At 40.1% G+C, this 220,892-nt stretch overlaps 2 protein-coding genes and 1 long non-coding RNA gene across 16 annotated transcripts in view; 2 read left to right on the forward strand and 1 right to left on the reverse strand.

Moving 5' to 3' along the window:
* Window positions 1-4,487, forward strand: part of C3H3orf33 (chromosome 3 C3orf33 homolog) — a 12,327-nt gene extending 7,840 nt beyond the window's left edge. The window contains exons 4-5 of the mRNA XM_072142957.1: window positions 1,747-1,907; window positions 3,407-4,487. Coding sequence (XP_071999058.1) covers window positions 1,747-1,907; window positions 3,407-3,688 — 443 coding nt within the window. The 3' untranslated portion in view covers window positions 3,689-4,487. The remainder of the gene's footprint in view (window positions 1-1,746; window positions 1,908-3,406) is intronic.
* Window positions 4,488-20,503: 16,016 nt separating this feature from the next.
* Window positions 20,504-204,052, forward strand: PLCH1 (phospholipase C eta 1). Of its 13 annotated transcripts, none has more exons than XM_072142959.1 (27): window positions 20,504-20,688; window positions 43,015-43,129; window positions 133,139-133,285; window positions 136,343-136,586; window positions 141,263-141,392; window positions 147,614-147,784; window positions 149,501-149,594; window positions 154,252-154,455; window positions 157,862-157,982; window positions 160,311-160,482; window positions 162,161-162,268; window positions 163,567-163,590; window positions 165,605-165,766; window positions 174,466-174,531; window positions 174,632-174,714; window positions 179,410-179,490; window positions 183,424-183,521; window positions 187,298-187,327; window positions 189,003-189,182; window positions 190,062-190,169; window positions 192,005-192,129; window positions 192,220-192,304; window positions 193,487-193,633; window positions 195,945-196,024; window positions 196,510-196,569; window positions 196,926-197,283; window positions 201,778-204,052. In XM_072142959.1, exons 2-27 carry the CDS (start codon window positions 43,051-43,053, stop codon window positions 203,706-203,708), a joined length of 5,088 nt encoding a protein of 1,695 aa, XP_071999060.1. In that variant the 5' UTR covers window positions 20,504-20,688; window positions 43,015-43,050; the 3' UTR covers window positions 203,709-204,052. The 13 variants fall into 13 exon arrangements, with proteins under 13 accessions (XP_071999060.1, XP_071999061.1, XP_071999065.1 ...); XM_072142960.1 differs by having other exon boundaries at window positions 43,018-43,129; XM_072142963.1 differs by lacking the exons at window positions 20,504-20,688; window positions 43,015-43,129 and adding an exon at window positions 78,094-78,234.
* Window positions 62,009-78,045, reverse strand: LOC140122281 (uncharacterized). 2 transcript variants are annotated; one of them, XR_011854303.1, is made up of 3 exons: window positions 77,912-78,045; window positions 64,219-64,383; window positions 62,009-62,561 (listed from the first exon to the last, which is right to left on the reverse strand). It is a non-coding gene; the product is annotated as an uncharacterized lncRNA (long non-coding RNA). The 2 variants fall into 2 exon arrangements; XR_011854304.1 differs by having other exon boundaries at window positions 77,804-77,956.
* Window positions 204,053-220,892: the final 16,840 nt, after the last annotated feature.

Below are 220,892 nucleotides of genomic sequence, written 5' to 3' on the forward strand. Positions count from 1 at the left end.
GTCACAATATGAGATGTAGACGAGGAACCACAATATGAGGGGCCACAATAGTTGCTTTATGTTGGACCTTAATACCATGTTTACAAATGCAATTAAAGTGGGTTTTGAAACGCACTTTTTGAAAATCAGGGGAGATTTATTATCTAAGGTAAAACTGTTCAAGTTGCCCAAGGAAACCAATCAGAGCTCAGCTTAAATTTTATAAACAGCTGTGGGGAAATGAAAGCTGTATGATAAATTTCCCCCATCATGTTGATCCTGAATAAGTTTTTTCCGAACACGGATGTGTTTAGAGATTACCACTTGTGCTTGGTAAGCAGCACCATGTATTTTGCCATGTTAAGAAAACACAGCATTTAGCTCTAGAGACGGGAGATATTCTGGATGTGCCATTGTTTATTGTATTTGTGTTGCTGGTTTTTCCATGTATCTTTTTTGTTTTACTGTAACTACTTTTTGCGTGGGGAACCTACAGTATAGCTCTAATGCCTAGTACAGCTTTTATGTTCATATACTTTAATAAAATCATTTGGAAACTTGGACGCAATTCAATCGCATTTTGTGAACGCAACTCAGATCTGCGTTTTAACCGTCGTTTGCAATGCATTTCAGAAAGCAATGCAAATGTGTGGCCTAAAAATGTACATTTAATATTCCTTCATGTAGAAGGAGTAGGGCCCCTGAAATCAATTTTTACTGGTGGGCCCTAGCTTCCCCGTGCCGACCCATACTGCCTGCAGATAGTACATTATGTACAATCACCTAAGCTTCTCCTTCTGTTACACTGTGTCACCCTCCCCCCTGTTTCCTCAGCACCCCCCCCCCCTTTCCTCTGCTGCTACAATCTGCACAGTGTAACTGACCGCGAATCTGCAGCAAGGAGGAGCTCTGGTAACAACCCCAGGAGCTCTTTAGCATAGTTTTAAAAATGTATTTTAGAAGGAAGGTGCCCAAGAATAACAAATGTAAGAAGATTACCACAGTTACTGTTTCTGGATCTAGTGATTGTCCCTGCTTTATCATGATGCATTTTTATGGTAGATATCTTTTAATGGGAGCGTAGTACAGCTGTATGCAGTAAGAAGGGCAGTTTGAAGCCAAGCAGAATTTTACCATTTAATTTTGAAAGGGTTGTCCCAAGTTTGATTGTTACCTTCTATCCAATGGATAGGGGTAAAAATCTGATCGGTGGGGGAACAACTGCAGATACTTAATCAAGAACACCATTCACAAGAATAGGGATCCGGTTTTCCCAGCAGATTAAGCATGTGTTCTGTTACATCATTCAGTGTTATTGGAGCATCCTGAGTCAGAGTACAGCGCTAAGATATCTCCTGCGCTTCTATTCTGTGTCTTTGAGAGTACCAGGGATATCCAAGCCCAGTCCTCTCATAACGTTTATTCAACTTGGGACCTGTGATGCATGGGGGTCCCAATAGTAGTACTACTGTATCCTAACCAGCTTCTTATCTGCTATAACAATCATGCTTGGGATAACACTTTTAACTTTGTGCATATTAAAAAACAGTCTAGATATTAATATGTAATGCAGCAGTGATGTGTATGCAGCGCTACTTGTGTGGAGCATATAGCGCACTATACTCTGAGTCCTATAGAAGTAAATAGTGAGTGTAGTAGTGGTCACATATCTGTCGGCGCTGCAGTCACATGAGGAACTTGGGGACAGTTATTTATATGACTTTTTGTGTGTAAGTGACAATTAACAATTCACTTCTCCACCCACAGGGCAGGGGCAGGGCAGTCTACCGGTCAGACTTGCTGGAGTAGAGTTGACACAGAACGGCAAGATTTGGTTACAGAATAATCTTGAGCCCTCGCAAACGCTTTGGTTCCAGTTACTGAACAGAGAAGATGCAATGTTAGACTGCTTTGTCTTCATCAATAGGGTAAAGAGAGAGCCATTACTAGTATCCCCAACGCCTAGTGCTGATATTGAGTGCTGTTTTCTCACCACCACCCCTTGTGAGGACACCTTGCTATCTATTCTGCAAGTAGTACTGTAATGGCACGTGGAAGTCTGCCCAGTATTTTTGACAATGTACATTGATGCGCTAGGTGATAAATTCTCCACTATTATAGCGTTGATGTTTCACATTTGGGGGGTCTCCAGTAGTGCTAAAGCCTCATGCAAACAACCATGTTTGCATTACGGGCCGCAGACAGGAGAGTGCTACCTTGTTTGCTGCCTGTTGCATCTGGGGAAGGCATAGGACCTAGTCTTTTCTGTGCAGCAGCTTCATGCATTTACAGTGTGGGTGAGACATGGTCCATGACCTGCGCTTCACTGCACCGTGACCATGCACAATAGAAGTCAATGGGGGCCATGATAAGCTGCCGTTTTTGCAGCTAGCTCACGCCCCCATTTAAGTTCACAGGCATGAGGCCTAAAGCTGTGAAAATGACATACACATTACATACAGCAGGGTACACAAGCCCTAATTTCAGCAGGATCAGACAGCCATGTGATGGGTATGAAGGTTTTGAAACTCTTCTCCAATGGTAGAAGAAGGATTGGGTAAGTTGGATTTTGGCATACCCGATCCTTTCTTCTTTTGAGCCATTGCTAATGGAGTCTTCTAGCGGTTTATTCTCCTTTCGCTCATTCATTGCTTTCTTTTCTTCATGCTGTGGTTTTTCGGGAATTCTTTCTTACTCTGTGTATTTGGACCTGCTGGTGCATTTTTGGCTATTTATGCCACCCAGCACTTCACCTTCACACAATAATAGAGAAAGCACGTGCTTCATAGTATATCGGTTTATATTTGGCTTAGAGTCAGAGGACTTTTTTTTCCTACACATAGACTACAACAGATTATCATATCCATATAAACAATAAACCTTCAGTAACTAGTTTTTCCTGATTTTTTTTTCTGTAGTCCTGCCAGTAGAATTTACTTTCCCTTCCAGGTGTCTGACTGAAAGCGTGGGATGAATTCATTAGTTTTAATAATCCATGTAACATGAAAACCACATTTAGTTCTGTTGTGTGATTTAATGTACATTACATTTTGGAGTGTGAAAACATGTGGGACATGTTCCATTGGATGTCATGTGTAAATGGGAGAGAATATCTCTACACATAAACATTTATGGAGAATTCATATACTGTGGCTATTCCTTCTGATCTCTCCACACGTGAATACTTAGTTTGACTGAGTGTGCATGTGATTTCATTGGGGACAGGAGAGCAAGCTACTGCCGGATACCCAAGAAGAAAAAATAATTCCATCATTGAGCCTTATTAATCTTACACATTTGTGGATTCTTACATCATCTGGATTTATAGGATAGTCTTCCGGTTCTGCGGGATATAGATATCTGTCACTGTACCAGTAATGAGGTGTGTATTTAAGATATTAATATTCAGCTTTTTGTCCTCTTACAGGGAGGTTTCTTCAATGAGAATCTGAATGTGATGCTATTAAAGGAAGGACTTGGAAGAACCACTCATATAAAGGGGGCACATCAGGGGCCAGGACACCACTTAGCGTTTTACAAAGGGCTACTGCGGGCAGAAGTCAAGGCACAGAAGGCACAGAAAGGTCTCTGGGAGCAAGAAAGCCAAATCAGCAGACTGAGCAATACAGTCCTTAGTAATAGTATCACTCATCAAGTGAAGAGATTCATCAGTTTCACATCAAAATACTGGAAAAGATTTATGCCATGAATAGTGACATTTATGTTGTTATGTTTTAGCAGGATGACACACGTCTGCAGGGAATAGTGCTTCAATATGGATGGTCACACCTTAACGTCTATACAAAAGCAGTATAAACCCAAACCTTCCCTCTGAGACCATAAGCTGCCAGCCATGGCGTACAGTGTGATTCCATCATGAATGGGCTTATTGGGAGACCCTTTTCCATCAGGCTGGCTGACTTACTAGGAAAGAGTGAGGTTCCTATGGTTAGCATTTGTCTGCGGTTCTGTCAGTGTTAAAAGGGGCCTGTAGAAAGGGGGTTTATAAAGAAAACTCCTCTTCTTATGTAGAAGAGGAAGATCAAAAGGGAAATATATCAAGCCTGGGGTTACATGCACCAGTTTTCATGAACTTTCTGTTGGTGCAATTTGTGCATTTTGCCCATTATACACCAGGATATCACATCCTCATATTATAAATAAGAAAGTGGAAGCACACCATTTTCAAATCCCTCTCAAATCACCTGCGAAAGGCTCTAGTATGGTAGGGGCCGCAATGTCGCTGACACATGCTAATAAAAGTACACTAATGTTTTCAATGATCTCTTTCAGTTTGCTGCCATTTTCTTTTTTGTGCTTTTGGAGGGACCCTGCTGGGACTCTGGGATGGCACCAGGACTTGAATTTTATAGATCTTGTGCTGCTCACTTTATACATACACAAACACACACATACACTTAAAGAGATAAGGAAGGAGGCTAAATTTTAACCCCTTACACATTTAAATAAAATTTCATGTGATAACTTCGCTTGGTTAGACAACGTTAGTGTCTAAGGCCCCTTCCACACTAGCGTTGCGTTTCACGTCAGGGTGCAATGCGTGAAAAACTGGCGTTTTTGGATGCGTTTTTGTTCCATTTTTCCTTGGAGTAATTAGCGTTTTTGCATTTTTCCCGCGCGTGTTGTTAGCGTTTTTTTTGCGTTTTCGGCGCGTTTTTCACGCGCGAGTCAATGGGAGACTCGAGCATTTTTCAAAGGGACCATGGTTTGGGATTAAAATGTGTTATTTAATTGAAAAATAATGTCTTCTGATAAGATGCAAACATCTGCGATCTATTCTTCACTGTTCCCCGTGTATATTATCTCCCGACAAGTTAGCAGATGTGAAGAACAGTGAAGAATAGAATAAAAACAGTGAACACAGTGAACACAGGATCATTTAAGAGAAAAACACAGTGCAGAACACAGTGCAGAATAGATTACAGATGTTCGGCACATCTGCTTACTTGTCGGGAGATACGCGCGGAACGGTGCGGCCAAAATAGCATGTGAAGAACAATATATATGTGTGTATCAGAAGGAAATGGACACCAGTTAAATATGAGTGTCACAGCAAAGGGTCTGAATGCTTATGACTTATGAATGTAGATTAATGAGCAAAAAAATTTACTTTTTTGATCTTACCAATTGTCTGCAAAGAAACAAAGAGTGAAAAATTCTGAGAGGTCTGAATACTTTCAGTACCAAAGAGCAATGCATATAATTTATGTTGAAGCATGTGCCTTGTCACTATTAAAGAAGGTGATTCCTTCTTGATGGATGCTACTTTCGACTAATATAGGCTCTGGAATAATAAGAATTTCATAACATTTCAGTGCACAATGGATTGTCTGTAATAGGTAAATTATCCTTGTAAGGCTAAGTTCACACTGCTGTTTAAACCTCTGTTACTTACCTCTGTTAAAAAAAAGTAAATGGAGGTTTAACGTAAAGTTAAAAATCCCATTGACCTCTATGTAAAAATGTATGTTATCTGTTATGGTCAGTTTGGCAAGTATCCGTGTGTGCTTTTTGTTTTTTTTCAAACATTTGTAAACGTACTGAGGCCACCGTAAATTTTTCCAGCCAAAATCACATGCATAAGGCATACCTGCCTAAACGGAACATAACGGATCATGTAATATTTACATTGATGTTAATGGGATTTTTAATTGATACATTAAACCTCCATTGTTTACGTTTTAAATGGAGTTAAGGAACAGAGGTTTGAACAGTAGTGTGAACTTAGCCTAACTTTTTTTTCCCCCAAAGTACCATTTGTTTTATTTTTATTTGTCATCATTATAAAATAAAATTGTAAAGATAAATCACAGCACAACTCTTATGATTTCACCTTAGAGGCTGTATACTTATATCCATTACTGGTTTTGACCTTTTAGGCCCCATTCAGACATGCCAGGTTTTTAGAGTGTGCAGTATGAAGGGGCTTTCCAAACCCATTTAGATGTACCTGACTTTTCTTTTGTCTATTTTCAATTTTCAGCATGTTTATTCTATGTTTTACTGTATTAAAAGCAATGACATTTAGTGGATATCTCTGCAAGTGAACAAAGCATGAAACTTCCATGTGACCTCACTTTTTTGTTTTTGGAACTTGCTGTCTATTGCTATATATGTAAATGGATGATTTAAATACATGTTTATTATTGAAGTTACTACACAGTGTTATAGTGTTTCCAGTGTAAATACAGACATAAGGGGGCTAAGGGAAGTCTCTGTGGACACCACCATTGAGAAGCTATAGTCTGTCTCTGTGGTTATGATAAAGGAATAATACACACAGGGATGTGAAATTACTGATATAATAGACAGTATACAGTGATGTCACAGTATAGGGATAATACACACAGAGATAATAAATGCATTGATGTTAGTACATCAATATACAAAGTGATGTCACAGTACATGGATATACATGCATTCATGTCACAGTACAGCTATTATACACATAGCGGTGTCACAGTACAGGAATAATATACACAGTAATGTCACAGTACATGGATATACATGCATTCATGTCACAGTACAGCTATTATACACATAGCGGTGTCACAGTACAGGGATAATATACACAGTAATGTCACAGTACAGGGATGATAAATGCATTTATGTCATAGTACAGGGATAATACAGAGATATTACACACAGTGATATTATAGTGCAGGGATAATACACAGTAATGTCACAGAACAAGGATAATACAGAGATATTACACACAGAAATGTCACAGTACAGGGATAATAAATGAATTTATGTCACAGTACAGGGATAATACACACAGTAAAGTCACAGTCCAGGCATAATAAAATAATGTATGTCCCAGTACAGGCATAATACACACCGTAATGTCCCAGTACAAGGATAATACACACAGTGATGTCCCAGTACAGGGATAATACACACAGTAATGTCCCAGTACAGGGATAATACACACAGTAATGTCCCAGTACAGGGATAATACACACAGTAATGTCCCAGTACCGGGATAATACACACAGTAATGTCCCAGTACAATGCTAATACAGAGATATTACACACATAAATGTCACAGTACAGGGATAATAGACACAATTACCTCCCATTACATGTATGTAACTGTAATATGCCTGATGAAAGCCATCACTGAAGCTCTAGCTTGCAAAGTAATTCAATGACAAGAATTTGTTTGTTCTTTCATCCCTCTTGTTCCCCCCAAGCCTCATTATACAGAATCGTGCTATCATTCTATCTGCATCTCTAGAGGGAATATAAAAGACGCAGACCATTTACACCAGTGATGTGCGTCACATCAGGCTAGACCTGTTATCCAGGCTTCCCCCGCACCTGCTACTGTTCCAGGACAGGTAGGAGTTAAGAATCTTTCACAGACAAAGGAAGCAAGTAGCCTGTAGACATGTTTGAAGCATAACCCCTCTAAGTGTATTTCTACTCTTTAAATCTCACATCAGATGCTGCTATAAATATACATATTTGGCATATCTTTGGCCATTAAAGTTTTTAGGCATATCTGTGCGGAGAACACTTCCTTGATGACCAGGAGATTTCTCAGACTATGCTAACACTGTATCATTTTGGAAAACGCATTTGTTATGTGATAATGTTGTGATAGACAATGAAGGGTTAATTGGTGGTTTTATGACTCAGAACGTTCCTAATTTCCTCACCTGAGTGTAAATACAGATTACAGCAGCTCACTTCCTCCAGCCACATGATAAGAAGGCCAGTCTTATTCAGTAAGTACTGTTATAATATTCTGTCAATTCTTCTGGACTTTCTATGACTTTGGACTATTTAGCTGTAGGTAGACATTGAGCTACAGTTTGGTGCTCTATGTGTCAGTGTTAAAGGGAACCTATCAGGATGATTTGGGATGTTAAACCACCGATAGGTCCTTGTGTGGTTTAGTGTCCCAACTCGCCCTTCATTATCTCTGTCCATGGTCATAATAAAAAAAATATTTTTATACCCACCTAAGTCTGGAACAGGAATGCAAAGATGCTGCTGTAGTACACCCCAGCGTCACATCACATGTGCTTTAGGTACTTTTTATGTGCAATGAATTTGCAGTGTACTGTGCCGGAGCACCAGAGATGACTTATCAGATTCATCTCTTAGTAATCTTTGTTTTTTTATGGGCCACCTAAAGCGATGTTACAGAACGATTGATAACATTAAACCACTGGCCCATAAGGATCTGTGGTTGTTTCAGTATTCCTAATCATCCTGACAGGTTCTCTTATTCTCAAAATTGAATCTAGCGAAAACAGCTCCTTTTCTAGGTCTTCTTTTAAGGGGTTGTCCGTGATTTGAAAATCTGCTGCTTTCTTTCAAAACATTTTCACTTCAAAGCAGTTGCTTTACCAGATATCAGAATTAAGACAATTTTCATATGTGTGTCGGGGGAGGGGGCTTGAAGAGAACCGGTTAGGTTCACCCTAAACCAACTATATGTCGACCTGTATCTAGCTGTCCATCACCTCAATTAACCCCTTAAGGACGCAGCCATTTTACAGCTTAAGGCTCAGTCCCATTTTTTGGATTCTGACATGCGTCACTTTATATGGTTATAACTTTTGAACACTTTTACTTATCAAAGCGATTCTGAGATTGTTTTTCCCCCACATGTTGTACTTCATTTTAGTGGTAAATTTTGGCTGATAAGTTTTGCGTTTATTTACAAAAAAAAAAGAAAATATGATGAATTTTCTAAAAAATTTGCCATTTTTGAAATTTGAAATCATTGCGTTTTCAGGCAGATAGATTTACCACCTAAATAAATTGCTGAATAACATTTCCCATTTGTCTACTTTACATTTTCACCATTTTTGAAATGTCTGGATAATTTATTTTGATGTCACGCGGCTTACAAATAGAATATCGCTTTTCCGGATTTTCAGAATTGACTATTCTGGGGATAAATACAGTTTTGAATGAAAATTTACATATTTAGCATCAAAACCCCCCATATAACCAACCCAATTTCAAATCTGCACCCCTCAAGCTATCAGAAACAGATTTTACGAAGATTGTTAACCCCTTGAGATCTTCATAGTAATTACATCAAAATGGAGGCGAAATTTAGAATAGTCAAATTGTGCCGGTTATACGTTCATTTAGCCCTAAAATTTACACATTTCCAAAAGATAAAAATACAAAACCCACCATACAATTTGTTCTACAATTTCTCCCGAGTGCAGAGACCCCCCACATGTGGCCGTGACTTGTTTTATGGGCACACAGTGAGGCGCAGAAGGGAAGGAGCACCCTGCAGCTGCCAGGATTTTACTTTCCTCATTGGCCTCTTTTGAAGGCTGTAAAATTTTCGCTTTTGCGCTATTAGGGCCATGTGACGGCATTTTTTTTGCGGGATGAGATGCTTTTTCCAATGTTACCATTTTGGGGTTGGTATCACCTATTGTTGAAAATTTAGGAACTTCTTTTTGAGAGCAGGAGTAGAAAAGCATCAATTCTCTACTGGTTTTTTTACTTTTTTTTTTGTGGGGTTCACCGTATAGACTAATAATCATATTATCTTCATTCTATGGGTCGATACGATAACGGGGATACCAGACATGAATATATTTTCTTGCGTTTTACTAAATTTGTAAAATAAAACCCTATTGTGGGGAAAAATCTATCATTTTTGTATTGCCATCTTCCAAGTGGCATAACTTTGTTACGTTTTTGGCTACGGAGCTGGTTGATGGCTTGTTTTTTGCGGGACACGTTGTACTTTACACCAGTATCATTCTAGAGTACATATGTTTTTTTGATCACTTTTTATAGCATTTTTTGTGGGATTGTATAGGTAAAAATCATAATTTTTGGAGGGTTTATAACAGTTTTCTTTTACGGCGTTCATCGTGCGGGTTCAATAATGATTTATTTTTATTCTACGGGTTGTTACGGACGCGGTGATACTATATATGTGGGGTTTGTGTTATGATTTAGACTTTTTTTTTAGTTATATGTCTCTTTATATGTTTTGGGGCTTTTGGGCATTTTTGGTGATTTATTACTTTATTTTTTTATTGAACAATTTTTTTTTTTACTTTTTCACTTTTTCCACCATGGGAAATGAACAAGCAATCATCTGATTGCTTGTTCATAATAATACCCTGCAATACTCATGTATTGCAGGGCATTATCAGTGTCAGCCTATGCACTTGCATAGGGTGGCACTCTGCCAGTAAGATGCCATCTTACCGGTAGTTCCTGCAGGTAACACTGGGGTCCAGATCGGACCCCAGTGATACCGTAGCAATGATCGGTGCCCCCCGAAAATTATTCGGGGGGGGGGGGGGCGATCGTGGGTGAAAGACACCCCAAATGCATGTTAGATGCCGCGGTCGCGATGACCGCGGCATTTAACGGGTTAATCACCCGCGATCAGAGACAACTCCGATCGCGGGTGTTACACTGGGGTGCCGGCTATCAGTCACAGCCGGCACCCCGTGTTTCCAGATGCCGGTTCGGCTCAAATCTTGAGCTGAACCGGCATCGGCTCAGCGTCCGATATATCGGACGCTGAGCTCTAAGTCACTGAGCTCCGCGTCCGATATATCGGACGCTGAGCGTTAAGGGGTTAAAAAAATATATACTGACTTAGATGTGAGTCCAATAAAGCACATCAGACTCTTAAGATCCCGGTGCTGGTGCCTCCTCTCGGGTTGCGGCCAGTGAAGCTGGGATAATACCCCAGTTTTATTGTGCATGCGCCATATGTACATAACTTGGGCTGTGTGTACTACGTTGGCCTAAAGTAATTATAAATTCTTTTTTTTTTTTTTTATTAATGGAACCACATATAGAACTCATACTGGCCGATTTGGGAGAAATCACTAGTCCATAAGGACCGGTGGCTGGTTTAGGGGGTGCTGTCACATGGTGCATTCTTGGACAGTTTTGGGTCCATTCTTAGTGAGTTTTTAAACGCACTGAAAAAGCATGCATTTTTGCATGTTTACGGCACGTTTAGCTGGTTTGAATCCTGTATTTACAATTTCACAGCTGCTTGAACTTCCACAAATATAGAAAAACGGTTTCAAAGCAGCCAAATGCATAGATAACATGAAAAAAGGCGCATTTTCAGTGCGCTTAAAAACGCACCAAGAACTGTCATGTGTGTGACAGCACCCTTAGTGTGCCAAATCACTCTGATGGGTTCCCTTTAACCTTTTAACAACCCGTGATGAAAACGTCATCAAAAGTTGCAAAAATGACACCACTCACAGCTTCGTACAGCAAAGTATGTTATTAACGCCAGAAGATGGCAAAATCCAAAAAATAAATTTGTACAGAAGGTTTTAATTTTTGAAAATGTATAAAAACATTATAAAACCTACACATATATGCTAGCCCCGTGATCGCACTGACCCAAAGAATAAAGTAGACATGTCATTTGGGATGCACAGTGAATCCCATAGAATCCAAGCCCACAAGAAAATGTCACAAATGCGTTTTTTCACCAATTTCACTGCATTTGGAAATTTTTTCCTGCTTCCCAGTACATTACATGGAATATTAAATACCGTCACTGTGAAGTGAAATTTGTTACGCAGAAAACAAGCCATTACAGAGCTCTTTACTTGTAAAAAAAAAAAAAAAGTTGTAGATATTTGATGGTGCGGAGAGAAAAAGGAAATTATAAAACAAAAAGGGCCAGGTCCTTAAAGGAAGATACTCACTAAAAATAGCTGGATCTCCCAAGGATCTGCAGATACAAACCTACTGTGTATGTCAGCCATAGTAGTGCCTACCAATGTATTATCTCCACTCTTTTCTTTTTGCCACCAATCTACATATGTTCTATGACAGATATGTTCTATGACAGATGGCTTCTAGCAGACAGACGCATGGCATCCAGACACAGCAGGATATTACTATCAATACATAACTATTATACAGACACCAAGACACAGCTTACAATCTGCCAGTGAACAGTGATGTAACATTTATGTACGCTGCAGATCAAAATTAGAGAACAGCGTACAATTTCTAAAATGTCATTGTGTAGTCCTATGTGAATATAACCTAACATGAGTACCTCAGCGGTGTCTTTAGCTTATTGTATATATTCTAAAGCACAGACTACAAATGTAATGAGATAGTTTTAATACACATTGATCAAAATTAGAGAACACTTTCAGATACCTGCAAGTTATTGGTGTTGATCTGGCACCTGGTGCTAATTTCCATAATTATCAGATCCTATGCAGTGTGCGTTAATATGTTAAGTTTTTCAGGTGCAGTTTTTGAAGCCAAAAGCAGCCGCGGATCATAACGGTTGGGAACATATCATTGAGATAAGCTGCTCCTCCCTATTTTTTCACTCCACTCATGGTTTGGAGTGTGAAAAACTGAATGTGGCACTTTTACTTACCCCGTCCCCGGAGTTCACAGAAAGCGACGATAATGCACTGTGCTGCGATTCACTAAGATCATGTGCCCTATAACCTGCATGTAAACATGTGTGTAATAGCCAAGAGGAGTAATCTTTATTAACAAATGAAACAATATATACAAAAACAACACAAAGGTCAGACACAAATGATTAAAAACATCTAAAAGGGGAGGGGGATACAGCCCAGCTGTACCCCTCACACAAGTATGGACAGAGGGGGGACAGTGGCACCTCATAATACCAACAAACTGTCACCCCAAGGCGATCCTGCTCAAGGCACTGTCAGGAACCCATACAAGTGCAATGGATAATGTATATATTTTGTATATATTGTATACAAAATATAATTTGTTAAAGGAAACCTACCACTGCTCGAATGATAAAATCATGCGAGCAGACCACCCGGTAGGCTATTTAATACTGATGCCGGCACATACTTTAGTTAGGCACGGCGATCGTTAGTTTAGCTTTAAAAAAACGTTTTACTTACATATGAAAATAGTCCTCTGGTGCTACCCTACGTCATCTTCGGAAGGGAGATGCCTTCCGATCTTTAATTATTCCCGCCTCCTTCGTTGCACTCGTCCTCCTTCAGGTGCTGAGAGCCGTGACGTCACCAAAGTTTATTTTAGAAGGAAAGAAGCCTTGGCTAACAAATATAAGCTAAACCCAAAGTGTATAAAGAAGTCAGTGAAAAGTGGTGAAGGAAGTGTCATGGTTTATGGAAATTTTTTTGCAGCAGGAGTTGGACCTCTCATAAAGCTACATGGTAGAGTGAATGCAAGTGTGTATCAGAACCTTCTTTAACCCCTTACCGACATGTGACGTAATAGTACGTCACATGTCGGGTCCCGGTACATGGAGAGGGCTCGCGGTGTTTTACCGCTGATCGCCAGCGGCTTCAAAAATCCATCTTTCCGTGGATCGTCGCTCCCCGTGACGTCATCGTGGAGCGGCTATCCGTCGCCATGGTAACTTCGGGTCTCACGAAGACCCGAAGCTACTTCGGGTTAACCCATTCATTACCATGTGCTGTCAGCACATGGTAATGTATGAGTAGTAAAATCCCCATATACTGCCATACTGTAGTATGGCAGTATATAATAGGATCGATCAGACAACCTAGGGTTAAAGTACCCTAGGGAGTCTGAAAAATAGTAAAAATAAAAAAAAGTTAAAATAAAAAAATTATAATAAAAAAACCTAAACCTAAATCACCCCCCTTTCCCTAGAATTGATATAAATATAAATAAACAGTAAAAATCATAAATACATTAGGTATTGCCGCGTCCGAAAATGCCCGAGCTATCTAAAATATGATAACGGTTTTTCAATGCGTTTAACCCCGTAACGGAAAATCGCACCCAAATTCGAAAATGGCACTTTTTTGCCATTTAAAATTTTTTTAAAATTCTATAAAAAGTGATCAAAAGGTCGTATAGTCCTAAAAATGATAACATTTGTAAACGTCATCAAAATCCGCAAAAAACGACACTACCCACAGCTCCATACACCAAAGTATGAAAAAGTTATTAGCCCCAGAAGATGGCAAAATTCCCCAAAAAATTTTTGTACAGGAGGTTTTAATTTTTTTAAATGTATGAAAACATTATAAAACCTATACAAATTTGGTATCCCCGTAATCGTACCAACCCAAAGAATAAAGTAGACATGTCATTTGGGGTGCACAGTGAAATCCGTAAAATCCAAGCCCACAAGAATACGGCACAAATGGTTTTTTTTACCAATTTCACTGCATTTGGAATTTTTTTCCCGCTTCCCGGTACATGGCATGAAATATTAAATACCACCATTTTGAAGTGTAATTTGTTACGCAGAAAATAAGCCATCACACAGCTCTGTACATGGAAAAATAAAAAAGTTACAGATTTTTGAATGTGGGGAGTGAAAAATGAAAACGCAAAATCGAAAAAGGGCCGCGGCGGGAAGGGGTTAACAACACATGGTTTCTTCCTTGCATTCTTCCCTCCAGCAACCAACAGTTCCTTGAAAAAGGAAACATTGAAACAATGAAATGGCCAGCCCAGAGTCCTGATTTGAACCCAATAGAAAACCTCTGAAAATTCAAAGTTATTGCCAAGAAACGTACACCAGTTACAAGAATGTGGAAGAGACTGGAAGAAGAGTGGACCACAATCCCACCAGAGCAGTGTGAGAGACTAGTGATGTCCAGATGCCGCGAATGTGCTGAGGCCATTCAAAGCAAAGGCCTGTACACTTCCTACTGATTGGTGACTGTTGTAAATGTAATATAAACTTTCTCTGTGCTACAGTCATTACTGTTCTCTAATTGTGATGACCAAGTTATTTTTGCAAAATAAAGCTTTTATGTTGATATACTTTGGTAATTTTGTAAAACACTTTTCTAGAAGCAGGGTGTACCCCTTCCAAAAAAATCCTTAAATGTTGATCAATGGAGATCACATTATTTCTTAATCAAGTGATCATACATTGTTCTCTAATTTTGATCTCCAGTGTAAATGTGTAGGACTTCCTATAAAATACAATGCTATGTTTGGTGAAGCTCTGGTTGAGGAGATGTCAGATGAGTTAACAGCTGTGATTCCAGCCACCAGCTGTATTCTTTCTATAGTGAGTCAGTATCTCCTACTCATTGTTCTATTGTCACTTTCTGCTCCTCACAAGCTTCTGCTTCACAATTACATTCAGATAAAGTTTCTACTCAGATTCCCACAATGCTCCAAGGCTAGAAGTGACCCTGCTGAGTCCATTGATAAAAGCTGTCTGTTTCTATGGCATCAGCTTGAGCTGGTGAATCCAGATCAGACGGGGAAACTCAAGATGCTCACCCAGGTTTATATTTCATTCATTGCTTCAAGAGCTACTGAAGTTAGACTTGTTCACAATCTTAAGCTACTTTTCTCTACAGATATATATTTAAAAAGATTTGTACTACATTTATCAAACTCTGGGGCATAGTGTCTACTAAAATCATGCAATTTACACCAAATTAGCCACATTTATAAGAAGTGTATGCCCTGCCGTGATTTATTGCATTACATACATTGATAATTGCTTGTTTTTGTAAAAAGGGGTAGTGTGTAATCCTAATGGATGAGGCTGCTGTAGACCCCTTCTGGTTCAGCATTGACATCAGAGCTAGCCTACTTCAGTAACAGTGTGCTGTCCTTCCTAGCCCATTGTTGTGCTAATGATGGGAGCCAGCCTTGTTATTGGTGGGGGGCTGTAGTGGGAGGTAAATCTTTAGATTAGTTTTCCTGGCAGACTTTGAACAGACAAATGATGTGGGCTGTCTTATTTCTGGACAAGAAAGATACCTGGAAGATCTGGAAGTGGATTCACAATTTTTCCAAAGTGGATTATATTTGTATATGAATATAAGTCTTGGTTCTTACCTAAAGTGAGATAATGAATGTTGTAAAACCACAGCGAGACTCCTGATTTACACAGCGGATAATAGTTTTGCCTACTGCAGAATGTGCATTGACAAGACCTATGCCCTGTTTAAAGGAAACCTACCACTTGTAGTGGCAGGTTTCCGATGGCAATATCGGGCACCAGCTCAGGGTGAGCTGGTTTAAAACACTTTTTAAACGTTGTAGCCGGCGCAGGCAGGTACGCGCTCGGCGCTTACCATGCGCGCGGCTCTCATTCACTTCCTATGTAGCCGCGTGCACGGTAAGCGCCGAGCGCGTACCTGCCTGCGCCGGCTACAACGTTTAAAAAGTGTTTTAAACCGCGATACCGCGGTTTAAAACACTAACTAAAATAAGCTCTGGCACCAGCTCACCCTGAGCTGGTGCCCGATATTGCCATCGGAAACCTGCCACTACAAGTGGTAGGTTTCCTTTAAGAACATATTGGGGCTCATTTACTTATCCATCTTGTTGCGTTCCAAGAAAGTGCATTGTCCAACCGGAATGCACTGTGCTGTGATTCACTAAGATCGTGCGCCCAATATCCTGCATGTGCGCTTCCCCACTCAGGTCCACCGGAGTTCACCTTCATCTTCGAGGTGTTTGTAAGTGCATTGTCTTGCGACACATTATTAGAAACTTAAATCCCACGCTCTATCAGAATCAGTTGGCTGCCTGCCCTCCGATTTCTGTCGCATGAAAGCCAGCGCACCTGCGCCACAATCCAATTGCGTGTGATACAATCCCCAGTTAAATACCTGTCCATGTGGAGCAAATCCCGAAAACTTTGAAAATCCAACTAAACTGCGATCCGCGGACCTTTTTTTAAAATTTGCCCCATTGTGCACCCCCCCCCCATTTTAGACCTAAGGCCCCACCCATTTCACTCCACATATCTAACCACATCATGAAAAGTGGCACAGGAGTCCCAATGCATAAGTGCCAAATTTTTTAGTACCCTAGCAAGTACCCCCCCCCAGTAAGTGATGTCTCCCACAGACCCAGTGAGTGATATACCCCACAACCCCCAGTAAGTAATTTCTTCTAGCCCCTATTAAGTTACATTTCAAAACCCCCACAGCAGTCAGTAATGTCCTCACCACCCCCAGTAAGTAATGTCCCCCCACAGCCCCCAGTAACCCAAAGGTTACACTCAGAGGAAGATCCCATTTTCACCAGTGGGTAGAGTGGTTGAATGAGTATGTTGATCTATGGGAAATGCCAAAGATAGCTGGTGTTCAATGAGGCTTATCCAACTAAAATTGGTAGAATCTCCCAATATTTTTTTGTATTTAGTGAGCAATGATGCTCTAAATCTACCTTAAGATGAAAACAGAATTAGCATGTGGGATTTCATCCTGCCCAGTCCCATTGTCTCTTTTGACAGGCAGCTGCAGTGATGTATGACCAGGGACAAATGGGTTGGAAGTGCAGCTGTAGCAGAATTACTACTGTCTACAGTATTGTGGATATAGTGGATGAGATTTAATAATAATAATTCCTTTATTTATATAGCACCAACTTTTTCCGCAGTAATCTCCAACTTTGTGAACATTTTGCCCTACAGAGAACACCAAACTGAAATGTAAAAAGACCAAACTATACATCAATGTCACTGGGACTGATCAGAAGAATGTAGATTCTCAAGTGCCCCATGTAACTGGGATACTGGTGCACTGAAAAGAATGTGCAAAGTCAGACAGAAATCTGGTGCTGGGGCTTTAATAAATGTGGCCCATTCACTTTCCATAACAAGTCACCCCTGGTTGTTTTAGGTTCTTCCAATTCCAAATTGAACTCTCCCAACCTCATAAGAAAACTTGGTCGATGAATGGTCGGAGCAGTGATGCTGGACAGGCCCAATTAATGATGCACAAAATGGACATCCCTTCTAAATAGCTAATTCTGAAGACCCCAATAATGTATTGCCAGGAATGCAATTGAATTCTCATAATAACAACTGCTTTTGTAACACAGTTCATCTCGATTTTCCTTGAATGGAATGACTGGGTCTATGGTGTTCTTTATAGATAACCATGTTACATCTAATGGCAGCTTTATGGAAAGCCATATCTTATGTCTACTGTTTATTAACAGCCACATGCAGGGCCGGATTAAGGGTGGTGGGGGCCCCTGGGTGCAAAGTGGTGGGGGCCCTTCCAACAATGTTTTTGGAAGTATATAGCCAGCCAGCCCCTGTAGTATATAGCCTGCCAGCCTCTGTATATAGCCTGTCAGCTCATGTAGTATATAGCCTGCCAGCCCCTATAGTATATAGCTTGCAGCCTCCTGTAGTATATAACATGCCAGCCCCTATAGTATATAGCCTGCAGCCCCCTGTAGTATATAGCCTGCCAACCCCTGTATTATATAGCTTGCCAGCCTCTGTAGTGTATAGCCTGTCAGCCCCCTGTAGTATATAGCCACTCCCCCTTTAGAATATAGACTGCCTCCCCGTGCACATTGTACAGAGACAGTCAGCGACTCAGCTGAGCTGAGTCCCTGACTGTCGGAAACTGGTGGGGGCCCCGGGCTCGACCCCCGGGAGCCCCTCATTTAATCCGGCCATGGCCACATGTAACGTCTATGGCCTATATTATGGACTGCCGCATCTTACTGTATGTATATGGGCAGCTTTATGCACAGCCAGGGACATCCCCGTGTCAAATGAAGGGTGACAGTTTAGTTAATTGTGGTGTGAGGGATCTATATATGATAAATGTGGGGGGCACAGAGTGCTCCGCTGTGTTGTGAGGAGTATATATGATAAATGTGGGGGGCACAGAGTGCTCCGCTGTGTTGTGAGGAGTATATATGATATATGTGGTCGGCACAGAGTGCTCCGCTGTGTTGTGAGGAGTATATATGATAAATGTGCGGGGCACAGAGTGCTCCGCTGTGTTGTGAGGAGTATATATGATAAATGTGGGGGGCACAGAGTGCTCCGCTGTGTTGTGAGGAGTATATATGATATATGTGGGGGACACAAGGTGCTCCGCTGTGTTGTGAGGAGTATATATGATAAATGTGGGGGGCACAGAGTGCTCCGCTGTGTTGTGAGGAGTATATATGATATATGTGGGGGACACAAGGTGCTCCGCTGTGTTGTGAGGAGTATATATGATATATGTGGGGGACACAAGGTGCTCCGCTGTGTTGTGAGGAGTATATATGATATATGTGGGGGGCACAGAGTGCTCCGCTGTGTTGTGAGGAGTATATATGATATATCTTAGGGGTACAGTGTGGTCACTTGTGGTGTAAGGGGTATATAGGATAAATGCTGGGGGCATAGTATGGTCAGTTCTGGATTGAGGGATACACCCAACTTACAAACAGACCCCTCTGCCCACTGTAACCTCTGGTGAAGCTCTCTGGATGTTACTTTAGTCGCAGGCTGCAATGATCAGCCTTGGTCCCATGACATTTTGAAAACATTTTGAAAAACCAATTGTCACTAGGCCAAAAAAAATTTTTGGTCTGGAGTTACAATGATAAAATATACCTATTTCAACTTACATACAAATTAAACTCAAGAACCTATCTTATACGTAACCCACTGACTATCGTGCAACAGGCATAGCCCAGACAGTATAGTCAGTTGGGGTATATAGGATACATGTGGGGGATAGTATGGTCAGTTATTGTTCGAGGGGTATATAGGATACATGTGGGGGATAGTATGGTCAGTTATTGTTTGAGGGGTATATAGGATACATGTGGGGGATAGTATGGTCAGTTATTGTTCGAGGGGTATATAGGATACATGTGGGGGATAATATGGTCAGTTATTATTCGAGGGGTATATAGGATACATGTGGGGGATAGTATGGTCAGTTATTGTTTGAGGGGTATGCAGGATACATGTGGGGGGCATATTATGGTCAGTTATTGTTTGAGGGGTATGCAGGATAAATGTGGGGGATAATATGGTCAGTTATTATTCGAGGGGTATATAGGATACATGTGGGGGATAATATGGTCAGTTATTATTCGAGGGGTATATAGGATACATGTGGGGGATAGTAGGGTCAGTTATTGTTTGAGGGATATGCAGGATACATGTGGGGGGCTTATTATTGTCAGTTATTGTTTGAGAGGTATATAGGATACATGTGGAGGATAGTATGGTCAGCTGTGGTATAAGGGGCATATATGATATATGACGGCCACATTGTGGTTAGTTGTGGTGTGAGGGATATATATGATAAAAGGGTGCTGTATGGTGAATTTTGAATATTTTAGGTGCACAGTGTGGTCAGTTGTGGTATTAAGGGTATTTATGACATATATAGGGGGTGTGGTGTAAAGGTTATAAAATATTTAGGAGGATATAATACCGGCTATCCAACTAGGACAATATATTATACAACTAACACTTATAAGTGACATCTTTTGGTGCACAGTGTGGCGATGTCATGCAAATTGCATCAAATCTGCCAAAAGATGCTGGAAAAAATATTGTAGCTTGCAGATGCTGGTCCAAAAGATTTTCCAATGTGGCAACCATGTGCCACATCTTGTGTTCAGCTTTTCAGACATCTGATAGTTGATGAAGTCTATAAACAATCGAGAAAGAAAAGCAGAATTTTATGGATGAATGAGGAAATAGAGAAAGTATATCCAGTAGCTCCCCGAGTGATGAGGGAAGGTCCGGCCTGGCTGAGGCTGCAGGAGGAGGAGCAGCGGCGGAGGCGGCAGGTGCGGGCGGCTCCAGTCCTCACACTCCAGCTCCGGGTTTCCCGCCTGCGCTGCTCTCAGTTTGAACTGGGTTCTAGCTGGTGGCGGCAGAGCAGAGAGCAGGCACCGGGAGATGTGACTCCATCTGTCCCTGACAACTTACCGGCGCCGGGCACGTGCATGGAGGTGAGTGCGACTTTCCCTGCACTGGATACTGCTGGCTCCTCTATGGACTCAGAGAATGGCCAGAGCTGTCTGCAACCTGTGACCCTCCAGCTGTGTTATAAGACTACAACTCCCAGCATGCCCTGACAGCAAGCACGCTGAGGGTTGTAGTAGTACAGCACATTACTAGCAGTCTCTATGGGACGTGCAGTCTGCTCCTCCATGTATGTGTCACACTTGCTTTGGGACAACATATCCTGTGTACTGTGTCAATATTACACCCCTGGTCCCCAGCCAGTCCCCATTATCTGTAATCACACATGTCCCAGGAAATGACAATAACTTTGTCCTTCTAGTATGATGTGACATGTCTGTGATGTCCACCCGCTGATCCCTGACATCTGCTTGTGTGTATGGCTGCCCAGTCCTTTGTTCCCTATGGAGATAAGCAGTGCCACATGTCTGTGACAGCTGCTTATCATCGCATACAGATCCCATCCCATACAGATTGATAGGTTGGCAGGGATGTTACACTATAAAAATGGTGCCCGCCATGCTGGACTGATGGGAAAGCTTTCATCCAATACAGGACATCCATACACCCGTATTCAACAGAGCAAGAAGACTCGTTTCTATATATTGTTTATATGACAAAGGGAATTGTAGTTGCTTTACGTTATCATTTACCTACTGTCCTGTTGGTTGACAACCTCCCTCTGGTTATGTTACCAGGGGTTCCTTGTACCCCTGTATTTAATGAATGGCAGGGGCACATATACCATCACTATACTCCTCCTCTATAGGTTACCATTTTTGTAGCTCCATAGATGTTAATGGAACAATGGCGCGTGTGTGACAAGCCATTTAATTTATATTGGGGTTTAAAGGACATCTACTATCAGATTGACTGATGATAGAGCAGTCCTACTCATGTGCTCCTCAGGACGACTCCTGCTAGGAGCTATTAGAATCCAGAAAAAGAGTTGTCGAAATTATGCAAATTAGTCTGATTTCTCTGGTGATGTAAGCCTGAGCACCTAGGCTTATAATTTATTTTCTACCCTCAGTCGTCCAGTCCTGCTTGTTTATATCGCAAAGAGTCGTGATGTGGGGCTGGACGAGAGTTTGGTGTTGGGTATAAGGGCTAAAACAGATTATTGCAGAGAATCACAAATCTGCAGTGGCTGGAATTCACGGATCAAGGATTGTGGCAAGGATTGCACTCTATGCATGATAGTTATATATCCATTGCAAGGAGTGTTACAGAACAGCAGACCGAGCTATACAGTAATCAGGATCACAATACAGCTGGGAGACGTATCAAGGCCCGCACCGGCTGAAAGCCCTGATAAAGTTGCAGTTCTTAAGAAACCGCCAGGAATTGCAACTCCTACCCCCCAGGTGGATGTGGAGGGACCTGTAGTAGGCAGTGTCCCCGGCCATAGAGTGGGTAGACTTATGGAGTTCTCACCTTGTTACCGCCATCTGGGGTAGAATTGTCCAGCCACCGGATATATCAAGAGCCTCTTGTTATATCCAGCCAGACAGGCATGGGTTAACTTCAATGATAAATCTCAGTCTTCCCCTATCACAGTGATTTTCAACCTTTTTTGAGCCGCGGCACACTTTTTATACTTAGAAAATCTTGGGGCACACCACCAACCAAAATAGCACAAAATTACACTAAAACAGTCATATTAAACATATAGTTAATAATATAGATTCTAAATTTATTTTACTCACTCATTGGGAAACCTGGGCCTGTTTCGATAAACACAAAAGGGATATCCTGGCAGGAATGGTGGAAAGACACACAAAGCTCTTCCTCAACACTTCTCAGTTTCTCCCTGTTTTTAGTATATGGTGCTGATTATTATGTGGCTCATATACTGCAAAATAAAGGGGTACAATGAGAAGTACTATGGCCATGAGGCCAGAGTACAAGTGCCAGCTCATATACTCAGCATATGAGCTGGTACTTGTAGTTCTCCAGCCTCATGACTATAGTATTTCTCATTTTACATTTCTTATTGTTATATGCAGTATACTGCTGGAGTACTAACAGTACCAGCTCATATGCTGAGTATTCTGCCAACAGTTCATATACTCAGGCAAAAGCTCATATAGTCAGCATTATTGGTGGGCATTACCTTGGCGGTGGGCAAATGCATGAGTCTCTCCGCTCTCAGGATGATGCGCCGGCCTCGGTGACGTCATTTTGTCGCGCGAGGTTCAAAGCTTGCACATGTGTTATTGTACATGTCTCCTACATTGTAAGAAGCCGTGACTGCGCATTGCTCCGCATTGCCGGGAAACAAAACACAGGGGGCACCATAGTTTGGGGAACTTTCCCCACGGCACACCCGACCATGTGTCGCGGCACACTAGTGTGCCACGGCACACTGGTTGAAAATCACTGCCCTATCATATATCACTAATATTTTACATTCCTAACACTGTGGTCAATCTCCACTGCCACTGCAGGTCCATAATTTACAATCTCATCATCTCATAGTCTTGTATCAAAAAATCACTTACTTGAATTTTGCTTCTTAACCTTAAAATTTCTTCCACAACAATACCCGGGTCGTACCATTTTACTCTCATTCACATAATGATACAATGACATTGCAGAAATTGTCATTGTTGTTGCTTTCTGCCTAAATATTGTAACATATATCATGAGGGGATTCTCCATCAAAGCTTCTACAAAGAAGCGGAGTCAAGTTACCGGAGCCCTTGTGTGCAGACAAGGGTGCACTGTACTGCCACATAATGTATTATTAAAGACTGTCTCCCCAGGGTCAGGACTTCCAGTGAGAGGCCTTAATGTTTTATTTACACTGATAAGGTCTTAGGCAGGAATCACAGGCTTTAAGTTCTGACCTCATAGAAAGTTCAGGTTTGGGCAGTTCAGATCTTAATAACAAATGTGGCCTCTGACTTTGATGGCTTGACTACTCTGTGCCGTGTAATAAAATGCACTTGTTAAAAAGGGATTGTGAGAAGGGTAAGACACAGCAAACATTAAAAGACGGGAGATTCACAGCAAGTGTTTGGAGGGAGGAACAAAAGCTTTATGGGAAGTGAAGCACATCGCTCTGTTAACGTGACTGTCACTTGAAAGATTTTCGGACCGGATCTTGTACAGGCTCATGTAGATCTCACAAGACTTCCAGGTTATCTTCTATATTGGGCTTTCTTTCGATGTTACTTGAAAAGGTTGACCACAGGATTGTTGTATGTGACTGAACACACATTGAAAAAGGAAGATAATACTGAGGGAGCATGAGAATTTGGCATGTGGCTCACCAACACAGTATCAAGGGAGGGAAATGCCTAAGGAGAAGGCAATCATTAACCTTACCCTGCAAAGAAGAAATCCACCCTCTAACTACAGCTAGGTGTCTTGGCAGAATTTCAGTTTTTTTTATGAATGAACCTTTACTCCCTTATGTGTATTTGTATTTTTTGAGCTTCTTTCTTAGAATTCTTAGTCTTTCCTCCTGTAGGTTCCCACTGGGAAGTAGGTTCCAAACGGAGATTGTCTTTAAGGAGTGTGGCATGCACAAAATGTTGGTGTATAAGTCATGTCCCCTTTTAAAGGTCCTCTAGGGGGAGGAGAAAGGTCACTGAAGGGGTGAATTTTAGGAGTAAAGAGCAACTAAAGCAAGGGCATTAAAGGGTGCAGGGGACATCTAAAGCGGCAGTATCAAAGGCAAGCAAGACTAAAGCAGTGGTACTGGTGGCTGAGAATGCGGAGGAGGGAAACTGCCGAATAGGCACAAGAGAAGGATATTAGAGTTGGGGCCTTTAGGATGAAAATAATGTATATTTATCAGTATCCTGACACGGAGGGGTGTGTATATTGTACTTTGTTAGGCAGAAGCTGCTTGAGTACAGGCCAAATAACCAAAGAATGGGTGAAAATAGACCCGGATGGACTGCTGAGTGTCCCAATTGTGGGCAAGAAACATTATAAATATAGTATTGGGTGTAGAGCAACTTCTGGATTTTAGGGCTAATTTCTGGAGATTTGGGAATGCCTTCTACCTCTTTTCAAATCTCCTGAAAGATGACCACAGAATTGGCAAGTATCCCAGTGGAATGTACATCTACACATTCGGATACTGTTGAATTGGTGCTGGTAGTTTTGGTGCTCCATTTAGTGCTGCCTATGTGTTACCTTATAAAGTCTTGGCTACGGTGGGTCCTTTATGTGGCTGGTTTCCAAGTCCCATGTATAAGCCGAACATCTAAGCCGGTCCTATTTCTTCCTGTCCCTCCTGGCCCTGGCAGTCTCTGCTGCGGTTAATAACACCTGAGCGGATCACACTCACTGATCTCTCATGCCTGTCTCTCGTGTCGTTGTGTCCCAAAATTCCTGTTCTGTGAAAATATAAGAACAGTTATTCTCTGCGCTAAACCCTATAATGGAAAAACAGCCCCATGTGGCTGAATCTCCACTTTTATTCTTTACTGTTTTGCAACACATAAAAATTTTGATAAAAAGTGATCATAATGTCATACAGTCCCCAAAATGGTAGCAATGAAAACGTCATATTGTACCGCATAAAACGACACACTAAACAACTACACCGTAGTACAGTACATAAGAGGTATTGTTTCAGAATATGGCTGAATCAAACAATTTTTTTTTGTACTAAAGGTTTGCAGTTTAAAAATCTATTAAAACATAATAAAACCTATATAAATTTGCTATCGCCGTGATTGATAAGTCTCTACGTTTTTGAAGATTTTTGAACACCTTTTTAATTTATTAGTCCAAATTATTTTTTAACTGAATTGTTTAGATGGCCACAAACATTTACATTAACAATATATAAACTTGCCTAATGAAACTCCTCCTGGTTGTTTTTCTCAGGGCTAGAGGTCCTTTCAGACTAGAGGTCCTTTGTCATGAGTTACATACAACCTGTGTCGTTGAGCTTTACAATGGTGCTCAAATTCCTTGGATAAGAGGATTTTCTAGAATGGTTTTCCAAGGGTGGATTTCCAGCAACAAACATAAGATAGTTGTAAAGCTATTACACCAGGAACAAAGAAACCAACTGTGCTACTTCAGAAGCCAGTTTCCTATTTGGTTTTAGTAGACAAGCAAGAAGAGATCCCAGAAGGGTAAAGCAATGAGCATTTACCTGACTTACCAGCAGATCAGGGCTGCTCCACAGCCTCTTTAATCTCCAAAGAATCCACATTGTAAGGCTCGCCGCACATGACCGTATAATGGGGACATGTGTTAGCCATTGTTTTTGTGGCTACCATGTGTCTAAGGGCTCATGCCCATGACTGTGTTGCACTGGGGCTCATTGGGCCCACCAGATAAAATTTTAGTGGCGGCCCTCATTCATCATCTCCTAAAATAAAAACTAACAACCTCTGAAATGGGTTATCTTCTTCTTGCAGCTCTAAGGCCTATCATTGTGTTAGAGCCTGGGCCCACTGGAGGATCCCCCGGTTCTCTGGTGAGTCAGTCCAACTTTGGCTGTGTTTTCTAATGGTGCTGTGAACAAGCCCACTGCCCAAGCCACAGACTAAAGCACACAACCAGTTTGTGTCGCGGGCAGTCTTTTTCCCTGTCTGCAGAGTGGGAGGACACATGACCATCAAAGAACGGTCCACACCATGTTGTTTGTGGCCTCAGAGAATATTAAGGTTTTAAAGGGATTGTATACATCACAGGGGATAACAATCTGCAATGGCTGACACTCCCATAGTGTTGAGTGGCATAACAGGATGAGAACTTGGGACCACATGTTTAAGGACTTTTTATGGATATGTTCTCAGTTGTTTTACTACTTTAAGCAAAACAGAAAACAAATATCTGTGTACAGAAGAAAGCAAATAGTAATAAATCTCAATATATGAAGGAAAACAAAGCAATAAGTACTATTCTATTGAGAACTCATTACTAAGCAGTAGAAAAGCTTCTTCATTATTGTCTGCTCTCCTGTAACCATTGCATCCACAGCAGTAAGGTCATTGCAAGTCTTATAGGAGATCTAAGGTTGAATGACAACCTCCCCTTGTAAATTTTCCAGCAAGTCCTGCCTGATGATATTCCTGCTCTGTTATTACCCTATAATCTCCAGTTCTGCAGGATTTGCACCATGCAGGAATGTGCGTTGTTCATACTCTGTCATCAGGGTAATATGTAAGAGAGACTAAAGGATTTAAAGGAGATTTGTGCAAAGTGCAGGCTAAGTCACAATGAAATGTCAACCTGCTAATACTGAACGTAGAATAAAGACTGATGTATCCACAATCATTGACTGGTCCGGCGATATCTGTATAGGGGCATGTGAAAAGGAGGCAAAGGGTGTTTATTAAAGGAAATCTATGGTGCTAAAAGTGCAGTCCAATCTGTGGGTAACTGGATATGGATAAAAGGGGCTAAGATGATTGATTCATTTATAGGTGTAGATATTGTAGTGGTGCTTCCAATGGTTGTCAGATATTCCTATTGATGTGCACACACTAAGACCTCATGCACACAACTGTGTTTTTTGGCTGTGGCCCCATTACTTTCTTTGGCCCTATAACTTTTTATGGACCCTTGCAGGAGCCTACTACCTAGGTTGAAAAAGATAGAACAGGTCCTATTCCTGCCCGTATTTGCAGCAGGGATAGTCTTTTCTACTCACACTGGCTGCAACCAAGGGGTTAGGTTCCCTTGTGCTGCCCACAAAATGCACAAGTTAATGTGCACGAGGCCTTATACTTGGAATTCTTTCGCTGTTAGGACCACCCACTGGACTTCTATAGCTGAGAGTATTAGTCATAGTGTTTGGAAATAATTAGATTAACATGTCATATATTCATTAAAGGGTTTATTGGGAGAAGCGGTGGTAAAAAAGTGTACTTGGCCTTCTGTGGCTCCTGGTTTCACCACTGGTGCCTGGCTAGAAGTGCTGGGGGATTACTGACCTGCTTTAGCCAGTCCTTGGTCTCCACAGACCAGGGGACATCAGAGTAATTGAAGCCCCGTGGTCTGTGGAGACCAGAGATTGGCCAAAGCAGCTTTCATGACCCCAGGAAGTTTGGAACAAGGAGAAGGGCAGCTTAAGCACACTTTGTTTTTGTTGTTTATGCACCTGGCATCGGCCTCAAGACCCAAGGCCCCAAGTTTTCTCTCTCTATACATCTATACTTTTCTCTCTCTATCCATATATGTGAAATTAGTTGAAACCCTAAGTAACCTTTCATTCTCATGCTTGTCTCATATTTTCTTGTCCTCCTACACTGAACTACTTGATGTTATCAGACTTTATATACACTGTGACCAGTTTTCTTTTAAAGGGTTTGTCCAGACTTTTAATGTGAAGATGACAGCTGCCATGAAAAATGAGTGTACTCACCTCTCCCCGCTAAGGATAGGTCCTCAGTAGCTATAACACGGAAAGCTCCTATAAGATTTAGGTTGTACAGTTCTTCATGTGCTATCCGCCCACAAGCTTTCTTCCTTGTCACTAATAAGAAACTTTTTAATATTGCTGTACATGACGTGTTGGTAACTTTACTGTTTCTTTATCCATAGTGTGCACCTCTTTGCGAGTCAGTTCTGCTCATTATTCCTGTCATGTTGGATTTATATATTTTTTTTTTCTACAACCTCTCTAGTCCAGTTCAAAACCTGCCCTGAGAATGTCTACCCTAAGGCTCTATTTACACATCAGTGATTTTTTTGCCTTTGTTTTCCATGGATAGCACAGGAACCCATTGAATACTGGAAGTGTATTAAGATGTCCATTTTATTTTCTCTATTAGAGGACAGATACAGTGCCTTGCAAAAGTATTCGGCCCTCTTGAACTTTTCTACATTTTTTGCCACATATCAGGCTTTAAACATTAAGATATAAAATTGTCTTTTTTTGGTGAAGAATCAACAAATTTATTGGATATTTTAAACTTTTGTAAAAAATATTTATTTGAAAAGTGGGGCATGAAATATTATTCACCCACCTTAAGTTAATACTTTGTTGCGCCACCTTTTGCTGCAATTACCGCTGCTAGTAGCTTGGGGCATCAGTTCTCTTTCAGTTTTACATCCAGAGACTGAAATTCTTGCCCATTCTTCCTTGGAAAACAGCTGGAGCTCAGTGAGGTTGGATGGAAAGTGTTTGTGATCAGCAGTTTTCAGCTCTTTCTACAGATTCACGATTGGATTCAGGTCTGGACTGTGACTTGGCATTTATAACACTTGGATACGTTTATTTGTGAACCTTCCATTGTAGACTTTGCTTTATGTTTGGGATCATTGTCTTGTTGGAAGATAAAACTATGTCCCAGTCTCAGGTCTTTTGCAGACTCCCACAGGTTTTCTTCCTGAATGGTCTTGTATTGCGGCCACAAAGTTTGATTTTGGTTTCATCACACCAGAGCACTTTCTTCCACATGTTTGGTGTCTCCCAGGTGGCTTGTGGCAAACTTTAAACAAGACTTTTTATGGATATCTTTTAGAAATGGCTTCTTCTTGCCTCTTCTATAAAGGGCAGATTTATGAAGTGTATGACTGATTGGTGTCCTATGGACAGACTCTCTCACCTCAGCTGTAGATCTCTGCAGTTCATCCAGAGAGATCATGGGCCTCTTGGCTGCATCTCTGATAAGTCTTCTCCTTGCTTGAAATGAAAGTTTTGAGGGACTGCCGGGTCTTGGTAGATTTGCAGTGGTCTGATCCTCCTTCCATTTCAATATGATCTTTTGCACACGGCTCCTTGGGATGTTTAAAGTTTGTTAAATTTTTGTATCCAAATCCGGCTTTAAACTTTTCCACAACAGTATCAGGGACCTGTCTGGTGTGTTCCTTGGTCTTCATGATGCAGAACCCTAAGACGATCACAGAGCAGGTGGATTTATACGGAGACTTGATTACACACAGGTGAATGATATTTCTCATCATCAGTCATTTGGGAAAACATTGGATCATTCAGAGATCCTCACTCAACTTCTGGAGGGAGTTTGCTGCACTGACAGTAAAGGGGCTGAATAATATTGTGCGCCCCACTTTTCAGTTTATAATTTTTTACAAAAATTTTAAATATCCAATAAATTTCGTTCTACTTCACAATTGCATAAATTAAAACCCAGCAATGCCAAGAGACTCCTCCGGCTCATTTACATATTTTTAAAAAGTAATCTTGGTAGCAAATATGCCCTTTCTTTATGCACTAAAAACAGTTCCAATCAGTGCACAAAGAAAGTGAAACTGATGGTAGATGTCCTTCAACCATTGTTGACAGAAAAACAAATTGGTGCCTTTCCTGGTGTAAAACTAAGCCAGAAAATAGATGATGTAAAGTTAGAGTAGTTATTCCTAAACATCAGCAGATTTACTATCCATCATTAGACACTTTACAAATCTGCGTCTCGTGTTAGGTTTCTCGCAACTCATCCCACTTATGTGTGCCCAGAGAATTTTTTTTGCTCAAAAGTAATACCACATAATAAAGTAATTATTATTTTTTTTTACTTATAGAAATATACCGTACTAGTTTTCATGTCACTTGTCTTTTTTGCATTATTGCCAATGGGAAGTGTATATTAGTTGTCAAAATTCATCAAAAGTATAAAGTGTAATGTTTTTATCATTCGTTTCTATTAATATCATCAAATAATAATAATAATTTTATATATTACCAAACTATTCTGCAGCACTTTACAAATCATGAGATATACATAACAACAAAATTGTTATATAGCATCATAGTAAACCACAATTCAGAGCTTAGGGAGGAGGGCCTGCAAATGCAGTGTTAAGATCTTTGTGAAAACAACCCAAAATATAAATAAAATAAAAGTGTAATACAATATGAAAGGAAAACTCGTGGACTTGCTGACAATCTGGGGAGTGTTCTCTATGTCACCTTGCAGCACATAGAAGGTTTCATTGTGGAACTAGGTTTTAGCTTTAACTTAAACAAGGTTTGTTTGCTTTTGAGGGTGGCTCCTATGAGTTAGCATTATGATGGTCCAGTGATGTTTGTGATTTGTAAACTACCCCTCTATGTTCTATTACACTTGCCTGACCTTGCTTCTGGGGAACACTAACAGTCAGAATAGTTTGTGAGTTCACTTTGTGGGGAGCAGAGGATCCCAAAACAGTAAATAGTGGCATATGACTGCAACACCCACATAAAATGCCTTTAGTCCAGTTTCCATGAGGATGGAATGGTGTAACGTAAGTTGGAAATTTACGGTCACATCATGGATCTTTTCGGAAGTAGGCACCTGTCTTTGAGATATTCTAGATTGTCATAAATTCTGAGTGAACTAGACCTGGCAGTAAGTGAAGCAGTGGCCTGCAGGTTACATGACATCAGTGAAGTTGCTAGTATTGTGAAAATGGCAGTGTGCAGAGTTAAGGCTCTGACCCTTTTCGGTGGCTGGAGGAAGCCGGGGACCTGATTACTCTAGTGGCTGGCTAGTGTGGTCTTGTGCACGGTAATGATCACGGGGCTTGGTATCCAGAGTGGAGGCCTCGTCAACAGCCTGGCAGGTATCCCTGGGCATGAAGCATGGGGTGCCTGTGATGGTGTAAAGCCGGATCCAGGGATCACTTAGTGGCACCTTGGTGAAGAATAACTTACAGTTCTTTATTGGAACAGGCAACGGCCTCAACAGCAGCAAAACTTCAGCTGGATGTAGGTAGCTGGTTGGATCTCAGGTCCTCAGCAGGGTGTGCACTCAGCTTGGTAAAGAGTCCTGATGTGGAGCTCTGCTCTAGTCTGGTGTCAGGGCAGCTTGCCTGAGACACCTCTGCTTCCTGGGATAAAACAGACCTATCCCATGTATTGGCAGGCTGTTGCAAATACAAGTGGAGCCAGACTTCAAGTGGTTACACTTTCATTATGTAACTACACATTTTTTGGCAGGTGCCTATTCCAATTGGTCAAGAGAATGTGTTTTATGGCAGTTTCCTGTTAGCGTTACATGGACAAGGATGACCAGCAATCAATGGCTGCGCTGGCATGAACGTAACCAAAATTGGTCATGAAAAAATGGTGCCAGAATAAAGTAAATCTGCTGTGAAGACGGGAGGAAATCTCTATTTTTCATGACCAATTTTGGCAATGTTAATGTGCCAGCATAGCCATTGAAAGCGTTACATGGACATGAATGATCAGCAAACAGGAAACTCTTTCAATTACTGGGCTGTCGCATGCAGATAGCCAAAATTGGTCATGAAAAACACAGCAGATTTACTTCAGTCTGGTATCTTTTTTTTTTTTTAATGGATCCTCATAAATTAGTGATCAGGTAAAAAACGGTTCTGACAAGGACATGCTCTACTTTAACGGATCGGTCAATGGTTCATTAAAATAAGGGCCATGGTCAGTGATCCATTAAAAATTGTTGCTTTTAGTGCAGCCGTGTGCCGGCCATTCAAAAAACGGGTGGCATACGGATTGTTTTAACGGTCATGTGCATCCGCCCTTAGGATGGACGGTTTGTATCCTTTCACGTATAAGGTCTAGCAGTACATAGTCTATCAGTACATAACGTCTGTATTGCTACATTTGCATTGGATGCTTTAAATATTTGTTACTCCCCTTGTCATGTTAATATGTGTGGATTGTAAGCTCATAGTCTGAATGCCCAGACAGTACCATATGTGATGGATTTTGGAACTTTGATTGTGATGGTTTAAGGATTTGCTGTCAGTTTCAAGCCCATTGACTTAATTGGTATTATAGAGTAGAAGTGGTGAACTGATGGCTCAGTAGATAAAATGCAACATATGTTTTGAGAATACTTATGTGATTAGGATTAAGACATCCCCATTTGCTCCTCTGTCTTTTGTGGCAATGATTTACAGTGTCCACAACAATGTTATCCCGGTTGTAGCCTAATTGACAACTTGAGTTGCCCAAATTTGACAGTACAAATGTGTTGTAAACATTTATTACATCTATATATATTGACCATGTGACTGGCTTTCCTTTTGTGTGTCAGACACAGACTAAAGACAGACGTCTGTAAATAATTCATATGTAGATTTTACTTTATGTTGGGTGCAGTAGACTATACTCATTGGAAAGGTATATGACAGATATTTACAGTATCATTAGATACACAGCTAAAATAAGTGTGCGAGTCACAGAGAGATGGATTATGTTTTTGTAACTCATGTTGCAATTGAATTGTTTGGCCATCAACTATCCCGTTTCACCAAAAATAAGACGGGGGGACATGCATCACTCCTATTGCTTCCTTTTTCTTTTTTTGTGTGTGACTTTTAGCAGTTTGTGACTTTTTAGGTGCAGAATCAAGCAGCGCACCAAAGTTAGCTGCCTCCAGGATTTAATACAGTTGCCGTATTTATCTTTGTAGCCCAGATGTTTGTTCAACTTGTGCGACTTTTGGGCTTGCAGTTGTCCCATTCTTGCGCCTAATAAGTTGCGCAAAACAGAGCATGCTAGACCCAGACTTACTTTTTGTAAACTACTATTTGGGACTAAAAAGTCGCACACCACAAAAAGTCTCAAAAGTGAGACTAAACAGGCAACTAATCACATGTATCACAAAGGGGAAAAATTTAAGATAAATTCAATAATTACGTTGGCAGAGGTCGCATTAACGCCTCACCACGCGTCATAGACGCGTGATGAGGCGCCATTACCCCCCAAAATAATTGCCATGCGTAAAGTTACGCATGGCAATTATTCCCTGTAGCGCGCAGGCTGAGCGGCCCGGCGCACGCTGCAAAGGAGGTACATGTCAGTAGCGCGATTGCAGTGCGGAGAGACCCGAAGTGAGTGCACCGGCCCCGTGGGAGACTTGTGGGCTGCGAAGATGATGCTCCCCGTCCTGCTCTAACTGCCCGCAACTGCCTGCGTTTATGTGATCGAGGGGACCTGGAGCAGTCCCGGGTGAGTGTGTGCAGTGTTGTGAGTGTGTGCAGTGTTGTGAGTGTGTGCAGTGTGTGCAGTGTTGTGAGTGTGTGCAGTGTTGTGAGTGTGTGCAGTGTGTGCTGTGTTGTGAGTGTGCAGTGTGTGCTGTGCTGTGTTGTAGTGTGTGCAGTGTGTGCTGTGCTGTGTTGTAGTGTGTGCTGTGTTGTGAGCGGTGAGTGTGCTGTGTTGTGAGCGGTGAGTGTGCTGTGGTGTGTGTGCTGTGTTGTGTGCAGTGTGTGCTGTGAGTGTGCAGTGTGTGCTGTGAGTGTGCAGTGTGTGCTGTGAGTGTGCAGTGTGTGCGTGCTGTGCAGTGTGTGCGTGCTGTGCAGTGTGTGCGTGCTGTGCAGTGTGTGCGTGCTGTGCAGTGTGTGCTGTGTTGTGAGTGTGCAGTGTGTGTTGTGCAGTGTGTGTTGTGCTGTGTTGTGTGAGTGTGCAGTGTGTGCGTGCTGTGCAGTGTGTGCTGTGTTGTGAGTGTGCAGTGTGTGCTGTGTTGTGAGTGTGCAGTGTGTGCTGTGTTGTGAGTGTGCAGTGTGTGCTGTGTTGTGAGTGTGCAGTGTGTGCTGTGTTGTGAGTGTGCAGTGTGTGCTGTGTTGTGAGTGTGCAGTGTGTGTTGTGCAGTGTGTGCTGTGCTGTGAGTGTGTTGTGAGTGTGTGCTGTGTTGTGAGTGTGTGTGCGTGCGCTGTGTTCTGTGTGAGTGTGCTATGTGTGCGGTGTATTACCAAAATCTTCATACTCCTCCTCGGGTAAAAATACTCCTCTCAAAAATGGTGAGAGGAGTATTTTTACCCTTTTGGAAAAATGTTAGTGCGACCTCTGTACGTTGGCCAACTTCAGGAAATGTGAAAATGTGGCCCCCAAAAAACTATGATACATGTGTCTTATATAAATTTTTACCCCTAAAGACACACTACGTCTTATTTTCAGGGTTTTTTTTATTTTTTTGACGTAGAAGAATTTGTTGAGCTAAAAATCAACATTTATTAGTATACTGTAGTCATTACATAACAAATTTCAGCATAACCAGACAGACTCCATCAATAATTTCTTGTGACTCTACTTTCATGTGCAACAATCTCCAGTATTCCCAGTATTTTAAGACCGTTGTATCATCATCTTTTGGAACCTCCTCATAACTCTCCAAACCTCATGCTGAAATTCTTGTGTTTCAATTTCTTTTAGAATAATTGCCTCCAATGAGAACTTGTCCAGGTAACCTACTTATAGCGCAATTTCAAGGCAACAGTCAGTGATTTTATGCCATAAATTCTTCACCCATGTTACACCTTCCTGCTGTATATAAACAATCTACCAATACTACTGTATAGGAGCTGTAGCAGTGACTGCCCCTGGGTCTTATTTTCAGTGGAGGCCTTATATTTCTAAGTGTGAAAAACATTGCACTTGGTCTTATTTTTAGTGGGTGTCTTATTTTCAGGGAAACTGGGTATATAATGTCAGTGTATTTGTGAGATTTTATAAGATCTATAACGAATATCTCTTTTGAGCAATGATTGTTGGCAGTTTTTTTACAGTGTACATAATAATAATAATCCTTTATTTATATAGAGCACACAGATTACGCAGCGCTGCACAAGGCATGATAAATTGGTCCCTGTCCCCATGGGGTTCACAATCTAAACAACCTACCCTTATGTTTCGGAGTGTGGGAGGAAACCAGAGTACCCGAGGAAACACAGAGAGAGCATACAAACTCTTTGCAGAGCCCAGGAGCGCTGCTTTGCGGAAGTGCTACCCACTCAGCCACGGTGCTGCCCATCAGTTGTTCCTGAAATTCTATATAATTTCTCAAAATTAGTTCATGGTCAATAAGTCTTTAAAGGAAACCTACCACCACAAATCTACCTATAAAGGTAGATCGGGTGGTAGGTGAATCAATGGGACGTGAGGATAGCCCTTTTAAGGGCTAATCCTCGCGTCCCCGCACTTTTTTGGAAACTTTTATTACCCTAATATGTAAATTTTGTTATGCGGCTACTGGTGCGTGGAGTAGCCGCATCTGAGGTTACACGAGGCGGCTACTCCACGCCCTGGTAGCCACTTTACCCCTCCTACTCACCATCTTCGGCGCGCAGCTGCTCGTAGCTGCGCGCCCTCGTCCGACGATCCTGCCGTCTGCGCATGCGCAGAACAGCAGGCCCGCGCCTGCGTGGTCACTGCTCCGAAGCCGGGGCTGCACAGGCGCATGCGCAGACGGCATGATCGTCGGACGAGGGCGCGCAGCTGCTCATAGGTGGTGAGTAGGAGGGGTAAAGTGGCTATCCTCACGTCCCATTGATCCACTTACCACCCGATCTACCTTTATAGGTAGATTTGTGGTGGTAGGTGCCCTTTAATTTGTAAAATACTTGGAAAATCTTCCCATATGGTTTCCTTTAGGCCAGTAGTGGCGAACCTATGGCTGGCTAATGTGGCCTTGTGCATGGTAATGATCACGGGGCCTGGTATCCAGAGTGGAGGCCTCGTCAACAGCCTGGCAGGTATCCCTGGGGATGAAGCATGGGGTGCCTGTGATGGCGTAAAGCCGGATCCAAGGATCACTTAGAGGCACCTTGGTGAAGAATAACTTACAGTTCTTTATTGGAACAGGCAACGGCCTCAACAACAGCAAAACTTCAGCTGGATGTAGGTAGCTGGTTGGATCTCGGGTCCTCAGCAGGGTGTGCACTCAGCCTGGTAAAGAGTCCTGATGTGAAGCTCTGCTCTAGTCTGGTGTCAGGGCAGCTCTGGGATAAAACAGACCTATCCCATGAATTGACAGGGTGTTGAAAATGCAAGTGGAGCCAGACTTCAAGTGGTTACACTTTCATTATGTAACTACACATTTTTTGGCAGGTGCCTATTCCAATTGGTCAAGAGAATGTGTTTTATGGCAGTTTCCTGTTAGCGTTACATGGACAAGGATGACCAGCAATCAATGGCTGGGCTGGCATGAACATAACCAAAATTGGTCATGAAAAACACGTGCCAGAATGGGGTTTCCTTTAGGCCAGTAGTGGCGAACCTATGGCACGGGTGCCAGAGACGGCACCCAGAACATCGCCCCAGAATAGTGTTGACCTGACAGGGCTCAAAGAATGCTGGCCCAACAATTCTTCCTGTACACAGGGACCCTGGAGAGAAGCTGCAAATAGTCCGAATTTGCCCTCCTCCTTTCAACTGCGTTGGTGTCCTCAGCAATAAATTACTACCTAAATTGCTCTGCTGGCACTTTTCCATAAATCAGTGGCTTTTGGCTGAAGTTTGGGCACTCATGATCTAAAAGGTTTGCCATCACTGCTTTAGGCCCTCCATTATAAAAGATCATAACACAATTGAAATACGGAAATCTGGGCCACTAAAAGTTAAAAAAAAAAAAAAAAGATGCAAGTAAATAAAAAAAAACCTTCCACTGGATCTACCTTATGAGGTAGGTCTGTGTTAATTTGACCTTCTTTTTCAATAACCGATTGGATGAGATTATTTCCTTCTCACCACCTTTATGGTTTAAGTTGAGTTTATGTATGTGTTGAGTTAATCTTGTATTAAATCCTCTTTAAAAAAAAATCAGAAAGCCAAACACTCGGTAAGCCCAGGGAGTCAGATGTAAAAGATAAAGTGACTGTCATGTGAATAGTTGCAGAGACTGTAAACTGAGAACAGATCCACCTGTTTCTTTTAACTACTTCGGGGCTTGAAGTACTGCTGACCTGGATTTTCATTCACTTGAATCTCACAGGTGTTCTTCATAGTGTGCCCCAGGCTTCACCAAAAGATTGAAGACCCCCCTCCCAGGGGCATTGAGTATATTAATCATTACCTTAGTCGCAACACAGTGACCATTATTCCACCTTTGCGCCTGAGTGAGATTCCTTGTAATAAGAATTGCCCAGTCCCACTCTCCACAACGAGTAAATTACTGCTATTTCACTGTGTTATATATTTTGTATCTTATTATACAAGTTGCAATAAAATCCAAATAGAGATTTCTTAAATGATCTTTTTACAATAATCCGAGCACTGTGTAATAAAAGCAATTCTATATATGTTACTTAACAAGGAACTACATTAAAGGGGTTTTCTTGAGGTTGAGTCTCCTGCTCAACTGAGCTCCATTTATTTATATTCACTAGGCTGCAATACCAGCACAAACCATAGTCAGGTGTGACGCTACTCTTGAAAGAGAGCAACACGCAACAATTTTTCACTACAAATGTGGGGGAAAATAATAATAGGTGCAAGTAAAAACAATTACTTCCAAAAGGTTCAAGTATTGTTCATGTTGTACATAAACTTAAAGGGGTTTTCCCATAAAAGAAAATTCTAATATTTCAATTCCCTAATATGCTAACACATAAATGATAATTTTTAACCCTTTACTTTGCAATTTTACAAAATTTTATTGCTATTACTCCCTAGGCTGGTCAGTGCAAAATTCCAATGACAGTTAGCTCTCGTACATCTCTGCTATTCCACAGCACAGCTAATGCTGTGCCTTCCTCCTCCTCCCCAGATAAAGAACGTATCTGTCTGTAGATTTACACAGACACAGACTTCCTACCGGCAGCAGCAGGAGTGTATCACTGAGAGTTCCGTCCTTAAATGGGAGCGGCCAGAAGCAGAGAGACAGAAATCTCGGCTCAACAATAAAGATGAACAAGCAAATGGAAACATGCTTAAATCGTTCTTCTGTGATTAAAGGACATCTACCACCAGGATGAAGGATTGTAAACCAAACACATTGAACTATCTGTGTGTGTCCCCTCTGGCAGGATCTGCTTTTCTAAGGACCTTGTTTTTACAAAAAAAAAAAAGGTTCTAAGAAGTATGCAAATGAGCCTCAGGTGCTCTGGGGTCTATAGATGTCAATGGAGCCTAGAGCCCCTCAGCCTCATTTTCAAAATCTTTAAAACCTTTATTTCTTATAAAAAAAAAGGGCATAAGAAGCTACAAGAAAAGAAGAACCTGACAGAGGGGCCACACAGTAGTATTCCAGTGTGCTTGGTTTACAATCCTTCATCCTGGTGGTCCTTTTAAAATATTGGTGATATAAATTTCATCTTTGGAGATTGAACAGTTTTCGCCGATCACTACTTCCATGTCTAAGGCCAATGACTTGGCATGGTCAGTCCCATTTTGGACAGAGCTGCAATAGCAGGCTTAGCCACTTTACATTGTGCCGTAACTTGCTTGTTGATAAGTGAAAAGATCACTTTTCAAAATGATGCAGTCCCCTCAAACCAGCCAGTGTCTTTGAATACAAAATTGTTGTAATTGGGTAATACTAAACAATACATTTATCATGATTTTGAAGCTGCAAGATGAACAGCTCAAACTTTGAATTGCACATAAAGCATGGTAAATAATTTTTTTCCAATGAGAAACTGAATTGATTTGAGATAAATGTACCCCAGTATGGTGCCATATCACCATACTGCAAATTGTCATGCAAGAAACATTGATGGAAAATAAACTGGAAAATAATGGCTCAATTCTGCAGAGTTAACGGTGTGGTCACACGGTTTGTTCTTGGTGCGCTTTTGCAAGTTTACCATGCATTTGGAAGGTTTACATCTGTTTTTCTATATTACATGTGTAAGCAACTGTATTAAAATGTTCACAGCTGCCTAAACTTCCACAAAGGAAGAAAAACTGATTCAAACCAGCCAAACGCATGGCAAACATGCAAAATCGCATACGTTTTCAGTGCACTTAAAAACACACCAAGAACGGACCAAGAAAGCACCGTGTGACCACATCGTAAAACAAGTTTCTCATGAAGTGGTAACGCATATGTGTTTCCAGTGAAGCACTTGTAATTGGTAACTAATCACATTCACTAGAAATATATATTTGATCAGTCGGAGGCCCGCCAACCGTGCTCTAGTGATGCGTTTATAAATGGTTCTTCTATTATGACACAAAAATTAATAAATTGAATAAATTGTTGACTCTGGCCGGCGCCACACGTAGCGCTTTGGCTGCGCTTGCAAACGCAGACAAAATTGCGCCCATCGGGGCGGGCCTCGGCCCGATCGCATCGGCGTTTCTATGGAAACGCCTGCGATCGGGAATGAGCCGCCGGTGTTTTGCGTTAATTCAAGCGCAGACAAAGCGCCACGTGTGGTGCCGGCCTCTCATGCACATGGTCAGCTCTGTCTTTTTCTGTATTGGCTGAACTGAGCCTGCTACTTAAAGGAATTTGCCCTTGAAAGAAAATTCTGAAATTTCAACCCCCCTAGTGATGTTTACACAGTGAAGATCATTTTGACCCCCTTACTTTACAATTTTACTCAGTTTTATTGCTGTTTTATCTCCTATTACTCAGTGTCCCCACCCGGACTCTCTAAGCAGACAATTCATGATCCCTCTAGAGCTGTGCGATGCTCTGTGCTGACAATGTGGTTAGATCATCAGGGTGCAGGTTTATATACACTTTAATTTACCTTCTGAATATTGTACTGATACATTGAAAGAGAGATGAGAAAGATCAGATTTGAGATCCATGAGATGCATATTACACATGGCAAACCAACTCCCTTAAATTCGTACACTGAAATATAAAAAAGTTCTGAATATTAGAATATGGAGATACAGAGATATTTTTAGCATTAAGATCCTTTAGAAATGAAGTATCTCATTAAAAGGCGTCAAACCGAAACATTTGCAGTTTTGTTTTTTTTAATTATACAGCATTTGGAATTGTTTGCAGCTTCCCAGTACAAAGCACATAATATTAAATGGTGCCATGAGTAAGTACAGTTTGTCCCACAGATAAGAAGGCCTTATACGTCTTTATCAATAAAAGTTAATGGCGTCTGGAAGGCAGGGACTAGTAAACGTGAAAATGGGAAGGGCTGCATTGTTATAGAGGTTAATCACTGCTTTCCTGTATATGGTCCTTGGCTTTTCTATTCTCAACCATAACTATTCTGTATTGTGCAGTGTCATTAAATTGTATATTCTGAATATTTGCATTAAATTGAATCTCAAGTATTTGCTACGCTTCATTGGTTACTGCCTATTCTTTAGGAAGACAAATGAGTCTTCCACTCAATACCTGCCCATCTCCCGGCGGTGTAGCACAGGTCTCTGTATGGCTGTACTATACAGGCACACAATGCTGCCATGTTTGCTTTATCAGTTAATTAAAATATACAAACACTGCTTTGTGTAATTGGCTGCATTAGATAGATTAGTCACTGCTAATTGATAGAGGTTCATCACATCAAACCTTCAAGTTAATCTGCGGGGAACTGATGTCATTATAGGCTCTGTAATCGGCTTTATCAGGAAATGTTGCCAGAAAACTGGAAGCCGTAGGAGGAAATCGGTAGAAGTTCATAGAATTTATTTATCCTATTTGATTTATTTTGTTTAGGACAAATATGTGACAGTGTCAAACATACCCTATGTACACAGCAATATTTCACTCCACTAGTGATACGTAGAAAACATTTGGGACGATCTTGTGGTCACATCCTCACTGAGTTTCTTTTGAAGTGGGGCTTTGCGGCATTAGACTATAAATGTATATTAAATCCATGTTGAATGATAATGCATTTTGCTACGTGTATTTCTAAAGATCCTGCCAGAGAAGGTGGGCATTTTTATGGAGATAGTTTCTCTTCCCACATAGGGATACCCTGTTCAACACAGGTATGTAGTGAGGGGGACACTGGGGCATATTTTGAAACAGTAAATTATCCTTAAGTTAAACTAACAATCTTGTATCCTGTCAGCCAAAATGGACCTAATAAACCACTAGTAGTGTGTTGTCAAGCAGCTGAACACCCTCAATATAATGTTTCTTTCATGACCTTGTATGGTGGCATCATTCAGATAAAATCAACTTTCAGGTGCGTTCACATGTGGTAGTAACACATGCGTTTTCAAACGCATCAGAACCTTTGAGGAAAGAAGATTTGGCTGATTACTTAGTTGTTAACATATTGTTAACAAATGTGTTTTGTAAACATAATGGAAACAGCTGTGTAAGTGAGATGGAAATTGGTTGTATAAAGTCATGGAGGTGGAGAGTTTATCACCAAAATCAAGCTTTCTCTTCCTCAGAAAACCCCCATTCACTGTAATTGGTGGTCCTGCATCCAGAGACATCATTAACCAGAAGTCTCCTGAAGTCCTATGCATGATGTCAATCACAGAGGAAGAGGGGTTCAGAGCTCCCCACCTTGATGTCAGTGTTAAACTCTCCTCCTACTTGACTTTCCACAACCAATTTACATCTCACTTCAAAGTTGGATTTCAGGATGATGCCACCACACTGGGACATGAAAGAAACAAAAACTATGCTGCTTGACAAGAGAGCTTGAAGGCCAAGGAAACCACTAGAATGGCTGCATCCTATAATGGGTTCATTATTGTTGGGATTGCTATGATCCTGTCAGACTCACAAGCTGTTGCCAACTTGTTTCCTTAGTATGATGACTGGTTCACATTCAGAATTGAAAACAGCATTTAAAGGGAACCTGTCATCAGAAATGGGCCTAATAAACCACTACCTGTATGTTGTCAGGCAGCTTAACACCTTCTAGTTTTGTTTTCTTTCCTGGATAAGCGTGGGTTCCTCATGCAGAAGTTCAACTTTGAAGTGAGACGTAAACTGGTATAAAGTCAAAGAGGCTGAGAATTTAACACTGAAGTCAAGCTCTCCCCACATCCTCCTATGTGATTGATATCATCTAACTGACTTCAGTAAATCTGCTTAATGATGTTTCTGGATGAAGGACTGTGAATTACAGTTAAGGGGGCATTCTAGACAGGAAGAGCTTGATCTCCGTGTTAAATTCTCCCCTCCTTGTCTTTATACAACTAATTCACATCTCACTTCAAAGTTTATTTTCTGGGTGAGGCCACAACATCGGACCATGAAAGAAACATGATCTGATAGGCTGCTTGACAGCATACCAGTAGTAGTTTATTAGGTCAATATCTGCTGACAGTTTCCCTTTAAATGACCTGTAAGGAGTCACAGGGGTGGAGAAGCGATGCTGGCTCTACACCTCCTGGCATAAATAATGTCCCACAAGACTATTAACGTTCACATGAGCTACCTTCATCCAGCATATAGAGGAATATGCATACATGGATGGGACATTCCGGATGGAGGTTGCCCTAATTTTCCAGAATGCAATACTTTAAATAATAGTAATTTCATTCCCTATTTCTTTAACACTGATTATACACCTCTTTGATGAACAGGCGAGTCTTATTGATCTGTATGTTCTGAAATGAACAGAGGAGTTCCTCCTAAATGCAGAGGAGAGACCAGTGAAACGGCTTTTAACATGTTTTTCTTTAATGCTTTCAATTTCTTAATGTAAGTGAATTGTGTGGCTGTAAGGCAAATACCTGTAGACTTGTAGATTTCTTAATGAACTCTGCGATCAGATTAAAGTTATATCTTTCTTTTCAGAAGATCTGCATGTGAATACAACAACACACATGAAAAATGAGCTCCTGGAATCTGGAGAAGTCGCGTCCCTTGCAGTATTGCAGACATTTCTTGGCAGACAATGGAACGTTTCATGGTAAAGTCTGATCTTTCATCTTCTCATAAGTCTCTGTTGTATAAAGCAATCAAAAGAGAGGTTGCCTTTCCCGCAGGAGAATAACAGAAACAAAACAGCAGGAATATTCTATAAAAAATGTTTTTGTTTAGTGCAGTATCAGCCATTTCTGGAGAGAAGTTGATTGTAATGTTGGATTTTCCAGGAATTCTAGTTTACATTATTATAAAGACACTAAAAAAACTGATCTGATGTTACGGAATAATTCTTTTCAAGAAATCGGATGTGATTTTGCAGTTTTATTCCGTTTTATTGGACTTTCCTTGTACTAAATGTGACTCCTGCATCAATACGTTTTGGTTTTAGACATACTGAAGATGAGCACCAGGTGGCAGTAAAGGCATGTTTATAGCGTGTGTAGAGTCGGCACATTTGTAGAGAAAGTATACAGTGTATAAATAATATTTATTTCAGATTCTAAGGACAATTGTTGTTTCAAAATCATCAGGGAGAAGGATGTTACTTTGTTCATTTGTATTTAGATATATCTACATTGCCTGACCTGGATAATCATGTAATTTTCTTTAACTGTTGTATAAGTTAGTTTTGTGAAAGCCTGAGAATTGGAAAGTATTTGCATTTTCTTTCCCCAGACATTTAAAATATAATGTAAGAGAAAAGAGTAAGAACTGTTCATATTGCTGTACTATTGTATTTTAAGGGGTTGTACATTTAAATTGTATTGATACTCTAACCTCAGTATAGGTCATCAGTTGTTTGGACCAGGTACCAGGTGGTTGTGCACTGTTAATGCAAGTTCCCCTCTCTTTATAGTAATGGAAGTCAGGTCTGCAGCAGCACTACGTAGAAACTACACAATGCATTGAATTATTTGCTTTCAAACAATTGATCAATGTAGAAGCTGGGTGTCATGACCCCCTGAAGATAGGCCACCAATAAAGATTTATGGAGAAAACTTTTAAAATGCGATTAGATAGGTGTCAGATAAAACTGAATAAGAGTACAGTCACACATAGTCCTAGCGCAATGTGGATGCGCTTCAAGCCAACGAATTTTCATATGCAGTGACATGCATGCGATCGGTAAGCAATTGCATGCATTTTACTGGAAATACTAATAAAATCAGGCCAAAGCACGTTCCCCCCCCCCCCCCCCATGCGCTAGCCCTGCGCTAGCCCTGCGCTTGGAAACACAATGCTAACGGTACGTGTGACTGTACCCTAAGGAAAACTTTGCCTCCAAGCTACCCTGTACAGCAAGAGTGGATGGCTAAATACTTATACTCCATGTCTGCGCTGTGCTCGGCGATCTAAGTCAGCTCCATAGAGATTAATGGAGCAGAAGAATAATGAGCGGCCGTCTGCTCCATTAGTCTGAGGAGCGGCAAGGGGTAGGTCAGACCCCTCGTTCTCACGATCTGCGGGGGTCTCAGCATCATGGATAGGGCCTAACTTGCCTTTGTGGGAAAACCCCTTTTAAAGAACATTTTCTACCAGGATGAAGGATTGTAAACCAAGCACATTAACATGCAGGTGTGTGCCCCCTCTGGCAGCATCCACTCTTCTTTTAGCTAGGTCCGTGGTTACGTAGGACGTCAGTTGTCTATGTTCTAGCCACGACATAGGGATGCCTGCATTAACTCCAAAGTAGAGATAGACGCGCCATCAACATTCTGGCCTAAGTGGATGTTGGAGGAGACCTCCCAACAAAGGAATGTGTCTACCCATCCCGGGGGGAAGGCAGGATTATGGAACAGTGGAGTCATGGTGACCCTCATCCTGAGCACAGTGTTTTTAAGCAGCCAGTTTGTCCCATGTAAAGAAAAAGTGTAGGGAGAACAGAGAGTGGGTGAGGTTTGGGGGTCGTAAGTTAGCTGGGACCCAGGGGAGGTAGCGGAGCATAAGGTCTAGTTCCAGCTGAACCCACTGTTTGGATCTGGCATAGTAGGTCCCTGTTTGCATAATTTTTAAAGACTATTTTCTTAAAAACCAGGGAATAGGAAGCTAGAAAAAGAGCAGATGCTGCACAAACCTACATGTCTGTGTGCTTGGTTTACTATACTGAATGCTGGTAGTAGATGTCCTTTCAGGGCAATAAGCCACCACTAGAGGAGTCTGACAGTGACCTTTTTCTCCCCCCCCCTAGAGGGCTGAGTGTGCATGTGTATTGGAGGGCAGAAGGAATAGCTAAATTGCCATAATTTTTTTTATGATTATGGACAGCAAATAGAGTTAAGATGCCAAAAATGTCTATAAGTTCTCTGTTGAATGTGTGGCTACGCAGTCTGGGATTTTATGTGTATGTGGCAATATGGCATTTTAGTTTTAATGAGAAGTGTATGTAACATTAATCTTCTCCAGCATATAATCTTTGATCAGGAGCTGTAAAATCTATAGAGGGATGTTTCCTTATTTGTCAGTATGGCACTTAGCGTTACAAGGTCATTGCTAGAACATGGAAATTACATTGAGCAATACCACTTGTCATAGCTATACACAATGCTCCTTGTAATTATCTGCATGATGAATCTGTCATACTATTATTTACCTATGATTTTTGTAATGTACCGTATACATAAAGTCACCACTTTCAGATTTATCAGCATTAAAAATGTGTAATTGTAGCCACAGTGTATAAAGAAATAGGATTGTCAACATGCTGATCTGTAATTTATGTTGTGTTTTCGATCTAAAATGACAACACTTAATAGAAGAAAAGCCAGAAGTCATTCTTTTTATGTAGTCTTCGTAGTTAAACAAACGGCGTCATGCTTCGCATGGAATAATTCAAGCTTTGAAGTAAGCGTGGAGGGACGGGCGGCCCCCTGTAGATGCAGATAAGGACTGACTTTTCTAACCAGTTTTTCCACTTCACCTGAGAATGATAATATATCTTCTGTTTTTGCATTCTGATTTTACATTTAAGAAGTGCATATGCTATTTCTTTACTGACTAAAGGAATATTGCAATGCTTTAACCTAAAGTGAATAAATTCCTATTTTTTTATGCATGAAGCTGACCCTTCCTACTACTACACAGAGATTTTGAGCAACAGGGACCCCTCCATGGATTGTTCAATAAAAAGATGTCTACTATCCCATCCTCACTCACTCACAGCAGTCAGTACCTCTTGGGCAGCTCTCGGGTAGTGCCGCAATAGCAGTAGAGTGTTTTGTAAAGGCAGATTACTTTTAAGGGTTGATAAGGTTTGTGTAATGAAAAGTTATGCAGTGTCCCACTTGGTTCAGCTCTGATTATTCTCTGTGATATAACAAGCCATGGTCAGATTTCTTTGCACTGGAAGAAGATTTCTATAGAAGGACTGCAAGCAGAGATCTGAAAAAACCATAAGGTATCGATACAGAAAGTATATCAGAAAATTGTATAATTTTTCTTCATACAGATCATAACATTAATTTGCCATAATGGGAATAACCCATTAACCTTTACCAAATCCACTACCGGAACTGGAGTACAATTGGATAAATATTACTGTGTGCAAACTCCCTTAAAGGGATTTTGCAACAAAGGAAAGTTAGGCCCTATCCCGTGGGATACAGACCTATTGTTTTAATGGTGGATAAGTCATCGTCCGATGTGTCTGACATCATTTTATTACCCTATCCTTGTGAAGTACACATGCACACTCAACTGTGGGTGTATGTTTGGCAGGTTTCCGCAAATAAATGTTATTGTTTGTATAAAAAGTGAATTTTTCAATACACTTTCTATATCAATTCCTTACAGTTACAGTTTTCTAGATATCTTATTGCTGTCATTCTATAGAAAACTTCATTGTTTGCTTGCAGTAGGTAGAGATCTATACATGGTCATATGATGTCAAATGTGCACTGCTCGTTATATCACACAGGTTTGATTACTCTATTGAGCCGCAGAACTATGTGCCATCACATGACCAGGTACTGGTTTCTATCCACTAGAAGTAAACAATTGAACTTCCAATGCTTTTATAACTGTGTGCCACTTCTGTGATAGTGTAGAAATGTTTCATTGCTCAGTCCTGCTGGCAGCATTAGTAAATTTGTTATGTGACAATGTGGGTCCAGCTGTGAATCCCAACCCCTTTAATGTTTAGAGTGATCAATTTTATACATTTCTTCCTTCGCCTCTGAAGTTTTGTTCAGGGGGTGTTTGTTACAGGGGACATCTGAGCAGAAACACAGGCTATTAATGATGTATAATGTGGGTATAGATTTGTAGAGTTTACCCCGAGTGTCATGTATCCTGTGATCTATTGTACTTTATGTGTGAAGTGACGGCCTCTCCAATCCTGAATTCAGTATTTTATACAGATGTATCCACCTCTTCTGGCCAGGTGCGTATCCTGTGTTATAAGCATAGCTCCTCTCCTGTGTGAGGCACCAGCTGTTATTGAAATATAGGATTTCACTGAGGTTAATCATTCAATGTATCAGGTTGGTTTGGCAGCTAACCAAGTGCCATAAACACAGACAGAGACATAATCATACCTGTGGTTCTCCGCTTCTCAGAAGATGGAAATATTATCGGAGGGGAGATGACTGGCACCATTCCTGGGATTCACAAAACAAATTACCGAGCTCTAAGTGACCAAAAGTGTATTGATAGCCAGAACAATGTGATAAATGATCACATTTCACACATGGTACTTTCTCTGGAGACCAACATCTTCCCAGTATTGTGATTCATTATGCAATTCTACTATGGAACAAGTGATAATGCAACCCAAGAGAGGCAAGTATCGGAGAGATTGGAAGATTATAGCAACAACAAGGTCTATACATGAAGAGATGATCGATATCATAGAAACAAACCCAAAAACATTTTGAAGACAAAGAGTGGGATGTGTAATGACTAATAATAGTGATGGACACGTGTCTTATGGGGGGGGGGGGTGGACTACTCCAGAACCTAATACAGACGTATCAGACTTTGTAACAGGTTTGTTAGTGCTATCATGTTTAAGAGATATTTATTCCAAAGTAAGGATATTGCATATACTATTGTGGAGACATTATATAAAAAATCTACACCTGTTGCTAATGAATTTGCTGGTTTATCTTTTTCTGAACAGAATGTATTCATGTGTCTACAGCATTGATCAGAGGAACATAATAATGATATAGCTGAAGAAAATGCTAAACATGTAATTTCTAATACTTTATTTTACCCAAAGAAATCTAGGGTGGCGCCTCTTGATAGATTCCAAAACTTAGTTGGAAAGGATCTTATAGAGTTGTCAGTAGGTTGCACTAGGCATTGGTTTAGGTTTTTTAGATGATAAAATTGCCAAATATGGTCAAATCCTTCGACTGTAATTTTTAATGGGTTGCCCAAAAATAAAAATATTTTTCCTCCCCCATTTCGCCCCTTTGTGTCCGGGATTGGATATCTGTGTGAGAGCCTAAGTTAGTAAATTGACAAGTAGCCTCTCATCCACAGAACTCCTGGATTTTGGGGGATAGTACATCTGTACTGCATTTTCGATGGGAGTTTTTTGACGTGTGACATTATTACTGGTGATTTATACCAAAAAAAGATAAAAGACAGCAACCACGCAGCCCAGGGTCCTAGTGTGCAGGATCCATAGTCCAAGACAAAAAGGGGAGAGAAGGCCACAGCATCCAATATGATGAAAAAATGTTAAACCTTTATTCACACAGGCATAGAAAAAAGTGCAACGTTTCGATTCACAATGCTTGACAAAGATTCATTGTGAATCGAAACGTTGCACTTTTTTCTATGCCTGTGTGAATAAAGGTTTAACATTTTTTCATCATATTGGATGCTGTGGCCATCTCTCCCCATTTTACCGGTGATTTATATTCATCGATCCCACAGAATCTCGCTTTGACAGCAGTGGAGCATCATTTAAATAAATATGAAAAAATATATTCATTGTTTTGGCAATAGACTATCTGCTTACCCACAATTTTGTTATATTTAATAATGAATACTTTTTGCAAACCTGTGGAGCTCCGATGGGGGTTGAGATTTTCACTTTCTTTGGCTATACTGTTTGTATCCTGGTAGGAAGACCAATATATTTGGTATGGAAGATACGTCTTGTTGGTGTAGAGGGGTGAGACTTCGTCCAAGTGCTTTTTTGTAAGTTATATCAATACCAATAATTGTAATTTGAGGTGTACCTCTGAACAACCAAGTTAAGTCTCACATTTTTAGATTAATTATGACACATTGCAAGTTACTACTGCAATGTACTGCCAACCGCTTGTGGGAAATACAATGCCATCAGCAAATAGCTGTCATCCCAAGCATACATCTAAATCTTTCCCGTTTGGTGAGTTTCTTGGAATCAAAAGAATATGTTGAGAACGAATGACATATGAGAAACGATGTGTTGATTTGTAGTTGACGGGGGAATACCATGTTATGGAATTGATTAAAACCATAGAACGGGTGGACAAGATTTTCCAGAGAGGAAATAGTTTTTGGTAAATAGGATGAATAAGATATCTCTGATTGTGAAAATCACCATGCAAAACTGTAGACTGTTTTAGACAGCATTGTGATCTTTTTGTACCTTGTTAGTAGCAGCAGGACTGTGAAATGTTTTTATTTATTAGATTTATACACTGGACTACTTTACTGTCTGTGTATGGAGCTGCTGCACAGCCGCTCCCATCTGCTGTGAATCGCTACTGCAGGGCCCAGTCACAATCCTGCTCAGAAGTCACTTGGTACAGAGATCTGGCGGTGTAGATGCAAAACATACCAGCTCACCTCTACCATCAAGGCTCCAAGCACTGACTTACCCGTACTACCTTGGGTGAAATGTCTGGGAAATCAATCAAAAGATCCAGGTCACTTTTTTCCGGGTTAAAACAAAGATTCTTTGTTTATGTAATATGTGCGGACTAAACGGCAGGCAATGAATCCAACAAGTTTCTGGCGCTGTGCAAGGACCATTACTCATTGCAGCGCAGCAGTATGAGGACCCCTCTGTACTGCACTTATAACGATAATAAAAAGATTTATTAAACAGCTCTCTTGTTATCTAACACTGTCTGTAGCTTTGCTTGGTCATTACAACATTACACTGGTGCAAAGCCAATCAATTAACAAGTGGTATAAACTGATCAATCTGGCACATTTTAAGAGTTTTTACTCCAAGTTTGCTGTCAAATCGTAAACCAGATTTGTGTCAGCCACTTTATATTTATACACTTTTACTATACACTATATAGTGACATAAGCCTCAAGCACATTACTGTTTGGGCAAAACGTTCCGCAGACAGGCCTTGTTTGTGACAATAGGTAATAACACAATCCGGTGAAACAATAGGAATGAGGGCCCCTCTTGCTGTGAGGGGCCATTAGCCAGTACCTGTTTGTGTGCCAGGAAAAACATTCCGTATATGGAGCGGGCAGAGCCCAGAACATTTATTTCCTTCATGTCACATGTTGCCAAGGTGTTTTACCACAATCACAACCTTCTCAAAGAAAAGGTGACAACCAGCTGATTTCTTGGGTCTCATGATCATGAGAATGAAAGTCCCTTGTCCCCTGTTTGAATGAAGCAGGTGTCCACATGCATGCTGCTGTCCTTAAGTGTGTGTGGGACTGATGATGGGACATAGTTTAGACCCATACACCATTAATTGAATTTCAGCATGGATGGAGGGAACACAATGAAATTTAAACATAATCGTCCCTCTGCCAGCAAAAACCTGCTATGGCCTCTTGGTAAATCTGCAAGGGTTGGGGGCACATAATCCCTTACTCTCATGATTGGTTGCAGTGGTATTGTATGAAGAACATGGCACACACCGGTATTAAGTCTTTTCCAAATAGTTATTTTTTATTCCAGTGAGTATATCGCATTACACAAAGCCTTCACTGTGGTAAATATAATTATAGGAGACAAATTATTTCAGATCATAATTAATTAGCACAACGTTTCGGTCATCTCGACCTTTGTCAAGTAGGATCTGACTCTTGAGTTGTGTCACATAGAGGTAAGGTGAGGCAGTGGTTGCAGTGGTATGACCTTTATCCATTATATACATATTGCCTATCTTTATCAAAACTATTAAAATGAAAATCATATGATTGCGTAAAAGTCATAGGGGGACATTTATAATACGCTGGCGCTTGTGTGGGAGTCTATGATGAATGCCCTGCCCCTCTGCCACCGCTGGATGCATTAAGATTCTTATGCCCCCTGATGTATCCAGCGGGGAGCAATTCTATACCAGGCCCTGCCTCACATAGAATTATGCAGCTTTTATTTATGACATGGAGCTGGGGCACATGGGGTAAATGATCTCTGTGCGCCAGTAATTGCGATTATTTCGTGGCTGGTACGCTTGGCGCTCTGATAAATGTCCCCCGTAATCTACAAAATCTGATCCGTGAATGAGATTATACTGAATATTTGCTGGTCCTAGTACAGGACTATTTTACCCATTTATTGAACCTGGAATTCTATCTCCTCTTCATATTCTGTTTATCAGGTGTTCGCTGTATATTTAGCTTTGTATAGTTTTAATTTTTATGTGTAAATTTAAGCTAGAAGCAGCTGACAGGTAAATGTGAGCATGGAGCATCGCTGGAGAATGAGTGTCAGGGGGTTGATATTGGCTGTCAATCGTAGTCTTTTATGCCTCCCCTTTTTTTCAGGTGTTTAGCTGTCATATTCAGCAGACTCCAGTAATGTCATCCCACTGTTCTGGCATTCCCTCTCTAGGCTGTATGGGTGGATGATTATGCATGAATAGGTTCTCATTTGCATTCATTTCAGCCTCATTGTGAAGGTATGAGGGCAGCAGATTTCTGGATCATCAGAAAGAAGCGAATTATGTCCAAATATGCCAATGTAATTTGCATAATATAAGGAACAAAATACAGAGAAGCAAATTGTTCCTCTCTTTTACTCTGATTATTGTTGATGGAGCTAATCTGTAAATCTGGGACATTTATCAAATAAATCCCAAATCCTTGCTAAGTATCTGTGTGTGTGTGTGTGTGTGTGTGTGTGTGTGTGTGTGTGTGTGTGTGTGTGTGTGTGTGTGTGTGTGTAGCAGCGGAAACACCTGGATGACTGAACAAGTGTCTACTGAATTATGGCTCATCTATCTCATTCTTTGGTCCAGTACAAAATACACTCACTGGCCACTTTATTAGGTACACCTGTCCAACTGCTCGTTAACACTTAATTTCTAATCAGCCAATCACATGGCGGCAACTCAGTGCATTTAGGCATGTAGACATGGTCAAGACAATCTCCTGCAGTTCAAACCGAGCATCAGTATGGGGAAGAAAGGTGATTTGAGTGCCTTTGAACGTGGCATGGTTGTTGGTGCCAGAATGGCTGGTCTGAGTATTTCAGAAACTGCTGATCTACTGGGATTTTCACGCTCAACCATCTCTAAGGTTTACAGAGAATGGTCCGAAAAAGAAAAAACATCCAGTGAGCGGCAGTTCTGTGGACGGTAATGCATTGTTGATGCCAGAGGTCAGAGGAGAATGGGCAGACTGGTTCGAGCTGATAGAAAGGCAACAGTGACTCAAATTGCCACCCGTTACAACCAAGGTAGGCAGAAGAGCATCTCTGAACGCACAGTACGTCGAACTTTGAGGCAGATGGGCTACAGCAGCAGAAGACCACACCGGGTGCCACTCCTTTCAGCTAAGAACAGGAAATTGAGGCTACAATTTGCACAAGCTCATCGAAATTGGACAGTAGAAGATTGATAAAACGTTGCCTGGTCTGATGAGTCTCGATTTCTGCTGCGACATACAGATGGTAGGGTCAGAATTTGGCGTCAACAACATGAAAGCATGGATCCATCCTGCCTTGTATCAACGTTTCAGGCTGATGGTGGTGGTGTCATGGTGTAGGGAATATTTCCTTGGCACTCTTTGGGCCCCTTGGTACCAATTGAGCATCGTTGCAACGCCACAGCCTACCTGAGTATTGTTGCTGACCATGTCCATCCCTTTATGACCACAATGTACCCAACATCTGATGGCTACTTTCAGCAGGATAATGCGCCATGTCATAAAGCTGGAATCATCTCAGACTGGTTTCTTGCACATGACAATGAGTTCACTGTACTCAAATGGCCTCCACAGTCACCAGATCTCAATCCAATAGAGCATCTTTGGGATGTGGTGGAACGGGAGATTCGCATCATGGATGTGCAGCCGACAAATCTGCGGCAACTGTGTGATGCCATCATGTCAATATGGACCAAAATCTCTGAGGAATGCTTCCAGCACCTTGTTGAATCTATACCACGAAAATTGAGGCAGTTCTGAAGGCAAAAGGGGGTCCAACCCGTTACTAGCATGGTGTACCTAATAAAGTGGCCGGTGAGTGTATGTAGAATCTCATTGTATCCCTGTAGACATCACTGAAGAAGTGATGTAAATTCCATAAACGAGGTATGGAAAGTTTCACAGCCATGTTTCTTACTATAGTGACTGTAAGCCCAATACAAAGAATCCAATAAGTATTTCTTCTGTAGAGAGGGACATCAGTAGAAACCCCTGCTACAGTGATAGAAGTAGAACATCACTACATTCCTAATGATGCTTTATTGAAAATAAATATAATAATATAATTACTTTTTTTTTTTTAATTTTAATGATCAGAATATGATACGATAAAGCACTTTCTATAATCCTGCGCCTTGTGGTTCAGTAATATAAACACTAGGGTGCGATGTCCAAACCAGAAGTGGAGTTGAAGAATGATATGTTCTCATCCATTATGATCCCCACCTGCTTTTTGGCTTTAAAAACTGCATCTGAAAAGCTGTATGACTGAACGAAATATCAATGATCCAAACTACGGTGACAATTTTACAAGTAGAAAGTTGCATTTGAAAATGAACTTTAAGGAAATCCACCATCACAATCAAGCAGTGGAAGATTAAGACTGCCATGGGACCTGGACTGTATGAATATTACAGACCCTACAAGTCCAGAATTCCCTTCCTACATATGGTAATAGAATCAGCTTCTTGGGGAATGGGGATTACCTCCTTCCCGTCTGGTTTCAATCTGCGGTTTCAAGACCTTCAAAGGTCCTTTTGTGTACATGTTATTGGGAGCAGGAACAGATGTACATGGGATCAAGCTCCTTCTTAGTATACAATTTGGTGGGTGGTTTGTGTGGCCATGAGCACCCTAGAAGGCTTGGGCCCTCAAGCATGATAAACCAGGGAGACTTACTCATAGATCCAGGCCCAGTGACTGTGGTAATCTTCTTATATTTGTTATCCATGGCCTCATTCCTTCTAAGATCAACTTTTTAAATCATGCTAGTGTTCCAGAAGTTCTCTGGAGCTTGTTGTAGCTCCACAGGAGCACTTCCCCCTGCCTAATTTCACCTCACACATTAGGAAGGGGAAGTGCTCAAGCACAGTATAACAGCTTGTGAAGCTACAGCACAGAGGGGCTCTGGTAACGCTTCTAGAGCCCTTCTTGCTCATTGTTACAATTTTTACATTTTCATTTTAAAAGGAAGGACGCCATGGATAGCAAATATAATAAGACTTCCACTGGATCTATAAGTAAGTGCCCCTGGTTTATCATGCTATCATTGATGGTAGATTTACTTTAACCACTGGCCATATATAGATATGGAGATATATATATATATATATATATATATATATATTTGTAGGAAAGAGGCAGCACTCCAAAGTACGTGGAAAAGGGTGAAGCGTTTATTCCATGTGCAACGTTTCGGCGTTGTGGCACGCCTTTTTCAAGCATAAAGTGCAATGTGCATGTCCAAACATTTAAGGACCAAGCAGGTAGCTGATTGGTCAAGGTACATAGTGACAATAAATATGATACACAATAAAAATCAATACATATTTAAAAAAGATACATTGGGTATTGATATAAGCAATAGTAAATGTAACAGTGATATCATTTTTTGTGCAAACAAGCGTGTAAACAAACATAGTATAAAGTGCTAAAATACAGTCCTCCCACCGGTGTCTCGACCCCGCCCACGTCTCCTCCTCTTCATTCATGTATAATCGGTGGCTCGTCTCCATCCACCTGTTTTTGAGCGCCAACCGGAAGTGAGAACGCCAACCGGAAGTGACGTCATCTACGAACCGGAAGTGACGTCATCTGAGAACCGGAAGTGATGTCAGTTAAGGGCGCGCATGTGCTCTGGACATGGAGAAGTTGCGGCGGCCATTTTCGATCAGGGCAGACCTATTCCAAAAAGCATCAAAGTGCAGTAAATGCATAGAGGTGTGTATGAATCAAAAAACAAAATTATATGGATCTGGGCGGTACCTGTAGTGAGTACATAGTGGTTAATGCTCACTCTATGGACTACCTGCCTGTCGGGGGCGGGGCTGATCAGACCAAGGTCCAAAGTTGCATATATTGGGAAATTCCACCTCAATGCGAAGAAAATGTTGGTGGATGGAGCGAGTGGACCGGTGATCAGATGGAGACGTAGAAGAGAGATCGTCAGTCGGATGGGGGTGGTAGTAAAGGGACGTATCTAACGTAAAAAGAGAAAAACACATTAGATTGGACATAAGGGTATCTCCCAGTGTAGGTCTACAACTATGATTATGAGAAATAAAGATATGCAGTATACAGTTGATACGAAGCCATATAAGAACAGATCATAACTCAAATGACACTGGTAAGGTTATGTTCTATGTTAAGACCATGTGGTTGTAAGGTGTTGAGTCGGTGAATCCACATCAGTTCGCGTTTTCTCAATAATAGACTTCTATCCCCACCTCTTCTCAAGGGGGGAATGTGGTCAATGAGTGTGAAACGAAGTTGGGAGTCAAGGTGTCCAGCCTCACAAAAGTGTCGGCTGACGGGTAAGTCCCGTTTACCCTTTCTGATAGTATACTTATGATGTGTTATTCTCACCTTGAACTCATTGGTCGTTTCCCCGATGTACTTTAAACCACAAGGGCAGCTCAGCATGTATATGACAAACTCGCTATTGCATGTCAAATAGTGACGTATTTTGTAGGTACGTCCAGAGTGGGAAAAAATTTCCCCTTTTGTCATAAGAGAGCAGTTTATGCAAGATCTGCAGGGAAAACTGCCCGTGCGGACATTGCCCAATAGCCCCCTTTGGACCGGGGTTCTTAATGGTCCAATGTTGGATTTGACAATGCGGTCACCGATGTTTCTGGCGCGGCGGTAAGATATTAGTGGGGGGTTTCTATATTCGGGGACACCGGATGGTTCTCTGGATAGTATCCCCCAGTGTTTTTTATGATCGATGTGACCCGATCACTTTTGTCTGTGAATGTCGAGATGAATGGAATTCTATTGGGACCTGGCGTTTTATTCTTGGGTAATAAAAGGTCCTCTCTATCATGGTTCCCGGCCAAAGTCATGTTCTTGTGGATGATTTTTTTGGGGTACCCCCTCTGTAGAAACTTATCAGTCATTTTCTTGGCATTGTTTATGTATTTTTCTTCCGTATTGGAAATTCTCTTAATCCTGAGAAACTGGCTCAGGGGTAAGGAATTCATCATCGGGCGTGGGTGAGCACTGTCATAGCGGAGTAAAGTGTTTTTGTCCGTTGGTTTGATGAAAAGGTCAGTAGACAGTGTGTTACCCTCACGTGTGACTGATACATCTAGGAACTGGATGTTCGAGTCTGAATGTACAACAGTGAATTTGATGTCATCATCAATAGAATTTAGGTAGGAGTGAAATGTTAAGAGGTCCTCAAGAGTGCCTGTCCATAGGAGGAAGACATCGTCTATGTATCTCCACCACCTCAGAACACGCTGGAAGTGGTGGGACACATAGACGAAGTCCTCCTCCAACGGCATCATCATAATATTTGCATATGATGGGGCCATGTTTGCCCCCATAGCCACTCCCCGTAACTGGGTATAAAACTCATTCCCAAAAATGAAAATAATTATGGTGTAGTATCAAATGTAATAGCTCCAATATAAGTGAGATCGTCTTTGGGGGATATCTGGTATTGGAGAGACATCTCTCGACTGCCCGCAACCCTCTCGTGTGGTCAATGGAAGTATAGAGAGAGACTACGTCAAATGAAACCAATAGCAGGCGTTCACATCCCGTGATGTCAACTGCCTGTAGTTTATATAGGAAATCAGCGGTGTCGCGTATATATGATCTACTGTGTGTCACAAAGTCCCTCAAGATCTCATCGAGGAGGATGGCAATATGGGAAAAAATGGAGTCACTACCGGATACTATAGGCCAGTGATGGCTAACCTATGGCACTGGTGCCAGAGGTGGCACTCAGAGTCCTTTCTGTGGGCACTCAGGCCATCACCAGAGATGACTCCAGGTATCTTCCTGCAGTCCCAGACAGCCCAGGACTTGCTGTGCACAGAGCTATTTTAAAGTGATAGCTCTACCTGGGACTATTTTCTGCTTTATTGGTTTCCCCATTGTGCTGCTATCAATGAAAACTGTGACAGAGAAGGGAGCATAAATCACAAATTAAATTTCTATGTTGGCACTTTGCGATAAATAAGTGGGTCTTTGTTGTAGTTTGGGCACTCGATCTCTAAAAGGTTTGCCATCACTGCTATAGGCCGTCCAGGGGGGTTGACAAGCGATTTATGTATCTTAGGGAGAACATATAGCACCGGAGTGATGGGATGTAGTACTGTCAAGTATTTGCACATGCTTTCTGTGATGATGCCATCTGTTAAAGCTGTATCAAGACAAGATTTTATCTTACGGGCAATATCAAACTTGGGATCACCAGGAATGCGTTTATAAACATCAACGTCATTGATTTGGCGGCGGATCTCTGCCAAGTAGGTCGCCGTGTCCATGATGACGACAGCCCCGCCTTTATCGGCGGGCTTGATGGTAATGTCGCCATCATGGACCAGCTTCCCCAAGGCAGAGACCTCCTCCGTGGTCATGTTAGCACGTCTCAGAGATCCATCATCTCTGAGGGTATGAATATCTTTTTGGACAGCCTGAAAGAAGGTGTCTAAAGCAGGCACATCTAATTGAGGAACAAAATTACTCTTGTTGGAGAGCCCAAATTGTTTGGGATCCAAAGCATCACAACCTGGTCTAACACATGAGGGATTGTTATGGAACCAATACTTTAGCTTGATATTACGAAAGAATCTACACAAATCTATGTCAACCTGGAACCAATCTGTATGCGTACAGGGAGAGAAAGACAAACCCTTCTGTAAAAGGGATAATTCACAGTTATCAAGAATGCGGGAAGATATATTTACCACTGTGGTCTCTGGGTTTTGGATACAGTCCTTGGTGGGAGAGTCCGGCTCTTTACTCCCTTCAGTCTTTCTGCGCCGATGCCAATGTTGTCCACCCCTCCGGGATCTCTGCCGTTGGCAGGATCTTGATCTAAAAAAGACCCGGTAGAACTTGACTTGGCGGAATCCGTGTTCGCTTGTGTGGTTCTCCTAGTTGGGTTGAATCTTTTATTTTTGACGGGTTCCTTCTTGGGAGGTGTTCCCGTATATGATTGCCAATTGTAGATGTTACCGGTCTTATAGTCATCCTCGTCCCGCGCCCATTTGGACCTTTTCGTCTGTTCTTGTTCCAGCTTGAGTTTCGTCATCCTATCGGTATTGACATCAAGGAAATTCTTCAATTGGGTGGGATTCAAAGCAGTAGATAAAGAAGTCTCCATGGTTGCGATGTCGCCCTTGAGTTTTTTAATTTCTTGTTGTAGAAATTCAATATTTAGGAGTATTAAGTCCATGGAGTATTTGTTGGAAATATGCATGAATTTGCTGCAAAAAAATGGGTCCTGTGAGAAGAGGTTTGGGCGGAAGTTGGATCTCATTCCCCTGGGAATCCTCTTGTTTTTGAGGTATTCACCTAGGGTTACCAAATGCAGCTGTAATGACACGGTCCTTTTGGAGATAAACTCATACTTGCGTTTCAATTCATCAGTAGATGGAGTGTTCAAAAAGGTCGTATCACCTTGTATGTCCTGCAATATCTGCTCTCTCTCATCATCGGTGTAGACAAAGGTTTGGAAACGATCACCCATTGTAGCATCCATGTGGAAAGTGGAAAAGGGGTAAAGTTACCGTGCAAAGCTTCAGTGCCACGTATACACAAGAAGGAGAGTCTGAAGCAGTACAGGCAGGCGAGGGTGCAGCAGCCGTAGGACCCTTGGCTGGGGTCCGTCAAGATATTTGTAGGAAAGAGGCAGCACTCCAAAGTACGTGGAAAAGGGTGAAGCGTTTATTCCATGTGCAACGTTTCGGCGTTGTGGCACGCCTTTTTCAAGCATAAAGTGCAATGTGCATGTCCAATAAATATAAAATATTTATTTCTCAAAAGGACCTTTGACTGCCACCATCATCTCCACCTTTTTTCATTTTGTCAATAAATAGGGGACGCTTTATCAATTTCAGTGCTGTTCAGTGCTGAATTTTCCAAATGGCCCCATCAATGTTTCTACTGTCAAATGGGAAGTGCTAGGCTGTCTGCTTCATCCCAACAGCACCCATCAAACAGTAGAGGGTCTTATTAGCATATTGCACACTGAAGCTGGTCATGAGTAGCTGCTTAACTTTGAAAGAAAACGACATTTTTCATGCTTAAACTGCAGTTGTGATTCTAAATGGATATGTAAATATGGCCTATCACCTGCAATCTAGTGTGCATGAGCTAAATGCACTGTGACCTTCAGGACTTGTTGTACTGATGTATCAGCCTAGGCTGAGATGATTGCCTACACTATATATACTGCCGGTCTATGTCCTTTTTTCAACTGTCTATAAAGATCTTTCATAAACTGTTTTATATGTAATATAGCTCCTGTATTTTTGGATTTTGTGGATACTGAAGCCTAAGTGCAGGCTTCTACATTTCCATATTTTATTTATCCAGTGAGTGTGAAATGAATAGCACAGCTTCCAGTAGGATTGTCTCCTGAAAGTCATACATGAGATTTAGTTTCCCTCATCTGCAGCATTTTATTTTACTAATCAGCCTCTCTATATTACTACAGTTTTATTACATTGTATCCACAAAGATTTCATTTGCATCTTTTAGAATTCCTATTAAGCCCTCTCTCCATTTCCATGGGAAAAAGACACAACATTCGGTTTCCTTCTAACTGTAAGAGATTAATTCATTTGTAACAGACTCCCTGTCATTTCAGTGTTATCATTTACTGGCGTGACTGGACTGTCTAAGTGTAAGTATGACATCAGAGGAGCGTTCACTCGATAGAGCTCTGCTACACTGGGGCACACTGCACTGTTATCTTGTGGCAAACACCAATATTAACACCAGTAGCTCAAGGCAAACCTCAATTCAAAGGAATTTTTCTTTTCACTTACTTTTACCATCAATATTTTATCATGTGGCTCCACTATGTATTATACATTATAGAATGAGTCATTTTTTTTACATACGTTTATAAGAAACATAAGTGAGGATTTGGATTCACAATCTTGGGCCACGGCGCAACCGTGGTCAGTTCCATGAATCGCAGACCTTCTCTGGCTGGATTCCACGCACAGACCAGAGGGTGCGACTATTAGGGATATATGATGCAAATAATGACATCAAAGTACAGGCTGTCCCCTACTTAAGAACACCCAACTTACAGACAACCCATACTTACAAACGGACCTCTAGTAATTGGTAATTTACTCTACTTTAGCCCTAGGCTACAATAAACATCTATAACAGTTACTAAAGGTGTCTGTAATGAAGCTTTAGTGTTAATCCTGGTTCTTATGACAAACCAACATTTTTAAAATCCAATTGCCCCCGAGACCAAAAAAATGTGTCCAACTACTTCTGCGCTCTTGATAAACATTGAAAGTGACGCTGAATCTGGCGTGCAGGAGTAGACGGACAGGAGCGCTGATAATGGGGGCGCTGATAGAGGTAAGGGCAGGTTTTTTTTTTTATAGCGCACACAGGCCTATGGTACAGTTTGTTTGTTTAAAACCCATTATAAACGTGCACTAGCATCTGCAGTACCAAATAATGAGCTGTCCTATGGTGCCCTCACTATGCTTTCTGCTGCTGTCAGTCATGATTTAAGCTTTTTTAAAGGAAAATGCTAATTTACCCTTACTAGTCACAGGGGTGGCATACAGTAATCAAACTAAATCACAGAAGATTTAGATGGAAGTTCTGGAGGGCATTAGGTTGTTGTAAGACAGTGACGAGTCATATCAATCATGGCTCACAGGATATGGACTGATGTGCTGACTAGATGAAGCCGCTCCTCTCTCTTGTGACTAGTTAAGGAGATTTGTGTAGGACAGGTCATTGCATGATGCTGTACATAATGGGGGCAATTTTGGATATTGCCCTACCCTGTGTTAGATTGCTAGTAATGTTGGAGCTGAAAAATTCATATAATGACTGGAAGGAGGGTCCTTGCGTACGTCATAACGCACTGTGACAAGTTTAGGGAGCTATCAGCTAGTATAAGTGGTTCATCCAAAAATATTGATGTTCATTATATCGTTCATATTATATCGTACATATGTACTTACTAACTTCTGGACTTTGATTCCTCAGCATTCAATGAGGTAAGTATACAGGGATGTAAAATGCTAATATACAGTGCATGATACATTTGTTTTCTGCATTGAAACTCTGATTTATTATGTTGAAGCAATATAATGGGACTCCGTGGTCTGTGTATTAGGGGTGGCCCCCATTGTCATAACTACCAATTGAGCAAGTGAAAATGTTTGTTTGACCAACAAACAGTGGTCAGTCTTGTAAGTCATATTCAATATATATATATATATATATATATATATATATATATATATATATATATATTCCAAGAAGAAGAAAACGATGTCCGCGCTTCAGGGATAACCAGGTAAAATCAATTCTTTATTTTTGATTCTCAATAAAATCCATATTAGGCAAAGTAGTACAAGTGTGGTGGCCCAGGTGAAATAACCAACGCGTTTCGCCCTCTCTCAGGGCTTAGTCATGGTCTATATATATATAGTACTGGCTCAGATGTAGATTTGCCAAAAAACAATATCATTGGATTCCTGTTACGTCCAAACATGTTTTGAAGCTCCTGGCTCCTTCCTCAGTGGCCCAATGCATATAAAAGTGGATCTAGCCTCCTTAGTATGAAGCGTGTGTGACCATACAATGATACACATAAGGAGGATGTGCTCAGAAGGAATCAATAGAACACCAGGGAGCGCGGCTGAACAATGATGTAGCAGATATATTTAGGCAGGCTGTTTTGTTTTTAAACTCAAATATTTACAATGATTATGTTTTATATGATCTAACAAAACCGATGAAGACATCATATTTAGAATAATGTGAATATAGCTGGTACAATGTGTCAGGCACAAACTGCTTTGGGGACATACATTTGCTATTCCTTTTGATCCAGGCTCCTGTGTCTTCATCTTTTTCACATCCATGGATACAACTCTCTGGTTATTTTACAAAGTTTCATCCTGTTAAAATAACACCAGAAGTTAATGCAGAGAAGTGCTATCAATTCACAGTTCTGGACAACACTTGATGAAAATATATACCTCCAGATGCTCCCCACAGCATGCAGGTTGTGTATCTGTGCAGAGCACTTACAGGCCTCCCATTGTGAGGAGACGCTTCCTGGGCATTAAACAGCTTAAATCACTTAAAAGCTTTACTTCTGAAGGTAAATACTGTTTTCATGTTGCTACCAGGGAAATCCTTTCACCAGCCGTATTAATATGCCCAAGTGTTTTTGTAGTTGATATGAAAGTGTTCTGACTTTAATTTCCTCAGCGTGTAGTGTGACATACCCACTATTCATCGTACAGACGTCTCTATATGCACCAAGAAATGTGCAGCACGTGGAATTTCTCAAGATGGAGTGTAGATGTAGCGTATGTGTGATGTATAAGTATAAGTGTTGTATCGTCTTGGGAATACTGGCTGAAAAGTTGGGGGACCTGAGCAGTAAAAATAAATAAATCTTTATACTATAATAGAGCCAACCTATTCTGCAGTGCTGTATGGTAATATAGGAATGAGGACCCTGCTTTCAAGAACTTACAATCTATGAAACTTGCACTACAGCAGGAATTTGTATTTGATTTGCTATATATATATATATATATATATATATATATATATATATATATATATATATATATATATATATATATATATATATATTGTGGATTCTAAACATCTGCTCACAACACACCTGCATGATTTTGCTTTGACCAAAAACGCTGTTTGCTGTCCATATTGATTCAGCCACAGCTGTCCCAAACCTTAAACCAAAACTTTGAAGAGCCTAAAGGTAACAGGGTCCCTATTCTATTTTATGCTATCTAACAGATTAATACCCACTGGATTTCTAGACAAGGTTAGGAATCTTTCTGTGAATCCATTTCACTGTGTATCTAAGTGTAGGGGCGCTACAAGCAACACAGGCACATAATTATATGGTTTTTTTTACATTTATGTCACTTTTGTTGTGATATCTGTGTCTCTATGGACAGAAACTGAACAGCCAACACTGTATTACAGCTGAGACGTCTTCTGAACAGAACATCCCCAATATAACCGTCCTGCCTCCTCCAACCTTACTGTGGCTCTAATAGGTTTAGTAATGTTGATTTCAATTACATTGTTGGACACTGTTTTGGATTTTGTCTCTTGAATTCTGCATGTGGATATTATATAGGTAGTGTATAGGAATATAATGTGAGAACTGTAAGGTATTATTATTTTTCATTGTATGCCAATATTCATGCATTATAATTTGGTATATCAGTATGCAGTTGTAAACATTTGTGATAGCTGAAAGGAGAACTGAAGAATGGTTTTAAAAAGAATGCGCTAGCCACTCTACTTGCTGTCCTGGGTCCATAAAACGAGCATTTGGGTTGTGGTGGTACAGGACATATGGGCGTGCAGGCAATGCTGGGGCACAATGGGGAACGCATTTTCGTGGGGTTTCCAGAATTTTTCCGTTTTGCACAACATTTAACTGGGGTTTTTGGCGGTCATTTATTGGCGCATCAGCGCCAGCTTTCATATGACACAAATCGGGGAGGGCGTCGGTCATTCTGACGGATTTAACATCTCAAATTGTGACGCAAGACATGCACTCACATACACCGGGAAGAAGAAGGTGAACTCCGGCGGACCTCAGTGGGGGAAGCGACACATGTAGGATCTCAGGTGCAAGATCTTGGTGAATCTCGCTGGACTTCATCTTCGTTGGACCGTCCGGATAGCTGAATCTTGCCTTTAAACACTTATGACATTTAGAGCCCCCTGAAACATACATTTTAAATGCAACCTGTCACCAGATTTTCATTAATAATCCTAATCGGTCCCCATAGAACTATACCAACTATACTTTCCCACACTGCTTTTAACTAAAAAAAAAATGCATGGTTCCTATCCCCAGAAAATTACCTTTGTAAGCCTACCTGGCACCCTGCCAGAAGGAGTAGCAAGTCCCAACGCATGTGTTCATGTGAGGCAGTGTGTCTCTCTGCTCATATCTCCCAGCCTGTCCCTCATCCCCCCTCCTTCGGCAGAGCAGCGGATAACATCAGCCGGAGAGAGGGGGACAAGGGACATACCAGCAGATATGAGCTGAGAGACACACTGTCTCGCATCAGTAACATACCCCATTAGGTTTATAAGTGACAATCAGATGACAAGTTTCTTTAAAATGGTTCTCAGGATTACAGTTAACAATGCATTAAAATGGCTTTAAATTCAACTTCTTAAACAATGTAATTAACATATTTTCTACAAGGTAAATAATTAGTCACATAGTTTCCGGTTTCGTCTTTGGGTTTTACTTGAGCATATGAGTGACAGCTCAGGGGGCTTTGATTCCGATTTAGTATGGAAGGCCTCAGTTACCATGGCAACATCTGAAACCCCTGCAATGACGATACAAGAGATTCAAACAACTTGGCATCTTTAGTTTAAATTGGGCTGATGGCTGTTTTGAATTTGGTCTGACATGCATGTAAATTTTTCAGCCAGGCAGATTCATAAGAATTTTTTTTAGGTAATAGTGTAATATTTAGGGAAAGAATTTACAAGGATATGGTAGACTTAATAAATATGCAGGGAATACATCACAATAGAAATGCATCTGTGGTGTAACACGGATAGATGAGTTTCCACGGTAGATGGAACAGTGAATGGATACAATGGAATTTCACCGGCCAGAGAAGAGATTTTTCTAATAGATAGTTGTAAGACTGATCCTGTTTTTAGCTGGAAATGACAGCATTTGCTTTCTATAGATACAGAAGATTATGATGATTAAAGATAATCTACCATTTGCTTTTATGCATTATGAACCAAACATAACTTGAGAATGCTGTAGCTAGACTGATGCAGAAACATATCTTGTTTAACCACTTAACTGCATGGTTTTGCTGAAACAACTATTATAAAATTCAGGACCTTGGGAAAGCTCCAAGTCTTAATCATATGTTAGGTAACTGAAACAAATGACCTTGGTTAATAAAACAAATATGGATTTGCAGTGAAACACTATGTGTAATAGACTGAACACTTAACTGGAAATGGAACCTGTTATCAACAACAGACACAGTAAACCTTACCCCCTACCACACTGTGTCTGTTGTTTTCTGCCTTTGTTTATGGTGGCTCACACCACAGCCATTCCAGTCTCAGGATGAGATTTAAAGAGACACTGAGCTGTCAATCAAAAGAAGGAGGCGGGTTCACTGGCAGCTGGGAGAAAACATGACTCTTCTATTCAGAAATTGACTCTTGTTTGGTCATCTGCACATCAGAAAAACATGTGTAACTAAGGTAGAGCCTCAGTGTCAGATAATCTGAGGTGATATTGGGAGGACTTTACCAGCAGGTATTGAGATGGGTGATATAACATCGTGTGGGTCTTTTTAACGTGTCTTTTTGGTGAATTATTTAATTATATCCCACCCCAAGTGCTGTATTCGCATCAATAGTTGTCAGAACTGTGTGAGAGTGTGTAAGGAAACAGTATCTCCTCATTTCTCCATGTGTGATTTCCGTGAGACATCATAGCTGCTATTATCTATCACTAAGCACTGACTAATCCTTATATAAATGTCCACAAAATAATGTACATTTTTATTTCCACACATAACAGCTCATCCTGAAAAGTGATCTGATTTGTTAGAAAGGAGAAAATTAGATTTAAGCTTTGGCAAACATATATAAAAATATTATAAACCTATATTTATAGATGTGAGTTTTATGGTCAGATTAACAGACCATGTGTACATGTTGGCCTCATGCTTTCAAACATATTTGCTTAAGGGTAAATTGCTGTCCTATAGCCAATTACGTAGTGTTGGCCGCTAAATTGGCAGGAGCTTGGGAGATGCAAGCCAACTAGGGACAGAGGGGATCGTGAAAAACTCAAGGAAAGGAATAACATGGTGTTTGTTCTTTGTGAGAATTGTTGAGTCCCATTTTACTGGACCCACTGTTAAATTTATAAATGTGTTAATGTGTTGCATCTTTCAAGGGGTTGGCCTGCTATAACAAGCTATACTTACCTTTCTCTTGTGTTCTGGTTCAGTTTGTTGCCTCTCATTTGTATACAGAGGTTTAGAAGTTATTTCACATCAACGGCACAGAACTTTTTTTAAGCCACAAGTCTGTAGTGAAATTGCCTCCTATGGCCTCATATTAAAAAAGTGGAGCTGATTCTTTCATCAATTCTAGCTTAATGTCACCGAGGCACTTTTTAAAGTTCAGGTTTGATATCCCAATTTTAGCAGAATTTTTAAATGTGTTTTTCCTTTACAGACTGTATACTTTTAAAAGAAAACTGCTAATTGTTTTCATGTATTGTGAATTAAACATACCATGAGAATGCTGTAGCTACACTGATGCAGAAACCTATCTTGTTCCTGAATTGAGTGGTTTTGCTGAAAACACAATTATAAAAATTATGATTATGAGGCTCTCTCGCTCCTGTGGCTGCCGTGGTGCTTCTCCTCTTACCCTAATTATGCACTGCTCCAGAGAATGATGTAATCACTGTGTTGTCCCTGGCAGAAGTAATCAATCACTGCACCATCCCCCAGCTGCTGTATATGATTCATCCAGCTCAGATTGATTAGTCCTGTCTGGACAGTACAGGAAGCTCCATGTAATGTGTTTATAAACTACAGCCAGCATGCAACCCATCTTTCCCATGGTCCGCAAATTTATAATTGTTTTTTGAGCAAAACCATTTATATCAGGGAGTATACAAGATATGTTTCTGCATCGGTGTTGCTACAGCATTCTCCAGGTATGCATGTTTTCACAATGCATGAAGAAAAAAAAGGTACATTTCCTTTAAGCTGTTTCAGTTCTATAAGGCAAGTCCGATTTATAGTTCAGAGATGTTTGAATGAAAAAAAAAAACCCAAAGAATACAATGTATAGAGCTCTGAGCTCCCAAGAGTCCTCAGTTAAGACAGGTGCTGCTGGCTATATTCAATAGGTTAAAGGGTATCAGTACATTGCATGGGGAAAAAAATATTTTATAGTTTTGTAGCACTCATTAAAGTATACAGAAAACCAGTTATTGATTGGTTATTTCTGATTACAGGATTTTATGTCATGATAATAGAACAGTGTTAAAACTGCATAGTAAAACACATTTGCGTATGGCAAATATATGCAAATATGCATCGTTGTGTCATCTTGAGAAAATACTTAATTCCTGTCAAAATACAGCCCTTCTGCACAACCCACATAACTGTTTCTCACAAACATTAATTTTTGAATACATGCTTTACTTCATTTTTGCAATGCAACCTTTCATCTGCTTAACCCCTTAGTGCTCCACGCTGTACTAGTACTGCACGGGCTCCCTCGATTAGCGCTCAGCACCGGCGCCGAGCCGTAAACAGGAGTCGCGGGGTGACACCCACGGTCGGAGTGGGCTCTGATCACGAGTATTTGACCCATTAAATGCCTTGGTCAGCATGACTGCAGCATTTAACTTGCCTTTGGGGGACTTTCCCCCACGATCTGCCCCCCTGCGCCGTCTTCGGGGGACACCGATTGTTGCTATTGTTGCTATGGCCTGCAGGAAGTGCCATTAAGATGTTGTCTATGACGTCATGTTAAAGGCACAGTGTCAGCCTATGCATACATCAGTATTGCAGAGTATTATCATGAACAAGCAATCAGATGATATAAATATATAAAATATATAAAAAAAAAATATATGTACTCCAGATTGATACTGTTGCAAAGTACAGCATGCCCCACAAAAAAACAAGCCACCAACCAGCTTTAAAGCCAAAAATGTAAAAATGTTATGCCACTTAGAAGATGGTGATACAAAAATGATAGATTTTTGCCCACCTTAGGGTTTTATTTGGCAAATTTAGTAAAACATAAGAAAAAAAGTAGGGGATACCATTATTGTATCGACCCATAGAATAAAGATAACATGATTGTTAGGCTATACAGGGAACAGCAAAAAAAGTAAAAAGAATCCAGTACAGAATTGATGCTTTTCTACTCTAAAAAAAAAGTTCATACATTTTCAACAATAGGGGATACCAACCCCAAAATGGTAACACTGGAAAAAGCTTCTCATCCCGCAAAAACAATGCCATCACATGGCCCCATTAATGGAAAAGCTAAAATTGCATAGCCTACAAAAGGGGCCAATGAGGAAACTAAAATCCTGGTCCCTTCTTCACTCCTCTGCTTCGCTGTGCACCCATAATACAAGTAACGGCCACATGTGGGGGGGGTCTCTGTACTCAGGAGAAATTGACTAACAAATTTTAAGATGGGTTTTCTCTCTTTTATCTTTTAGGAATGTGTAAATATTAGGACTAAATGAACGTATAACTGACAAAATTTGACCATTCTAAATTTCACCCCCTTTTTGATTCAATTACTATGAAGATCTCAAGGGGTTAACAATCTTCCTAAAAACTGTTTCTGATAGTTTGAGGGGTGCAGATTTGAAAATGGGTTGATTATGTAGGATGGTTTTAATGCTAAATATTTAAAATTTCATTCAAAACAGTATTTATCCCCAAAATAGTATTTATAAAAATATGGAAAATCGATATTCGATTTGTAAGCCGCGTGACATCATAATCAATTATCCAGATATTTAAAAAATGATTAAAATGTAAAGTGGACATATGGGAAATGTTATTCAGCAACTTATTTAGGTGGTAAATCGATCTGCCTGAAAACACGATCATTTTGAAAATGGCATATTTTTTTTAAAATTCAGCATTTTTTCTTTTTTACCATTAAAATGAAGTACAACACGTGGGGAAAAAACTATCTATGAATGGGGCTGAGCCCTAAGCTACAAAATGGCTGCATCCTTAGGCGCACCACGACGTTATACTACGTCCCCGGGGCTAGATGCTTAGCGCACCGGGACGTAGTATAACGTCCAGCTTCTGGGACCGGCTATGACAGCTGACACCGCGCTGTAACACCCGCAATCGGAGCCGACTCCGATTGCGGGTGTTAACCCCTTACACGCCGCGGTCAAGCATGACCGCGGCGTGTAAGAGTGTTCCTGCTGTGGATCGGATCCCCCGTGCCGCTTACCGGGGGATCCGATCCTCTTCCGGGCAGCTCCGAGGACTGGCATGTGCCCCGGAGCTGCCCGGTCTCCATGGCAGCCAGACCCCTTCCGGGTCTGACTGCAAACTGTCTGAGCATGCACAAGCATGCTCAGACAGTTTACACTGCTCTACAATAAAATAGTATTGTAGAGCAGTGTATTGGACTTAAACCAGTTATCAGAGCATCACTGGTTCAAGTTCAAGTATGTATAATTAAAAAAAATGCAAAAACAGTTAACACTACACATTATAATAAATAAAAAATAAATACATAAAATATAAGCCCCTAAAATGTCACTTTCCCATAAAAAACTTAATAAAGTATAAAAAACATAAAAACACAAAAAACCCCCGCATATTTGGTATTGCCGCGTCCGTAACAATCTGCATAATAAAACAGAATTGTTACTGGACCCGCACGGTAAACGCCGGAGGAAAAAAACGCAAAAAACGTTCCAAAAAAAGATAATTTTTAATTAATACCCTATAAAAAATGCTCTAAAAAGTGATTTAAAAAATGTAATGCACTCTAAAATAAGCCCACTAAAAAGAACAACTGTTCTCGCAAAAAATAAGCCCCTAACCAGATTTGTCAGCCAAAAAATAAAAAAGTTATGCATATAAAAAGATGGTGATGCTAAAATGAATAAGATTTTCTCCAAATTAGTTTTTATTCAGTACAATTGAATAAAATACACAAAACCCCCACATATTTGGTATCCCTGCGTCCGTAACAATCTGTATAATAAAACAGAATTGTTATTAGATCCGCAAAGTGAACCCCGTAATAAACAACCTAAAAAAACTGTCTCTGAAAAAGATGATTTTTTATTAATGCCCTTTAAAAATGCTCTAAAAAAAGTGATTTTAAAAAGTTACGCAATCTAAAATAAGACCACTAAAAAGAGCTATCATTCTTGCAAAAAATAAGCCCTTAAACAGATTTGTGAGGTGAAAAATAAAAAAGTTATACATATGAAAGACGGTGATGCTAAAATTAACAACAATTTTGCCAAATTACTTTTTATTCAGTAAAAATGGTAAAAAATAAAAAATATATATAAATGAAGTATTTTCATAATCGTGGCGACCCATAGAATAAAAATAATATACTATTTTTATGGTATGGTTAACGGCCAAAAAAAAAAACACATAAAAATTTTCCTAAAAATTGATGATTTTCATTTCCTCCATCAACAAAGAGTTAATTAAATCTCACCAATTAGCTATAGATGCCCCAAAAAACTGCATCTCATGTGGCAAAAGAAATAAGCCCCTATAGGTCCTCATTAAAAAAAAGAAAAAAATTATAGCTTGTACAATGTGACATAGCAAATCTGATTTGGATGGCGCCTCCTTCCCTTCTATGCCCGGCCGTGCGCCCATACAGCAGGTTACCACCACATATAGAGTATCCGTGTACTCGGGAGAAATTGGGTATCAAACTTTGTGGAGCCTTTTTTAATTTAATCCATTTTAAATGTTTAATTTTCCACCCAAAATGAGTGTATTGTAAAAAAATATTACAATTTGCAGACTCCACCTCCGTTTTGTTTTAACCCCTATAAAACACGTAAAGGGTTAACAAACTTCTTAAAAGTGGTTTTTCATACGTTGAGGGGTGTAGTTTCCACAATGGGGTAATTTATGAGTCTCGCTATTATTTAGGCCTCTCAGTGTCAATTAGAAGTTGAGCAGGTCCATCTAAGTACGGGTTTTGGCGATTTTACAAAAAATGTGAAAAATGGCACCCAAATTCTGAGCCTCATAACATTCTAGTAAAATATGTGGAATCTTAAAAAACCATGCCAACATAAAGCAGACATTTGGGAAATGTAAGTTATGAATTTATTTGGGTGCTTTGACTATCTGCATCAAAAGTAGAGAATTTAGAACGTTGAAAATAAAGAATTTTTCAAAAGTTTTGCCAAATTTTGTTTTTTTTTCATAACTAAACGCAAAAGATATCATCCAAATTTTTAAACTAATTTGAAGTACAATGTGTCACGAGAAAACAATCTCAAAATCCCCTGGATATCTCATAGCGTTCCCAAGCTATAACCACTTATAATGACACAGGCCAGATTTGAAAAATGGGGCCGCGTCCTTTAGGCCAAAAGATGCTGAGTCCCCTAGGGGTTAAAGGGTTAAAAGAGGCATCTTATTGTTTACAAAACAAACATAAACAAGCATAAGTATACCATATGGGAGGCCAGAATATAAACTCTTTTTTTTTTTTTTTATAACAGAGTGACAGGAATCTGCCTAATTATTATTAGCAGCTACAATTGTACGTTCCGCCCCCTGTGGAGAGACTGTGTGTTGCAGCCCATCATACAGGAAGATCTAAAGCCTGTGAAGGGTGACACACATATCTCCATAGACTCAAGTATAGAAAGTGTGTCCTCCAAGGCAGATTGAAACAGCTGCTAAGCAACTATCCTAACCAGTGAGAGACTAATAGATACCAGGACATAATGGAAGACATGGGAACCTTTTGTTTTGGTGGGTGCTTTGAAAAATAAACACTGACCTTTTAATAAGGGTATGTGTACTATTAATTACTGTATAAGGTACTCTATACATCTGACCAGGTTGTCTAGGGAGCTGCAGTCACTGGGCTGGGGAATCAGTGAAAATGCTTTGCAAATATATTTTCATCTCCTCATCTAATTTAAAAAAAAAAAAATCATTTCAGAATATTGAATTTTGAATTTCTTTTCTTTTTGCCTGCGTTGGAATAAGCATCTCCAAACACCTGCTCCTAACTATAATAACAGCGCGGACTTATCGAATGTCAAAATGATATTTAAAATGGGACCAGTCTGCTGCTTACCCCTGGCTTGTCGTCTCTGCAAAATACTTAGGATATTTGCGGTTTTCTTTGTTTTATACCTTTTTTTTTATTAACCGTTTTAAAAGTACAAATAGTGTTAAAGGAAACCCTTAATCAGGGATTTAACAAGGTAGATCCGATGTTTGGTTCCCACTAACGGCCTTATCCCCGTACTGTATCTGGCTGAGATTAATAGAATCTATGCAAAATGTATCTTTCATTTCTACAAATCATCGGCTGCGGCTACTTCATGCACAAGGAGCGGAGCAATGGCTACTCCACCCCGCTGCAGCCGCGGCCGATCCTGCACAACAGCGAATCCCCTATAATCCTCTCAGGTGGGTTTGGCACATTTTATATAGTTTAATCTATGTGTCCTAGATCCTCTTTTTATACAACCTTACATCCACAGTTCAGCTGACATTGATTTGAATAGGAACTAATACGCAGTGACTTAATTTAGCCACCACACAGAGAATGGCGCCGTGTGCTTCCTGTTCCATTCTGTTTATTCAGAACAGCAACAGCAGCTGATCTGTGGTAGTGCTGGATACACTCATCACATTTTAAAAATGTTGGACCCCCACTAATCAATTATTTTTAATGCTAAAAATTATTTCCATGATAAAACATTATAAAACTGGAAAGCCTTTTTTTATTTTTCCATTAGATGTGGGCTGGTATTATGTCTCTGAAAGCAGAGGCAATGAACAAAAGGAGGTTAAATATTGCCTGAAACTCAAATTATTCTTTCATAAGTAAAGAGGTTTGATTCCCATCTGCTTAGCAGTTTGTTGGATGGGTCTATGTGCTGATATATGGGGCACGCTTGTTTCTAAAATGAACTTGATGTGGCATTTCATTGAAAAGAAGTTCTTCTATCATGAAAACAGATATGTGCTTCTTTATGATGGTAACACCTCAGATGTGTGTGGGGGGAAGAGCTCATGTAACAGCTTAACTGCTATAAGAAATGTGAGGGCATCTCTGCAATAATGTATCTGTGTATGTCACCTTAACCCCTTAACGACTTGGCCTTTTTTAGTTTTTTCACTTCCATTTTTCACTCACCAACTTCAAAAATCTATAACTTTTTTATTTTTCCACATAAAGAGCTGTGTTATGGCTTATTTTCTGCGTAACAAATTGCACTTCATAGTGACGGTATTTAATATTCTATGGCGTGTACTGGGAAGCGGGAAAAAAAATTCCAAATGCAGTGAAAATGGTGAAAAACCACATTTGTGACGTTTTCTTGTGGGCTTGGATTTTACAGCTTTCACTCTGCGTCCCAAATGACATGTCTACTTTATTCTTTGGGTCGGTACGATCATGTGGATACCAAATTTGTATAGGTTTTATAATGTTTTCATACATTTAAAAAAATTAAAACCTCCTGTACAAAATATATTTTTTTTATTTTGCCATCTTCTGGGGCCAATAACTTTTTCATACTTTGGTGTACGGAGCTGTGGATAGTGTCATTTTTTGCGAATTTTGATGGCGTTTTCGTTACTATAATTTTTGGGACTGTGCGACCTTTTGATCACTTTTTATGAAATTTTTTATATTTTTCAAAATGGCAAAAAAATGCCATTTTCGACTTTGGACGCTATTTTCCGTTACGGGGTTAAACGTAGTGAAAAAACATTATCATATTTTGATTGATCGGGCATTTTCGGACGCGGTGATACCTAATGTGTTTATGATTTTTACTGTTTATTTATTTTTATATCAGCTCTAGGGAAAGGGGGGTGATTTGAATTTTTAGGGTTTTTTATTATAATTTTTTTTTTAAACTTTTTTTTATTTTTACTTTTACTATTTTTCAGACTCCCTAGGGTACTCTAACCCTAGGTAGTCTGATCGATCCTATCATATACTGCCATACTACAGTATATGTGGATTTTACTCCCCATGCATTACAATGTGCAATTAGCACATTGTAATGCATGGGTTAAAACGAAGTAGCCTCGGGTATTCGGAACACCCGAGGTTACCATGGCGACGGATCGCCGCTCCCTGTGACGTCATCGGGGAGCAGGGATCCACGACAAGATGGCGGCGCCCATGCTAGCACTGATCGCGGGTGTTACCGGTAAGCCTTTGCTGCAATATGCAGCAAAGACTTAACGGCTATGGAGAGGGCTCGGCCTGCAAGCCCTCTCCATGCACCGGGAAGGGGTTAAAGACGTTGTCAAGAGGTTGAAAAAAATGTGTGGTATAACAACTAATCTATATACATTTCTATACAGCTGAGATGCAATACCAACACATACCCTGTTCTGGTTTGGTGCTGTTTTTGTAAGAAGGCAGCCCCGTTTTTCAATCTCTGAACAACCCATTTAAAGGGAATGTGTCAGCCCTGGAGATCTGTGTAACCATGAATGCATTCATATGCATGTGTGAGATTACTTCAATGTACTGCTGTACAGCCCCTCCCCCTGCTGTAGCAGCTTCTGTTTAAATTCTATAACAGTTTCTCAGAGGGAGGGGCTCCGCAGCAGTACTCCCAAGTACAGTTACAATACTGGAATTTAAATCCATTTTTCTCATTCCTGCAGCTTTTACTCACCCGACAACCCACAAAGAAAGGGTTACACAGATCTGCAGTGCTGATACCTGACACTTCCTACGGGTTTATACGGTCAAAACTTCTGAAAGATATATATTTTTAAGTACCATATATACAAAAATGTGCTGAAAACCCAAACTCGGCTTATACTCGAGTAAAAAAAAAATATAGGTTTTGCCAGGTGTTTGTGGTAAAATTAGGGGCCTCAGCTTATACTCGAGTATATACGGTACATTACTTTGTCTAAAGTAAAGCAGACAATACAGTTCTCAGATATGACGTAAGGTGTACAGTAATGACATAGTCTTACTTTTTACGCAGTAACCTGTGTAGTTTTGAGCTGTAACATCAGCAGGGTGCAGAATGGTAGAGCTTTTATACTCCATTTTTTTCAAAGAATAAATGTTACATTTGCTAAAAGTGACATATTACCCAGGCATATCAGTTCTGTATGCAGAAGCCTGGGGGAAGACCTCCTGTTAAAGACCCATGAACACGTCCATATAGGGGACGTCATCAGGTCTCTCTCACTATTTCTGTCACCCCTACCTGTTGGAGCAGCTCACAAGGATCCCATCCCAGTCTTTATCTAGTTATTTCATACATTATTCATTGTAAAATCATCTATTCTTTATTATGTAAATGAAGCTGGTCACATGGTCAGAGGCAGTGATGTCATCCCTGTTACCCCTCCCCTCCCCCTGCTCATGTCTGTGTGTAATGTATAGTAAAGCATTGCTAGTGTCTGTGCTTTTTCTGCTTACATGCTGCATCCTCCTAATACACAGAGACACTGACATCAGCTACACAAGTATCTGACATGTTCTGCTATAACATGGCTGCAGCCTGGAGCTGTTGTATCTCTCCTATACACACACAGGCTGCAGGGGGCCACCAGCACCAGGAAGCACATCATTATACAGCCTCACATCATTATACAGCCTCACATCATTATACAGCCTCACACCATTATACAGGCTGTCAGTCCTGCACAGGGGCTGTGGCTGTGCCTCCCACTCATGAATAAGCTGGACAGCTTGAATATGCTAATGACTCATTGGACATTTCACAGGTCATTTGCATACAACTTTAGGATCTCATTGCTTTGGTTTACAGGCATGTAGAGGGACAATGAAGGGATAGAGGCAATGCTCTCTAATGGCAGTTTAAGAAAATATATGTAGTTCAGGGGGTTATTTTGCCTGACGGGTTCTCTTTAAATACCTAAAACCCAAAGCACACCGAGTAATCCGGTGTAAAAAATCTGATTTTATTAAATATTACAATTTAAAAGCCATATATCACAAACAATATATTAAAACAGGTCAAAAATAGGACTTCAAATAATTATATTGCCATCACACCAATTGTGAATAAAGGAGTATGTGAGTAACTTTATAAGCGCATCATGCATCATAATAAATTCATAAGTGGGTAGTGGATCCTAGAAACAACATTATCAATACATCGCAAAATAGAAGGATCAGTGTCCATATATAATTAGATAATCATAATGTCCCTGCAGTAATTTAATTGCACATACTCATTTTGAACTCCTATTCAGGGCCATGACCAATTACCCCAACACGAGTTTTGTGTTCCCTCCACTTCCTCAGGGGGCTTGCTAAATGCCTCTTAAATACCTGTCAAAGCCAGACAAACCACAAAAATGTGCAAAGTCTGAAATGAGCCCAAAAATGTGGGGACACAATTTGAGGCCAGATCTATTAAATATGTTATAAAGTTGGTTTTAGCGGAATAAAGCCATTTAAATCTTAAAAGAAAGAAGATATCATCCCCAAAGTAAGGTAACAAGCATTTCTTGAGGGCATCCATCATAAGTAAAGCTCATGGTAGATGTCCTTTAAGCAATGGGAAAGGATATGGGAAGGGTACGGGCAATTTTTAGAAAATTGGAGGAGTAACAAACGCCATTCTGAATTTTAAAAAAGGTCCTTGTTGTTTTGTGAAAAAGACATGTATTTACTGAAACAACCATGTCAGAAAAGCTGACAGGTCCTCTTAAACCATAGCTGTATATTAAGCAGCTGGGGACATACATATGTATAAGCGTTCAATCTGCGAGGTGGGGAAACTCTTTATATACCATGGACAGCTCTGCAGGGTGTATGTGGGCACATCATTTATATACATGGGAAATGATAGCACGGTTGTAACATGCATACAAATATACTGGTTCAAGAAAGAAAAATTTCATGATATTTGTCTTCCCTTATATAAATATATGTTACTCATGAACAAGTTTTTAAATTCATTTTTTCATCATTTAAATGAACTATTCCTTTGTATTGATGCATTCAGTGCATTAACAATAAGGAGTCCTAGGTAACAGAACTCCATCCACCAGACTGCTCCTTATATGTTTGTGATGCAAAAGGCATTTAGAGAAATGTGTTATTTATTTTGTAGGCAGACCTGTCACAAATGGTTCATTGTGTGTTATCTGCCATTGCAAGGAGGGATCCAGTCACTCTGTGTGTTCCCCACAGACCTGGAACAATAATATAAAATGTAATGAAGCCTTTGAATGACTATTTGATGAGCATAGCAATTGCCTTCTCTAGGTGCCTTTTGTGAAGGAAACACATTGCACTGAGAACTATTCCTCTTATTTCTCTTCTACCCTTATGTCATTCAGGTATAAATAGGGCTAATCAATTCCTGACTGACCTCCTGAGGTGAGAAGGATCTTCTTTACGTTTCTGATCTGCACAGGGATTTTGCACATTTAATGCCTGAAGGATCTTAATCACCCCACTAAGCATGCATGTCTCATACCAAAAGTACTGACAGCCAGTGCATTCCCACAATAGCAGCGGAGCCCAGCAGACCGTTCCTGGATTTCTTCCTCTCTAGACCTTCCACTTTGGAGAAAGTTCTGCTATCTGGCATCATCAGATTGATATAACTGCGGAATGTGGATTCTTGGAGTCAAGTCACTGTGCTTCCAGGGAAACCTGTTATTTCTCATGTAATGTTGGAAATATGAGAAGTGAGGAGGCTTGGATCCAGGGAGCATCTGTTTGTGTGCCAATAATGAGTAATAGTAACATATTTAATGGCAGACCTTGAAGTATATAAAAATTTAAGCCCAGAGAAAGGTAAGGCAGATCTTTACAGTCATGGTGGAGACTGAGAAGCTGGGATTAAATCCCTCTCTTCTCAGCTGGAATTGAAACATTGTATATTGTATGTGACTTTCATGTTTATGAACTGTCCTACTGTTTTGCTCTTTTTGTGGAAATATTATTATTATTCTGCAATGTAACAACTAGAATATTTAAGCAAGGAGTTATAATATTTATATTGCTGTTCCTAAATCTACTAAAGTGTAATCTGCTCTAAAAAGTATGTTTTATGTTCTGCTCTCTGTTACTATCTGAAGATATGAATGAGGAGATAATGAGTTTATTTTTTTTAATGAGTTTTATTTGACTGAAATGGAGAGGAAAGTTTGCAGAATGCATGGTTTAATTACTCTTGTATGCATGGAGTGTATAGTGGTGAGCTGTCCTTGGTGATGAATCTCATGTCATTGCTCTTCATCCGGATTTTGCTACCAGCTAAGCAATCATTTTTGCTGTCTGGTGTGAACATGTTATATACTACCGCTATTATTCCAAAAGTGTACAGGAGCCTCTGGTAATACCCATGTCAGTTCCTGTCATAGACAGATGATATGACATAGTGCCTACTGTTTATCATTCTCTGTATTTTCCAGTGTGTATTAAGTCTAGGACTTGGAATAGGATTCAGTTGTTGTAATTGAATTTGGCAAGTAGGGATATACATAATACATAAATATATTTATTTATTTATCTCCTCCACAGATTAACAATCATAATATATTCAAATTCATAGTTTATTGTGATTGGTATTTATATAAGATATGTTGTGATTGGTATATCTAGAATAAGAGAATGATAACAAGAAGGAAAATGATCATTAATGGCATGAATGGGAATGCTACAAATTTAGGTTTGTGTGGATACAGTAGGTATTTACTCTGAGGCTAAGGTTGGCATTGAAGCTTGGCTTTGTTATTTGGCATGGTTTATCCCCTACTGGTTTATGCTTGTGGAAAATAGATAAAGTATACCTGGAATACATAAAGGGATTGTTTGTTTGGTATTACAATATAAGAACACATCTCACATGTCTGCTATCAGTACTATGCTATATTTGAGTCCCAAAATAATGATCTCAGGGACCAGATTTGTACAGTATTTGGGGGAAACTATGTGTTCACATATTGTATGAGTATGCAGTAGACATATGCATTTTCCCATCCCCCAGCTAATACAGCCTTAATCTGAAACACAAGTTATTTTATCAATTAATATATTTTGGATTGCATCATGTGACTCTGGGGAGAGGATCTCTGCAGAACCTACCAGTTAGCTATTTTGTATATTAATGTGCTACAGAAAATTAAGCCTCTAAAGTTTTCTTTTATATTGCTTTTTTTGTCATAATTTAGCTTCCAAAACCTTTATAAAATCAAGGCAAAATTTTCTTGTAGGATATTTTGATAAAATCTCTATTATATTTGTACATTTTCCCCATCAGTAATGCTGATGCCGGCACATAGTTTTGTTAGGCACGGCAATCGTTAGTTTAGCTAAAAAAAACGGTTTTCTTACATATTTAAATGAGCCCTCCGGTGCTACCCTGCGCCATCTTCGGGCTGGCGGTGGCTTCCGATGTTTAATTATTCCTCCTTCAGGTGCCGAGAGCCGTGACGTCGCCAAGCTCTCGGCACCTATCGCGCATGCTCAGACACTAAGTCTCGCACAGCCGGCCGGCCGAGAGCTTGGTGACGTCACGGCTCTCGCCACCTGAAGGAGGAATAATTTAAATATGTAATAAAATAGTTTTTTTTAGCTAAACTAACGATTGCCGTGCCTAACAAAACTATGTGCCGGCATCAGCATTAAGTAGCCTACCGGGTGGTCTGCTCGCATGATTTCATCATGCGGGCAGTGGTAGGTTTCCTTTAAAGGGGTGTTCCCATTTCAACAAATAAATGTTATTGATTGTATAATGAAAAGTTATACAATTTTCCAATATACTTTCTGTATCAATTCCTCATGGTTTTCTAGATCTCTGCTTGCTGTCCTTCTGTGGAAAGCTTCTATGTTTACTTCAAGTGGACAGAAATCTGACCATGGTCACACAGGTGCGCGGCTCGTTAGTATCACAGAGAGTAATCAGATCTGTGGGTTATAACGAGCCGTGCACCTGTGTGACCATGGTAAGATTTCTGTCCACTGGAAATAAAGGATTAACCCTACTACAGATATACAGCAAAGAGAGATCTAGCGAAGAATTGATAACTTTTCATCATATATACAATAACATTAATTTACCGAAAAGGGTATACCCCTTTAACCCCTTACTGACATTGGACGTAGTAGTACGTCACAGGCGATAGCGACTTCCTGCATCGTGACATGATACTATGTCCAGCTCCAGAACGGAGCCGGCACCAGAAGCTGCGGGTGTTAATCGCTTACATGCTGCGGTCACGCATGACCCTGGAGTGTAAAGGGCATCTGAAGTGATTTGGAACACCCCCCACGTGATGCTTACAGGGTGGATCTGCTGCTCTGATGTCAGCCCGGGGTCATGGTGTCTTCCAGTACTTATTAAAGTCTTTTCAATAAAAATAATTAAATAAAGTAAAAGTCCCCTAAACACCAACATTCCCTATAAACAGCTAATAAAGTACAACCCCCCCCCCCCCCATGTATTTGGTATCGCTGCGTCTGCAACAATCTGTGCAATAAATTCGGTAACATTCTTGGACCCACTCAGTGAAAGCTGTATAAATAAACTCGAAAAACTTGTCAAAAATTGCTATCAGCTAAGCAATCATTTTTGCTGTCTGGTGTGTGAACATGTTATATTCTACCGCTATTATTCCAAAAGTGTACAGGAGCCTCTGGTAATACCCATGTCAGTCCCTGTCATATACACCAACATTCCCTATACACAGCTAATAAAGTACAGAAAAACCCCAGAAATATTCAAGAAAAAGATCCAAAAAAGTTTCATGTGCCAAAATGGCACCACTGAAAAGGACAACTCAAAACTTAAAAAATAAAAATTGAATAAAATATGTCTCCGAAAAGATTTTACTGTTATGACTGTGTGGAAAAAGTCGAAAATTTTGAATTTTTCTAAATCTTAACCAAATATCCTTTTTTTTCCCAACATGAAGTACAATGTGTTACGAGAAAACAGTCTCAAAATTACTTGGATATGTTAAAGTGTTTAAAAATTATAGCCACTTATAGTGACACAGGGCAGATTTAAACAAATGGGTTGTGTCAGGAAGGTGAAAAGGGGCTTCGGCAGCAAGAGGTTAAGTTATACAACAGATATAGTGAGAGTCCTATGAGGTTTACTAGTATGATGTGCAGAGTGGGTCTCTTCTCTTCAGGAGGCTGCTGCAAGTATATGACAAGTGGACTCAGTTGGGCCTCTTTTCTGGAGACTGTTGTAAGCCTCCTGTAGTTTTGAGCACCCTTATAGAGCGAGTGGGATTAAAATGTAACCTGGAGCTGTGAGCAACCAGTTTTCTCTGGACTTGACTTTGTGCTGATCACTCTTGAAACCTTCGGTTTGTGTAGTAACCACTGTTATAATGAAATCTGTTTTCCAGCCTGTTCCATAGGAAAGGTCATCATTATGAAATCAATGGGGGGAGGGGGGAGTTGTATGAGCTGGACAGTATGCAAATGTATTGAAAAACAGTCTAGCGGCTTCTTTTTGGTTCCAGGAATTGATGGTTGTCCTAGTATGTCCCCTCGAACATTTAAACTAGTTTCTTACAGGTCAAAAATGCTCCAGCCTAAAGGGGTTACCCAGTCACAGCAATTTATCCCCTATTTTCAAGATGTTGGCTAATTTGCTGATTGGTGGGTTTCTCAGTGATGGGAACCCCATGGATCTTAAGAATGAGGGTTTTTTGTACCCCCGTAGCAACCCAGAAGAATGGAGTGGCATTCACGCTGCTGCGCCAAGAGATTACAAGTATGGTGGCAGCACCATGAAGATGACTCGAGCAGCAGGGTGCATGTGCGACTGCCTGCTCTGTTTATTTTGGGTACAATGGAGATACAATGGAATCGGGTAGTTTTATACCCCTATGGCTGTGATTGGCCAGTAGGATACTCATCCAGCAACATGTCCAGGTTAGGCAGAGCTGCCGAGTGGAGAACTCTGAATCTAAAATTTGGGTTTGCTCATCTCTATCCTCGAGAACTTTGGAAGCTCCATCTGACGGAGTCTTACCCAAAAAATGTTTATGATGTGTATACGAAATGTCTAAAATACATTACATTTATGACACGCTTAATATATAGGCAGATTTAGGGTAAATCACTTGTAGAGGATCCAGTGATATCTTTTCTATTAATAATTTCCTATTGTTCATCAACAGCAAAGGGGAGGAGTAAATGTCCCAGAGATAAAGCCACATGCTTTTGTCTGATATGCGTGTTATGCAAGCAGATGAACTATTTGTCATAATAAAATCATAATTAAAATCCTTCTGTCCTGTTTCCCGCAGCTAATACTTTCAATGCTTCTTTTATCAGGGGAATTTAAAAAAAAACACACACAGAGGTTAAGCATCTTTCGTTCTGGCTTTTGTTAAGATACATTTCTAACCATTATCGTGTCCCAGACTTCTTTAGTTAAAAAAAAAGAAATTATAGTGAGTGAACTCTTATTCTTCTCTGCATGAAAAGCAATCCTGCCTAGCGGTATGTGAGATTGCAAAAGTTTTGTAACCGAAGTTCACAGAAAGCTCTTTTTTAATAGAACATGTCAAAAGTGGAATTCTGCGGCTTTCATAAGGGCTTTATCTCCTGTATTGATACTCTAAATTTCTGCTATGTAACAACACGTCTCTGGCAAACCCAAATCTTTTAGAAGATATAACCACATCAAAGCCTCATTCAGTTACCAGTCTGGGTTTTATTGGCAGGTGATGTGCTGTGTATTTTGTGAATTTACATGGAAATTAATAAGCATTAGCACCTCTGGGATGTTTAACGATTCCTTAGGATTTGCATAAATTTTAATATCCATTTAAGCTCTTTTTTTGCACATACCTTATGGTTCATGTCTGTAAAGCCTATTTGTGCATGGATTTTTTTCACCAATTTCTGCTCATGTTGTCAATTGATCAATTATAACGTAGTGCCAACTGGGAATTTACAGGTGTCAGGCACAACAAAAGCTGCAATTTTAGATCTTATTTTAGAAACAACATCAGAATAACTTGCCTTCTGTTATTGCATGGCAGATGTATCCTTTATCCCATGAATTAGAAGCTTGTTGAAGAGCAAATTCATGGGGTAAGATACTTGGTGAAGTTATTTGCTTTACTCAAAGTACTGACTTCCCATTATTGGGCAGCGTTAAAGGCGTATTCCCACATTTGCAAATTAATGTTATTGTTTGTATGATGAAAAATAATAAAATTTTCCAATATAGTTTCTCTATCAATTCCTTACGGTTTTCTAGATCTCTGCTTCCTGTCATTGTATAGAAAGCTTCTATGTTTACTTCCAATAGACAGAAATCTGACCATGGTCACGCAGGTGCATGGCTTGTTAGTATTATAGAGTATTACAGAGAATAATCAGAGCTGTGGGTTATAATGAGTCAGATTTCTGTCCACTGGAAATAAACATAGAAGCTTTCTGTAGAAGAACATCAAGCAGAGATCCAGAAAACTGGAAGGAGTACCGTTTATACTTGAGTATAAGCCGAGACCCCTAATTTTACCACCAAAAACCGGGAAAACCTATTGACTTGAGTATAAGCCAAGGGTGGGAAATGCATTGGTCACAGTCTCCCAGTAGTATACAGCGAGCCCCAAGTAGTATACAGCCAGCCGGCCCCCAGTAGTATACAGCCAGCCAGACCCAAGTAGTATACAGCCAGCCAGCCCCAAGTAGTATACAGCCAGCCAGGCATCCCTAAGTAGTATACAACCAGCCAGGCAGCCCCAAGTAGTATACAACCAGCCAGGCAGCCCCGAGTAGTATACAGCCAGCCAGGCAGCCCCGAGTAGTATACAGCCAGCCAGGCAGCCCCAAGTAGTATACAACCAGCCAGGCAGCCCCAAGTAGTATACAACCAGCCAGGCAGCCCCAAGTAGTATACAGGCAGCCAGGCAGCCCCAAGTAGTATACAGCCAGCCAGGCAGCCCCAAGTAGTATACAGCCAGCCAGGCAGCCCCAAGTAGTATACAGCGTGCCAGGCAGCCCCAAGTAGTATACAGCCAGTCATCCCCAAGGGTTATATAGCCTGCCCCATGGCAAGCACATACAAAAAAAACAAAATTAGACACTCACCCTCCGGCGCCCCAATGCTCGTTGTGGCTCCCGATCCTCGGCACAGCTTCTCTTCAGTCTTCCTTCTGCTGTATTAGCCGGCAGAAATCCGTCCACGTGATCTACCGGCCAGCGCACGCTATGACGTTATCGGCGACTCTGCCGGCAAATACAGCTGAAGGAAGACAGAAGAGGAGCTGCCAGGAGCCACGCAGAGAATCAGGAGCTGCAACAAGCATCGGGGCATCAGAGGGTGAGTATGTAAGTTTTTTTTTTTTTAATTGAGTCGTGTATAAGCCGAGGTGAGGTTTTCCAGCACATTTTTTGTGCTGAAAAACTCGGCTCATACACGAGTATATACGGTATATTGGACATTTGTGTAACTTTTCATTATTCAAACAATATCCATTACTTGCTGAAATGGGAAAACCCCTTTAATTTTAGCATGATCCGCCCTGGCCAATAGCACAGCACTTCATGTCCTATTCTCCTGGTTTATTCATATTGAGCCAGTGGGCCAGAGCTCCTAGCACTACTTTGACAGACCAGTGGAAGTGTAAGAGATGAAAAAGTATTAGCCAGGTAAAGGCTGACAAGTCCAATTTATTGAACTCTACTTCGAGTTGGGATCAGAGTAAAGGAAATCAAGACTCCTCTTGTAAACAAATGTTTAATCTGTGTTCATTAAGGTTTTCAAGAAAACGATGAGACAAGCAGAACAGGTAGAAAGATGAATGGTCACACAGGATCAAATACAGAAGCTTTGGTAACAGTGACCTAGTATGACAAATAGATGTTAAGAAATATTTGTTCCAAAATAGATCATATGTGAGTAACATGAACATCATTATCTGTGAGTTAACAAGGGGAAACAAAACAACACTACAAAACAGAGACAAAAATGGGGAGGGGATATATAGGATAAAGGGGATGGGGAAGGAAAAAAAAAGGGTATCACAGTTGCTGGCCGTTTCAAAATATAATGTAAACATGCTGTTTACAGCAACTAGAAGAACAACTCGGGATCTCTGTTTAGAATCCCAGGGGGAACACGTAGCAATAGATTTCCCCAGAATCATTGGCCACCATCTTCTCCTTCCTATGAATATAACAGAACTTCTGTATTATTTCCACCATTACAGACAGTTGTAAGCTTTTTCCAGTGCCTCTATACACATGAAGACGAGATCCCACCTCCGCACCTTCAGCAGATAATCTCAGTAACCTCAGGGTATATTTTGTGGAGTATGAGGGAACCCGGTACCACCTAGGGAACAGCTTATAATTCTTCTCCTGGACACCACATGTTAAAGGCATTTTATTGGAGAATTCTATCTTGCACCAGAAATGGTGACCCAACAAGTCAGACTCCTACACCCACACACCTGCAAATCCCGGTCGGCCTCGGGAGATCTCCTATGTAGTTGGGAAAAGCCATTGTTTGTGGGGACCAAGGTTGCAAGAGGGCCACTAAAGTTGTAGGGGTGTTCCCAATTTTAAGGGAATTGGGGTCAGCATTTACAAAGGAATGAATTGCTTGTATTCGTGCCAAGTCAAAGGGATGGCTGGAAATTCCTCTTGCAAACTTCTTATGAATACAGAAAGTTGTTTTGTACATATATGACACTGTAAGAAAGTCCTACGTTCGAGTGGTAACTGACAGGGCTTGCAGTTTCCACCCGATAGAATATTGCAGTAGGCTTTGCTGTTTCATGTACTTGCATCCACATTAAAGAGGACCTCTTACTAATAACAACTTGTTCTCTCATGATCCGTTTATTTGATGTATCTTGACATCATTTGTACGATTACCAGAAACCGTAGTCTCGTTGACTACTCAAAAAAGAAAATCTAGCACCAGTGTTATCAGAAAATGCTCTGCTTTTATTCAATTCCATTTGTTTCATTATTTCTGCATGCAACGTTACTGACTACACTTGTTTTTTTAGGGTTCATATAGCTAAATAAACAACAACATGTGAAACTGTTAAAAAAAACAAACATCAGGAACCTCAATATCAGAATATCAGGCAGGTTTGTTTTTATTACTTTGTGATTCAGACACTTTCATATTCTGGAAAAGGGTTTAAAATTTCACTATAAAAGTATAATGTGTTAGTAATTAGTGAGCATTGCATAATACACTGAGCAATCTCTGGGACGTTAAGTGAAATCATTCCACTAAAATCTAATTATTCATTAGTTTTAGTCATTTGCGCCAAATCAAATATTTGTCCTATGTCCTTCTCCTCTGTCTCGATCACCTGTTAATATTCGGAAGCACACTATCTTCGATAATTAGTTTCCATAGTAAATTACGTTAACTATATGAAAGCAAAAGCAATTTTCCATCACAAGTTTATTGACCAAAAATCTTATTGGGGTTGTTTGATGAAGCAAATTGCCTCTAGCCTGGCTTTTATAAACCCTGGTTACAGCTGGCTGCTGCAGGGGTAACACATCTTCCTGGGTAAACATGTGATGTGTTCAGATGATTAGAAATAGTATAGGAATGAAATCTTCCAAGGACCGATGATTATGGCATACAAATTGCAGATAGCAGTGCTGATATCATCATTGGTGCTTATTAACGGCGGGAAAATCTGTGTTAAATTGAACCTATCTTATGATCTGGCCCACAATAACTAATAAGAACTTTGAAAATTATACATCAGTACATCTATCCCTATATTGTTCCTCTCCATGCCTGTAAAGTTCTGCAGTCTGTCAAAAAAGCCATGGTGGCTGAAGCTGAATTTGAATAAATGGTGAGTAGCAGAATCCTCTGGATGATGTCCCTTCATTAGGACAACCCTTTTAAGAGATAATTATTATACATCTCAATATTTACTGTAATCTACCATTTATTAAAGAGAACCCGTCAGGCAAATTAACCCCCTAAACTAAATATATTTTCATAAACTGCCATTAGAAATCATTGCCTCTATCCCTTCATTGTCCCTCTACATGCCTGTAAACTTAAACAATGAGGTACTAAAGCGGTATGCAAATAGCCTGTGAAATGTCCAATGAGTCATTATCATATTCAAGCTGTCCAGCTTATTCATGAGTGGGAGGCACAGCCACGCCCCCAGTGCTTGACTGACAGCCTGTATAATGATATGAGGTATAATGGTGTAATGGCTCCTCCATGTGCTTCCTGGAGCTGGTGGCCACGCCCCCTGCAGCCTGTGTGTGTATAGGACACATACAACAGCTCCAGGCAGCCATGTCTCCAGTTATAGCAGAACATGTCAGATTCATGTGTAGCTGATGTCTGTGTCTCACACATGTGTATTAGGAGGGAGAGCATGTCAGCAGGTAAAGCACAGACACCTGCAATACTATACATTACACACAGACATGAGCAGGGGGAGGGTAGGGGCAGCAGTGGTGACATCACGGCCTCTGACCATTTACATAATAAATAAAAAATGATTTTATAATGATTAATGTATGAATTGACTAGATAAAGGCTGGGATGGGATCCTTGTGAGCTGCTCCAACAGGTACTGGTGACAGAATTAGCTGTAGAGACTTGATGACAGGTGTCTTTTAAAGGAAATCAGCTAATGAAAATAACCAAAAAAAACCCCTATAAATACTCACCGCTGCTCCTCTTCATCTTGACATGCTGGGATCACCTAGGAAACATACTTACAATTAGCATGGAGCAGGGGGGCAAGATGTCCGGTGCTCAGGGTTGCTAATTATGCACGCCCTCACCATCTTCCTCTTCCATGCTGGGAGCATGGGAGAGGTGGGTGATGTTGCATAATAGGCGTGAATTCACCCCTATCACGTGATGTGACTTATGCATAATTAGCAGCCCGGAGCGCCGGACATTTCGTCCTTGTGCTCTGTGCTGCTATTTATAACATGCTTTTCTAGGTGACCCCAGTGTGTCAAGACTTGTGACAGACAACACTGGGATCAAGATGAAGAGTCTTTTTTTTTTTTTTTTTTAATTAAAGAAAATAAACCAAACAATTGCTCTTCAGTATAAAACACTTTAGTAGTGTATAAGTCTAATAGTATAGTAGTGTAGTAGTCTAATAGTCTACTCCTTTTTCTTGTTTCCTGATCACTGTAGTTTTTAATTTGTGCTTGCATTTATTTTTGTATTATAGTAGTGTCAATCAAAATATTTTAGTAGTATCTCTAAAATGTTTAATGGCATTGCTCAAAATTTCTACATCTCTGTATGGATTGTATCTGATTTACAGTCTACAGTTTACTAAAATGAGTAATGCATTTAAAAATTGCATTGTGGCCACAAGAACTATAGAAAAGCAGTTGTTCACTTTTAACCCCTTAACGCAGAGGCCCTTTTTCATTTTGCGTTTTAATTTTTCACTCCCCACCTTCAAAAATCTATACATTTTTTCATATACAGAACTGTGTTAGGGCTTGTTTTCTGCGTAACAAATTGCACTTCATAGTGACGACATGTAATATTCCATGCTCTCTACTGGGTAATAGGAAAAAAAATTCCAAATGCAGTGAAATTGGTGAAAAAACGCATTTGTTCCGTTTTCTTGTGGGCTTGTATTTTCCTGCTTTATCTCTGCGCCCCAAATGACATTTTCTACTTTATTCTTTGGGTCAACACGATCACAAGAATACCAAATTCGTATAGGTTTTATAATGTTTTAATACATTTACAAGAATCAAAACCAACTGTATAAAAAAAAATTTGTGGCGCTCATAACTTTTTCATACTTTGGTGTACGGAGCTGTGGGTGGTGTTATTTTTTGTGACTTTTGATGACATTTTCAATGCTACCATTTTGAGGAATGTACCTCCTTTTGATGACTTTTTATTTATTTTTTAAATATTTTTCAAAATGGCAAAAAAGTGGCATTTTCAACTATGGGTGCTATTTTCTGTTAGGGGGTTGAAGGCTGTGAAAAAAGGTTGCTGATCCTACCATATAATGCAATACTACTTTATTGCATTGTTTGGGGACTTTCCTTATGTGCAAATCGCACATTGTAATGAATGGGTTTAAACCAGTAAGCTTTCGTCTTCAGAAGACCCGAGGCTGTCATGGCCACCGATCGGGTTAGACATGTTGTGGCGTGGTTCCACCAGGTCATTCCACAAGTGCGACTTTGTCTGCAGTGGCAGGGTACACGGACGTTGAGCAGAATCGTAGTCGGGGGCAGGCAGGAGTTCAGGACAGGCAGCATGGTATCAGAGTCGGGGACATGGCAACAGGTCAAGGCAGGCAGCATAGTCAGGAGCGTAGTCAGGAACAGAACCGGGGTCACAACGGGAAACCACACTAACAGCAAAGGGCATGGGAACAAAGCTTTTTCTACGGTACTAGGCATGAAGATCTGGCAGGGTGTGCAGGGAGACGCTGGTTTATAAGGGATTCTGGGAAATAGACAGCGCCAGTTAACGGTGCGCTGGTCCTATAAATCTTCTGAAGCTGGCATGCGCATTCGCACCTTAGGAGATGGGGAGGCGCTTGCACAGCTGACGCACAGGAGACAAGTGTGGGGCGCGGGAGTACCCGTGGCACCCGTGACATCTGTCAAAGTAGTCAGATACAACAAGAAGGGATTCTTGCTCCTAAATACTTTTATGTACTTGTTTAGGAGTTGTCCCCCCCCCCCCCCCCATATTAGCTTGATCATGTTATTTTTTTTTTTGTCAAAAAGAAAAACCAACACATTTGTCAATGGCTGTTTGCGATTAATAGTTTCTTTCTTAGATGTTAAGACTGTAAGAATGCAAGACCACCACTAATGGCTTTGGACCACCTGCTGTAACTGTAAGAAGTCAGGTTTCAAAATGCTGTCTAGCAGTAGAGGCAGCTCCATCCTCTGTTAGTCCTGTTAACGAGGTGGTTGGTCAAGTGATTTTTGTTATGTTAGCAGCAGTTTGTATTGTCTAGCTAGGGCTAGCTCACATTTCAGTATGTCAATAGGCACAATGGATGACCATTATCATACGCTCAATGCCCCTCCAATGGCGCCATGTACATCAGGTATAGAAATGTACCCTTAGGGCAAGGCTTGTAGCACATTTCCTTAAGCACAATTCTCTTTGTCGTCGGGCAATGTGAGGGGCTCTAGTCAGGGGCATTGCAGGATGATCTACAACTTTTAACTGATAGTAAAAGAAAAAAACCTGAACAATTTAAAGATCCCCGAAATCTCTTTAGAACATGTCCTTAACAAGCAGATGCAGCGCATTGATACAACATTGTTTTATTGTGCAACCAAACAATTACTCTTACTGCATAAATGCAAAATGTTTGCACATATTAAAATAACTATTGAAGGAGCACCCCTGTAGAGGCCATCTTTCAGGGGGTACCTACTGTGTCCCGGGCCTCTGGCTAAGCTCACAGTGTAAACAGACTCATTGGTAGGCCGTCGGAGATGGAACAATATTAAATAGAACCTGACAGCAATTTTTCCCATTACAAAGAACTATATTTAACTCTGTAGCATTTCAGAAAAAACACACTTATGAAATGTGGGGAAGTGTCAGTTGAGCAGTCCCCCTCTTGCTTCCTCCCATCTGTAATTGCTTGATTGACAGTTGTCTCCCAGAACACAAATAGGGAGTTAGAAGAAGCTGCGGGGAAGCCACCAAGTAGACACTGCTTTGCAATACCAGCTGTATAAAACTGTATTTTTCTCTTACTTAGTACAACCTATTTTTCAGTAATGAGGAAGCCTGTTGTGTTTTCATGCTGTCCATGTTTTTTATACTCCTTATTCCATTGATCAGCCCCATCTGTATCATTTGCTTTATGCTTATATCTATCAGTAAAAAGCATCAAAATATTTCCAAGAGAAAGATTTCATCTTTCTAACCGTGTGTGTGAAGGAAAAGTATGAAGGACTGTGGACATATTACCGCTCTAAGTAAATAAAGCCAAAGGGTAGATTTACATGGTGCATTTAGGTACATTTACATTTACAAATATTAAAAAGCTGCTTAAAGAGTTAGATGTTCACAGATGCACTTGCTTTGGATTGTAATATAATTGTATTAATAATTATAGTAATAATAATCTTTATATAGCGCCATCAAATTCCACAGCACTTTACAAATCATAGGGGACATATACACTCACCGGCCACTTTATTAGGTACACCATGCTAGTAACCGGTTGGACCCCCTTTTGCCTTCAGAACTGCCTCAATTCTTCGTGTCATAGATTCAACAAGGTGCTGGAAGCATTCCTCAGAGATTTTGGTCCATATTGACATGATGGCATCACACAGTTGCCGCAGATTTGTCGGCTGCACATCCATGATGCGAATCTCCCGTTCCACCACATCCCAAAGATGCTCTATTGGATTGAGATCTGGTGACTGTGGAGGCCATTTGAGTACAGTGAACTCATTGTCATGTTCAAGAAACCAGTCTGAGATGATTCCAGCTTTATGACATGGCGCACTATCCTGCTGAAAGTAGCCATCAGATGTTGGGTACATTGTGGTCATAAAGGGATGGACATGGTCAGCAACAATACTCAGGTAGGCTGTGGCATTGCAATGATGCTCAATTGGTACCAAGGGGTCCAAAGAGTGCCAAGAAAATATTCCCCACACCATGACACCACTACCACCAGCCTGAACCGTTGATGCAAGGCAGGATGGATCCATGCTTTCATGTTGTTGACGCCAAATTCTGACCCTACCATCCGAATGTCGCAGCAGAAATCGAGACTCATCAGACCAGGCAACATTTTTCCAATCTTCTACTGTCCAATTTCGATGAGCTTGTGCAAATTGTAGCCTCAGTTTCTTGTTCTTAGCTGAAAGGAGTGGCACCCCGTGTGGTCTTCTGCTGCTGTAGTCCATCTGCCTCAAAGTTTGACGTACTGTGCGTTCAGAGATGCTCTTCTGCCTACCTTGGTTGTAACGGGTGGCGGTTTGAGTCACTGTTGCCTTTCTATCAGCTCGAACCAGTCTGCCCATTCTCCTCTGACCTCTGGCATCAACAAGGCATTTCCGCCCACAGAACTGCCGCTCACTGGATGTTTTTTCTTTTTCGGACCATTCTCTGTAAACCCTAGAGATGGTTGTGCATGAAAATCCCAGTAGATCAGCAGTTTCTGAAATACTCAGACCAGCCCTTCTGGCACCAACAACCATGCCACGTTCAAAAGCCTCAAATCACCTTTGTTCCCCATACTGATGCTCGGTTTGAACTGCAGAAGATTGTCTTGACCATGTCTACATGCCTAAATGCACTGAGTTGCCGCCATGTGATTGGCTGATTAGAAATTAAGTGTTAACGAGCAGTTGGACAGGTGTACCTAATAAAGTGGCCGGTGAGTGTACAAATATAATATTACATTACAGAGTAAGATCAGTCATATGGAACAATAGAAGTGAGGGCCTTGCTTGCAAGAGCTTACAGTCTATCAAGGAAAAGAACAACATGACAAGGTGGTCTCACTGGATTTTATTAAACCATTAGATGTCTTAGTGGAGTTTATGTACATCAGACATTTAATTGTCTTTTGATCACTCTTTCATTGACCTGCCCCAATCTGAAAGGGCAGCCAAGGAAACGGTGTACACAAATTCACTAACACCTATAGTAGTTTTGAATATGCATTTCCATTGAAACACATGCGATCAGTGGCGGTCAGCCAGGAGAAGCTTTAGTGCTTTATTTTATGTGTTGTAAATGTTGTCCTAGTAATGTTAACATAAAATAGTATACTAAATAGCATAATTTAGGGCTCATATAGACAGGCATTTCAGAAGGGAGAGGAGAAAAGAAAGTTCAAAGGCCAGCACTGCTCACACCAAAATTAACAAACACCTTCTGCAGACCAAAGGCAGGAGACAGGGCATTAGGGAAAACAAAGCAGTCCAGGGTGCACGTCCATTATATGCAGATAAATGAGGCAAAACGAAAGAGGGAAATGGTGCACTCACCGGAATGATGTAAAAATTCTTCCTTTATTATTGTAGAGGTACAGGACAGGGTGAGGAGCTGCCTCGCCAAGGCGACGGGCCATTTTGCGTGCACACACGCTTTCTCAAGCCTCCCCATTTTTTATGTCCGTATGCTATCCTTTTTTTGAGGATGGCAAATGGAGCTGTTTATTATGGGTCTGTTCACATGTCCTTTTTTTCACAGATGTGCAGGCAGTGAGAAAAAAATTGCAGCAAGCGTTACATCCATAACAGTCAGTGGATCTGCAAAAAAAAAAAAATGGACGGCACATGCATGACCTCCGTATGCAGAGTGTTTTTTCTCGAATGTTGCTAGGCAACCAACTGGGCAAGTCAAGAAGTAGATTAGAAATCCATCAGCTTTTTTGGCATATGTGAAAAAAACGGATGGCATACAGATACAATATGGACTAATCACAGACATCACGTCTGCATTTTTGCAGATGAGCCGCGGACACGTCTGGCTGAATGAGCTCTTATTTTTTTGTCTTATACATTTTTATTCATTTTTATACATTTTTATTCATTTAATTTAACTGTATTATGTGTAATATAATAGTAATAATAATAATAATCACCATCTTAATAAAAATAATTTATAACAATAATCATCTCAATAATAATGATAATAACGATTATCTTCTTTAATAATAATAATCCTCCCCATAATAATAATCATCTCAATAATAATAATCTCTGAGAAGATCCCTCTATATATACCAGTGCATTCAGCCTGTGTTACAGTGTAAGGCCCCATGCACACCACGGTCTAGTGCAGTGATGGCAAACCTTTTAGAGGCCGAGTGCCCAAACTACAACAAAGACCCGCTTATTTATCGGAAAGTGCCAACACAGAAATTTAATTTGTGATTTATACTCCCTTCTCTGTCACAGTTTTCATTGATACCAGCCCCTGAGGACCAATAAAGCAGAAAATAGTCCCAGGTAGAGCTGTCACTTTAAAATACCTCTGTGCACAGCAAGTCCTGGGCTGTCTGGGACTGCAGGAAGATACCTGGAGTCATCTCTGGTGATGGCCTGAGTGCCCACAGAAAGGGCTCTAAGTGCCACCTCTGGCACCAGTGCCATAGGTTAGCCATCACTGGTCTAGTGGATAGAGGCTCTCTCCTGTATCTCTATGGTAGCTGGAGTGTGGAGGTTGTGAGTTCAAATCCTGAAATTAAATAAAGCCTTGTGTCTGGGGAGTTGCAGAGACCATATATGGACAGTTAGTGATATGAACCTGATTACGTGGTCCCTGCTCTGCCGCTAACCTGACACATCTACACAAAGGATTTCCCGCACAATGTCTGCAGATAGGAGTCTGTTGAAGTAATTCAGTACCGCAAGTAAAAGAAACCCGGTATTGAACCGTTCTGGCTTTGAAAGTATTGTACAAGTACAGAGATTTTGATGCATCGTGCAAACCTAATACGGTGTATAGTTGTCAGACGGACACTGTATGTCAGTGTATCTGTCGGAAGCTTTCCCGACGAACATGCTGAATGTATACATAAAACGTGATGTGATCCTAGCCTAACATACGCTGTCTCTCTCTTTTTTCCCCCTTTCTGAACAACTATTGTTCGAGGAGATCCTCTTCTTCCTCCTCTCCTCTTTTAAATCCACACCCCGGCCAGGTCAATATGAATATGTATTGGGTAGTCCGTGGAGATAGAGGAGCATTTGGCCAATGGTTAAAGTGTTTGACCAAGTTAAAGAGATTGATCAATCTTTGCAAGGTATCCCATATCCACAGTATATGGGATAACAAGCTTATCAGTGATGGTACGACTGCTCCGACCTCCACCGATCACAAGAATGGGACCTCTTGCAATTTGAAGAACTGGAATACTGTTCTCTCTAATTCAATAACTTGGAGACACATACTCGTGAGAATTGGCCACCCATTTTCCAGACTGCTGGATATTTGCACTGGTGGTGTAACCCCCTTTAAGAATAAAGATTGATTTCCTTAAGTGGTCTTTTTGAGGAGTGCATCTGATGAATGAGTGATACAAGATAAATCTTTTCTTAACCTTGAGTCTACAAAATTGTCAATCCATTTCCCACCTAGACTACTACTAGGCTCTCCATGTTTTCTACTGGAGAACAATGATTGCTTACAATGATTTACAAATCTGTCCATGTGCTGATCACAGACCAAATCAGCCAGTGCCGTCCAATAATGAATCTCTGATCCTCACAAGACTTTCTGCTTTAGGCCTTCTTGTCCAATTCAAACCTCTGATCACTGGAATGAACTGACGTGCTGAGTTCATTCTAGTGATCAGAGGTTCGGGTCAGGAGATCCCTTGAGCACACAGAAATTTTCACTGACTGCACTCACTCGTGGGCAGGAGGCCTTACTCTCCTATTATCTTCTCTTCTCACTTCCCTTGGAGATGAACAAATGAACAACTTTTGTGAGCCTTTTTTTAACTTTACAAGATTTTTAATCTTTGGTCTTCCACAGAAGAGTTTATCATTTTTTACAAAACCCATGACCAGCTTCAAATATCATAGAAACAGAATTCTATGGTATCATAAGTGTCTGCTTGAGCACTTGGTTGGAAACAACTGTTGAAATCAATTAATTCGCATGATTTATGGAATGTAGGTCAAGTGGTTTAAGAACTGTAAAAATATTCTTGAGAAAGTAAAGCACACTGAATGAAGGCAGACAGCGGATTATTTGTTCATGTGCCACCAAGGTCTTCTGTGTTGCCTTTGCATTCTTTTTAGCTACAATGGTTGAAGTCTTCCTTTGCTCACATATACGGTGCATAGCGGCAGTAGGTGATTTACATACAATGCTTGGTTACAGCGTCGGGAAGCAGCAGATTTTGAATAATATATCTGCTCAAGAGGGATGTTCATTTGTACTACTGCAGGGGGCAGATTTGTTCCATTATTTAATCCTAGGTGAATCGTAGACTAGTTATAAAGCACAGTAAATTTATTTGGTATCATGACACATTATTTGTGTACATAAATTGATGTTTGTTATTTTATATATTTGCCAATATTTCCTTTGGCCGATTGCCTTCAAAGGGACTGGACCAGAGGGAATGGGTTATTTTAATTTCTTATTTTCAAAGTGTGTTCTTAGACTTTTAAGTTGAAACCACAGTTGCAGTTATGCCGCAGTTTTTAATGGGTCTGAGCTGATACCTATTGAACACAGGCACAGACTGATGTATAGTTTTATAGGAAAAGGTTCAGTTTACCCTGTAATTTTTATGCTTTTTCTGTGTTAAGAAGTCTTAGAGGAAGCCCTCTGTGTGCATACAGGGATAACTGTAACAGTTCTTACCAGAAACTACTGCATCTTTCTCCACTTACTTTGACTCTTTTCATCCTTTCTGATCTCTGTTTCACTTATTCATTCTGCTAGAAAATTACGTTGCATTTTCATGGTTTGCTGTATTTGTGATTTCTTTTATGTGGGTTCCTCCATGACATAGAAGAATACAATGTGCCTGCTTAGATTAGAATGGAATCCAATTGAACAGATGTCTCTACCAATTTCCAACACTCAAGAGTTTTTTAAAATTAGAAACTTTTATTAGTCTTTTCCCAAAGGGGGGATGATGGGCAATGCTGTATATGGGCAGGAATTGCACCTATTTCCCCCTTTATGCCAACTTCAATCCAAGTGGTCGTGGATTGGTGTGAATGGGGGGTGCAACTGGCAGCTAGTGTGGGGCGTTCCTGCCCTGTGCCTGCAAACTACTTATAGCCTATGCCAGGAACTGGAGCAGGCTAAGGCTCAATTCTACAACAGCCCCAGTGGGTGGGGAATACATCCTACACTTATGCAACATGATAATGCAACACCCCTACCAACGCATAGGCTAGGTGGTAGTTGAGAATAGGTAGACTGATCACCTCTCTAGTAGGTCTCTAAATGCTGTTGAACTTTGTAATTGCAGGCGTAGCCACTGCCTGGTAAGGCAAGAGTTAACAATGTCAAATCTTATTGTCCAATGATATTTATTGTGATACTGTAAAGCAAGCTGGAAGCTGATTGGAGAGTGCTACCTGACCAAGGGAGGATATAAACCCCTGGTGGGCAGGAGCACATGGTTGGTCTTAGGTCTTAGTCTGCAGTTTCAGTCAGAGTGAGAGACTCAATCTTGGAGCACATGTCATCTCCAGTAAGCAGAAGAGAGAACAGCACATTTCAGTGCTGCAACAGCCAGTGTCCTAATACCAGGAACCTGAGATGCCTCAGGGCATCTGGTCTAAGCTCTAACTTGTCCAGCCCAGACTGAAGCTACTACCAGGCTTTGTACACCCTTTCTGTGGACCAGCTACCTCCATGATCCTTCCAGCTGGCTGAATCTATTTCTACCATTTGGCCGTTGCCCGCTGTTGAAAGTTGAATAAAGAACTGTAAGTTGATTTGCACAACGTTGCTTCCCTCTGATCCCTGGATGAGGCTGCTTACCACCATCACAGGCTCTCCATCCATCACCCAGGGATTCATCCTACATACACCTCAGGGGTTTGCCCAGGGAGAAACCATTGGATCAGCCTCTCCCTCCATATTTCTTACACACACCACCTGCTGGAGACCTGCCAGGCTTTAGGAGAGCCCTCCAGTCCTATACCAAGCACAGTGACCACAGTGTGCCCTAGGCCGCAACCGCCAGCCACTCCGGTATTCCGGGCCCCGGCTGCCTCCAGGCCACCAAGAAAAGGCTAGGCCCTGGTGGGGGATGTTGCAATAAATTCCCCTTTTTTCGACTACATTAAAAAGTATTGATCATCTGGAGTATGTTTGGATGAATATTTGTTTTCATACAGCTGATTTAATTTATTGTTGTCATTTTATATGCATGGTGATGATTGGGAAGGAAATAGGAAATTACATGTAAAAGCCTTGAAATTCTTTGTTCATTCTAAAATGGAAATAAATTATTCACATATTTAATCACATATACACATCATCTAATGCCATTATAGAAAACTCCAAATTTAATGTTAAAGCTTGCCTAGTATTAAACCTTGTTCAGATAATTTGTGGAGAGTGAAGCAAAATGACTGATGCACCTGATGCTCATGCTGCCCCCCGAAACTGACCATTATAAATGTCTTTGAGAGTTTTCTCCCTGCTAACTACACTGGTAAATCTATTATCTCATGATAGGGGGTGTTCAACAATTCCACTTCAAAGTTCACAGTTTGAGCCTTTTGAGAAGGGATGTGCTTGGAATACATTTATGGAGATTAATTATTTGAACACTGTATGTCCTATAAACTAGTCAGTGTGAATCTATATGGTCTCATAGTAGGTATTTATTTTGTCATATAAAGGAAGACATTGTGATCATGGCGATAGCAGGCATTTTCCCTTAAAGAGAACCCGTCAGGCAAATTAACCCCCTAGACTAAATATATTTTCACAAACTGCCATTAGAATGCATTGCCTCTATCCCTTCATTGACCCTCTACATGCCTGTAAACCTAAGCAATGAGGTCCTAAAGCTGTATGCAAATGACCTGTGAGATGTCCAATGAGTCATTATCATATTCAAGCTGTCCAGCTTATTCATGAGTGGGAGGCACGGCCACACCCCCAGTGCTTGACTGACAGCCTGTATAATGGTTTGAGGTATAATGGTGTAATGTCTCCTCCTGTGCTTTCTGGTGCTGGCGGCCACACCCCCTGCAGCCTGTGTGTGTATGAGATATTCCTATACACATGACTGACAGCCTGTATAATGATGTGAGGTATAATGGTGTAATGGCTCCTCCATGTGCTTCCTGGTGCTGGCGCCCCCTGCAGCCCGTGTGTGTATGAGTTACTCCTATACACATGACTGACAGCCTGTATAATGATGTGAGGTATAATGGTGTAATGTCTCATCCATGTGCTGCCTCCCACTGCAGCCTGTGTGTGTAAGGAGAGATACAACAGCTCCAGGCAGCCATGTTATAGCAGAATATGTCAGGTACTTGTGTAGCTGGTGTCTGTGTATCTCACATGTGTATTAGGAGGATGCAGCATGTCAGCAGATAAAGCACAGACACCAGCAATGCTTTATTATACATTACACACAGACATGAGCAGGGGTAGGAGAGGGGAAGGGTATCAGGGTGAAATCATTTTTTCCCCCTTCTACCTGCTCCAATGTTCCTATTTAAGTTTTTAATACCTAAGGCCTTTTTATACACAAGTTTTGTGAGTATTTACAATAAAAAATGTTATAAATGATTACAAACTCTGTTGCACTATTGCGGTCTTTTCTTTTCAAAAGTGTCCTGGAACCAGAAGTGGAGAGGTGTATGGTTAGAAGATCTTGCATTCATACCAGAATGCTCTAGACTGGAGGTACTGTCTTATCCTTATTGTTCTGCTGTAAATTGGAACATTGGAGCACGTAGGAGCAGACATTTTTTTTATTTATCTGATCATTTGGACTTGGTGGTATTTTTTGGACTTTTCTCCATTTTTTTTTTCTGCGCCGTTGCCTCCTAACTTGCTTTGGGTTTTTTTAGGTATATTAGTATGTTTTTGTTTGTAACAGGGGTGACATCACTTTCTCTCTCCATGTGACGAGCTATATAGAGGCTGCTCCAACAGGTAGAGGTGACAGAAATGGTGACAGAGACCTGATGACAGGTGCCCTTTAAGAAATGGTATTTAAAATTCAGTTTAGTATCTCAAGCTTACAAGACAAGGAAATCTTTTTTGTGACTTTTTGCCTCCAAGGAGGACACCCGACTTACAGACGACCCCTCTCTGCCTTCTATGACCTCTGGCTGAGCTCTCTGGATGTTCCTTTAGTCCCAAGCTGCAATGATCAGCTGTATGGTGTTTGTAGTGAACTGTTATTCATATTCTTTGTTTCCATGACACAAAAGAATGCACGTGCCGGCTGCAGGGGTATGGAGAGGGTCACGGGCTGAGCCCTCTCTGTACAAGGTGGCAGTTTGATGCTTTTTGCACATAATTGCACCAACCCTAAGAATAAAGTAGACATGTCATTTGGGCGCACAGTGAAAGCTGTAAAAACCCACAAGAATACGATGCAAATGCGTTTTTCCACCATTTTCACTGCATTTGGAGTGAAAGGGCCTAGGCCTAAAAGAGCCTATCTTGTATGTAATCTGGCGACTGCCTGTATACGTATTGGGTCATATTGACAGAAAGCAGAAAATGAGATGGACGCAGTGGTTTTGATGATTAGAAGCATACTGTATGCACAGTATTATATTCATTTTTCTGTTTAAGAAAACATTTAAACATTTTCCAACCAGAACTGGCCACTGTGTCAATGGTACCTGGTGCTGGACATGCTGAGGTTACTATAGTGTGAAAACCCACTTGACAGGTTCCCTTTAAAGTTGAACTGAAATTATCGTAAGTAGAACATAGACTTAAGTCAAGTTGGACACCACTGCATAAAGTTAAGGTTGTAATAAACAGGTATTTCTAAAATGTCTTTTAATTTGATCACCTCTTCCTTTTTGCTCAGTCAGTTTTTTTTTTTTTTTCTCAAAAAAGAATACACATCAGAGCATCACAGGAAGTAATTACTTCTCACAAGAAAATACAATTGAGTGTCCTGGTTACCATGACAATTCTCAAAAAGGAATACGCATCATACATCACAGGAAGTAATTACTTCTCACCAGGAAATACATTTAGGTGTCCTAATTTCCATGACACATATATAATCAACCTAAATAACCATCTAGATGTGCTACATACATTACCCACCCCCTCCCCCCCTCCCTACCCTGGGGCCCGCTGGGAAAAAAAGGAAAAGAGAAGAAAAAAAAAAAGGAAACATTTTTTTACCCCTACTGCCAGATGTTCCAGAATTCCGTTTTGTTTGATCTTAAGGATTTAAATTTAGCCAAGCTACATTCAAAATTTTTTATCTTAAAAGACAGGTTAAGCCAATGTTCAACTTCTGGGTACTCCTTGGATCCCCATCTCCGCACAATACATACCAAAGCTATGTTGATTAGTCTGGTTATTAGTTTCCCATAACTTTGTTTCACCAACTCACTTTCAAAAAGGCTGAAGATAGCGGTACCTATGGTAGGTCTTAGGTCAAGTCGGAGCTTAGCTGATATTTCCTCAAAAACTTCCCCCCAATACGTTTGGATCCCCGGGCACAGCCAGACCAGATGAAAAAAGTCTGCCTCTGCAGTCTGACACTTCCAGCACTTCGAGTTGTCCCTAATCTTCATTTTAAAGAGGTCATTTGGTGTATAATATACCTGGTGAATCAAAAAAAAGTGTATAATCCTGTGATTCAAGTTAGTAGAGCCTTTTTTAATATTTTTGTGAACTTCCCCCCATTCTTTATCATCAAAAACCCCAACAATACTTTCCCATTTACTTCGTGACTTATGTTTAATAGTATTTGTGAAACCATCTCTTATATATTTGTATATTTTAGAAACCACCTTATTTTGATTACTTGCTTTCCTAATAAAATCCAAACAATCATGTGTGTCCAAGTGATATTCATTAAATCGTGTGTTCGCCTTTGTTGCATGTACTAATTGAAAATACCGCAACCAATCCCCATTTTTTAAACCGTACCTCTCCTGTAGTGTAGAAAAGGGAATCACTTGATCGCCATCTTTTATTTGGTAAACATATTTAATCCCCCGGGTCTGCCAAAATTTAATATCTGGGAGTTTCCTTAGTTCAGCTAACTTTCCGTTTTCCCATAGTGGGGTTTCCTGCAGATATCCCTGGAGCTGTAAAGTTTTCTTAAATTTTTTCCAAACCCTCGCTATTGTTTTCCCTAAGGCCCATTTCCCCAGCGCCATCTTCCCCACCTGTGAGCTTTCTAATAGCTCAAAAATTGTTTCTATTTCCCCTCCGCCTAACCAGATCAATTTCATGCACAGATCGTTATCTTTCCAGTTAACTAACCGACCTATCTGGGCTGCGAGGTAATACCCCTGAAAGAAGGGCAGTCCCAGACCTCCCTCACCCAGGGGTCTATACAGGTATTCCATTTTGATCCGTACTTTTTTCCTTCCCCAGATCAATTTGTTAAGGAGGGATTCGATTAGTCTAAAAAAGGAGGTATCGATCCAAATCGGGGCGGCAGACAGAACGTAGAGGATTTGGGGTAGGACCACCATCTTTATTAACCCAATCCTATCAGCCCTGGATAGGGGGAGCCCACTCCAATTATGGATTCTTCCCTTAATATTTTTCATCGTGGGTTCTAAATTCAACTGATAGAATTCACTTATTTTAGCGGATACTTCTATTCCTAGATATCCAAAGTTCTCCACACATCGTAGTTGCTCTGTTTTTATCACCCATTCTTTGGATTCCCTATCCAAGGGCATCACGTTAGATTTCCCCCAGTTTACCTTAAGTCCCGATCGGGAGCCAAACTCCTCAACAATTTGGATAGCTCTTGGTATGGAGCTAGGGGAATTACGCAGAAACATCACCACGTCATCTGCGTAGAGGCAGATCTTGTCCCTATCGCCCCCACATCCCCCCCCCCTTCACTTCCTCTGAGCTTCTAATCTTCATCGCCAGGGGCTCAATATACAAGGCGAACAATAGGGGGGACAGGGGACATCCCTGTCTCGTACCCCGTGTTAGCCCGAACGTATCAGAGTCCCTGTTCCCCATTCTAATCCTAGCCACTGGAGCATTATACATACTCTTCACCATATCGGTAAATTTGTCTCCCAGACCGAATCTTCCTAACGTTTCCCATAGGAAACTCCACTCCACCCTGTCAAACGCCTTAATAGCGTCTAGAGACAGGATGGAGCGGAGCCCCCCCACCCCCATTTCCACCGCCGCATACAGCCTCTGAATGCAGTCTCCTGTCGTTCTGTTAGGGATAAAACCGTTCTGATCTTTGTGAATCAGCTCGGATATCACTTTTTGTAATCTCAATGCTAGTACCTTGGATAGGATCTTCAGATCCGCGTTCAGTAGGGAAATCGGACGGTACGAGGCTGCATCCAAAGAGTCCTTGTCCTTCTTCGGGATGAGCACAATAACTGCCTCAGACATTGAACCAGTGACCCTTCCCCTACTAAAACACTCCTGAAGTACCATCAGTAACTTAGGAAGGAGGAGGTCGCTATATTTTTTATAGAGACTGAATGGGAGCCCATCCGGGCCCGGAGATGTATCTTTACTGAATGATTCTAAGGCCTTTTTTAATTCCTCTATGGTGATTGGGGCACCTAAGATCTCTCTATTATGGTCTGATGCTTGTGGAAACTGAATACCTTCCAAATATTCTCGATTTCTCTGTTGGCTAACTGCCAGCTCGGATTGGTATAATTCCATATAGAAGTCCCTCAGGATTTGCATAATCTCAACTGGATCCCTAGTGACTTCCCCCTCTCTATTTCTTAGTACCGTAATTAAGCTGTTGGGGTTGGCATTGCAGATTTTATTGGCTAAATATTTCCCTGGTTTACCCCCTTCCACAAAAGAGTTCTGTGCTTGGAAAAAGATCCTATGTTGGGCCTTCTCCGTGGCAAAGGTAGACATCGCCTCACTAGCATGCAGGACTTTCTCCCTATTCTCTTCTGTTGGATGTTCTAAAAACGATTTTTCCCAACTAGCTAGCTCGTTCTTTAGTCTTAGTTCTTTCTGTCCAAATTGAGCCCGTGATCTTCTGATATTCCTGGAGTACAATTCCTTCATATACATTTTAAGTGTGTCCCACGCCGAGGCAAGATTAGACGAGATGGCATTCACCTCCCAAAACCACTGAACCTCGTCGCTTAGGGCAATTTGCGGATGCAAAATTGTGATCCAGTATGGGTTCAATTTAAACCTCTTACATTTTACTTCCCCCGACTTAATTATAACCATAACAGGGGCATGATCTGATATAGTAATACTTTCGTAAACCATCTTACGAATCAGACCCAGAAAAGGGGGGTTTACCAGACTTAAATCGATACGGGATAGAACATTATATGATTTGCTCATACATGAGAATGCCCTACGTGCCCCATAGAGTTCCCGCCATACATCCACCAGGCCCAAATCCTCACAGAGGTGTGAGAGTTTACTCCTTTGCTCTGTTCTAGTGTCCATCCTCTGGGCTGTCCTTAATCTGTCTTTACCCTCATCCATAACCATATTGTAGTCTCCCGAAACCATCAAGGGACAGTTGCCATAGTCCTTTTTGCTCAGTCAGTTGGATGAGAAATTTGCAGGTGTCTTGGTGGAGGCTCTCGGCATATTCTAGAACTGCTTTTATTTTTATGGAAGCCAAAGTGATCTAGGAAGCAATCAACCAGTCCATGGATTTTCAATAACCAGGATACCAAGGATAACAAGATCTGGAGTACCAATTTCAATCATTAAGCAGTGGGTTATCAGGAACATCTCTTCCAAGCGGAACTTGAGCAATTATTTCTGCCTATATATCATAACGGCCTTGTCATAATTCTTCTGTACAGCATCACTTTTGAGGGTTACCTTAATAAGTCTCCTTGTCAAAGCTTCTGCAGTACACAGGCCTTTTACTGCTGATGTGTGTTTCCATCCTAAGTTGCTATGTACCTTCCAAAACAAAAACATGTTAGCTTATTTGTCCTATTCAGCCATCAAATTAGAATATGAAAATGTCAATGGCGACTATTTAAAGGGGTTGCAAGGGATCTAATGTTTTTTTGGTTTGTATATTTTTTTAGCCCCAGCTGCTGGAAAAAAAGAAAGAACTAATACCTTGCTGTAGTCCAATTTGGCTCCTCCTGTCACCACCAATGTACAGTTAGGTCCATAACTATTTGGACAGTGACAACATTTTCTAATTTTGGTTCTGTACATTAGTACAATAAATTTTGAACAGAACAATTCAGATGCAGTTGATGTTCAGACTTTTAGCTTTAATTCAGTGGATTGAATAAAATGATTGCATAGAAATATGAGAAACTAAAGCATATTTAAACACAATGGGGCACATTTACTAAGAACAGTGCTCACTGCACTAAATACACTTTGCCAGTGTAGTGTGCAGAGGAAATCCTGAATCTGGTGCCCCCTGCACTGCTCCTACAGAGTGCACCAACTTTTTGGTGCACCTTTAACAGAGGAAGTGTATCGGACTTTACATGATAAATCTGGCGCATGGTCCGATTAAACACCTGAAAGCCCCCTAATTTTTGTCCCATGAAGCCTGGTGCAGCTGCGCCAGACACTACTGTGGTGCAGACACTACTGAAATAACTATGCAAGCATTTTGCACCTAAAAGAATGTGCAAAGTTCAATGGAATACTGGCACAAGGACCTTTGTAAATGTACCCAAATCACTTATTTTCAGGGACTCAATGATAATTGGACAAATTATAATTGTAATTGGACAAATAATTATGAGTAAAATGTAAATTTCTAATACTTTAGTTGAAAATCCCTTTGTCTATATATGTCTGAAGTCTTTAATTCATGGACATCATCATACATTGGTGTTTCCTCCTTTTTAACCCTTTACCAGCGCGTGCCATACTACTATGGGGGTCCGGGTGCATCGATTGCCGCCGGCTTCAAAGAGATGGCGACGCATGGGCGCCACCATCTTGCCGAGGATCGACGCTCCCCGTAACGTCATCGTGGAATGAAGATCTGTCGCCATGACAGCCTTGGGTCTTCCGAACACCCGAGGTTGTCTTGTTTTGACCCTTTAATTACAATGTGCTAACAGCAAACCAGCAAAACCACCGCACCCATCAAATTTTCAGCTTTCTGCCAATTAGACCCAATACATATATACAGGCAGTCCCCAGGTTACATACAAGATAGGTTCTTTACGTCTTAGGTTGAATTGGTGTGTAAGTCAGAACTGGTATATATTTTTTGCATTGATGCATTCACCATTGTTTTCATCATTCGTCCAAACTGTAGTTTCCTGGATGGGTTTTTTTCTTTTTTCGCAGCATAAAGATGGCTTGTTTCACCTACACGGAGAACTCCTTTGACCGCGTGTTTTCTTCACAACAAAAGCTTTCAAATGCAACTCAATTCCATACATTTTATCTGGTTAATTGATAATGATATAATTAAGGAATTGCCCATACCAGCCCATGAAAACCGCCTTTGATTAAATTGTCCGGTGACTTTTGGCCCCTTTAAAAACAGGGAGGCACATGTTGGGGAGCGGAAACTCCTAAACCCTTCATCCAATTTTAAAGTGGATGCACTGAAATAAAAGGTGAAAGTCTGGACTTGATGTCCAAGTCCATTACATAACTATAACTTGAATGTGTTTCAGTAAAAAGGTAAAAAAATAAATTGTATATAAAAAAAATCTATACTTGCCTTTACTAAAGTAGGTAACCACTATAGTAAGCTATTGGCCTTTTGTTTGGTGCCACAACCTTGTGTTGGGACATCATTTTAGCACCAGGCATTTTGTATGCAGTGGTTGCAAAGTATGTAATAAGACCCATATCCTAAAGCAGCTCCGCCACATAATGTAATTAGAAACCACAATTGTAAAGGACAAAATTAGCCCCAAGATCACAGAAGCATTGCACATGCGGGAGATCTCGGCATTGGAAGGGAATGAAGCGAGGGCGTTGGGAGGGAGGTAGTCACCAGTCAGGAGGTGAAGCTGCCTGACTGCCTGGGTGAGCATGTTTACACACATTTGCAACCCCTTACTTCACATTTTTACTCAGTTTCATTGCTGTTTTAGCTCCTATCACTCAGTGATGGTCAGTGTAAAATTCCAAAGTGTGGATAGGGACTCTCTAACAGACACTTCATATTTCCTCTAATGCTGACAATGTGGTTAGACACTTAGATACACTTTCATTTAGCTTCTGAAAATTCACTAGTATCTGACACAGAAAGAGATGAGAGATAATGAGATCCGTGAGATGCATATTACACCTGATATTCTCAGCTCTGCTATTACATCTGTAACATGCACACTACTGCTACATACCCCTTTCCCCCTCCCCTGGATAAAGACCTTATCAGTCTGTAGCTTTTGTAGCTTTACTCTCCTCTCACTGATGTTGTTTGCAGGCAGGAATTCATTGTGTTTTTGAGCTCATCCTGGAATGCAGGGTAGGGGCTGGAGTGCTGGAAACAGAGAGGAGCTCAGTGCAGCGTCAGACAGACAATATTGCTGCCGACCCTAAACACAGAAGATCCAGGGTCGGGGTCCATGAGCAACCAAAATTGTGTACACCAGGACTGAGAGAGACGGGTTGGAATTATGTCTGTGAAATGCTGTATTTTTCTTAATGACATTGAGTTAGAGGATGTGTTATTTTTTTATCCTGAGTACATATAAGAAAGTTGTCATCGTGGGAATACCCCTTTAATAAAAATTGGATTATTTTGCGTTAACTTTTTAATGGACGTTTAGCAAATATAATGACTTATACTGCTTTTTAGGGAATTTTATAGATTAAATGAGCCTTATGAAGGACTCCAAGACCAAAATTGCCGTAAGTAGTCTCTGTTACAGCAAGATAAGAGTTAAATGAGATGTACATAAATAGACTACACATGCAAAGTGCTCCATTCAGCCTGCTGAGATGTCGTCTGGGTAAAAGATTTCTATTCTGTCAGTCTTGCACCTTGTCACTAGCCGAGAGCTAGATAAACAGATCATTAGTCCATAATAGTAGGGTTTTATTCTGATTACATGAACACTCGCTCAATGTTTTCCCGTTCTCTGTGGGGCTCTGAATGTTTTCATTTTGGCTGTAATACGACATGCAGTGAATATGATGAAGGAAATTACAGTTACAATGGTTTGCGTAGCTTGTAATTGAATTTGAAAAGTCAAGAATTACTATCCTTTATTTATAAAGTGGCAACATATCATACAGCATTATACAGTAGAGAACAGTAATAATATTTTGATGGAGACAGCTGAGGATGGCCTTAAAGAAATCACTATTAAGAAGATTTTCTTCAGAACATTTAACCTTTCATCATTTTAGTCATTTTAGCCATTTTTTTCATATTTTTTTCTTTGCCTTTAGTAGTATAACTTATAAATGGTATAAAGTTAGAATAGAAGACCTAAAAGAAGGTCAGATTTATCATCCATTATAAGTATTGTGCCATATTTGACTATCTAGCTTGCATTGTTTATAATGAGTGAGAATTAGTAAATCTATAGTTTTCCCAGGTTTTTAAAATTCAATATCTCTTTGTTGTGTCTTGTCCAAAACTAGTGTTACTAAAGTTCCATGTTTAAGGACCCATTCTATTCCATATTCGGTATATAACCAAAGCTCCATGTTGTTTAATGGAAATCTACCATCCGATGCATACCTTATAAAGCAGTGTCACTGACTGGATCCACTTTGAACAGGCATAACACGGCCCAAGAGCACTTGTAGCTCATTAACATATATTTAGAAGTTCTTTTTTTTCCCGAAAGAAACAAATCTTATAAGGCTAAGAATGCTATGGGACTTCAGATATAAAGGGAAGAAAAAACGTCAAGTTGGTAAGAAGTAGTTTGTGTTGGGTGACATGAATCTAATGTGTGTCGACATCATAAGGAGAAGCAGGAAATAGGGGGAAGCATAAGGATCTGAGAGGCTTGCCAAGGACCAATTTTAATGAAGTGTTGCATCATTGACAGGCCTTGTGATATAAAGTGGTTGGTTCCTACCAAAATTGGTCTAAGAAAGCACAACTAAAGTCTTATTTAAATGCATACTAATAATGCCTCAATTTCATATCTCAAAGACTTGGATATCATGTCTCTCCAGTTTGTCACAACAGCTTTTCAATGAGTGGTGTTTAAGATTCAGCATTGGCCCTGTTTTATCCATGTTCTCTTCCATTTTCTTACAAGTAGACAGAGGTTTGACAGGTGTTTACCCTATAGCGTTTGCACGCAATAACCTTCTGTGCTCGATTATCCGTACATAGTGCCAGAAGTATCAGGTTATCACTTCAGTATAACTAGCCTAAGAATCAGTAGCAGCAGGGTGGAAGACCCGTATGAATTAACAAAGCTTTGTGCCTAGGAACATTGCCACTCGGGCGCTCTACAAATAAAAAGTTAATGAAGTAATAATGTAAACCTCTGTTAGACAAAAGAGTGTTTAGATATGTATATCTCTTGCTTTCATTGTTTAACTTGCACAAGACAAATGATGTTGAACTGCTTACAGTATTCCCTGCCAGGAGAGTCTCTAGGTGCAATATGTGGAAAGAAATTCCAATGATACAGTTTACACATTTTCCCTGCATGCATTGCAGTGCTAAATATTGCTATTCTCAAAATTCCTGCAGTTACGCTTAAGTTTCATCTTAACCAAAGGAGAATGTCCACCATAGATAATAATAAAAATAATTCCTTTATTTATTTAGCGCCTACAGATTACGCAGCGGTGCACAAAGCTTGCCAGATCAGTCCCTGTCCCCACGGGGCTCACAATCTAATCAATCAGCATAATATATGTCAGTGATATACTAACAAAAGATGGGACATTAAACGTAGTCTGTTGATTAATGTTCCCAAAGAGATTCAGACCGATGGGGAATGAAAAAGCTTTGAGGCTCTCAGGGAGACATATCAAATGACCCTTTTTTCAGGTATTTGCAGCTACGGTGCGCAAAGGAGTCCCAGAGACTGTGCAGAGACTGGGAGTATTAGAATCACTGTTGCTACCAGACTCTTCTAAGGGGCTCATCTCCCTGTTATATGGGGGATTGCGAGACAAGTTACTCCAAAGTGTCACATTCCCCAGCAGGTCCAAATGGGAGGCTGACATAGGGCCACTCACATATACTCAATGGGACACTATCTTTTCCCTACCACCAGTTGTCTCCCTCGGCGAAAGTAGGAGATTTGTACAATTACTGTTGCTACACATAGCCTATAAAACTCCAGCTCTTCTGGCAAAAATAGGGGCCAGGTCGAACTCAACCTGCCCAAAATGTAACATGCCTGAAGCAAACTTGATGCATATGTATTGGGAATGCACACAGTTGGGTGGGTATTGGAAAAAAGTATTGGATCTTATTTTTAAGGTATACTCAGTACGATTGGAGGCATCCCCACAGATCTGTCTGATGGGGCTGTTGGAGGATGATATAACCATCACACCTAACGTCATAGACATCTCCCGTATACTTTATCAGGCACGTCAGTTAATAGCATCCAAGTGGATGACTGCAGATTACCGATAACATGAATGGAATCACCTCCTCTTTACTAGGCCAAACTACGGACTCCTGCAGAATTGTACCAGGGAATTGGGGGGGGGGGGCTGGAAACTAGGGTTTTTGGGGAAGGAGGTTGTGGGAGAGCTCATTGTGGGTTGTCTTCAATGTTGTAAATTGAAAATGTAATGGAGAATTTTAATAAAACTGATCTGATTTAAAAAGAACTAAGCTTTTTATACTTGTTATCCATGCCTTACTTCCTTCTAATATCGACATGCTGTAGTTCCGTGGGAGCAGGGGGATGGGGAGACTTCCTACTGCGCAATGTAACATTAACCTGTTTTTTAAAATGTATACATTTTTGCATTTACATTTTTTTAATGTATTGGTTACTTCTAAGGACAAGGTCCCACGTGGCGTTTTGATTGTGTTTTCATTGCGTTTTGAAAGACATTACAACAGCTAAGGAGAGGTGATTTGCCAATGTAAAGACAATGTTAATGCATGTGTTAACACAATGGTAACAAATGCGTTAATGTCTTACCCTGTGTGTTTTGTAAAAGCGAATGTTAACAGTAATGTAATTAGGCAAATTACCTCTCCTCAGATGTTGAAATGTCTTTCAAAATGCAATGAAAACACAACCAAAACGCAGCGTGTGACCTCAGCCTCATATGTCGTCATCTCCCTGGGATTTAGAGGGCTTAAAAATGCATGACACAGCCTCAAATCCAAAATTTACAGTACTGTCCACTCCTGCATATAACCCCCTCACATGACTGTGTCCTGGTGGATTTGAGACATTTGCAACAAAAAGTTTCAAAAAGAAGCCAAAAGTTGCCTATGCTAGGCATGTATCACAAGTAAAAAGACATGATCATACATCATATGCATATCAAGTCTGGTTAGTGAGTTAAGCCAGTCATGATAACCAATGCTAGAGCTCTTACATCTGAGGATGTTTCTAGTATGTCATTCATATTGTAATGATCATATCAATGTATTATATCCATTTACCTAAGTCTTATATAGGCAAGCTCAGATGTTGACCAAAGTAAATTTCTCCAACAGGCTCTTTCCAGGTCCTGCACTCACACTGATGTAATTATTGCCTGTACTAAATGTAGCCACAATGAATAAATTCTTCGTCTTATTCTGGAAATGAATTATTAATAAACTGTATAATTAACATTCACTACTTGTGCCCACTGGAGGATGCATTTGTCATAAATTATGTTAAATCTACAATGGCTGCACATATATATTTCATCTCCAGCTACAATTTCCATGTTGCCACTTTCACCCTTTCCACATCATGTTGATGACGGCTCTGTTTTCATGTCTGAAGAGCCTGCCCCTTGCGTTACTACCAAAGGAATAGTACGTCGACTTTAAATATGCTCTGTTGGACTGAAGCACTTTTTCAGTCCCGATTTTGAATGGATGAGAAGTGGGTTACATGCAGTCCTGTCTCCTGATGTTTAGTGGATTAGAGCGCTCTTTGAGTACGATGACAGCACAGCTTTTGCTCCAGTTTCAGCTTAGTGCATCCTGCTCAGCTGTTTAGATTTATTCTGCAATGGGAAGCAGATCTTGTCAGGTGCAATAACTATCAATTGCCTTAACGTTGAAGCTCTTAACCAACATCTGGACTTGCCTTTAGCTCGAATGGCTTCCCTGCTGGCATCTGAGATGTACCATGTGGTAGGAAGTGTAGCCACTTCACAAGGATTCAGACTGGCACAAATGGGTTAGTAGCGGGGTCTAAAGTTTCTGCCTGGGTACCTTGTCTGGGACGATGTATGGAATGTCCTGAGGTCTTTCCCACCCACATCATTAATTGTTTCTGGTTTGTTTAATATTTCTTTCATGTCTCATTTTATTAGCATTTTCTCTTTTCCTGATTGATCAATTTTACTTCAACCATCATCGCCATTACCCGCGCAGTGTTCATTGTCTTATCGCTTGGACAAAGCTTTTGCATGTTGGTGCTGTCACATTGCATTAGACCGTTGTGGCTTTGAGTCTATTAATACACATTTGACTATCAAGCTCAGGGTCAGGCATGCCATTGTCACTCTTACAAAACCTCATATAGACAACATGTATTTCCTAATGGCTGTACATTTCTGTATAATCTCCAAAAAGTTCCATTTGCTCCAGTGATTACAAAGTAAACCTACCCCCGACCTCTTCATTGTTCATCAGTAGAATTTCGTCTCTGTTCTGTCTGATATGTTGCTCCCGCTGTACTTTAACCATCAGTATTCAAGTCATTTTCTGATGTGCTAACAGTCTATGTATACAGTCAATAAGACAAGACGCACACATGTTGATAACATTATGAAGCCGGCAGTGACCTCATTTATGGTTTATAGGATTAATTATTCATACTTGTGTAAGAAAAACCCTAACCCATGCAATTTATTTCATTCTACCTAGTTCCATTTGCTTCTGTTATGTAATGTCTGACCTGATGTTTGCTGCCGTACCTTATATTATAGTCACCCTGGAGTTCTCTAATATTAATTGTCTTGTATGCAGATATATAATTTGTGTAGTTACATTATAGCTTTTTGTTTGCCTATTTTATCTTGTATTTTATTTCATGTAACACATAACTAGGAGGAGTATCCATTGTCAAAACTGCTGGCATCTATCTTTCATATCTGAAGATTGTGCCTTTGAGCTTATACATCATAATGACAGGGCATGCTGGTTCTTTATTTTATAAGTAATAACGACCCCCACATCATATTCAAAAGCAATTAGGGTCTCAATACAAGAAGCTAAATGCCAGGGAGATTAATTATGTATCTTCTTAGGATTGCCTGCTGTGTGTAAAAGATCACATATTATGGTATAGACTGATAATAATGCTGTTACCGATATAAGGAATATATATCTCATACATAAAAAATGACTATGATTGACAGTGAGTATTCATGCAGTAAATATTAGTTTTTTTAAAAAAAATTATACATATTTGCCAAATACTGTAGTGAAAGTGAATTTTACAACTATTGTAGCTAAGGAAAAAAAAACTTAAGTGAACTCCATTAAATAAAGATTCTATCTACCAGCATCTTGTTGCAGAGCCATAGAGAAGGTGATATGTATGTGTATATATATATTTATCAGGTGGGGAAAGATTCTCAATAACTTGTAACTAATTGATTAAATTCTTGCTTTTGTCATACTTAGGATTCCAGTGAGAGGTATCAATCTGAGTTTGACTAACAGTCAATGGTAGAATGACTAAATGGGATCCTAATAGTTTTTAAATATTGCCCTATCCAGAGGAATGGTGATAACACAGTAATCAGTTAGTCTGACTGTTGTATCCCCAGCTATTACAAAAAAACAAACCCCTGCAATCTGGAGAATGGGGATACGTTCTCACTGATGGGTGGTGCAGCAGTAACTCTCATACAATTGAATTTCATTGTAGGACGCACACTCATATTGCTGCTTTACCCGTTAGTGGGAATGGGATCCCCATTCTCCAGATTGCGGGCGTTCGATTCTTGTGATTGTCTTTTATGGATATACTTATGGATGAACTTATAAACTTGGCACAAACCCTTTACGGTTGGTCGTCTTGCTTTATAACGAGCTGCCAGCAGGTCTGATTGTAATGTAACATGTTCTCATTAAAAATTGACCAGAAATAATACAGAGTAAGGCCCCTTTTACACAGATGTTCATGGATGGGTATCTGGCCGGATCCCTCTGCTTCCCCAGCTGAACATATGTAGCATACATTTGTGCGAAAGAAGCCTAAGGGCAGTTTCAATACTGCTGGGGATGGAACTCCTTACATGATAGTGATCTATGGCCTAAGGAGTTCCTGCCCTTGGCGCTACTGTTTAGTAAAAAAGCAGGAACTGCATACACCATAGATTGCTATCATGTAAGGAGTTCCGTCACCAGCAGTTATGTTGACCTGTGCCACAAGACTCGGCACTGTCCGTGATTCACAGATCGACAATGGCAGTGTGAAACTGTCCCAAGTAAGGTTTTTTATTTTTTTAAAGTAAATGTCTGTGCCAGACGTGACTAGCACAGCTTAATATATGCACACTGGATCTAGCCATGCAGCTTTCTATATACAGGCAGACACCCGACTTACAGACGGATCCATCTACCCACTGTGACCTCTGGTGAAGCTCTCTGGATACTTTACTCTCAGGCTGCAATGATCAGCTGTAAGGGGTCTGTATTGAAGCTTTATTGATAATCCTTGGTCCATTTACAGCAAAATAATATTGAAAATCCAATTGTGAATCAGACAAAAAAAATGTGTCTGGAGTTGTAATTCTAAAATATACAGTTCCGACTTACATACAAATTCAACTTAAGTACAAACCCAAACCCACTGCCTGTATCCATATTTCTGGGCAGAGGCTGTTGATGAAACCATGAAGACAAAACAAATTAGACCGACAGATTTATGAAGTGTCATATGCTAGATGATAAATATGGCATTGTGTTAGACTGTCTAGTCCAACTTTGCATCTTAGTTTAAAAAAGTAAAGTACACCAAATGTTTACACTATTGGCCCTTTAGTGCATAAGTTGGAAAAATTGTATTGTATTTGCTAAGTTCAATTTTATTTTTGGCCCATATTTCAGCAGACAGACTACTATCACAATAAGATCCCAAAATTAGTTTTTTTACTTTTTCCTGAGAAACTCCTGTTCATGGTCAGTGGCTGGTATTGGAGTTGATCCACATTTTGTGTGAATGGATAGAAGTCGTCATCCAAACCTAGCATATACAAACCAAACACCAGAAAGCAGTTGACCGTTTTCTTAGGCAACCATCCATGTCTAACTATTCATCAGGGAAACTGGTTTCCAGTACAGGAAATCTTCTATCAAAATCAAGCATGATAATCCAGGGACACTTAATCATAGACTGTAATTGGTAATATTCTATTATTTATTATCCATGACCTCCTTATTTAAAAAAAAATCAATTTATGTAATTTTGCTCAGCCTGAAGGGCTGTGTTAACAGAGCCGCTCCATGCTCTGTCATCACATGCTGTTACACTGTCTCCCCCTCCCCCCATGATCTTTAAGCACTTCCCTCTTCTATCTGCCTGATGTAATCTCACTACAGCAGTTAAGGTTTTGGCACATGGGGAGAGGGGGGGAGTGCCCCTCTGAATCTGCAGCAGAGAGGGTCTCTGATAATAACCCCAGAAACCCTTCATGGTTATTAGTATAATTTTATAAGTTGATTTTAAAAGGAAGGAGTCTATGAATAACAAATATAAGAACATTGCCCCTGTTACGGTGCTTGGACCTTTGAGTAAGTGTCCTTGGTTTACCATGCTTGATTTTGATAATAGATTTCTTTCCTTTAAGGTTTTCCGGCAAGATATAAATATCTAGATGATGAGGGACTGACACTTCTGGATTCCTCTTATCAGACTGTACCGTTCACCGTTTGATACATGATAGTAATTTGCAATGTTCATTAGATCGGAACATGTATCCAGAATAATCCAGACGTTGAACAGACTTCCATAAATTCATTTTAAACAGCTTCACCATTGTGGAACTATGCGCTGTTAATCTGAATTGTTCTACTGTTCTGCATAATTAGTAAAAATCTGAATAATATGATTTGAGGAGTGGTAATGTGAATATCTTTTGCAGGAATCCATCCAATTCATGTAAATTTTGCTATACACTCTTCAGTCTTTTCCTTTTTCTAAGAAGTTTTTTTGTACAATGTAAAACTGCAGATTTTAAAGGAAATCAACCAGTCCTTAAGCACACAAAAAAACAGAAATACTCACCTCCGCCTCTCTTCATCTTGATCCCAGTGCTGTCCTCCCCTAGTCTTGACACACCATGATCACCTTCAAACAAAGCTTTAATTAGCAGCACAGAGCACAGTGCCAAGATGTCTGGTGCTGCCGGCGGCTAATTATGCATGTCTATGCTGGGAGACATGGATGAAGGTTTGGGGGCGTGCATAATTAGCAGCCTGGCGCACTGGACATCTTGTCCCTGCGCTCCAGGCTGCTAATTATAAGTCTCTTTTCTAGGTGATCCCAGTGTGTCAAGACTAGTGGAGGACAGGGCCGGGATCCAGATGAAGAGAGGCAGAGGTGAGTATTTCTATGTTTTTTGTGTTTGTGCAACTAATTGATTTCCTTTAAGGTCGCTTAAAATGAAAATTTCTCTAAATTTAATAACATATATTTCATTTACTGACATTACTTGCTAAATATTATTTTTCTTGATACCTTAAAAACTTAAAAAATTATACATCTGTAGAACATAAAGTTTGAAGCTTCCCCTCATAGAGAACATTTTGAGAATGAACTATGTGAATTTTACAGGACTCCCTGCACGGTGGCCATATACTTCATATAGATACCACCCACTTCCTAATTTTGTTTGAATTGGTGCACTTTATAAGGCCCTGGAGTTGGACTTCTCAGTCATGTTATAGTCATTTATAAATGTCCCTTATAAGATCTGTGAAGAATTGACTATAAACATAAAAGGCTAATTTACATCTGCAATGAAGTCTCTATTTGGAAAAATAACAGTTTAATAGATGCCGTTATAATCAATATAATCTACTGGCTTCCATTATTATACAAAATATTACTGGAGGAAAGCAGTACAACATAGGCTTCAATGGCTCAACATAGCATAACTGTGTCTCCCATCTATCTTCCATGACCACCCTATAAAACTTTCCACTCATTACTGCTTTGTATTTTGCATGAATTAGCATTATATTTCCTGACCTAACTTTTGCTCCCATCCCCAAAACCCTAAAATGATAAAAAATATTGAAGCATTTTGACAAAAAAACCCATTTAAATGGCTTTCAACTACCCAGATAAAGGTCCTATGGCCCCACCTCTCTTACATTATGAAATTACGGCACTCAACAATAACATTTAAGGAGATGTATTGTATGATGGTGCCTTAGCATCCTTCCCACAGCACCGACAACTTTTCCCCCAACTATCCCTGGACAACCCTACCATACTCCATACTTTTTAAAAAATTATTTAATCATCATTCCTTTAATTGAATAAAAATTGTTAGAGGTCAGAATAAAAATAGGTTGACATGGTAGTTGACAGTTACAAGGTAGCTCTTAGCGCTTGCAGGCGCAGGGAAACAAACTGAACATATTATCTTAAGGTATAAAACAAAATTTATCCATAAACGCTCCTCTCCGAGCAGTTTACCAGTTTTAATGCATGTATAGGGTTAACCACATTCAAGATATCCAGCTCTAAGAGTCACTTGATGGGATACGCTACAAGCAATGTTATACATACAACGGAGAGAAAGAAAAAGGAACAAAGACAAACAGAAAGAACAAGCGAGTGATAGTTTGATTTATCACAAGCACTATAAAGCATGTCTCATGTGAAGAGACCAAATGGTTTCTTATGGAGAGGTAGGATAAGAGAAGGGAAATAAGGGGAAATTGGGAAGGGGATGGGAGTGTCTTGGTTTTGTCCCGTGGTGTCAACCAGGACCTAACAGCAAAGCTATCATAATTATGCAAATGATATATGCTGGAGAGTTTCTGAAATCATGCCACGGCCCCCAGGTTTAATTATATGCTGTCCAATGGTTAAATCAGTTCTTCTGTCCTGTGCAGAGATATGATTTCTGCTAACAGGTCAGAGCTTGTGGGTATCCTTGCGTATTTCCTCAAACGACGTATCGGTGCCCTTGCCGCTATCAAAAGAAATCCCACTACCAAGCAATTGGCTTTGTGTATTGCAAGAGGGAGGATGTTGAACAGTAAGATGGCTGGGTCATCGTTCAATTTAATGCCTGTTAATGTGTGAATTAGATCTAGGGCACTAAATCAAAAGGGTCATGATGTGGGACATTTCCTTGAAGCTTGCCCTACATCGCCAACATTCCTCTGGACAGGATAGGTATATCCTGTGCGGTTTGGAAAGTGTCCAATACCAGCAGGAAAATATTTTGGACCACTCTTCCTCTGAAATTGACCTTCCCACTTCTGGTTCCTAAGTTTTAGTGTAGGGTAGTTCCAGTTAAGCCCAGTTGTCTAATAAAAGGTCATAAATAGCAAAAATTGCATACTCCGCTTTTATCCAACTTTAAACTTCAAACCATTGGCCAGGGAGACAAATTGGGGCAGATTTATGAAAAGTATCACAAGGTAAGACGGTGCAGAGTTGTCTCATGCTGCACAAAATTCATGTAAGTATCTGATGCTGAATGATAAATCTGTCATAGTTTAAGACTGCCTAGTAGTACTTTGCACCTCCTATTAGTTGGTTTATTTTACGCCAGAAAACTAGGACAAAATCTGTCATAGGTCATGCCTCTTTTGTCAAACTAGTCGTAGGAGTGCCAGATAAATGTCTAAAACCCTTTATAAATGTGGTGCAGATGTGTTTTTTTTTTTTTTTAAATTTAGTGCAAATTACGACAGAATTCTGTCATGGACGTATTTATAACTCTCCCTAATTATCTTAAGGTCCTGTCTACAAATACATCCTCTATCCGAGAAGTGCATGTTAGTCTAATTTTTAGTATTTTGTTATTAAAAATTGTACCCATAAACTTTATCGTTCTTGGTTTTTTTATTACCGTATATACTCGAGTATAAGCTGAGTTTTTCAGCACAAAAAATGTGCTGAAAAACTCGAACTCAGCTTATATTCGAGTAAAAAAAAACCAAAAAACTGAAAATTCACCTCTCTGGTGGCCCCCGCAGGTCTTCTGTGCAATCCGCGCCGCGGTGGCAGGTCCGTGCGAAGTAACATGGTATTGTGTGTTCCAGCAGCCAATACACTCTTGATGTCAGCGGCTGACGTCAGAGCTGTGCGCCGCACAGACCTGCCGCCACTGGCTCTGCCGGGCGGATCACACAGAAAACCTGAGGGGGTTGCCGGAAAGGTCAGTTTTGACCGACGGGACGGGGGAGCCGCCGACCAACGGGCCGGGGATGCCGCCGACAGGGCAGGGGGTTGGCAGGCTGTATACCGGGGCAGGGGGCTGGCAGGCTGTATACCGGGGCAGGGGGCTGGCAGGCTGTATACCGGGGCAGGGGGCTGGCAGGCTATATACCGGGGCACGGGGCTGGCAGGCTGTATACCGGGGCAGGGGGCTGGCAGGCTGTACACCGGGCCAGGGGGCTGGCAGGCTGTATACTGGGGCAGGGTGCTGGCAGGCTGTATACTGGGGCAGGGGGCTGGCAGGCTGTATACTGGGGCAGGGGCTGGCAGGCTAAATACTGGGGAGGTTGTGACCAATGCATTTTCCACCCTTGGCTTATTGTGCTAAAATTAGGCGCCTCAGCTTATACTCTGGTCGGCTTATACTCGAGTTCCCACATCTTGATTTGAGAAGAAAAGGAGAAGGATAAGTCTTTCCTCCATAGCCCACCCATAGCATATTGAGATTCAATATTTGTAGGTAAATGCCTATTTTCTTTTACCAGATTATAGTCTCAACTAAAATATTTTGTTCCATGTATATAAAATTGTGATACCCCAATTTTATATTAAGACAGTGCAGATTGTTATCTGATGTTTTTAAATTGAGGAAATGTGGATGGACCCTTCGAATATCTTCAGCTTCTTAGCATAGAGGGCTTTATAAAAGGACATCCTGCATTGAGCTAATTCATAGAACACTGGCAGAATTGCAATTATACATTATAAATTGTGTAAATATTTAATGCAATTGTTATTCATGCATTTTTCTGATACATGAATGTAGGTTCATGGAAATGGAATCTACAATTTAAAGACCAAAACCTGTATTTTTATCATTATCATGATTCACAACATTCCCTCCCAGATAATACAGCCATGATTACTAAAAGACACAATCTGTAATTATATTATGTTTCAGATAGCAGAGATAAAGTGCCCGATGATGCTCTGGAATTCATCTAAAGCTTTGATTTTAATTGAATTGACTGAAAGTGGGCTGAGAATGTAAGCTGCTGTTCCTTAATAATCTTTGTCGATCAGCTTTTATGAGGGCTTTTCCATTGCCTCGTGCTTAGGAAAACAACACTGCTCTGTAGATTATACATCTTCAATTACCTGAGTAGTTGTAGAATGAATGCTTTATAATGGTTTATTTACGTGTGAGCTCAATAAAATCCCTCTGTAATGGCGCCAGAACTGTTCCACAGAGAAACTTTATAACTGTTTATGATATAGGAAGAAGGAGGGAGCTTGCATCTTGATATGCTGTCTGTCTGGATTGATGACCTCCCCCCCCCCTGTGAAATGGAGGAGTCTTATTTATATGCTTTAAAGTAAATTGAAAAGTTAACACAGCTCAAATGGGTTGGAGAGTAGAAAAGCAGAGAGAGTTGGAAAGCAGATGTTTTTAGACCAAACTCTTGCGATCGAGAACGAGCAACTAGTGTTAAGACCGAAACAATGCAAAACATGTGTTGCTTATTCCTGAATGCAAGCATGTGATCACAGCCTCAGGACCAGTTCCTGTTTCTTTTTTGCATTATTATATTTTATCTCCCGCATTCCGAAAGCTATAACCTTTTTTTATATTTAGATTTTTACAGTCCTGTGAGAGCTTGTGATGTGTAGACCACATTATACTACCTGTTGGCACTATGATAAGTTATCTTCTGTGCAATGTACTGGAAAACTAAAAAAAAAATCCAAGTAAAGGCACATCTACTAAAGAAAATCAAATGAAACGCATAGCAAAGGTTGTAAAAACAAAGTCCATAACAAGTGGCACCAAGAATCTCATTCCCTTTATTCTTTGGGTTCGTCAGGTAGATACAAAATTTTATATATTTAATTTCAAGGACATCTACCACCAGGATCAAGCGTTGAGAACCAAGAACAATAAAAATAAATTGTATTACCATATTCTGATACCTATAACTTTTTAGTACTTTGTGGAAGGAGCTCTGTAAGGGGTCATTTTTGAAAAGGAACACTTAAAAATTACACTTTATTATATAATATTAAAATACGGCCACTCTTCAGCCACTAAATAGTCAACTCAGGCTTCCAGTGTATATGGGGGAAATGAGACCCTAAGGATCCCACTCTATCACGTTATTGCCCCCTCACTGGACTAAAGTGCTGATGTGAAAAATGATGGCATCTATCAGTGCCGAGACTCTGCCGGCGGTGTGCACACAAAATATGTGATGTGCAGCCGTGCTCAATAATACACCTTCTATGCATCCATATGCCTCTGATGACACAGCTCCCTAATAGAGGGGCTGCAGAAACGCGTCAGGCATAGGGTATATTAGGCAGAATAGGCAGGCTAGCATGGTCCACAACAGGACCTAAACCATAATCAAAACCCACATCTTCATTTTGCTACATAGTGGGACCAGGCGTTAAGCCCTCCACCCTCAAATTACGGAATTGCTCCCAAACACATTAAATACCACAGGAAATAAGGAGTCTCTCAATTCTCCAATAAAAGTACATAAAGTTTTTATTTTATTAATACATTAAAAATTAATTAATTACAATGGATGTTAAATGGAGGATATCCAAAAATATTGGTCTGAGCTAATTGCCCACCACACTAACAAAAGGGTATGTTCACCATAAATCTAACACAATTATTGCATGTTTCCCCAGTAGATAAGTAAAGTGCATGTGTGCCTGGAGAACACTTTCTTATATACAATATTTTAGCCTTGGTGAAACTTTAAATATAAGAACAGTGTCTTACCCATGATGTAGTGTAAGTAGGAGCAACGCCCAGACGCCCCAACGCGCGTTTCGCCCACGCTTCTTCAGGGCGTACCCCCTGAAGAAGGCAAATTAGCAAATTAGCTTGCCCACAGCTTGCCCACAGATCCCATCCCAAATTAGCTTGCCCACAGATCCCATCCCATGGTGCCTTGTGTTCTCTCTCAAAGTAATTTAGCATTATATCTATTTTGTTTCCCACAAGTAAATCCACTGAACACTGCACAGTGTACATAAGGATGCATATGATAACCAGCCTGGAAGCTTCCATCACATGGAGGAGCAGGGAACATGTAATAAATGGAAGAAATCTAAGTACACCAGTTACATGAAGTCTATAGCCTGTGCTGTGTGAGCACTAAGGGTTACCGTATATACCTGTGTATAAGCCAAGTTTTTTCAGCAAAAAAAGTGCTGAAAAACCTCACCTAGGCTTATACACGAGTCACTAAAAAAATAAAATTACATACTCACCCTCTGGCACCACGATGGTCGGCGCAGTGCCTCTTATGTCTTCTCTATGCTATATAACCTGTCAGAGACGTGTCCATGCGTGGATGCGTCTCTGCCGCATGTTACAGCAAAGAGAAGAGAGAAGAAAGAAGATGAGCCGTGGGGACCGGAACATCGGGGATCACCCGAAGGTGAGTAAGTTTGTTTTTTCAATGTGCTTGGCTGTGAGCTGTATACTAAAGGGTGCTGGCTGGTTGTATACTAAAGGGTGCTGGCTGGTTGTATACTAAAGGGTGCTGGCTGGCTGTATATTTAAGGGGGCTGGCTGTATACTTAAGGGGACTGGCTGTTTACTAGGGGGGCTGGCTGTATACTACTAGAGGCTGGCTGGCTATATACTACAGGAGGTTGGCAATATGTTACTGGGGGCTGGCTATATACTACTGGAGCTGGTTGGCTATATACTGGGGGGAGGTGTCTGTGACCAATGCATTTCCCACCCTCGGCTTATACTTGAGTCAATATGTTTTCCCAATTTTTGGTGGTAAAATTAGGTGTCTCTGCTTATACTCGAGTTGGCTTATACTCGAGTATATACGGTAATAGCTTATCTGAACAGAGGGCGAGGAAGCAGCCAATGCAGCTCTGAGGTAATCAGAGGGGTATATCAAAGAAACTGCAGAATTTAGGTAACAAAGATAATAGGCAACATAGTTTTACATCCCAAGATCTATTGATTTATGAAAAAAAATCTTTACATTTACTCTTGAAGGCTAGAGAACAACACCCTCTCAACACCAACCTCAGTTGGCAATGTAGGAACCACATGGGCAAAATCTCTAACAATTTCTGAATATAGAGGAATTGTCTCATGAACAGTCAGTTTTGAAGATCGATTGAACTTTCAGTATTAAGCTTTTCCTTGGGAGCATATCATTAAATGTTTCACATCATAATGCTTCACAGTCTAGCAGTGCTAGATAACATTAAAGGGGTGTTCCCATTTCAGCAAATTAATGTTAGTGTTTGTATTATAAAGACTTTTCAATATGCTTTCTGTATCTATACCTCACAGTTTTCTAGATTTCTGATTGCTGTCATTCTAGAGAAAGCTTCTATGTTTGCTATTAGTGGACAGAAATCTGACCATGGTCACACAGATGCACGGCTCGTTATATATCACACATCTCTGATTACTCTCTGTGATATAATGAGCCGTGCACCTGTGTAATCTTGGTCAGATTTCTGTCTACTGGTTGTACACATAGAAGCTTTCTATAGAATGACAGCAAGCAGAGATGTAGAAAATTGTGAGAAATTGATACAGAAAGTTTATTGGAAAATTAGATAACTTTTTATCATAAAAGCATTAACATTAATTTGGAATACCCCTTTTAAGACTTGGCTTCTATACCTATAGTACTTTTTCATGTGTGTGTTTTCTGAATTTTGAATTTGAGGTGTTAGAGATTTCCCTCATATTCTATTTATAGTTTATAGAATCCATCAGATTGGCCAACCTCTACAAACATGAAAAGCAATATACAGTGACAATGCTACTTTAATCCAGTTTTCCTGATCGCTCTAGCATTTCTAAGATAAGTGCAGATAATCACTTCTCCTCTGATATGTAGGGGAGGAGATTTACTACTGAGCATGAGCAAAAAGTTAATCCACATTCATCTAAAAGCCTACATCCTTAGATCAGGAATAGAACAGACATTTATAAGACATCCCATAATTTCCCCAAATTCTGCTGAAAAAAATATTCCGCACATACTGCAGTTAAATACTTGTAACAATTTATTATATATTTTTGAAGTCGATCCATTTTATGCAGACTCCAACGCCATGACTCAATCAAAATGGATTCCACAACGCTGATTAAAACACACAATGGAGATGTGAGTCAGTATCTTTTCTTTCTCTTAGATTCCCCAAAATGTAATTTTTTAAAAAACAGCCCTGGAGATTGAAACACCGTTGTGTTTGTTAGTATTAGCAGGATTGTGAAATGCATGTACATTCCAGGATTGTTGCTGGACTTGGAACAATATTGTAATCTACTCAAGCTTCTTTGAGATCCCTGCATTACATTGCTCTACAGCCAGGAGCGGAGTGGGAATTTTAAAGGACCCTTGAAAAAACTGAAAAAATGGCCCCATTCTGTGGTTGGGGGTCAAAACAAGTAGACATGGTCATGTAATGTAGGTGGAGTGAGCAAACTTTATATCAACTGTTAATAGATGATCTTAATCAACATGTAAAGTGCAGAGAGAAGATACTGATACTCCCTCCTTTGTACAGGACTAAAGCTGTATAACTTTTAGAAGAACGCAACTTAATACTGCCTTCTCGATCAAAGAAATAATCTATTACAATACCACTTCTGATAAACGGAATATAACTACTATAATACTGCCTCCTATTTATAAGAATATAACTACAATGATACTGCTACCAACATACAAGAATATAACTGTTGTAATATTATATTAAAGGGGTTTTCTCACATATCAATCCCCTAGTGATTGTTACACAATCATTTTAACACTTTACTTTACCATTTTACTCAGTTTTATTGCTGTTTTAGCTCAGGGCAGTGCAGGCATACCGCCATGCGCTGGAGAGAAGGTGGAGGTGACCCCTCTATAGAAAAGAGCGGCACATGGCCGCACACACGGGAAAAGATGAAGCCTGCTCTATCTTTTCCCGGTGTATGGCGCGGATCGGTGCCACACCTGTGCTGCCTTTGTCGTCTATGGGGGCGGGGCGTCTATGTGCCCGCAAATTTGCGGCCATGTATACATCCCCATAGATGGGCGTGTGATTAAGGCCCTAAGAATGACAATTATACATAAACCTAATATTGTCCCACAAAAAAAAACAAATATCAAGTATTCCATTAAAACATAACAAATCATACAAACAGAACATCCATGGGTGCTTGGGTATGCGTATTAAAGGGGTTTTCTGGGTGTAAACATTCACTTACGGCAGGGCTGGGGCGGGCTATTTAAAAATAATAAACGTGTGCTTACCTGCGCCATGTTCTGTCTCATCTGTGCACCGGTTTCTTTACAAGGGTGCACAGGGAGCTTCCTGCTGGCCGGAGGCCGGGGAGGAGCCAGCCACATTGCTGGCCAGAAGCTCCCTGTGCGCGGCTTCTGTGCCCCTGTATTTATTTATTTATTCTTTTTAAATAGCCCACCCCAGCCCGGCCCTAAGTAATTTTTTTTATTACGGGATAACCCCAGTTCAAGTTCCTTCTATTTAATGAAGGACAGGACTCCCTGATCATTGACTAGCAGGGCAATATTCGTGCATGAAATATTCCATTAGGACATGAATGTCAATGAGGGTTCGGTCACACGATGCAGTTAAAACTGCATCGCAGTTAGTTTTGAGGTGGTTTTAGGTGCAGTTTTTTAAATTTCACAGGTGAAAAACATGAACTGAACGGGTGAATTTGATTTTGAAGGAGAAAGCTGTTCCACAAATTTCATTCACCTGTTGATTTGATGTCTTTCACTTGTTAAAATAAGTAATACCACCTAAAACTTCAACGTGACCAAACTCTCAGTGATCTCTTCCCTCTCCTTGCTATTAGAGCAACATGTACAAGCTGGTCTCCCCTTCTGGTTAATTGACATGACGTCTATACAGATAATCCAGAGGATACTGGAGACACATAGTGGAAACAGTTTGTGTGATTCCTTAAGGGTATGAGGCATTCAGACGTTCAGTGTTCTTCCACCGTATCTCTAAGGGCACCCAACATTGGGAGTAGGGGGGATTGACTTTTCTTGGCTATTAACATTTGTGCAGATATACTGATATCGTCATACTTTACACAGGCATTTCAAGTGGTATTTTTCAACTCACGGGTGACCATCTGCTCCATCAGGTGTAGAATTGCAAGGTGACTTCTCCAGGCTACACTTTTCAATGCTGAATCCTTTAACCGGTTAAGGACCGGGCCCTTTCCTGTTTTTTCATGTCCATTTTTCACTCCCCACCTTCAAAAATCTATAACTTTTTTATTTTTACACATAAAGAGCTGTGTGATGGCTTGTTTTCTGCGTAACAAATTGCACTTCATAATGATAGTATTAAATATTCCATGCCATGTACTCGGAAGCGGGAAAAAAATTCCAAATGCAATGAAAATGGTGAAAAAACGCATTTGCGCCATTTTCTTGTGGGCTTGGATTTTACGTCTTTCACTGAGCACCCCAAATGACATGTCTACTTTATTCTTTGGGTCGGTACGATTAAGGGGATACCAAATTTGTATAGGTTTTATAATGTTTTCATACATTTACAAAAATTAAAACCTCCTGTACAAAAATAATTTTTTTGATTTTTCCAACTTCTGGCGCTAATAACTTTTTTATACTTTGGTGTACGGAGCTGTGGGTGGTGTCATTTTTTGCGAAATTTGATAATATTTTCATTGATATCATTTTTAGGACTGTACGACCTTTTGATCACTTTTTATAGATTTTTTTAGATTTTTCAAAATGGCAAAAAAGGGCCATTTTCGACTTTGGGCGCTATTTTCCGTTACGGGGTTAAACACATTGAAAAACCGTTATCATATTTTGATAGATCGGGCATTTTCGGACACGTCGATACCTGATGTGTTTATGATTTTTACTGTTTATTTATATTTATGTCAGTTCTAGGGAAAGGGGGGTGATTTGAAATTTTAGGTTTTTTTATTATTATTATTTTTTTTTAAACTTTTTTTAATTTTTCTTTTTACTATTTTTCAGACTCCCTAGGGTACTTTAACCCTAGGTTGTCTGATCGATCCTATCATATACTGCCATACTACAGTATGGCAGTATATGGGGATTTTCTTCCTCATTCATTACAATGTGCTATCAGCACATTGTAATGAAGGGGTTAAAACGAAATAGCCTCGGGTCTTCGGAAGACCCGAGGCTACCATGGAGACGGATCGCCGCCCCCCGATGACGTCACGGGGAGCGGCGATCCCAGGTAAGATGGCGGCGCCCATGCGCCGCTATCTGATTGAGGCTGCCGGCAGCTTTGCCGGCAGCCCACGCTGTAAAAACACCCACGATCGGTGCTAGCACCGATCGCGGATGTTACCGGTAAGCCTTTGCTGCAATATGCAGCAAAGACTTACCGGCTATGGAGAGGGCTCAGCCCGTGAGCCCTCTCCATGCAGCGCGACGCGACCGCCGCCGTGAATACACGGCGGGCGGTCGCGAACCGGTTAAGGGGTATAACAGGAATAAACATAGTTCAAATACAAATAGGTCCTCAAAATATAAGCCAATATGTAAGTAGTGGTTATTTAAAATTTAGCTTCCTTTGCAGAAAAATGCTGCGGAAATACAATGTAATTAATAATTAAAATGCTACTGGCCCTTTAATCAGTCTGTTGATTTTCTTCGCACCGAGCAGACACAGGACAGAAGATGGCCGCTGGTCACATGTACACATTACATACCATGCACTTACCTGGGCTGGTCATGTGATCACAACCAAGTTTGGCTTTAGTCAGTTAGTTGCAGTGCATCCAGTTTGGCTAGTGTTGTGGTGGGATGCCATCTTAGTGTGTGCAATCATGGCAGTTACACAGATCATCACTATGATAACAGAGTATGACAGTCTGTTAGATTATTACTGAGAGCAGAGGAGGAGGAGTTATTGAGAACTAAAGGATCATGGGACTTGTAGTTTCCAGTGACGGCCATCTTGGTGATAACTCTGCCTACTTTAGAAAGCCCATGACATTTTGTGAATCATAAAATCAAACTATTTAAGCTCAATTTTGTGACTAGGGAAATTCTGTTACATTCATTTATTTATAGCATTATGGGTGTTTGTATCTGATGTTCATATTCCTGGAATACCCCCTTTGAAGGGCAGTATAATGCAGCGGGGGAGACCGCCGTCAAACGAGTCCACCCACCAGGAACCAGGCTTCCTAATAATATCTAATAGAAGCTTGCTACTGTTCTGACTTAGAGCAGAGGGGAGGAGCTATATGGTAGTTTATTGTAGAAATTTTGCACAGAAGTACACCCCAGTACTCAAAGTCTTTCTATATTTCTGGAATGTAAATATATATTTTTTAAAATACTGCTACTTTCACACTGAAAGGTATGGTTTACACTGCTCAAAATTGCTAGTAGACTCCCTTTTCTATAGGTATTATGATGAAATAAGTAGAGCATGTGCAGGCTATAAATATAAATAAATATGGCTTATATATTTATATCAATATTTGTATCCCAAGAACTGAAAATTAATCTATACCTCAGTAAAGTCGGGTAGAACAGGAGCACAAATAGTCTTCCTTCAATTTTATCGGCTAGATGCAGATCTTATGTTTAAATTAGGACTTCTAGCCATCTGCTTTTTAAATATATTGGAAATTTGTTTTTGCAGTGAGTGTCTCCCGGGGCGTCACTCCTGCTTCCATTGCTTTCCTATTATTTCCCAGTTGAATTAACCTGGATCATACCGTGGTAACATACCGCAAGTTACTCACAATATTTTAGTCAGAATTAAAGGAGGAAAACTGTTGCAGACACGGGTCTCCCGAGAGATCTGTACAGCTAGTATGAATATATTGGTTTTGTATAAATAATAAAGTATTATTCTCGAGTGTTTCCATTCTCCCCACATGCCGGGATGATTCTTGCAGCTTGTTTTCTTTCTTTATGCATAGAATTAGTCCGCTACGTCATTATTGCTCTTATTGGGGACAGAATAAGGAAGACCTGGTTGTTGTTAGATAACATTTGTAGAACAAAGCTTTGTACGGTTATCATGAACCGCCTGAACTCATGCTCAAAGTGTATTATAATAGCTGTCAAAACAATATATCAAGTTGTGAAAGGGGTTACTTTGGGTTGCACTTCTGTTGCAGATAAGCTGACTCCTCGTAGCCAGAAATGTGGTCATCCAGCTCTGAGATTTGAGTATGTTAGCTGACCTCAACCTGGGGGCACAATAATATGGGCAGATGTGATGAACACAAAGGAAGGATGTATCAAAAGTGTCTTAGTTATACAAAATTAGATGGACGGTCATATAACGCACTAAATTTATCAAAATGTGGAGATGGTAAACATTGGAAGGAAATATGCAATATGTTTTCCTAGGTGACATTTAGAAAACTTTGCCTCAGTGCTAACTTGTAATTGCAGCCTACTTTACAAGGTGCCTAATGACATGATGTAGGACAGTGATGGCGAACCTTTTACAGACCGAGTGCCCGAACTACAACCAAAATCCACTTATTTACTGTGAAGTGCCAGCATGGAATTTTGTACAGTAACTTATTGCTGCCTGTTCTTCCACATCTTTCAATTGTATTTCCCCCTTGAGGCCACCAATACAGATGACAGGAGGGAAAATTCAGACTATCATTGTAGGTTTTCTCGATGGCCTTTCTGTAGAGGAAGAATGGTGGTCCAGCAGGATGACCTACAAAGATAATGCAGTTTTTAGCCTTCTTACTTTCCCCACAGTTCCAAACAGCCAATACAGAGAGCAGCATCTCTTAAGTTGCCTGGGACAGCAGGAAGATTCAGTGTTTGGTGAACTCTGTTCTTCGACAATGTCTGAGTGCCCGCAGAAAGGGAGTGCCACCTCTGGCACCTGTTCCATAGGTTCACCACCACTGATGTAGGAGAATAGCCAAAAGGAACAACAGTGGATGATAAGAAACCTGTCACAGTTAAAGACTCTCAGTCTAACTCCTATTAATTGGCTTAGTTTCTGCCAGAAAAATCAACCAAGTTTTGGCATACTTTTGGCCATTCGGCATTCTTGCTTCCCTAGCATCATATCAGTTGTTAAAGGATCTAAAAACTGTATAAAACCCTCAATTAATTTTTTTGGGACAGAAAAGTGAATTTGGGTGACTGGTATGCAAGTAAAACTACTCCTCCACCACCCAAATTAGAATATTAGTTTTTAAACTCTGTCTTTCTTTATTAGGATGGCAATAGATATCCAAGAATAGCACTCAGGTATCTTAAACAGAGATGGATGGAGTGGGAGCTTGTTTGCATCTTGTTCTCTTGCTCAAATGGAACTGAGATTGTACAGTCAGTCAATGATTGGACCTCCCCTCTGACTTCTTGGCATATGGAGAACACTGATTTAAAAGGGGACATTTCACCCTTACAATGTCTTGTTTTGAAAAATACTCTGCATATTCAAAATGGACATTACTCTGTATTTTATACTTATTCCAAACTGGAACTAACTTGGAATCTACCCCTTGCTCTTGGTGCTTTCCAGTAGTCAGCAGGGACAACAGTCCCCATCCCACCCTCTTCTATAATAGCACTGCTTTTCAAATCATGGCGCAGATTTGCGGTTTCCTCTAACTCGGCATCTCATTCGGGTCCACTGACCCCTTTTATAGGCAAGCCACAACATCCATATTTCCCTTCTACTTGGTATAACCTGATAACTATGCTTTCTAGGGTATGTAACATAATCAATGAGTCTGGGATTAAACCCTTATCCATGATGGCTGAATACCTTGGATTTCCATCCATATGTCATATTCACTTGCTACTAATGTTCCCTTCCCCATCTCCAAATTTAAGAAAGGTTTTCTTTGCCACTTCATAATGGCTGTTATTCCTCATCTTTGGAAATTACCTGCTGCCTATCAGGTAATTTATTTAAACTGGTGTTCCGACCCATATCTTCTAGGGGACTCCTGCCTAGTAGTAGATTTGTACACAGTTTCTGACAGGCTGAACCTGCTTAGACCAGGTCTGACCTGGCAGAGATTTCTGCTTTAGTCTCCGGCATAAACCACTTAAAGAATTGACATTATTTTCTTGTTATTATTGTGATAAGGATTTCAAGTTTACTTTATGGGATATGGAATCCATGCATCTTTTGTGCTGATTTCAGTGCAGAATACTCGCCAAAATCCAGATATCATAGGACAGTGATGGCTAACCCATTAAACGTGTCTCAGAAGGGTCACCCCAGGACATTTTTGTGACTCACAGCAATCTTGACAGCATCCAGAGGAAGGGCAACTGATGCAATGCCCTTCACTACCAGATGTAAAATAGGCGCTGTTTGCTCCGTGTTCTCCGAATAGAGAACAAAGCAAGTCTCCTCTCTGAGAGTGTGCCGCAAACAGAGGCCATCTTGCCTCCGTGAGTGAAGGTAGCTAGGCAGTAAAGATCTCCCATCTGCAGTAAATTTATTGAAGACTTGCACCCAGACAGCAGGGAGTACAAGAACCATGTCCTACAGTTGCAGGCAGACCAGGACAAAGGTCCATTCCAGTGACCATGGAGATAGGAAAGTCTTCTGAGGCATGTGTACTTCTTACACCACGGCCACATCTTACAGCAGCTACCAAATCTGCTGCCAGTGTACTCACCACATTTACTACAGTTGGGGAAGAGGACTTTCTGTTGTTAGAGTTACAAATATCACAAAATGATGGATTTTTCTAGAAGTGACACATCACCCGAGTTATGTTCCTTTTTTTGATACCCCAAGATCAATAGTTTGGCCACCAATGTCCTAGAACCACCCTTGTCATGCACAGATGTGCCCATATATTGATGCACAAGGCTACTGTACGTTACAGATTGTTAGTGGAAGATTTCAAGTGGCAAAAATGAAGTGTACAATAAATGTAACTCGTAATTGCAGTGCATCGCCTCTTATCCTTGTCTTTATTGTTCATGCAGATAATTAATTATGCAAATCGTAGTGAAAAGGTTTTCTTGGGAGACTGGAGAGGAAATTTGTCAAACAATGAAGTTATGATTAAAGTACCAACAATTATTGTGTCTGCTAAATCTCCTGGCTGTGTAATTAATAATGACCTCTGACTGTGATAAGTGTAGGTGGGACATTATTGTGTTGACATCATCTTCAAGAAGCATTCCCCGATGATAATGAAATCCTTGAAAGATATGTCCCCATATGTCCCTGCTTCTTGGCTGACATCTTTTTTTATATTATTTTCGCTTATAATTTAAAACCTTTGAAGTTGTCAAAGCAAAAGATTTTGTATGACAATCAAGACTGGCATTCTCATTGTCACTCAGCTTTTTGTAGACCATGATATGTGCATACTGTACAGAATGACCATTCACCCATTTCCTCTGTCCACTGCTTATGCATTTGTCAGTATTCATATTCCGACATTCTTTTCATGCATCCACATGAACATAATGAAAAGAGCTAGACTGCAAATATACCACTTACGTGCAGCTTTTTGGAAATATCTGTGATCTTGTACACCCACCAGTTCCATGGTACGAATTCTGAACCCCTTTAATAGTGCACCAAGATTTTCTTGTGATCCTTCTGCCTATACAGCAAAAATTATATCTTATCTTTTATATTACAGTTGAAAGATGTATGGGTGTAATGCAGTCTGGGACACAGATGATCAAACTGAAGAGTGGAACAAAGGGTCTGGTCCGCCTATTCTACCTGGATGAACATAGGACGTGTATTAGATGGAGACCCTCCAGGAAGAGTGAGAAAGCTAAAAGTAAGTTTCCTTGTCTAATTGCATAGCATATTACAGTGGTTTCCTGTGATAATAGATATCTGTAGCTGAATGATGGCCAGTTTAGTTTGAAAGAAAGTGTTTTCCTGTTCAAGCTGAAAAGAATATGGGCCTTGGAGTATTATACAAGTTTTATGATTAGTTTTTCCATCTTGCAAAGCTCCAGTAAATTGCTATAATATGTCCATCTGTTTTTAAACTGACAGGAATTATAAGCTTCTCATGCACGGCAGGACACTTGTTGTATAAGGAACTGCAACTTAAAAATTATTTTTGGCCAGCTATCCTCATATGTATCAAATTGGCAGGATTAATTGTTTAATAGTTGACACCCCTGCTAAGCTGTTCTGGCATCACTGCATTTGCTGGCTAGAGACCTCATGTCCATTCTACATGTGGCTTGTTTCCTATGTATGGCTATGTACTTGTAAGGAGCGTAGAGACTACAGCTTGCTCAAACTCTGCCAATGATGGGACTGTGGGGTGTAGGTGATTGTCAGTGTAGTGTGACATAGGTAAACACCAGATAGATACTGCTTTTCACAATTCACTAGGGGGTTAAGAAATTCATACATTAGTTAAAGGGGTTGTCTGACAGCATAAAAAAACCTATTGGTGTCCAGGAGAGGGCTGGTTAAAAAAAAATGAACCTTTACTTACCTTTGCGGTCCCTCCCAGCATCCCGCGTTGCCATCTCTCCAATCTGTGCCCCATTAAACCTGCGGCTTCCGTGCCCCTGTTTATTTACATGGGGCACAGACCGGAGTGATGACGGCGTGGGACATCGGGATGGACCATGCTGGTAAGTAAATGTTTGGGTTTTTTAACCGGTCCCCTCCTGTCGAACAATCCTTTTAGCGGATGCAGTCATAGACTTCACATACGGTATGCAGTCATAGAGGACATACGGTATATTTCGACCACACAAATGGTTACCCTTCAAATGCTGGGGTAAAAGGTTCCTAGAGTAAGTATTTAGACCAGAATTATTTGTTAGTAGTTATTTATATATTTATTCATGCTGTTTAATACATTATAATTGTACATGGTTAGCAAAGCTCTTTATGTGTTTGGTCTGTTTCAGTAATTCTTCACAGCCAAAATTCTTTTTTTAACCAATGTAAGATTTTGTTAATTCATGTTTAAAGTTTCTTCCTTAATTTGAAATAAAATGTTTTGTTTCATTGGGTTTCACCTAATTTTTTCCTCCTTTTTGACTGATGAATTATATACTTATATTAGAATGTTTTTCTCCCAAGAAGCATAAAGCTTTTTTTCTCCGACATTTTCTTGATCATTCATGTGATTCACAACACTATAAAATTAAATGTCCCTACAATATGTCATTATTTAAGAAAAGGGTACCCTATTTTTAGATAAAGAATGATAAGTCTGACTTTGATGTTCACACTGTGCTGTATAATTACATTTCGGAGTTAAATCAACGAGAACAGCAAGTGCGCTTTTGCACTTCTTAACTTTTTCCATGTTACAATAAAGATCTGCTTTACATTTCTATGTTTAGGAGAATAAGAGATCTTGCCTAACTCTGAACTCAGCCTTTCTTGATAATATAAGACAGTGATGCAATATACCATAATCCTTAATGTGTCACTTCACTGCTGATACTGTGAAGTGACACATAGATACTGAATCTTCTTGTTGGCACATCCTATGGCTAGAGTTTTCATTGTTGCGGGATAGTGTTATGCCCTGCTGGTGGCCTACTACCCCATGATGATATATGGATTAAATTCTCCTGCTTTGACTTTTATTCTAAAGGCATAGCAGTAAAGGAATTTGGACTTCATTACCAAAACTTAGTGTAGGATTTTGATTCTTGAAATAATACTTTCCTCTTATAAAAAAAAAAAATTCTGAACTAACATATTGTTTGAGCAATTGGAATTAGATCTCACATGTTGGATGTATGTCTGAGTGGCCAGTTGTTGAGAAAACTGGTTGCAGTGTGCCCTTGTTTGTGACCCTTTGTTTGTGCCCTTCTTTTTTTTTTTTTATCAAAGTTTATTGACAAAGAGAAAATGCAAACAACATTAATCAATGAAAATACAGAAAGTTACTTAGAGTACAAGTGGTGTAGATGCAATATAGTGACAAATTCATTATTAAAACTTTACATTACGTAAAACTTTTTTTTATGGTATCCATAGTTTCATAGTTTCATAGTTTCTACGGTTGAAAAAAGACACTTGTCCATCAAGTTCAACCAAGGAAGGGAAGGGATTGGATGAGGAAGGGATTTAGGGGAAACAATTCTATATAACATAACCATCAATGTTATTTAGGTGTAAAAAGGCATCTAGACCCCAGTGAAACTATACAAAAATTTTTCACATCCTGTGCATTGTGCAAATGCAGCATCTAATGAGAAGACAATGAGTAATGTCGAGAGAACGGGCAAGCCCGAGGAAGCAATGGGCATATCTAAAGTTTTTTTGGGGCGCGTTGGTTATGGTCTGAAAACGGAGCGCAGAGGGGCTTTGTTAATGCCCCCAAAGCAAAACCAACTGTAATATCGATCACTTAGGCATGCCTGGAATAGTGAAATTATGACTATAATTTTGGTTGGGTGTTTTTAGTGACAATTTCCTTTTAGTGAATATTTCCTTTATTAATGATATCAAAGAACCATTTCAACCTAAAGTATGTAATGAAGTTAATTAGCAGAAAACATGTAACATAATGACTGTATGATATGGCCTTTTTTTTTTCTTTGGGGCCATGCATGGTCACACCATACACACTGAATTTATGGCCCCTACTTCATTTTGTACATGGCATAGCACAGCAGGCTAGCTCCTATTACTTGTTGCCCTTGTTACTTTTGACGCATTAAAGCCTGAGTAGCAATATCCTGTGCTCCTGCAGACCCACATTTACCTCAGCTAAACAATCAACCTTGTGTAATGAATGAGCGCAGGCAAAATGCTTCTGTTAAAGATGAGATATTTTCTGAACATGGCACTGCTGTCCCCTGAGCATTTCATCCAAAGCCTAATTTTGTCTTTCTCATTTCAGTTATAATTGATTCAATTTACAAAGTCACGGAGGGGAGGCAGTCTGAAATCTTCCATCGTCATGCCGAGGGAAACTTTGACCCTACTTGTTGTTTTACCATTTACCATGGTAACCATATGGAGTCTTTGGATCTAATAACATCCAACCCAGAGGAAGCCCGAACATGGATTACGGGGTTAAAGTATTTAATGGCTGGAATAAGTGATGAAGATTCTCTCGCTAAAAGGCAACGGACTCATGACCAATATCCTTTATTAACGCCTAATAATTTGTGGGTCTTTTGGCTTGTTATTCCTATTAGTTTACATATCTGGAGAAGGTACATATAAGGTATTGAGTATGAACATTATATGGATGTCCTGAACAGAAATTAGCTGACTAACTAAGCCAAGCCCCCTAATTTTACCAGAAAGAACTAGGAAAACATATGGACTTGAGTATAAGCCTAGGGTGGGAACTGTATAAAGGGCACCACATAGTTATGTATTATAAAGGTTGTACAGGTAATCTTGATATAAAATGTATAATTTATTTTGTGTCTTTACATACATTTTTAATAATTTAATTTAATTATACTAATTATATGCTTTAAAAAAAGGATAATGTAGTGATATATGGAGAGATCTCTGAGAAGATCCATCTCTATATACCAGTGCATGTAAGCTTGTTTAACAGTGTAACTCTATGAAAACTCTAGTGAAGCTCTTAGTTAAATAAAATACATAAAATATCTTGCACTGCATGAGAGTGGAGATTACAGGTTCAAACCCCATCTGTCAAAAAAATTATTAATAGAATAACATTGAATAATTTAGAGACGTTGTGTCAGGGGAAACCCTCAGAAATGTAGAAACACCATATATGGAGAAGTGATGGTATTTCCCCATGACGTGGTCCCTGCTGTGAAGACAGCCCGGAATAATTCTGTAGTTTTGGTTACCCTTATGTGACCCATTTTCCCCAATAACTGATATGATAAAGAAAAGGTCTTATTGCATTGTGCTTGCTGATTTTTTTTATTTTATTTGTTTTTTTACGTAATTGCATGTTTTGTTTCATGTATAATATAAGCTTGTCTATTTTTGCGCCCTCTCCATATTGGAAACCATCATTCAGATTAATTAAGTAGCCACAAAGATAATAGGCTTTTTTATATCTAAATTTGCTGCATATTTTATTCAGTTTAATAATGAATATACATTCATAATGGTATATATTCTATTGCTGTGAGAATAAAATGAGCAGCTGGAAGTCTGCTGTGTGAATCGCCCGTTGCTGTTCCAGCTGGCAGCGAAACTTGACAAGAGCCACAGAGGAATAGGCTGAGGGAGACAGGGGTGGAAGACGGCTGCTATTGTGCAGATACTGGGACAACAGGCGCACAGAGGGGTGGAGATTGCATCACATTCTAAATCTGGAAGCTTTCCTTTTTATATTGTTGCTTATACTGATTTTATACATCACTGAATATCCTTTTAGCTCTGTAAAACTAGGATCAGACGTATACAGGGTTTAGCATCTACAGCTAGCCGTTGTATAGATGGATTTCTAACCTCTTGAAATGAGCCTGGAAACACGGTAACTATGGTTTTCTATTGGGACACATTTTATGTCCCTTGAAATGCAATAGTGGAGAAGATATACTTGAATTAACTAGAAGCCTTGTGGTTGACACCGATAGAATCCAATGGAATGTATATTAACGTGTTTGTTAAAATTTGCATGCCCGGCTTTTCAGAATTCTCCCAATGGACTCATAAATGCTATTAATTCAGAAGAGGAGGCCTTGGTAATTAAACATTTATAAGCCTTTGCTGGAGACCTTAGAATATTTGAATGCAATAGTGAAGATGACAGCACATTCTATTTGGAGAACAGCAATGAAGATGTTTCTTTTGGCCTTCACCTCAAAGTATCGTAATGACGTGTTTCTCCTGCTCATTGATGAAGTTGTCGGGAAGGCCAAATACACGTTCTGAAAACTAATCATAGGTTTGGTTTGTATTTCCTAGTACAACAAAGAACAGTTTCTTTATTGTGATGCATTATTATCACTTACACTCACCGGCCACTTTATTAGGTACACCTGTCCAACTGCTTGTTAACACTTAATTTCTAATCAGCCAATCACATGGCGGCAACTCAGTGCATTTAGGCATGTAGACATGGTCAAGACAATCTCCTTCAAACCGAGCATCAGTATGGGGAAGGAAGGTGATTTGAGTGCCTTTGAACGTGGCATGGTTGTTGGTGCCAGAAGGGCTGGTCTGAGTATTTCAGAAACTGCAAATCTACTGGGATTTTCACGCACAACCATCTCTAGGGTTTACAGAGAATGGTCCGAAAAAGAAAAAACATCCAGTGAGCGGCAGTTCTGTGGGCGGAAATGCCTTGTTGATGCCAGAGGTTAGAGGAGAATGGGCAGACTGGTTCGAGCTGATAGAAAGGCAACAGTGACTCAAATCGCCACCCGTTACAACCAAGGTAGGCAGAAGAGCATCTCTGAACGCACAGTACGTCGAACTTTGAGGCAGATGGGCTACAGCAGCAGAAGACCACACCGGGTGCCACTCCTTTCAGCTAAGAACAGGAAACTAAGGCTACAATTTGCACAAGCTCATCCAAATTGGACAGTAGAAGATTGGAAAAACGTTGCCTGGTCTGATGAGTCTCGATTTCTGCTGCGACATTCGGGTGGTAGGCTCAGAATTTGGCGTCAACAAGATGAAAGCATGGATCCATCCTGCCTTGTATCAACGGTTCAGGCTGGTGGTGGTGGTGTCATGGTGTGGGGAATATTTTCTTGGCACTCTTTGGGCCCCTTGGTACCAATTGAGCATCGTTGCAACGCCACAGCCTACCTGAGTATTGTTGCTGACCATGTCCATCCCTTTATGACCACAATGTACCCAACATCTGATGGCTACTTTCAGCAGGATAATGCGCCATGTCATAAAGCTGGAATCATCTCAGACTGGTTTCTTGAACATGACAATGAGTTCACTGTACTCAAATGGCCTCCACAGTCACCAGATCTCAATCCAATAGAGCATCTTTGGGATGTGGTGGAACGGGAGATTCGCATCATGGATGTGCAGCCGACAAATCTGCGGCAACTGTGTGATGCCATCATGTCAATATGGACCAAAATCTCTGAGGAATGCTTCGAGCACCTTGTTGAATCTATGCCACGAAGAATGGAGGCAGTTCTGAAGGCAAAAGGGGGTCCAACCCGTTACTAGCATGGTGTACCTAATAAAGTGGCCGGTGAGTGTATATAGAACCAGCAAGTCCTATAACCATAAGGGGAGATGTTATTGGCCATTGAATTGTTTTTATTTCCCCCCCCCCCCACTTTCATAGTCTTTAATTATTAACCTCAGATGTAGCAATGACCTGTTGATTCTTGTGTTATTTGCATTACACATTACTTACTCCAACTAGCTCAGGAGACTGGTGTATTCTCAAGTTAACCTCAGTATTCATTCTTCTACCCTAGCGAGTAGTCTGAGATTTCAGCAGCAGGGGGGAGGCTAATTCTGTACGATTATGTGGAAGTCAATGAGGCTGTTGTGCACATTGTGTTGGCACATTATGCATAGGTTCTATGCATAGGCCTCCCCCAGTTTGGAGGTTCCCAAAACTTGGACCTTATATTGGATTATCCTTTCATTTCCTTTAATGCTCTTGATAAATAAAAGCTGGATTGTAATGTCTTGCTATGGTCAGGAAAGACCGTTTTGCTTTTCAACATCTTCATACATATTAATAATAATCTTTATATAGCTCCATATTTTGTAGCACTTTACATATCATAGGGAACATATACAAATAAAATACTACATTACAGAGCACAAACATTCATATTGGACCATAGGAGTGAGGGCCCTGCTCGCAGGAGCTTGCAGTCCATGAGGAAGGGGGGGGGGGGGCACAAGAGGTATAAGAGCTTGTATTATGGTCCAGCCATTTTTTACAAGTTCTATTCCCTTTTGTACATCCTCTGTACTTTGTGTGGGAAACCAATAAGCTCAGCATGAGGAGGCCGATTAATGTGGTTAGTCTTGTACTTCTGTCATTGTCCACATTCAGAATGGAACTGGGCTGTGGTGTAGACTTTAGGGACTTTTGCACTTTGTTGGAGCACCTCATAGCTCTGACTCAACATCTTATTGGACCCAAGATAGACGTAGCTGAAGGGAAGAAAAAGGGGTTGGGTCAGGAATTGTGAAAGGTTGGCTTGGTATGGCTGTGGGGTCGAAGGTGCTCTGCTAACCTCCCCCCCACATGGAACTTCAGCCTACTCATTTACATAATTCTAAAGTTAATTTTTGGCACGCAAAGAGCAAATAAACAAAAAAACAAAGGTATGAATTGTGTGTGTTGGCATAGCTCTACGTATCATTGCTGTTAGTTGGGGTAGGCAAATTGTGGTGATATATTCCTATTAAAAACATTGGTTAGAAGACTTTAGATTCATGTAACATGAATTTGATTGTGCTAGGTGAATTTCACCCATGTCACATTGGAACAACCACTTTAAATTAAATCGAGCTTATCAGAGCTATCAGCAAGACACCATTGTATCACCGTCCTCCAGATTGTTCTTTATGTCAGAGTCAATATGTGGCATCTTATTCAAGGCTCCAACAAGCTCCTTTCAGTTTGAAGATCCTGGTGGACTCTGTTTTTGTTTGTGTCTGTGGAACCAGTGATCTAACAACTCACAGAGAATCTTACTGTGGGAAAATCAACATGTGGCCAGTTATTTTTCATACTGCCTTAGGGTATGTCATAACTTGATTGTAAATAGTACAACATAGATATAGATCTGATGCTGAAATTCAAGTGACATGTAAAAGATGAGAAAGTCTTAGAAGCAGGTAACATGGTTTTATCACTTCCTTAATGGCTTCATACATGGGTAAAACAGACGTTTGAAGAAGCTGACAAGAATGGAGATGGCTTGCTGAATATAGAAGAAATCTACCAGCTCATGCATAAGCTCAATGTGAATTTACCTCGCAGGAAAGTCCGTCAGATGTTTCAGGTTAGTTTCTGCTCGATTAGGTTGCATATTAATGCTTTTGTTGGTACTTGATATTTTTGGATTATTTTCATAAACATGGTTCTGTTTGGACTATTGTAGTATTATTTCTGTATTCCTGTCATCTGAGGTCGACTAAAACAATGAGCTGTTCAAGGATGAATATTTGAAGGTGGATATTTTGCCATATCAGAGATTGTTTGTTGAATGAATTGTTCCCTTGTAGCGCTAGTAAAACACTTGTTATTCCTTATAATGGAAACAGGATTATAGATATAATAGTTATGATTTCAGAAGAAAACTCAAGCATACTGTTTCCCTCCACAGAAACAATAATTTTATCTATTACGGCACAACAATTTTTCGTAGTCGTCAATGGCAACGCACACTTATCTTGGAAATGGTGTGTAACTATAAATGAACAGCTCTCTCTGTCCACTTTTAAGGGTATCGAAGTAATTTTAATAGGTGTTTGTGTGTTGAGACCTTCTCTATTCAGACAATTAGGGCACATCCCGTGGATATGGACATTTTTTAGTTAGGGGATAACCCTATAAGCACAGCGCACATATACTTTTCTGTAACTTTCAAAGAAATATTCTTTGAGCTGAACACAGTAGCTGAAGTCTTAGGTTCAGTTCACACCGTTAGGAGAGTATAACGGCAGGTGAACGCAAAGTCTTCATTCCCCATTGACTTTAATGTACAGATGGATTAAAATTCCGTTAAAATATCAGAATCTAAAGATACGGGCTACTTCATAACAGAAGGGGGGTTGGAACCTGCCAAATGTAGGTGTGAACTGAGCCATACTCTTTCTCCATAATAACAGCTCTGACTGAATAATGTTGAATTGACGTAAACTGCAACCTTGTGAAGTAGGCTTAAAGGTCTGTAAAGGCATAAAGTATTAGACTGTCTAGTCATACTTTGCACCATCTATTTGTTGGTCTAAATTACTCTAGAAAATGGAGTAATCACTTGATACCTTTTTGAGGCTAATTAAGTATATTTGATGGTGAGCTTTCTAGAATACTAGTTCTCTTCGTCAGAAATTATGTTATGCATGAAACAGAAAATTTACAGCATTTTATACACACTAGGCAGTGATCATCAAAGGATATTAAAAAACTTTAAAGCATAATTGTAAAGCTATAGTGATTTTACCAAATTATTATATGTGATTCCCTCTTTGAAAACAAACAGAACGATGCCTACCTTGTGCTGTGCGCCCTTTTCTTTCCAAAGTTATGCCATTTTCTGTTCTGAAAGTGTTTGACAAAAATCTTTATGACCAGAGGTGAAGTAGATGGAGACTAATGTCTGTCAGTCTATGCCCTCAGGCTGAAGCCAACTAGCCTGCGCACTGATCCCATGATGCCGCGTGTTCTCTCGCAAAGTAATTTAGTATTGTAATTATTTAGTTTCCCACAAGTAAATCTAGTGAATTAGTGAATACTGCACAGTGCACATGTAGTATGGGTAGGATATCTTGTGCTGTTTGAGCACTAAGGGTTAATAGCTTATCTACACAGAGCTGATACTGCCAATGACAAGGTGGAGGAAGTGATTGACTTCAAACAACACTAAGACCAACTGTGCAATCCAAATACGGTACTTTTCTTTATATCGATCTTGGATGACCAAAGACATAAATAGCATATATACATCACCAGTTCCCGGCTCAAATATGCATAAGTCCAAATAAAGTCCACACTAAGGATTCCTGGCTTCACTGAGACGCCGAACGCCCGGTGTGTCCTGTAGGTGGAGGAAGTGAGCAGTGAGAAGAGTAGAGACAGACAGAGAAAGTTCTTTAGAATCACAGACTGGAATGGAGGGACTGATGGGGAACAGTCAGATCTTGTACCTCAGTATTCTGTATTTGTATACACATCCAGCTCTACTGCATTCAATTTTTACACGGCCTCCTCCCCTCCCAGGAATTCGTAGTTTGTTTACACTTTGTTTCTCTGTCGGATTCCAGGGCTTATAAGCTTATGGAGAGGAGGCAGCCATTGCAGCACTAAGGTAATCTAAGGGCTATAGTAAGGAAACTACTGCATATAGGTTGTTTTACTTCCCAAGAGCTATTGATTTGTGGAAAACAAAAAACCTTTTCAGTTACTTTTTAAAACAACAGATTGATAAATACAGAGACCTTTTATTTACGACAGGATGGCAACTAACACTAAAAATCTGTGAGGCGAGACAAGAGAGCACTTTTCTTTATCTGCTTGTGGCCTCTAGGTCAGAGATGGGGGGTGATGAAGCGGGAGTGAATGTTAAGACCATTTTGCAAGGTGTTGAATTTCTGCATTTATTTATATTCCTATTCTTTCCTTTCCCTCTGTGTCTTGAAATGTCCAATTAAAATAGTAATCTGCAAATCTTCCATAATGTGGTCCTCTCTGGAGAAATGTGAAGCTACTGGGAGATCTTTCATTTTTAATGTCAGATCAATGGGAGTTCATACCCTGATGGAGTCTCTGGCATGTTTCCTCAACATAAAGGCCTATGGTTGGACACTGTTGACACAATAAGGTAGACCACATTAGAAGACCTGCAGGGAAAGGTCCCCTTGATCTGATGTACCTGCTGTGATTGAGGTACACATGGTCACCTGTGCGAATGTGCTGGCACATTTTACACCTGTTTTGCTAGCAGGGTGAGGTACCATTTTTTTATAGGGGTCTCGGGGCACTCTGGACAACAAGTTGTTTCAGGTTTGGTGGTTGCCGGAAGACAGCAGAGGAGGGACTGGGAATATATCTTTTAGTCTTGTATCTTTATGCAGAATTGGTTTGAGCTCCTTGGCAAAATGATGTAGGATCTCCAGTTGTGGGCTATAAGTGACTACTAGGGGTTCTCTGGCCTCCTGTTGGGTCTCCTTATATGTAAGTATATGGTCTCTGTTAATGGCTGCTGCTTTCCTTATTTGGTTGTCAGTCATTTTTGGTCAGTAGCCCAACTGTAGAAATTAAGACCTGAGCTCCAGGAGGTGCTTTTCCAGGTCTGTCTTGTCTGAGCAGATACGGTTGTATAGCCTGGCTGTATATGATGGATTACCTTGTATGTTTGGGGTGGAAGCTGTTATTTCTCTGGTAGACTGTTCTGTCTGTTGGTTTAAGGTATATTGTTGTGGTTATGCGGTTGTCTTTAATTTGTTTTGTGGTATCCAGAAAGTGTAGCTTAGTTTCAGATTGATGGTGGGATGAAAGGAATTGAAATGAAAAGGATCTCCCCACCTGCCATCCAGATGATAAAATGTCATCATTATAATGGAGGTAGATCATGGGTTTTGTGGTGCTGAGAAATAGTTGTGGGTGAGCTCAAATTGTATGAGTTCTGTGCCCAGTTCTGTTGGTAGTTTGTGCTTCTCCATGTCTAACCGACATACTGCTATTCAATCTTTGTGGGGAATGTTAGTGTATAGAGATTCCACATCCATGGTGGCCAGAATTGTACCATAAGGAAATGGGCACACATCCTTGAGTTTATTTGAAGGTCAGTAGTCTCCTGGATGTGTAGCTATGAGTACTGATGTAAAATGCTGTGAATTTTCTGTTTCATGCATATCTCCATGTCTTACATACTAGAGAACTAGTATTTTCGAAAGCTCCATCAAATATACACAGCTAGCCTCAAAAAGGTATCGCCTGATTTCTTCACTCTTCTTCTGCTCTCCATGGCTAACACATTTCAAATCCACACTTCTAGAAAATGGAGCAAAATCACAAAATCATGCCCCTTTTTAGAGGCCTGACCTCTATTGTTGTACAAGTTGTAAAGGTGTCTAAAAAATTAGCGCAAGGCATTTAAAGCAGTTTTGTTGGAAAACACAAATCTACCCAATGTGACTGGAAAAAAAAGACTGTTAATATAAAAGTACATTTTTAATAGGTCACCCAATAAACAAGTATCATAGTATCAACAATCGTGATTGTTGTAAAAAGAATATAGGATTTGGGAAATCAAGCTATTTTCCCCCTTTTCATCTTTACGCACCAGGAGGAAGAATATTTAGTTATTTTGTGCCATCATGTAGGTGAACATTTTATCTTCATAGACACATAGGCGTACACCATAGATTCATTATCAGAAATATTTGTTGTGTCTGTTAATAAACTGTTCATAAACTGTTTCTCTTTGACATGGAATTATACTCTTGTTAAGATTTATTGATTTTGCTTCATCTTTATGCACGAAAAAGATGATCCAGTTCATCTACAGACAGACACTTAATGGCTCCGCAGTGTTAGTCTATGCACTGGATGCCTCAACCCCAGAGACTAAGCCCGACACCAAGGGAATACGTCAGCAATGTAAAAAGCCACAAAATGTGTCACTGATCTAAACATCACACTCGCCTTAAAATAATGTGAAAGGGATCCAAGTATTTGTAGCATATATTCCTAGCCTGTAAATGCAGTGATGAATATCGTGTTTAGGCTCCAATGTAATGTGGATAAGGGTTATTCTGGCTAGGTATTATACAAGAGGTTCAATTCTAGGTGTTGAATGTTACACTCCAATAATACAGCAAACTTTTTTTTTAAAAAATTTGTTTTTCTTGCTTTCTCTAGTCTATGAACTTTTTTGTATTGTAAAGTTCTATGGTATTAGTCATTTCAGAAGTTAATGATAATGTCTAGGAGATTTCTCCAGTACATTTCAGGAAGGCAGTCTGGCCTGTCCTCAAGACCTACATAAAAAGAAGCATATATTAGAAAACCTCTGTCGAATGTTTGATAAATCCCAAGTAAATCCTCTTAGGCAGATGCTTGAAGCAGACACATTGATGACATGAGTACTATAAATGTGTCTCTAAGGACAGTGTAAAACTGCCACAAGACATGTTGTATTGGCACACATGTTGTGCTTCTTTACATTTCTTCCCTTATTTCCTAGTTTTATTGAATAAATCAAATACTTAGTGGTAACATTGTTCTATAATTATGACAAAATTGGAGTTCATCTTAAATCATATACTGTATGTCACAAGGGTCCAATTAATCTCTGACATTAGATGTCTTCAGGGTATTGGAGGCTCTTCAGATTTGGCACAGTTGAAAGTGGTCTAAGATATTTAGAGTACTCTTGCAGGTTTATGATCAACTGGTGTTAAGTTGTTTAGTTTACATGTATAAACTTATCAAAAAAGATCAAGTTTAGCTAATAAGGTGGACCAACCATCAAATTAAACAGGGTCTGTCAAGCTAACTTTCTCATAGGTGGCCACAAGATGCCACTTATCTTCTTGACGCTCTTAGCATGGCATCTTTACATTTTCTTCTATCTTCCAGGGCAATCTGACGGCCTGGCTACAGACTTAATTTGGATTGTTTATGCACCTGTATCTATGCTGACTTAATAAAAACAATAAAGCTGAGTGCCAAGAATCAATTACTTGGAATTATTAGAGGTGGTTCCCCTACTTGTGCACCACTACAAAACATACAAAAGGAATGATATGTATCCAACCATCCAAAGCATTTACTAGTTTGCCTCTATTTTAGAATCCTACTAGCCTCAGATCCAAAACAGAACCTGGATTAACTGCTTACAGTCTGTCACCGTCCTGATTTCTCTATAGTATGCTTGACACTCAATTTCCTTCTGCTAAGCACCTAGAAGTAGTCCCTCCAAAAAAGGAGTGTATTATAAAGATACCAGCTGTCTTGTATGTTGGACAATAAAACACTGGACAATGGATACTGCTGATCTTCTTTCCTCTACTAAGAAATTGTCATTTTAATGATGACAATGATGTGGATGAATGCTTTGTGACGGTAATATAGCTGATATGACTGATACAATTTTATAAATAATTTTTGAGAGATCATTTTTACCATTATGTGGTCATGAGAATGATTTTCCTAGTTAAGTTTGTTTTCATGATTTTATTTCGGGGGTTGTATATTTCAAGATATTAAATGCAATTCCTCTAATAATATTTTGTACATTATCCCCAAGACTGTAACAGTACAAAAGCTTTATATACCATGATTCCAGACTATTGCATTATACATGTTGTAAGATTTTATCGCACATTTGCTGGACTTTAATGAGCTATTAACAGTCCAACATTAGCTGTCACTTGCTGGTAATGATGGATTATGCTAAGAAAGGATTATGATGATGCATTGATATACATGACAGATGATATGCATAGTCTTATTGCACTGACTTTGTGTTTGTGATGTGACACATTTCTCTTACAGGAGGCAGACACGGATGAGAATCAGGGCACATTAACCTTTGAGGAGTTCTCTGTGTTCTACAAGATGATGTCACTGCGGAGAGATCTATACTTGCTGCTTTTAAGTTACAGTGATAAAAAAGATCATTTAACAGTGGATGAACTTGTCCAATTTCTAAAAGTTGAACAAAAGGTATGACATTCATTTGTATGCTTGTATATTCTAGGTTGATCACAATTGATGCGTAATTTACCATAATTTAGAAAGAATCTGCCGCAGTGAATTATGGGAAATTAGAAATCATTCTCCTGGTGTGGGCAAGGGTGGCCAACTGGTCTTCGATAGTGAGATGAGGGTTGTTAAGTGACTGCATTTGTAATATTGTTCTTGCTAATGTGCTCTATAATGTGTTATTTCCCTCTTCTGATGGCTGAGCTTTTGAGTGGTTTACTTTTTTGTTAGCAGATCGAGCAGCAATATGTGTAAATTAGCAAAACAAATTCTATAAAATTTGGGCAGAATCGGCTGATGATGTAATATTTATATTGACCTTCCAGTTGTCTTATGACAGCAAATGTAGGGATAGAACTGGTATCGTGAATAGACGCTTGTAATAAACGTCTTCACATGCTGTGACAACAAAGTCGTGCGAGTCCAATGTTCATAACCGCAAAGACTGAGTGAAGTTGAGCATGTGTCTGAAGTAAAGAAAAGATAAGAATCGTAAGAGGAAATGAATGTAAAGCAATGGTGGAGATAACCATCTACCATCACATATATAAATTCTCTATCACAGAATCAATATATTGTACAGTACATAAAAGCTTACACGGTGAACGGACCACTAATTAAGAAATCATCTTAACTCTTCAGTAAAACAAAGAAAATGTTCTGTATTTACCCATTTTTTAAAATAATAAGCTGGAGTTGAAATCCCAGACATCCCCCCCGCAGTTCAGATCTATTTCTCGGTCAGTGTGCCATCTGTCTATGAACTGATATCCAGCAATGTCCTGGAAAAATAAATCCGGTTGTAGTGGAGATTTTATCAGAAATACCATTCTAGAGTATGTTGTTGGCTTTAGGATATTGTTACCAAACAGTGTATTGCATTGACCATCTATCATCACAGCTACTGTAGAGTCAAGAAGAGAATAAACAAGGGCCTATATATATCAGTGGATGAAGGAATGATTTTTATGGGCCCATTTCAAGAAGAAGCTAGAGATAAAAGTGACGTGCAAAGTTTTTCCATGGAGCTATATACATCAATTATTACTTCACTGCTCACTACTCATTTGGCACCGGGTATGTGCCTAACATCAGCCTGTGTTTGCAGTCGTTTGCATATTTACAGTGGCCAACTTTGTGCAATGACCCTTTTCTAGGAGTGATAGTTCCTAGCATGGTTTATCTAACAGTAAGTTGTTCCCTACTAGTGACCATCAAAACCATTAGCATTGAGTTATATGGATGGGTAATAGCTGGGATACACGACCCTTATGAGCTGCATTTACTGGCCTGACTATAGTTCAGCTGCTGATACCCAGTCGTGTGAACCCAGCCTTGCTATTAAACATGTGTCTTTCATGATTGCTCGTAGTATATGGTATTATTTTCAAAGAGAAGCTTTCATTGAACGTGATAAGTATATTTTCCACGAGTCCCACCATGTTATCTGGTAGTTGTTGTACATCCTTTGAGGTTGAGACGTAGGATCCTTTGGAGTATTCCTTAAATTCAATATTTATAACTTTTGTGCTGACAGTTTATTTACGCTTCACTGCATCTCGAGCTTTATCAAAGGGATGTCTGCCATAGCCCTGGGTCCAGACTTTCCACTGAATTAACTCCCGGTGTACTATAGAGAAGAACCACTCACAACAGTGCTGTCATTTCTCCAAACAGATGAATAATGTGACAACAGAATACTGTCTTGACATCATACAGAAGTTTGAAGTCTCGGAAGAAAACAAGGAACAAAAAGTGCTAGGAATAGAAGGTAGGATTTTCTAATAGATATAATGAGCGCTACAAATGCATATAAGTTAAGGATAACCGTAGAAATATTTGTTATAGAATACAAGATCAAATGTGATCCTGGGCAGAGGGACATTAAAGGGGTTTTGCCATGAAAGACAATTTTCAAATGTCAATCCCCTAGTGATGTTTACACAATTAAGATAATGTTTTACCTTTTACTTCATAAGTTTACTCAGTTTTATTGCTGTTTTAGCTCCTATAACTGATGTGATGGTCAGTGTAGGATTCCAGTGTGGACGGGACTCTCTAAGCAGACACATTACGATCCATCTAGTTCTGTGAGCTGACAATGTGGTTAGATTATCAGGGTACAGGTTTATATACACTTTAATTTACCTTCTGAACATTGTACTAGTATCTGACACATGGGGTGGTGTAAGAGTTCAAAGAGCAGAGAGCAAGAAATTCAGCTCCATGGCCATCACACAGAAATCCACAAGGCCTTCCCCGACCCCAAGTCAGAAGTTACCGGGTTGTGTCTAGGGGCAACTGAAATTGTGAAATGCTGCATTTTGGTTAATAACAATGATTTAGAGAATGGGGCACATTTACTTACCCGTCCAGAGTTCACAGAAAGTGCACTATTGGACGGTAATGCACTGTGCCGCGATTCACTAAGATCGTGTTCCCGATATCCTGGATGTATCGCTTCCCCGCTCAGCTCCGCCAGAGTTCACCTTCTTGTTCCTGGTGCATGTAAGTGCTTGGGCTTGCGACACAATTTGAAAATTAAATCCTGCGCTCAGTCCGAATCAGTTGGATCGTCCGACTGCATGCACTCTGATTTCTGTTGCATGAAAGCCAGCGCCGCTGCGCCACAATCCGATCGCGTGTGACACAATCCCCAGTTAAATACCTGTCACTGTGACGAAAACCCGACGAAAGTGCGACCCGCGGATCCTTGGTAAATAAGCCCCAATGTGTTATTTTATTATCCTGAGTACATTTAAGAACCTTGTGTTCGTGGGAATACCCCTTTAACAAGTTTTGTTAGGCTTTGTTCTGGACAGCTATTCATTTAACAGGCTGCTATGTAATATTATGTTTTCACTACAATGACTCTTTAAAACCCAAATCCTTACACATCAAAACCTCCTGTTTATGCTTGTCTGTAGGATCCTAATCTGGTGATCAGCTATCATAATCTTCCTTATGTTGTCTAACTTGTTGAGTATTAACTTTAATTTCCGCTCATACTTTTACCGTATTTTGACTATAAGGCGCACTGGATAGTAAGGCACACCATCAATAAATGCCTGCTAAAATTTCTAGGTTCAAATATAAGGCGCACCTTATTATAAAGATGAATGACCAGCAGGTGGCAGACCTGTGCAATGTTCAACGCAGCTATTGTCTGTAAGTACGCACTGGACTATAAGGCGCACCTTTGATTTCTTGTGAGGATCACTGTCACTCTGTAGTGCTTTTTTGGGTATTGCATGATGACATATTTTACAGATTAAGTCTCAAGATCTTAGCAGCATAAGGAGGTACGATGCTGATCAGTGCAAGTCTGACCACTGGAACATATACCTATCACAAAATCAGGGCCTCTGCTCCATAAAGAATAGAGAAACAAGTTGAGCTCTTCTGAACCATTAATTCTGCATTCTCCTGCTTGGTAGAATCACGTGTGAAATCATTTTAAGACACTGTCAAATTTAAGGCTAAATCTGCCTGTCTTGCATGCATTACAGTTTATCCATATGTGACTATATGCTTCAAACTCCTTTTATAGCCCCTGCCCCCACTAATGTTTAAACATAAAAGTGGCATCAACATTTGTCTTATGGTCTAGGTCAGTGATGGTGAACCTTGAAGAGACCAAGTGTCCAGACTACGACCATAACCCACTCTAACAAAGTTCCATCACTACAGCAACTTATTGCTAACTGGTCCGGCTTATATTAAAATCGTATTGGCGTCTTAGGATGTTAATACAGTTAAAAGGAAAAATTTGGATTATCATTGTAACTTCCCTCCATGGTTACCCTGAGCAGGGAAAATTGCAGGCCCTAAAGTAGGAGCTCCGATAGTAATCCATACCTACTCATTCTTCCTGCAGTCCCAGGCAGCCCAATATGTTTCACTTGAAAATAGCACTGTGCACGGCAAGTACTAGGCGGCCTGGGAATGAAACCGGAAAATCAAGCATGATACACCAAGGACACTTACACATAATCTTCTTATATTTGTTACAAACACTTTCCCCTCTGCTAAGGCAGCAGGAGGAGACCGTATAACAGCCTGTGAAGATACAAAACGGAGGTGCCCTGATAACACCTCCAGAGCCCTTGGTATCAAGTTGATTTTAGAAGTAAGAAGACCATGGATAACACATATAAGCAGATTGTCACAGTCCCTGTATCTATGAGTAAGTGGTTTATCATGCTTGATTTCTATAGTAGATTTCCTTTAAAGGTGGAGATTATAGGTACTCCATGTAGATAATACCTTTATTAACCCAGAACCCTAAGCCAGACCCGGACCTGGGCCGGCCAACCCCTTACTCTTTATTGAATTGACTTATTCTTGTGTAGCGCAGCCCCATAAAAATGCTTATTTTTTCACTGCTGCCTGTTGTAGCCTTATTTAACATTCATCTCCTCTGATCTCTATGTCTGACCCACATTTTAATAATGATTTGTTATCCTGGGTTACAATAGCTATCGTGCCAAGTGTTCAGCTCTACTTCAGCCCCTTTTTTATTAACTAATGAATTGGAAATGATCGTCTTATTTTCTTTGAATGCTACAGTAGTTACAGAAGCCCTAAGGTTGTAAAAACAAGGTCACAGATGGTATGTTCATTTTGAAACTAACTTTATTCAACATTCCCGGCTGTATCCATCAGCACAAAAGTGAAAAAATAGGTCAATTTTTAGATGCTTGGTTCTGCTTTGCAATTGTTTATCAACTGACAATATAGACTTTCTTTCCCTCTTACTGAAATTTTACATGCCATCATTTATGGGAATAGGCTTCATCTAGTGTATAAGCTGCACTAGTCATAGGACAAATGTCCTTCTGACCTACCTGCCAGGGGCTCGGAGTAATCCAGAAAATTGGAGGACAGCACGGAAATGGCATGCAAATAAGCCATTACAATTCATATGACATAGATAGGAAGGGACTGTTCTGACCCAAATGGTCTTTAATCAAGCTAATGGATGCAGTGTAACATGGACTGGCTTTGCCTAACATAGCCTGACGCATGTGAGCTGTCCTACATAGTGATATATATACACAGTCCCCGGGTTACGTACAAGATATGTTCTGTAGGTTTGTTCTTAAGTTTCTTGAGTTTGTATGTAAGTCGGAACTGTATATTTTATCATTGTAACCCCAACCAAAATTTTTTTGGTCTTTGTGACAATTGGATTTTAAAAATGTTTAAAAATGTAAAAAAAAGAACCAAGAGTAACAATAAAGTTTCATTACAGAGACCTGTAATAACTATTGTAGCTGTTTATTGTAGCCTAAGGCTAAAGTACAGTAAATAACCAACATCCAGAGGGCCGTTTGTAACTAGGGGTCATCTGTAAGTCGGGTGTTCTTAAGTAGGGGACCGCCTGTATATATATATAAAGCTGATTTATTTACATTTTTGCAAATGAAAATCTTTACATCAGAATGGGTAGGTTTTTGCTGAACAACGATGAAGGGGACAGTCCTAGGCATTTCTGAAACAAATGTGCCATGAGTAAACCCTGGACATCCCATGTCCCCATTTAACCTCAAACTCAATAGACATCTTAATCTTAACGCTTATACAGCTGTAACCTGTCCTCAATCCAATAGTTCCAGCTGCATTGTCCTTATATATATATACTATGTGTGTATATGTATTTACAACAAAGTGTACAAGATAATGGGATCTAGTCTAAACTAGTCATCTAAAAGGAGGACATGTGTTAAACTATAGTCTTAGCAGAACATTTTATTGTGAGAGTGAATTCTGCCTCCCATTATAGATTGCAGAAAACCAGTGAAAGAAAAACATGTAAACATTGGCACAGAATCCAAAAAAATTCAACACCTTGAACACAAGCTAAGCATCAGATATACAGGTACAGCTGCAGCAATTCTAGCAACCACTAGAGAAGAAATAACAGGATATAAATCACATTGTATTTGGCATGGGTGCCACCTCAGGAATCCTCTCTGTGGGCACCTAAGTCATTGACCCAGCAGACAGGACTTTAAACCAACTCATCAGACAGGACAGTCAGCTCAAGAAGCTGGTACAATGAAAGTTATAGCGCTATATAAATATAGATTATTATTATAAAAGGAAATCAAAAGGTTGCAAAAACACACAAAAAACTAGAAATACTCCTCGCTACTGTACAGCAGAACTTTGCTTACTATGTTTATCATTGTGTGTACATGGCATACTGTGAAGTTCTACCAGAATAGCTGCCAACCATGCCACGCATTGTGCCGGTGCAAGGTTTGCCCTGTGAGAGGCACTTTCACACACAATGTACTTAGAATAAGTGTTTCCTTTGCTACTTTACCAGCATGAACGCTGCAGACTCTGAATGATTAAATATGTGATGATTTCATTTCTTTCTAAAGGAAAATAACCCTTCTTTGTTTTATCTTTCCCATCAGGTTTTACCAGTTTCATGAGAAGCCCTGCAGGTGACATATTTAACCCGTTACATAGTGAAATTTATCAGGACATGGAGCAACCCTTGAGCAATTATTACATTGCATCGTCTCACAATACTTATTTAACTGGGGACCAGCTTCTGTCTCAGTCAAAGGTGGATATGTATGCTTGGGTGTTACAAGATGGCTGCCGATGTATAGAAGGTAAGCTAATGCTTTATTGCCCCAGTACTTTATATTGTTAGTTTTTGAGGCATTTGGAATCATCTTATGAGAATGGAAATGTGGTATGATTGTATAGTATCTGCCTATAGAATTGAGGTTAGATTTGAAAGTCGCCATTTGCCCTACTGTTACCGCTGAGGCCAGTAATTGGCTACAGCGATCACATAGATTGGATGGTGGCACTGTGACCACGTTATAGTGGTGTAGTGTGTAGCTAACAAATATCTTATGACTATGGTCACTTACACATAAAAGGTAATCGGGTACATCATATTGTTATGTTTTTGTATTGTTGAATGTCTTATAAGATGCTCCATCAATAGACAGGTAAATTATCTTATGTAACGTTACTGATGAATCCTGTTAATGCTGTAATTATTCGATCTTGTTTAGTTTTGCTGAAGTTGTTCTGCGTATATGTGCAGGAATTAATCTCTGTGTGATAATAGAGGAGAATTAGCAGTTATTAAGATTTTTCTTTAGGTGATAACAACAGAAATCCTACCCTAGATATACAGTACTGTATTACAAATGTCTGTAACCTAGGCAGTACAACAACATTGAATTCTAGACACATCTGGGGGTTGCCAGGTACCTGTAGTGTAAAATAGTTGGAATAAGTTGCCTTGAATCTGTTGGAGCCAGATGAAAGTGATGTTTTATTTTAATCTCCTCAGACCACGTTCACACATGGCACCTTGATTGCATATTTAAACTCAATTGAAAGGCCCCACCTCTGATTACACTTTGCGTCGCGTTCTCTGCGGTGGATTCGGGTCCGGACGGGATTCATTAAGGCAGGTCCACCAGGTGGCGCTGCTGCGCTGAAGTTCCCCGGAACGCACTGGAATACACGAGCCGGGCTGAGTGAAGGTAAGTGCAAGCTCCGCGACACATTTTTTTTTTAAAATGCGGCGGTTTTTCTGAATCCGTCGGGTTTTAGTTCGGCCAAGCCCCCCGATTTTCGCCGCGTGCATGGCAGCGCCGATGCGCCACAATCCGATCGCGTGCGCCAAAATCCCGGGTCAATTCAGGGGAAATCGGCGCAAATCAGAAATATTCGGGTAACACGTCGGGAAAACGTGAATCAGGCCCTTAGTAAATGACCCCCATTGAGTTAACATTGTGTTTCCTGAGCATTTAGTATATGTGCAGGAAAGGCAATGACAACTCATTGGGGCAGATTTATCAAGCTGTCTGAAAGTCAGACTATTTTTAGTTGCCCATGGCAACCAATCACAGCTCCCCTTTAAAATATTCATGAGCACCGGTAAAATTCAAGTTGAGCTGTGATTGGTGGCCATGGGCAACTAGAAATATTCTGACTTTCATACTGCTTGATAAATCTGCCCCATTGTGTCATCAGGGGTGGAAGCTATTGAGTTGTTATATGCAACACAGCTGGTGTGAGTAACACTATTTGAGTGCAATAAAGCCCTGCACATTCATAAGTTACTTGCACTGTATTACTTATACTGCCTCCTTGTACCTGATTGACAGGTCTCAGGGCTATGATATTCTGCTGAATGTAACATTGAGAGATTGAGAGAGAACTCCTTGGACACTTAAAGTTAAGTGACCAGGATGACATCCTCTAAGGTTCTCTTACATCTGCAACATCTACCACATGTATGTATCTAATCACATGAGGTTGATGTTGCAGATGAGAACCTTACACTTTAAGTGCCCAATGAGCTCTTTCTCAATGAAAGAAATCAATCATGATAAACCAGGGGCACTTACTTATCAACCCAAGCACCATGACGGAGGTAATCTTCTTATATTTATTAGCCATGTCCTCCTTCCTTCTAAAAATTAACTTACAAATTATGCTTACGGTTCTGAAGGGCTTCTTGGAGTGTTACTAAAGCCCCTCATTGCTGAAGATTCACAGACCTTTACACTTTGCAGGAGCACTCTCCCCCTTTACCCCCACTGTGTGGTGGTTCCACCCGTTTGCTGCAGTGAGATTACTGCAAACAGAGGAAGGGGAAAGCATAGATGAGAGAGGGGAGGAGGAGACAGTGTAACAGCCTGTGAAGCTACAGCACGGAGGGGCTGATAACATCCCCCATTTTGATTTTAGAAGGGAGGAGGCCATATAAGAAGATAACCACAGTCACAGTAACTGGATCTATGAGTAACTTCCCTTGGCTTATCATGCCCGATTTTGATGGTAGATTTCTCATAATGGGGTTTTTTGGGCTGAGGGTTGGTTGTTCATAAGGGATGGATGAGGGTACAAGACCAAGCACCAGCACAGATCAGCTATTGTTAGCAGCTGATTCACAAATAATGGAGCAATATAAAAAGACAGCTATGTTTTTAATCTAGAGGCTGAACCATATCACATCAGTTTAGCTCCAGAATGGTAGCTGTAAATTAGCATGACCACTAAACTGAAAATGGAGCGGTCTACTTTCTGCTTCAGTCTCCATTTATCAGCTGCTGAAAATCACTGATATGTGGCAGTGTTCCAGTTGCTTATGTTTTTCATTAGGTCAACTATGATTTCCAGTCCAATTAAAAAGATGCATATTTTCTAAAAATGTGACAAGGTGTTTATAGATAGTGTATGGAATTTCCATCTACACCAGCTGTACAGACCGAAGATACATTTGATATAGTTTTAGTGTAGAGAATTATATTACATTTTTTATTAATTGGTTGGCAATTGCTGCTTATCTGGCCTGTGATTTGGGATAGTGTAGCATGTATTCATTTTATTTGCAAGCCTTTGAATTTATGAAATCTAGAAAAGAAATCCCACTCTCTGACACTTTGAAGTCTTCTATTCATCAGCGCCTTTATATAACAGCTTAAAAAGTAAATGTCATTGGAGATCATTTAAAAAATGTTTAAAATATATATTGTAATAGAACCCTATTCCATGCAGACTAGAGTTTCTTTTTGCTTTATGTGTGTTTGTTTACACAGCTCTGATCAGTGAATTTTAACCGTTTCTGCTCTCTCTTTTACTATAGCCTATGAGCATTATTTTAAAACATAATTGTTTCTCTTTTTGTCTCTTACTTTCACTTTCCTCTTGATAAGGAGAGACTGAGCCGGGATTGGTAAGATCTTTGTAGTCCTAGAGAGAGCAGAAGGGGTTAATCCTCAATGCTCATAGATGTACAAAGAAACCCAGAATGATGAGATGTTCTGTAAGCCTGTAGTCATCCTCTATAGATACACACACTTTGTAGGCAGGAATACAGATTTCTACAGAGAGATTAAAACTGTTACTAAGGGGGTCAACATTTTTTTTTTTTTTTTACAAACTAAGAATTTCTAAACAATGAATATGCCCTACAAACAATATGAAAAATGATGTAATTCTTTTTACTCTTTAACAAAATTTTGGATTCTCTGCATTTTCTAACAGTCGACTGTTGGGATGGACCAGATGGAGAGCCCGTTGTGCACCATGGATACACACTCACCTCAAAAATTCCCTTTAAAGATGTTGTAGAGGCCATCAACAAGCATGCCTTTGTTAAAAATGAGTATGTATATTCTTTCTTCTTTTATGCAATGTATATGCTTGTAGCTAAAACAAAATGTATAAATGCAAGCAGAAAGGCCAGCTCGTCTTCCCTGATATCACCCGATGCATAGAAACAACACCTTGAAAACCTTCGGTTGTCTGACAATTGCTCAAAAATGTCTCCAGCATTAGCAGGAAATATTCTTCCCAAAACTTTTAGTTTAATGGCACATCTTACAATGGTGCAAGGGTATAGGCAAACATGTAAACAGGCACACAGACCTACGCATTTCACTTCACAGCTTAATCATGGTAACCATGGAAATCCGTCAGCTCATTGCACAATCTATGCGGCCTGCTGCGCCTCACCGCTCACTGCACATACACCCTGCCCTCTACACAGTGTAACAAGGCAGAGCGTAGGTACAGAAACTCCGTAGTTACACTGAGTATAGATGGGACGCATGCACAGTGAGCGGCGAGGGGCAGCGAGCTGCCTATCCTATCGCTGTCGCAGTGAGTGAAATGTAGCGTTCTGGTTACAGTTTCCCTTCAAAGCTAATATAGCATCAAAATTGAGCATGATAGACTAGGGCCACTGTGAGGGGAAGTGCAGAGGGAGCTGAAAATGCTGGGGAAGCAGAGGGGGAGCACAGTGGGGCTCTGGTAATACCCACAGGAGCCCTTCAGACTCATTATCATAATTTTAAAAGTTCATTTTAGAAGGAAGGAGGCCATGGTTAACACATATAAGAACATTACCATTGTCATGGTATCCTAATATTTAACCCATTTGTGCACCACAACATACTATAACGTTGTGGTGCTGCGGGGGATGTACGGAGAGAGCTCTTGCGCATAGTTCTCTATACACAGCTCTGCCGGTGGGTCCCGACAACTTGGATTCCAAATTGGATTCCTAATGGCAGGCTATAAGAGATTAGCAGTAAATTTACAATATACTGCAAAGCAGTAGTATTGCAGTTGATTTCTGCGTGATCAGACCCCCTAGGGTTAAAATACCCTAGGAGGCCTAAAAAAATAGTAAAAAATAAAATAAAAAAAAATCTAAAAGTTTAAATCACCCCCCCTTCCCAAGAGCACATATAAAAAATTAAACAGTAAAAATAATAAACATGTAAGGATTGTCAAATTCCAAAATGCTGGTTCTATCAAAATCTAACATCAGTTACTTACAGCCGTGAACACCACGCCCAAATGTCTGATTTGACACTTTTTTTTCAACATTTTTCCATCCAGCAATATTTGATATACTGTAAATGAAAACTTTCCAATAATTGGCAATACGTCCATTTATAAAAGTTACACCTTACACAGGTCAGTAACAGTGAACTAGGAAAATGCTCTTGACCTCAGAATTTGATAAGCTGGAAAAAAAATTTTTGTACAAAAGAGTTTCATTTTTTTTACTCTACTAAAACCTATATAAATTTGGTACCCTTGTGATTGTCCCGCCCCAAAGAATAATGGAAATGTGTCATTATGAGCACAGGATGAAAGCCGTTAACGCAGAACCCACAAATATATGCTTCAAATGCGTATATTTTGTCAATTTGGATTTTTTTTCCAGCTTTCCAGTACATGGCATGGAATATATGGTGCCACTTAAAAGTACAATTTGTCCCGCAGATAACAAGCTCTCTTTCATCTCTGTAAAACGGTAGAGTAAAAAATGTTATGGCTTTTGGAATAAGGGCAGTACAAAACAGAAACACAAAAATATAAAAGGGCCTCTTTATCAATGTGGTGGATACCAACAATGATGCCACCTTTTGTTGTCTTCAGGTTGTGTGCTACAGATGCAGCACTGGTTAACATGACCTGAAGTAAGATAACTCATTTAGTTATCACAGAAAATGGGCGGACCCCTCCATTCACTTACACTACACACTGAGTTATCATGTCTTGTTAATTGGTTAAGCCAGTCATGTTATCCAGTGCTGCATCTGTGTATTGCTAATCAGCTACATTAAAGTGAATGGGGTTGAAGTACAATACTACACACAATCTGTAGATACATGTGGTGCTTGTTGTGGATGAAATTCTCAATTTATTACAAAATACAAGTCACCAGGACAATGAAATGGAAAATTAAATATCTGAATACCCTGCCAAGTAATTGGGCGAGGGCAGCCTATCTTTCAGGCTATGTCCGAAACATGGCCGCCATGTTGCAATTTTCCATATTGGTTCAAGGGCAGAACAGGAGTGGGTAAATGTCAATTTAAACAGGTTAAATGACAAGAGTCTTTGATTTCTTTTTATATACCCTTTGGAGGTGTTTTATTTTATATGTACTGTTTTCATCAATTCATTTTTATTTCAGATATCCTGTAATTCTGTCTATTGAAAATCACTGTAACATTCAACAGCAAAGAAAAATTGCTCAGTATCTAAAAGAAATACTTGGTGATAAACTTGACTTATCTTCAGTTCCGCTTGGAGAAAACAAACAACTTCCAAGCCCTCAGAACCTAAAGGGCAAGATACTTGTGAAGGTAAACCAGGCTATTGCTTTATTGTGGCTTGTATGTTCCTAGCAGGATGGGTTTTTAATTACATAAAGGCAATTCAATTAGACTTTTGTGAGAGCATGGACTATAGATTACATTACTTCAATGTGACCTCATAGCTTGACTTTCATGGATCAGGTATAAATGATAGAGGTCTAGTTCTATTACCACCACTCTCAATCAGAATCAGAGTGTCTGCTCTGTAGTCCCCAATGCATATACATGCTTCTCAGGCGTTTATTTGAATCGGCTTTGTAGCAGTTCTAGAGGTTTAGTCACATGTGAATGGAGTATCACTATATGACATTATAAGACTTATCTATTACTTCTGAGAAGGGACTTTAGCAATTTATCTGTTCCTCCTCCTAATGTTGGGATTTTCTGTAGCAGCCACTCCCTCCCACTATTTGCAAATCAATGACCTAACTCCAGGCCATTGAAATAAAATAGTAGAAAACCTCTTGTAAGTTATAGCACCAGTACTTACAGTTGTAAGAAAACAAAATTGAAACAGAATATTTCAAGTTTTAATGTGCGGCTCCAGACTGCAGAACAGCTAGAAGCCATAATTCATTCATAATGTATAGACACATTTAAAGTAAATTGGAATAATTTGACTTTGAGGACATATATGTAGTGATGAGTTTCTCTGTTAATGAACATTCAGCTGGAGAGACTAATATCAAATTCATAGTTGGTTATAAATATTGTAATTGCCTGTTTTCATAACTTATAGTATTTATCTGTGTCTGCGGAATCTGTGTTAGGCTGCATTTACACCGACGTCTGGGGGACGGCCAACGTATATACGTCGGATAGACAGCAATGGCCGCAATGACACCGTACCGTTCCGTACCCCGTGAAAAGATAGGACATGCCTTATCTTTTCGTGAAATATGGTGCAGTGCTCATCCCCTCCTCCTCTCCCCGGCGTCCTCGTGTGCCCGCCTTGCTGTGGTATGGCGGGCAAACGTTAATGTGAATGCAGCCTTAGGCTAATAATCTCATGGATGTTGTATTGATTTCCACTTGTTTTCCAAAAGTTCTGATCTACCATTTTAACAATGTATGTTTTTTTCTGCACCAAAAAGCAACTAAAACTGGGGGAAACACAAAGAGTATTCCTTTTACTTACTGACTTTCTCTGTATTAACATTTCAACAAATTTTAAGTTGCTTATTCATACACAGGTTTCAGTTTTTCCTTATTTAGCAGTTTTATTCCAAAATGATCATAAAAAATAGGTGATTTACTGGCAGACTTGTAACAAGACATTATAAACAGAAAAATGATCTACTCTTTCGTTATAGAAAAATAAAAACTTTTTAATTATGCGGTTTACATGGCTTTAGGGAAGAACATAAACTCTGGGTGAAGCAGCTCTTTCTTTCTGAATCACAGCGAGAAATCCCAGAATAAGCTGTGCGCATCCAGTCAGAATTCTCTGTAATGTAAAATTGCTTTTGTATCTCTTTTCAAAAAGTAAACTTTTAACAGTATATGGAGCTTTCACTTTTCTATTAAAATGGGATTTAACAGGTAGAACCTAGTGCGTTTAAGCGACCTTTCTGCTTCCTGACATCTGTAGTCTAATATGGCATTATTGCTTTACTGTCTTTATTGTCAATACATTTTATTAGTTTCTTTTATATTTTTATGTCAGGGGAAAAAGTTACCATATGACCTGGCAGAAGATGTTGAAGAAGGGGAGGTCTCTGATGAGGACAGTGCAGATGAGATAGAGGAGGAATGCAAATTGAGCAATTGCTTTGTAAGTATACAATACTTTCTGTTAGTTGATATTAAAATATTGTTTACAGGGGCTCATTTACTAAGGGTTGCGCTGCTCACTTTCGTCGGACTGTGCACCTTTTTCGGGGATTAAACGGCTTACACAGGTATTTAGCAAGTGTCTACACTGGCTTCTGTCTACACTGGCATGCGATCGAATCTTGGTGCAGCTGCGCTGGCTTCCATGCGGCTACAATTTAGGAGGTGTGCCTTTGAATGAACCGACTGATTCGTACTCAGTGTGGGATTTAACTTTTGAATATTGTTGCAATCGCCAGCACTTAGATGCACCACTAAAAAGATGGCTAACTCTGTCGGACATGCAGGATATCGGGTGCACAATCTTAGTGAATCGCTGCACAGTGCATTATAGTTGGACAATGCACTTTTGGTGAACTCTGGGGACGGGATAAGTAAATGTGCCCCAATGTGTTTGTTTTTACAGGATTATTTTGTCTTTCATTTAGAAGTACTACTTTTCTTTATGGGAAATGTATGTTGGGTACTCAAACTACATTTTAAAAAGTCACCATTTTAAAATATATATATATAATTTAAAAAATGGTATACAGTCATTTGATGCAGCTCTGATCAGCTTAGTAAAACCATTTAAAATATATGACACTTAGTATTATATATATGAGTAAGCCTTTGCTTGCCTCACTTTTAAAAGTTCATAAGAGTATAACAGGCTCCCTGCCTGGAGCTTTCTCTCTCCTCTTCCTCCTGCTCCCTCCCTACTGCAGATGTGAGCTGACATATTTGCAAGGGGATGATGGGGTCAGTTTACCTCTCCAAGAGAGAGAGGTTAGAGCAGATAATGATGATGATAACGGCCTTGCAACAAACTTTTCCGTGACTCGAGGAAGTTTACTGACAGGGAGGCAGGCATATACTTTTAAAAGTGAGTCGAAGCAGAAATGTTTATTATAGAAACAGATTGGGAATTAATATTACAATGCTATGGGGACCTGCCATAAGGTGAAATGTGAGTCCTAATGGCAGGTTCCCTTTCAGTAGAAGCAAACCCTAAGCTGGCAGTAGGAACAGCGCCAATCAATGATATGTGCCATCCAGCATTTTTTACTCGCTGCCTGGACTTTATGAATCTGTTTTTATTTAGCCCTTTTAGATTGAAAACATTTTTAAATAAACCATCATGCAAAATGTTCTGTAACAAAGAGTTCTAGGTCTATGTTGATAAACAATTAAATAGCTATTCCTCTATAACTTTGAATTTTGACTCCTCTCAATTTTATTTTTTTAACGTATTTCCAGGACAGGAAGACATCTCTTTATATAGTAAGTTTTTCAACTTTGGGAGAAAAATGGCTTCAATCATGGATAACTTTACCAATACAAAGATAAAAGCTTTAATTTTAATCTAAAAAGCGTAACTGTAAAGTTACTTGACAAAAAATGTTTAGGATAGTTTTAACTGGAGAGAACTTTTGACAACAATTCCAATGATGCCTGTTCTGTGCTTCTGGCTTCTTCCTATCCTGAGATATAGAGCTAATAGATATATGAGGCTATATGTAATATCATATCAGCTTTTCCTGAAGTGGGTGGGACTTCCTGGTTGTGACATTAGCCAAGGGGAGTGATACCAAGAGCGCTGAGGGCATTCACGTGAACGTGCACAAACCCAGCCATTTGCGACACAGAACCAGTCTTACCGGTTGTACAGAGATCTAGTAGGTAGGGATGACACAGAGCACTGCAGCTCTGCATCATACAGTAATGTACTACATTACAAAGAAAAAGATTTTAAAACATGTCCACCTACATAGGAATAAAAAGATGGACATATGGCAGCATCACAGTATGTGTACATATATAAATATATGTATACATACATATACACACACAGTGTGTATATATACACCTCTTCAGAAGACCACCCCTCTGAGAGGACCCCCTCTCTAAAATACTTTTCTTTTTTTATTCACTGCTTCTTTTAACACTTATTTTTTTATTATTTTGTCATTATACTCTATGAAGCTGTCCCCTATTTGCAGACCACCTCTTTCCTGTGGAAAGAATATGTATATACTGTGTGTATAATGTGTGCATGATCTGTTCACATTTTTACTATATTCAAACACAAACAGCTCTTCTACATACCATTCCTGGTATGTAATTTGAAGACCTGCAGCATTTAATCAGTCACATGCTAATGACATCACTCCAGGTCCTAGAGGTTTTTTTACATGCTGCCTTGACTGATATTTTCATGCTCCCAGCAACTACTGATGAGTAGAGTCCCCATCTGCTAGTAACCCCTCCCAACAACATCTACCCACCCTCATCTCCACTGTCTAGATATGGATTCTCAAGGCAACCAACCAAACAAAGACAGCCAGAAGGTCACGGTAACTGCTAGCTGACAAACAGCTGCAGATAGCTAATGAGTGTGAATTGGAGAATTGCTTATTATTAGTGCAGAGCTAGGCAAAAGTTTTTATACTTTACAGTTGTACTTAAATCTTTTTCCTTCTGCTATGCCAAATTAAGTGATGAGCACTATTACAATACTTTACCAGGGTAAGTACACATTCCGAATAGGGTCACCCTAGAAAATTGTTCTCTGCAAACCTCTCCATCATAACTATTCCCAAAGCTGTGTTTGAGGGGCATGTGGATATCCTTGGCACACTCCTTTAGTTACTGCTATTACGGTCTTTTACTTTCCCTAGTAAAGTTTTGTGATTTTGGTCAACCCCTTCAAGCTTTCATGTGTTTTCAACTTTTTATATTTTTTGAGCAATTGTCTAGATAAGTAATAAAAAAACAGATGAAGGAAATATAAAGGGATAACATGAAAATGGCATAAAACAAAATCTTTGTATGCAGTTATTCCATGGTTTATCAGAGTAAATGTAGCACCTCCATTTCCTAACTGAGGTGGAGAAGGTAGTAAACATTAGTCAGGGTGATTGTGTATACGTTTTGGTACTTTTACCTGTGAAGTGTTTTGCATTATGGCACTTATTAAACATTTACTTTTTTGTCTAAAATAAAAAATTATATTAAAAAATGTTTACTTCCAGCTAAATTACGTATTCACGTTTATTTATTATGTAAAAAAAAACACTGAATATACGTGACCATGCATAGCGACAGTGGGTTTTTTTTTGGGCAGGTGATAACAGTGTCGTATTTGTTGCCCGAGATGAAACAAATGCTGAATGCGCTTTGATAGAAAAAGCACATTCAGAGCTGGGTTTTTGGCATAGATGAATACGTTTTTATGAATTAGCCTAAAGCATTGAATGAACCACATGTTAATGGGTTTTGTGTTAATCCTTCGCAGAGCAATGGAACAACAGAACACCAAGTAGAATCTTTCATCAGAAAAAAACTGGAGTCCTTACTGAAGGAATCTCAGATTAGGGACAAGGAGGATCCTGACAGCTTCACTGTGAGAGCTTTACTAAAGGCAACGCATGAGGGCTTGAATGTTAATCTAAAACAGGTAATTGCTAATTATTGGCTTTAAGAGCAATAACACAGTACAGTTTTGAAAATAATAACATTTAAATAATATAAAGTTGACTAGATTTCTCTTAAAGACCATCTACAAACATAAAAAGCAGCTGCTTATGTACTGAAAGAACAAAAAATACCATAGATACTTTATAAGATAACCCGGTACTTCACCATAACATAGACAGACTTTGTTTCCCCGGCACCGGTAACGTGATGTACCAATTTTACTTGACCTCTTCACAATTCTGATTTTAGCATGTGGAGCATTGTACTTCTGTGGCCCTTTGATTTCGGTATTTGGGAAGGAAAGGATAGTGCAGGTTCAATTTAATTATTTGGGGTGAATGTATCATTGTTGTTTCACCAGTTTTGTGGCGTATAAAAGTCTCAGAATGTTCAGTGACTTTTGCAAACATACTCCACGTTTCCATTCTTCCTGCTAACTCCAGATGTATGGAGGCAATCCTGCTGTGCTGATAGGGAACTAGGGTACAACAACAATACCATGTGTATCATCCCAATTCCCAACTATGGTCACAATATATATATTGAACAAAGATAAAACATTATAATATTAAAAACATAAAAACATTTAAAACACATTTTTTGATGTGAAAAAGTGGACAGGTCAGTGTGTGAAGACTCTAGGCCTGTGTACCCTCATTCCATGTGCCTAAATAGACAAGCTCCACTGTCTGGCAAGATATCCCATAAAGAACAATTAAAAAATACAAACAGTTACTTTAAAACACCCTTGACAAAGCATCCTATCAGAAACGTGTCAGGGAATTGGCTCCTTTGGTCTGTATACACATTCTTTGCCCTCTTGCTCAGCCCTGTTTGATTTTGTCTACCTCGTGGAATTTCTGCTGATATATACTAGGGCAGTGGTGGCGAACCTATGGCACAGGTGCCAGAGGTGGCACTCAAGGCACTCTCTGTGGGCACTCAGGCCATTGCCCCAATTTCACCAAACAGGGCCAAATCCACCAAATCTTCCTGTAGTCCAAAGCAACTTAAAAGATGCTGCTCTCAGCGCTATTTTAGGCAACATTCACACAATGTATGACCGTCGATGTATGGCGGGCATACATCGGGGCTGCGGAGAGGAAGAGGGGAAGAGCGCAGTTCACCCTTGCCCCTCTCCATAGGAATATACAGCGCACGGCGTCGTATTACATGGAAAGATAGGACATGTCCTATCTTCCTACGGGCTACGGAGTGGTACAGTACCGCACGTGTGCTGCACCGTACCGTTCCCTTACAGGGCCGTGAGCCCATAGAAGTGTATGTACGTTCGTGTGAATGATGCCTAAAAGAGACATTTCATTGGCTGTTTGGAACTGCAAGAAAAGTGAGAAAGTGTTGACAGAACTGCATTGTCTTTGGAGGTCCTCCTGCTGGACCCACCATTCTTCCTGGAGAGAAGCTACAATGATGGTCTGAATTTGTCCACCTTATTTCAACGTTATTGGTGGCCTCAGGGGGGGGGGGCAATACAATTGAATTATGTTGAAGAACAGGTAGCATTAGGTTACTGTTTGAAATGCCGTGTTGGCACTTCATGGTAAATAAGTGGATTCTGGTTGTAGTTTGGGCACTCGGGCTCTAAAAGGTTCGCCATCACTGTTACCAGGGGATCTGGCTATTGGAGTCAGTGTAGCAGGATTGAGTCTCCACATATATTTTGTTAGTATACATTTTCTGGGTGTTGCTCCTCATTTTATGTGATTTTAGATTTGTTATCTAACAAACATATGCTTTTACTGACGATGTATTTGTGTGCTGTCTTGGATTTCTTTGGTTGGGTTCTTTTTATTCTGCCAGCCAGTGCATTTTTGGGGTATCCCCACTCAGGTCTTTTATTAGGGACTTTTTGTGTTGGGAAAGGTTCTGGTCTGGTGAAAGCTTTATAGAGCTTCGTCTCCAAATTGAGGATTATAGGGCAATGCAGTGGTTCTGGATTACCAGGGCAAACTAGGGACAGACACTTCAGTCACTCAGTGACTCCCTCAAGTTGGTTGCAATGACTGACTGGTCCTGTTGCCTTTCTCTCATTCTTTCAATCCTTTGTGTATTCCAGCTGCCTTTTTCTGTATCTCTGTTTCTTATCTTTGTTGTTTTGGGTACCACAACACATCTTACATCTACTTAGACCTCTCAAAAATCAACAGCTGGCATATAAAGTTAGGTGGCCCAACTGTAAGTGTATCTTATGAGACATATGTATCTTGTGTGTGTGATGACAATGATTTGTGTTCTGGTCTAATTCTTCAATTTTATGAACTTCTTAACTGTAAGGCTCTATCCACCGTCCCTGCAAGCACTTGTGTGCCCTTGTGTTGCACATTACTTTAAACTCTCTATAACAATTTTTATTATCAAAAAGGAATTAAAAGTTGAGTTTTACAAAGCATCAACGTTTGTACAGTGAACAATTAGTCTAAAGTGCAAATGTAATGTTATAGATATGAAACATAGTGCGAATAAAGTGCTATAGTGTAAAGTGTAACAAAATAATATCATAGTAATAATAATATCAAAGTTGATATCACCTGGACATATGTGGAGAGGGACAAGTTACCCCACATGTATCACCACCTTTACTGTGGATTCCTCAGGAGTTTGGCTAGTGTTATATTTGCCCCAATAAGTCTAATCCCATGATCCTCCGGAGATGAGCTGTTTCCAGAAGTGGCACATTCTTTTTTGCATGAAACATTCATGCTAGGCGGTGGTTTTATTATTTTTTTAATTGAAAGCATAGGCCTTATGCATGCCTTAAACAGGCTTCATATAAGGGGACGTTTGTGAGCCGTTTCACTTGGATGGCTCACCCCTCCTATTTCCCAGTCTTTGGCTGTGATCTATCAATATATGGTTGTGTGCATGAGGCCTTTTGTATATTGCCAGTTTCATCTTGCTTTTGGTCAAATGCTTTATTAAAACCGTGTTAGATTATTTTCTATACATTCTTAGAATTGTATGCTTCACTTTTTTATCAATACCAATGTACTTATAAAGAAGGATGACCTTTCTCTGTCAGGTGATGTTTTTTTGTCTTTGCATTGCAGACTGCTGAGGATTTCACCACTCCGTCTCTATATTGTGTTTGCTAACTTGTAGTAATGTTGTATTAAATTTTTATCACAAGAAATTGAAGTCGTAAACAAATTCACTGTCACGGGTGGACACATTTGTAAATTGTTTTCACTGCTGCTTACGTAACACATGGATAGTAAACCTTGTTGAACATAATACAGTTTTGGATAATATAAATGTTTATTTACATTAATATCGTATTAATATGAATGTTTAGACACCTGCATTAATTAATATCAAAACTAAAAGAAATTTGTCAATGTCATCACCAGCCATGTGCAAGGCTGTTTTTAATGCAGTAAGCCATTAAATTTCCATTATGTTTTAGAAAAGCCATTAAGATAAAAAGTATAGCTGCATTGTGCAGTATTAATTAATTAATAAACTAAAAAATGCTTTGTTCAGAAAGGGGTACTTGGAGACAGTATAATTAGGGCAGCACAGTTAAAAGGGTTGTCTGCCCCAGTTTTTTTTATATATGTCTGTCATCTACTGGATATGCTTGATTTCTGGTAAAAATAATGGAATCTCACAATACGTCAAACGGAAACCAAGTCTGGAATATGTATGAAGAGCTGCTACACACTTGGGAGAAAGTGTGGATGGAATGCCCCTCTAAGGCTAAGGCTAGGTTTAAATCAGTGGTGATCTGCCTCTTCATTGGATATTTTGATATATTTCCCAGAAGACAAAATGCCACTAATGTTATAGACTTTATCACCTATGAACTACATCTACACTACATCAGATTTATAGCAAGAATCTATTGCAGCTTGATTTTTTATATATATTTCTATTTGGTGTGTCTGATATCAAGTTACTTAAAAATTCTTTGGCTTAGATTGTGATATATATATACATATATATATGTGTATGTATGTATGTGGATGTGTGTACATAGGCACCCTGTCAGCTGTGAGTTTTGATGTGTGATGGATTACGGATAATGCTTTTCATCCCATTATATTGCGGTATTACAAATCATTGCAGAAAAATGGATCAATAAAATAAGACTTTGATTGATAGAGAAAGGTAATGTAATAGTTGTCCCCATTAACTCATCGGTCCTTCTGTACAGAGCCAGGGTTATATCACACATAACCCCTATGTCACACCAATTTATCACACATTTGTTCCCCATCATGTCCTAAAGATTTCTTCCCTACATTTGTCTTCAGTATTTCCTGAGAAATAGAATGTTATTTTTCGCTATTTATATACAGGCGGTCCCCTACTTAAGGACACCCGACTTACAGACAACCCATAGTTACAGACGGACCCCTCTGCCCACTGTGACCTCTGGTGAAGCTCTCTGGATGCTTTAAAATAGTCCCAGATTGCAATAATCAGCTTAAAATTGTCTGTAATGAAGCTTTATTGATAATTCTTGGTCCTATTACAGCAAAAAAATTTGAAACTCCAATTGTCACTGGGGCAAAAAAAAAAAATTGTCAGGAACTGCAATGATAAAATATACAGTTTCGACTTACATACAAATTCAACTTAAGAACAAACCTACAGTCCCTATCTTGTATGTAACCCGGGGACTGCCTGTACTTATGAGTTCCAATTTACCACTGTACAATATTCTCTTCACCAGGGGAATTCATTCTTATTACCCCTGCCCTGGCCCACAAAGTGTTTTTCGAATATTTTTTGGATATGGTAGTTTGTCCCCCTGCAGTTTGTATATTGTCAACCACATGTTGATCATTTGTTTACATGGGGAGATATCCTCTGTCACCCTAAAATAAAGCACTAGGGGCTGCTTTATAAAGTAAGCAGCTCCTAGCGCTACCACATTTTTAGCAGTTAAGCACATTTTATTCATTTACCGCCCCCTCATGAATACACCGGACTGCTGTAAGCTTGGTCCGGCATTCTGAGGGTATGCCACTGCATTGTTGGAGATCCTATACTGTCTATTGAGGTCTGTAGCTGATACTATTATAAGGCAAAGAGGCCCATCCAATGTTGTCATACATCTACAAATATTACCGCATAACGGCCATGACCGCATTATACATAGAAGCCAAGAGGCCACTGTAAACAAAGCCTTATGATTTCATGTAAAGTAGTCTTTTGGGTCTTTTTCTTGTGAGACCTTCCCTATATTCTGAAATCCCCTTCAGAATCTGCTAGAAATATAGGACTCCAAAATCCTATAAAAAATCCATGTTAAGTTCCCAAAATACCATACATAGAATTTATTTGGAAAGTTAGCACATGGATCCACCCACCCTGCACTTCTTAAACGGGGCTGGTTTCCCTGCAATGAGAAGAGTTGGCTTGGCCAAGTTAAATTGTTGAAGTCTATTAAAATCCAGTGACCTGACACTCGGTGACCACTTATCGGTATGGATTGCTCCCATGTATCTGCCATGTTGAGCGATGAAGGTACTGGAGATGTAAATGGCTCTGTTGAATATTCTGCATAAAGAAATAAGCTGATTTGTTTTCTTGGCTTTGGTCGCTTTGTCCCTGGGGAAGCTTTGTTGCTGTAACATTCAGATGGCTTGATAAAGACAACATCTGTCTGCACATTGTTTGGCTTTTACTGCTTTTGGCAAATTAGCAAATGCTTAAAGCGCTAGTCTCTGTAAAAGCTGGATGTTCGCTGTTTACACTTCACCTTTAGAAGTAATTTGTATTCACTTTGTATTTTTTGGTGTTATCTTGTATAAATTTGTTTGTGACATTTCACTAAGTGTTCCCCATGAATCCACTTTAAATGCCGATTTCTCATTTAGTATTTTAATCATATTCATCCAAAACAGTAGCACAAGAATTTCTACCTGCCAGTTCTGTGAAAATGTACAGGTATAACAGGTCACATATAATGAGTGTACGGGTCACGCTGTGCAGTAACCTGTGACTTTCTGCTAGCATTGAATATTTTTCCATATGCATTTTGGCATAAGCAATGTCCTGGTTTCTTAAAAACATGTTTCAAGTGCAGACTTTAGTTATACTTTTTTAGAGAATGGCTACAGTATACTGATGTACACATCTTAAAGTCAAGGTGTATACAATTTTGGTTGCCCTTGGATCCGACCATAAATCTCCTGACTATGGTTGGACAGGGCAGATTCTTCTCATGAGCAGTTTCTCCTATCTACATTTACCATCATCTCACATCTAGTGCTCTCTGCCTTCAACTCCTCCCCACTGCATTATTAGACAAACTCCGACACAGACACTTCCTTCCGGCAAGCAGCATCCTGCAGAGACTCACTCTACAAACTACAGATAAGATCTTTAAAGGGCACCTACCACCACGATTCTACCTATAAAGGTAGATCGGGTGGTAGGTGGATGTAAGGGACGTGAGGATAGCTCTTTTTAGAGCTAATCCTCACGTCCCCGCTAACTTTTGGTACACTTTATGGAACTAATATGTAAATTTCATTATGCGGCTACTAGGGCGTGGAGTAGCCGAGCACGACGCTACACAGCGCGGCTACTCCACGCCCCAGTAGCCACATTACTCCTCCTACCCTGTTGCGTGCGGCGCGCAGCTCCTCAAAGCTGCGCGCCCTCGTCCGTCATGATGGCGTTCTGCGCATGCGCAGAACGCAGGCCGCCGGCTGAGCAGCCCCAGCTCCAAGGCCGGAGCTACTGCACATGCGCAGTAACCGGCTTCTCTTTAAAGAGAAATTGTCATGAAAATCAACCCACCCAAAATAAATACCTCATATACTTGTGTATAAGCCGAGTTTTTCAGCACAAAAAAATGTGCTGAAAAACCTCACATCGGCTTATACACAGGTCAATAAAAAAAAAATAAACTTATATACTCACCCTCCAGCGGCCCTGATGGTCCACGCGTCTCCTCTTCTGTCATCCCCACGGCTCTTCTTCTGTCTTCGGTCTTCTGTAACAGCTGGCAGGGCGCGTCCATGTTATCTTCTGGCCTGCGCATACTATGACGTCAGCAGGGGCTGTGTCATAGTATGCGCCTGCCGGGAGATAACATGGCCGCGCCCTGCCGGCTGTTACAGAAGATCGAAGACAGAAGAGAAGCCGCGGGAAAGACAGAAGAGGAGCCGCGCTGACCATCGGGTGTGCCGGAAGGTGAGTATATAAGTTTTGGGGTTTTTAAAGTGCTGGCTGGCTGTATACTACACGGGGATGGCTGTATACTACAGGTGGCAGGCTGGCTGTATACTACAGGTGGCAGGCTGGCTGTATACTACAGGTGGCAGGCTGGCTGTATACTACAGGTGGCAGGCTGGCTGTATACTACAGGTGGCAGGCTGGCTGTATACTACAGGGGGCAGGCTGGCTGTATACTACAGGGGGCAGGCTGGCTGTATACTACAGGGGGCAGGCTGGCTGTATACTACAGGGGGCAGGCTGGCTGTATACTACAGGGGGCAGGCTGGCTGTATACTACAGGGGGCAGGCTGGCTGTATACTACAGGGGGCAGGCTGGCTGTATACTACAGGGGGCAGGCTGGCTGTATACTACAGGGGGCAGGCTGGCTGTATACTACAGGGGGCAGGCTGGCTGTATACTACAGGGGGCAGGCTGGCTGTATACTACAGGGGGCAGGCTGGCTGTATACTACAGGGGGCAGGCTGGCTGTATACTACAGGGGGCAGGCTGGCTGTATACTACAGGGGGCAGGCTGGCTGTAAACTACAGGGGGCAGGCTGGCTGTAAACTACAGGGGGCAGGCTGGCTGTAAACTACAGGGGGCAGGCTGGCTGTAAACTACAGGGGGCAGGCTGGCTGTATACTACAGGGGGCAGGCTGGCTGTATACTACAGGGGGCAGGCTGGCTGTATACTACAGGGGGCAGGCTGGCTGTATACTACAGGGGGCAGGCTGGCTGTATACTACAGGGGGCAGGCTGGCTGTATACTACAGGGGGCAGGCTGGCTGTATACTACAGGGGGCAGGCTGGCTGTATACTACAGGGGGCAGGCTGGCTGTAAACTACAGGGGGCAGGCTGGCTGTAAACTACAGGGGGCAGGCTGGCTGTAAACTACAGGGGGCAGGCTGGCTGTAAACTACAGGGGGCAGGCTGGCTGTATACTACATTGGGCTGGCTGCCTGTATACTACTAGGAGCTGGCTATATTCTATTAGGGGCTTGCTGGCTTTTTACTGGGAGGCTGTGGCCAATGCATTTCCCTCCTTTGGCTTATATTCGAGTCAATAGGTTTTCCTAGTTTTTGGTGGTAAAATTAGGGTTCTCGGCTCATACTCAGGTCGGCTTATACTCAAGTATATATGTTACTTCATAAAATAGCATTGCCCTTATTCCTAAATGGTTCCTTTCCATGGCTGCAATGTAAAAAAAATCAGTTTTTAAACTTATATGCAACTCACCTGATGTGGTTCCAATGACGCGATGTGACCCCCATGAAACCCTGCATATTTAGTAGTTACTGCACTGCCGTGCCTTAGCATGTTCTATCTCTTTGTGGCTGCGGAACACACAACATGTGCTGTCCATGAGGGACTTATGTACGGCCACAAGCTTGCGGCCATACATATGTCCCGCTCACGTTTGTGTGAATGCAGCCTAAGTCTGTGAGAAAGCTTAACTTAATAACATTCTGTTTTTTGTTTAGAATTCAGACACAAAAGATCGAGGTAAATCGAAAAGATCATCCATGGGCAACATTGGAAAACATAAGGTAAGGATGTGTTATGGCTAAGCCAGTGTATTAAAGACTTTGAGTAGACCTCCTCCTATGGATCATTCATGTATGTATGTATTCATTGTTTATCCTACAGAGAACTTCAAAATCCAGATCAAAATCTTGCAGCACAGATGATGAAGAAGACTGTTCACCAAGAGAATCCGGGCAGATGAACAGGTCAGAGCTCATTGCAGTGTGCCCAGAATCCTTTGCATCACTGTGATCTTGTGTTAGCACTTGGCTTGCACACCTTTAACAATGTATACTTCTCATTCTAAAGACTTCTGACTGTCCAGTACAGGCCTGGGCATTGTACGGCACTCTAACCATCTCTGATCGGCCTGCGTGAGGTCATTGAAAACTTTGAACTTCCCAGAAAAATGATGCAGTTAGCTCCAACATATTTTCATGAATTATTGTAATGTTTTATTTACAGTTTTTTTATGTATGGACAGGTAACATACTAAATACAGTATATAGGTATTCTGTAGAACTGAGTTAAAGCGTAACTGTAAAGTTATAGGGATTTTACTAAATTATTATATGTTATTCCCCCTTTAAAACCAAAAAGAATGATGCCTAATTTGTGCTGCTCACCCTTTTCTTTCCAAAGTTATGGCATTTTCTATTATGAAAGTGTTTAACAAAAATCTTTTTTATCAGAGGTGAAGTGGACGGATACTAATATCTGTCAGTCTATGCCCTCAAGCTGAGGTCAGTTAGTTTGCCCACAGATCCCATGATGCCTTGTGTTCTCTCTGAAAGTAATTTAGCATTAAATCCATTTAGTTTCCCACAAGTAAATCCACTGAACACTGCACAGTGCACATACAGGACTTATATGGTGACTAGCCTGGCAGCTTCCATCACATGGAGGAGCAGGGAACATGTAATAAGTGGTAGAAATCAGTAAATCAGTTACATGGAGTGTATGGCCTGTGTTGTGTGAGCACTGAGGGTTAATAGCTTATCTGTGTAGGAGACATCTGTATCCATGGTCCTGAACACATCCAGCAATGCTACATACACCAAGAGAGAGAGAGAGCTCCGTCACATGAGTTCGTAGAGTTTGTTTATAATACAGACTCCAGGGCTTGTCAGCACAGGCAGAGGAAACAGCTACTGCAGCACTGAGATAATCTGAGGGGGATAGCAAAGAAACTTCTGGAGATAGGTAAAAAGATAATAGGCAAAGTTGTTTTACATCCCAAGAGCTATTGATCTGAGGAAAAAAAACTTTAAAACCATACCAGTTTTTCATGTGGCCCTAGGTGAAAAATCGCCCACCCACCAATCGCCAAATGTTGTATTTAAGAATAAAAGCTCATATTATGAGCAAATCATGAGGGCTCTTGAGGTACAATATTATCATCCCTACAATTAAGCTGTACTAATCACACATGTAGACTAAAGTCCATATGGATATTTTGGGAGTCTTTGTCCTTTTGCAATAAATAACATTTTATTAAATGAAATATGAGGAATTGTTAACCATGTTAGCATGAGCACATTGTAAGTTTGTGGGTTATGATGTATATTTGTTTCAAGATATTTTACTATCATTTCATATCACTTGTTATGTTGATTTCTGTAACTCTGTAATCATCCTGCTGTTTCAGGCATCTGCAAATATATGATCATGAAGCTACCATAAACCTACAAACTGAAAGGTCAAAGTAAATACTGATAAAACAAAAGAAACTACAAAATATTTTACATTCAACTTGTGGCATTGTAGGCAAAATATTAGTTTTGACGGCCTGGATGTACTAGTGAATAAAATTTTGAAATCGGAATCCTATTTTATCTTACCATGTGCAGGGTGGCTTCACACTTTGCTGAGTTCTAGCCATGACCCACAGAGAATACCCAGCATCCTGGGGAGTTCCTGGTTCCTCGATATGCAGCAGAGCCAACAGTGTAACGATTACCGTGTCAGCACTTCATTTTATGGAATCAGGAACTCCGAGCATCATATATCAATATGGTGCTCCTAATACCACCTCCATGAGTGGGTTCCGTCCATGAAGCAGGGCACTGCATGGCCTTTGGTACGTGTGCCGAACTCTGCAAGTTTGAAGCTGTCCTAATAGTGTTCAATCAATAGCTGTCTAAGATCTATGGCCACCTTTAAAATTACATGAACCATGAAAAAATGTCTGCATTTGATTCTACTTTTTGTGAGTCTATATAATATTTCTATACCTGCCTCTTGGATATATGCTTCTTTTTATACATGACATTATCCAGCAGACCTGTTAAACACCTTGCAGGCATTGTTTTCTGTAATCTTTTTCTTACCCTTTTAGTGGAATGTCTCTGAATACAAAAGAGTTTATCACACTGATTAGCAGATGAAAAAATGCTGAGGTTGCACTCGCAGGACCGTCAGGGGCACGAATGTAAAGCCCAAAGCTTGTGTCCGTACATACGTCACCCACAGACTGCAAAAGGCGCACAGAGCGATCCGTTTCAGCACACGTGCGGCACCGTACTGCTACATACACAGGGAAAAGATAGGACATGTCCTATCTTTTCCCGTGCTACTGCGCGTGCCCCATACATCGCTGTGGTGAGGGTAGGGGATGACCCCTCCTCCTCTCCATTGCGGTGAACATATGCCCGCCCACAGACCAGCGGGCATATGTTCGTGTACATATAGCCTTAAGCATTCTCTGCTGATTGCCCTGTGTAACTACAGCAGAGGCCACGCTGTTGACGTAATCCCAAGTGCACGAGAGAAGGGGGGATAAGCAATCGCTCCCACTTCCAGTAATTGCATATGTAATGTTATATCAGTACTGATAGGCCATGTGCACAAATTGGGCCACATTTACTAAAAACACTGCAAACTGCGCTATGGAACCTAACCTAACTTGTCAAAAACGTTATTTTAGTAATATGTAAATTAACTGCAGAGGCTACTGGGGCGTGTACTAGCCTGGCTGGGCACTGGGAGCGAAGGTAAGTACACACCCCAGTAGACTCTGCAGTTCATTTACATATTACTAAAATTACATTTTTAACAAGTTAGGTTAGGTTCTAGGTTTAATAAATTACAGATTAGGGCAGAGGGAGGCAGAAGGAATCTACCATCAGATCTACTTCCGATGAAAGATTCCTTATGGTAGGTTTCATTTAATGCTTTTATTTTAAAATATTTTTTTAACTTGGCTAAATTAATTTGAAAAAAATGATACACAAATGTAATAAAATTGGGAGGTAAGTAGATCTGGCTTTCTCCATTGCATATTCATACAGCATACATTTTATTGTCACCACCAATCCAGACACAGGTATGCATACAAAAATTTTTGGCAGCCAACCCCTTCATCTTGTCCAATATGTCTCTCTTTGTGTTTGTCTTTTCTTTGTCTTTCACTAATCTACACACCGGTCACATTAATTTGCTGCACATAGAAAGGATTAATGGCAGGTAAATCAGCATCAACATGTTACATTTCTCACATACAACAGTAGCATTAAAACCACCTACCTAATATTTTGTCCATGCCTCTTGTGCAACCTAAACTTAGCTCTGACCTGACCTGTAAAGGCATAAATAGCCCAATATCCCGATAGGTGTCCCTTGGTATCAGCACCAAGATATTAGAAACAAATCCTTTAAGTCCTTTAAGTTTTGAGGTACAGAATCAAACTTGTTTTTCCAGCACATCCTGCTGATCGGATTAAGATTTCAAAAACTATCGTTACCTAAACCAGTTCTAAAAGATTTTTGCTGTGTATTCAAGAAATACACATTATCCTGCTGAAAGAGGTCACTGTCATTACATTATTTGGGATGAAACAATGTTTAGGTAGGTGGTACATGTCCAAGTAACATTCACATGAATGCAAGAACCTAAGGCAAGACAGCAGTATATTACCATTACCTGTAATGATTTTGTATATAGATGACTTTAAAGGACATCTACCACCAGGATGAAAGATTGTAAACCAAGCACACTTACATGCAGGTGTGTGGCCCCATTGGCAAAACATGATCTTCTTTTAGCTTCTCATGCTCTTGATTTTACAAAAAAAAAGGTTTTAAAAATCAAGCAAATGAGCCTGAGGTGCTTCAGGCTCAATTAACAGCTATGGAGCCCGGAACCCCTCATGCTAATTTGCATAATTGTTTAAGCTTTTTTTTTTGTAACGACAAGATCATAAGAAGCTAAAAGAAGAACAGTTCCTGCCAGAGGGGGCACACACCAGCATGTAAGTGTGCTTGGTTTACGATCCTTCACTCGTTGGTAGATGTCCTTTAAATTATATTAAAATGAAACTGCAACACTCCAGTCACATGATGTCACATTGACCTATATTAAGTTAAAAAAAAAGGAACCTTTTGTTATTTTTTTTGTAAATTCCCACATAGCAGTGTTTGCTATAGAATTGATGATTATTTTGACTTTCTTAAATACAGAAAAATGTAAAAACTTATTTTCCAATTTCATACCAGTCATGGCACGTTTTCCATCGAGCAGGCTAGTTCAATCCTTCTTTTTCGGTTTAGGTTTTTACCAATAATATAAATTACCAGTTACCCTGAAGCCTGCCGCAGACCACATGCAATACATCCCTGGTCTTCTAATTTATCTTCCTCAGCTCTCTTGACTTGTACAGAATGAGAATTGATTACACAGTATTGCACTGAACCAGCCTGGCATCTTCTGTATTGTAGGCTCTGAGCATGAAATCCATATAGCATGTGCAACAATCATTTTCTACCAGTCCTGCTCTGGTCTCTGTATTCCTTTATAACTGCTCCTATAAGCTGTACTGTTACTCTTTCTATGCTGATGAGAAATATTGGAAATGAATGGGGCAGGCAGGGAAATTGAATACATTGCCTCCTGATTACTATAGGTGGAGCCAAGCTACTTATGGCATCCTGCTTACTTGTGCTTGGATTGGTGGAGAAGAGGACTTTGAAAACGCCCATTACCGGTAAGAGAGTATATATTTGTTGCTGCATGGATGTATCAGATAGTCCTTCTTGCTTCTATACAACTGAACTAAATAAAAGTAAACTTTGCAATATATTTCAATAAGCAAAAGTAGCTTCTCTCTGTATTTTTTCTGGACTTTCTCCTGCAGTGAGCAGTGTAGCTGACATCAGTATGAAGTGGACAGACAAGGAGAATAATGATTAACTCCTTCTTCACTTAGAATATTACTCTTGATGATTCATCTCTTTGAGATGGTTAGACTTTCCAGATACTGTCCTTAAAGGGCTAGGTTATTAGAAACTATGAGGTTCCTTTATCTCTGTCAGTGGATATAGGACAGAACAGCTGATTTACACAAACTGCTTAAAGGAAATCTACCACCAGAATCAAGGGTTACAAACTAAGAACACTGACATACTGGTGTTTGCCTCATGCCGTTCTTTTTTTTAAGCTTCTTATGCCCTGGTTTTTGTAAAAACAGGCTTTTAGAATTATTCAAATGAGCATGCGAGGCTGCAATTTCCAGGCTAATTTGTATAATTTTAAAACCTTTTTTTCTTAAAAACACGGACATAGGAAGCTTAAAGGGGTATTCTCGTCTGGGCATTCACATTCAGTTTCAACTATCTTCCATATATAAACATTTCTTCAATTGGATGTTATTAAAAAAAATGTTCCTGTGTGAAGATAATTTCCCATGAATATAGCCATGTTGTCCCTTTGAAACGAGATGGCTTCCTCGGTTACGACCACATAACATTTGGGCAGCGGCGGCCAGACATGCGCTATTGAGTCCTGTCTGACCTCCTGGATTCAGCGATCATTACCACAGGACGCCTGTAGGACCTGCAGTAACTCATGGACATTTCATATACAAAAACTTTTTGTTTATTTGTGAAATCCATCCAGCAGAGGTGGCCGTATCCGAGGAAGCTGATCTAATTTCTAAGGGACGAAATGACTATATTTATGAGAAATTATCTTCACACAGGAACATTTTTTTTTTATTACAATTAATTAAAGAAATGTTTATATATGGAAGATTAATCAAACTGAATGTGAATGCCCAGACGAGAACACCCCTTTAAAGAAGAGCATAACTTGATTGAGGGGTCACACACCAGCATGTCAATGTGCTTGGTTTACAATCCTTGATCCTGGTGGTAGAAAGGCAGAGGAAAAGGAAGGGCACAGAAACAGATTTCCTAATAAAGTGTATTACAAGCACTACTATTATCATCTGCGTTAATCATTTATAGCATTTTGTTGAAGGTTTAGTTGCACTTTAAGCTGAAGCCTAAAAGTAGAATAGGGGATGAGAAAAGTTTCCTTTTGCATACAATGTTATTGCAGTGCGGTAAATGACAACCAGGGCCAGATGCTACATTGTAGTAAATAAAATTACTGTATATCAATTTCTATTCACACCCCTTAGATAAAATCTGTAAATTTTAATGCGACACAGCAGGGTTTTTTTTTAAGCTGCTTACAATATAAAATGACAAGTATAAACCAATGTAGCACCAAGTTTCATGGCCTCCTTGGGAGGTTTACGTTGCTGAAGCAATGACATGTTACATTAAACGTAGCTATAGCCAGTCAATAACCACAGTGCACAGGACTTTGGGATCTGCTGTGGTGGAGGGTTTATAAGCTCAGTGGGTTTATACATGTCATGATACCTGGTTTTGTATATTTTTTTTGTTTAAAAAAACTTTTTATGGTTAGTAGGCAGGGAATGACCCAATCCTCTAATAACTTGGATACTATTTTTAATTTAAAAAAATTCTGGGTCTTAATGGACACTCATAAGACTATATATATATAGTTAGGTCAATAAATGTTTGGACTGCAACATTTTTCTAAAACAATTCAGATGCATATATGACTTATTAGGGAATATTCTGCACCTAGACTTTAAGACAATATGAACTGCTTCTACTTTTTCTAAAGGATGTTAAACTGCACAGTCTGTCATATATTCTCAGCTATACTTCCACATGAATATAATTTCCCTCACACATTGTCACCTCAGAGCTGAAGTAATTCCAGGTATTCTACTGACCTACATAATTACAGTCCCAGATGTAAAAAGAAGTTTTTCCCTAAACTCTTCCCTCTTGGCTACTAAGAAAATGAATCATTTAGATCGAGATAACTGACCTTGCATTGACAAACTCGCCCATTTTAATCAGTTTGTGGTATTTTGTATTTCAAATTTGAGGAGCTCAGGACAATTCTTGTTTCCTTTGTATAAAAATGAATAGAAATGCAGTGTGCAAGCAAAAATCCAAATTCTGGGTGGGCGAGGAAGGCGTGCATATTTCATTTTGAATGAACTTTTGTTCCAACTATTATATGGCTGTATAACGGGTCTACCTGAAACTAGGACTTGCATTGCATTGTTACTAAGATCAGATCCAAGGATTAGTGGCAGAAACATTAATCATTACCTCCTCCCACACTAGCAGACATTTCCAGGATGTCATGAGGATGAAATACATGGCAGCTTTTTTCCAAAAACAGCACCACACATGACAAAGGTTTGTGCAGGTATTGCAAGTTAGCTCCATTCTTATATTAAGATACAGCTGAGTTGCACTATCTATACAAGCCATTTTTCACAAAAGATATGGACCATTTGTGGCCATTGGATTAGGGCTTTATGTTACACTATCCACATGAATTATGATAGAGGCTATAATAAGCGCCTGAACTACAACTAGAAGACTACGCTACTGACCACATTCTATATCACTCTAAACTAATTTGAGTGTGAGAATAAACGCCTCGCTTATAGCCCCTTCCCCACAACCCCACATATTTTAGTACTCATAATGGGGCTATCTAGCACATTACAGTACAGAACAATACTAAACGGGTCACTTTTGGCCCAGAGTCACACTGTGTTTTTAGATCACATTTGTTTCTCATGGAGCACCTACCCTGTTTCCCCGAAAATAAGACAGTGTCTTATATTAATTTTTGCTCCTAAAGAGGCGCTAGGTCTTATTTTCAGGGGATGTCTTATTTTTCCATGATCAAGAATTTACATTTATCATTGAACAAAAAATCAACTTCTCTAACATCCTTATGACTCTCCAAACTCTAAATTTCATGCTGTATTTCTTGTGACTCCATTTCTATTAGATTCATTGGCCCCCGTCTCACTTTCCCTTTCCATAAATGAACCCTTCTTATCCTGGTAGCTGCTGGGATCACATTTGCAGCACAGCAGTCAGTGATTTAATTCTATGAATTCTTCCCCATGTTACATCCTTCTGCAGCATCTATAAGGATTTCCTAATAGTAATGTAACGGCTTGGGCGGAACTGCTGCAATGACTGCCGCTAGGTCTTATTTTCAGGGGAGGCCTTATATTTCTTACCCTGAACAAAATTGTACTAGGTCTTATTTTCGGGGGATGTCTTATTTTAGGGGAAACAGGGTAGTAGCAATGCTACCACTATTTTAGATCAATACAAACCATGCTCAGATGTGTTGCTGTTTATGAAAGAACCCATGGCTGGGTATACCCCTGGCCACTGACAGCCATGGATAGTTGGCCAGTGGCTTTTCGGCTGCCAATCCGACAATGGTTGCATGGAAAACACCCAGAACCTGAATGGAAAGTTTGCGTCTATTCACCTCTAATCTTTATACAGAACCTGGATTGGTTTAGGGAAAAATTTTAGTTTTTTATAAATCCATTTCCACCACATCTACCATCTACAATACTTTCTCCCTAAGCATATTTAAACATATTTTTGATATTTTTATAATTCTATCCATTTTATTACCATATATGGGGGCAGCTTGATACTGAACAAACCAGTTAATATATAGGGTTATTGGAAACAATCTAGTATGTTTTGTTAAGTGTTGTTGTAGATTTCTGCTCAATTATTCTTTTCTTTTTTTCACATTGCAGATTGGGCCGTCGGAGGAAGACTATGAAATTATGTCGTGCTCTTTCAGATCTTGTTGTATATACAAATTCTGTGTCGGCACAGGATATAATGGATGATGGTAAAGTACCATTTCATTCTAAATTTGCTAATTTCTATAAGATGTATCTAAACTAATGAATGGAGAATATGTAAAGTGAAGCTTGGCCCAGTAGTGGAAATCATTTGGGATTTTAGGGAAGATGTTTAGGGGGTCATGTCATTATATGGTGAAGTGGTTGTACCAAGTTTACACAGAATAGTGGATAACAATCTGATAAATTGGGATGACTGCTGGGACCCCCACCGAGCATTGGTATGATGGTCCTTTTCTCAATAATTACTAGAGGTGGAGGAGGCATCCAGCTACTCCTTTCAATACTATGGAATGTCTTAAGTAGTCAAGCACAGAAATGAATGAATTGCATCGGGATGCATGCTTGATCTGCTGCTCCATCAATTGGTAAGAACGGAACCCCTGTTTGGTAATTGGTGGGTGTCCTAGCAGTCATACTCCCACCAATAACCCTGGTATCCCCTTTCCTGTGGATAGGGGGATATCATTCAGGCTTGGTACAGCCCCTTTAACAAATATATCAGATACACATATTGCCTCCTTCTTGAGGTAAATGATTCCCTCACTTGTATTTTTTATAGGGAGAGATCTACACTTATTTCATAGATATGATCTTGTTGAAGGACACTTGGGTGTTAAAGAGAATGTATTCCTCATATTTTATGTTACCCATTAAAATAAGATTGTGAAAATATTAATTTTCTTTCAAATCTTTTTACTCCTGATATATTTTTTAATCTGTACCTTTTTAAGGGAGCAGCCATTTTGCTAGAGCTGAGCTGCCATTAACAACATTTAGAGATATGATTTGCAGCAGAGGGGGCAGTGGATTGTTGAAAGTGGTCCGGATGCGGTCTGTATATTTGAAAGCCAAAACTGGACATTGCAATCCAGTTCTGCTGATAAAGAAGTGACTGTAGACCAGAATGTTTATATAATTAGTGGCCTTAGAGAAAACTGTAGGATTTAGCATCTTTTTAAAAATGTTGCTATTGATATGGTCAAGTAAAAAAATAAAAATAATGCTAACATAAAAATATGATGTACAAATAGGTCATTTTCTGAAGACACATTGGGGGAGATATCATTATCAATCTGTCCGCCAGAATATAGGAGTAATTTGCAATTGCGGCACATTTATTGAAGGGTTTAGACCACTGGCCCTTTCACATGGACGTTGTGGGGACGTACATCTGGCCGCAAATTTTCCCTTCCGCAGTATGGTAAGCACACATGTGCACGGGACAAAGATAGAACATGCACCATATTAATCATCCAGCGTCAGACACAGCGATTCATTTGTTACACCTGAAAACTCTCTAAAATCTCCCCCATTCAATTAAAGAACTACATAAATAAATTCAGTTTTGGAAAGAAAACACTTGACTTACAACAGAAATCGAATTGTAACACCAAAAAATAAGAAGTAAAGAGTATGACAGAGGATCTGCCCTACTGATTCCTATGTTTTGGGAAATGTTTATAATACTGGAAACATGTCTTTCTCAAAGAGAAGAAAAGTGACATTCTGCTAGAGAAATGTCTGTTTCGCTGTAGTGGCTCATAAATGTGTAAGCTCTGTGCTGGGAGATAATCCTCCCATTTTTAATGATAATTCTTCTTTAATGATAGGAATATTTGGGGAGATTTATCAGACATGTCTGAGAGCAGAACTGTTCTAGTTGCCCATGGCATCCTATCAGAGTGCAGCTTCTATTTCCCATTTCATTTCTTTTCTGATAATTTTTTCCCAATTATTGGTTGTATATAGTCATTCATTTATTTTATTAGCTGCTTCTTTGTACACATAAGGAGAAGAAATCACCACGCCTTGCATTGTAATAGTAAACTGATTGGTTATAACATTGACAGGTACAACATTCATAAAGAAAAAGAGCTGTGTTCAGGCAAAAAAAAATGTAAAGGGAACCTACCACCACAGATCTACCTATAAAGGTAGATCGGGTGGTAGGTGCATCTATGGGACATGCATCTACACGGCGTGGTGGCCTCTTTGATCCTCCTACCAGAAATCTTAAGCTTGCAGCTCCTCATAGCTGCGCGCCCTCCTCCGCGAAACCTGCCTTCTGCGCATGCAGGCGTCGGAGCAGTGATCGCACCGCCGCCGGCCCACTGTTCTGCGCATGCTCATACGGCAGGTTTCGTGGATGAATAGCTGCGCGACGAAGACATCTGGTAGGAGGATTAAACAGGCTACTGGGGCGTGGAGTATCTGTGCCGTGTAGCCTCAGCTCTGGCTATTCCACGTCCCAGTAGCCTCTTTAGAAAATTTATATATTAGGGAATTAAAAGTTAGTAAAAGATTGCGGGGACTTGAGGATTAGCCCTTAGAGAGGCTATCCTCACGTCTCATAGATGCACCTACCACCCTATCTACCTTAAAAGGTAGATCCGTGGTGGTAGGTTCCCTTTATAGGTAGTTTAAGATGACCGTGGTTAATCTATGATCCATTGACCATGCAGTGGTCTGTTTCATGGGCTGACTACAGTGCAGAGGAAGGGAGCATATGATGCCAGGAGTCTTCCCCCTGAAAAATAACAGCTCCCAACTAATAATTATAGTGGAAAGGCAGGTATTCCATACATAGCATTACTGTGATGTATAGAGACCCCTCTTCAGTATTGTGGTCAGCCAGTGAAACAGGATACTGCAAGGTCCTGGATTCATGTATTGACTACAGTTGTCTAAAAACAGCCATAAGGGTCTTGAATAACCAGGTTTAACTTGGACTATCTGAAGGAAATATAAAATAGGGACAGAGAATGGTCATGACATTCACGAGCAGTAGGCCCTCCAAACTTCTATATGTGTAGTGGCATTGGGGAAAATATGTTAGTCAGTGTTGGTTGATGGGGGAGCCAAATGGTAATGAATAAACTGGAATGAAGCACACAGTTTTGCTAGAGCTCCAGTCTTGACTCCTGTGTACAGCAGATAAATGTTGATTTTATTAAAAAAAAAATTTTAGGAAAAAAAGTAAGTGACCTACTGCAGGTATTGGGGTCTTGTACATAACATTAAAGAAGACACTTAATTAGTAAAAAGCAATCCAAAAATATAGAAATGTAATGTTTTGGTCTATCCAAGACCTTCACTGGACATGGATTGCAGGGAAGTACTGGGAAAGTAAAGAGGAGCTGACAGCTGAAGTGAAGTGATGGAGACAGAAAATAGCTTTTCACCAATTACCAATTTTTCTGTATTGCATTCAACATGGAGTTCCAAATCTTCTTTAATATTATGAGACTTGTATGGATGGGTTATCCTACTTGAGCACACTACCTACTCCGAGTGACAGTCCATCACCATCCCTAACATTATAATAATAACCATATCTGTGATTCGAATGCATGTAGAAAATTGTTAAAGTGAGTAAAGCTCTGCGTAGAGGTTTATGTAAAGAGGTGCATGGAACAAGCTCTGTAATGGAAGCTTTTTAGCATTTGGCACATTGGTGAACACCTCCGGTACAAGGGGCACAGTTGATATTTCGATTTTTACAGAGAGTTCACTATGAACTTATTTATAACAGCAGCCTGATTTTCCTTCTGTGTATATGATTATTTGCTCAGTATAGTTTAGCTGGAAAGGTCAGCTCTGCTTGTCTTTGCATTCTGTCCTACTGAGATTGGCTGCTCCATTTCATTATTATATTTACATTTCTGTAGATTGATTTAAGTCTTTTCAATGGAAACAGAAGAAGCTTTACTGTTGTTGTGGTTGGCGATTTAAGCTTTTATCATAATTGCATGTTTTGCAGACATGGATCCAAACAATGAAGCTTATCTTTGTAAGCAAGTGAAAGCTTCCACTTAAAAGGCTTGTAGCAAATGTATATCTCACTCGCGTTTGCTGTATCCTGGGTAGAGAAGCACAATGTAAGATTGAATGTTTGTGACAGTGAATAATAGTAGGGAATTATAACTATATATTTTTCATATTGAACACAAACCACTATAAAGAAAACTCACCTAGTCCTGCAAGCTAGGCAACCGTTAACATGCCATTTTACCTTTTCACCATACACTTGGTATTCAGATTTCATACTAAAATCCGTATATACTTGAGTATAAGCTGACATAAGTATAACCTGAGTATACCTGTAGTATATAAGCAGCCCCCTGTAGTATATAGCCAGCTCCCTGTAATATCTTACCAGCCATCACCGTTTGCTATATAGCCAGGCATCCCTCTTTAGTATATAGCCAGCCCCCTTTAGTAAATAGCCAGCCAGCCCCCTTAAGTATGTAACGAACCCTGTGTATTATAATGCCAGCCAGCCCTCTTTAGTACATAGACAGCACCGTGTAGTACATAGCCAGCCCCCATGTAGTATAATGCCAGCCCCTTTAGTTTATAGGCAGCCTTGTGTAGTTTATGACCATCCCAGTGTAGTATATAGCTAGCCAGCCCCCAGTTTTCCCAGCACAAAATAAAATAAACAAAGTACTCACCTTTCCGACGCCCCGGGCAGGTCCTCTACTTGCTTCAGCGACAGGACCCTGCACAGACCCGGCCGGCGCACACTATGATGTCAGCAGCGGCTGACATCATAGTTGTGTGCTCGCTGCGCACGGACCTGCTTCCGACAGAAGAAGAAAAGACCTGCAGGAGGCGCCCTGAGGTGAGTTTTAACTTTTTTTTTTTGACTTGTGTATAAGCAGAGTTTGAGTTTTTCAGCACATTTTTTTGTGCTGAAAAACTCAGCTTATACTCCAGTATATATGGTATGTTATTTTTACGGTTTTGAAAGTTGGACTAGATGTAGGCAGCTACACTTAATTATGTAGACTGTGACCCTGACGTGTAGCTCTTCACCACTGTCATCAACTTATAGCAGTGATGGCGAACCTTTAGAGACCGAGTGCCCAAACTACAACCAACAACCATGTATTTACCATCAAGTGCCAACATGACAATTTATACAGTAACTTATTGCTCCTTGTTCTTCCACAACATTCAATCATATTGGCCCCCGGAGGACACTAATACAGCTGGAAGCAAAAGGGCAAATTCAGACTATCATTGTAGCTTCTCTCCAGGGTCTCAAAAATAAAGGAAGAATCATGGGGCCAGCAAGGGGACCTCCAAAGATAATCCGACCCTGTTCACACCTTCTAACTCTTTCTGCAGTTCCAATCAGTCAAGGATGTGTCACCTTAAAAAGAGTGTTGGGAGCAGCATCTCAAGTTGTTAGAGACTGCAGGAAGATTTAAGTCCTTTCTGTTGAACTTTGCCCTGGGGTGCCCACAGATAGGGCTCCAAGTGCCACCTCTGGCACCCGTGCCATAGGTTCGCCGTCACTAACCTATAGGTATTGTAGCTTTATCGCCTTCCTTCCTTTACTGAATGAATTGTTGCAGTTTTCCATCTACAGTTTTCTCTTAGAGGAGAAAATGTTGCTTAAATGTAGGAAAATACCTGTCTTCAAAGCAGAATTGACACCATTTTCCGTCTTATTGCAGGGTCCTCAGGAAATGTTCTGTCTTTCAGTGAGACAAGAGCTCATCAAGTGGTTCAGCAGAAGTCAGAACAGTTCATGCAGTACAACCAGAAGCAGCTTACCAGAATATATCCATCGGCTTACAGGATAGACTCCAGTAACTTTAACCCTGTACCTTACTGGAATGCCGGGATCCAGTTGGGTATGTATTACCAGAATGTTTTATATTGTGTAGGGAATATGATTGTTATTATTTTACTAATATACTTTTTTGATTATTTTTTTTATATTTTTATTTAAAAAAAAAATAGTATTCCATTCAATGCTTTGACTGATTGAAAATATTAGGATTAGCCTTATAACATTTTTAGTTAGCCTAGTTTTTCTACAATAACTCCCTTAGGAGTACTGGAACAGCAGATGCCGGCAGAGCATGTTACTGTACATACTAATTATGGATTTTCCCTATTATTGCTCAGTAAAAAAATATGAATAAGAAAACTTAAATCCAAGTTTAAGCAACATTCATTAATATAGTGTATAAGTAAAATAATAGTAAACATATTCCTGCAAAGTATTAGAGATGTTAAAATTTTTTGTTACGCTTTAAAGCAAATATAGCAGCAGATTTCCACTTTGTTTTTAACTGCTAAGGCTGCTGTGTAGATCCTGACAGCATGGTTAGATATGTATATCCTTCACTTTTCTTGGCAAACAAATTTTATTCAAATTAAGTAGAAGAGCTCCGATGAGAATGGGGGTGGGGGGGTTGTCCGTCACCAGAGCCCCTCCTAGCTGTGAGAGCTTTGGAGATTATCCTGTGGAAATGGCCTAACTTTCCTTCTGGAAAACCTTTCCCTCTTTTAAAACCATTTGTGCTATTCAGAAAGTAGTATATTTGCTGTGAGTTTCAATATTGTATATATTCTTACTAATTATCCAGAGGTGACCTATCCATAGACAATATAATTTTTCGTTCATACTCATATTACTCATCATACGCTAATATCACAAAATTGAAGCTCTTGTGATGTAGTTGTACTGAGTGTGTTGGTTACCATCCTTTTCTTTGTGTTTGAAGTGGCACTCAACTACCAGACAGAAGGACGTATGATGGAATTAAATCGGGCAAAATTCAAGGTGAATGGCAATTGTGGATATGTCCTTAAGCCTCAGCAGATGTGTAAAGGTATGGAACCACTTTAATTGGTAGATCCAAGAGAAAAACACCCTGCGTAGCACCTGTTCCTGTTATTTCAATTCCGTGTAATAGGGGTGACCTGTGCATCTCATGGTGCCGGGACATGGCACATGACAGAATTTCCCTGCATGACATGACAGCGTATCACCATGAAAGCTGACTGCACAGATAATTTCATTTACTGACAGAGTGAATGCCAAATGTCAATTATAATGCTTTTTACATGCAATTTATTACTGGTAACTGCATATGTAGACCTGTATTTAATAATAGAAAATTGATTTGATGATTGATGTTCTCATATTAAACCAATGTTACTGAAATAAAAGCATTACCTGCACCATTTATGTCATCCTATATAATTAACTACTAGTCTAAACCTTCTTTACTTTACTCTTAAAAAAGAATGTTACAATAATCTATTTATATTTAATATATCCATTTTCTCCATGATGATTTATGGTTGAAGATTACGTAGCTTATTATAACTGGGGCCCATGCATTAGAAAATTAAATATAAAAATCATGAATTAATTTTTCGGCGGACGTAGGGATGAAAAGCTAACCTGTCCCTATCACCTATTGTCATTATTGTCCTGTGTTATCTGCCTACAACTTTATATTAGCAAGTTTATCTTTCATTGTAATTTGATGATAATATATTGAATGTTGACCTTGGTCCTAGTAAACACCGGACTTTTTATCTGCAGCTTGCATCTATATCTCCAGTTCTGCACCACACGGAACCCCAAACCTATCAAGATTTTTATCTTGAATTTGCCACCAAGCTTGTTTGTAGGTGCTATAGAACCAAAAATAAGGGACACTTTCCCTGCAGTTTCTAAATTATGAAAACTATGACTCTTCTCTGCTCATGTTGACATGAATTTGGAGGATATTTTATATAGCTAAATAGTTGAGATTTCACATAAAAGAGCGATTTCTAGAAAGGACATATTATACCCTGCAATATATGCTGCATGTTTTATGCTTTTCTTTTTTTTTACCTGCACAAAATGTTTAAAATGTTTTTATTTTTATTTTACAGAAAGTTAAACTTAAAAAATTCTATAATTGTGTTATTTTTGTAATTGTAAGGACCAATGGATGACAGTTTCCATTTTATTTATGTCACATGGCAAATGCCAATGAGCAATTTTTTTGTGTTTCCACCCCCTTCCCTAGAAAGTGTTCATAAAAGTGAATCATTGTGCTATATTGGCATGGAAATAAATATTCACGCGTTATGGCTGATAGAAAATGATGATTGATAAAAAAAACTACTTAGTAAGGATTTAAGAGATTCAATTTCTTGAGATTTTAAAAAGTAGATCCAAAATAGTATGAATTCAAAAGACAATTGAGCTTACATGTATTCACTGCATCCTTTTTACAGACATAAGATCTAGGACTAATGCAAAGAAAAGTGTTACCTGTAGAACCTTTAAGCTGTAAGATCTAATAGGTAGCTATGAGTAACACCAGCACATGCAAAGATTAACATTTATACATGAAACTGCTGCAAGAAACATCTCGGTGGACATGCCTAGGGATTTGTGAGTATCAGGTTTACCTGCCTCTGTCTTCAGGAGACATTACGTATTCCCTGATGGAAGAGAATTCCATCTGCCTCTGACAGCAGCGTTGCCTTAAGGAGGAGATATCATCTTCAAAGAGCTATCGGTATAGAAACAATTACCAGAGCAGTCATGTAGTGTATAGTCTTATCACAAAGTGATGAGGTTGTGTTTAGCTTACAGTCTTAAAACTACTGTAAAATTTTAGTGGTAGATCCAATAAATGGTGTATTTTTCACTCTTTAGGTGTTTTTAATCCATTCTCCAGTGACCCTATGCCAGCCAGCCCTAAAAAGCAACTTATCCTAAAAGTTATTAGTGGCCAACAGCTTCCAAAACCTCCAGATTCCATGCTTGGTGACAGAGGAGAGGTAAGCCATAACTATTCAGGTATATATATGTAATATGACACCAACCGCTGTGAATGTATCCAGCTCTCTTACCATGTTATGCTTCTCCAGATCATTGACCCCTTTGTGGAAGTGGAAATTATCGGTCTACCTGCAGATTGCTGCAAAGAACAAACCCGTGTGGTTGATGACAATGGTCAGTGAATACTTTTAGTATTATAATCCTTATTATTTACGGCATGTGCAGAGAAAGATAAGAGAGATAGAAAGAGAAGTGGAAATTCGGCGTCCATACCCGAGAGAACCCCATCCGTTTATGCCTTTCTAAGATTTTTATATTGATGACCCATCTTCAGAATAGGTAATCAATATCAGAGCTCTGGTGGTCTGTCCCCTGACATTCCCATAATCGGAGGATTGAAGGATTGTAGGGACTTCTTCACAGCAGCTGCTATGGGGGCCCGCATTATCAGAGGGCCCCAGAATCTGGGGTATGTGACATGAATATACTGCATATATGCTGTATGTTTGTATATGATGATGTGTATACAATATGTGTGTGCACATGTGATGAGTAGATTCTGTATTTCTGTGAAAATGCTGCAGGGGTGTAAATGGTACTGTATGTATGCGTATATATGAGTGTACAAATACGTATATAGGGGGGCCCTTTACAGAAGTCTGCTATGGGACCCTGCTTCTTCTAGTCATGTACCTGGACATGGCATCACAGTGCTAGATGTCAGATCCCACAGTGTTCTGATATTGATGGCTTATTATGAGGATATCTCAGCGAAAAAAAAAATTACCAAGCCGCTAAGGGAGAGGTAATGAGGTTTTTGTAGTCTTTTTGCAGCTGTTTTTGAAATACTTCAGATTTCCATCCTTGTTAGACAAAATTACTAAATGTCATTTTCAGATGAAGACATTAGGTACAGCACACTGCCTCCCCATTCATTAAGGATAACAAGATAATATATGTGTTTTATGCAGCAATGGTTTAAAGCTTGATATTAATATGTTTCATCATACCTGAGTCCAGCTGCTTTATGCCTGACTAGCACTTGACTATAAAGTCTCATATATTATTTGTGTATTTCTTGGTCTAGAAATGCGGAAGTCCTGGAATCCTTTTCTATTATCATGTAAATATAGAATGGAAGAGAACACACACAATTGTTGCAGTTTTCAACCTCCATGTTTCCAATAGAATAGGAGACAATATAGAACTGTATGCTATGCCGTGATGCTGGTGAACGTCTGTCCACATGACTTAAATCCAAATGTCGACTTTTGCATGTAGATTTATTCAGGTTATAAGGAACTGATCTCTGGTATCAACATTTGTTGTATAGATAATTCCCATTGTATATTTCAGGTTTTAATCCAGTCTGGGAGGAGACCCTAACCTTTACTGTCCACATGCCAGAAATTGCACTTGTCCGGTTTTTAGTATGGGATCATGATCCAATTGGACGGGATTTTGTTGGACAGAGGACAGTGGCCTTCAGCAGTCTAATGCCTGGTATGATCAATCAGTGTTCATAGTTTCTGAATCTCTCTGATACCTGTACCTAATAAGCATTTATAGATCCCCTTTGTATGCATTTGGCATGTGTAGGGGAATATGTCTTGAATATTTTTTCCCTTCTATTCACCAAAAGAGCAGTTCAGTTCGAAGCAGAATGATCCAGAAAAGAAACATATATAATGTGCTGTACGTGTCTTCCATGTTTTTAAATCGGATATTTTTATTAACATTTTTTTCCCCTTTCCCAAACCGCCCCACTTTTACAAAACGACAAAGAAGATAGCTGCCGCAGGCAGTAAACATTGACATCACAATATGCCACTGTGTAGACTGTGCTGTTCATCACTGCTATACGTTTAACACTTAAGTTATGTGATTACTGTATTATATTCTTATCTGCTCAATAAATCCAGAGTAAATCCTTCAAGGGGTTTTCCCACGAACGAAGTTAGGCCTTATCCACTGGATACGGAGCTGTCGTGCATGGCCATTAGTCTGCTCCATTAGTCTGACAGAGCGACAAGAGGTCCGATGGAGATATATGGGACCCCATCGTATTCCTTATTTTCATGATCTGTGGGGGTCTCATGACTGATACCTCCACTGATCAGCAAGTTAGGACCTACTTCTGCTCGTGGGAAAACCCCTTTAACATTGAAAGATTATGTTTTTTGGGGTTTTTTAAAGTAATTTTCAAGTTTGTGATTTTTTTTTTCTTTTGCTGGGTAGTTGTGGAGCCACTTCCATGTGAATACATCTTCATGGTCTGTCCACTAACATGCCCACTATTAAAGGAACATGTTGTATTCTGAGTTTTATGATTTCCCCTGGAGAGGTTTCGCCTCTTTGGACCATTTACGATGGCGATTCAATAAGTACCTGTGTTAGAAATTTTTTTTTATTTTTCAACATAGTCCCCTTTTAGAAAGACACTTCTCCAGCCATTTTAACCCCTCCAAAAATAGGATTTGTCAAACTCTCCAAAAAACGCTTCTGTTTTGGCAATGACTTACTAGTTTGAGCTAAATTTTTTCCCCTTGAGCCATTTCTTCATGTTAGGGAACAAGAAAAAGTCGCAGGGAGCCACCTCAACGGGGTTGAGGCAGCAATTCTTAATGCAATTCATGCAGTTAGGTGTTGACAACTCCGGATGAATGTGCTGATGCGTTATCATGGTGAAACAGCACCTTCTTGTTCGCCAAATGTGGCTGTGTCTCCTTCAATTTTTTGTCGAAGCGGTCCAATAACTCATTGTAGTATTCTCCAGTGATCGTTCTTCCTTTTTCTAAAAATTCCATGAGGATGACGGCGTTCACATCCCAAAAAATCATCGTTTCCATTGTTTTGATTGTTGCTTAGTTTCTGGTGTGTAACGATGAATCCAGGTTTCATCAACGAATACAACTTGGCGCAAAAACTCCTTCGAATCTTGCTTAAATTGCTCAAAACTGTTTCGAAGTTAACAGCCGCATCCGCTTGTTGTCCACTGTGAGCAATCGCGGCACCCATCGGGCCGACAATTTTTTCATCGCCAACTTATCATGTAAAATATTATTTGCCACTCTGGTCGACACACCTACGGTCTCTGCTACTTCGTGCACTTTTGTTCATTGATCAGCGAGCATCATGTCATGTACTTTTTGAATGATTTCCTCAGTAACCACGTTTGCCGGGCGTCCTGGTCGCTCCTCTTCAAAAACGGATGTTCTCCCACATTTATCTAACTGTGGTCATAGATGACAAAGTGTCCCAATAAACAGCATCAAACTTTGCTTTTATCTCCTCACATTTTTTCCCATCCCCTTAGCAAAAATCACGAAACACGTTTTACTCAAATAGCTGCCAAATCCAAACTAACCGATCAATGTCTTTTCCAGAGGGTTATTTTGGCAGTCTGCTATAGGATCAAGAGGTATAAGTGGTTAAAAGAGTTCCCGCTACAGTGCACAGACTATCCTTGCCCTCTGCACCAAGTATTTTTTATTGTTCTTTGGAAATGTGAAGGATTACATAATGCTTTCCTTGAAGTATCGCATGTGATGTGAACTATAACAAGAAACTTCTATTAATTCAACAAATTAAAGTTGTATTCATTGTTTGGTTGTCATTGTTTGATATTGAGTAGGACAATTGTACAATGTTATTAAATTTGAATCCGATGAAAAGACCTCAAACCAAATCAATCAGACTGCTATCTTCTTATTGACGTCCGTAAGAGGTCAACTGCCAATCTAGTGAATTACCACAGTGACAATTGTTGTGGTCACTCTTTGACGATGCTATTATTCTGATTTTCATCTGCCAGGATACCGACATGTTTATTTGGAAGGATTGACAGAAGCCTCCATATTTGTCCATGTCACAATCAATGAGATATATGGGAAGGTAAGAAGTGTTATGCCTCATATACAAGCCTAGCCGGGTCAGCAATGTCTTGCAGTTTGCATAAATATCTTCAGTTCCGCAGACTTGATCGACAGCAATTACTTTCTAAAATATTCCCGGAAAGTCATGTTGAAGCTCCGCTTTAACCAGTGTGAGTGGGATAGCATTTCACCCCAGCTAATGAAAGGCTTTTCTTATTGCAATGCAGACCGGCTTTACTGCAGACTGCACAGATATTTTGTTCATTAACTGTGGTTAGAATTTTAATACTGTTTTTTTCCATGTTATTAGCCGCTCTCCAATGATTAATTTCAGATGAATGTAACTATCTAGCAGGGGTGGAATGTAATTTTTTTTTTTTTTTTGCAGAGAAATGCTGAATCTGTTCTGCTTTGGATTTCCATTCATTGGTGCTTAAAGTATATGCCTGCTGACATACATTTTTATTACAGGAGCTCAAATTTGTATTTCTCTTTCCATTTCAGTGGAGTCCTTTAATCCTCAATCCCAGTTATACTATATTGCACTTTCTAGGAGCCACAAAGGTAGACCCATGATACTTGCTGAGTGCCAATTACCTGTCGCATGACAAAGTAATGTATCATTGAGCATAAATCCCCTTTCAAGCATGGACCTACTAAGAATAGTGTGCTTGTGGCTGCAGCATGCATACAATACTTATTGTATGCATAAAATTCATACGTTTTATAAACCTGTGTGATTACTACTACGAAAGTATATGTATAGCCGTGGTGTATCACTGGTCATGCATGGGTTTGTCAGGCTTGCACTTAATAGATACCTTCCATTTGTGTTGGTGATCCATATTTCTGTATTAATTGAGTTTGGGGACATGAATAAGTAGTTATTTTAACATCTATGAATTTTTTTATGCCTACAGAACAGACAATTTATTGGCCTTAAAGGGCTTTTTAATAAAAGTACAAAGCATGGTTCAGTGGAAAGTAATGGTCATATACGAAAGCGCTCAATCGGAGACCGAATTTTGCGGCGAACCGCCAGTGCACCTGCCAAGGGGAGAAAGAAGACCAAGATGGTGTTTCAAGAGTCAACAGAGAGTAAAGACTTTCCATGTGAAGTGTCCGGTGCTAAAGAGAAGGAAGTTGTCATGAGAAGGACATCCAGAAGCCTACAAGCCAGACCTGTCTCAATGCCAGTGGACAAGTTTCTTCTAGGGGCCTTTGAACCTTCTACATCAGAGTCTTCTAAAGATACCAAAATAAATGATGTAACCTCAGGTAAAAGAATTATTGATAAATGTGTAACAATTGCACATCTATATATTTATGCAATGACCTATAACAAATTCAGTACACACAGTACAAATAAATCAGTCATAGTTATGTCTTTAAAGTGGGTGCCTATTCTACGGCAAGGCAGCCCCTCCCTTTATTATGGGCGCATAATAATGGCCATAATAATGCCATGCCAGCCTCCACACAGAACAACTTCCAGGTGAAAGGATCGCAAAAATTCCCTCTCAGATCGAAAACAGATAGTTAGGACTAGCTTGTTTGGTCTCTAGGAATATCCACTTTTATACATGTTTCTGCCAAGCAAAATTTATGGAATGAACATGAGTGTCTTAATAGACATTTAATAAAACTGTCCGCTTGACAATTCACAGTGGGCTCTTACTGCAATAAAATCCATCACCTTAATGCAATAAGTGTAATCAGGCGGATGTAAGGCGGCACTTACCACTAAAACTTTATTCAGCACATGGGATGGGGTAGTACAAGGCAAGGGCTGTTTCATGCTTCATCACGTATCTTCCAGGCTCCGTGTCCTCATGAGACCTGAGGGAACAGATTGGGCCTACAATGCCATTAACTTTCATTTAAAAAAATGCTTAAATGATATTTAATACGATTAATTTAATTGTAGAGTATATGCATACATTTCAAAAAGCAAGGTAAAACAATTTTGTCAGTAATGACAGTATACATCATAACAGCAATGGGACATGCAGGTCCCAACAACAGTAAATGTGGATAGGTAGCCTTCACATGCAGAGACCGCACTGGTGACATACCAAACCCATGCATAGAGACCAACTCTATTACCAGCCTGTAACAATACATTATGTAAGTGAAAATGGAACCAAATACAGAGTCTTAGATGTTACTTTTTTAAAAAATGATATCATAATTGAGGGCCCAAGATCATTTATGTTATTTAAGACCAAGCACTCGTAGACTCACTTCAGCATTTGTTCTTTGTAACAACCCCTGATGAATTTAGATGACTGCAAAAATTGCTATGACCACAGCAGTGATTTCAGTTTTGCACTCCCTTTTAGTAGCCAATTATCTTTTTGTGATTGCTCTGTACACACACCCCTCACTAGAACATTTGTGATATTCCTGCATCAATAAAATGTTATAATAGGTAGTCCTATAACACTGTATTGTAGCATTCTAAAGGAAAGATTAAACAAAACCATGTAAAATGTCTTTGTTTAGGACCCCCTACAGTCCTGGCTCTCAGTTCTAACATCCTACCATAACATCCTCTGGGTATCCTCTCTTCAATGATCTGCTCCTCAGTTTAACTACCTGCTCTGCATAGACATTGCTGGTATCCATTTATCCATTTTGACCTCACTAACTAAGTGTATGGAAAAGATTTTTTAATCACATTTTTGTAACAGTTGTAACAGAAAAAAATGGAACAAATGACAAGATATCATTATTCACCGGGGAAATGCATTTTCTCTATTTATATATTTTTTTTCGTTTTTTTAAGCTTCATCCCTTTCCAAGACCCATAGCATTTAAATGTTTCTCTTAACTGACCTAATTTGAAAGCTTGTTCTTTTCTGTTGTTATATACAGGCCCGGGTTAGTACAAGATAGGTTCTTTAGGTTGGTACTCAAGTTGAATTTTTATGCAAGCCAGAATTGGTATTTTTTTTTTTATAATTGCATACAGTCCTTTATCCTGATGGTAGATGCCCTGTAAGTCGGGGGACCATCTGTAATTGGTTTATTTACCTTGTATAATCACATTGTAAAATATGCTAAAATTAAGTTTGCGTAAGTCGGGGCCTAAGGGGTCCCCAAAGCCATCCTTTCAGTTTATTATTAAACTGTATTATGATTCAGTCCAAAATTTTAAACATTACACATATACAGGCGGTCCCCTACTAAGGACACCCATCCTCCAGTTAACCCCTAGTTATAGACGGACCCCTCTGCCCACTGTGGTCTCTGGTGAAGGTCTCTGGATGTTACTTTAGCCCCAGGCTGCAATGATCAGCTGTTAGGTGTCTGTAATGAGGCTTTATTCATAATACTTGGTCCCATTACAGCAAAAAATTTTGAAAATCCAAATTGTCACAGGGACAAAAAAATTTTTTGTCCGGAGCTACAATTATAAAAGAGACCAGTTCCGACTTGCATACAAATTCAACTTAAGTACAACCCAGGGACTGCCTGTACTCCACAAACTTTTTTCCTCCATCATCAAGCATCTCCAGCTTCCGCACTGGGGTTTAATATTGTCCTTTCACCATCCATAAAGTTTAGAGCTATTACTGAAACCTGTTTGTTCATATTTCTAACTCTATCTGGTAAACTCCAATCTTTTTGTCTTTAGACAATTCATTTTCCATACAGTTTTGTAAAGATCCAGCTCGATTCACAATTGTCAAATTGGATATCCACACAGCAATTGTGAGTGTTTTTATATTCACAACATGAGAAACCTCAGAAGTAGATGAATTCTCATAGTTATTATTACCTTAGTCATCATCTCAGACACAACCTCTTATTTTCTCCCAGAGACATTCTTCCTTTTGACCCCTGTCCTTTGTTTCCACTGGCGCTCTATTTTTTTACTATGCATAAAAGGATTTTAACACTCGGCTGCTAGGAGTATCCATATTATCAGCAGTCTCTTCTCAGATTTGGAAACAGTCTCCTAATAATGTAGGTTTTTACACTGCTCCATATGCGGACGCTTCTTTGTCTTATCTCCCTCCATTTAATTTTAAACAAGTTGCACTGTCCTGGGTAAAACTTGGGGTCTCACAAGAATTTGCCGCAGTGTAGTATGAAACATCTTTTGCCTTGTATATCTACCTCTAGATTACAGATTATGTCATGTGGTGTGTGCCATGGTCTTCTGTCTTTTTGATTTATACAGCACAGTATTCTTTTAAAATGCCAAGCCCCACAGAGGTTTGGTTAAGCAAACATAATTTTTACAAGACACAGATAAAAAAAAAAAAACTAATTGGCAGAAAAGTTTCTTTTTTATGTTATTAGTATAATTAGCTCATGAAAGTCAATTTCCTTTACTAATAAAACTACAGTTTAAAACAAATAATCTAGTGTGGTAAGATTTTGGATATTCAGTGCTACAGTAAGTTTTTGTGTTGCACTAAAAAATGCATTCATTTGGCGTATTAAACTAGACAAACCAATTTGTGGTGCAAAGTCCAGAAAAAAAACAAATCTAAGCCAGCTCACGTGTATAGCAATTGATTCCGGCCCAATTGCTGGTGCGACATCCATGGATACTCTCTAAACACCAAAAAAATTTCTTGTCCGGCACAGGAATGGTGGGCGAATCTTCTTTATTATATCTAATAGTTGCAAGAACAAACATAGTGGCATAGTGTGATTAATGTGTTTTGACGCACAGCGTCTTAGTCATGATGGTGCAAAGTATGACTTGACAGTCGTAAACTTATCCAGATTTATCACAAAGTTTCAGACCCAATGATAAATCTAGCACGGCACAAGACTGGTCTAATGTGTGACACATTTATAAATCTACAAATGTAGATGATAACATTATCATTAAATTATATTATCATCAAATGTATTTTGTGTACAAAAGACTAGGTTCATGCCTGTGTGAGCTAGAAAAAAACAAAGTGCCAAATGTTTCCAATGATGGACACCAGCAGAGGTTAAAAATCATTAAAAAAAAATAACCATTCATTTTTATGGGAATTTGCCTTCATGTGTGCTCCTTTCCTGATGCTGGCTGGTCCCTTCGTTCTCTGCCTCTCCTGGTCCCTACTGTAGTGATGACTGTAATGGTGGTCCACCTCAGCAATGACCCATGCTGGGACTGCACTGATACACTGCTTTAGGAAACAAAACTGGGAGGGATCTGTATAAGCATGTCTTTTTTTATTTTTACATTGTCAACTGGGTCAGTGGAAAATCACTTAAAACCTTAAAAATGTATGTATCAATGCTCTTTAATGAACTGAAAAACTTGCAATGATAACAGTTGTTTCTCCTGGGCTTTCTATCATTGTGCCATGTACTGTTGCTCGCTAACCAATTACATCATTCCTATTAAATAGGTTACGTTCCCATACAATTACAAACTACACAACCCTATGCCTAATGTTACTTCACTATGTTACTCTTATATCACATTTTAACAGAATTGTTTTGTTATGTTTTCTAGTACAAATCTAACTAGGAAACTACTGAAGGTAACAATGTATTCAGTGTGGTATTTCATTACCATCACTTCCAGAAATGATTACATCTCAATCCAGATGTAATCCATTCAGAATGTCAGAAAACGACAAAATGGTGTGATCATGTCTCATTCCATACCAGCACGGAATCATATTGACTGTATGTCCTCACACCATTTTACCATGTTTACATAACCCATACACCTGTCCTCTACAATGAATGCCAATAATCTTTCTAACAATGGTGTATTAGGTAATTTCTTTTATTATTTTTTTCCCACAGGAAATAAGAAAAACAGATCAAGTCTTAAAGAACTAATGCTTGAACATACCCAGAATCCTGCATGTCTTCCCAAAAATCCATGCCAGGCTCATGCTACAGGCAATGGACATGTTGTACATAAAAAATGGCAAAGTTTACACTTAGACTATGGGAAAAGGAGTGACGATGATATCAGAGAGTTTAATGACACATTTACCAGTGAATCAGGGGATGAACTGAGAAGTCCAAACGTTGAAGATTCTACACACAGAACTTCACAGGATTTATTTTGCCGAGCAAAACCTACAACTTCTCCAACCAAATTCAATGAAATGGTGTCTATCACAGAGTTGTCTACTTCTGTCTGCACTGGCACAAACAATTTACAGTCTACTGCCATTATTGTGGAAAATGATATATCTCGCATGATAAATGAGGTTAGTTCTGTGAATGAGAGTGAACTTGGCAGCTCAATATCGGTATTAATAAAGAACTTTGAAATGACAGATGAGAAAACTAACTTGACATGTGTCTCAACTCTAAATGGTTACACAAAAAGTTCTGGATATTCTGAAATGTTCACACCTGCCATCTCAACACCTAAAAAGCACTCTGCAGTGCCAAAACATGTGGAACGGCTGTTGTACTCAGCAAATGATACTACAGTTTTCTCTAGTCCAGAAACCACAGAATATTCAATGTATACAATTATACAGGAAGAAGACCTGAGTGGCAACACACTCATGGATGCCAACACTGTCACAGTAAGTAACAGATTAGTTGATGATTACAGAAAGTCACCAAGCAAGCACCCATATCCTGAAACAAAGCCAAAGCCTGCTAAAGTTGTTTATCCTGAAATAAAGCCAAAACCCAAAAACATCCGTCCAGCAAGCATGGAAAATCTTTTAAACTCATCAAATGTTCCCCATTCAAGCTTTTTACCCAATAGAATACCTTCAGAGCCTTCTAACAAATTTCCTACTGCTGGTCCAGTTGAATTTCAGAAAGCATCTCAGGGTCAACAAAGAGTTCCTCAACTCTTTCAGGAGAAACACTTTATCCCTAGGACATCACATCTGCCCCACCAAAATAATTTTAATACCTTAATGAGTTTGGAAAAATTAAATAAAAAAGCTATGTTACATCCCAACATTCCACAACAAGAGGTCTATAATTCAACGGGAATCCATAATATGTACCAAAGGAGAGACCATGAACAACAGGTTCAAAATTCAAATGCACTTAGAGACTCAAAATATACAGCCCATAGAGGCAGCTTGCACGCTCAGTACATTCCAAAAAAGGCAAGTTCAACCCAAGGAATTAAACAGCCTAGTCCAGCAAAGTCAAAAAGCCTTGGAGATTTGACCTCAGAAGACATATCTTGTGATTTTGATAGCAAATACAAACGAATAAATAGGGGCTTTCTTTTGTCAGATAGTTCTGGAGATAAAACTTCTTTTGTTAATTCCCAGCATCAGTCTACAGATGCATTAACTGAGCAATTACGGAAATTGGTGTCTTACGATCAGGAGGATTGTGCTCAACCATCGCTCTACGAGGAGGATGAATTGGAAAAACCTAGACCTCTAGCGCGGAAGCTGTCTTCTAGAAGTCAAAGCAGAGTGAGGAACATCGCTAATCGTGCCAAGGAAAAACAGGAGGCCATTAAACTAAAACAAAACGGCCCGTTTCCAAATGGAGTGGTCCTAAGGAACAAACCACCCACAGCTTGTCCACCTGTGAACAGACATTCCACTGGTTCATACATTGCAGGATACTGTAGTAACTTCAACAGAGAGGACTTCGAGGGCAGGGGTATACCAGAAGGTGCATGTTCTTCCCAAGCTTATCGTCATAATGACCGGTTTTGCACAGATCGTTTCTCATATCAGACTGAGCCGTGCAATACTGAAGAACCAGAAGTCTATTTCCTACTGAGATTGTAAATTGTACATAGGTCTTAATTCAATGTTGTTTACAAGATGTTTGATTTTATTGGGACATTTTAATATTAGAACATAATTTGCAAATGATATAGACATATGGTAATCATGATTAGTCTTCCTTTAGTTTCTAAGCAGCATTTCCCATCAGCCTATGTAAATACACTCTTGGACATTTATAATTTTGCATTTCGAGTTAACTTGGGTATAAATAGGGAAATACGTGCATGCAATCATAACATAAGTAAATGTAACATGCATGTACATTACACTCTTGGGAAACAATCCTGTAAATCTGCACACATAAGGAAATGTTATTGCAATAAAAAAAAAATGGATTTCCCTATTATTGTTTATTTCTTCTGATTTCTTTAACCTGGTAAAGCGAGTAATATAGTAATAAGACAACTAACTATTAAATCCATTTGTATGGGAGACATGACTGGCTGCATACATTTATGTAATAATCACTATTCAGTGCCGTGTCCCTAAGGAGGCAGAGTTATCACAAAGCATGAAACATTAGAAGCTGCAGGATACAGGTTCATTTATTGGTTGCTATGTATTCGGCTTGGCTCCTGCTGATTCTTTCCTTGTGTTATCTCTACTTCTCACCGTCCTTAGGGACGTGGGATTCAATAATGGTGTGTCATTAAAATAAAGACCGTAATCGAGAACTATGAGATCTTATCATAATATTGAGTTCATGAGGACATCCAAATATTACTACTTGTCTGAGCTTTAATGGGATTCAGTAATTGTAACGAGGAAAAATAAAACATGCAACCTAAAGTATTAAAGGGGTTGTCTAATCTGGGGCACCTAGCGTGCAAATTGGCCTCTCTGGATTTCATATGAGAATGGATGGACCTAAAGTGTGTGAAAAGAACAAGATTACACTCCGTTATCTTTTCATGGATAGGCGATCACCTTCAAAGTAGTTGTATGTGATAGGTGAGGGATAAAAGGGGTGTGTTTTTCCCAGGTATACTATGGTGTTGTGTTTGGGCTTGCAATCCAATTACGTTAAGTTCAGATTGGTTAAGCTGCAATACCAGGCACAACCATGAACAAGAATGATGCTATTTGTTGAAAAAACTAATTTTTTCTGGTATCATGAGGGCCTTTTGAGGCAAATCATCAAAACACAAACCAATACCAGTATGTTGTTAAGCAGTTTATCATCTAAAAATGTAAGATGTAAATTGATTGTATAAGTCATGGGGGTGGAGAGCTTTGCAGTGAAGTCAACCTCTGCCTAATTCAGAATGTCCACTCACTGTAATTGATGGTTCTGCAAGGATATCAGTAACTGGCTTATGTGAAGCTTGGTACATGATGTTTATCACAGCCAGGGATGGTTGTGGGGAGAATGTGATTTCAGTGCTGAACTCTGTGCCTCTCATCTAAGGTAGGGAGAGCTTGACTTTAGTGCTGAACTCTCCAGCTCTGTGACTTTATGTATCCAATTTACATCTTTAAACCTGATTTTCTGGATGAATCTACCACACTTGGTCATTAAAGAAACATGATCTGGAAGGAGTTACCATATATACTCAAGTGTAAGCCTAGTTTTTCAGCACAAAAAAATGTGCTGAAACCCCAAACTCGGCTTATACTCAAGTAAAATAAATAAAATTTACCAGGTTTTTGTGGTAAAATTAGGGGCCTCGGCTTATACTTGGGTCGGCTTATACTCGAGTATATATGGTAATCCACCTGACAATATACTGTTAATGGTGTATTAGGCAAATTTCTGCTGTGTACTACTTAAAATGTAACCAAAAAATTAGAACATGTCACAGTATCAGATGGATGGGATACATTTTTAACGGAGTTGATTGTAGCTCTTTATGAGACATTTGTCATCTCTTAAAAGCACTGCCCAGAAGCTACATAGCATGACTTTCAGTTCACGTTACTGTAGGTGGTTACCAGACTTCCAATGTCCTATATTGAGCCATCAGCATTAGTGAATTCACTAAGAGTCAGCTCTGCCCTGTGCTACAATAATGAGCGCCAATGATTTATGCATGTGGAACTATTTAACTAAGTTTTCATTATTTCAGACATTAGCAGGCATAAATTAAGCTTCAGCAGTTCTGCACAGATTAAACGTGCTCCAGTTGCTGTTTTGTAGTCACATCAAAGCGTACTTACTGCTCTGTATCTTCAAGTCCTAATACACAGTGGATTATGGAAATGCTGGGACTTGGTTCAGGGCATAAAAACGGAAGAATTTATGGATTTTATTTCTTCTTACAGTAGATAAAAGGTCTTTTTATCTGTACACCTCTAAATCCTTGCTTGTTTACCTATATGTTTGCCCTCTTTGTAATATATAAATGGTTCTTTGTTCATATTGCTGTACTTTACATCTGAATTTCTGTTTAGCTTACAAAGTCAATTCATTAATGAGAACAGAGGAGGAGATTTATCAGAAATAAGTGGGCGTGAAGGGGCGTTTAGAGGGGCATGGCCGGCCTGCGCTTTTGCTTTAGCCTGCAGCCGATCAATCCTGTATGTACAATTGTCCTCCAGCACATTAGGAAGCCCGGGTCTCTTAAAGTATACGGAGGTGTCGGAGGGATACAATACTGTTTATTGACAGGATTAGGCACTTGGAAAAATTACTCTGGAAGGTAGACTGTGTTCTGAAGTTGACAGCGATTATATGTTGGCATTATGTCTGTATTCATTTATGTCTCCATTTTCACGTCACTATGATGACATGTATTTCCATCTGCAGCTTGTATTCCCATTTGTCTTTAACTGCCCTTATATCCAGTTATTCATTACATTTTTTCATCTTTAAAATGACATCAGAATCATTGTTCTAGGCGCCATAGTTCCCTAAGATCACATAGCTTCAGCCACTCGGGTAAATGGGCAATTTTAAGCATAAAAGATCAAAGTGCAGAGAGGGGCAACACTTTGCAACTCAATTCATCTAGACACCAGAATCTGATGATGACCAGTCTGATCTGCTGTATAGAACCCTCCTGCAGTGCATTATTTTCCTTCAGGAAACAAAGCTTCAACTTGTAATGCATTAAAGGGGTTTAACTAGATTAATAGTTACCATGTACCCATAGGATAGGGAACAGCTAGGACCCTACAATCATGAGAGCAGCGATCCCATCCAAGTCTGAGTTTATTCCCACTCCTGGAAGTCTCATAGACAATTATTAATGTGCCTGTGTGAAATGTCGCTCCATTTACTCTTGTGAAAGAGACCTTATTTCTGTGGATATGGGAAAACTTTATTACTTGCATCAACCCCTTTTGGTGATATCAGAAATGAGGATGACTTTTGCAACTTCTCCATTCGCTTGTAGCCATTTTGTTATTGACTATAAAGTTATTGACCCGTAGTTCACAAAAGCTCATTGAGCCAATTATTGGACCACATACTACACACATGTGCAGGGTTGACCCTATACACCAGTCTGGGAGCTCTGTGTTTGATATGACACTTACAATATTTTTGCTTTTTCACTACCGTTTAGTGTAATTTCTAGAATGATTAGATAAGTTCTTTTATCCGTTTCAAGAAGTCATTATTAATTATATACAGGATGTAATGACCTTTAGCCGGAGTGGAGCCTAGTGTGCGGCACACAGTGGTTGTAATGTAGGTTGATTGTTCTCTATGATATAGTAGAACTTTCCTCCCCGGTGTGATCTTCCTTGCAGAGTAAACAAAAACCCAGGAACCTCGTATTCAGCTAAAGGTCTTTTTATTTTAAGAAGCTGGGGATGGCCTCACATTATGGAACTGTCAGAGTCTTTTATCCTCTAAAGGGCACCATGCCTTATTTACTTTATAGTTATGCTTCCCTATAACTAATATCATAAAAGATGTATAATTGTGCACAACACTGAAACATTAATACTTGAAAAACGTGTAACATGGATTAGTCCTAAGCTATACATTTGTATGTTCTTGGTAGTCTCTTCATAAATGTAAGGAATGTTAGGTACGGTAACACCTTCATCAGGAGATAAAGGGGTTTTCCCAACTGGACATTTACATTTAATTTAATTCATCTACCATATGTAAACATTTCTTCAATTGGATGTTAATGAAAAAAAATGTTCCTGTGTGAAGATAATTTCTCATAAATGTAGTATTGTTGTCCCTTAGAAACGAGATAGCTTTCTCGGATACGACCACCTCGCACTCATGCACTAGAGTCCTGCTGGACCACCAGAATTCAGCAATCATTACCACAGGACGGCTGTGGGACATGCAGTTACTCCCAGACATTTCATATACAATAACTTTTAGTTTCTTTGTGCAATCCCTCCAGCAGAGGTGGTCGTATCCAAGGAAGCCATCTCGTTTCTAAGGGACAACATGATTTCATTCATGAGAAATTATCTTCACACAGGAACATTTTTTTTAATAACATCTAATTGAAGAAATGTTTATATATGGCAGATTAATGAAACTGAATGTGAATGCCAAGACGAGAATACCCCTTTAAGTACAGGCGGTCTCCAACTTAACCCCTTAAGGACGCAGGTTTTTTTTTTGCTCATTTCTCGCTCTACACCTTCAAACATCCATAACTTTCATTTTTTCGTGTACAGAGCTGTGTGAGTGCTTATTTTGTACGTAATAAATATTACTTTCCTGTGATCTTATGTATTATTCCATGCCGTCACGTTCTTGTGGGCTCAGTTTTTAGGACTTTCACTCTGCACTCCAAATAACACCTCTACTTTATTCTTTGGTTCGGTACGATCGCGGTGATACCAAATTTATAGAGGTTTTATTGCGTTTTAATACATTTTCAAAAATTAAACAACTGTGTACGAAAAAGAAAAAAAAAAAGTTGCCATCTTCTGATGCTAATAACTTTTTCATACTTTGGTGCACGGAGATGCTACCATGTTGAGGTCTGTGCAACATATTGATCACTTTTTATAAAAATTTTTATGTCATGTAAATAGATGTGAAAGTCGTGTTTCGGACATTTGGGCGCCATTTCCCGTCTCAGAGGTCACCACCGGCAATCCCCCCCCCCCCCCAATCTGAAGAAACATGGAAGCGCCATCGTGTTAAGTACCGGCGGCGTTGAGAAGGTTAACACCCGCGATCGCTGCAAACACCGACCACGGGTAGTAACCATGGGGAAGGGAAGAAGTATGTCAGGAACTGTAAGCAGCTGTTAAAGTAGCTGGCCATTGCAGACCTAAAAAAGCAACGGACATAGTATCACACAGGAAAGTGGATGGGTTTGATTACTGGAGACTTAGACCAGTGATTACTGACGGACCAGGACAGAGTGAGAGGAGTCCAGAAAGAGTGCCCGCTGAAGAGAGAGAAGGGCGATAAGGGACATTGCAAAGTTTTTGATGTGGAGAGAATTTGAGAGAAAAAGAGATTTTATGTAGTTTACTCCCTGGAAAAAGGGAAAAAAATATTACGCTTAGGATCCGGACCAGCACCCGCTTAGACTCCACCCCCTTAACCCATATCAGCTGAGGGGTGGATTCAGGGAGTCAGGAGAGATTTGTTATTGTGGTGCCCCCCAGTTTCTACCCAGACCATGTCAATAGTCACACCCCTGGTTAGAGAAGATGTCACGCCCTACTAACCTTCAGTGGCGGCCATCTTAGAACAATTTATTTTCTCTGAAGTTAATTGCCTATGACTCCACTCTGTGCAGCCATAAAGGCTGAGGATAATAGTTGTAAAAAACAACTGGTTTATGTTGTAGTTTAGCAGCTGAGCACCCTTTGCACTCATGGAAGTGCTACAGCTGGCGTAAGGTAAAAAGGCAAACATCTATACTCAAGGTATAGTTCTGGGGTCTAAACACAACTATGAACCCATATGAAAGGCTATAGATTTCCTCACCTCTGCAGGGACCCCCTTTAGGCATGGCACACTGATTAAAGAGCTTATAGATGCTCTCTTACTTCTGCGAGAGTTGGCGATAATAAAAGTAAAAGCACTCCACAAGCTGAGGGCAAGTATGAGGCTGACAGGTTGGTGAAGGCAGCTGCACAGATGGAACCCAGAGACTGTCCGGTAGTCTCCACGGTGAGTTCTGAGCTAAAAAGTTTGATCCACAGGTGTTCCAGTCCCTGGTGGCCCGAGTGTCATCGGAAGAGAAGGAAGTGTGGAGGAAAGCTGGAGCCCAGGTGCCGATGGGATGCTGGGAGATAGGGTGTGCCTGCCCAGAGCCCTGCACCCAACAGTAAGTCAAGTAGCCCACGGACACACACATTCAAAATTGCCATGCTAGTGCTCATAAACAGCCAGTGCTTTGCCCCGGGCATTACTAACCCTGTCACTAGACTAGTGAAAGCCTGTATAGTCTGTGCCCGCCACAACCCGGGTAAGGTGGTAAAGACCCCATAGAAGGTGACGGCCAAGCCGCTGTATCTCAACTCTTCAGATAGAGAGCTGGCCACATATGTTTTCGATTACTGCCAGATTATAAGCTGCCCTTCCCCAGAGTGGCAGTGTAACCTGTATAAAGATTCCCCCTCAAGGCCTCAATACATTTGCATCACAGATGGATACTGGGGGGAGAGTTGTGATTACTAGGTGGCTGTGAGATGAAACACTGGAGAAGACTGGGGAGACCGCCCCCAAGGGAATGGTGGGACAAGCGTAAGGATCAGAAGGAGAAGGGATACTTTGCCTGGAGGCAGCTTTGATCCCCATGTTTATATAGATTCTATAGGTCTCCCTGGGGTAGGGGGGTGCCTGACAAGTTTAAATCCAGAGACCAGATGAAATCAGGATTTGAATCGCTCATACCCATCGTTACAGTCAACAAAAATGTGGACTGGATAAACTACATATACTATAATCAGCAGAGATTTGTCAACTTCACCCGCAATGCTCTTCAGGGATTGGCAGACCATTTGGGACCTACCTCCATTATGACATTTCAGAATAGATTATTGGCCCTAGACATGTTGCTGACAGAAAAGGGTGGGGTCTGCAAGATGATAGGGGAAACCTGTTGCACCTACATTCCTGACAATACTGGCCCTGATGGAAAGGTTACCCATGCTATAAAACAGCTGACCAGTTTATCCGAGGAACTGAAGAGGAACTCAGGGCTTGCTGACCCATGGAATCAGTAGTTTGGATGGCTTAATGGGTGGAAACATTGGTTGGTACAGTTGGGCATCATTATTCTGGTGGTTTTGGTGGTGCTCACATTAACTGGGATATGCATAGTGCCTTGCCTCAAGAAACTGGTCAGTTAAACCATAGACCAGACTACCAAGGTACTGTACCCTATGATTACCCCAGAGTACCCGGAGTTAGGCAAGCCAAAAAACCCCTACTCAAGCTATTTAAATTTACACAATGAAGACATACCCCTGAGGTCAAGTACACAGGAGACACACAAGGCAGTCCTCCTAGAATTGGGAAAGGTAGAGTAGAGATCTGAATTCCATGTGTGAAAGTCCACTAAATGGGAGCACAGACAACAGGGGTATGTTGTCATCCACCCACACAATTTGCGGACAGATCACGATCCCCGCAGATGTCTATGGCTAGGGGGTCATTGCAAGGTGAGTGCACTGTGTCTCATGGCAGCTGCATTGCAAAATATAAGATGGATTTGCAGCCTGCCCGCTCCTCCCCAATGGAGAGGTAAGGGGTGAAGAGCACTCACTCCTCCTCTTTTCTTCTCCTGGCTTCCTTCAGTGAGCTGAAATCTCCAAGTATAAGTACACCGCTGTAACAGTAAGCTGTTCTTTAAAGGGAATTTAGCCAGGGTCAGCTCCAGGTTTCAATAGGACCCTGGGCGACATAGCTTCAGTAGGACACTTTGCAGTGAACTCACCTGGCGGGATTAAAAATTCAGAAATTAAAACAGTCTCTTGTTCCCTAAAATATTCCCTTGTTTATCATACCAAACAGCCCCCTCATGATTATTTTATATAAAGCCCCCCTCACTCCACGGATTCTCTATGTACAGCCTTATTTGGGCCCACGCAGCAGCTCTGGGACCTTGCACTCACCCAGATATGCCCAGTGCTGGGGCCAGCCCTGGGATCCATAGCAGTAAAATATCCTGTTTTGATTAAAGGTGACGACAACGGATGGCTGGAATAGAGGAGCAGTGGTTCTTAGCTGAGCATGTTACTTCTTGAGTATCTTGTGGTTGGCTCCTGTTGGATATGATAATGAAGGGTCTAAGGCCTGTACGAAGATATTTCGACTCAACGACAAACACAGCCAAGGTGCCATCACACTCAGCATCCCAGACATTCAGGGCCGGTTCTAGACAAAGTGGGGCCCTGGGCAAAACTAAAAGTGGGGCCCCAAAATAAAACTTTTATGACCAGTCACAGTCAGCAAGAGGCTCCGTTAGTATGGTAAAACAAACTGTAATATGGGAGAATTTTATAGGAGATAGATGAATGATAGGGAGATTGATGGGCAGCACGGTGGCTCCGTGATTAGCACTACAGCCTTGCAGCGCTGGTCAACATCTGCAAAGATTTTGTATGTTCTCTCTGTGTCTGCGTGGGTTTCCTCCGGGTCCTCCGGTTTCCGCCCACACTCCAAAAAATTACTGGTAGGTTGATTAGACCGTGAGGCCCATTGGGGAGAGGGACCGATATTTTCTGAAAGCAGACACTTGCCCCATTTTAAAAATTGCATCAAAGATTTTATAAACATAGGCGCCTTCATGCAATTTTGATTCAAATTGAAACATTTTAATAAAAATACTTAAAATTTGACTTTGATGGCAAAAAATTTGATCCAAACATGGACATTTGTAGAGTTCACAAATGTGCCCTATTGTAATGTTCACATGAATAAATCCACATAATATCACTAAAACTGTAATAACTAGATATCTTCTTTTCAGCTAGACATTTTTAGACAGTCACAACCTGCAAAATATATCAATAAAACAGAATAAAAAGTAAAGGTGCCATAAACCTATAGAATTTTGAAAGCAGACAACCAGGCGATGCATTTGGCAATTAACATTCAAAATTTCCTCTAAAATATGTACAAATCCAGATACTTATATAAAGAAAATCTACTTTCCTAAAACAGTAAGATGAGAGGAGATGATACAGACCCCACATGTGTATATCCACCAAAATATGCAGCAAAGGGAACTGCAGAAAATTCACACAGATGTATCATTGTCTGTTCCTTACACAATAGTAACCCAAATAAATAACTATATATCCATAAACCTCTCTAATGAGATAATAAAAGTCACTCTTAGATGTGCGCCATTGTATTATCACAATAACAGAACCCTCCGTCCTTCATAAGAATGAAAGTGAGAACGTCATAACATCGGTGGAAATAATGGAGGATGATGGGAAATAAAAACTTTATTCCAGGACATGTGAGTGTTTTTGGTGTTACATATAACTTTATGGACATGTTCTGGTCGCGGTGTAGTCACATTAAGCGAAGAGGATTGAATGTTCATCGTATCAGTCAATTTTCCCAACAAAAAATAACTATCACAAAATAAAAGGGAATAAGAGAGAAAGGGCCACATTTATCACTTTTGTGCGCCTAAGAGTAGTAGTTGCGCCTAAATTCTGGCGCTCTGTTTTCCAGAATTATCACAAGCTACAACCATCTGTGATAAGGTAATTTCCTGCCTCTTATTAATCACTTTACTTTATAACAGTTTAGGCGCAATTTTGGCGCAGTTAAGGTGCAATGTTAGATTCAGGCACTTACATGTGATCCTGCTACAAGCTCCTCTCTGCTTCTCCCACAGCCCAGAATGAAGATAACACTCACAGCAGCACCCAGGTGTGTGACACCCAGCACCCAGTGACCTCCTCAGCAGGGGCTTCTCCTGGAGGGGATCCCCCAGTGTTGGTCTCCTGCTGCACCCCTGTAATTCTGCACAGTATCCCCCTCAGACACACTGGTGATACTGTGCAGAATTACATGGGGGACACTTGTCTGTACTATGTGCAACATTCTGTAACGTTCTCTTCTCTCTTGCTTTGAGCTGAGGATTCTGCAGAATGTTTTGTAAATAGAAGGTGATGAACTGTAAATAGAGTCTGCAGCTCCTGTCTGCAGAGTATCTCATGTCTGTATTATATGTTCTAGTGTCTGCAGAGTATCTAATGACTGTATGATCTGTTCTAGTGTCTGCAGTGTCTGGATGAGCTTTGCTGCTAGAAATGAGCTGTTCTGCAAAGGGGCTCAGTGCTTTCTTCTCAGATAACGCCACCTTCGGGCTGGAGTGTTTTTGCGCCCGTTTTTGCGCCTAAATGAAAAGTCGCAAGTGATGAATATCATTAGGCGCATCAAAACATCTGGATTGGTAAGATAGATGAGGGAAAGCTGGTTATTTTTGCTGCGCAGCTAGTTTGGCATTTAGTCGCAAAAATGGCACAAAAACGGTGCGCCTGAATGAAATGGCGCAAAAACAACAGAAAAAAACAATTGATAAATGTGGCCCAAAGTGTGTTCTTAGATTTGCATAGAGAAGGGTTAAAAACATGAATATTAGTTGATATTATCCCTTCTCAAAATGTAGTACTAGTAACATATAATGTGAATATTTCCATTATCTGTGAGGAGCAGCAGCTCCTGTGTGCAGCAAATGCTCCCGAAGCCTGATGGCTAAGAATCTGAAGAGGGGGACACACTTCAGGGGGCTGTATCTCTGGTTCTGTGACTCATAGAACCTCACTTCTTTTTTCCTATGAAAGAAGAGAGTCTCCTCTTTTATATGAATAATTTGTGTTTCTAAAATGTAGGAAAACGGAGATATTTATATATAAAAATGGCACCTGATATTCTCACTTTAAACCTGAATATCTCTGGATCCAGAGCACCTAGAAACAAAATTCAAGATTCATTTGAAAGAAGAGATTCTCCCCTTTCTCCCCGGGGGCCCTGGGCAATTGCCACCTTTGCCTACCCATAGCGCCGGCCCTGCAGACATTGGTGCGGGTCTCAGGACACAGACTCTCAATTGTCCAAATGTTTAACTTGTCAAAAGCTTCTTTTTAAATGATTATGACATCTAAACCTCCTAGCCAAGGTTCACTGAACAAATACATTAATATCTGAATGTAACACTGGCATAAAACTGACACTTTGCACCTGTCGTCATTCAGACTCTGACCTGCTGGATAATATAACTATACGGTAGATATTTTCCTTCAGGGCTCCAGGTCTCTTTGGGAAAAACAATCAGGTAAAGGTTTAAACAAATGTCAAAAATCAGTCAGTTAAATGAAACAAAATCCGACTAAAATGAAATTCTGCTTTGCTGCAAAGTGCCAGGCGTCAAGCTGTCAAGACTGATACCGTGCGGCTGAGCAGAATTCTTGTAGGTTCGACACTATGTGTTTAGCGATGTCAGATGTAGTTTCTTAGTAAAACTCATGTTTATCCTTCCAAGGAATTCATTACAGTTTGCTAGAAAAATGTGGAGGAAATAATTAGTAGTGTCAACAGTTATAAAGGTTTTTGCAAGATGGAATTTACTGAGTGAGATTGCGGATACAACCAGTAGAGTGCCAGGTCGTAGCACACATTGGGAAGTAATGCTGGTACAGGTCTATATGGAACATTATCACTTAATACAAATGTGAGGACTTAACAAAAGATGACATATGCTCGCTCTGACAGCACATATTGCAGGTTAGAAAATAAAATCTGTCACAAATTCCTAGGTTGTAACCTGAATCAGTTTATATCTATATTTAAAGAGGACCTGTCAGCCCCCAAAAATGCCCCCACCAAATATGTCCCCCCTAATACTCTTCCCAACCCCTTTCTATTTATGCCATTTTTATTAAAATTTAGGTTGGCAAAGGTGGTTTTTACCAAATAAGAGGTCGGATCCTCGTATTTTGTCCCCTGGCAGTCGGCTATATTCATGAGGGGGCCGCCGACACAACCCCTCCACGCCCCTGTCACCTGGGACCTGAAAGAATAGCCGCCCGCAGCGCATATATATTGCGCAATCTCATGCTTTTTCATAGCGCTGGACGAATATATATAACAATCGGATCCCCATTCCTAAAGGACTGATTCTTTTAATTCAATCACTGATTTATTATTTTTTTCTTTCATACTCTATGAAATCTGCCTCCTATCTGCAGACCACCCCTTTGTTGTGCAAAGCACTTTCCCTGTATATACACTGGGCTGTGTGTGCAGGATCTTATTCCATTCATTAGAACCAATAGGGAGCCTGAGCTCTGTCTTTATTTGTGCATTGAACCTCCCACATATAGACATTTCTACTACATTTAAAGTTTCAAACACAACTAGCTCTGCTACATGCCATTCCTGGGGTGATAAAGAGAGACTTCCTCCTTGTAATTGGATGACTAAAATTATTTTAGTTGGGATCAGTCACATACTTGTGAAATTACACAAGGTCCTGGAGTTTTTTCTACATACAACAATAATGAGGACAATTATTCTCCTTCACCCAGCAGGCTACAGATCATCTCCTAGTAACCCTTCCAACAAGATACATCCACCCTCCTCTCCAGAGTATGGTTACTGGATCCTATGGAAACCCATCCAAACTAAGGCAGAGAGATCAGCAAGGAGGACAAGGTAAAAACCCTGATAGCAGGCAAAGGGCTGCAGATGAGAGTAAATTAGCGAATTGCTTATCATAGCTTAGGGCAGAGTTAGGAAAAAGTTTGTATACTTTAATGCTGTTCTTTCAGTGTTAATACTTGTTCCTGTGACAGCGCAAAATTTTGAAAATCCAATTGTCACAGGGAAAATAACCCTTCTCGGGGACTGCCTGTACATCATCACTGCGGGGTTTGAAGATTGTAAATCAAGAGCTGCCAGTTACCAATGATGCTTAGTTTTTTATTCAGAGCTTAATATAGTTTTATTGTTATGTGGCTCATTCTACATTCTACATTCTACTTTAATATACAAGTGCATTTAAGGGCCAGTTCACATCATCAGTTATTTTTATTGTGGAAAAAAAAGCAGGTGAAGCAACTACCATGAGGTAACGTATAATGGAACGACTTTGACATGTTGTGTGTGTTCTTCTACCCTTGGTTTGGCTCACAAGAACTGAAGACTTAATGGAGATGTGAACAGGGTCCTAGAAATGTCCAGGGTTCCTATTGCTAATACATATTAATATTCCTGGCAGAGGAAGCAGTGCTGAACAATGTAATTGCAGTAGCTAAATCCAGATAGGAACAATCAATTGGACACACAGAAATTGGGAAACAAATTGTGGTTCTGCAGAAATGAATTCCTTCATATGTTTCTATTTGTGGACTCTTCTATCAGGATATTCCCTGGACTCCGCTCTGGAATTAGATTAGCATGGGAGAATACATCCTGTTGGTTACCTAAGAGTCTGTTTCTACATTAGTAGCCTGGGTCTCTGCCAGTACTGCTTTGTCACTGTGTTGCCGTTGATAATTAAGTTGACAGTCCATTTTTTCACTTGGGTTTAAAATATCATTTTTCCGACTTGATGCCACTACATTTGCCCTGCCTGCCAGGTCGGTGAATATGCGAAGGCTGGATGGGTTTGTTAGTAGAAACTGCTGCTCACTGTGCATGAAATGATGTGAGGATGACAGGGACTGCTAACAGGCTTGATACACCCTTATCGAGGGATTCTAGCGAGCGGAAGGGAGGAAACATGAGAGAGGACAGTCAGCTGTGATGCTTAATACAGTCCAGAGATCATCATGAATTATTTTAGTTGGTATCGGCTATTCTAGTTAGTAGCAGAAAATGATTTTGGACGAATCATCATCAATGTCTAGATCAGATCATATGAAGAAGGAACACAATAGTAATAATAGTTATTTATATAGCGCCATCATATTCCGTAACGCTTTCAACTTATACGGAACATATACAAATATAATATTACATTACAGAGTACAAACAGTCATAAGGAGGACCCTGCTCCACTCTAATATAATGATAAACATTAAAGGGGTACTCAGGAGGTGGAAAAACATGGCTGCAGTCTTCCAAAAACAGCACCTCACCTGACCATGGGTAGTGTGTGGTATTGCAACTAAGCTCCATTCATTTCTATACAGCTGAGCTGCAGTACTGGCAGTAACCATGGTCAGGTGAGGCGCTGTTTTTGGAAGACTGCAGCCATGTTTTTCCACCACCTGAGAACCCCTTTAAGGTTGAGTGAATCCATTGAAATCTAAAACTCCAGTCCTTGGACCCAGATGGATTTAGATCATGTAGTTGAGGGTGCAGTCACACGTTGCAGTTAAAACTGAATCACAATTAGCTTTGAGGTGGTTTTAGATGCAGTTTAGATCAATTTCACAGGTGAAAGACATGAACTGAACGGGTGAATATGATTTTGAAGGTGAAAGCTGTTCCACAGATGTCATTCACCTGTTGATTTGATGTCTTTCACTTGTTAAAATAAGTAATATCACCTAAAACCACCCCAAAACTTATTGCAATGCAGTTTTAATTGCAACGCATGACCGCAGCCTCAAGATAGGAGAGGTCAACATCAACCTGAGTAGATCTTCATGCGTAATAAGACTTGTTGCGCTCACCCCAAATGACAGACGTAATTTGTTTTTTCACTTCACACTTTCACAAGGAAAAGGAATGGGAAGAAGGTACAGATAGTATCAGGGGTGGATTTCAGATTAAATGAAAGAGGTTAAAACAAGGAGATCTCTTTAAGGTCGACCAGGGTCACCAGGCGGACAAGTGGCACTCCGTGGTTTTCCACAATCTTGGGATGACAGTGGGTGCTGCTATGCGCATAAAACCCTGTAAAGATTGTTTGCTCTATGGACAGTAAGAACGTAGCAGGGGTATTGAGTATGGACTGTCCAGTGAGATCTTGGATGAGTTCTAGCCTCTTATTTGGGACAGTTTTATATTTGAGTAGAATAGGCATTATCTGGTGCCAGCAACCTAACATTTGATTTCTTTTAATTGTTAGGGACACTGCCACCGGGCAGGTTAGTCCCCAATTAATGATCCAGATACACAATAAAGACTTACTTACATTAATTTGTTTAGTTTCTGGAAAACGCATCAATGTTTCCTAATATAGGAATGTTTGCTTTCTATGTGAGGACCTCTGTTTGACAGTGGTTTAAGGTAGATCGACATTGTTTATAAGTTTTTTTAATATATACTTTTGGATTATAACCACCACATTTTCTAAACGCCAGTCCTGCAACACACACTGTCATTAATGGCGGATCCTCATCAGTCCGTTTCGTGTGGCCTCCTGGGGGGCCATGGACATTCAAACTGCTAAGCGAGAGAATCTGCCTGCCGCTGCTCCATCAGAACACAGATGGCTGCAGAGCAGGAGAAGGTAGACAGGACTTACAGAAGCTGCTCCAGGAGCTCTCACATCACACAACTGGTTTAGGAGTCGGTAAATCAGTCTCCTCCACTCTGCCTTTTACTGAAAGTGGAGAGGGCAACAAAAAACTCCATTTAGGCAAAGCTTTTTTCACAAATGGAGTAGAACAAAATAGTAATATAAGTGCTTTGTACCTTTTATGTATCATTTATGAGCTTTTTATTAATATACAGTCACATTTCTATCACAAAACAAAAACTTAAATATATAGTACAATTATTAAATTACATTCATTGAGTCTTTCAATAGTCTGCAAAATATTCTGCAGCAGTAACATGAAGTAAATCCCAGTACTTTTGGCATTCTTGCTCCCAATACCTAGTTCATGAAATTTCTGACGTCTCAAAATCAGGAAATCTCAGTACTACATCATGTGTACATACACCACAGAGGTGAAACTACAGTTTGCATGATTTACACCGAATATTGATGACCAATACAAGGGTCGTATAACAGCAAGCAAAAGTAAAAAAGAAAAGTAATACGGCTCACCCTGATCTTTAGCAAGTCCTCACGCATGGGTGACAATCCATAAGGAAATCCTCAATCCTGCAGCGTGCTGTGTGCGTGGCTTGCCAGGACTGCAGGTAAAAGTAATCCAAAGTAACAAAGGGTCGCGGCACTTCTTAAAAACCAATGTATTCTTTATTTCTTCATTTTAAAATTGCAGAGGACATGGCAGAGGTTTTGCCTACGCGTTTCGAGCGTTAGGTGCTCTTAGTCATGGCATACATTTTGTATAACACAGTAACAATTTAAAACAAGCAGCAGCCAATCCCTGTATCGAGGGTGTGTGCTGTTGAAACGGTGATTTGCCAGAAGGGAAAACGCCCAACATAGCTCATCTCCGTATACAACAGACTGATTCTAATATCAAACAACATCACACATATATGGTAACGAAATAAAGATATAAATTTCTTCATATACGCAAGCAACAAAGTCAAATCCTGAACTGTTCATCTAAATTCATATGTATATATCAAAAGGAAAAAAAAAAAGGGCCAAGCCCGCCATCATTTGTCCATAGTCAGTTCAATTTGAATGGGGACCTACATCTCACGTCCAACGAAATAGGAAAATTTGCGATTCTGCTGTCATTTGTCCATGATATGATAAGTCTGAATAGGGACCTACAACTCACATCCAACGAAATGAGAAAATCTACAATTCCGCTGTCATTTGTCCATGATATATTAAGTCTGAATAGGGTCCTACATCTCACATCCAACGAAATAGGAAAATTTATCTTTCTTGGATCAGTGTACTTGTACTTGTACTGTTGAATTTGAATAGCTTAAGAACTGTAACTGAATCAGAAAGGTATATACACACAGTTACAGTTAAAAGCTCAAATAGTACTTTTTACCCAATTAATACCAGGGTACCTGCAATGGATCAGTTCCAACAGGTGGTAGAGAGGGAATTGATGAATTTACACAAAAATGGTTCCTCTCTCCAGGGCGATAACCTTAACCCCAGACTTAGAAAAGCTCTGTCTGAATTGTGAATTTTCTCATTTCGTTTGATGTGAGTTGTAGGTCCCCATTCAGATTGAACTGACTATGGACAAATGATGGCGGGCTTGGCCCTTTTTTTTTCTTTTCTTTTGATATATACATATGAATTTAGATGAACAGTTCAGGATTTGACTTTGTTGCTTGCGTATATGAAGAAATTTATATCTTTATTTCGTTACCATATATGTGTGATGTTGTTTGATATTAGAATCAGTCTGTTGTATACGGAGATGAGCTATGTTGGGGCGTTTTCCCTTCTGGCGAATTACCGTTTCAACATCACACACCCTCGATACAGG

Source organism: Engystomops pustulosus, chromosome 3 (genome assembly GCF_040894005.1).
Source record: "Engystomops pustulosus chromosome 3, aEngPut4.maternal, whole genome shotgun sequence".
Classification (NCBI taxonomy): Eukaryota; Metazoa; Chordata; class Amphibia; order Anura; family Leptodactylidae; genus Engystomops; species Engystomops pustulosus.

Bases quoted from the DNA above. Each gene is read 5' to 3' on its own strand.
- PLCH1 (XM_072142958.1), top strand. From the start codon at position 112,221: ATGGCTTCCCTGCTGGCATCTGAGATGTACCATGTGGTAGGAAGTGTA. The intron at 162,269-163,566 runs GTAAGTATACAA...ACGTATTTCCAG, and splicing joins GCAAATTGAGCAATTGCTTT to GACAGGAAGACATCTCTTTA. The intron at 190,170-192,004 runs GTATGGAACCAC...TTCACTCTTTAG, and splicing joins GCCTCAGCAGATGTGTAAAG to GTGTTTTTAATCCATTCTCC.